Source organism: Dama dama, chromosome 7 (genome assembly GCF_033118175.1).
Source record: "Dama dama isolate Ldn47 chromosome 7, ASM3311817v1, whole genome shotgun sequence".
Taxonomy (NCBI): Eukaryota; Metazoa; Chordata; class Mammalia; order Artiodactyla; family Cervidae; genus Dama; species Dama dama.
Genome location: NC_083687.1, coordinates 7,308,747 through 7,597,104, shown reverse-complemented (window position 1 = coordinate 7,597,104; position 288,358 = coordinate 7,308,747). Strand labels below are relative to the sequence as shown.

Below are 288,358 nucleotides of genomic sequence, written 5' to 3'. Positions count from 1 at the left end.
TTCCTCTTCATTTTCTGTCATTAGAATGGTATCATTGCATATCTGAGGTTGTTGATATTTCTCCTGGCAATCTTGATTCCAACTTTTGATATATACTCTTTTCCAGTGTCCTACTGTTTTCCCCTTACAGGCCTTTCTTTGTAACTTCTACAAAACCTTGTCCATTTTAAAATAGGATTAATATCTGAAATAATATATCATTAATAAAATAGTCATTTCTTTAATTTTTCATTTGGTTCTAGATCTTTTAGCTTGCTAAATAAATTATATGATGATTACAATTTTAGAAATCCTTAACCAAATAAGGTCAGCAAAAAATAAGCACGTAAAGCTTATAGTAGTGTAGAACTGCATTTTGTACTTGACTGTTTGGTGTGAGAGAGTTAATTCTTAGCTAAGTTGATAAGGAGTCCGGGGGCCCTCCAGGAGGAGAAAGGGACAAATGTTTTTCTTCTACATTGCTTTGTCTTAGTCACAGAAGGCTTCTTTTTTTTCTTAAACTCTGAGCTGTTATGACAACCATCTTTAGGACTTTCTTTAAGCCCAGAGCTGATGATTGCACAACAAAACAACTCATCTTGCTCAAGGGCATGTTTTTCCTTATGTTCTGTAGTAATGGTTATATAACAACAATATATCCTGCTTGAGGACCTGTTTCTCACTTTCTGACTAATCCTGTTATCTTAGAGGTCTGCTGTGGGAGTGAGTCTGGAAAGGCCTTTCTGTTGTTAGTAACCACTTGAAACATGCATAAGGCCTTGGTAAGACCAGCCAGTGGGCCACTCTCTGCCCACTTCTGGTGTCTGTGTCAGAAGCATTCTCTGTCCCCTTTGCACTGTAAGAAAACTTTTGCAACACAAAGCTCTGAGTGACTGAATCCAAGTCTCTGGTTCAAAACCAAAGTCTCTCCTTCAGAGATCATGAATTTGACACCGATCTCTGTAAGCTATCAGGTACCAAAAGGAATTTATGATCTTTTAGTTTGACAACAATTGATTGAATATTGTTTACATGCACACACAAAAATTAGTAACTAAAGCTGCAAGAGAGAATAGTATTTTTCTACATTTGTTTTAAGAATGCTTCCATTCTCAGCCAAAAATTGTTATATAATCACATTTTCTATTAAATCACAATCTTTGATGATACATTTTCAACAATTCATGCATTCGCTCTTCATTTTGTATTTCCTTCCACAGTTAAACACAGAATCAATAAGATTAAGTCCATAATCATCCAACTGGAACTAAAAATTTGTGATTTCTTATGCACCAAGTAATTTCAGGTGAATGTTTTATTCAAATAAAATTTATGAGGCTTCTGTTTCAATAAGTAACATCAGTCCTTTGGTATTTTTTCATTCTTTCTAAAAAGAAAAGGCAAAAAATGTAATAAAATTATCATATTCAACAATTGAACAAGCAAATATTTACATATGGTTTAACAGAAGGCTCCGATAGTAAAGTGCCTGCCAGCAATGTGGGAGACCTGGGTTCAATCCCTGGGTCAGGAAGATCCCCTGGAGAAGGAAATGGCACCCACTCCAGTACTCTTGCCTGGAAAATCCCATGGATGGTGGAGCCTGGTAGGCTACAGTCCATGGGGTCGCAAAGAGTCGGACATGACTAAGCGACTTCACTTTCTTTCTTTCTAATGATGAATGAACTGTTGGCATCACCATACAGTGAAATCAATTGGTAGTGAGTCTGTTAATGTCTAAAGTACATTTTATGTGAAGTTCAAGCATATGAAAAGTGAGATACCTATATAATTTAATAGAATTATATGTCTTTTATAAAGAATTTTTTCCCTAAAAAAATGGTTTTCAATCTTTATCTTGCATCAGAATCACCTGAAGGGCATGATTTCAGAGGGACTTGAAGTAACAGAACAAAAATTTTATCACTCATCATTCTTGAGTCTCCAGTCTACCACTTCTTTTGATAATTTGCTCTATTTTCAAGGCACCTTAACAAGTTATCTCTCTGTGCTAACCTGAAAGCAGATGCTACAATCAAGGATAATATGACCAAGAAAAGTTTTAAAATTTTCCCATCTAGAACATTGATAGCATGTCCCTAACTCATTCCTAGTTGATAATTTCAAGTACTTGGTGCTGTGCCTTTATTTCAAATTTATCTATGTTATCATTTTTATGTTAAGATTTATTTTAAGTTTTATCTCTTGTTAAACACCATCTTAAAGTCTAAGATAGAGCTAGATTCATAAGTGAGCAATCTTGCTACCTGCACTTATCTATTCAGATCTGGGGTTCTAACTGCTCAACGTGGGAGAAATTGCGGTTTGTCACTTAAAGTTAATAAGACCTCCTGGGTTCATTCAACATAAGAACATAGAGACTGGCCTTAGTATTTGCTTCATTCACTTCATGATTTGGGGACAGACACGTCCATGCCACCAGCTTACTCAAATTTGGGTCTTCTTTCATAAAAATTGGTGATTTCTTTCCTGTTGCTCATCTGTAACTTTAGAGTTTTATTACGTCTCAGCAGTCTGAGTGTTATTATGTTGTCTACTCAAGTTGAAAAAGCCAAACTTATATAGCATGTTTATGTTTCTCTAATTTAGTTTTAAAAATCAGTCATTTCTCTTGTATTTTTTCATTTCTTCAACAAGAGTGTTCTACTTTTTCTTGGTCGGGGCAAACAAACGAGTAGAAGCATAAGAACCTTTCAATAATTAAAAAAAAAAACAAACTTGACTTTATTCCATAAGTACATACAAAAGGTATACTTATGCAATATCTATTTCCTTAGAAAAGTCATTCGTAGGGTTGGCTAGAGTGTTTGGTGGGGAGAACAGTCATTCATAAAATTGTCACCTCCAAAATTTTTCTGCACCTTTTTCCTTTTAAAATAGAATAAAAGTCAGAGAAGGAAATGGCAACCCACTCCAGTATTCTTGCTGGGAAAAGTCCATGGACAGAGGAGCCAGGTGGGCTGCAGTCCATGGGGTTACCTGACTGAGCCTGCGTGCATGAGGGTGGAGGGAGATGGGTTGGTAGCAATAAACTGGTAGAACTAAAATAAAATAAAATAGAAAAAAAGTCACGTGCAGCAGAGAGCTGGCCCTGTAGCTGCTGGCTCCACCACCAGAAAATGTTTTATCTGCAGAGATCTTTGCCAAGTTTCCTACTGAAATATGAACCTTTAAGTTGATTCCTCAGGAAACAAATATTACATACAAATTAGTTGAGGAAAAGAAAATCACACACACTCTTTAACTTCCATAGTTATTTTGAAACAAAACAAACTCCTTCTACCTCTGCCAAACTAGGTAGCAAACATATAATTAGCTACATTTAAACCTAAGACTAAATTTGTATTTCTAGATTAGTTTCAGTTAACTTTTGTGTTGTTCAAGTTATCTAGGTGTATATGTTATAACTTTTAAATTGCATTATCAAAGATTATACATTTAGTAAGTTTTTGATTAAGACAAAAGAAATTTTAAAATATTAGTGTAGTGATACTTATATGAGGGGGACATCTTATAAACATAGTGGAAAATCAATGGAATTTTCAAGGGCTACTGGCTTACATAGTTTGCAGTTTTAAGGTTTTTTTTTTTTCTTTCTGGTTTTTAAGTTAAGAATAAATGAAATGCTGCTTTCCTTGAAAACATTCTAATTGGCAGATAACCTAAATGTACAGAACAATTATTAGGATGATTTCACCGTCTCTGGATGCAAGGACTTATATTACTGTTTTTAAATCATCATTTTCATACAGTGGACATGACATTACAGGGAGTAGTCAAAGTATATTTACATATATTAATTTTCAATAATCCTGGGTAGAAGTAAACATTAAAAAATGAGGAAAGTAAATTACATGGTCAATTAGTCATAGATCGTATACTGTTGTTTACAATATTTAATTTGTTGATGTTTAAAACCACCATGTGTTGTGTACGTGATACACACAGTGATCTACTATCCAGATTTTCCCAATGAAGAGTGTGTAGCCCCAGCTGCTGGAAATTCTGTTGGCAGAGAGACTTCAGTTGGCAGAGCTTGCAAAGATTATCTCAACTGGAGGGATCTGCATGCTCCCCAGGGGCGGCCTCTGTCCAGTGATTGATGGAGCGAAGGTAAAAGATGTGGCCCTTTTGTCAAAGATGGGCCAACTCTGACTAGTCCTATTAGCTCAGGAGGCTACGGTCAGCCGTGCGTTTCAGCTTGACTCTTTACTCAGTGCCGCTCCTGTTCCTCTCTTCCGCAGACATTGATTCCAAGAACGCTCCTAATAAACATCTCGTGTGCTATACTCCATCTCCAAATCTGCTTCTCAAGAACCTAACCTGGAGAATTACATCTGAGTGATAATGAAACAGTTTTGTCTATGATGCACATTTCCAATTACTCTTTGTAGTTTTCAATAAACCTCATACATATATGTGTAGGTGTTGGTAGAACTTCATACTCAATTCGGAGAAGGCAATAGCACCTCACTCCAGTACTCTTGCCTGGAAAATCCCGTGGATGGAGGAGCCTGCTGGGCTGCAGACCATGGGGTGGCGAAGAGTCAGACACGACTGAGCGACTTCACTTTCACTTTTCACTTGCATGCATTGGAGAAGGAAATGGCAACCCACTCCAGTGTTCTTGCCTGGAGAATCCCAGGGATCGGGAAGCCTGGTGGGCTGCCGTCTATGGGGTCGCATAGAGTCGGACACGACTGAAGCGACTTAGCAGCAGCAGCATACTCAACTGGATATGATTTATTTTGTTCATTTGATGGCTAATTTTGCTTCAGTTTGCTATTCCATTGTTATTGTTTAGTTGCAAAGTCGTCCCCGGCTCTTGCGACCCCATGGACTGTAGCCCACTAGGGCCCTCTGTCCATAGGATTTCCCAGGCAAGAATACAGGACTGGGTTGTCATTTCCTTCTCTAGGGGATCTTCTTGACCCAGAGATTGAACCTGAGTCTCCTGCATTGCAGGTAGGTTTTTCACCGCTGAGCCACAGGGCTCACACTTAGTATTCCATAGTCTATCCCAAAGACTTATTATCATATTCTGATTTGCAAGTCACATAATTTTTAAAAATGAAAAAAAATTTAAGTATGGTGATTTATAATATCATGTTAGTTTCAGGTACACAGTTCAGCAATTCAGATACATAAAGAACACATAATGTATAGTATATATTTACAATCTATAAGGGAAAAGAACCTGAAAAAATTTGCATATAAAACATTTTCAGAGTCTTTTCCTTTATAGATTATTGTTATAAAATATTAAGTATGACTCACTGTGCTATACATTAAGTCTTTGTTGGTTATCTATTTTATATACAGTGATGTGTATCTGTTAATCCCAACTTAACTCAGTAGTTCTCTAATTGTAAATCTCCCCACAAACCCAAATAGTAAATCTTTCAAAATTAATGATCTCCTTGTCTATTCTCTAGGTGCCATTTTCTGCAGTAATGAGTGATCCACATCCCCGAGGCAGCAATTTACATAATTCCCTCTCCAAGCCCCTGCCTTAGAAATCCATTTCAAACGTTGTACTACTATTTTTTTCATAAATCATTCTTAATTATTATATAAACCTTTAGGATTAGGTTTTCATCAATATTGTATGTGCTTTGCAGTTTTACTCCAGCAAAATAACAAGGCAATACAACTTATAATGTTTACTTTCTTGAAATAGACAAACTAGTAGCAGGTCATTATAATTTTCCTATTGCGTGTGTGTGAAGTAGCTTCAGTGTCCAACTCTTTGCAACCCCATGGACTGTAGCCCACCAGTCTCCTCTGTCCATGGGATTCTCCAGGCAAGAACACTGGAGTGGGTTGCCATTTCCTTCTTCAGAGGATCTTCCCAGCCCAAGGAAAGAACCCATGTCTCTTACGTCTTCTGCATTGTTGGGCGGGTTCTTTACCCCGAACGCCAACGGGGAAGCCCAATGTTCCTATTACGTAGATTGAAAACACACAGGTTTTCAGAAGGCTAGTCATCCAATATGAAGAGCATCCTCCTCCATACTTCAGTTGCTGTCTTTTGAGTATTCCATTGCTCTGTAAGGCCTCCACTTGCTGGTAAGCCAAAAGAGTCTTAAGGGAAACAGAAAGGGAGAATTTGAGCTGCTGAATGAAGTTCATTCCTCTAATCAAAGCTTTGGTTGAAGGATATAACAATTTGAAAAAACATATGAAATTTGAGATATCCAGTGATTTTTAAATACACATATGTCCATAATTTAGGAAAAATAACCCATTAAAGTTTTGCAGGAAAAGATCTTTTTATACTCTATGCCTCTAATGAACCACCTTACATTTAGAAACTAAGAACTGTGTTTTCACAAACAGTTAGTGGCAGAGGCAAGATTCAAACTCAAATATCTCAATTCCTAGTCCAAAGTTCTTTCATTAGTCAATCAGCATTTCATGGACTACCTAATCACAGTTCCTCATTTAATCTTTGGCACAGTATAAACTAAGAATTAAGCAAGTTTTTCTAAGGAATTTTTGGCAGGTATCCTCCAAAAAGGCTGATCTATATTTCTACATCAAAGGATGAGTATAATGACCTGGCACCTTGCCAACTGCAGACAACGCCAAGACCACCAGCACCAGAGCTCCTTGGGGTCAGCTGTAATTGTCACAAGACCTGGTTTTCCCCTCTATTTAGTCTTGTTTTTATCTCCTTCCTTTTCTACGTGTTAATCCCAAGAGCACTCTTAAGAAATATCCTGCAGCTAAACTACATCTCTAAACTCTGCTCCTGGAACTTTCCTGGTGTTCCAGTGGTTAAGAACCGGCCTTCCAGCACAGGGGCCGCTGGCTCAGTTTTTGGTCAGGGCAATAAGATACCATCTGTGTGCGCACTCAGTCATGCCCAACTCTTTGCAACCCCTTGGACTGTGGCCCACCAGGCTCCTCTGTCCATGGAATTCTCCAAGCAAAACTAGTGGCATGGGTCACCATATCCTACTCCAGGGAATCTTCCCGACCCAGGGATCGAACCCGTGTCTCCTGCATCTCCTGCATTGGCAGGCGGGTTCTTTACCACTTTGCCAGCTGAGTAGCCCCCAAGATCCCATATGCCATGGGGCAGCTAAGCTGTAACTACTGAGGGGTTCCTGTTACTACTCAGCAGCGACGGCTGTAACTACCAAGGTGTAACTACTGAAGCCTGTGCTGCACAAAGAGACGCCTGGTCAGTGGACTAGAGAAAGCCCAGGAAACCCATGCTGCAGCTAAGGGCCTGCACGGCCAAACTAAAACAAGACAAGCAAAACAAAAAACAAAGAAAGTCCCCAAACAAAAAGCAGAGCAGAAAACAAGCAACTCCCCCCCAAAACACAATAAAACAAACAAAAAAATCTGCTTCTTTCAGAATCCAACCTGCAAGACAGAAGTATCTTTGAAATTCTCTATCAAAAATGTTTGTGAGCTGATGGAAAGGAAGCCTTCCTGCTCCCCAATTTTGATTTCTACCTTCATGACAAAAACAATATTTTTAAATGTTTATTTTTTTTTCAAGGAAGCTAACTCTAATCCCTCTCCCTCCTGGACCATCATCATTTCCTATCTTCTTGGACACATTAATTTACTTCTTACTTTAGTAAACATTGAAGATATAAATCCTGGCAGCCTCCCCAGTTTCGCTGATTATTATAAAGAGTTGGTCCTATTCTAAACCATTTCCTTGGTCAACTAGAATCTATTGCCAGCACTTAACTTCTGACCTTCCTTCAAAAGTCTTAGAGTGTCTTGTAATATCTCCTTCATGGGATCCCATTTATACATAGTTACATATATTATCTTTATCAACAGTCAGCACCCTGCACTTGTCTCTGTCAGAGATAAATTCTAAGTTTACTGGTGACTAAGTCAGTGGGTTCAGAAAGTTTGCAGATGTTTAGTTTCCCCCTTGCCTACCTCCAAATTGAAAGGAAATCCTGCTCTGTATTTCTGCTAGAGAATCAGATCATTTAGACAAAGATATTGAGAATGGAAAAGAAGTTAGAAGAACACCAGGCTAACTCTGATCCAAAGTTGAGCTTTGGGCAGCCAAGACCATTCAGAAAAATTGCATCAGAAGAAAGAGGAGGGAAAAAAAGTTAACTCATTTTGGTGAGATAATGTCTCTTATTTTTTTAATCCAATCAATGTCTGAAAATTAAAGAAAATTCATTTTCTTCTTTCCAGTCTCACCTAAAATAATTTCTAAAACTCACACTATGGAAATCCTAGAGTATTGTAAGTTTGCTTGAATAATGTTGTATTTAGGGATATTGAAAAGTACTAATATTTTTGTTTTACTGGACAAATGATGTTATTTATATTCTGAAAAATAGGATGATTAAATACTAACATAACTTTAATATCTTATATTTTCAATATATATACAATTTCTCCATGCTGTTTTTGTATATTTAATGCTATGTGCAATCTCATAAGTGGAAAGATACAGTTGTATAAATAAATATAATTTAAAATTATCATATGCTTGGATTGAATTGTGTCCTCTCAAAACATATGTTGAATCCCTAATCCCCAGTGTTATGGTATTTGGAGATGGACCCTTGGAATGTAATTAGGTCATGAGGGTGGATCCCTCATGATGATATTAGTGCCATGATAAGAATTATAAGAAGAGACAAAAGCTAGCTCTCTCTCTCTCTCTTTCTCTCTCTTTCTATATAGATATATGTATATATGCTTCTCAGATGGTAAATAATCTGCCTGCAGTTCAGGAGACCCGAGTTTGATCCCTGGGTAGAGAAGATCTCCCGGAGAAGGGAATAGCAACCCACTCTAGTGTTCTTGCCTAAAGAATCCCATGGACAAAGGAACCTGGTGGGCTGCAGCCCATGGATCACAAAGGGCCAGGCATAACAGAGTGACTAAGCACATATATATATATATATATATACATACATACACACACAAAGGATACAGCAAGAATGTAGCTGTCTGCTGACTCAGAAAAGGGCCTTCACCAGACACCAAATCTGCTGCCACCTTTATCATGAACTTTCCAGCCTCCATAACTTTGAGAAATATAATAAATGTCTGTTATTTATTTATCCAGTCTTTGATCTTTAAGCTATCCAATCTATGTGTATATAAGAAAACTATGGATATAAAAGAAAACTATGTATCTATAACAAAACTATATATGTCTATGATATTTTCTTTTATATATATCTATGTATACAAAATGAAACTCTCTATATGTTTTTTCAGGTTCTTTTCCATCATAGTTTATTATAAGACAGTGAATATAGAGCTCCCTGTGCTATAGAGCAGGTTCCTGGTGCTTATCTATTTTATATATAGTAGTGTATACATTTTAATTTCAAATTTGAATTCATCCCTCCTCTTCTTTGGTAACTGAAAGTTTATTTTCTATGTCAGAATAAGACCAGTGTTTGAACATGGAACGTCCTACTAGCCATATAGGTGCTAATTTCTTTTATTTTAATTTTTTTGCCTGGCTGATTTTATTCTGCTTCTATAATTATATCTTCTTGTTACATAGTGAAATATCATTTCTCATCTCTCCAAGAATATTAAATAAGTTTTCAAGGTATTTTATTATTTTTTCTTTACTGGTTTTGTATTTTCCTCCTGAAAATTTTAAAAAATCTGTTTTAGTGTCAGTTTTCTTACTAAGTGCTTCTTTCGTGTGAGTTGTTAGAAATGTAACTAGGAAAAAAAGTTGAGGATAGTCTTAACTCACATGAAAGAAGCACTTAGTAAGAAAACTAAGACTAAAACAGATTTTTAAAAATTTTCTTTTTTTTTCGGGAGGAAAATACAAAACCAGTTAAGAAAAAATATTAAAATACCATGAAAACTTATTTAATATTCTTGGAGAGACAAGAAATGATATTTCACTATGTAACAAGAAGATATAATTATAGAAACAGAATCTTTAAGAACAAAAATATGCTACTGAAAATTTAAAATAAAATAACAGAAATGAAATCTTGAATAGAAACATTGGAAAATACAACTGAGAAAATCCTCCAGAATACAAAACAACAAGACAGACAGAAAAAAACATAGAAAAGAATAACAAAATTTGAGGATCAGTTTAAGAATCTGATTATAAGTAATAGATATCTAAGAAACAGAAGGCAGGAAAAAATAGTGATGGAATTTTCAAATTATTCAAGAATTGTTTTAGAAGTTAGGAACATCAATATTTCAGATTACTGCACAATGGTTAAAAAAAGACTGACATAAATTATGTGATTTTGAAACCTTAAAACTCTAGCAACAAAGATCCTACAAATTTACAGAGAGAGGAGCAAAGGGGGAGAAACTCATAGGCAAAGTATTTGGAGTGAGAATGTTACAGGATTTTTAGGTAAATAACTTTTTATTTACCATTTTAGCAACAAAAGTAACTTTTTTTCTTAGTGTACTGGAGATTTAAAAGCCTAAAATCATTGAAAGTTGAAAAGACCTGAAAACTAACAACATTGAAAAATGCCAAAGAGAAATATTCAATCAGAATCATTCAACCAGAATTATACACCCAGTGAACCTGTATCCAATATGAGAAGGAGATAATGACATTTTCAGGTGTAAAAGGTTTTGAAGTTCTGACTTCTCACTCAACTTTTCTCAGGAAGTTACTGGAAGAGGTGCTTCCTCTAAAAAGAAGATAAAACCAGAAAAAGGAAAAACATGGATTTCAGAAACGATGACTCGACTACAGGATGATGGAGACCACAGGCAGCCCTCCAGAGAAAGCCAGCAGCATGGAGGTGGGAGGTGAAACGACTCTAAGAAGGGCACAAAGAAGATGAAGTTGACAGGATGCCAGATGCATATGGAATACATGCACGGGGAAGAGAGAGCTTTCACGCTTGGTTCTGTGCACGCATGTGTTATAGACTGAGTATGTGTGGTACTTGTAATGGAAACTTCTTTGATCTAAAAGAATTGTGCATAAATGCATCAAATGCATACTTCCTATAAAATAGCACCTCTAAGAAATGTAATTTTGCTTGTAATATACACTGAAATTTATATTTCTGCAGAGTTAATAAGGCAACTGATTCTCATGCCTTTTCACAGATTTTAGATTCAAACCAAAAGAGTGGAAATTTTGGTAGGCCACCTAGATTTAAATCTGATCAATGACATGCATTTGATTCCTCCACAAACCATGGAATTAATGAGTACTTTGTAATGAACTGTTCATACCACTGTAACTAAAAGCAAGTTCCCCAGGAAGGAAATGATACCATAAAGACAGTAAGATCATGATTGTCTGTCCAAAGCCAAGAGGCCAGGTAGAGTCAAAGTGGTACCATCCCCTGGAGAGCTCACACCTGGCCTTTGCACCTGGGTCCCTGCCACACAGGGTTCCTGCCCTGAAGTCCCCTGATTCCAAATGAGGACTAAAGGTGTTCTGGTTACGGCAATCATCTTTTACACTTAAAAATGTGCACTGAAAATCAAATAATTCATGTGAAAAACAGTAACGGTTTATTTCCTTTGTTCTGTTACTGGGAATCACCTCCATGATTCACTCTGGCATTCCTTTATGTGTTTTGAGTCCAAGGTGATACGTAAAAGAATATATTTTATACACATTACGTTTATACACACATGAAGTTTGGTATAATCATGTTTCTATCCCCTGTCCTTGTGTCAGGTCTGATGCTGACAGGGTAGTTTAGAAATCCTGAAGAATAGCAGAGCAGAGGGCAGAACACTTCTAGGATACGGATTCTGTTTGTCTTGTTTGCATTCTCACACTTCTGCATTGAGAATAATCTCTATGAATACCTGTTTCCCAAGCACTGACGTTTTTGTTTATTTTTTAAAATTTTAACTGATGTTATGGCTGAAACAAATCAATACCTCAAGGAGACCCCCATATCCAGAAGCAGTGAATATCTAACAACATTTGAGCCAAGATGAAGGTTATTGTAGGATTCACTTAACATAAACAAACAAAAAGGCTTGAGGGCCATTTTACTTTCCTCACATTTCACCTTAGTAAAGACATACCATATGGTAGCAATCCAGAGAAGAGTAAGAAAGTCCTAATCCATCATAGCTAAGAAATCTGATACTGAGAGAAAGTGGAGAGTAACATAGCAAGTCATAATAAGCTGAAGAATCAAGTCATGACCACTGTATCTTTATTAATTGAGTGAACATATTTTACTATGTCTATGCTATATATGTAGTTTTATTAATTAATAAGCATGATCCATATTTATATTTTAAATAAAGCTCTCTATAATACATATGAGCTTCCCTGGTAACTCAGTGGTAAAGAATCTACCTGCTAATGCAGGAGACATAGTTTCGATTCCTGGTTTGGGAAGTTCCCCTGAAGAAGGAAATGGCAACCTACTCCTGTATTCTTGCCCCATGGACAGAAGAAGTTTAGTGGGCTACAGTCCATGGGATCATGAAAGAGTCAGACACAACTTAGCAGCTAAAGAAAACAACATTTACATATATATATATATGCATATATATGTGTATATAAATTACATATAATTTATTAATTGAAAATGTATTTCTGTGTAAAAGATCAAAAAAGAAACCCTGACTCTTTGAATAAAACTAGCAGAATAGATTTCTTGTTCTGTTTTAGTTTTTTATAGTAAAATTCATGTCAATTTAAGTTTTATGGAAGTATTAACCTTTCTCGTGAAGGGATGTACTCATCACATAAATTGAGCGATGTGAATTGTGCATCTTCATATTATACCATGTGTCATATCAAAGGGGAAGCTGAGGTCTTAAGGATGAATAAAATACAGTAACAGGTACCATGCCAAGTAGATAATCAATATATTTTGGTTCTGTAAAGGCATTATGGTGTTCTTCCTTGTACTCCTCTAGAGATTGCTGGAGTAGAGAATTTCAGTGCAGAGTTCATTTCCCCAAGGATTTTACTGACTATCTGGGAGACCACATACTATACTTGAAGCAATGAGGAAGCCACATAAAGCACATGGGCTCTTAACATCTCTGGGAGAATCATCTAGAGTCCTACTTGAATCTCCATATTTGCAAACATTTTCATTTGGGAGAGTATTGCATTTAATACTTTACAAAGGACTGTAATGTAAATATAAAGCAAAGGACTAAGGTATCAGCCAATTTGCTGACTACTGAGTGACTCACTAGCCCACACCAGCCTCAAGCCTGGGTGATTCAGAGGTCTGCCCCACCAAATTGCATGCACTTGTGTGATCTCACAAACGTCAAAATTACCAATGTAAATATGAGAATGTCTACGGTCTAATATATGGTCAAGTGTGCCCTTGAGTTACAGGAATCAAAACAATGGCTAGGCCAAAACGAGCTTGCCTAGTCATTAATTGTTCATGGGGGACATATACGTAGTCTCAGAAGAAGGGTGTGTTTGAATTAGCAAAGAGAGAATTCCAAGTACATAAATCAGCATGATTTAGGAATAAAGATCAAAATGAGAATGATGACCATGAAATAATGAAGAAATAAATTTAATGCAAGTAGAATGCAATGGTGGAAAATAAGGTAAGGAAGCTCTCAAAGAGTGATATTACGCAAAAAGAAGTCATTAAAGTTAGTCTAAGAAGTTCATCCTTGATGAGGCATCAAGCAACAATTTGGTTTTTTGGCAAGATACAATGATGTGAAAAATAAACATAAAAAAATAAAGGATCCAAGAACATGTTTTAGAAAAAGTAAGTCAATATAGGTGAACAGAACGGACCCAAGAGATTACAACTTTATGTCAAGAATAATCACTTGAAAAGCTCTGAAATGACTCATTGAATTATGGGCAATAAGAAGTGAGGAGAAATATGCAAATTTAAAAGACATTAAAACTATATTATGAAAAAAAAAAAAAACTATATTATGGTCAAATCTTGCTGACTGGATTTGGAGAAGGGGAGATAAAAATGCCAAATGCTTATTTTACTTTTAAGTCAGTTTCCTCAGGTGCTGGGAATATTTTCTGAATAAATTTACAATTAGCAGTACTTCTAATTTGGACAAATGCTAGAGCCAGTCTTCTGGCAAACATTCCACTCAAATCAATGATGTATTCTCATATATTATTACTGTCAACCCTTTCACACCCATATAAGGACTATATTTTTAATTTTTTCTATAGTTTTACTATCACTTCGTTTTAACTGGAAGAAGGTGAAAGTTTCGCTGAGCACCACATTGAAGCCCCTTTGTCAAAGACAGAAAGCCATGCTGATGTGGAATGAGTGGGGCTCAGAGCAGGGCATCCTAGATTCAGGGCCAACCTGTGTTTTAAAAAGAGAGAATTTAGAAAGATGGTACAGACAAACTTATATGCAAAGCAAAAATAGATATGGAGACATAGAGAACAAGTGTATGAATACAAAGAGAGGAAGAGGGAGTGGAATGGACTGGGAGATTGGGATTGGCATATACACAGTTTTGCCACTGTGTGTAAAACAGATGACCAAGAAGAACCTACTGTACCCCGCAGGGAGCTCTACTCAGAGCTCTGGTGACTTAAATGGGAAGGAAAGCCAAGGGATGGGGGACAGAAGCTTTGCTGAGTGGCAGAAACTAATACAACATTGTACCACTAAAGAAAGGAAAAACAAAAGAGGGAGGCCATTAGCCAGATGCCGGACATTAGTGACATGAATGAATGACTCTTTGTGACCCCAGGAAATTCTCCAGGCCAAAACACTGGAGTAGGTAGCCTTCTCCTTCTCCGGGGAGCCTCCCAACCCAGGGCTTGAACCCAGGTCTCCCACATGGCAGTCAGATTATCAGCTGAGCCACCAGAGAGGCCCAATTAATGACATGGATAGATTCAAATTTTACTGAAACATGTGTGTGTGCGAGCATGTGATGCTTGCTGAAATGTCTGTTCAGCTACAACATCCAGCAAGAGTAGAAGAAATGGAAAGGAAAGGGAGATAAAAGAGAAACTTCACGTCTGGAACTTCAGAATTCCTGTGCATGGTTTTGCTTGACTTCAGTCCTCTTTCTTTAAGATTACTACTGTGAACTCAGCAGGAATTTAAGACAAAGAGGAACTGGAGAAATGACTTGGAACATCTTAATCCATGTAGCTGGAAGTGATCAATGACATTTCTCAAATGACTAAAATGCTTCTCCCCAACGTTTCTGCTGCCGTCTGTCTGTGGTAATGAAGGGAAACACATCATACCTCCTTCCCAGTTAGATCACTCTGTTGAAATCCCTCCCAAATTCCAAAATCTCACTTGGGTTAAAGTGGTAGTAACCCTCGTGGCACTCTGGATAAAACACACATCCATTTGTGGGACATAGTTTCTATCTCAGAAAAGGAAGATGTCCTGGAAGATTGTTTTAGTCCCTAGATGATGTTTTAATTTCCTTGCTCACCACCAAATGCGGCTTTTGGTGAATATAATCAAACACTATTTAGTGTGAGGGTGGAAAACTGCATCCTATAAAGGTGAATTGGAGATGAGAATTTTTACGCATTCTAAAAATAGCTGAGTTTATTATCTGTAAAGGAACACATATCCTGAGTTTCCAAGTAAACAGACCTCTGAATAAAATAACTTAATTTTCCCTAAGGGATGTTGGATGTTCCTACAAACTGGAATTAAACTGATCTAGACAAAACATTTAAACTGTATCATCTGGATAGACAAAATGATCTGATTCTAATACATGTGTTTTCACATCATTCTAGAGGATCTGTAATTTACAGGGGGAAAAAAAGATGTATGCCCTGAGAACAAAAATGGAAAAATTGAACAATATATGGAACTTTTTTCCAAGTAAATTTTATCTCTCCATTCATGAGCAATAGAAAGCTAAACAGACAACTGAGACCCGGCTTTAATTTACATAACTACACAGCAAAGGGAAACACTGCCTAGGTAAAGGAAACCTGAGACTTAGTCCAAAACATCAGATATTGGAAAACTAGAGAAGTTCTCTAGAAGTTACATATGGTGAGGAACGGGTGTTACAAGCCCAGCCAAAGGTCCTCTGTGAGGAACACTCCTCTCATTTTAGTGGAAACAAGACACTGAATTGCATATATTTTAAAATTATTTTTCTGTAGTTGATTTGATGATGATATCAAGTTACTAAGACTATGTACCTTCTTCTCAGAAATCCATGGTGGTGGTTGTTTAGTCTCCAAGTCATGTCAGACTCTTGCAACCCCGTGGACTGTAGCCCTCCAGGCTCCTCTGTCCATGGGATTCTCCAGGCAAGAATGCTGGAGTGGGTGTTAGTTGTCAATTACATGCCATTTTTTCAGAGGGTCAGTTTTCACTTTTGCTTACATTTATGGAAAAGATCCGTCATTTTGCATTCTCTGCAAGGCATTTCTGGCAAGATTTCTTCTTTATTCCATCTCTGGGGAAGGTGGCAGGGGCAGAATAAAGGGGGCCCGAGCGCTACGGTGAAAACTCTGAATGAAGGATTCTTTGTCCTGGACTTTTTGACCCTGAGTACAGACAAATGGTGGTGTGTCATAAGAAGTGAGACCGCAGTAGCAGGGTTAAACTTTTGGGGAAATGTTGTGACCAAGAGAACAGAGAACAGAAGCTACGCTGGGAATGTAGCTTGTCTGCTGGCACCTCCTGCTGACCTACCCAGACGTGTGTCTACTCGAGGCACTCAGAAGTCCTATCACAGTGCACAGACCCCTGGGTAGGACCAGATCCCACTCTGAAACCCTGAAACTGTGAATCTCATCATCACTGGTACCCTTGACTTTGGGGATGCATGTTTCATCTTCACAACCCATCAGCAGTATGACTCTGCATGTGTCACAGAAACTACAATAAAAATGAGACCGTCTTCAAGAGGAAGGTGAAAAAACATTTGGAATTAGAAACAGACATTTTGAGCATTTTTAAAAGTTTGATGTGTGAATGTGAAAGTGAAAGTGTTAGTCGCTCAGCCATTTCCAACTCTTTGCGACCCCATGGACTCTAGCCCATCAGGCTCCTCTATCTATGGAATTCTCCAGGCAAGAATACTGGAGTGGGGAGCCATTCCCTTCTCTAGGGGATCTTCTAGATCAGGGATCAAACCTGGTCTCCTGCATCTCCGGCATTGCAGGCAGATTCTTTCCTGTCTGAGTCAGGCAGCAATATTATATAAATATCAGGCTTAGCGGACACATCAATCTTCAGATATAGTTCTTGATAGAAGTCAGTAGAGACAGAAACAGGGCTTTGAAGGCTGACATGAAGAATGATTTCAATGCACAGCAACACATTCTCACTGACCACTGACAATCGACATTTTCTGGCCTTGCCTTTAGTAGCTCCCTCAAATTTCCATATGTCCTTCTTACTATACACGGTTTGTTTCCAGTGTTACAGCTGGACTCACAACCTAGATCTTTTCAATTCAATGGCTGGTAAGCTAAATAGATTATGGTTTAGTGTAAAGGATTCATATTTCTTAAATTTAAGCAATGAGTTGTTGCCTGTGGGGATGTGTTAAACTAACACGTGAATAATACACCTCTGGGGACTTCAAACCAAGAGGTGCCTTGTATTCACACCAGGTTTCCCAGGTATTTTTCTCATAATAATTACAGACCAACTAGTATTATTTCAAAATCTGTGCAACAGTAAAGAAAGAAAGTTGAGCAACCAGGGTGATGAACTGTTTAACAAATTTAATAAAAGGAAACAAGTGCTGTAAAAGAAAGTGGCTGGAAGAGGGTTCCTGGCACATTACTCACGTCTGACAGATTCCCTGGGGTGAGGGATGCTATAAGCAGTTTTCTGCAGTGATACAAGCTTTTAAAATCCCAACTCAGTTGTCCCGAAAAGTTGAAAGAAGTGTGATAATAAAATTACTTCTTCCATGAAAGCACATTTGAAAAGTGACTTTAAAAATTCAGTTGAAAAACAAAGAGATCATTCTGCTTGAAATATGCATATTAAACACATCTCTTCTCAGAGCATCCCTGTTGTTCACTGTTCAGTCGCTAAGATGTGTCCGACTCTCTGTAATACCCCTGCAGCAAGCCAGGTTCCCTGTCCTTTACTACCACACGGAGTTAGCTCATATTCGTGTCCTTTGAGTCTGTGATGCTATCCAATCATCTCATCCTCTGTCACCCCCTTCTCTTTTTGCCTTCAATCTTTCCTAGCATCAGGGTCTTTTCCAATGAGTCAGCTCTTCGCATCAGGTGGCCAAATTATTGGAGCTTCAGCTTTAGCATTAGTCCTTCCATTTAAATGTTTCAGTCAGAGAGCTAGATAACCATTCTCTGAGTAGAGACCACATTTGATCATCAGCTCTCCTGTATTTCTTCTGGGATAAGGAAGCAAAGGATAAATATTAAAATGACACATATGTTCTTGTGGGGAAAGAGCAAATTAGCCAAGATGGTGTGTTCAGGCCCCACGTTTTGTAAATAATGACTGTGCAGCAGCTGAGATTTATAGCACTGCGCATGCACGTCACCAGGTACTTGCTTAACCATGGGTTCCTGGTGTGCGATGGGGATACATGAGCTCCACCTAAAGAAGCAGCTGCATTTACTGTTGCGTCACGGGTATGTCCACTGGGCCAGCCACGAGAGGAGAGGATATGGCCTGCCTGCTTCTCCAGCTGCTGCACCAGCCAGGAGAGAGGCTGTGTTGTGTTAGGTGATGCTAAGGCTGATGCTACGGCTGCTGTCCATTCAGGAGAGAGCAAATGTGCCTGCAGTCCCTACGGCTCCTTGAGCCTCCCAGCCTCTTAGCGCGTGCCTTGCCTACCCGGGGTTCAGCGAACAGTGAGATACAGCAAGACAACTGGTGTCACGAACAGGACGATCAGCGATACAATTGGCGTGGTCGGCAAGATACCCAGCAAGTAGGCAAGCCCGCGGCTCCCTGGATGGGGGTAGCCAGTGGCCACCATGTGGTACCTTGTGGCTGTGATCATCTGGGCCTGGGCTGTGATGGAAGACTGGGGCGCCGTGGATAGTTCCCTGGATAGCACTGAAAAGGTGTTACAGGTGGTGAGTTCCTGTTTGCTGAACAGGTGGCAGGGAAATGTCGCTGACACCATGGAGTAGATTTTCCTGACCTCCCTAAAGGCGAATACGGATGGTGCTCTCTGTGATGCCCTGCCGGACTGCAATGTGCAGAGTCGCTTGGAAGGACTAGAACAATGCATATTGGCTTTAGAGCAAGAACCCCGTGGCCCTGAAGAGCCCAGCATCTCTGATAGGTGGTAAGTGATGGTAGTGATGAAAGTTATGAGACCTTGGGTCCCGACTCAGCAGCGAGGCCCGTTGTGCAACAGAAAGTGAAGCGTGAGCAGTCTGAGGCCAAAGCTGGGGGCGGGGAGGGGAGGGCATCCTCAGGGGACCCCAATGTGACTGATTCACGATGTATGGAGCACATACCCAAGGCAGAGTTGGTCGACGTGGGTAAGCAGTTTCAGCACAAAAAGCAAGGGGAACCCTTGGCAGCATGACTTTTGCAACTCTGGGACACAGGGGTGGGCCTGGCACCAGTGAAGGTTTTGTTAAGTTATTCTTGGGCTTCTCTTGGGGCTCAGCTGGTAAAGAGTCAGCCTGCAACAGGAGAGACCTGGGTTTGATCCCTGGGTCGGGAAGATCCCCTGGAGAAGGGAACGGCTACCTACTCCAGTATTCTGGCCTGGAGAATTCCATGGACTGTATAGTCCATGGGGTAGCAGAGTCGGATACAACTGAGCAACTTTCACTTCACTTCACTGAGAGAAGTAGATGGCTGGCTTGTGAGACCCCCTTTGAAAGTGTGAAGACACGGAAGTGGGCCATTCGGGTTACATGGAGGCAACTGTGGGCGGATTTGTGCAAAGGTATACTGTAAAGGCTGTATCCTGTGATGGACGGTGCAGATTTAGGCTGTATCCTATCAAGCATAAAGGCTATGTCCTTTGACACTAACCTCTGATTCTCTAGCAGATTTAAACAAGTGTAATCAATGAAGACTGTGAAGGCTGCAGATCCCCTCCTTGAAGGGATGGACCCAGCACCTGTGGGAGGTTTTGCGGGTCTTAAATAAAATTCCACTGGAGTGGAGTTGCCCCTGTGGAGGCTTTCCTACAATCTCACAAGGACAGATGGTGGACTGGACTTGGCCATGGAAGATAAAGGCGCTCCACATGTTTTTGTGGTTGGCTTTTCTAGCACCATGAGGACAAGGACTGCAACAGGAGTCCCAAGTGATACCTGGCGTTGGGTTTTGCGTTTGGTATTGTGTATGTAACTGTTGTGGTAGCTACTGCTGTGGAAAGATGCAAATCCAAGGGTCAGCGATACTCACCAAGGGAATATCAGATGGACGGTGCATAGAATGTGAGGCGAGAGACCCTAAAGGGGTGGAGTGTGGGGAGAGAGCAAATTAGCTAAAATGGCGTGTCCAGGCTCTCTTCGTCCCACGTTTTGTAAATAATGACTACGTAACAGCTGAGATCATATATAGCACTGCGTCTGTGCATCATGAGGAGCTGGCTTCGTCTCGGGTTACTGTGTATGGTGCATAGGTGAGCTCCACCTAAGTAAGCGGCATCGTTATTGCTGCCTCACAGCTGTGTCAGTTGGGTCAGCCACGAGAGGACCGTCTATAGCGAGCCTACTGCCACGGGTGCAGCGTCAGGCAGGAGACGGAATAAATGTGTCTGCACTTCCTACGGTTCCTCCGGTCTTCTAGCCTCTTAGCTCGTGTGTTGCCTACCCGGGTTTCAACGAACCGTGTACACAGTGAGATATAGCAAGACAACTGGTGTCATGAACAGGATGAAGAGTGATGCAGTTCCCCTGGTCCCTTTCCTACAATTTGATATGCACACATACATAAGTGTACATAAGCATAGTTGATAAAATTGCCCAGTAGAGAATTGGAAGTAAATCTTCTGTCATCAGAATGGGTTTGTGAGTTCAAGGCAAAGAGCAGCGTGGAGGCCTTAAGAGAAGAGCACCCTGCGGCCACCCAAAGCATTACTTATTTTACCCCTACCACTGCCAAATGGTGGAACTACAAAGCTCATCTTCACATGCTGTACATAACTTTGCCCTTGGAATTCAGTGTCTAAAACTGATACAGTTTTGTCAATGTTGCAATCTGGATCATGGTACTACGGTTGGAGTACAGAGGAGGACAAGGTGATACTTGACTTTGGAAATAAAATGTCTTTTAGAAATAGGAATTTTATCCCATTGAGAAATTTATCAATAATTGCCTTCACAAACTAACTTAAATAACAAATGGCAATTCAATACCATAAAAGTAAACCTAAAAACAAAACAAAGCAGCAAAGCAAAAAAAAAAAAAATAAAATAAAATAAAAGAAGAAGAAGGAGAAAGAAAAGAAAGAAAAAAGAAAAGTTCACTTAATTGAGTCCTGAATTTTTCATTTGCAGCTGTTGCTATCATATAAAAGTCACATGAACTTCTTGAAAACTAAATTTCTTCATTTGTAAAATGTAGATAGTAAGCCTGCCTAATCCATGGTTACTTGTACAAACGACAAGAAATAGATGAAGGGGAAAATTTATTTTGATGTATCCCTGACCTTTTTTTTTTTGAAGGTAGCTTGGTAACTTTCAAAAGTATATACAGTAAGACAGACTAATTAAAGTATTTAGAAAATTAACACAAGCAAAAAATAGAAACAGGGAAATAAAGCCAAGAGTATGATAAGCACTAAATTTATACCATACAGTCTGAAATTTTGTTAAAGATGAGCTGCATATCTCAATCTGTGTTTCCTAGTAGCCCAAGCAGACTCTGAAATAATAAATGTTTACCAGTGTCTGAAGGATAAAGACTTTTTTTTATTCATATATAATCAGTCTGTAAATTCTAATTGTAATTAGTGATAATTATTTATGCTTTCTTTACTCAGTTTTCTTATTCACAAAATGATAATTATACCTACTGAATGAGACAGGTATACTTATTGAGATTAAATAATTGGATTAAATAATTCATACTCCTGACATGTAGTACGATTTCACGAAGTACTAGGCATTATTATTGCAAACAAAAGCATTGTTGTCACTGATGCCAGCATGTTGGTCCCTGCTTTCACTGATGACATTTTACTACCACTAATGCTTCTATTTTGCCTTTTCATACTGTTCATGACTTCAGCAATACATGAACCGTGAACTTCCAGATGTTCAAGCTGCTTTTAGAAAAGGCAGAGGAACCAGAGATCAAATTGCCAATATCCATCAAAAAAGCAAGAAAGTTCCAGAAAAACATCTATTTCTGCTTTATTGACTATGCCAAAGCCTTTGACTGTGTGGATCACAATAAACTGTGGAAAATTCTGAAAGAGATAGGAATACCAGACCACCTGACCCACCTCTTGAGAAACCTATATGCAGGCCAGGAAGCAACAGTTAGAGTTGGACATGGACCAACAGACTGGTTCCAAATAGGAAAAGGAGTACGTCAAGGCTATATATTGTCACCCTGCTTATTTAACTTATATGCAGAGTACATCATGAGAAACGCTGGGCTGGATGAAGCACAAGCTGGAATCAAGATTGCCGGGAGAAATATCAATAACCTCAGATATGCAGATGACACCAACCTTATGGCAGAAAGTGAAGACAAACTAAAAAGCCTCTTGATGAAAGTGAAAGAGGAGAGTTAAAAAGTTGGCTTAAAGCTCAACAGTCAGAAAACTAAGATCATGGCATCTGGTCCCATCACTTCATGGGAAATAGATGGGGAGACAGTGGAAACAGTGTCAGACTTTTGGGCTCCAAAATCACTGCAGATGGTGATTGCAGCCATGAAATTAAAAGACACTTACTCCTTGGAAGGAAAGTTATGACCAACCTAGACAGCATATTAAAAAGCAGAGACATTACTTTGCCAACAAAGGTCTGTCTAGTCAAGGCTATGGTTTTCCAGTGGTCATGTATGGATGTGAGAGTTGGACTGTGAAGAAAGCCGAGCGCCAAAAAATTGATGCTTTTGAACTGTGGTGTTGGAGAAGACTCTTGAGAGTCCCTTGGACTGCAAGGAGATCCAACCAGTCCATCCTGAAGGAGATCAGTCCTGGGTGTTCACTGGAGGGACTGATGTTGAAGCTGAAACTCCAATACTTTGGCCACCTCATGCGAAGAGCTGACTCATTGAAAAAGACCCTGATGCTGGGAGGGATTGGGGGCAGGAGGAGAAGGGGACGACAGAGGATAAGATGGCTGGATGGCATCACCGACACAATGGACATGAGTTTGAGTAAACTCCAGGAGTTGGTGATGGACAGGAAGGCCTGGCATGCTGCGATTCATGGGGTCACAACGAGTCAGACACGACTGAGTGACTGAACTGAACTGAATGCTTCTATTCCTAGCAGGACAATCTTTAACAGCAAATAGTTTATCTGCTAGTTTATCTATCAGAAATTTCTGAGCAGAGAAATTACACAAGTGGACTTAAACTTTAAAATATTACACTGGGAACTTCCCTGGAGGTCAAGTGGCTAGAACTCCCTGATCCCAATGCAGGCAGCCCAGGTTGCATCCCTGATGATGCAGATTCTATATGCCACAACTAAGAGTTTACATGCTGCAACTAAAAAGATCTCATCTGCTGTAACTTACACCCAGTGCAGCAAATACAGAGATAAATATTCTTTAAATAGATTGCTCTGGCTTCTGTGTGGTGAGAAGAATAGTGGGCAACTGATCAGCGGGTTGAGGGAGAGCAGTTAAAAGACTTGCAATTACAAACAGCATTCTTTTCTTAGTTTCTTTTTCAAAGAGTTTATTGCTAGTGTATGAAAATGCTGCTGATTTTTGTATTTCTGATTTTGTATCTTAAAACTTTGCCAAATTTGCTTCTTAGTTCTAACAGCTGTGTGTGTGTATGTCTAGAGTCTTCAAGATTTTCTGTATATAATATCATACATCTGCAAGCAGAGACAATTTTACCTCTTCTTTTCTAATTTGAATGCTTTCTTTATTCCTTTTCTAATTGCTTTGGCTAGGACTTTCACTACTATTTTGAATAGAAGTGGTGAGAGTGGGCATCCCTGAGTTGCTCCTGACCTTAGAGGAAAAGCTTTTAGCATTTTACTGTTGAGTATGGCTTAGGAATAAGTTTAACCAAGGAGATGAAAGATCCATATACTGAAAACTATAAGACACTGATGAAAAAAATTTAATAAAATACAAATACATGGAAAATAGACCATGTGTATGGACTGGAATAACCCAAATATGTTCATGATATCCCAAAGTGATCTACAGATTCAATAAAATCCCTATCAAAATTCCATTGCTATTTTGAGCAGAAATAGAAAAAAAAAAAAATCCTAAAATTCATATGGAACCACATAAGACCCCAAATAATAAAAATTACTTTGAGCAAGAAGAACAAAGCTGGAGGCACCACACTTTCTGATTTTAAAATATATTACAAAGTTATAATCATCAAAAGAGCATGATACATGCACAAAAAACAGACATATAAACCAGCGAAACAGATTAGAGGGCCTTTAAAAAAATAAATAAACCCATGCATTTACACCCAAGAAATCTGTGACAAGACTGCCAAGAAGAAGCAACAGAAAAATGATGGTTTAAAAGATAGTGTTAGGAAAAGTGAATATCCATATGCAGAAGAATGAGCTGAGATCCTTATCTCACACCATTTATAAAAATCAAAACAAAATAGATTAAAGACATAAGTGTAAGACCTGAAATCATGAAACTATTTTTACCTATGAATCTTGACACTGGTCTAAGCAATGTTTTTGGACTGTAACCCCCAAAGCACAGGCAACAAAAGAAAAAATAGACAAGTGGGATTGCATCAAACTAAAAGTTTTATGAAGAGCTAAGGAAATAATCAAGTTAGGAGCCAACCATGGAATGGAAGAAATTTTTTGTAAACCTTATATCTGATAGGAAGTCAATATCCAAAATAAACAAGGATGTTAAACAACTCAGTAGCCTGTGTGTGTGTGTGTGTGTGTGTGTGTGTGTGTGTGTGTGTGTATAACTCAGTTAAAAAGTGGAAAAATAACTTGCTTGGATGTTTTTCAAAAAATACATACAAATGGTACGGGTATTTTAAAATAGTGTTTCATATCACTAATGATCACAGAAGTGCAAATCAAAAATACAGTAAGATATCACCTCATACCTGCTAGAAGGACTATTCCCTGGTGTCTCAGATGATAAAGAATCAAAGAACAACACAACACACACACACATACACACACACATTTTCTTTATCTCAGTTCAGTTCATTCGCTCAGTCGTGTCCGACTCTTTGTGACCCCATGGAATGCAGCACACAGGCCTCCCTGTCCATCACCAACTCCCGGAGTTTACTCAAACTCATGTCCATCAAGTAGGTGATGCCATCCAACCATCTCATCCTCTGTTGTCCCCTTCTCCTCCTGTCCTCAATCTTTCCCAGCACCAGAGTCTTTTCCAACGAGTCAGTTCGTCTCATGAGGTGGCCAAAGTATTGGAGCTTCAGCTTTAGCATCAGTCCTTCCAATGAACACCCAGGACTGATTTCCTTTAGGGTTGACTGGTTGAATCTCCTTGCAGTCCAAGGGACTCTCAAGAGTCTTCTCCAATACCACAGTTCAAAAGCATCAATTCATTGGTGCTCAGCTTTCTTTATAGTCCAGCTCTCACATCCATACATGACCACTGGAAAAAACCGTAGCTGAGATTAGATGGGCTTTTATTGGCAAGGTAATGTCTCTGCTTTTTAATATGCTGTCTAGATTGGTCATAGCTTTTCCTCCAGGAGCAGGTCTTTTAATTTCATGGCTGCAGTCACTATCTGCAGTGATTTTGGAGCCCAAGAAAATAAAGTCTCTCACTGTTTCCATTTTTTCCCATCATTTTCCCATGAAGTGATGGGACTGGATGCCATGATCTTTATTTTCTGAATCTTTAGTTTTAAGTCAACTTTTTCACTCTCCTCTTTCACTTTCATCAAGAAGCTCCTTAGTCTATCTTCGCTTTCTGCCATTAGGGTGGTGTCATCTGCCTATCTTTGGTTATTGATATTTCTCCCAACAATCTTGATTCCAGTTTGTTCTTCATGCAGCCCAGAGTTTCTCATGATGTACTCTGCACATAAGTTAAATAAGCAGGGTGACAAAATACAGCCTTGACGTACTCCTTTTCCTATTTGGAACCAGTGCATTGTTCCATGTCCAATTCTAACTGTTGCTTCCTGACCTGCATACAGATTTCTCAGGAGACAGGTCAGGTGGTCTGGTATTCCTATCTCTTTAAGAATTTTCCACTGTTTGCTGTGATCCACACAGAAAGGCTTTGGCATAGTCAATAAAGCAGAAGTAGATGTTTTTCTGGAATGCGTTTGCTTTTTCGATGATCCAGTGGATGTTGGCAATTTGACCTCTGGTTCCCCTGCCTTTTCTGAATCCAGCTTGAACATCTGGAGGTTCATGGTTCACATACTTTTGAAGAACTGGCTTGAAGAATTTGGAGCCTGGCTTGGAGAATTTTGAGCATTACTTTGCTAGCGTGTGAGATGAGTGCAGTTGTGTGGTAGTTTGAGCATTCTTTGGATTTGCCTTTCTTTGGGATTGGAATGAAAACTGACCATTTCCAGTCCTGTGGCCACTGCTGAGTCTTCCAAATTTGCTGGCATATTGAGTTCAGCACTTTCACAGCATCATCTTTTAAGGTTTGAAATAGCTCAACTGGAATTCCATCACCTCCACTAGTTTTGTTTGTAGTGATACTTCCTAAGGCCCACTTGACTTCACATTCCAGGATGTCTGGCTCTAGGTTAGTGATCACACCATCGTGATTATCTGGGTCGTGATCTTTTTTGTACAGTTCTTCTGTGTATTCTTACCGTGTCTTCTTAATATCTTCTGCTTCTGTTAGGTCCATACCATTTCTGTCCTTTATTGAGCCCATCTTTGCATGAAATGTTCCCTTGGTATCTCTAATTTTCTTGAAGAGATCTCCAGTCTTTCCCATTCTATTGTTTTCCTCTATTTGCTTGCATTTATCACTGAGGAAGGCTTTCCTATCTGTCCTTGCTATTCTTTGGAACTCTGCATTCAGATGGAGACTATTTCCCTTTCTCCTTTGCCTTTCACTTCTCTTCTTTCCTCTGCTATTTGTACGGCCTCCTCAGACAACCATTTTGCCTTTTGCCTTTATTTTTCTTGGGGACGGTCTTGATCACTGCCTCTTGTCCAATGTTCTTTTATCTATTCATCTATTAATGGATACTTAGGTTGTTTCCATATCTTGGCTCTTGTGAATAAGTCAGCAATGAATATCTCTTCAAAGTTTTCATTTCCTTTGTGTATATATACCCTGAGGTAGGATTGCTGGATTATGTGGTGGTTCTATTTTTAATTTTTTGAGGAAAACCTATACATCTTTTGATGTCTGTACCACTTTACATTTCCCTCTATAGTGCACAAGGCTATGCTTTACTCCACATCTTTCTCAGCATTGCTGTCTTCTGTCTTTGAGTTTATGCTCTGCTTAGTTGCTCAGTCTTGTCCAACTCTTTGAGACCCCATGGACTGTAGCCCGTCAGGCTCCTCTGTCCATGGGGATTCTCCAGGCAAGAATACTGGAGTGGGCTGCCATGCCCTTCTCCAGGGGATCTTGCCAACCCAGAGATTGAACCCAGGTCTCCCACATTGCAGGTGGATCCTTTACTGACTGAGTTACATACACACACACACACACACACTTATACTATTAACGTGTGTGTGCAAAAAGTGAAAGTGTTAATTGCTTAGTCATGCCCAACTCTTTGAGACCTCAAGGACTGTAGTTCATCAGGCTCCTCTCTCCATGGAATTCTTCAGAAATTAAATGTGTATGAGCTTCCCTTGTGGCTCAAAGGGTAAAGAGTCTGCCTTTCATACAGGAGACCCAGGTTTGATTTCCTGGGTAGGGAAGATCCCCTGGAGAAGGGAATGGCAACCCACTCCAGTATTCTTGCCTAGAGAATTCCACAGGCTAAGGAGCCTCAAAGGAGTCCATGGAGTCTCAAAGAGTTGGACATGACTGAGCAACTTTCACTCACTAGCTCATAGCGTAAATACAATTAAATATATATATATATATATATATACACCTATAGTAATAGATTGATTCTGATTGATCTTGGAAACAAAATGAAGTGGAGAGGTCAAAGGATATTTGGGAGAAGCACTCCGTCACACACTGATGGACATAGGTGTTTAGAGTGTATCATGTTAAGGTTACGTCAATGTTTCTGGCATACATAATTTAGGGTATGAAGATATCATTCCTTGAGAGAGAGAATACAGGAGAAAAACAGAAAGTGGGAGCAGGGAGGGGCAAATGGTTATTTATTAAATGAATAATGAATTAGAAGTGTGTGATACACCTAACTGAAATAGTTTATGACTTCATTAGATATTATCTCAAAGACTCTCAGGAATGAAAACCTGATGGTCTGTTTCCTCTCTGTATCTGTCTCTCTGTCTGTCTGTCTTTCCTTCTCTCTGAGGGGGCAATCCAGTCTACAGAGATAGAATCAGAAACATATGTCTTAGACGTCAAAGTGAACGCTAAAGAAAATAACTGGTGTAATTGCTTAATTGGTGGTTGTCAAGTAAGTGAGGAGGGAAGGAAATGTAATTAGAGTTTGGTAATTTTCCATACTTTCAGATATCTATCATATTCTTTCTTCCTCTGTCCAAGAGGTGTAAAAGAAGTATAACTTTCATTGACTGATGTACTGATATATTTATATGTATTTCATTTTTCTGACATGTTGATTTTCTTGTATAACAGTGACTTATCCTGAAGTTCCACAGACATGCATCTTCACTCTTCACTTTATGCTGTGTAGGTACCAGATAATTCCTTCCTGAGAGAGTAAATGACCCCACAATAACCTCCAAACATAAAGTTACCAAAGCATTTCTCAGAGATATGGCAATTTATAATGTAGCTCTAAGATCAAATAGCTACGAAACTTTCTTTACATTTTAGAAATATCATTCTCTGACCACATAACAGAGGGATACAGAATTCACAATTTGTTTAATCCACTGCATTCACAGGATATTATGGTACCAGTATCATAGAAGCACAATGTTACTTCAAAAGTAAATTCAAAGGCCAGATACTTTTAATAAATTAAACTTAGAATTTTCATCCTATTCCATACACCACTTCAGTTCAGTTCAGTTCAGTTCAGTTCAGTCAGTCAACCGTGTCCAAATCTTTGTGACCCTATGGACTGCAGCATGCCAGGCTTCCCTGTCCATCACCAACTCCTGGAGTTTACTCAAACTCCTGTCCACCGTGTTGGTGATGCCATCTAACCATCTCATTCTCTCTTGTCCCCTTCTCCTCCCCTCTTCAATCTTTCCCAGAAACAGAGTCTTTTCTAATGAGTCAGTTGTTCACATCAGGTGGCCAAAGTATTGGAGTTTCAGCTTCAGCATCAGTCCTTCCAACAAATATTCAGGACTGATTTCCTTTAGGATAGACTGGTTGGATCTCCTTGCAGCCGAAGGGACTCTCAAGAGTCTTCTCAAACACCATAGTTCAAAGGCATCAATTCTTCGGTGCTCAGCTTTCTTCATAGTCCAACTCTCACATCCATACATGACCATTGGAAAAACCATAGTTTTGACTAGATGGACCTTTGCTGGTAAAGTAATGTCTCTGCTTTTTAATATACTGTCTAGGTTTATGATAGCTTTTCTTCCAAGGAGCAAGCGTCTGTTAATTGCATGGCTGCAATCACCATCTGCAATGATTTTGGAGCCCAAGAAAATAAAGTTTCTCACTGTTTCCATTGTTTCCCATCTATTTGTCATGAAGTGATGGGACCAGATGTCAACACTCTCCTCTTTCACTTTCATCAAGAGGCTCTTTAGTTCTTCTTCGATTTCTGCCATAAGGGTGGGTATCATCTGCATATCTGAGGTTATTGATATTCTCCCGGCAATCTTGATTCCAGCTTGTGCTTCATCCAGCCCAGCATTTCTCATGAGGTACTCTGCATATAAGTTAAATAAGCGGGGTGACAATATACAGCCTTGACGTACTCCTTTCCCTATTTGGAACCAGTCTGTTGTTCCATGTCCAGTTCTAACTGTTGCTTCCTGACCTGCATATAGGTTTCTCAAGAGTCAGGTCAGGTAGTCTGGTATTCCCATTTCTTTCAGAATTTTCCACAGTTTATTGTGATCCACACAGTCAAAGACTTTGGCATAGTCAATAAAGCAGAAACAGATGTTTTTCTGGAACTCTCTTGCTTTTTCAATGATCCAGCAGACATTGGCGATTTTTTTTTTTTTTCCTTAATATTGAATGTGAATCTACCTTTATTTGTTTTTTTTTTTTTTTTTTTTTTTTATTATTTTCTCTGGTTCTGCTGCCTTTTCTAAAACCACCACATTATAACTGAATTATTTTTCAATAAAATGTATATATATTTAATTATAAAGACAAAACAATGTAATACAGTCACTATGAAGTTGGACAAATTGGTAAATTATTAAGTAACTGAAACCTACAGGAAGGGCCACATGGCCCCAGAGTATCCACACAAGAAACTACTGCTCCCTTGACAAGAATATAAGCTTCTGAGAATGACGGGACATAGAGAAGTGGAGGAAAGGAACCCCTGTGCTCATAAATTTTCAGCTCCCAAGCTTTCCCTCCACAGGAACACATTTTTATAAATCCTATTCTTTGGTTCTGAATCGTGTAGAGACTCTGCAGGCCCAACTGTATGCTAAAATGTAATGGGGCCAACATGACCCAGCCATGCAAATAATTTTTACAAAGAGAGCCTAAAACCAGCATTAACTAAACTGTGCAATATGCCAGAAATAGGATCCCATTTCAAGAATTAACCCACAGGGTCCTCAGTAATAAGTTAACCCTCTTCATGGAAAACCACATTTTTATTCACTCAAAGTAACAAAAATCAGTGATCTTTCTGAAGTGCCTGAGTTAGTCAGGGGAGGTATTTTCTAAGACCTTAAGCAAAAGTGGTTACATTCTCTTTTTTTCACTTGTTGCCATGTGAAAGGAAAAAAAAAAAAAAAAAAACCTTACATGTTATTACATCTAATGTTACATGTTAAAGCCTTGTAAAGATTAGAGTTTTTATTTTTTATTTTTTTATTATGGGAGATTGGTCCATACATTATCCCAGATTCATAGCAGGACTCATACATTATGTTAATATTTTCTGACTAACAGAGCATGAAGGACTCACACAGATACTTTCCAAAGCAATAAAACTCCAATTATTTTCTCTGAGCTATCATCTTAAACGTTTGATTTATACCAAAAGGAAACAAATCCTACTGCATGGGTAGCAGCCAGTTCAGAAAGCTGCACCAGTGAAACATTTCAAAATTTTGGAAGCATCATCTGCCAAAGCAGCATGAAACACCCTTAAACAGACAGAGGGGAAGGACCAAAAGACACTGCAGTTGAATCTCTCTTATCATAACATGAGACACAGAAGCCAAGAAACATTCACATTGTTTTTTCAAAAGTTTGGACTTCTGTGTTGAGGCAGTCCAAGCACGGGTTGGAAAAGAATTTCCAGACATAGAGCATTTCAGAAAGCAGTGAGTTTATTAGGAACAAAGGACAGAGATAGTGTGGACACAGAGTACCGCAGGCCAGCCTCCCGGCAGCCCAGGGAGAGTCGACGTGCTTCACGGGTTAGGAGCCAGTGACCTCAGGGCAGATTCCTGCTGGAAGGTTGGCATTAGGTGATTGATCAGGTTGCTATAGGGTGTCTCCCAGGCTGGGCATTTTTGCCTAATTTGGGGTCTGGAAGCCTTCTGGTGATGATCGGGGGCTTTTGGCAATAGTTACAAAGGGGCCCAGTCCACTTTGAAGCTGACTTTGATCCTGGGCTCCACTTCTATGGCTTTGGTACAAAGCCTTGCACTTGTGGCCTTGGAGCAAGACTCAACATTCTGTACATCATGTACTTATACAGACTAGGTTATCCATTGACCTTTGCCCTGGCATCTTAACTTTGAACAGTCCTATGGCATGAGAAACCCTGGGCTGGAAGAAGCACAAGCTGGAATCAAGATTGCCGGGAGAAATGTCAATAACCTTAGATATGCAGATGACACCACCCTTATGGCAGAGAGTGAAGAGGAACTAAAAAGCCTCTTGATGATAGTGAAAGAGGAGAGTTAAAAAGTTGGCTTAAAGCTTAACATTCAGAAAACTAAGATCATGGCCTCTGGTCCCATCACTTCACGGGAAATAGATGGGGAAACAGTGGAAACAGTGTCAGACTTTATTTTTTTGGGCTCCAAAATCACTGTGGGTGGTGACTGCACCCATGAAATTAAAAGACGCTTACTCCTTGGAAGGCAAGTTATGACCAACCTAGATAGCATATTAAAAAGCAGAGACATTACTTTGCCAACGAAGGTCCATCTGGTCAAGGCTATGGTTTTTCCAGTGGTCATGTATGGATGTGAGAGTTGGACTGTGAAGAAAGCTGAACACCAAAGAATTGATGCTTTTGAACTGTGGTGTTGGAGAAGACTCTTGAGAGTCCCTTGAACTGCAAGGAGATCCAACTAGTCCATCCTAAAGGAGATCAGTTCTGGGTGTTCATTGGAAGGACTGATGCTGAAGCTGAAACTCCAGTACTTTGGCCACCTCATGAGAAGAGTTGACTCATCAGAAAAGGCCCTGATGCTGGGAGGGATTGGGGGCAGGAGGAGAAGGGGACGACAGAGGATGAGATGGCTGGATGGCATCACCGACTTGATGAGCATGAGTTTGAGTAAACTCCGGGTGTTGATGATGGACAGGGAGGCCTGGCGTATTGCGATTCATGGGGTCGCAAAGAGACAGACACAACTGAGCAACTGAACTGAACTGAACTGATGCGAAGAGCTGACTCATTGGAAAAGACCCTGATGCTGGGAAAGATTGAAGGTGGAAGGAGAAGGGGACGCAAAGGATGAGATGGTTGGATGGCATCACTGACTCAACGGACATGAGTTTGAGCAAGCTCTGGAAAGTGGTGAAGGATTTGGAAGCCTGGCGTGCTGTAGTCCACAGGGTCACAAAGAGTTGGGTGTGACTGAGTGACTGAACCACAACAAATATGTGAAGACATAAACCCTTCAGAAGGCAAGAATCCAGTGTGTGTTTGTTGTTTGTTTGTTTATTGCACAGGCCTATAATAAAAACTTGGCATAATGAATTCTTAAGCCAAATAATACAAAAATCCATTAATATATAATATTTTTCTTGTCTACCTATGTTTAACGTCACAATAAAAACATTTAAAAATATCATGTAATTTCATTAAACATTCTAGATATATAAAGCACATTAGTATCAACAGTTTTAACTGCAAAATTGATCACATATTGTTATTAAATAAGGCAGGATCAAAGTTTCTTTTGTTTTATACAATATACTCAAAGTGCAGTAGATATTTGTCACATACCCTGGTTGCCAAGCATATTTTGAACACCCTGAGTGTGCTAGGGGAATTTCCCTTCATAAGGCAGGACCCTAGAACTCACTTTCACATCCTGGGATTTCAGTGTTAGAAATAACAAGCATGGGACTTGATTTGCACAGAGAGACATGTGATATAATTCTCACAGATTAGATTCATCCATGAGAGCCATGAATTTTAGAAGTGAGTGGCTTGAGCAAGAAGGCATTGGAGACAAAGATGAACATTGGTTTGGGTTCTGGGTTTGGAGACTGATTTCCTATGGACAGCAGCAGCCACTGTGGAATATGAGTTTCTGTTCCCTCACCAAGAGAGTTCCATCATGGGATTAACAGCTTTGTCTCTAAAGCATGGCATCTAGCCTGATACTTCTAAGAACCCCGAGTTGGGGTTCAAGTTCTGGATACAATGGGAGTGAACACATGCCACCCTGCCTTCTTCCATGAGAACAACTACAGAAAATGCACAGGTTTAATATGTCACCCTTAGAGGACTCTGAAAAGTGCACATACCAGGCGGGCAGAGGAAATGACCTAGAATTCAAAGTATCGCCAAATGTACCATTTGGTACATCTGGACCATTCCTTCCCTTCTCTTTGGAACCAAGATGAGCCCTCCTGGACTTGTTGCTTCCCATATGAGCCCTTCTAAGACTCCAGGTCATAAATGGAAGTGGATTGCAGCCACTGGGTTTGTTATGAGCAATAGAAAAGTAATGCAAACACATAAGTAAAGAACTTTGACATAATGCGAAAACTGATGGAACTGAAAGGAGAATTAAAGACGTTAGTCTCTAGTTGAAGACTTCAACACTCCTTTCTCAGTAATAGATAGAATTAGTATATAGAAAACAAGTAAAAATATGTCAGAACTTAACCTTGAGATTTGTCATTTATTCACATTTAAATGATGAAGGCTTTCAATTCAGTCCTTGGAAGAAGGAATAGATGGAGCTGGACACCCAAATGAAACTTCTGTTATATAAGCAACTAAGACTTGGGGATTTTTGTTGTTCTTAATACAATAATAGCTAGGATTTCTTGGTCAGTACAGTCCATCAGTGGGGTACTATTTAAATAAGGACAAAACATTCACATAATACCATTCAATATGAACATGAGATAAATGAGAGAGGTCTCCTACTGATGTGGACTGATCTTGAAGATACATTGCTAGTTGCAAAAGATATGGTGCAAAAGAAAGTAAACATCAGCTAGCAGGACACATGTTTGTGCTATAAGGACAGATGCTTATGATTAGCTTGGGAAGGCAAGTAAATTGACACTTTGGGGGCCATACCTGGGTGCCAGGGAATGAAGTTAAGAGGGAGATTTTCAGTGCACACCCTATTTGTGCTTTCTGAATTTTAAACCTGGGGAGATTATTACCTTTTCAAATATCAACACCTAATTTTATTTTTTTTAAAAATCAGTGTTCTCCTGATCATATTTAAAATTACATTTATAGAAAAGAGAGGAAAGAGAAATAAACTAGTGTGCTACTTTTAAAATTTTCTGACTCCTTAATATTTAGTCCACATACTTTTCCATGTTTTCCATGTTGTCTAGAATAAACTTTAAAAATAAATTTATGAATTTATGTTTTATAAAATAAAGTATATTTATTATGCTCAAATTCTTTGCTTAAAGAGTACACTTTAATTCCTTCTTTGGCATTCCAGATTTTGGATCATTTATACCTAATCTATCTTCCTAACCCACCTAATAAGCCTCCTATTATAATCAAATGGAAAAACTTCCTCTTTCCTGGAATACATCTTGTATATTCTTGCCAAAGAGCTCAGGCACACTATTTCTCAAGGAAAAAAAAAAAAATCTCACACACACACACACACACACACACACACACACACAAACTTGTTTCTTTCAGAGATTAAGGCATATAATAATGAAAAAGAAAACAAGACCAAGTTGGGATGTAGACGCTTTGCAACTGACACTCACCAATGTGTCTTGTTATTAAACATCATGTTTAAACATAAAGTGAACTATTCAAGCTTGTGTATACCTCACTGAAATTATTATGTAATTATATACTATTACATAATTATATAAAATCTTTACAAATTTTACTGTTTATAAGAACCTATATCTCATTTGAATTTTCCAATTTTTATTATTAATAATTAGTGCACCAGTATGCTAAACGTAAAATGATTGATTTTGCCATGGAAACTATTTGATTATAAGTGCATACTACTCATTAGCAAGAAACTTTTAGGAACACAGATGTTGGAATTATTTTTTAAGTTTTGCCAGACTAAGATTTCAATTTTCTCAACCAATAGTCATCATTGATAACTCAGTTTAGCCCCTGAATGACCTAACTACTCTTCCTAGGAAGTTCTAAAAAAAAAGGCTGCTTAGCAGGAAAAAAGGAACTCTTTTTACACTGTTGGTGGGAATGTAAATTTATAAAACCACTATGGAGAATGGTATGGAAATTCCTTTAAAAACTAGGAATAAAACGGCCATATGACCCATATGCCCATTATCATATATTGATGCATACATACGGAATCTAGAAAAATGTTACTGATGAGCCCTTTTACAGGGCAGGAATAGAGATGCAGATGTAGAGAATGGTCTTGTGGACACAGTGGGGGAAGGAGAGGGTGGCAGGAATCGAAGGGGGAGCATTGACATATATACACCATCATGTGTAAAATAAAAAGCTGGTAGGAAGCTACTATATAACACAGGAAGCCCAGCCCAGCAGTCTATGGTGACGTAAAAGGGTGGGATGGAGTGAGGGGTGGGACGGAAGCCCAAGAGGAAGGAGATACATGTATACTTATGACTGATTCACACTGTTGGATAGCAGAAACCAACACAACACTGTAAAGCAATTACCCTCCAATTAAAAAAAAAAAAAGGTAGTTTAGCCAAGTGGGCTCCAAGGCCACATTGATATACATACTAATATACAAACTTCCCAGGAAGTCATTGTCCAAATAGAAAGTGTTTCTCATGCTAACAAGATTTTAGAGTCAGTTTGAAAGTCCAGAGTTTTCCAACTGCCTCCTGGTAGGTCCTGTGTAAATGTCAGAGAGAGGAAATTGGGTCTCTTTCTTTGTGGGAAATCCAGCTGTTCTCAGCGTTTTATATGGTGATTGTCCTCTTCCTGTGTTATACAATTATCAAACTTAAAAAGAAACACTGCCCATAAAGATAAATGATGCAGTGCAAAATATATATATATATGTATATTTTATATTTATATGTATATATATTAAACCAAGTTAGAAATAAGAGTTTAAACTGTACTAGGGCAAATAGCTTGTGAGAAGACAGTAAAGAACCATCAACAGAATGAAACAAGCAAATAAACAAAACAAGAAATGAAATACCAAGGAAAATGTAGGATTAGAAACCAATCACAATAAAATATTTGCAAAATCACTAATACACAACAACTTTGGCTTGAGTAAAGGGTAACAGAGAACTCTATGTTAGTGATGATGTCACTTGGGAGATAATGATAGTAATAAAAATAATAGAATTGCAGTACTTGTGATAATATGTATTGCATGCTCATTATATCAGGTATCTTCCAAGTTTTTCAAATGTAATTTAATTCTAGCAGTCACACTGTGATATTGTGTGGTCAGCTTTGGTTTTGCCATTTTACAGGTGAAGTGCATCCTTAGTTGCTCAGTCCTGTCTAACCCTTTTCTACCCTTTGAACTATATCCCACCATTCCTCTATCCATGGGATTTTTCAGGCAAGAATACTGGACAAGGTTGTGATTTTCTTCCTCCAGGGGATCTTTCTGATCCAGGGATCAAACCCGTGTTTCTTGCATTGTGCACAATTCTTTATCCAAAGTTTAAAAATATTCAGACTGTCCATGTGTATAAGAGAGGTAATAAATGTCAAAGGCAAAACTCAAAATCCACACTATTAAGTACTATACATGCATATATGTGTAGTATACATACTGTTAACATCTATGAATACAAATAGAATAAAAATAGATTCATAAGTTTGAGAGTGATGAGGGAAGAAAGTGATTACTTCAATAGTTACTAGTATTTCACAGTGTTTGTACGTGAAAATGATGTGGATATATTACGACCATTTTCAAATTATTCTCACAACATCATCATTTTTATACATCCTAACTGCATCAAGGACTTTAGTGAATAAATCAGGTACCTTTTCAAGAAAAGTGAGGTGCCCCATGACTCATTCTGACCTCTATTTATAAATGAAATACCTGATCTAAAATGGAATGGATCATTTGAAAACAATTGATCTAGGTCACAAGAATACCTCACTGAAATGTAATGAAATACAAAATCATGAAAAGCAATGAAAGGATAAATGTGGTACATTTAGATTCCATGTTATCCTTTCATTGCTTTTCATGATTTTTGTATTTCATTTCATTTCATTTTTACATTTCTGTTTATTATGTTTGGCTGTGCTGGGTCTTCACTGCTGCAAGGGCTATTCTCTAGTTGCAGTGCATGAGCTTCTCCCTGCAGTGGTTTTTCTTGTTATGGAGCACTGGCTCCGAGCTGTGGGCTTCAGTAGTTGAAACACACGGTCTTCAACTTCCGCAGTTGTGGATTCCAGGATCTAGAGCTCAGGCTTGATGGTTGTGGCACATGAACTTAGTTGTTCTGCTGCATGTGAGATCTTCCCGGATCAGGGATTGAACCCTTGTCTCCTGCATTGGCAGGCATATGCTTTGCCACTGAACCACCAGGGAAGCCCTCTCTATACTATGATCATACTTGAAATGTTATGCAAATGAGCTAGGCAACCATACCTTTGTGATAAACATGGTCTTTGTGAGGCAACTTTTCCCAATTTTGGGCTCTGCACGTGTTAGACCATGGCAGTGTGACTCTAAGATTGCATCCAACAATTTTAGCAAGAATAATATGACCTATGAGAAAAATTAGGGCTTGGGGTTCTCAAATGAGCTGAAAAAGAGAAAGTTAAGAGGGGAATTATTATTATTAGAGGGTAATATCCAACAGCTATTCTCTTTTTCCAGTGAACCAGGAGGAAGAGGAGACAGGCTTCAGTTGTGGCAAGAGAAATTTAGATTTGACATCTGCTGAGCTGACATAAAGACTTCATATTTTTAGAAGTTAAAAAAAGAAGAAGAAGAAAATCTATGAGTGAATGTTTTAAACTATTTGTAAAGAATTTCATAAAAAACAAAAACCCACTATCTCCAATGCATTCTCCAGGAAGGAAACAAAAACATTTACTTGTGCCTAAGTAGTATTTTTTGTTACATCATCTGATAATATGCTAAATGAATACTTTGATTTAAGTACTTAAATGAAAAGTTCCATGTAAACATAGGCATAAAATAGAACATAGAATTAATACAGATTTAGCATAGAATGTACTCAAAACTATACAGGGAGTTTTGAGAATAATTTTTTTGTTTTCACAAAAGCAAAAGAAAAAATGGAAACATTTTTATCTGGTCTATTCTTATTCTTTCAGATTACACTGATACTGACACTGCTTGTAACAATAAAAAGGTTTCATTCTTGGACTAAATTATGAATCTTCTCAGGTGTCAATGGCTATGTTCTAGCTGACTAATGTATGCTGGATTTTTTTTTAATGCTGTGGTGACTAGCTATCTTATTGTGATTCTTTGAAACCTAAATTCCTAAGCCATTTGAAAGGTCAACAATATGAAATAATAAGTGGCAAATGAATTTAGGCAAGAGATATACATACTGAGGGTCACTGGCTTTGTTTCTGTCTTGCAACAACCTTTTTGAAATCCTTAAGACTCCTTTAATAGATCTGACCTAGTTATGGCATTCTTTGGGTGTGTGCATGTGCTCATTTTATTATATCTACATATAAAATAAAATAGGAATGTTTTTATTTATTGCTCATTTGAGAATTGTTAGTTATGCAATTATTCCCATTTACATATCAAAGTCTCCAGTTCCTGAACTATAGTCCCTGGAGTCAAGAACAGAATGCTTATACCACCTTCAGCCAATTTTGCCTGAAGGTTGCTCTTATGTGTTTAATTACTTCTACATATTTAAGGCATATGCTTTCTGAGAAGGCACACTACATATTTTCAGAATTTCATCACTCAAGGCCACAGCTGGTTAATACCAAACACCACTCATTTCCCAAGTTTTAATGACTATCAAAGTGCAATTCTGCATGTCAGAGAAACAATATTCTTATGCTCATTTAAGGTACAACAAAAAAACAGGCAAAAATAAACAAAAAACAAGGTGCTACCTTGCAACTACTGTAAAGTACTGACAATCCAGAGATGTAGCAGATGTTCCTTTAATTATTTTTTTTAATCAGAAAAGCAAAATAGCATTAATATTCAAACAGATGCCTTCCAAAATTTTGACACTTATTAAAAATCTGTGAAGACTAAGTTCATTAAATAACCTTGCACTGAGGAAGTGCTGATGGCAATAGCCTAAATGTCTGGCTTTTCCTCACCCCTTCTGCATGGCCCATTTCCAAACATTTCCCTCACTCACTGCACACATTTGCCTAAACTTAATAACGTCAGCACAGGGACAGCCTGGGACTGACTGTGGAGACTAATCTTTACAGCACCTGAAATATTCAAAGTCATATAATTCTCATACACTTACAAAAAGTGCTTGAGACAAACACCATGGACCCAAACTCTCCAGTTGGCAAAATATTTAAGTTGTCCACTATGTTTATACAAGAACCAAAAGCGAAGTCTTGTTTTCAAGAATATAAAGAGTTTCTTAACAAAGGAAATAGAGAAACAATTCAAACTGCCTATCTTGATTGAAATTAAATTCTTAAGAGATGGTTCCCATATGCAAGGAAAAGTGCTTTGTCTGCTTTTGTATTCGCATGGTACTTGGGGCCTATTTATGACTTCATATACTTGCACACAATGGCAGTTAGCACCTAGTTACAATGGTGGGGAGAGGTGGTATTGTGGTAGATATAATCTGAGTGTTAGCAAATGTCATCTAATTGCTATTTCCTAGGCTTTATCAAACCCAGATAATAGAAAAATTAAATGATATGACTTTACAAAATATGTTCCATATAATACTTTTACAGCCTGAGATACACTGTGAGGAGAAATTTACCACATCCAAACTCGCACATCTAAATCCAAGACTGTTTTTCTTATAATACTAAAAACTACTGGTACCTAAGGGCTGCTATTTTATTTTTAATATTTATTTTACTTTATTTATTATCACTTTTTAATTTATTTGGCTGCTCCATGTCTTAGTTGTGGCTTGCCAGATCTTCAGTGTTTGTTGCAGCATGCAGAATCTTTATTTGCAGGATGCAGACTCTTAGTTGTGGCCTGTGCGATCTAATTGCATGACCAGGGATTGAACCTGGGTCCTCTGCATTGAAAGCATGGAATCTTAGCCATTGGACCATCAGGGAAGTCCCTGGGCTGTTATTTCAGAGTCAAAAGAATCTTTGAGGGGTCTCTCATTGGGAATTCTGTTACAGTCATTCTTTGATTTAAATGTGACATGTTTTAATGTGCCACAGAATGCTATAATCCTACTTTAGACTATCCCTGCTCTCAACTGATTGCATAGAAAAGAATTTATTTTGCCAAAGAACCTAATCACATCTATTTACATTTTGATCTTTAGTAACGGAGAGCAAGTGGGGAGACTTGACAAGATGGCCAAGGCACGGGTGGACGTGGGGTACATCTCTCTCCTCAAGAGCATCAGAAAAACACCTTTAGACACAGACGGTCTTTAAGAATAAAAGCTGAGAGCGCGCAGGAGTACCTGACCACCGGAGAAGAACACAGAGACCTACACAAAACTCGGGAGGATGAAGGAAGATGGGAGAGGAAGGAGAGAGCGAGCAGGCCTGGACTTGCCCCTGGCGGGGCGTGGGGGGCCCTGAAGCAGGGGTCGGATCCCCACATGGGGGCAACTGTTTGGGACAGAGGGGAAGCATTTGAGGCTCTTGGAGAGCGAAGCAGCTGATCTGTGGCAGTCTGAATGGAATGAGAATCACACAGACAAGCCTTCCCCCAGCCCTATATAACCCCAAATGGGGACGCAGGTCCCCTAGAAAGCGCGCAGCTGGGCGCTGGAGCGCAGCGATTGGAGCGCAATCGCAGGGCGGAGCTGCCGTTGACCTGGGGAGACGGCCCGCGGGGACGTGATGGAGGAGATGGTGGTGGGAAATGCCTGCGGCAGAGAAGCAGGGGGCTGTGGAGGCTCCGGGGTCCCGCTGAGTCCCATGCCGGGGGGCGGAGCCATCACTGTAGACCCCATGGGGTGCCTGGTGTGTTGAGCAACAGAAAAGGGCCCCAGCCGGGGGTTGGGGGGTGTAGCTTTAAGTACCTGAATGGGCCAAGCAACAGAGAAGGGCCCGCCAAGTAGGCCCTCTGACCACCAGCTGCCAGGGACTAGAGGAAGACTCTACTGGGGCCATAGCTCCCGTGGCGGAGGCAGTCGGTGTCCCTGAACACTTGATGCCATCAGGGTCCCCTCGGTCCAAGCAGAGCCGTGCCACCTCCACGCTCAATCCTCACTGGGGCAGAACTGTTAGAGGCTAGGAAAAACCGTAATTGCACCATATCTCCCGGACAATAGCCACTGGCACTCCTGTGTATTCCCCGTGATCCAAGCAACCGTGCCACCTCCACACTCGATCCCCACTGGGCCGGAGCTGGCAGAGCCTAGACAAAACCCAAAGAGCACCTTATCTCCTGCTGCCCTAGCCCTGGCTCCCCTGCATGCCTGGTGCTGCCAGAACTCCTGCGGCCCAGGCAGCTGCCACTTCCACACCCAGTTCTCACTGGGGCAGGCCCAAGTCCTCCAGGTCAACCTCAGGAGCAAACCTCTGTGGACCACTGCCTTGCAGAGGTGGAGATAAAACCAGAATTGAAACCCAGTGGCAGTATGGCTAAGGACAAAGACCCAACATTTTCCCACCAGCTGAAAAACTGCAGATTAAATCCACACCATCAACTAGCAGACTCTGTGCCTATGGAATATATAAAAAGACAGTAACAGCTCCCACAAAAGAAAACGCACTCAATCTGGCGGCTGTGGACCTTGGAGGCAAGAGCACGCAGGAGGAGGACCAGATTAAAGTCTGAGCTGTCCACACAGGAGGTCCAGAGACCAGCCCAGTACTGGAAGGCATCTAAGGGATGCAAGGTGGACTGTGACCCACAGCTAGGGAAAGGAACCTGATGGTTGAGAATCAAGGAAAACATTTTTCATTATTCTTATATTTTGACTTGCTCTACACTTTCCCTTTTCACTTTAATGCATTGGAGAAGGAAATGGCAACCCACTCCAGTATTCTTGCCTGGAGAATCCCAGGGACGGCAGAGCCTGGTGGGCTGCCATCTGTGGGGTCGCACAGAGTTACAGACACGACTGAAGCGACTTGGCAGCAGCAGCATAGTTGCTCCTGGATTTTTTTTTTTCTTTTTCTTTTTTCTTCTGTTGCCACAGTTGTTGATTTTATTAGTACTATTAAATCCATTTTAAGCTTTTGAGAATTTTTTTTTTGATAATCACACTTTGTATTTCCTTTATATACTTCTGCCTCTACATTGGCCTTTTGCAGTTCTGTGGGTTTTTTTCTTTTCTCTTTAATTTTAAAAATTCATTATTTTTATATTTAGTCTTTAGTTTGCTTTTCTTACTCTTTTCCTGTCATAGTTATTCTTTAATATATATAAATCTTTTTTATCTACCTCTATTTGACTTGCTTTTCTAGTCTTTCTTTCTTTTCTTCCTTTTCCTTCTTTTTCTTCCCATGTTAGGTTGTTTTGTTTTCTTTGCTTTATTTCCCAGTTGGCACCTTGCTTTGGTTTTGTTTTCCAATTTGTTCTTTAGTCAGTTTTGTTTTTAACTGATTTATATCATTTTTTATTTCCTTTTCTCACTGGGTCAATCTGTTGTACTTTCTTTTTTTGGACTGTTTTAATTTTGTTTATTTTTGCATGTGTGTGTGTGTGTGTATTCCATTGTTTTTGTTATCATTTGCCTGATTTTGTATTTACCGTTTGTCTGGGGCTTTTGTTTCTTGCTTTTGTGTGTTTGTTTTAATCCCCTTTGATGCAAACACTTGTGGAAGCTCAGTTCCTCAGCCAGAGATTGGTCCCTGAGCCTTTGGAATGGAAGCACTGACTCCAAGACCCTAGACTGTCAGAGAACTCCTAGCCCCAGGGGTTATTAATTAGTGAGAACTCCCACAAAGGCCTCCACCTGCATTACCCAACCAGCATCACACAGTGCAGGATGCCTCACACAAACAGCAAATGCGACAAACACAAAAATCCAATCATCAGTAGACAGTATTACCACCTCACTCGGCCCTGCCCGTCACTGAGGGCAGAAACCAAAAGGAAGGAGGAGTTTGACCTTGAAGTGTAGGAAAAGAAGGCCTCAAACACATTAAGTTAGAAAAAAAGAAAAGAAAAGGCAGTGAGACATTGCCCAAATGAAGGAACAAGCTAGAAACTCACATAAAACTCACATAAAGATAGACAAACTACCTGAAAAAGAATTCAGACTGAGGATAGTAAAAATGATGCAAAACTTCAAAAATGGAATGGAGAAAATGCAAGAATGAATTAACACATTTAATAAGGACCTAGAAAAAATTAAGAATAAGCCAACAGAGACAAACAACACAATTACTGAAATTAAAAATACTCTAGAGGGAATCAATAGCAGAATAACTGAGGCAGAAGAATGGATAAGTGAGCTGGAAGATAGAATGGTGGAAATAGTGGCTGAATAAAGGAAAAAGAATGAAAAGAACTGAGGATCTTCTCAGAGGCCCCTGGGACATATTAAACACAGCAACATTTGATTATGCAGGTCCTAGAAGAAGAAGAGAAAAAGAAAGTACCTGAGAAAATTTTTAAAGAGTTTATAGTCAAAAATTTCCCCAGCATGGAAAAGGAAATAGTCAAATCCAAGAGGCGAAGAGTGTAAGCATGAAGCAACCTTCAAATGATCATATCACAGGGGAAATCCTCTCTTTTGGAAGGTCTTTGACATGAATCTTGTCTCATCTTCACACTTGTCCCATAGGGTAATGACAGAAGGCATATATGTTTTAGGCATCTTGGCTAACTCACTGCTTCCACCTGTCATGTAAGTGTAAGGACTTAATATTATGACTTAATATTAGGATGTAATAATAATAACAAGGACAATCCTTATTAAAATTGTAAGGATCAATATCTGATCATGATGGCAATATTGATGACAGTGATGACTTATCTGCAGGCCCTCAGTGAGACTGTGTTTTTATACCAGAGAGACAGAGGCACAACCCAGCCTCCAGACACTCTGCACAACGCCAAGCTGAAAACACCTACATGGTATGTTATCAGCCAGAAAGCTACTGTATATGAAGAGTTATTAATGGCTCTGGATCAGGACATCACCCCATGCATGACTGGTATTTTGAGAGTCAAGAGCTGTGACTAAGAGAATGTTGCTGAACACAAGTTCATGTGCCTGATGCCTAGTCAGGCCAAACTAAAATGTTGGAGTTTGGAGTAGAGAAAGTTTTATTACAGGGCTATGCAAGGAGACAGGTGACTCATTCTCAAAAAACCCAAACTCCCTGAAGGGTTTTAGCAAAGCCTTTTTAAAGGCAAGGTGAGGGAGGGGTGTGATTAGTTGTTGCAAAATTCTTGGTGTCAAAACCCTTTCTTCTTGCAGCTGTCCATTTAGGTCAGGTCAGGATGTTCATGTGACCCACCAACAAAACAAATGTTATTAGGTCAGGATGTTCATGTGACCCACCAACAAAACAAATGCTATTAGGTCAGGATGTTCATGTGAACCTCCAACAAAACAAATGCTATTCTCTGTTCTACAGGTTTTTATCTCCATAGGAATGGAATCTTAAAGGTCAGAGCCCTGAGAATGGGCTATCCTGTAAATTTCAGGCTATAGGCAGCATTCCTCTACAAAAGATGCAAAGCTAGCACAAACAAGCACAGGCAGCAAAGTGCAAGTGTTAAAATAAAAGGAACAGACCTAATACAGAGCCCGATTTGTTCTTCCCAATTACAATAATACTAATAAGTTGGGATTTAAATACTTGGCGTGATCTGATATATTTGCTCTGGAAAGGTCATTCCTAATTTATCCTCGCTTTTCTTTTCTAAATCCTTTATCGTTATTCCTCACCTGATTAAAAATGGAGATATACCTGTGAAGACTTTCCAATTTACCAAGAACAGGAAAAGACCAATGGCACAAACTCTGGAGCTTCAAGGTAGTTTATTAGGCGCATGAGAAAAACAGCATGTGGAATGAAAGCAAACACAGGGGATAAATAAAAAATAAAAAAGAATTCTTAATAAATAAAATAAAAAGTAAATTCCTGGAAAGCTAATTTATGGTCTTGAGGGCACCAACCTATGCACAAGGACTGGAAGTAAGGTGATAATGAAATGAACTTGTGTTGTGAGGTTTAGAGCCTGTCACACCCAACCTGCGTAGTGATACTGAGCAAAAAGGAAAAGAAGCCACAAAGAGAAGGTGGCTGTCTTCATGGGATGCAATCTCATTCCCTGCCATTTAGCTTAAAAACAGTTTTCTATCATTTAGAAAAACAACCATCTCATTGGCTTTTCAGTTTTTCCCTGTCCTTGGAAGGTACAAGTTTGAAAAAAGACACAAACCTTCCCCAGAATTATCTGTATTAACTAGTTAGAAAACAGATGAGTGGGCGGGGGTACAGGAGAATGGACATGAGTGGACAATCCCCAGCACATAAGTATTATTAAATATTTCTTAGTGTTTTCAGTGATAAGTTGAGTGTAGTTTCTCCTGTGAATACCCACTGCCAGGGCATACCATGCACCTTACTCCCTGGACCCAGGTGCCCATGTGTTCTCTAGGGCACTGCTTTGACACTAATGGGCACAGGGTTATGTGAGCTTTGTGGGTGAGGTGCAGGCTCTGATTTAGGAGGCCTGGGTTGCCAGGAGATGCTAGTGTTACTGGTCCAGACATGACGCTGTGGGTAGTGCTACTTCACAACTCACGTTCGCTTAAAACTGAAGGTTTTAATAGCACCTGCCTACAAGCGACACAATAGATTGCAAGAAAGCGGTTGAGTATTTTCCCTAAACTAAACTTCAAATGAGGACTTTCAGCCTCAAAGACTAAGAAGATCACACTCTAAGTAGATAATAGTATCAAAGGGACTCATTCCAGGCACACTGTCATAAGCAGCAGCCCTGCAATATCTGCAAGACAGATGGTACGAAGGTAGTTTCACAATGGAGCCTTTCAGCAAACATGATGAAATTATGAAATGGAAGCCTGTCTACTTACACACTAGAGGGCTACAGAACTATGATTTTTTTTTCCAAATGAGTCTTAGCAGCGGTTGTCTTGATTTTCAGGTGAAACCCCGCATCCCTATCTGCAGTTAATATCCAAACGTATGAAACAGATCCATGGGAGAGAAAGTAACTTTTTTTCAGACAGTGTCCTTGTGCAATGATGCTAGGAAGGTTATAAAGACCTCTGGGAAAGCCCTCTGGTGTGAAAACAACTTTTCCAGGAAAAATGCCCTGTTACATTAGACCAAGCCTGAAACTAGAGTTTCACACATAAAACAAACCACAAATGAGTCTTTGCTCCTCAATATTGGTTTTCAACTCAATTAACTCTGCCCTTCCAGTCCATTGACCACACTGCCAACAGTAATTTTGCTTAAAGATCACATTTCTGACATTGCTCTCTGCCCAATAAAGCCTTTAGTGCTTTCCACTGTTTTAGAAAAATAGAACATTTTTATTAATATAATGTTTAAGATTTGGAATTAAGCATGCATTCCAGTATATCCTGTGACAGAAATCTCTTGACTACTCTGTTTTAGGTTCTTGAGCTCCAAAATAAAGACATGCAATTCAGTTGAAAGTAATGTAGAAGAAACTATTTAATTAATGTTTTTGTCAAAATGTTTATTTGGTAAGAAGTGAATCGAGTCAATTTTTTCCTCACAAACCACTTAACTTTGAAGCATCACTGAGAAGTTTTATAATCTCTTCTGAACTTTTGTTCAGAATTTTTGTTGGTTTTGAAGGATTGTATACTTTTTTGATTTTTAAATTTCATTTTCATGCAAATATTATTGTTTTTCCCTATTTGTATTAGTCATACTAAGTTAGTTTATAAATCAATATGTGTCTATATGCAAGAGTAATAAAGTGTGAGCTCAGTATAAATACAATAAAATAAAAATGCATACCTTACAGAATATTAACTCATATTAATATTATCAGAACAGTTTCAATAAATTGAAAAATAGGAAAAAGAAGGAAGGGGCTAGATAAGATAATCCTTCTAAATAACAGATATTTTGCTCTAATTTCTTTGCTGATTCCATTCAATTATTGTCGTTACTGTTGTCCAGATTACTTAAATGTAAAGTAAGATATCACAATTCTATCATAAGTATAAGGAAATTGCCAGATACAAGAAGAATATTAAAAAGTTATAAAGTTGTTCAATGTCAACCTTAATCTCTGCCTACTTTTATATACTTCCAAATATATTTCTATTCATCTAAACATGAATTTATAAAATGGAGTGGCTTTGTCAAGGTACCATGCTAAATATTTTACCTATATAACCTCATAAAATCCTCACAACAACTTCAAGGGTAGGCATTATCCCCATTTGTCAGACAAAACAACTGAGGTTTAAAGACATTGCAAATTATCCCAGTATGTTGTTAGGCTGTAATTTATTTAGGTAATACTTTGTTCTTGGAAATGTCACCTGTAAATAGTGACAATTTTACTTCTTCCCTTCCAATCTAAATGTCTCTTCTTTTTCTTGTCTGATTGCTGTGGCTAGAACTTCTAATATTATGCTAAATAGAAGTGGTGAGAGTGGGAATCTTTGTCTTTGTTCCAATTTTTTAGAAGAAAAGCTACTAGCCATTGGCTATAAAGCTTATAGCCATTGTCTATAAAAACTATTAGCCAATGGCTATAAAGCTATTGACTATGATGTTATCTGTGGATTTAACATAAATGATCTTTATTATGTTGAGATATGTTCCCTCCATCCCAACTTCGATGACAATTTTGTCATGAATGGATGTTGAAATATGTCAAATGATTTTTCTGCATGTATTGAATGACCATGTGGCTTTTATCTTTCCTTTCATTAATGTGGTTCTACACATTGACTGAGGATATTGAATGACCTCCCTGAAATAAATCCCACTTAATCATGGTGTATAATACTTTTTATGTATCATTGAATTCAATTTGCTAATATTTTAAAAATAATTCCTAATTAGAATAAATGTACAATTCATAGAAAAAATAAATTTGACTATTAAAATATCATAGTATTCTAGGGAATAAATATGAGTAATAAGATAACATTTCCAATTATATTAAAATTTTTTAAATTACCTCACTACTGGTAAAGCTCAAATGAATTATCTTTAGGAAAAATGGCAGTGATTATTTTGAAAACAATACTATAAATATATTTGAAGTATTAGACTTATTACCCCACTTTTCTATTAGAGCACTGAACAACGAGCAACAACAACAATGCTTGTTTAGGTCACAGGTGACTTTATTTAAAAGCCAGGTCGAATCAGGTTTAAATGTTGCATGGAAATGCTGTCTTCTATCTGAATTCTCAATCCATGATAAGTGGTTTGTATATGAAACCTATTGACATGTTAGAGAAACTCAGAATAGTAAAAGCATTCCTTCATGAATTGCTTATTTTATTTTTTAAAATGTTGATTCAATTTAAGTAATTGTTCCTTAAACCAAAAAAGATATATGCAAAATGCTTTAGGTCTTTTCTTTATGAATCAGACATATTTTATTTCAACCTATATGTATATAATTAAATATAATTTTCCATTTTAATATGAAGCCTTAATTATTTAACAAAAACAATAAAGATGCATCCCATAAATAATGTCAGTACCCTCTAACATTAGTGCCTGGGATGAGCCATTGTTTCAATCTCTCATGGGCAATGCCCCAAATCTACCTGTATACACTCCTGATAGTTATGCCACCCTTCAGAAAATTTAAAAATCATTCTTTGGCAAGTTCCTTCGATGACAGCTTCCTCTTTCTCTTCGTGTTCTCAATATACTCTGCACTGCGGTGCTATGAATCATCTTCTCAACAGTCTTGCCGCCTATTGTAGATATTGTATCTCCTCTCTGAAACCTGAAATGTCTTAGGTTTATAGATGAATTCGATCACCACCTTTGCCATCTGATTTTAACACACTCAAGTGACTTACTCTACTGGCCTTTATATAATTTATAAATTATATAAAGGAACAAAATCAAAGCATTTCATGGATATTAATATTGTGAAGATTTATGTTTTTTATCTAACTTACACCATTTGTGGAATAAAATGAGGAACATTACCTCCATGAAACATGAGAGGACAAATGATCTGTTCATGATTTTAGGGAAGAAGACATTTATTTGTTCCTAATCTAGCCCATAGAAAAATATTTCCTTTTCTTTTATGTGGCCTCAATGAAGTAAAAACATCATACTCCAAGCAAAGAAATCATGGCAGGAGCCCTCGTTCTTGAGAGCTGGTGTGAATACAGAAGAGAGGCTTCGTGGCTGGAAGGCAGCCGTGATGTTAACCAGGCCAGGGGGCTGGGAGGTGCTGAGAGGGGTCCTGCAGGCAGCAGGCCACAGGAACGCAAACCTCCCACGGAGCCAGGAGTGGGGCCGGCAGGTGGCCCTGCCGTAGCATCTGATGCCCACCCACTTCTGGGCTCCAGCTCCGAAACACCTGGAAGACTTCTGGTGCTTCTCACTGAGGAGAATGCAGGCCACACAATGTTCCTTCCTGTGAGGAAATCGCCATCAAAATAGGTGTCTTCTGTACACTGAAGGTCACCTTTACGATGCAAAGAAATAGGGCATTTACCTTTGATTGCATGGTAGTTTTAGTCTCTCGTAGTGTCCATATATTATTTCAGCATTTTACAAAATGCATTTTTTTTTTTTTTGGTATTTTCATGACTGACCAACACATTCATAAGGGAAGAAACATGTTCTTCCAGTTCTCTTATGATTAACATTTTGTACTTTTGAAATATTTCTGCGTGAATAAATTGTGAAATAACCTAATACACCTTTTCAAAATGAAGTTATAGAAAATAAACCTATAACAGGAGAAAGTGTCCGAGTTTGGAATTATTTTCTGAGGCCTGAATCTAAAGCCTAAACTATTTGTAACTGTAATTCTACCTGGAAGTGCACACACCCAGATACATACATACTGCACATATCAAGTTACGTAGAACAAGGCACTCTCAAAACTACTTCAATCATCACGCTTTAAGAGACAGCTAAGAGTGAAATTTCTTAAAGATGTTCATTTTGTTTTGTAAATATTTAAATTACAAAGGCCAGCCAGGGTAGTAAGGGTTTCAAAGTTTCATTTAGAATTTCATTGCAATGATCTTATGACTTAATAAGTGTTTTCTTCCTTAAACTACCTGTTAAAGGCAGAATTTTGCTTCAGAAGTAAAAATGTTCTATGTTTTAGGGGGAAAATATGGGATTTTGTTGGAAATAGATTAAGCTTCCCTATACAATTAGTTGACATAAGTTCTAAATTGCAAACCAATGGTTCAATTTTCATGAAAAGTCTAGCAAAGTATTAACAGAACTATACTAAGAACTTCTTGAACTCAAGGATTATTTATTTTACATCTGCATCCATACATCTGTGTCTAACATATAAGAAGTGCTCAAAATGTGTTTATTAAATGAAGGATGAAAAGAAGGAGTATGGGGGAACCTCTGATAAAATGAGTAGCAATATAAATACAAAAAATGGCATAAACAGGAATAATAAAATATATACAATACATGGAAGATGATATAATTCCCTTCAGACTCCAAACTTTTGAACATGTTCAATATTCTTCAAAGTCCAGGCCTGTCTCAGTTTTGGCTAAAGTCCCATGATTCTTTCTTTATAATTCCCCCTCTATCCCTGTGTTTCTCACCTTCTCATCAGACACCCCTGTAGAACTTCTTCCATGTCCAGGGATCAAACTCCTGTCCCCTGCAATGGAAGTATGGAGTCCTAAATACCAGACCACCAAGGGATGCCACTTCCCCTTCTGTGTCTAATCAATGCTTACGGACTCCTTCTGTTTCATATCCCTCCCTCCAACACTTAAGTCATTGGAAAAAATGAATTGCTCACTGCCCTCTTCTAAATCACTTCATCTGTTGTTCATGAGGTTGGATTATTCTAGAACAATTTGCAGCACATGAAATTTGATTTCAAGCCCTCAATTGCCAGCCGGTCCCCATATGAACCATGCCCAGAGAATTGCTGAGATTATAAGGGATTATAAGGGACTTTAGGTTGAGCAGACAAGGGTCATCTTCACTTCGCTGAGAAAGCCCAGGACTCCTCATTCTCCTCCCACACTAAGGAGATGTTTTGAGCTCTGGGACCACAGCCAACTGTGCGGCCTCCCCACACACTGCACACAGCTATCCCCTCCGTGGTCCTGCGAAGGAGAAGCCCACATCCTTCCCTGCTGGATCGAGTACCTTTCACTTAATCAGTTCCTGAAATGAGTTTCTCAGTGGGCTTCGACCGACAAGACACAATCTGTGCAGGGATTTTCATCAAGAAGTTTTGACAAACACAAAGGAACTTTTGCTTCCCATCCCACTAAAAAAAAAAAAAAAACACCACCTAGGAATCAGAAACAAGTATATATAGACATGTTTGGACTCTTTCAAGAAGGCAAAAGTATCTGGCATATTTTTCTGTCCCTGTGGTAACAAAAATAAGCCACAAAACAACCTTTCAGTATATTATCCTTCCACACAATTTTTAACCAGCTGCATGGACAGATATCTGCTTTTCTCTAAAGTGTCGATGATCTTATTATGAAATTTATAACTCATCCACTCAAAAATAGATTTTAAACAACTATTCTAAATGCACTAATGACATTCACAAAACGTACATTGTATAATGCACATTGTGCTCAATGTTGGTGACAAGAGAGAGAAAGGAAGTATAGATCCCCAGCACCACAATGCATACAATCTGTTAGAACATTCCTGCAAGGAATGAGCCATCCCTAGTGTTGGACCAAGAGTACAGGAGGCTGGGGCAAGAGCATCTCACCCAGATTTCCAGTTTCAGAAGCCAGTGCCTGTAGGTAACTGGTGCTCAAGAAATGCTCATTTTATGAACTCAATCATTTTTCAAAGCTTAAGTAAAAAGTTTACATGATACATGTCTATCATCACTCGTTCCTCAAGATGGATGAACTCCCATCATGTGAGAGACATTTAAAAGGATGAAGCAGTTAGAGAGAGAATTTTCTTTATTCATTGCAGAATTAAACTCTGCTGCCTTGAGAATTAATACTTATATTTAGGAGAGGGGGATATGTTATTTTGCATGTTAATAAATATTTTTTATTTTAAATTTCACACATTTCATTTAACGTTACATCCAAACATTTCACAAGTGGATATCTACTATGCCAAACCATATATTCGACTCATTAGCATTTCTGTACAGAAGTGTAAGTATGACATTACTTTTTGCCACTAAGTTGCTTTTTAGTAAGTCTCACAGGAAGAGAAACATTTAGTAAAAAAAAAAAAAAAAAAAGATCATACAGCAGGCCTGTGCAGCCATACAACAAAAGACACAGCCTCAAGAAAGAACAAAGTAATGCGGTTACCTCCATTGTCTCCCAAAGCATGAAAGAATCACATTGACTTAAGCCCAAATCTCACCATTTACTTTCTAGACTTCATGGAGAATAAGCAATACCAGTGGAGAGATGTTACTGGTGTCAGAAGCACGGCCAGGCCAGGTCCCTTAATTCCCAGGAGTGAGCCTGGCATGCCCACCACCATTCAGGCATAAGTAGGTTTTATGACCAATCACGTGGATCTTTGGAATCGTTCATCTCTAGGTTGATTATGGTTTTGTGATGGGAATGCGATGAGTCTCCAAGCAAATGAAACCTGCAGATTGAAGCTGAGGCATCCTAAAAGGCTTGCATGCTAGAGGTTAGAAGATAACCCACATCAGATGGGGGTGAGCAGGAGATGTCGGTTGGCAGTGGAGAAAACTGACTCCAAAAAATGGGTGCTCCCAAAAGTAGACTAACTTGTATATGGGGAAATGAGATTAAAAAGTAAACTTAAATTTCCCTATTTTTTTCCTCCTACGCTTTGCTTCCCTATACATACCACTAAATTTGGAGAAAATCTGATGAAGTCATAGGAGTTGTGATGTGAAGAAATGGAAGCAATTTGAAGGCGCTACACACCACAGCAGATTCTCTGCTGGTTCTTCTGGTGAAGAGCAGTATGTGTTTAGGGACCTGGGTCTGAAAGCTCCAGCCAGCGACCAGTCATAAAGTAAAAAGTTTTCCATGATGCAACTAACAGCAGTGTAGGTGGACCGGCGAGACTAGGAGTGGCTTCACACCACACACTCAGGAGGAATGTGAGAGCCCCTCCCATCCACCCTCAATACACCCTGAGGAAAGGAGGGAGAGGTGGATGATTACTTATTCTAATTTACTGTGAGCAAAATTCACTTTTCTGTCTCTCTGCCTCCTACTTACTGTTACAAATGACCCTACCTGACTCCTACACTAGCTATATTGGTAGGTCATATGTACTTCTGAAAGAGGATATTCACTCGGGGTATTAAAGAATATGTATAACAGATTCTGCTCTGTGTAAGTGTGGCAATAAATAGCCTCGAATTTACTGTTATAGAAATAAAGTTGCTACTTCAGAATTCATATTTCTTCAGAAATATTTTTAGTTAATTAAAGAGCTGGTGGAATTACTTTACTTCCATTCAGGGAAAGTTGGCGCCTACATCATTGTATTTACCAGTTCGTATTAATATTATTCAGACAGAAGAAGAAAGTTGGCACTCAACTATGTCTTTAACTAGAAATTCATTTTGTGTGTTGAAAATTTATTATACTATTCAAAAGTGCTAACAAAAAATGTCTACACCAAGTTAAGTAGAAGAGAATAGAGAAAATTGGACTCAAGTTTTGTTTTTTTTTTAAATCATGATACCGTCTTCTGTTTAATGTATTTTTTAACCAGTAACTCAGACTCTGGAGGGTGGGAGGAGGCTATCTTTGAAATACTCTCCCATCTTTGGCTTGTCTCCAGTATTTTGTCTGAATCTATAGAAGACCGAGGGGCTTGAGTCATCTCAGTATGGTAGAGAGGCAACCCCTGTGACCACTTAGGACCTTCTGAATGTCTTCTGGATTCTCTGCAGATTCACAAGTCAGATCTTGTCCCTGGACAGTGATTACTTAGATACAGTTACACTGCAATATCCAGAAGGAACTGTTTCTGGAACTAAGTAATGATTAAGGGAGAGGAACTGGGATGAAGTGACCAAATGTAATATTGTCCCTTCCTAGAAACAAAGACGGGACATCCATAGGAACAGAGGTTTGGCTGCATGTTCTGTGTGATAGCTGGGGAACATGGATCCTCTGCTGATGACTTCTATTTCCTTCAGTTCAGTTCAGTTCAGTCACTCAGTCATATCCAACTCTTTGCGACCCCATGGACTGCAGCAAGCCAGGTTTCTCTGTCCACCACCAACTCCTGGAGCTTGCTCAGACTCATGTCCCTCGAGTCAGTGATGCCACCCAACCATCTCATCCTCTGTCGTCCCCTTCTCCTCCTGCCTTCAATCTCTCCCAGCATCAGGGTCTTTTCCAATGAGTCAGTCCTTCACATCAGGTGGCCAAATTTTGGAGCTTAAGCTTCAGCATCAGTCCCTCTAATGAATTTTCAGGACTGATTTCCTTTAGGATGGACTGGTTGGATCTCCTTGCAGTCTAAGGGATTCTCAAGCGTCTTCTCCAACATCACAGTTCAAAAGCATCAGTTCTTCAGTTCTCAGCTTTTTTATGGTCCAACTCTCACATCCATACATGACTACTGGAAAAACCATAGCACGGACTAGACAGATCTTTGTTGGTAAAGTAATGTCTCTACTTTTTATTATGCTGTCTAGGTTGGTCATATCTTTTCTTCCAAGGAGAAAGAGTCTTCCAGTCACCTTTTGCAGTAACACTGGACAAGATGGTGGAGTAGAGGGACGTAAGTTCATCTTCTCCTGATAGAATTCCAAAATTTCAACTCACTGCTGAACAACCATCAGTTGTTCATCAACAGGAGAATGTTGGATCCCACCAAAAAAGATATCCCATGTCCAGGGGCAAAAGAGAAGTCCCAACAAATGGTAGGAGTGGCAAAATCATGTTGAGAATCAAGCCCCATACCCACCAGAGATGCTTGGAGGGCTCAAACAAAGACTTGTGTATACCAGGATCCAGAGAATACACAGAGACTGAGCCAGACCTGCCTTTGAGTGTTTGAGTGTGTCCTGTGGAGGCATAGGTCTGCAGTGGCCTGCCCTGGGGACAGGAGCTCTGACTACAGCAGACTTGGGTCATGATGTGTGTGGCATAAGCCCTCTTGGAGGAGGTCACCATTAGCCCCACCATAGGGCCACCGAGCAGACAACCCACAAACTACAGAACAATTATACTAAAGAAATTGTTGCACTGTTAAGAAAGTTCTAGGACCCACGACAGATTTCCCATCCTGGGGATCTGGCAAAGGACTGAGAACCCCTGGGGAATTTGACTTTGGAGGCCAGTGGGATTTGATTACAAAACTTCCACAGGATTGGGGAAATAGACTCTTGGAGGGCATGAACAAAACCTTGTGTGCAGCCAGAGCCAGAAGAAAAGAGCAATGTCCTCACAAGAGACTGAGCCAGACTTTCCTGTGAGTGTCCAGGAGTCTCTGGTGGAGGTGTGGGTGGACAGTGGCCTGCTGTGGGGTCAGGGGCACTGAATACAACAGAGTGCCTCAAGTCCTTTTGCAGGAGGTGCCATCACCCCTACAGCTTGACCTCAGGCCAAACAACAGGGCAAGATCATAGTTCAGTCCATTAATAGAAAATTGGATTAAAAGTTTACTTTAATCTTTAATGGCCCTGCCCATCAGAAGAAAAAGCAGTTTTCCTCACAGTCAGTCTCTCCCATCAGGAAGCTTCCATAAACCTCTATCTTTATCCTTCAGAGAGCAGACAGAATGAAAACCACAATCACAGAAAACTAACCAAACTGATCACATGGATCACAGCCTAGTTTAATGAAGCTATGAACCATGCCATGTAGGGCTTCTCAAGGCAGACTGGTCATGGTGGAGATGTCTGACAAAACGTGGTCCACTGGAGAAGGGAATGGCAAACCATCTCAGTATTTCTGCCTTGAGAACTCCATGAACAGTATGAAAAGGCAAAAAGATATGACACCGAAAGAAGAACTCCCCAGGTTGGTAGGTGCCCAATATGCTACTGGAGAAGAGTGGAGAAATAACTCCAAAAAGAATGAAGAGATTCAGTCAAAGCAAAAACAATGCCCAGCTGTGGATGTGACTGGTGATGGAAGTAAAATTAGATGCTGTAAAGAATACTGCATAGGAACCTGGAAGGTTAGGTCCATGAATCAAGGTAAATTGGAAGTGGAGATGGCAAGAGCTGAACATCAACATTTTATGAATCAGTGAACTAAAAACGACTAGAATGGGCTAATTTAAATCAAATGACCATTATATCTACTACCTTGGGCAAGAATCCATTAGGAGAAATGGAGTGGTCATCATAGTCAACAAAACAGTCTGAAATGCAGTATTGGGGTGCAATTTCAAAAATGACAAAATGATCTGTTTGTTTCCAAGGCAAACCATACAAATTCACAGTAATCCAAGTCTGTGCCCCAACCACTAAAGCCAAAGAAGATGTTGAACAGTTCTATGATGACCTAAAGACCTTCTAGAAATAACACCTCCCAAAAATGTCCTTTTTGTTATAGGGTACTGGAATGCAAAAGTAGGAAGTCAAGAGATACCTGGAGTAATAGGCAAACTTGACCTTGAAGTACAAAATGAATGAGGGCAAAGGCTAACAGAGTTTTGCAAAGAGAATGCATTTGTCATAGCAAACACCCTCTTCCGACAAAATAAGAGATGAGTCTACACATGGACATTACCAGATGGTCAATACCTAAATCAGATTGATTATATTCCTTGCAGGCAAAGATGGAGAAGCTCTATACAGTCAGCAAAAAAAAGACTGGGAGTTGACTGTGGCTCAGATCATGAACTCCTTATTGTCAAATTCAGACTTAAATTGAAAAAGTAGGGAAAACTACTAGGTCATTTAGGTATGACCCAAATAAAATCCCTTATGATTACATGCTGGAAGTGACAAATAGATTCAAAGGATTAGATCTGATAGACAGAGTGCCTGAAGAACTATGCATGGAGGTTTGTGACATTCCACAGGAGGCAGTGATCAAGACCATCCCCAAGAAAAAAAAATGCAAAAAGGCAAAATGGTTGCCTGAGAAGGCCTTACAAATAGCTATGAAAAGAAGAGAAGTGAAAGGCAAAGGAGAAAAGGGAAGATAAACCTATTTGAATGCAGAGTTCTAAAGAATAGCAAAGAGAGATAAGAAAGCCTTCCTCAGTGATCCATTCAAAGAAATAGAGGAAAGCAATAGAATGGGAAAGAGTAAAGATCTCTTCAAGAAAATTAGAGATACCAAGGGAACATTTCATACAAAGATGGGCAGAATAAAGGACAGAAACAGTATGGACCTAACAGAAGCAGTAGATATTAAGAAGAGGTGGCAAGAATACACAGAAGAACTATATGAAAAAGATCTTAATGACCCAGATAACTATGATCATGTGATCACTCATCTAGTGTCAGACATACTAGAATGCGAAGTCAAGTGGGCCTTAGGAAGCATCACAATGAACAAAGCTAGTGGAGGTGATGGAATTCCAGTTGAGCTATTTCAAATCCTGAAAGATGTTGCTGTGAAAGTGCTGCACTCAATATGCCAGCAAAACTCAGCAGTGACCACAGGACTGGAAAAGGTCAGTTTTCATTCCAATCTCAAACAAAGGCAGTGACAAAGAATGTTCAAAGTACCACACAATTGCACTCGTCTCACACACTAGCCAGAGAAGGAAATGGAAACCCACCCCAGCGTTCTTGCCTGGAGAATCCCAGGGATGGGAGAGCCTGGTAGGCTGCTGTCTATGGCGTTGCACAGAGTTGGACACGAATGAAGTGACTTAGCAGCAGCAGCAGGACACACTAGCAAAGTAATGCTGAAAATTCTCCAAGTGATGCTTCAATAGAACCTGAACCGAGAATTTCCAGATGTTCAAGCTGGATTTAGAAAAGGCAGAGGAACCAGAGGTCAAAATGCCAACATCCATTAGATCCTTAAAAAAACAAGTTCCAGAAAAGCATCTACTTCTGCTTTATTGACAATGCCGAAGCCTTTGACTGTGTAGACTACAACAAACTGTTGAACATTCTTAAAGAGATGGGAACACCAGACCACCTGACTTGCCTCTTGAGAAATCTGTATGCAGGTCAGGAAGCAACAGAGCAACATGCAGAGTACATCATGAGAAATGCTGGGCTGGAGGAAGCACAAGCTGGAATCAAGGTTGCTGGGAGAAATATCAATAGCCTCAGATATGCAGATGGCACCACGTTTATGGCAGAAAGCAAGGAAAAACTAAAGAGCCTCTTGATGAAAGTGAAAGAGGAGAGTGACAAAGCTGGCTTAAAAGTTAACATTTAAAAAAACAAAGATTATGGCATCCTGTCCCATCACTTCATGGCAAACAGATGGGGAAATAATGGAAACAAAGACAGACTCTATTTTGTGTGTGTAATAGGAACAAAATTTATAAACTGGTAGTTGGAAGGAAGAAGGGTATTAACAGTTTGTTGTAGTTTTGTCACTAAGTTATGGCCCACTCTTTTGTGACGTCTTGGACTGTAGCCTGCCTGGCTCCTCTGTTCATGTGATTTCCCAGGCAAGAATACTAGAGTGGGTTGCCATTTCATTCTCCAGGGCATCTTCCCAACCTTGGGATTGAACCCACATATCCTGGGTTGGCAGGCAGAGGCTTTACCACTGAGTCCCCTTGGAACTATTATATGATTGCAGCAAAAAGGCCCTGTTGAGGTTAGTGGTCATTGATTTATTGGAAAACCAGTCAACACCACCATATTTTTCTCCCATCACACTGAGTCTTGCTGCCAACAGTCTAGAATTGAATCCAATCAAGAGGTTTTTGTATAGAACAAATAAAATAAGAGGGTTAGGGGAGTTTAGGAGGTATTCTGGGAGGTTATCATCTTGATGGTCTTTTTGCTGGATAAGGAGGAAAATTTGGGCTTGAAGGAGAATGAAAAGTAAAGGACTGATGGAGAGACAGTCCTCTAGGGAAGAGGGAGTGAGTTGGAAAGTTGAAAAGGGACATATGTTTGAAATTAGATCTAAATATGTACTGCAGTTATAATAATGTCTAAATACAACAATGGGTATTGGTAACTGTGGAAAATGGAGAAGAAAGAAGTGATAATTTGACTATGAATCTGAAGTTATTTTGTATCAAAACTATAAAATTACAATACAAAAACACTTTAAAGTGTTTGCAGCATATATAATAAAGGGCTAGTAAATTTATTAAATAAATGCATGTTTTAAATCAATAAAGAAAGGAAAAATATTTCAATAAAATTTGGCAAACACAGACTTAGGCAATTCTCAATGTTTAACATGAAAATTAATAATAAACATTTGAAGAATTATTTAAGCACATTAAGGTATCTGTCAAGTTGGCAAACATATTTGTAAATTATAACTCCCAATGTTGGCAGATTTATAGCAATAAAGTCATTCTCATATAATGCTGATGAAATGTTAAATCAGAACAACTTCCTTGACTTTGGCAATCATTTTTATGAACCTCAAATACGTACATATCCTTTGACCCATGAATTCCGTGTCTAGGAATTTGTTCTCAGACACAATGAAAAATTTGTTTCAGATTTTTTAAGGTATAATTGACACCTAACATTATATTTTTAGTTTTGGGTGTATCACATTATGATTTGATATTTGTATATATTGTGACATAATTACCATGAAAAGTCTAGTTAACATCCAACACCATACAGAGTTACCGAACTTTTCTTTTTTTGTGTGCCTGTGATAAAGACTTCTAAGATCAACTCTTTTAGAGATTTTTTAATATGCAATGCAGTATTGTTAACTATAGTCTCCAGGCTGTTCATTACTTCCTCATGACATGTATTTTACAGCTGGAAATGTGTATCTGATTGCTTTTATTTTGTGTTTTAATGATGAAGCATTGAAATCATCTTAAATGTTGAAAACACCTTGCAAGACATGGTTATGTAAAGATCGATAGAATGAATTAGGAGGCCATCTTTGAGCATCAACTTTAAATAAAGTTTAATAATAATAACCTTCATTAAAAAAGTACTAAGTAACAGAAGCAAGCTACAAAACTGTAAATACTCAGTTTGCTCCCCAAATGATTATTCATGCTTGTATGTGTGTTTGGGGTATAATACATAATGTATGCAAAAAATTATATGCTTGTATGTGTGTTTGGGGTATAATACATAATGTATGCAAAAAATTATATGCATGAATCCTGGAAGGAAAGTCTTAGTAGTGCATATCTTTGGATGCCGGATGACTTAAAAATACTTTTCAACAGTATTTATGCTCCACCACATACAGGAACACTCAGCTATAATTCATGAGAAGCAAGGATGACAAAGTTAGAACAAGGGTGTGTTGACATCATTTGGGTTTCTGGATCCAGCTGCATAACTTCAGCTCCTCATTTGCCCTCCCTGCAATTGTATTAAATATACAAATATGTTACTCAAACTTTGTTTTTATTTATTTCATTTGCTTTTGGCTTTTCTATGTAGATTAAGCGGAGTTTTTTTTTTATCATTTGAATCAAATTGGTAGAAAGAGATTAATATAATGGCTATTATGGAGCTATGAATTCTCAGTGCATAAACCTTTGTCCTAATTTCTTCCTATTTCTTTATTATATATTCCTAGAGGGAACTGAGTATATCAAAATCTTACTGTCTATTGTTGCAGTTAAAAGAACCATGACATCGTTATCCTGGAGACCAGCCAGCCATATAGGCAGACTTTGAAAGAGTGACCATATGTGGGTGTGTTTTACCATTTCAATGTTCAGGTCCTCAGTTTAGAAAGTCAAGAAACTGAATTTTTATTACTGAGTACAAGGTTCAGAAAGAACAATATCAACCTCAAGTAGGAATGCCAGTTGATGGAATCAGGACTACTACCTTCATGTCAAATGAAAGTTTCAAGGCATTTGATGAATTAAATTCATCAAATTTGAGGAGTCTAATTCTTCTACCTTCCTGGGCCATCACCTAAGCCTGAAGACATTTTTAATTCTCACAGCTGAGGACTACTCCTGGCATCTAGTCAGGTGAGAACAGGAATGCAGCTAAGCATCCTACATTGCATAAGATACACCCCCCATTCCTGCCTATGATTCAGCCCCAAAATGCAAAAAGCCAAGATTTTACTTTTTTTTTTCCATTTATTTTTATTAGTTGGAGGCTAATTACTTTACAATATTGTAGTGGTTTTTGCCATACATTGACATGAATCAGCCATGGATTTACATGTGTTCCCCATCCCAATCACCCCTCCTGCTTCCCTCCCTATCCCATCCCTCTGGGTCTTCCCAGTGCACCAGCCCTGAGCACTTGTCTCATGCATCAAACCTGGACTGGCAATCTGCTTCGCAATTGATAGTATACATGTTTCAATGCTATTCTCTCAGAACATCCCACCCTCACCTTCTCCCACAGAGTCCAAAAGTCTGTTCTGTACATCTGTGTCTGTTTTTCTGTTTTGCATATAGGGTTATCATTACCATCTTTTAAAATTCCATACATATGTGTTAGTATACTGTATTGGTCTTTATCTTTCTGAAAGCCAAGATTTTAAAACTCTGCAATAGAGGCAAACATTAGCCCACCGATGCCAGCAATTCATCCCAACTGACCCTCTGTCTTCTTTCAGAGGAAGTACTGCAGGTACATTAATACTTTTGTTTTTTTACCTTTATGCTCCCCATTTCTATCCTCCGTGCTGATCATTTATCAACTCTTCATTCAGAAGCCTCCAACCAGGCTACAAACACAGCTCATTAAATTTTAGCTTTCTGGTCCCAAACATATTCCATTCCTGTATCCCTAAGATTGTAATCAAGTCAACTTAACTGGAGTTTTACGATGTGGTCACTGTGCTTTACTCATGTAGAAAAGCTGAATCATATGATATATATATATATATATATTTTACCTTTTGTAGAAACTGTCAACTTGATTGTATGAGTTACTTTCCTTCTGACAGAGTTTTCTTCCTTAACCGAACCAATATTTGGCATTTTCAGACTTTAAATGTGTGTCAATCTGTATATAAAATACTACTGCATTACCATTTAATAAGCATTTTTCTGAATTCTAGGGCAATTGAGAATTTTGTCAATAGTTTATTAACCATTCTGGCTATAATATTCTTCACTCACTTCTCTATTAGCTTTTTTTTTTTTTTTTGCTGTTTCTTATTGATGTACAGACATCTTTATATTTCCTGGAATCTAATTCTTTTTTCTGCTTTATATATTGTAATACCATTCAATAACACTTCTTTATGAGAGCAGAACTCATGATTGAAAAAACATTTCAGATCATTTCTAGTCTAAGAAAATGTACCTGAGTGTGGTCTGCAAAAAAATGCTACTTCCTAATAGTTTAGTTTGGGCTTCCCTAGTGTACAAAAAAGATCTTCACAACCCAGATAATCATGATGGTGTGATCACTCACCTAGAACCAGACATCCTGGAATGTGAAGTCAAGTGGGACTTAGAAAACATCACTATGAACAAAGCTAGTGGAAGTGATGGAATTCCAGTTGAGCTATTTCAAATCCTGAAAGATGATGCTGTGAAAGTGCTGCACTCAATATGCAAGCAAATTTGGAAAGCTCAGCAGTGACCACAGGACTGGAAAAGATCACTTTTCATTCCAATCCCAAAGAAAGGCAATGCCAAAGAATGCTCAAACTACCGCACAATTGCACTCATCTCACACGCTAGTAAAGTAATGCTCAAAATTCTCCAAGTCAGGCTTCAGCAATACGTGAACCGTGAACTTCCAGATGTTCAAGCTAATTTTAGAAAAGGCAGAGGAACCAGAGATCAAATTGCCAACGTCCAATGGATCACTGAAAAAGCAAGAGAGTTGCAGAAAAAAAACATCTATTTCTGCTTTATTGACTATGCCAAAGCCTTCGACTGTGTGGATCACAATAAACTGTGGAAAATTCTGAAAGAGATGGGAATACCAGACCACTGACCCACCTCTTGAGAAACCTGTATGCAGGTCAGGAAGCAACAGTTAGAACTGGACATGGACCAACAGACTGGTTCCAAATAGCAAAAGGAGTATGTCAAGGCTGTATATTGTCACCCTGCTTATTTAACTTCTATGCAGAGTACATCATGAGAAACGCTGGGCTGGATGAAGCACAAGCTGGAATCAAGATTGCCGGGAGATATATCAATAACCTCAGATATGCAGATGACACCACCTTTATGGCAGAAAATGAAGAGGAACTAAAAAACCTCTTGATGAAAGTGAAAGAGGAGAGTGAAAAAGTTGGCTTAAAGCTTAACATTCACAAAACTAAGATCATGTCATCTGGGCCCATCATTTCATGGGAAATAGATGGGGAAACAATGGAAACAGTGTCAGACTTTTATTTTTGGGGGCTCCAAAGTCACCATGAAATTAAAAGATTGCAGATGGTGATTGCAGCCATGAAATTAAAAGATGCTTACTCCTTGGAAGGAAAGTTATGACCAACCTAGATAGCATATTAAAAAGCAGAGACATTACTTTGCCAACAAAGGTCCGTCTAGTCAAGGCTATGGTTTTTCCAGTGGTCATGTATGGATGTGAGAGTTGGACTGTGAAGAAAGCTGAGCACCGAAAAATTGATGCTTTTGAACTGTGGTGTTGGAAAAGACTCTTGAGAGTCCCTTGGACTGCAAGGAGATACAACCAGATCCAACTGATCCTAAAGGAGATGAGTCCTGGGTGTTCACTGGAAGGACTGATGTTGAAGCTGAAACTCCAGTACTTTGGCCACCTCATGTGAAGAGTTGACTCATTGGAAAGACCCTGATGCTGGGAAAGATTGGGGGCAGGAGGAGAAGGGGGCGACAGAGGATGAGATGGCTGGATGGCATCACCGACTCGATGGAGCTGAGTTTGAGTAAAGTCCGGGAGTCGGTGATGGACAGGGAAGCCTGGCGTAATGGGATTCATGGGGTCGCAAATAGTCGGCCACGACTGTGCATCTGTACTTAACTGAACTGAGTGACTCAGTGGTGAAGAATCTTCCTACCAACACAAGAGACATGGCTTTGATCCCTAGGTTAGGAAGAACCCTGGAAAAAGAAATAGCAGCACACTCCAGTATGCTTGCCTGGGACAAAGGAGCCTAGCAGGCTACAGTACAAGGAGTCACAAAAGAGTTGGACAAAGCATAGTGAAAAAAGAACAACAAACAGTCTAGTTTATTAATTTCATAAAAGCAAAGATAATCATCAAAGGTCTTCTGTTTCAATATCTTTTCACTTTTGATAAATATTTTCAAAAAATACCATTTTTTAGTTTCATATATGTTTATGTCAAGGTACCTTTATCTTTTCTTTATTTTACATTTGAATTTGCTTCAAAACACAGGTATTCTGTAATAAGTTCATCAATTATTACTTATATTTATTGCCATTTAGGATAGTCATACATGTTTCACCTAATGACTTGGAAGTAGATGGTGATGTTATTTGCTGGTGTTTATCTTTGCTATGGGAAAACTACAACAGAGATTTGTTTTATTTTATACAGAGATGAGTAGCATGTCTCTCATTTACTTTTTCAGCAAATATTTATTGCATTTCCATTGGCGAAGAGTGGTGTTCTTAAGTACAGGGTATACACTAGGACCCAAAATGCATTTAATTCCTGCCCTTCTGGAGCTGACTTGGTGGAGAGAGAAGCAAAGAATAAAGATGATAAATATGTAAAATGTTAGTTAGTGCCTAGGACAAAAGTTGAAGTCCCAAAGTGAATGTCAGTGTGGGAGATAACGGAGAAGAGTATGATTTTCAATAGAATCACCCAAAAAGCCTCATTGAAATGATATTCATGGAAAGACTGAAGGTTGTGTATATTTGGAATAAGAGCATCTCTATGGAAGAAAAAGCAGAATGAGAACAAAAGGGCTGAAGTTTGATGTGTAGGCAGGACACCTGGATGGCTGGAGGGGAGGGAACCAGGGGGAGAGAGGAACAGGGACGGGATGAGCCAGGTGAAGATGCCTCCTCTTGTTCTCCATTAAAGAGGGGAGTCTGTAATAGAGAGTGACCACATCTGACTTCCATTTTAAAAGGGTAACTCCAGCTCCTGTCTCAAGAAATTTGGCCATGAGACAATGGCATAGATAAGAGGAACAGTTAAGAATGGAAGTGTCTACACTTGCCTCCCCCTTCAGTTCTTCTTAAACCCACTCTAAACAAATATTTGCCCTAATCCTTTGTCCATTAGGCTTCCCTAAATAATCTGGTAAAGAATCTGCATGTAATGCAGGAGACCCCGGTTCAATTCCTGGGTCAGACAAATCCACTGAAGGGATAGGCTACCCACTCCAGTATTCTTGGGCTTCCCTTGTGGTTCAGCTGGTAAAGAATCCACCTGCAATGAGGGAGACCTGGGTTTAATTCCTGTGTTGGGAAGATCCACTGGAGAAGGGAAAGGCTACCCACTCCAGTATTCTGGCCTGGAGAATTCCATGGACTCTATAGTCTTTGGGGTCACAAAGAGTCGGACATGACTTTCTTTTTGTTCATTAAGGGTAACCATAACTTCCACATGAGTAAATTCAGTGCTCAGTTATAGGTCTTCATCTTAATTGACTTCTCAGTACCTTAAATACGAAGCAGGATCCTGTGGGGCTCCTGTTCACAAAAGTCTTCCTGTGTCCCCTACTTCTTGATTACAGAAAGTAAGCTTCATTCAGCCTTCTTGACCTTCCCTGAGTTCCAACAAGCAAGTTCAAGCAGCTGTAATCAGGAAAGGGTGGGGATGCTAAAACAAAGGAGGAGTAGGCAAAAAATAGTAGTGCAGCCTGGGGGTAGGGTCCTGATTCCCCCTCAAAGGATACACACAGCAGTATCTTTAAGCTGGTCTGCTGATGCTGAAACCCTCACCACGTGGGGAAAGCTAACTGTATGCTGTCCACAAGCACTTAGACCCCATATTGGTTGGAACCAGGTTGATGATGCTAACTCCCAAATACCTCAACACCAACCAATCAGAAAAGCGTCCATGAGCTGGTCATGCCCTCTTTGAATTCTTATTATACGTTTCCTCACTACCCACTCCAGGGTGGGACACACAGCTTTGAGGGCATTAGCCTGTTGTGGTCCGCTTTGCTTGGCAAAGCAATAAAGTTTTTTTTTAATTCACCCAAAACTCTGTCTGTAAGATTTAACTCAGTGCCAGGGTACAGAAACCAGATTCAGCTTCAACTCTTTAATCTCATTTAATGCACTTTTTCACATGTCTTCCAGGATGTCACAATTTCTTCGTTTACCTCCTGATTCACCTACTTACTCTTCCTTCTCAGCCCCATTCATTTTTCCTCCCCTCATCCCCAGACACCGCATGTGCAAAATCGCAGGGCTCATTTGTCATCTTCTCTTCTTCATCTGCATCGACTCCCTGGATGATCTCAGCCAGTCTCCTGGCTATAAATACCACAGAAATGCTGACAGGTCCCGATTCCTATTTTTACTGAGAATGTTATTGAATTTAAACCTTATACACCTAATGATCTATGATGTTCCTCCTCAGACAAGCCCATTCTTCCAGTTGTTTAGGTTAAAAACTTAAAATCTAAAATTAGGGCCAGAAAGCCAAGCTACAGATATTAATGTGATAGTTATCACAAATAATTTTCAATGATTTTCCCTAAAAATTATGTCTTAATTTGTGTTTAACAGTCATGTAAAAGGTTCCTTCTGTTCTTAAATAGCACACTTCAGTACAAATGTAATTCTTATCTCCATTGTAACTACAACCTGTTCCACCTGAGTATTTGTTACTGAGTCTGTCCACGTGGATAGTCAAATTATTAGCTCAATTCAGTTTAAAATAAATCGATTTATAAAACAATTTAAACTTTTCTATGGGTACTGAGATTCAGTTGCACAGAAATGACAATAATTTTACCAAAGTAACTTTTCCAGAAGATTTCCTTTCCCACCCACATAAATATATAAAGAGGAAGCTTCTGGGCCAGTTCTTCCTACTGCAAAGTAGAAAGATGGCAGGTTTCCAATGTGTGTGAATAGTGTAAGTGGTAAGCCTGGATGATGTAGGGACAAAATCAACTCTTTAAGTCATCATGTTTTTCATGGCCTACACATCTTTCTGGCATCCACACATCTTGATTTCATTTTAACCATTTTTTAAAGCCATTTACAAAATAAAATTGTAAAGCTTTTACAAAGAAATATTGAGAAAAATAAATCCAGATATAAACAGTACGTCTGTAGGATTGTTACAGAGGCTCCAATTATAATGAAAACAACGTTTTTAAGCTTTCTTGCATTATGAGCATAATGCTCCTAGTATTTCAGAAGCCAGGGGTATATTTATAATGGTCTTGGCCTCACTATGCCAAATCCTTAGCATGTAAACTGAAGCCAGAAAATCGAGGATCCAAATGACACCAAGTAGAATGCCAACACAAGTTTCTTTTCCATTCCCTAAAACATAAGAAGACTCAGAATTTAGGGAGGTGAGTCCAGCCAAAAATACGCTTACCTTTCAATCTTCAAATGTGTGAAATAAAAAAAAAACATTTGGTCTCTATTTCTTGATTTAAATCTGCATTAAAAAAGCACAGTTGAAATTATTTGAAAATGATTATATGGCAAAGAGGAAGGTTTACAAGAAGAAATTAAGCCAAAAGAAGACTTCCCCTCTTTCCTGCAAGATATAATAGAGGAAGCTTCTTGGTTTCAAAAAAAAGAAAAAGAAAAGAAACTGCAATTATATTAAAAGATGTAAAGATAAAAGTGCCAGAGCACAAAATACTGCAATTATTCCTGCCATCTGTAAATCTCAAGTGGTGACGGGACAAAATGGATGGATGATTGACAATAAACATTGAGAAACTGTGGTCTATTACTGAGTAAAATTAGCTCACTGAGAACCTTTCTTTCCACATAAATTGTAGTGAGAGTATTGGTTTTCACACCTATGTGGTATTAGGCCATTTCACAAGCTCAAACATCCAAACTCTGGAACTTGAGCTATTTTTTCTTTTGTTTTCCATTTCAACTATTGATTTAGTACCAAGCCACCACCACTGTCTGTTTATTATTACCCAGGTGAAAAGCTATGAAGCTTTGAGTATTTCCTTTATAAATATCTTTCTTCCTAATAATACTAAAAGTTTCCTTAGCCTGGATAGTTTCAAAGTATCTTCTAATCCCCAAATGTATTCTACTCTTTAATCTTGTGTCTATTGAAATTAATAAAAGTTTCACCTGATGTGAACTGACTCATTAGAAAAGACCTTGGTGATGGAAAAGTTTGAAGCAGAAGGAGAAGGGGACAACAGAGGATGAGATGGTTTGATGGCATCATTGACTCAAAGGACATGAGTTTCAGCAGACATGAGTTGGTGATGGACAAGGAAGTCTGGTGTGCTGCAGTCCATGGGGTTTCAAAGAGTCGGACACAACTGAGTGACCAAACTAAAATGAACATGTTTATTTATTTATTTGGTTGTGCTGGGTCCTAGTTGTGGCATCCAGGATCTTTAATCTCCACTGTGGCGTGAAGGATCTTTAGTTTTAATATGAGAACTCTTAGTTGCAGCATGTGGGATCTAGTCCCAGGACCCAGGCCTCCAGCATTGGGAGTGTGAAGTCTTAGCCACTAGACAGCCAAGGAAGTCCAGAAACAATAAATTGATAAACATTCTGTCTAGTGGACATTGGCTTTTTTAAAATTGCAATTCAGGGATGCATCGAGTACACCTCCTACTGTGGAGGCATAATAATCAAATCTAACACCCAGTCAGACTCAGAAATCCCTCCAGGTTTCCCACACCAAGAGGCAGGGGGGTGCTTGTCCAAGCCTCCAGGCAAGTGAATGGACCTAACATGGTCTCCTTCAGAGCAAGTCACGCCTCAGGATCACCTGTGTCCTCCAGCATCCTCTCCTCATCACAGATTTCTCAGAGGTTTTTATGACTTAAAGGACAGCTTCTAAAGAGGGCAATGCTTAACAAGAAGACATAAATTAGGAGTTTGGGGCTGACAGATGCAGACTGCAGACTATATAAAATAGATCTATTTTATATAACAACCTATTATATATTATATATAATATATATAATATATCATATAATTATATAATATATATAAATATAATATGATATAATTATATATAATATAATATTAATATATAATAATATATAATATGTATTATATAATAACCTATATATATATAAAACAATCTATTATATAGTACTGAGAACTATATTCAATATCATGTTATAACCTATAATGGAAAAGAATCTGAGAAATAACTGAATGACTTTGCTGTACTCCTGAAACTAACACAATGTTGTAAATTAACTATACTTCGATTTTAAAAATGCTTTAAAAAAAGAGAAGAGATGGGAATCACAGCCAAGGAATGCAGGTGTCCTTTAGAAGCTACAAATGGCCAACGTGGAAATCAGGACTGCAGTCCTGAAGCTGTAAGGACCTGACTTCTGTTAACATCCTGAATGATCAAGGAAACTGAATCTCCCTTCAGCTTCCCTGGTGGCTCAGGCGGTAAAGCGTCTGCCTGCAATGAGGGAGACCCGGGTTCGATCTCTGGGTCAGGAAGATCCCCTGGAGAAGGACATGGCAACCCACTCCAGTATTCTTGCCTGGAAAATTCCATGGATGGAGGAGCCTGGTGGGCTACAGTCCGTGGGGTCGCAGAGTCGGACACAACTGAGCGACTTCACTTTCACTTCAGTTCAGTTCAGTCTCTCAGTCGTGTCCGACTCTTTGTGACCCCATGAACTGCAGCAAGCCAGATCTCCTTGTCCATCACCAACTCCTGGAGATTACTGAAACTCATGTCCATTGAGTTGGTAATGCCATTTAACCATCTCATCCTCTTCTCCTCCTGCCTTCAATCTTTCCCAGAATCAGGGACTTTTCAAATGAGTCTGTTCTTTGCATCTAAGGCCTCTAAAAAGAAATGTAGCCTTGCCGACAACACCTTAATTTTAGCTTAGGGAGACCCTTGTTGAACTTGTAACCTATGGACCGGTAAGATAGTAAATTTGTGTTGTTTTAAGTCTCTAAAAATTAAGATGTACACTGTATTGGTGGTGTTTCCAATACACACATTGATTGTGACCTCGCAAAGTTGGTTGTTCCTTGTTGTTCAGTTGCAAAGTCCTGTCTGATTCTTTGTGACCCCATGGACTGCAGCACACAGGCTTCCCTGTCCTTCACTGTCTCCCAGAGTTTGCTCCAACTCATGTCTATTAAGTCAGCCATGTCATCCAACAATCTCATCCTCTGTTGCCACCTTTTCCTCCTGCCCTCAATCTTTCCCAGCATCAGGGTTTTTTTTTTTTTTTTCTTTTTTCTTTTCTTTTCTTCCCAGTGAATCCTCTCTTCACAACAAGTGGCCAAAGTATTGGATCTTCAGTTTCAACAACAGTCTTTCCAGTAAATATTCAAGGTTGATTTCCTCTAGGATTGCCTGGTTTGATCTCCCTGTTGATTTCATCTAGGATTGACTGGTTTTTTTCTCCTTGTTGTTCAAGGGACTTTCAATAGTCTTCTCCAGCAACACAATTCAAAAGCATCAATTCTTTGGCATGCAGCCTCTATAGTCCAACTCTCACATCTGTACATGACTACTGGAAAAACCATTAGTTAGCTAATATTAGTCATTCAGTCATGTTTGTCTCTTTGCTACCCCATGGACTGTGACTGGCCAGGTTCCTCTGTCCATGGGATTTTCCAGACAAGAAAACTGGAATGGGTTGCCATTTCCTTCTCCAGGGTATCTTCACAATCCAGGGATCGAACACTGGTCTCCCGCACTGCAGGCAGACCCTTTACCATCTAAACTACCAGAGAAGCCTAGCTTTGACTATATGGACCTCTGTTGGCAAAGTGATGTTTTGGCTTTTTAATACACTGTCTATGTTTCTCATAGCTTTTCTTCCAAGGAGAAAAACTCTTTTAATTTCGTGGCTGCAGACACTCTCCACAGTGATTCTGGAGCCCAAGAAAATAAAATCTGCCATGGTTTCCATTTTTTCTTCATCTATTTGCTGTGAAGTGATGGAAGCAGATGCCAGCTTTTTAACTTTCCTCTTTCACCCTCACCAAGAGGTTCTTTAGTTCCTCTTCACTTTCTGCCCTTGGAGTGGTATCATCTGCGTGTCTGAGATAGTTGATATTTCTCCCAGCAATCTTGATTCCAGCTTGTGAATCTTCCAGTTCGAAAATCCACGGGATGTTCTCTAAATATAAGTTAAATAAGCAGGGTGACAACATACAGCCATGATGTATTCCTTTCCCATTTGGGAGCCAGTCTATTGTTCCAGGTCTGAGTATGTTGCTTCTTGACCTGCATACAGATTTCTCAAGAGGCAAGTAAAGTGGTCCAACATTCCCATCTCTTTAAGAATTTTCCAGTTTGTTGTGATCCACACAGTCAAAGGCTTTGGCATAGTCAATAAAGCAGAAATATGATTAATGTTGGCTATTTGATTTCTGGTTCCTCTGACTTTTCTAAATCCAACTTGTACATCTGGAAGTTCCTGGTTCACATACTGTTGAAATCTAGCTTGAAGGATTTTGAGCATTACCTTGGTGGTATCTGAAATGAGCACAAGTGTATGGTAGTTTGAACATTCTTTGGCATTGAAATGAAAACTGATCTTTTTCAGTCCTGTGGCCATTGCTGAGTTTTCCAAATTTGTTAGCAAACTGAGTATAGCACTTTAGTAGCATCATCTTTTAGGATTTGAAATAGCTCAGCTGGAATTCCATCACCTTCACTAGCTTTCTCATAGTGATGTTTCCTAAAGCCCACTTGACTTCACACTCCAGGATGTCTGGCTCTAGGTGAGTGATCACACCATCGTGGTTATCTGGGTCATTAAGACCTTTTTTGGGATGGTTATTCTGTGTATTCTTGTTACCTCTCCTTAATACCTTCTGCTTCTGTTAGGTCCTTGCCATTTTTGTCCTTTATTGTGTCCACCTTTGCGTGAAATGTTCCCTTGGTATCTGTGATTTTCTTGAAGAGAACTCTTGTCCTACCCATTCTATTGTTTTCCTCTATTTCTTAGCACTGGTCACTTAAGAAGGCTTTCTTATCTCTCCTTGGTGTGCTCTGGAACTCTGCATTCACTTGGGTATATCTTTCCCTTTCTCCTTTGCCTTTCACATCTCTTCTTTTCTCAGCTATTTGTTAGGCCTCCTCAGACAACCACTTGGCCATGTTGCATTTCTTTTGCTTAGGGATGATTTTGGTCACCAGAAGAACAGTACAAAAAAGATCTTCATGACTCAGATAATCACAATAGTGTGATCACTCACCTAGAGCCAGACATCCTGGAATGTGAAGTCAAGTGGGACTTAGGAAGCATCACTACGAACAAAGCTAGTGGAGGTGATGGAATTCCAGTTGAGCTATTTCAAGTTCTGAAAGATGATGCTGTGAAAGTGCTGCACTCAATAGGCCAGCAAATTGGGAAAACTCAGCAGTGACCACAGGACTGGAAAAGGTCAGTTTTCATTCCAATCCCAAAGAAAGGCAATGCTAAAGAATGCTCAAACTACTACACAATTGCACTCATCTCACATGCTAGTAAAGTAATGCTCAAAATTCTCCAAGGCAGTTTCAGCAATACATGAACCGTGAACTTCCAGGTGTTCAAGCTGGTTTTAGAAAAGGCAGAGGAAAAAGAGATCAAATTGCCAACATCCACTGGATCATCAAAAAAGCAAGAGAGTTCCAGAAAAACATCTATTTCTGCTTTATTGACTATGCCTAAGCCTTTGACTGTGTGGATCACAATAAACTGTGGAAAATTCTGAAAGAGATAGGAATACCAGACCACCTGACCTGCCTCTTGAGAAACCTATATGCAGGTCAGGAAGCAACAGTTAGAACTGGACATGGAACAACAGACTGGTTCCAAATAGGAAAAGGAGTCCGACAAGGCTGTATATTGTCACCCTGCTTATTTAACTTATATGCAGAGTACATCATGAGACACGCTGGGCTGGAAGAAGCACAAGCTGGAATCAAGATTGCCGGGAGATATATCAATAACCTCAGATATGCAAATGATACCACCCTTATGGCAGAAAATGAAGAGGAACTAAAAAAGCCTCTTGATGAAAGTGAAAGAGGAGAGTGAAAAAGCTGGCTTAAAGCTTAATATTCAGAAAACTAAGATCATGGCATCTGCTCCCATCACCTCATGGGAAATAGATGGGGAGACAGTGGAAACAGTGTCAGACTTTATTTTTTGGGGCTCCAAAACCACAGCAGATGGTGATTGCAGCCATGAAACTAAAAGATGCTTACTTCTTGGAAGGAAATTATGACCAACCTAGATAGCATATTAAAAAGCAGAGACATTACTTTGCCAACTAAGGTCCATCTGGTCAAGGCTATGGTTTTTCCAGTGGTCATGTATGGATGTGAGAGTTGGACTATAAAGAAAGCTCAGTGCCGAAAAATTGATGCTTTTGAACTGTGGTGTTGGAGAAGACTCTTGAGAGTCCCTTGGACTGCAAGGAGATCCAACCAGTCCATCCTAAAGGAGATGAGTCCTGGGTGTTCATTGGAAGGACTGATGCTGAAGCTGAAACTCCAGTACTTTGGCCATCTGATGCAAAGAGTTGACTCATTAGAAAAGACCCTGATGCTGGGAGGGATTGGGGGCAGGAGGAGAAGGGGGCGACAGAGGATGAGATGGCTGGATGGCATGACCGACACAATGAACATGGGTTTGAGTAAACTCCAGGAGTTGGTGATGGACAGGGAGGCCTGGAGTGCTGCAATTCGTGGGGTTGCAACGAGTCGGACACAACTGAGCGACTGAACTGAACTGAACTGACTGAATGATTTCAAATCAGTCTTTTATCTAGCTCAGTGAAAGGAATTTGATGTAAAGATAATTAGGATCAATTATTAAACCCTGAAAGATTCACAGGACATGGAAATGCTGCTTTTTGCTGGATCATATTCATTCCTTATGGAAGCCCTTTTTTCCTAAAGTGGGAACATTTCAATTCTTCCCTTCTTTCATTTGGCTGCTATCTACTTCCCTTGCCTTGATAGAGTCCTTTCTCTACAGTTCCATCCTGATATTAATACTTATCCCTAATTCTACTTTTTAAAATTATTTTTGCAGTTTCACAAATCTAAAAGACCTTGTGAAATATATTAGAAGGCAATAGGAATCCTTATTCATAAAATGAGAAACTCACAGATTACTTATTTTAGAAGCAACCATATACAGTCAACATTCTCATCTTTTCTTGTTACAGCTTGGCTTGGCTTATCCTAAGAAAATTCAGAATCCTCTTTCATATGACCTAGTATTTTCTCTTCACTTCAGCAGTATTACTCCTGATTACTAGGGGTTTGATCCATTAAATAATGGTTTGTCTTCCTTATTGGCTCAGTTGGTAAATAACTTGCCTGCAGTCTAGGAAACCACCTGCAGGGCAGATGACCTGGGTTCAATCCCTGGGTCCAACAGATTCCCTGAAGAAGGAAATGGTAATGTCCTAATTAAGAAATGCTTAATCCCTGCAGTATTCTTCTTGGGGAAATCCCATGGACAGAAGAGTTCTTTTAAAACTTCACATTCTTTAAGTTTTTTTATAGTACGCATCCATGTAACTCTTTTCCATGTAAATAAATAAAATCCAACATGGTGTTATTTTTTTAATTTGAAATATTCTCCATTTGTTTAAGAACAGGAACTCAGGTTAGATTTTTTAAAAGAAGAGACGATAAAAAAAGAAAAGCAGAGCTAGTGTTATACTCTAGAAACTTTGAAATGATTACCTGAGTGAGAAGGTAGTAAAAAACTCACAGAACAAGAGACAGATTTTTTTTTCTTATTGTAAAAGCAATAATAGAAAAGAACTTTCTCCACACTTTTTGTTTTCAATTTTAAATGTTGTATTTACATATCTTATGTAGAATTTATGAAGTTCTATCATAGAAAAGCCACTGACTACCACATTCAAAGGAGTTGAAAACATAACATGTGGATAACCCATCTTCTTTTAGCAAGAAGAAGCTTTTTGGAAAAAAAAAAGAGAGAGAGAACAGCTAACTTTTTCTAACTTTTTCCTTTTGTAAAGTGCCACCTTTCAAGGGCTCGTGGGAAATTTATATATAAGGCCACATTCATAAGCCCTTTCCACTGGCCCTTTCCAAGTCTACACAGTGTTGCCTTAACGTTAAGCCTCATAGAGCACCATTCTATTCAACAGCAATGATAGAGCCAAATTCATGCTCTTTATTTTGAAAATTCTGTATTTTTAAACAATTTGATCCATGTCTTCTACCCATGAAGTCAGTGAGGAGAAGTGTTTTCTTTTTTTATTTTATTTTTTCATTTATTTATATTAGTTGGAGGCTAATTACTTTACAATATTGTAGTGCTTTTTACCATACATTGATACGAATCAGCCATAGATTTACATGTGTTCCCCATCCTGAATCCCCCTCCCACTTCCCTCCCCATCCCATCCCTCTGGGTCATCCCAGTGCACCAGCCCTGAGCACTTGTCTCATGCATCAAACCTGGACTGGCGATCTGCTTCACAATTGATAGTATACATGTTTCAATGCTATTCTATCAGATCATCCCACCCTCGCCTTCTCCCACAGAGTCCAAAAGTCTGTTCTATATATCTGTGACTCTTTTTCTGTCTTGCATATAGGGTTATTGTTATCATCTTTCTAAATTCTATATATATGCGTTAGTATACTGTATTGGTGTTTTTCTTTCTGGGTTACCTCACTCATTTTCTTGAGGCCAGTAAAAAAATGTTGTAGAGGTAAGCAAGACAGACAGTCAGATGGGGCCGGGGGTGGGTCACAGGAGATGTGAGGCAAATGGGAGAAAAGAGAGAGGAAGTGCTCCCAGTCACCACACCCACGTCAGCCTTGAGTGATGGAGGCATGTGCATCACTGGCATCCTTGGAGCTGAAACAGGAAGAAAGAGAGGCACCAAGATGGACTGGGCATGCGTGCGATTTGTTTCCTAGAACCCTGTAGGTAGTTATCAAGATCACTTCACAATTACACACATACACACACACACAAAATTATTAAAAGATTGTGAATTGACACACATGCTGATTTCTTAAGGCTGATTTTAATCTCATGATTAAATGGTTTTGAAGTTACCTTTGAAGTGAATGCTGAGTTATGTAACTTTTCTCATGGTTCGTCTCAGGTACAAGTGCACTTCTCTAAAAAGTGTTCAACTTAAACTCATGAGTGCACATAAGCCCCAGGGCATTTTTTAGTAGGTGGATTGGTTTGTAACTAGATCCTTTTTTTAAAATTAAAAACAGGATAGTATCTTTCAAATTTCCTGATACTTAATCAGGGAACTATGCTTATTTTTTCAGAAATGTAGGTTAATATTATTCAGGAGGAGGTCTGAATAAACTTCATACAATGAAATTTGGGGATAATAGTGGACTATACATCTGAATAGTACTTAACAAACTTCTGGAAGGAAATGCTGACAATTATATGAAAACGTTCTTTAAATTTGCCAGGAACCATTGCCAATACAGGCCTGATGACTTTTGGATCTGGAAGCCTGTGATATTAAAAACCTTTGAAAACAATAACGTTCTACTGTGTAGTACAGGGAACTATATCCAATATCCTGTGATAAATCACAATGGAAAAGAATATTAAAAAGTATGTATATACATATGTATATATGGCATTATTGACTCAATGGATGTGAGTTTGAGTAAACTCCATGAGATAGTAAAGGACAGGGAAGCCTGGTGTGCTGCAATCCATGGGGTTACAAAGAATCGGACAGGACTGATACATATATATATATAAACACATATATAAACAACAAATACATATATATATAAACAAATATAAATATGAACTGAGTCACTTGGCTGTACAGCAAAAATTTAACACACTGTAAATCAACATTATTTCAGTATATATTTTTAATTTAATGAAAATGCAAAATTCACCCCTGAAAAATTTTAAAGAAAATAAACACTTTGATTTTATCTACCTTTGGACCATATATGTAATTTAGACATTTTTTTTTTAATTTAGACATTTAAATTGTGAAAATGTTGAGTAAACTTTTTGTCTAGTGTCTGAGGACTCACTTGATTTTCATGAATTTTTGCTTTGTCTTGTTTTTTTGGCATGATTTCCTCCGCTTTGGAGGGATGCAGTATATAGGAAATTTGGGCATTAATAGAGCTAAGTAAAGAAAGAAAGGCTGGAATCAAGGTTAAATGTAACAATGTATAGAATATACAAAATGTCTCACAGAGTTTCCTGCATATCATAGGCTCTCAATAAATGATAACAGTTTAAAACATTTAGTTGCTATCATGTTCCTATCTACATTTTTACTAGTATAATCCTCACACTGTGATGTACATGGAGAGATTGTTATCCTATTTATACAGACAGGAAGCTAAAGTACAGGGAAGTTAGGCAATTTGCCCACAGAGAGACAGCTGGTAGATGGCAGAGGGGCTTGGATCCAGCCATCTGCTGGATGGATAAATACAGTGCGTTCAAAGGGCAGGTCTGCCAACTGCAGAAACTGACCAGACCGTGGAGCCAGAAGGGCTGCAGAGGCAGGAAGGGAGCGACCATGGGGAGGTGTCAGCTATCTGAAGGCGTTTTCTCTTAAAGACACTGGGGGCATCCCTGAAAGCTTTTGAATCAAGAACATACTTAAACAAGCATGCCAGATTATTACTTGACTGTGGTGTGGAAAACCAGTAAGGGGCAAAGTGGATCTCAAGCAACCGGTGATGAGGCTCATATCGTTTATTAGCAGAAGAGATGTTTTCCAGGTCCAGGAAGCTGGTGTGGAGATAAAGAGGTGCTCTGGGGAAGCATTTCATATTCTAAAAGCATTCATCCTCCTCTAACTAAAATTTCCATTCAAGAAAGTTCCACTACCTGCTGAGGTCACTCAAAGGAACACTGCAGTTATAAACACCTAATTAATCGGGTTCAACACCCAGCATAAATGCATCATTCTTTAATGATGATTCTGAATTAAGATGCCCCTGTTAAATGCTCCAATCATTATCTCTCATAGCATTTTTAAATAGTGTCTTCATGGAATAGTCTTTTACTATCCAGTCTCCTTTTGGAGCCATGAGCTCTTTAAGAGCCACATGTAGTTTGCTCTGGGGCCCCCTGATTTGGCACAATGCGTGCCAGTCAGTAACTAGTGAACGCTTTATGGCCTTTGAATGGAAAAGGAGAATATAGCTGCACTCCAAGAGTGGTTAATCAGCTCAAACAAATTTGTCCCTGGGAAAATTTGTGGCGTATATGCCTTTGGGTAAGGAACTCCGTGGACTCCTTGAGTGTGTGTGTGTGCGCGTGCGTGCATGTGGCAGGAGGAGGTGAGATGAGCTGTCTGTATTGCTGATCCTGTTCACAGCGCCAACTGCCTTGCTGTTTTCTCACTATGCTCACTGTTCGCTGAACCCATGGTAGGCAAGGAGCAAGCTAAGAGGCTGGAAGAAAACGCGAGGAGCCACAGGAACTGCAGATGGGTTCATTATCTCCTGGCGGGCATAGGAGCTGAAGCACCAGACATAACATGACACAACATAATCACATAACTCTGCAGGGCTTTTCCAGGTGAAGCTTACATACACCTACGGAACAAAAGTAGCCGGTGGCCAAGCGAGCGCCTCGTGATGCGCATGTGCAGAGCTATAATTGAGCTCAGCTCTTACATAACCGTGCAAAGTCATTGTTTTACAGAACATGGGACGAGAGGGTGTGGGAGCCTGGGGCGAGAGAGCCGGACTGGTGCCATCTTGTTAATTTCCCCACATTCCACCCCTTCAGGGTCTGTTGTCCCACAGATAATGCAGGTTCTAACCTCTGTGGCATCCTCCTAGTATACAGTACCGCCGCTTGAACCCAGACCCCACAACAACAGTAGCTACAACAACAAACAGTTAAATCCCCGATACACAGCAAGACCTAATGCCAGGAATCACCTGGAACTCCTGTTGCAGTCCTTGCCCTTATGGGGCTAGAAGAGCCATCCACCACGTGGAGAGTGCCTTTATCATCCATGGCCAAGTCCAGTCCACTGTCTGTCCTTGTGAAACTGCAGGAAAGGCTCTACAGGGGCAGTCTCACCCCTGTGGAGTTTTTATTAAGGACCCCCCACAAAACCCCCCACAAGCACCAGGCCATCCCTTCAAAGATGGGATTTTTTTGTGTGTGGCATTTACAGCCCACCCACATAATTCCAAATTCTTTCCTATTGTTCTAAATCTGCAAGAAAATCAAAGGACACAGTCTTTACTGTACAGTTCAGTTCAGTTCAGTTCAGTCTCTCAGTAGTGTCCGACTCTGCGACCCCATGAACCGCAGCACGCCAGGGCTCCCTGTCCATCACCAACTCCTGGAGTCCACCCAAACCCATTTCCATTGTGTCGGTGGTGCCATCCAACCATCTCATCCTCTGTCTTCCCCTTCTCGTCCTGCCCTCAATCTTTCCCAGCGTCAGGGTCTTTTCAAACGAGTCAGCTCTTCGCATCAGGTGGCCAAAGTATTGGGTTTCAGCTTCAACATCAGTCCTTCCAATGAACACCCAGGACTGATCTCCTTTAGGATGGACTGGTTGGATCTCCTTGCAGTCCAAGGGACTCTCAAGAGTCTTCTCCAGCACCACAGTTCAAAAGCATTAATTCTTCTGCGCTGAGCTTTCCTTATAGTCCAACTCTCACATCCATACATGACCACTGGAAAAACCATAGCCTTTACTGAACACTCTTCTACTAAATCTGCATCACAGGATACAGCCTAAATCTTAATCATTTGGCTGCTACGGCCATCCGTGTATGCCCTGAGACCAGGAAACAGCTCGGACTTGGCATTAACAAGGCTGTATTCAGCACCGGTGTCAACCCGGGCCATTACTCTCTGTACATTCGCTGGTGACCAGTGAGTTGCAAGTTCTACAGGGAGGCCTCCAGTCCCTGCTTGGGCTCTTCAGGAGGGCGCCTTGGTTTGCGCCCTATTCAAAATGGAAAAGGGCATCGCCAAAATAACATCCTTGGGTGTCATGCAATCTATTAACTGAACGGCCCCTATCTCTTGCTGTGGGTGCTTCCCACACTTAGTAAACTTGCTCTGATCTCAGTTGCCTCCATCGCTCTAGGCACAGAGCCCTGGGCTGTGTGTCAGTTTTATTTCTGCCAACTCCCACGGCCAGAAAATCAGCCCACATTTGCATCCTCATCGCTCAAATGGAGGCTTTACCATCTCAGGCCCCCTTCGGGGTCTTCACGCTTACAATACGCTTTGCCTGCTGCCGTCCCCCTCTTTCTGTCGAGCTAGCCCCCCCAGAGGTCCCCTCATAGACTGGGCGGCACACACAGGCCGCAAGCACAACAGCCAGCGATCCGGAGGCAGACGGGCGGTGGCCCAGAGAGCGTCTTCAGCGCCGCCGGCAGCAGCGCTCGTCACCCGGGCCTCGGGTGTTTGGCTTAAATCCTGACTGCTTCGTGCCCAGCTCTCTCACCACGTGGGTCAGCGCGGCATGGGTGCGCCGTTTACGCACAGGATCTGGGAGCTCTCCCGCGTTTGACCGCGCCCTGTGGACGGCAGCGTTAACCCATTTCATGAGTGTGTGCGTTTGGTCTGGTGCCTCTTGCGTCAGTCACCTGGTGTTCTGCAAACTTTGTCCCAACAAGCGGCGAGTGGTTGTGGATGCCAACCGTTCTAGTTCATCCCCAACATATAGGCTACTGTCCACCGCCGTGTCCCAAAGTCACAAGAGCCTTGCTGCCAAAGGTTCCCCTTGCTTTTGCCAAAATCGCATACCTGAGTCAACCAACTCCGCCTGAGTAGATGGTTGATACATCATGAACTCACACTGGGGTCCCTTGAGCATGCTTTCCCTCCTTGGCCTTAGGCTGCTCACACTTCACTTTCTGCTGCACAACAGGCCTCGCTGCCAAGCGGGGACCCACGGTCTCATAACGTTCATCATCACCATCACTTACCACCTCACTGTCAGAGATGCTGGGTTCTTCAGGGCCACGGGGTTCTTGCTCTAACACCAATATACGCTGCTCTAGTTCTTCCAAGTGTCTCTGCACATTGCACACCGGTGTGGCATCACAGAGAGTGCTATCAATATTTGCCTTCAGGGCAGTCAGGAAAACCCACCCCACAGTGCCAGCTGCAGTCCGTACCATCTTATTCAGCAAATAGGAACTCAAAGCCTTCACTGCTTTTTCAATGCTATCTGGTGAACTGTCCATCACCTCTCAGTCTTCCACTGGAGCTCATGCTGAGAGGCTCACGGCCACACCGACCACATGCTCTATGGTGGTCACTGGTCTCCTCCATCCAGTGGAGTCTCACATTCCCCTTCCTGCTGGGTATCCAGCTGATTACCCCAATTATATTGCTGACCCTGCTCACAGCACCAAGTGTCTCACTGTTATCTCATGTACACACTGTTCACTGTTCCCTGAACCTATGGTAGACAAGGAAGGAGCTAAGAGGCTGGAAGAAAATGCGAGGAGCCATAGGAACTGCAGATGAGTTTATTCTCTCCTGGCTGGCCCAGCCGTAGTAGCAGACATAACATAACACAACATAACCACACAACTTCTCAGGGCTTTCCAGGTAAAGCTTATGTATACTTACAGAACAAAAGTAGCCCATGACCAAGCAAGTACCTCGTGAGGTGCATGTGCAGTGCTCCAAGTAATCTCAGCTGCTACATAACCTTGCGAAGTCATTGTTTACACAACATGGGGCAAGAGGGCCTGACCAGCCCCATCTTGTTAATTTCCCCACACTGTCCTTATTTCTTTAGGATATAAAGAATGCTTTATATCCTATATATGCTTTATATCACTGCTTAACAAGTCATTACACATGACAATGAGTTCCACAATAAGCATTGTTTTATTCCCTTCCTTACCTCTACTTAAATGCAAGATCCCCTGTTGTCATCACCTACACAAAAATTTTATCAAGCAGTATACTTATACCCTTTTTCAAAAGATTCCACATCTTACTGGACTTAATAAAATCTAAGACATCCTCATGGAGAAAAGTCCTTGGAAGAGTGATATAAATTTGTGCATAACAGAATAAACAGTAGACTCTTGTGCCCATATATACTCATTTTCTGTCAACAGTTACAAATAGTTTGTGAAAAAATTCAAGTGGTTCTTTAGTTGCCTTGACCTCTTTCTCAAGTCAACCTGAATTGATATTTGCTATATAAATTTGTGAAAAAATTCAATATTTGTTGAATTTATTGAGTGCTTGTTGTATGCAATTTCTGTAAGGGCTACACAAAACTTTTATTAAAATAAAAGACTATCACTCCCAAGAAGATGAAATTCATGTGGAAGCTTATATAAATAAAATTTTATATTCTAATGACTGGAGGAAAAATTTCTAGCCACCCACGGAATTTTTAGCCTTCATGGAATGCTCATAATCACAAAACAGTAATTGTATCAAAACAAAGAAACTGCTAAAGATTTGCTGAAGAGTAGACTAGATTTTCTAATCCCATGTAACTGTAGAAGTCAGCATCGAAATCATCATTTTGACTTTGCCAGAGACCATATTGTATCAGATTTATTTTGAATCAGAGCAGATACTGTTCTTATCATTTGGGGCAGGGTCTCAATTCATTTATCTGTAAACAAGGACAATATGCCCACTTTCACTTGCAGGTAGTGAAGGGCATATGATATTAAATGTCTAGCACTGTGTCTATCACACAATAGCAATTAACCATAATCAACAGACTGATAGGCAAATTCCAAACTAAATTTGTATTTGAGACCTCAGCTACGGATCCTTCAGAGTTCATTTACTAAGTTGTGCCCAACTCTTTGCAATCCTATGGACTGCAGCATGCCAGGCTTCCCTGTCTTTCACTATCTCCCAGAGTTTGCACAAACTCATGTCCATTGAGTCAATGATGCCATCCAACCATCTCATCCTCTGCCATCCCTTTCACCTCCTTCCTTCAATGTTTCTCAGTGTCAAGGTCTTTTCCAATAAGTCAGCTCTTGCATCAGGGGGCGAAAGTGTTGGCTTCAGCTTCAGCATCAGTCTATCCAATGAATATTCAAGGTGAGTGATCACACCATTGTGGTTATCCAAGTCATTAAGGCCTTTTTTGTATAGTTCTATGAAAGCAAAGGAGAAAAGGAAAGATATTCCCATTTGAATGCAGAGTTCCAAAGAATAGCAAGGAGAGATGAGAAAGCCTTCCTCAGTGGTCAATGCAAAGAAATAGAGGAAAACAATAGAATATGAAAGACTACAGATCTCTTCAAGAAAATTAGAGATACCAAGGGAACAATTCATGCAGGACAGAAATGGTAGGGACCTAAGAGAAACAGAAGATATTAAGAAGAGATGGCAAGAATACACAGAAGAACTGTACAAAAAAGATCTTCACGACCCAGATAATCATGATGGTGTGACCACTGACCTAGAGCCAGACATCCTGGAATGTGAAGTCAGGCGGGCCTTAGAAAGCATCACTACGAACAAAGCTAGTGGAGGTGATGGAATTCCATTGGGGTTGTTTCAAATCCTAAAAGATGATGCTGTGAAAGTGCTGCACTCAATAGGCCAGCAAATTGGGAAAACTCAGCAGTGGCAACAGGCCTAGAAAAGGTCAATTTTCATTCCAATCCCAAAGAAAGGCAATGCCAAAAAATGCTTAAACTGCCACACAATTGCACTCATCTCACATGCTAGTAAAGTAATACTCAAAATTCTCCAAGCCAGGCTTCAGCAATACGTGAACCGTGAACTTCGAGATATTCAAGCTGGTTTTAGAAAAGGCAGAGGAACCAGAGATCAAATTGCCAACATCCACTGGATCATCAAAAAAGCAAGAGAGTCCCAGAAAAACATCTATTTCTGCTTTATGGACTATGCCTAAGCCTTTGACTGTGTGGATCACAATAAACTGTGGAAATTCTGAAAGAGTTGGAAATACCAGACCACCTGACCCACTTCTTGAGAAACCTGTATGCAGGTCAAGAAGCAACAGTTAGAACTGGACATGGAACAACAGATGGTTCCAAATAGGAAAAAGAGTATGTCAAGGCTGCATATTGTCACCCTGCTTATTTAACTTACATGCAGAGTACATCATGAGAAACGCTTGGCTGGATAAAGCACAAGCTGGAATCAAGATTGCTGGGAGAAATATCAATAACCTCAGATATGCAGATGGCACCACCCTTATGGCAAACAGTGAAGAGGAACTAAAAAGCCTCTTGATGAAAGTGAAAGAGGAGAGTGAAAAAGCTGGCTTAAAGCTCAACATTCGGAAAACTAAGATCATGGCATCTGGTCCCATCACTTCATGGGAAATAGATGGGGAAACAGTGGAAACAGTGTCAGACTTTATTTTTTGAGGCTCCAAAATCACTGCAGATGGTGATTGCAGCCATGAAATTAAAAGACACTTACTCCTTGGAAGGAAATTATGACCAACTTAGATAGCATATTAAAAAGCAGAGACATTATTTTGCCAACAAAGGTCCATCTAGTCAAGGCTATGGTTTTTCCAGTGGTCATGTATGGATGTGAGAGTTGGACTGTGAAGAAAGCTGAGTGCTGGAAAATTAATGCTTTTGAACTGTGGTGGTATTGGAGAAGACTCTTGAGAGTCCCTTGGACTATGAGGAGATCCAACCAGTCCATCCTAAGGGAGATCAGTCCTGGGTGTTCATTGGAAGGACTGATGCTGAAGCTGAAACTCCAATACTTTGGCCACCTCATATGAAGAGCTGACTCATTGGGAAAGACCCTGATGCTGGGAGGGATTGGGGGCAGGAGGAGAAGGGGACGACAGAGGATGAGATGGCCAGATGGCATCACCAACTTGATGGACATGAGTTTGAGTAAACTCAGGGAGTTGGTGATGGACACGGAGGCCTGGCGTGCTGCGATTCATGGGGTCGCAAAGAGTCTGACACGACTGAATGACTGAACTGAACTGAACTGATGTATATTTGCCACCTCTTCTTTATATATTCTGCTTCTTTTAGGTCTTTGCTGTTTCTGTCCTTTATTGTGCCCACCTTTGCATGAAATATTCCCTTGGTATCTCTAATTTTCTTGAAGAGATCTCTTATCTTTCCAATTTTATTGTTTTCCTCTATTTCTTTGCATTGTTCACTTAAGAAAGCTTTTTATACCTCATTGCTATTCTTTGGAACTCTGCGTTCATTTGGTATATCTTTCCCGTTCTCCTTTGCCTTTTGCTTCTCTTCTTCTTCTGTTGTTTGTAAGGCCTCCTCAGACAACCATTTTGCCTTCTTGCATTTCTTCATCTTTGGGATAGTTTTGGTCACTGCCTCCTCTGTAATGTTAAAACTTCATTCCATAATTCTTTGGGCAGTATGTCTCTCACATATAATCCCTTGAACCTGTTCATCACTTTCACTGAATAATCTTAAGGGATTTGATTTAGGTCATACCTGAATGGCCTGATGGTTTTCCCTTTCTTCAATTCATATAAAGGCTACTCATTAAATTTTACGTCACTGATTGTAACTCTGGGGTCTTCAATAACTTTACTGCCAATGAGCAGAATGAGAAAGATATCATGAGACCATGCCAAACTTTCACAGCAATTGAAAGTCCATAATGTTAACAAGTGTTTAATTGATTTTCAACATCCTCTGCATAAAAGAAAGGAAGGAAAGAAAGAAAATTCAAAGAAGAACAATAAGAAATATAACTAAATGCCAGCAACTCTTGACAAATAAATAGTTATTTGTTCATTTAGCTGGTATCATTTTGCCATAAAAACAAAAAACAAACAAACAAAAAAAAACACCTCCAATGTAGCTAGAAATCATTGTAGCTCTCTAAATCTCAGCCTTTTCTTAGAGCAAATGTGATCGCTGAAATGGTGAACTCAGAGAATTAGCTGCTCTTTCATTGATAAGTGACTTTTTAGTTTAAAGCATAAAGCTAGCAAATGGATAAAATACTAATAGAGAAGAGAGGGCTTTAGACTTTTTTGTAACTTTAATAACATCAAGTAGGTGACAGTTCTAGCCAGCTACAGTGCTGAGAAATACCTGCTGTACAGGTTGTTATCCTGGGTGTTTTATGAGCATCAAGATTAGTGTTAAGTCTGGGGCTGCTTTATTTCAAAGAGAGAGCTTTAAAGAAAACTAAATGCTATTGGCATCATTTCTGGGACAGTTAAATATAGAGTACATCCTTAATATATTTACTACTGTGTGACAGTAATTTTTAAATAAGACTCCATGAAACTATGGGGTCAATAAATCACCTGTTTCTTCAGGGATGACTAATCAAAATATTAATGCATTAAGGAATTGTAGCAAAATAAAAAAATCCCTACTAAGTATGGTATGTGCCCAAATCAGTATGTTCTTTTCAATGTGTATATAGTCTCTAACGTTCCTACTAAAGAGGAGCTTGCTGCACCTGAAATTAGCACAACATTGTAAATCAATAAAGTTAAAATTTCAAAAACAGAGGCGTTTGCTGTATACATACAATGTATATACTCTTACAATTTTAATGTTTATTCTTAACCATAAATGATTTTCTCTTATGTATAACATATGATAAGATTAAAATAACTTTTAAAGACGTATGTATATCTTGAAAATATGCATGACATAGTATATGTATGTTTATAAATGTGGCCCCAATAGAGCAGGTCCTTGATAAAAAAATTTTATGATTTCTTATTGAAGCATCCCCTGCAGAATGGTCTGGCTCAATATCAGAGAACAATGAAAATATAGAGTACATCATGCTGCAAACTGACTGCAAGAAATAATGCTCTGCTTGATGTAAAAATAGTACTGAACACTTACATTTTAAGGATTTCTCAGGAATTTATAAGGATGATTAGACTGTTCTCACCTGTGCAAGTCATTGAAAGTAAGACTTTTTGATGTAAAATGATCTTAATGAAGAGGAGGTCAAAAAAAGTTTTGAATAGGAGCAAGGATTCAGAGAGTTACTTACATATTTTCTTTTAAAAGTGGGATGCGATTGCTGTAAATTTTCCTAACATTTGGGGTCAGGATGCGAGGCCAGGCAAAAGGGCAAAGATGATTCAAGACCAGTAGATTCATTTACTTTGAGCCAATTATAATGAATATCACATCAAGGCTGTTTACATTTCTGCTGTCATCCATATGCATTAGCGCCAGGTTAAGTGCAAGCCGTGATCCCCACCATAGCGTCATAAATCTCCACTGTCATTAGATAGCAAAGTCCAACGCCCTAGCCTTACTTCCTGGGAATAACCTTTGATCTTCAGATCAACAGTAAAAATAATTACTGGCTGTGGCCAGAGCAGGATTAGTCATTTTGGTTCTGAGTAGCGGCACAGCTGGAGACAGATGTGTGGGTCTCCTGCTGGGATTCTGAAGCATCTTCCCCGAGCGTTTATATCATGCTCGGCATTCGTTTATCAGAGGCCAAATGTTTCTCTTTTGTAAACGTGTGTAAAACATTCTCAGAATTTCAAACAATAACAAATCAGGGTTGAATGTGGCCAAAATGCAAAAAGGAAATCCCCCATCTGTACAAATCAAACTGTTGTAGAAGATGAAAACTAAAACAATACACACATACTATTTTGATATAGATTTCAATAACTTTTTTAATAGAAATTAATATTCAGAAGAAAATGACAAAAGTTTAAATCAGAAGAAAATTACTTAAAATGTGGTAACCTATGAAATTAATTTTTATAGTTAAATTGACTTTTCTTCTTTTCCTTATTTTGTCATGTCATTATCAATCTTGCTTTTAGGGAAAATAATCTACATGAATAAAATATTCCATGCAAAATTTTATATTTATTGTCAATAGCCTTATATGTCATTTATTCAGAGATTATTCCTTTATTCAAGAAATACTTTTTAGAGTCTCTTTCATGCTGGGCACAGTTCTAGACATTGGTGATACAAGTGTGAACAGGACAGAAGGTGACTCAGTGGGCTCAGAGGGTAGCTCTATTCACTGAGAAGAGTCAGGCAGGAAATGAAGAAAGGAGCAAGCCACAGAACCGAGAAACAGTGGGTGATCGGGGTGCTGTACTGGTCAAGGCAGACCTCCCTGAAACTGGTGCCTCCTTGTGTAAGACTCAGTAAGGAAAAAGAATCAGTCATGAGAGAACTGGAGTTAGAAATTGTCGTAATACGCATAATGAATGACAAGGGCAAAAGTCCTATGGGGAATGGGCGTGATGTGTCTAAGGAACAGATCAAAACCCAGCATAACCTGAGCTCAGAGAACTTACAGGCACTAGTTTTCACGGTGCCTTAGAGACTATGGTAAGGAGATCTGACTCTATTTTACATGTATTGTGGGTTTTCCTAAGCATATTTTCAACCTTTTCTCCCAATGGATCATGAATAGCATGAAAAGGCAAGAGTTTTCTCTTTATAAATTAATGAATAAGAAAGAAAAATAGGTATAGTGAGGCCTATTCTAGCATTTAAAAAAACCACTTAACAAACTCTTCTTGTTCTGCAAAAGAAATACATTATCCAGCCACACTCTTTTTTTTCTATCTCCTTAGGCTATAGTCAAACACAAGGCGATAAAGGAAATTTCAGGTTAGATTTCATAACTGTCAAGAACCTCTTGGGGCTGATTTTTATATTTTATTGAATTTGGCTCCTGGACAGTCTGATTTGCCAGGACTGCCTTCACTCCGAGTGTCACACAGACACAGACTAACTAAATTTGCAGGATTTCAGAAGCTCCATTGTTTTGATTCTGATTGCTCACTAGGGCTTATCCCCACTACTTCCCCACTTGAGAAATGACCATCCAGAGGTCACACCTTACTTGAAACTAGCCCAAGACTGCCAAACATTTAACTTAAGCAAATGTTCCCAAAGAAATGAATGGCATTTTACTAAAGAATTCATTAAATTAATATATTTTAATTTAGCTTCTCAAAGTTAATGACCTTATGTTGATTAAAATCCAAGACATGGCTTGTAAAAACAATTAGAAAAGTACAAAGAAAGTCTCATATGTAATTCCATGACGCAGAGATGACCACAGTTAATATTTTGATGACCACAGTTATATTTTGGTTTCTACTTCCCAGATATTAAGCCTTTTTAATTCTACCTATCTTTTTATTAACTGTTTGCTTTGTTTCTTTGTTTTAAATTTAATTTACAGGGTTTCATATAAAGATATAGAATTATTTACGATAATTGACGGACCATAATTATATAACAAATATTCTTCTACCAGGCCTTAAAATGGTGTAAATATTCTGTCTTTAATTAAAATGTTTTCAGGAGCCATAAAAATCCTAGAAGAAAACATAGGAGGTAAGCTCGTTGACACTGGTCTTGGCAATGATTTTTTTCTTAATTTGACACAAAAAACAACAACAAAAGCAAGAATAAATGAGAGAGACTCTAACAAACTAAAAATCTACTGCAGAGCGAAGGAAACCATCAACAAAATTAAAAGGCAATCTACAGAATTGGAAAAAATATTTGTAAATCATACATCTGATAAGGGGCTAATATCCTACATGTGCAAAGAACTTATATTGAATAGCAAAAAAACAAACAACCTAATTAAAACTTAGGCACAGGACCTAAATACACATTTTCCCAAAAAAAAAAAGTATGCATGACCAATAATTGCATGAAAATGTGCTCAACATCACTAGTTATCAGAGAAATGCAAATCAAAACCACAATGAAACTGGACTTCCCTCATGGTCCAGCAGTTAGGAATTTGCCTGCCAATGCAGGGGATACAGGTTCCACCCCTGGTCTGGGAAGATTCCACATGCTGCAGGGCAACTGGCCCCACGTGCCACAGCTATTGAAACCTGTACTCTAGAGCACATGCTCTGCAACAAGAGAAGCCACCACAATGAAAAGCCCACACATCACAACTAGAGAGGAGTCTCTGCTAGCCACAGCTAGAGAAAGCCCACATGCAGCAACAAAGACCCAGAGCAACTAAAAATTATTAATTGCTTAATTTTGAAAAGGAAATGAAATATTGCCTCACAACTTTTAGAATGGCTACCGTCAAAATGAGAACAAACAGCAAATGTCAGTGAGGATGTGGAGAAAAAGGAATCTTTGTGCACTGTTGGTGAGAATGAAAATTGGTGAAGCCAGTATGGAAAGCAGTATGAAGATTTCTCAAAAAATCAAAATAGAACTACCATACAATTCAGCAGTTCTGCTTCTGAGTAGAAAATGAAGACACTAACTTGAAAAAATATATGCAATTCTATGTTCATTGCAGCATTATTTAAAATAGTCAAGATATTGGGACAACCTATGTGTCCTTTCATCAATAAATGGATAAAGAAAATGTGGCATATACATATATATAAAGAGGGATATTATTCATCATAAAAAGAAAGAAATTATGCATTTGCAAACAACAACATGGATAAACCTAGAGGGTATTAAGCTGAGTGAAATAAGTGAGATAGAGAAAGACAAATATCATATAACCTTATATTTGTGAAATGTAAAACAAGCAAACAAAAATGTCAGTTAATAATTCTTAGATACAGAGAACAGATTGGTGGACAAAATAGGTAAAGAGGGTCAAAAGGTACAAATTACTAATTGTAAAATGCATAAGTGCTTTTTGGATGTCTTCTCTGGTGGCTCAGACAGTAAAGCGTCTGCCTACAATGTGGGAGACCTGGGTTGGATCCCTGGGTCAGGAAGATCTCCTGGAGAAGGAAATGGCAACCCACTCCAGTATTCTTGCCTGGAGAATCTCACAAACAGAAGAGCCTGGTAGGCTACAGTCCATGGGGTCACAAAGAGTTGGACACAACTGAGCGACTTCACTATGGGATGTAATACACAAGAGGGTGACTATAGTTAATATTGGGCTGCATATTCGCAAGTTCTGAGACAGTAAATCTTAAAAGTTCTCATAATGAATAAAATAATGTATGTAACTATATGTGGTGATCATTTTGCAATGTATATAAATATTAAATCATTATGTTTTACACCTGAAACTAAATACAATGTTATATGTCAATTTTTTCTCAATTTAAAAAAAAAAAAAGGATTGACCAACCCAAAACATTAATAGTATGAAGGCTGAGAAATCCTGGCTTAGGGTAAGAAATGGATAATCTTTGGAATTAATGAGATACGTATTCTTTGTGGACTGGAGAACAGAGGGAGTTGGTCTACAGAGCAAGAGAGGAAAGGCCTCCTCAAGGGGCATGCACACAGGAAAGGTTGTGGCTCTCTAGCCTTTGGTTTCCATTACTTCATGCAATGGCTCCATGAGGTGTGGAGACATTACATAGTATCCTTATTTTAATTCCCATTAAACTACTCACCATCGCCATCTGTTACTTGGTCTTTCTTTGAACTTTGCCTGAAGAAGTAGTTTCAAGAAAATGCGCCTTTTGTGCAGAACCTAGGTGGAGTATTATTGACTAATGCAGAAGAAAAAAAAAAGGAACGAAGAAAAAAATCACCCCAAGAACAAAATAATCCTACATTGGGAAGTGGGAAAAGCAATTAAATTAAATAATTAGTGGATATACTAAATGTGAAAAATATGTATTTACAACAGGCTTAAACTTGTAAAGAGGGCAATAGAAATAAATTAAAATAAGAATATGGGGTGAAGTATGTTCCCCTTTATTTTAGGCTATCCTGAGTCCAGTTTCCTCATATGCAAAATGAGGGTAATAAAAATGATATAAGCTAGATGCTTTCACTTGAGATGAAGGAAAACCAACTGTTTTATGAGCAATTTGTGGCACAGTCTTGAATCAGGAGAGCCCCTAAATCTTAAGTATACCTAAAACTTGTCACTTGTTTGTTACCAGAACTTTATCTTCTTCCCATCTGTTTTCAAACCTCTCCCTCATTCATTTTTTAATAGCAGTTTTCTTGGGATGTAATTTGTATACCATAAAATTCATCCTTTTAGAGTGTACAGTGCACAAGATTATGCAAGTTTCCCCACCATCTAATTGCAAAATATTTTCATTATCCCCCCAAAAACCCCATACTTATTAGCAGTGGCTCCCCATTCTTCCTCCCTGCAGCCCTGGTCACCCAGTAATCCACGTTCTGTCCCTATGGATTTGCCTATTCTGGACATTTCATATCGATGGGATCATGTAACATGTGGCTTTTTGCATCTGGCTTCTTTCAAGGAGCCTAATGTTTTCAAGGTTCATCCATGTTGTAGCATGTGTCACAACTTCATTTCTTTTATCTTTATTGCTTCATTGCTTCATTTTTCTGATTCCCTCTGGAGACCAAAGGCCTCAGCCGCACTGGTACACATGGCTGCCAACAGGTCTGGAGCTTAAATTCTTACAGATCCACACAATGAACAGAGAATGGCCCCACTCTTTGGGACCCAGAAGCAGAGAGAAGAGCCCTGGCTGGTTAAACTTTGGCAAAGCTTATCTATAGATCAATCAACAGGCTAATGTGTGAGGAGCTTACCTTGGGCCCTTCCTTGGTTCTAATCAAATGTAGTCAAGGAAACAGCATCCAGGTTATGAAAACGTCTTATTTGAGAAAGCCATGTGGAACAAAGATGGGATCATAAACGGGAGTTACATTTCCCAGAGTATTTGGGGAGAGGTAAGTGAGGAGATGAAATAACATATTCAGTATAATTCATATGTCTGATGAGAAAATAGGAAAATAGATATAAAACTTTTAAGTATATGCAGTATAAACTTTGTCAATTGATTTATCCAAGAAAAGCTTAGGCATTCTAGAGGAGCTGTGAAAGGATTGTGGAAAAAAAAAAAAAAACTAGTTGCCAGGATTTTGATTAATAGAGACCAACAAGTAATGAACACTAGTAACAACTCTGCTGATTTTTTTCTAGGAAAGTATAGAAATGGTTTTGTGGGCTGCAGAAGAAATGAAGCAAGGTAAACAGATTAATGAAATGAACAAATAAGACATGGTATATTTATGCATGGAACATTGAAGAGCAGTGAAAATTGATTACAACATGCAGCAATAGATTAGAATCTAAAAAGTATATTGTTTCATGAAAGAAGTCACAAATAAAATATATAGTATGATTCTATTTATATAAATGTCAAAAACAGGGGAAACAAGATAGTTTATCAAGATTATATATATATATATATATATATATATACTCTATATATATATATAAAAACTGAGAAAAGCAAGTGAATTCAGCCTGATGGCTGCTAACTACTGGGGATAATAAATGACTTTGAAAGAGAGCTAATAAAGTGAGTGATTAACTTCTAGAAATAAGGTTCTTTTCTATTCTTTCACTTTGACAGTGGCTATGTGGATATATACTTTTTATTATTTTTAAATTATATGTGTGCATTTTTATTTACTTTGGCATATATGATATATTTCATAATTAAATATATATATATCCCTCCAAGCAGTAAGGAGAGAGGAGAGAGAAAAAAATGTATGAGACTGAATTACAGTTTTGTTTTTTACAAAAAGACAAGTGTTCTCAGTTTGCTGACCTTTTCTGTAGCGATAACTTGATAATACCTGTTGTTTAAGGTATGTGTGGAGTGAGTGAGTGGTGAGGATCACGTTTCATGTGACCTTCAAGATAAAGATAATATTTTTAAAAAGAATGAGAGAATTTTGAAAATTCATTTTAGAAAATGTTTTTACCATTCTAAGATTTTTTATAATTAAAAATAATTTGCGCTATCTGTAAAATTATATACATATGTATTTTAAAATACTCTTATTGATTTATAATGCTGTTGTAGTTTCAGGCGCACAGCGAAATGCATCAGTTGTGTATGCAACTGGTTCTTTTAGACTCTTGTCCCATAGAGGCCAATAGAGCAGCATTCCCTGCGCTGTACCACGGGTCCTTATGAGTTATCTGTTTTATATGTAGCAGTGTGTATGTGTCAACCCTGATTTCCCAATTCATCCCACTTCTTTTTTCCCCTTCAGTAACCAGAGGTTTGTTTGCCGCATCTGTGACTCTATTTCTGTTTTATAAATATGTCCATTTGTATCATTTTTTTTATTCCACAGATAAGCAATATCTTATGATGCTTGTTTCTCTTTCTGACTTACTTCATGTAGTATGTTTATCTCTAGGTCCATCCCATATATATTTTAAAAAGCTGTGAAAAGAGGTATTTATTAACTACTTTTAAAACATTTCTCATGAAGATTTTCAGTGAGAACTTAACCAGTTTGTTATAATCACCAAAAGATACAGATACAACTTCAAAATAGTAATGATAATAAGAAAACTGCTTGACATCTAAGAAGATGGAAATTTAATAACCTTATTACCATAAAAAAGTTTAGATCTATAGATAATTTTGAATTATCTTTTCTAGCTGACAGCTTCAAAACCAAGCTTGAAAAGAACAAACTTGAAATCAGTACAAACATTCTATTGTTGTCCCACATTATTAAACAGAGTGTAAAAGTAATAAAATTAATTCAGTTACATTACACTCACTCCAGTATTAGTATTGATAAATTGGTTTTACCATTAACAGATAAAGTAAATTAAAACTTTATTAAAATATTTAATTCAAATATATACTTTATTCCAAATTTATACATTTATTTATATATCTGTTAACTTTTAAATTATCATTTTATCTCCTTTTAAATGTGTATTTTGTGTACTGCATAATGTTTATTGTCTGCTATTCCAGTGGTTTATGTATATCATTTATATATGAATAAATATGCAATTTATTTATTAAATATAGAGGTCTCTTCAAGAAAATTGGAAATACCAAGGGAAAATTTTGCCCAAAGGTGGACACACCCAAAGGTGAAGAGATCAAGAAGAGATGGAAAGAATACATGGAAGAACTGTAAAAACAAAGATCTTAATGAACCAGATTACTATGATGGTGTGGTCAGTCACCCAGAGCCAGACATTCTGGAGAGTGAAGTCAAGTGGGCCTTAGAAAGCACTGCTGTTAATGAAGCTAGTAGATGCAATAGAATTCCAGTAGAGTATGCAAACCCTGAAGGATGATGCCATCAAGGTGTTGCATTCAATATGTTAGCAAATTTGGAAGACCCAGCAGCGGCCACAGGACTGGAAATAGTCAATCCTCAACCCAGTTCCCAAGAAGAGTAGTAATAATGAATGTGCTGAATATCGGACAATTGCATTCATTTTCCATGCTACTAAGGTCATGCTGAAGCCTAGCATTTATGCGAACCAAGAACTCCCAGATGTCCAAGCTGGGTTTAGAAAAGGAAGAGGAACCAGAAATCAAGTTGCCAACATTCACTGGCTCATAGAGAAAACAAAGGAATTTCAGAAAAACATCTACCTCTGTTTCATCGACTACACTAAAGCGTTTGACTGTGTGGATCATAACAGACTGTGGAAAGCTCTTAAAGTGATGATAACATCAGACCATCTTACCCATCTCCTGAGAAACCTGGATGCGGGTTAAGAAGCAACAGTTAGAACCTTGTATGGAACAGCTGGCTGGTTCAAGATTGAGAAAGGAGTGCAACAGGGCTGCCTGTCATCACCCCATTTGTTTATCCTATACCCTGAGCACATCATGAGAAATGCCAGGTTGGATGAGTTACAAGCTAGAATCAAGATAGGTGGCAGAAACTTTAACAACCTCAGATACGTAGATGACACCACTCTAATGGCAGAAAGTGAAGAGGAACTAATGATCCTCTTAATGAGGGTGAAGGAGGAGAGTGAAAGACCTGCCTTCAAAGTAAGTATTAACAAAACTAAGATCACGGCATCTGACCCCATTACTTCACGGCAAATAGAAGGGGAAAATGTAGAGCTAGTGACAGATTTCCTCTTTTTGGCCTCTAAAATCACTGCAGATGGTGACTGCAGCTATGAAATCAGAGGACGAATACTTCTTGTAAGGCAAGCGATGGCAAACCCAGATAGCGTGTTGAAAACTAGAGACATTACTTTGCTGACAAAGGTCCATATACTCGAGTGGTCATGCATGGTTGTAAGAGCTGAACTGTATAGAAGGCAGAGCACAAAGAATTGTTGCTTCTGAACTGTGGTGCTGGAGAAGACTCCTGAAAGTCCCCTGGACAGCAAATAGATCAAACCAGTCTATCTTAAGGGAAATCAACCCTGATTACTTGTTGGAAGGATTGATGCTAAAGCTGAAGCTTCAGTATTATGGTCACCTGATGCAAAAAGTTGACTCATTGGAAAAGTCCCTGAAGCTAGGGAATTTTGAAGGCAGAAGAAGAGGGCATCAGAGGATGGCATCACCAATGCAATGGACATGAATATGGGCAAACTTAGGTAGATGGTGAAGGATAGGGAGGCCTCATGGAGGCCATCCATGGAGTTGCAAAGAGTCGGACGTGACTGTGCAACAGAACAACAGCAACAAAAATATACAATATATTATAATCATGCTACAAAATATGAATGAGTGCATGATTTTTATAAGCTTGGAGATGGATATTCTAAAAATCTTCCTATCATCACATAAAATATTAAATTTGGGTATCTTGTCCTTACCCATGTAGTAAGAAAAATCACTAACAGTTACCAGGTCATAGCAAACATCCTCTTTCAACAACACAAGAGATGATCTTACACATGGACATCACCAGATGGTTAATACTGAAATCAGATTGATTATATTCTTTGCAGCCAAAGATGGAGAAGCTCTATACAGTCAGCAAAAACAAGACTGGAACAAAGTTCAGATCATGAACTCCTTATTACAAAATTCAGGCTTAAATTGAAAAAGAAGGGAAAAGCACTAGACCTAAATAAAATCCCTTATGATTACACAGTGGAAGTGAGAAATAGATTCAAGGGATAAGATTTGATAGGCAGAGTGCTGAAGAACTGTGGACAGAGGTTTGTGACATTGTACATGAGGTGGTGATCAAGACCACCCCCAAGAAAAAGAAACAAAAAAGGCAAAATGGTTGTCTGAGAAGACCTTACAAATAGCTGAGGAAAAAAGAGAAGCTAAAGGCAAAGGAGAAAAGGAAAGATATATCCATCTGAATCCAGAGTTCCAAAGAATAGCAAGCAGAGATAAGAAAGCCTTCCTCAGTGATCAATGCAAAGAAATAGAGGAAAACAATAGAATGGGAAAGACTAGTGATCTCTTCAAGAAAATTAGAGACACCAAGATAACATTTCATGCAAAGATGGGCTCAATAAAGGACAGAAATGGTATTGACCTAACAGAAGCAGAAAAACTATATCAAAAAGATCTTAATGACTCTGATAACCACAATGGTGTGACCACTCACCTAGAGCCAGACATCCTGGAATGCAAAGTCAAGTGGGCCTTAGAAAGCATCACTATGAACAAAACTAGTGGAAGTGATGGAATTCCAGTTGAGCTATTTCAAATGCTAGAAGATGATGCAGTTAAAGTGTTGTGCTCATTATGCCAGCAAATTTGGAAAACTCAACAGTGGACACAGGACAGGAAGAGATCAGTTTTCATTCCAACCCCAAAGAAAAACAATGCCAAAGAATGTTCAAACTACTACACACTTGCACTCATCTCAGACACTATCAGAATAATGATCAAAATTCTCAAATAGAGGCTTCAACAGCAGGTGAACTGTGAACTTCCAGATGTTCAAGCTGGATTTAGAAATGGCAGAAGAAGCAGAAATCAGATTGCCAAAATCCATTGGATCATTGAAAAACCAAGAGAGTTCCACTAAAACATCTACTTCTGCTTTATTGACTGTGCCAAAGCCTTTCACTGTGTGGATCACAACAAACTGTGGAAAATTCTGAAAGAGACGGGAATACCAGGCCACCTGACCTACCTCCTGAGAAATCTATATACAGGTCAAGAAGCAACAGTTAGAAATGGACATGGAACAATAGACTGGTTCCAAATAAAGAAAGGAGTACGTCAAGGCTGTATATTGTCACCTTGCTTATTTAATATATATGCAGAGTACATCATGAGAAACTCTGGGCTGTATGAAGCACAAGCTGGAATCAAGATTGCTGGGAGAAATATCAATAACCTCAGATATGCAGATGACACCACCCTTATGGCAAACAGTGAAGAAGAACTAAAACGCCTCTTGATGAAAGTGAAAGAGGAGAGTGAAAAAGCTGGCTTAAAGCTCAACATTCAGAAAACTAAAATCATGGCATCTGGTCCCATCACTTCATGGCAAATAGATGGAGAAACAGTGGAAATAGTGACAGACTTTATTTTGGGGGGCTCCAAAATCACTGCAGATGGTGACTGCAGCCATGAAATTAAAAGACTTGCTCCTAGAAGAAAAGCTATGACCAACCTAGACAACATATTAAAAAGCAGAGACATTACTTTGCCAACAAAGGTCCATCTAGTTTTAGCTACGGTTTGTCCAGTAGTTTTGTATAGGGGTGAGAGTTGGACTATAAAGAAAGCTGAGCACTGAAGAATTGATGCTCTTGAACTGAGGTGTTGGAGATGACTCTTGAGAGTCCCTTGGACTGCAAGGAGACCCAACCTCTCCACCCTAAAGGAAATGAGTCCTGAATATTCATTGGAAGTACTGATGCTAAAGCTGAAATTCCAATACTTTGTGATGTAAAGAACTGACTCATTTGAAAAGGCCCTGATGCTGGGAAAGCTTGGAGGTGGGAGGAGAAGGGGATGACAGAGGATGAGATGGTTGGACGGCATCACTCACTCAATGGACATGAGTTTGAGTAGATTCTGGGACTTGGTGATGGACAGAGAAACCTGGCATGCTGCAGTTCATGGGGACACAAAGAGTCGGACATGACTGAGTAACTGGACTGAACTGAACTGAACTGATGCAGAGTACATAATTCAAAATGCCGGGGCTGAATGAAGCACAAAATGGAATCAAAATTGCTGGGAAAATTATCAGTACCCTCACATATGCAGATGATACCACCTCAATGGCAGAAAGTGAATAGCAACTAAAGAGCCTCTTGATGAAAGTGAAACAGGAGCGTGAAAAGCTGACTTAAAATTCAACATTCATAAAACTAAGGTCATGACATCCAGTCCCATCTCTTCATGGCAGATTGATGGGAAACAATGGAAACACTGACACGCTTTATTTTGGGGGGCTCCAAAATCACTGCAGATGGTGACTGCAGCCATGAAATTAAAAGACTTGCTCCTCAAGAAAAGCTAAGACCAACTTAGACAGCATATTAAAAAGCAGAGACATTACCTTGCCAACAAAGGTCCTTCTAGTTTTAGCTGTGGTTTTCCAGTAGTCATGTATGGGTGTGAGATTTGGACTATAAAGAAAATTGAGCGCTGATGAACTGATGCTTTTGAACTGTGGTGTTGGAGAAGACTCTTGAGAGTTCCTTGGACTGCAAGGAGATCCAACCAGTCCTTCCTAAAGGAAATCAGTCCTGAATATTCGTTGAAAGGAGTGATGCTGAAGCTGAACCTCCAATACTTTGGCCACTTGATATGAAGAACTGACTCATTTGAAAAGACTCTGATGCTGGGAAAGGTTGAAGGCAGGAGGAGAAGGGGACGACAGAGGATGAGATGGTTGGATGGTATCACTGGCTTGATGGACATGAGTTTGAACAAGCTATGGGTGTTGGTGATGGACAGAGAAGCCTCACGTGCTGCAGTCCATGGCATCACAAAGTCACACATGACTGAGCAATTGACCTGAAGTTATGCAATTGTTAGAGTTCTATATCCTTTGTCACATAGATCTGTATTGTTACACCATCTTTATGAGGTAATTGTTTTACATGTTCATATAATCTGGTTCTTACTTTAAGCTGAGTTTCTATCACTTGCTTCAAGCTTACAAACATTTTCTGTTTTTTCTCTCTTAGAAATACTTGTTATAAAGCAGTATGTTATGTAGACTATATGAGTAACTAAATTTCCAAGCAGAAAGACAATGAATTTAGATGGATGAGTGCTTCCTGTTTTTCTTTTGAATTCTATTGAAGTATTTTTGATTTCTAACATTGTGTTAACTTATGCTATACAGCAAAGTGATTCAGTTAAACATGTACCTATTCTTTTTCCTGCTTTTTTCCATTATGGTTTGTCACAGGATATTGAATAGAATTCCCTGTGCTATACAGTAGGACCTCATTGTTTATCCATCCTATATGTAATAGTTTGCATCTGTTAATCCCAAACTCCCGAACCTAGAAGGATCAGTATTTTATAATATTGTAAATATCTATTGCTGTAGGTCCTCTGTAGTTCTGAATCTTGCAAAATATTTTATATTTGCCTACATGAAACATGTACTTTTTTTTCCCTGGCAAATTATTTGAGAGTCAGCCAACATATCAACTATCACATGAAATTCTCTTTGTCTGCCTCAATCAGACTCAGCCCATCTTTCTTTTGTTCTTTCCTTTTGTGTAAGTTTCACTAGATTTCAAAATATTATTGTTTTTATTGCAATGATTCTTTTAAGAGTTTATGTGTTTATCTCAGTCAGTGAACTCTAAATTCTTGAGGACAGAGACTATGTCTTATCACCTAAACTTGTAAGAGATGTTCCAATATTTATTTTTAAATAAATAAATTAGTCAGATATTCTTTATTCCTTACATCAGTGTTTCACAAAAAGTGTTCATAAGAATAGTATTAATACTATCTTTGAAAGTGCCTATGGTAAAAGAATTTCATTGCCAAATATTTTTTGTGGTATATATTTTCTTACTAGGAGTTCAAAATGTGTATTAGTCTGTTAAAAAGAATAGAGAATTCCTACAATAAATAAACCTATTTAAATTTCTTTAACTCAGTATTTCCCAAATATAAATGTAAATCTCTCCTTTTTTTCCTAGAACACATATTAATGTCCTGTGGATGTGGGTTTCTCTGCAGTAAGACTCTAGGAAATGCTATGCTGCAATATTTCTGTTGTTAAATGTGCACGCAGAGAAAGCAATTAAGGGGATGAACTATAATTAAATGTATGTGATTTGGTAGGCTATTTGCAGCTAAAGCAAAGGAAGTAAATTCTAAATAGTTAAATTATTTACCCATGTAGAAAAATGTTATTTGTTTGTATTAAAAACACAGGTTCTAGATTAAGAGGTAAACTCTGTTCTGTGCAAGTTTTCACAGGGAGAAGGTTTTGCAGTTTGACTTGTCTCAAAATGAATATAATAACAAAATAAAAAAGTCACTTTAAAATAATCAAATCAATATAACTCATAAATTTAGCACAATTGTCTGCTATATGTAATATGTGACACCTCTGTGGTGTCTCGGTATTTAATTCCAGGGTGTTAAATATCTCCAGGGGTAGGTCATCAGTCACATCATAAAATCAGTTGTCTTTTAAATTTTGACCTCATGTAGGATTATGAATTTGACCATGAACTTTATGCTTCAAATTTGGATTGCAATTCTCTTTTTCTAAAGAAACTCTGTTCTTAAAGGGTGTGATTTTTTAAACTGCTGAAGTTACTGAAAAGCACTTACTTGGGTAAATGAAAAATTTTAGTTGATAACATTTGTCCTGAAATAAAACTTGACATTTAAAAATCAGTCTTATTCATAATTTACAATGGAAAAGAATCTGAGAAAGAACATATATAACACAACATTGCAAGTTAATTATATTCCAATTTTCAAAAATAATTTAAGAAATCCACTTTGGACATCTAACCTCCAAATTATAAAAGAACAAATTTGTGTTGGATTATATCACTAAGTTTATTATAGCAATTTATTATAGCAGTAACAGGAAACAAATATAGCTAAAGACAAATGATGCTAAATATTTTTTCGTATGTTTACTCACCTTTACATCTTTGATGAGAGATCTGTTCAGATCAATTGCCTACTTATTAAATTAGGCTGTTTACCTTATTGTTGAATTTTAAGAGTTTTTGTATTTTTTGATATGGGTCTTTATCAAACGCTTGGTTTTGTTTTGTTTTTTTTTTTTTTTGCAAATATTTCCCCTAGTCTGAGTCTTGTATATTCATTCCACAAATACCTTTGTAGAACAAGTTTAATTTTAATGAATTCTAACTTTTTCTTTCGAGGAGGAGCCAAGATAGCGGAGGAATAGGACGGGGAGACCACTTTCTCCCCTACAAATTCATCGAAAGAACAATTGAACGCTGAGCAAACTTCACATAATTTTTTCTTTCATGAAAAAATTCAGTCTATATAGTTGCCATGGTAAGGATGAGTCAATATGAATTTAGCAATGAATACATTAATTATCTGTGACATTACTAAAATCACATATTTTATTAACTCAAAGAGATTATTTAAAGAAAATACATTTTAGGTGAATAAAACACTGAAATAAATTTCAAATAATAAGCTATCTTTATTTATTCCTTCAAGAGATATCAGCTAATTATATAAGAAAACAGAATGAATACCAGTGAATGATTAATTCTTAATAGTATATGTATGGATAGCAAAGCAGTTTAGTTTGACTTTTGTGTGTGTGTGTGTGCCAGGAAATATTATTTGATGGATGGTTTTTTTAACATGCAAAAAATGAGTTATTTTATGCAACCATGTCATTTATAGGGGGTGGAGGTAAAAATAAACAAAAAAACATAATTCAGTCCAGAATGCTTAGGAATTCTTTCTCTCTGTCTGTCTCCCTGCCACCACCCCCACCTTTTTTTTGGCTGCATCGGTCACTTGGATCTTAGTTCCCAGAACAGGTATCGAACCTGTACCCGCTGCAGTGGATGCAAATAGTTCTAACCACCATAGAATTCTCAACTTTAGAATTCTTTATGCTGCTGATTCAGACCCAGTCCAAATGCATTAAAATAGATTCTGCAAACTCTTTACTCGTGTAAAAACCATCAATACTACAAAGAAAAGAAGCAATTTTCAATTTTCTATGTACCTTATTTTGTTCCTTGGGAGAAGAGGTCGAAGGAAAGTAAACTTCCATTCAAAGAAGCATCAGACCAAGGAGAACATCTCTAATAGCGAGAAAGTGAAAGTGAAGTCGCTCAGTTGTGTCCGACTCTCTGCGGCCTCATGGACTGTAGCGTACCAGGCTCCTCCGTCCTTGGGATTTTCCAGGCAAGAATACTGGAATGGGTTTGCATTTTCTGCTCCAGGAGATCTTCCCAACCCAGGGATTGAACCTGGGTCTCCCGCATTGCAGGCAGAGGCTTTATCGTCTGAGCCACCAGGGAAGCAGTAGGAATAAGAGGAAAACACTACATTTTTTTCCCTTCTGAACGATTGAATTACCTGAAATCAGTACAGGTATAGCATGAATGACTATGAAATCGCCAACAGTTAGGAGGAAGTATTAGTCACTCTTAATTTAAAACTATCTGTAATAAATACAGATAGTATTTCTGTGTTTCTCTGTAACAGATGAAGGAGAAGAGATGGGACAAGAAAGAAAAATAACCCTCTAGCTTTGTACAGACTTCTGAACCACATACTTTTGCTTTTTGAAAATTGCTTTCCACAGAGCTTTTTCCTGTGCAAATATTATTAATCATAATTATATGATTAATATAAATATAGACTGGGACCAGAGCTGGATATTTAACAAATGAAGTTTATGGGTGAAGAAAAAGAAAGATAAGTTTATCTCTAACCGCTGGGAGATGCAATGAGTTTTTCAAACATGGTGATTCCCACAAAAGTATTTTAGCACTTTGTTAACATTTTTAAATGATTTATTAGTAGCATTTACTCTAGATATAGTAAAATCCATAGATACTTCTTATGTCTATATACACAGCATTATCATTGTGAACATTTCAGTAATTTACAGATTTTGACTTAGTTTCCCATTTTTTAATTTAGAAGATCAATGACTTGAAATCACACTAGATTCATTTCTGCACATTTATATACCAACAGTACTAAAACGTACTAAATGTAGTACAAAAATGCACACTTGACTATAAATCATTCAAAAGTAGAATGCCCTTCACTGCAGTGTCCATAATCTATATAGTTGTGACCTTGTTTTTTAAAATGCCTGTTTCACAAAGGAAAACATAATCTGTGTGTGTATGTGTGCGTGTATGTGTGTGTGTGTGTGTGTGTGTGTGCTAAGTCACCTCAGCCATGCCCAACTCTTTGCAATCCCATAGGATTTTCCAGCGAAGAATACTGGAGTGGGTTGCATGCCCTCCTCCAGGGATCATCTCAAACCAGTGGCAGGTGGGTTCTTTACCACTAGCACCACCTGGAAAGCCCCAATCTGTGTGAGAAATAGTCAATTCACTTAGAATTTCGTTCTATAATCTAGCAGAGAAGTAAGGGTTGTGAGTGGTCACCTGATGTGGGTATTAGTTGTATTGTTGTCTCAAGGGGCCTAAAGGAACTTGTGAGGGGTGACCTATAGAAAGTCTGGCATGTAAAGGACTGTCAGTTGAACTATCTCATTCGACATTTTCTTTTCAGATGTACCTCTGTTTATTTTTTCCCAACAAACTAAACTGTAAAAATTTGAGTAAAGATACTATCTTTTCTAGTCTTTGTCCATTGAAAAGAAAATAAAATGAAATATCAGAAGAACTTGATTTTAGTTTTAGTGTTTGTGTTTGTTTGCTGCTGCTGCCAAAACAAATTGCCACAGATTTAGCTCTGGTTCAGTTCAGTTGCTCAGTCGTGTCTGACTCTTTGCAACCCCATGAACCGCAGCACACCAGGCCTCCCTGTCCATCACCAACTCCCGGCGCTTACCCAAACTCAAGTCCATTGAGTCAGTGATGCCATCCAACCATCTCATCCTCTGTCATCCCCTTATCTTCCTGCCCTCAATCTTTCCCAGCATCAGGATCTTTTCAAATGAGTCAGCTCTTCGCATGAGGTGGCCAAAGTATTGGAGTTTCAGCTTCAACATCAGTCCTTCCAATGAACACCCAGGACTGATCTCCTTTAGGAAGGACTGGTTGGATCTCCTTGCAGTCCAAGGGATTCTCCAGAGTCCTCTCCAACATCATAGTTCAAAAGCATCAATTCTCCGGCTCTCAGCTTTCTTTATAGTGCAATTCTCACATCCATACATGAGCACTGGAAAAACCATAGCCTTGACTAGATGGACCTTTGTTGACAATGTAATGTCTCTGCTTTTTAATATGCTGTCCTGGTTGGTCATAACTTTCTTTCCAAGGAGTAAGCATCTTTTAATTTCATGACTGCAATCACGATCTGCAGTGATTTTGGAGCCCCAAAAAATAAAGTCTCTCATTGTTTCTATTTGCCACGAAGAGATGGGACTGGATGCCATGATCTTAGTTTTCTGAGTGTTGAGCTTTAAGCCAACATTTTCACTCTCCTCTTTCACTTTCACCAAGAGGCTCTTCAGTTCTTCTTCACTTTCTGCCATAAGGGTGGTGTCATCTGTATATCTGAGGTTATTGATATTTCTCTCGGCAATCTTGATTCCAACTTGTGCTTCTTCCAGCCCAGAGTTTCTCACGATGTACTCTGCATAAAAGTTAAATAAGCAAGGTGACGATATACAACCTTGACGTACTCCTTTTCCTATTTGGAACCAGTCTGTTGTTCCATGTCCAGTTCTAACTGTTGCTTCCTGACCTGCATATAGGTTTCTCAAGAGGCAGTCGGCTGGTCTGGTATTCCCATCTCTTTCATCTTTCAGAATTTTCCACAGTGTATTGTCATCCACACAGTCAAAAGTTTTGGCACAGTTAATAAAGCAGAAATAGATGTTTTTCTGGAACTCTCTTGCTTTTTTGATGATTCAGCGGATGTTGGCAATTTGATCTCTGGTTCCTCTGCCTTTTCTAAAACCAGCTTGAACATCTGGAAGTTCACGGTTCATGTATTACTGGAGCCTGGCTTGGAGAATTTTGAGCATTACTGTACTAGTGTGTGAGATGAGTGCAATTGTGTGAGGTAGCTTGAGCATTATTTGCATTGCCTTTCTTTGGGACTGGAATGAAAACTGACCTTTTCCAGTCCTGTGGCCACTGCTGAGTTTTCCAAATTTGCTGGCATAATGAGTGCAGCACTTTCACAGCATCATATTTCAGGATTTGAAATAGCTCAACTGGAATTCCATCACCTCCACTAGCTTTGTTCATAGTGATGCCTCCTAAGTCCCACTTGACTTCACATTCCAGGATGTCTGGCTCTAGGTGAGTGATCACACCATCATGATTATCTGGGTCATGAAGATCTTTTTTGTACAGTTCTTCTGTGTATTCTTGCTACCTCTTCTTAATATCTTCTGCTTCTGTCAGATCCATATTATTTCTGTCCTTTATTAAGCCCATCTTTGCATGAAAAATTCCCTTGGTATCTCTAGTTTTCTTGAAGAGATCTCTAGTAATTTAGCTTAAACCAATAGAAATTTATTAGCTCTGAATTTTGTAAGTCAGGAGTCTCAACTCCTTTCTTTTTCAGAGACTGTAATCAAAGTGTCAGCTGAATAGGCTCTTACTAGGATGCTTAGAGTCTAAGAAAGAATCTGCATCCAGGGTGACACAGATTGTTCCCTGTGGGTGTAGGACTGAGGTTCCCATTTTCTTGCTGTTCGCCAGCTGTGATCATCAGCAGCTTCTAAAGGCTGTCCACATTCTCCAGCTCATGCCCTCCTTTCTCATCTTCCAAGCCAGTAAATCTGGTCGAGGGCTTCTCATCCTTTACCTTCCTCCTCCCACCACCCCTGTCCATCTTCCTCTTGGCTGCATTTCTCTGGGTAGCTCTTCTGTCTCCATCTTCTGCTTCTAATTCATGTGATTACACTGGATACACCCTGACAGTCCAAGCTAATCTCCCTATTTTAAAGTCACCTGTCTAGCAACCTTAATTTCATATGCAAAGTCTCTTAACAGTAGTGCCTAAATTAGTTTATGATTAAATAACCCATGCAAGGAAAGCTTGGGAAGAGAACACAACTTTGAAATTCTGCCTATAATAATTTTAGTAGGAAAAAATTGTGTGATATTGGACAAAGAAAGAGACTTCCCTTAGATTCAGTTTCCTATTGCAAAATTAAGAAATTAGACCAAATATATGTTAACTTTCTTTCCAGTTCTGTGTATATACCTAAAATCTCCTGGCTTTTGCACAGGACAAACATTCAGTTAGCATCCAATGAATATTTATTGTTTGAGATGAAATAAATGCCCATGATTGGCAAATACTACCCTTATATCATTTTTTAGTTGTCTTTTATAAAACTACATTATATTAATAAAAGTGTATATTACTTATTATATTTCATTATGTATTTAAATAAAAATTCCTATAACATTGTAAAAGAATAATACTGGCAATATTAAAAAAAAATGACAACACTCCATCACCCCATTCTCTACCCCTGGGTGTTTTCCCAGAACTGGCAAATTGTCCTGTTTACATCATCCAATGTTATAGTTATGACTTTAAATAATATACTTCTCTGTTTTGATGTAGAATGTGCCTATTGCTTATGCCACAGTAAAGAAGGAGGAATTCACCAAAACTGCACTCCATTGCCCCCTTTCACTCACATCCCAAGTGACTGTGGCAGATTTTATTTTCCAAGATAAGATCTTTCATCCCTTATCTGACAGTGTGATGCTGACTCCCCTTCCACTGAGGTGTGGGATGCTCATTCCCTTCCCTTGATCTCACATGCTTGTGAAAACAGCAGAAGTAATGTAGCATGACCTTCAAGGGTAGGTCATAAAAGACAGCACAGTTTTCTCACGGTTCCCTTGGGATGTTCATTCTTGGAACCCACCCACCAGACTCTGAAGAAACCCTGATGACAAAGAGGGGCCATGTGTAGGGTTCCAGCCAGCAGGCCCAGCTGAGGTCCTTGCTGATAGCCAGGATGAAACTCCAGACATGTGAGGAAGCCTTGGAGATTTTGTGAAGTCCAGTCACTATGTGATAGTTGGCACTGAGAAATCCAGAGTAGCTGAGGCAAGTCAATACCCAAACCACGAGAGATAGTGATAACATGCTTGTTGTTTTATGCCATTAGGTTTTGGGTCGACAACAGATAACTGGGACAATTATATCTGCATTTTATATTAAGTGCTATATATTAAGTGCTCAGGATTCTGGTTAGAAATTCCATTATAGTTTGTTGGATTTGATGAATATTTTTTCTGAATTTATTGTTTACATAATTTTAAACGTTATATTCCCTTTGTGGTGATTATAAAATATTGGCTGTATCCCCTGTGCTGCATAATGTACTCTTGACCCTATCTCACACCTAGTCGTTTGTCCCTCCCACTCCCCCACCCCTATGTTGCCCTTCCTATATCTGCTGGTAACCAACCACTAGTTTCTCCTCTATACTTGGAGTCTGTTTCTTTTATTTGTTGTTGTTATATTCACTAGTTTGCTATGTTTTTAAATTCCAATTATAAGTTATTTCATAAATTTGTTATTCTGTCTGACTTATTTCACTTAGAACAATGCCCTTTGTTGTGTCCATCTATATTCTGCAAATGGCAAAACTTCATTCTTTTAATGCTAACATTCCATTGTATGTAAGTATATATATACATACATGTATATATATGAAAGTGAAAGTGAAAGTCATTCAGTTTCATCCTACTCTTTATGATGCCATGGAATATATATATATATATATACAGATATATATGTGTATATATACATATATATATATACACCACATTACTTCACCCATTCATTTGTTGATAAACACTTGGGTTGTTTTCATATTTTGGCTATTGTAAATAATGCTACTATGAACATATGAACAGTGGGATGCTGTATCTTTTTTCATTAGTGTTTTTGATTTTGTATATGTACCCAGGATTGGAATTTCTGGGACATATGATAAGGATGCCCATACTCACGACTTTTTATGCAAAATAGTTTTGGAAATCCTAGCCATAGCAATCAGAGAAGAAAAAGAAATAAAAAGAATCCAAATTGGCAAAGAAGAAGTAAAATTGTCACTGTTTATAGATGATATGATACTGACCATTTTCATATATCAAGAATAAAAATAAAATTTAGCATATTAGAATTATATAAATATGTCAATGCAAAGGACGACAGGGGATGAGATGGTTGGATGGCATCACTGACTCAATGGACATGAGTTTGGGTAAACTCTGGGAGTTGGTGATGCACAGGTAGGCCTGGCATGTTACAGTTCATGGTATCACAAAGAGTCGGACATGACTGAGTGATTTAACTGAACTGGACTGAACCTTAATGCAAAATTAAGAAATGGAATGAAATGCTTAGAGAAGAAAATGCATTCCTATGTCACTAAGTCCCTGAAACCTGCAGGGGATGTGCCAAAGGCCAACACACTCTTTACTTGGCTTTTCAGCTTCCTTTGGTTTTCATAGTCATCACCAGCTGTCAGTCTCATCTGAAGGCAGCCTCTTCTTACTGTGCTCTCAAATTTACTTGAGAAATTGTATCTTTCTTAGGGACGCATGAGCAGAAAATATTCTTAGTTTTAAGTGTGTTTATATTGTCCTCCTACTTTCTTGATAACATGGTTTGGTATAGAATTCTCAGTTGAAAATATTGTTTAAAAGAAATTGAAATCATTGCTCTATTGTATCCTATTGCCTGATGTTATCTTTGATCCATTGATTGATCTTTAGCTCATCTGTGTGTAATCAATTTCTTGTGTTTAATCAATTTACTGACAAGAGTTTGGAATGTTTTTCTTCATTGGGATTGAAACTATGCATGTGTAAACCCTTTTTCATTCATTCCTTTGGGCAATTTTGGATCCTTTGAATTTGAAGAACCATAGCTTGGGGAAATTTTCTTTTATTATCTATTTGATTGACTTCTTCCATCTTCTTGTCTCTTTCACTCTGCTTCTGAACATGTTTTATTTAATAAATACCTCCATTTTCAATCTTCTCTCAGATTCCTCTTATGTCATTTTTGAATTTTTCTTTAGCTCTGCATTATGGATAAGTTCCATACTTATAGATAGATCACTCATTTGGTTTTTTAACCTGAACCATTTTATTCTTTAGCTGGTTCACTTAATTTTTTACAGTTTTGGGGAAAAAAGGTATTCATTGCTTCAAATTTCTGTCTTGATTTCTAAAATGTTCATTCTTCAGTAGCAATCAATTCTTAATTTGTTTATACATAGTCTTTCAACTCACTCTGAATTCTCCCAGTGTGGCTCATGAATTAGCCTCCCAGGGGAAGTTTGACAACATTTGCTCATCACAGTTATGAGATTTACTAACTGATATCTAGTGAGTATAGGTCAGAGGTGTTGCTAAATATCCTAAAATTTACAGGAATACCCACCAGAAGAAATATCTGGCCCAAAATGTCATTGAAGGGACTGTTGTTGAAGCTGAAACTCCAATACTTTGGCCACCTGATACAGAGAGATGACTCATTTGAAAAGACCCTGATGCTGGGAAAGATTGAGGGCAGGAGGAGAAGGGGACAACAGAGGATGAGATGGTTGGATGGCATCACCGACACAATGGACATGGGTTTGGATGGACTGCGGGAATTGGTAATGGACAGGGAGGCCTCACATGCTGTGATTGATGGGATCGCAAAGAGTCAGACACGACTAAGTGACTGAACTGAACTGAACTGAACTGAACTGAGAAACATGGGAATGTACCTGTTAAAAATTGAAAATTACCTTTGTTCCCTATATCACTTTGAATTCCTTTGGAATTAGTTGTGATGCTTTCTTCCATATATTTATGATTTGTATGTGTATGTGTGTGTGTGTATTTTCCAAATACACGTTGATCTTCATTCCTAGTTCACAGTTATTTCATGGATTTTCTCTTAGGTTGTGTTGTCTATTATCCCAGGAGCTTACCTGAGAGACCTAATTATTGGTTTCTGTTAGAGAGTAGGGTCGTATCAACAGGTCAATATACTGTAGAGTGCTTGACTATAGAGCAGGCAAACTAATTATTATCAATTTAAAGAGAGTTTTCTCCGGGGATAAAGTAATTTGCTGTATTTCATACCAGATTGAACTTTTTCTTGACTCTCTTTCACTCTACTTTTTAGTGCTTTCTCAGCGTCTGATGTAAAGGTCTGGAGTCATTTCAAAACCATCTCTACTTCTCTCACGGGCCCACATTCATTCTAGAATACCTCCCCAGACAGGCATTAGGTTCTATCCTGGAGGCAAATACTGCTGGTCTCAGTCATTTTATCAGCAAATATGGCAAAGGAGAAGGGAGAGGGAATACGTCTCTTCAGGCCCTGATGTTTCGAAAGCAGTTATTTAATTAATTAATTTCCCCAATGATTCCCAGGACCCTCTCCTCATCTTTGTATTGTCTCTGATCTTAGAATTTCTCATGGGCTCCATTAGGATTGATTGCTTTCACTTTTGGAATCTTGGCTTCAATTCTTCTGTTCTGTTTTCCCCATTAATTCCATCCCACCTGTTTTTTTAGCTTCTAGGGTTTGTTTAAACTTTCTGGTCCACTGGTAGCTCTATTTCCTGTTTTCCAACATGGTTGTGTTTGGGTGCTTTATATAAAATGTTGATTCCAATCATTTTCATGAGACTGCGGGTAGGAGGAGAGGTATTTATGCATACCGGAAGCTTTCCTGAATAAATTACAGACCTTGGCTTTAATAGATATTCATCATTTTGTATTTCCAATTGCCCTGTATTTGGTCATGTTTCCCCAAAACATATCCTTAGACAATGATTCCTATGTAAGTGATTTATTGAGGAAACGCTGCTCGGGTGGGAGGGAACTTGTAATGAGAGTTGGGGGCAGGGGATGGTCAAGGATGAAGGATGCCAAATGTGATAAGCAAATAATACCCCTTCCCCTCAAAAACGTCATATTCCATCTCTGGAACTTATGAGTTTGGTTTATCACATGGCAGGAGGAACCTCACAGCAGTGATTAAATTAAGGATCTTGAGACAGAGAGATTACCTGGATTATCCAAGTGAGCCAAACGCCATCACAAGGGCCCTTGCAAGTAAAAGAGGGAGACAGCAGTTGGAGACTGAGAGGGAGCTGGCAACGCTGGGAGACGACCTTGAAGATGAAGATGGAGTGAGCGCTCAGAAGCTGAGAAGCAGGACGGGGCCTCCGGGCAGATGGCAGCACTGTTAACACCCTGTTAGCCCGGAGGAACCAGTGTTGAGCCCATCACGTGTAGCCTGTGTAGCTTTAAGCCTCTGAGTCTGTGGTCATCTGTGAGGGGCAGGGGGAAACTCACTCATCAGCGTGGGGAGAGCGCAGGGAAGCCCATCAGAGAGCATCTCGGGCCTGGCCCCACGGGTGTCCCTGCAGCGCTGGAACCGCCTCCCCAGATGGGCCTGCAGCTTGGAGACTCTTGCCTGCCCTTGCTGTTTATTAGTTTATATGTGAATCCCCAGGTACTTCTGGCTTTCTGCCTGAGGTGAGAAAAACATAGAACTGGAGAAAGGGCTCTTGGATAAGCACTGACAACATTTACTATACCCCTCTGTACCTCATCATCCTTTTAGACACTCTGCCATTGTGTTTTCAGGCTTTCAGAGCAGTAACACCTCTCTAAAGGTCCATTTTCCAAGTCTCACTCTTCAGCAATCAGCTGATTTTCTATGATGTTAATTGTTAGTTTTCAATCTTGAACAGTCTTTTTTTTTTCCCCTAAAACATCAGTTTCTATTTTTTTGCAACATAAGATTTGCACAACAGGGCTGGGGAAAAACCTTCAGAAAATGTAAGAAATTTGGTATTGGGCATACGACTGAAACAGGGTAGAAGGCAGCAACAGTCTCATTAATATTTCAAGTTTGGAATGAAACAAATCTCAACATGAAGTGATTGCATCTGATTAAATGTATTATCTAAGGTCATCAGTTATCAAGCATCCTTTGGAGGCAAAGATCTGGGGTATAGTTAGTTGGATACTAGGGAACAGTATAAATGGTGTAGAGAAATTAAAGACTAAAATGTGAGTAATTAAGTTGGATTTGGAAATTTTATAGGGAAAAAATCCCACAAATCTAAAGAATAAATTATAAGCTTAAAGAATAATACCAGTAACACATATCCTTATACTGCTCTTTACCTAAAAAGTGAAAAAACTTAAATGAGATAGATGATTCCATTCATTCTTTCTTTCATCAATTCATTGACATCTGAGTGTTGTCTATGATATCTTGTCACCTGGGTAGTTGCTAGAAATAACAAGGATACTTCAAAACACACACACACAGTCTTTGCCTTCTGGAAGCTTACAGTCCCATACTGTAGGACAGACATAGAATCCTAAATATAAGATACATACAAACATATATATATATATATATATATATATATATATGATATTTAATGCATTAGATATATCAATTAAATTCCCATAGGCTACCATTGATAAAAATATAATTCCAGCAATTTGACCACTAATGATAAATAGGCTCAAGAAATACTATGTTTGGTTAAAGAATTACCTTGGAACTATGGCGCAGTCAAAATTTCCAATCTAGGTATAAATTCCTTTCCAACAACATACTGTTTCTGATTCCACAAAATATTTCTAACCAGTTTTTACAGAAAAGCATATTATATATCATCTTCACCATGTGAAAAAGTAATTGCCTATTTCATTAGATCAATGTGGAGCTAAAACATGTGAAGATTTAACCAGCTGCTCTTTGTTGCACTCATCTTCCATTTCCTTCCTATTCAATTACTGTGGAACTTGGGTAACTACATGATGGGAATTAAAACTCTCATTGGTTTTGGAGATGAGGTTTGAAATTAATTTTTCATACTAGCACTTCATATGATAGTTGTTAATTCTAAAATAAGAATCCCGTTTTCAAAATAAAATTATTTTTCTATCCTATAAACTATACTCATTTATATTCCAACTAAAAAAACAACCTAAAATTGTATCTATTTAGTGTGGTTGACTAAATAGAAGCTACATTTCTTTGATTATTAGGATTTTCCTTGAAGATATTTGAGGTTAAATTTTAAACATAAAGCACTTAATTTTTCTGGAGTTTAAATTGTATCTGACAATTTTAAGGTAAAATTGAAGTTTTAGTGTCCTAATAAAATGTTTACAAATCAGCTCTAGAGCTCTGGTTTGTCAATTCTGTTAGATATACTGAAATCCAGATGCAAGAAATTGTGATTAATTACATTGATTCTCTGTGAGCGAGAAATTCTGGTCAAAAATTTTAAATTTTAATACATTATTTGTAAAAGACTCTCATCTAAATTAAACTAACTGAGATGCTTGGTAAAGTAGATACATGGGTCAGTTATCAATCTCTTCTTTCTTTTTTTGTATTGCTTCTAACAACCTTCCCTTCAGCATGTAATAATACATAAAAACTGTTAAGGGCACTTATTTTTATTGAACTCCCTTTTCCCTGGTTTCATATAGCATACAGAATTTTTAACTAAGTCTCAATAGTTCAGAATTTCTGCTGCTGTTTTGGAGGTTATTTATTGTTACTGTTGCTATCAATATCATTTTTATCCTAGAAAATGTCATACAAAGTGTCATTTCTTGAACTTAATGTGAAGACATTATAGCCAGTGGTTCAAGGCCAATGTTACAGAGCATGAGTCTCTGAGAGTTGAGCCCTGGACAAGCAAAGTACAGTTAGTGGCTGCATATGACCCACATGTACAAAAATATCTTCCTCCCTGAGTAGTTACTGTAATTCCTATTATCAACCCACTTCCTTTCATATTGCAACTACAGTTTGTACCTACCAATGAAATTTTTAGTCTGTGGGAGCTGAAATATATTACTTGAGCTAGAATGAGACATTAAAATAGTGACACCACCCTTATGGGTTCCCAGACATAAATGCAAGAAGACCAGGACCAAACAAAAATGGTAACCATCAGTATATGGTATTTGGTTGCTTCAGCAGAAGAAGAGAGAGACAAAAGGGTTTCTGGTATCAGGGGCCTATGCAAGCATGAACTCTTGAGGGGTGTGGGCCCCATAAACCTGGGAGAGCAGTAACCAAAGCTGAACCAGAACTGGTGTGACAGTCTAAGAAGGAGGTATCAAGGAAGAGGAATGGGGACAGGTGAAGGGCAAGGTAGTTCTCCTACTTTATCACACTTCTCAGGGCCGACCAACCCAACACAGCAACTGCTTTTCTAATGTATGTTATTCATCACAGTGTGTTCCTTTGGAAACATTTTCAGTTACAAGCATTTCTAAAATGAAGTGTTTTTCATATGTATCCTATCAGAGGATAAATAACCATTTTTGTCAAAATATAACCTTATGTTCATTAAAACATGTAAGGAACAATGGCCAATAGCTATACAGATGTTCATAAAACAAAATGCACCAGCTGATAGGAGACAATATCCAAGTATCAGTACCCTTCTACTAGTTGTAATTAAACTACAGACTACCCCCTTTTTTAAAATAGAATTTCAATTTTTTTAAAAAAGGTATTTAAAAATTGTGATTAAGCTATTACTCTCCTGATGGACAGGGAGGCCTGACGTGCTGTAATCCATGGGGTCACAAAAAGTCAGACACAACTGAGTGACTGAACTGAACTGACACTGAAGATAATTTCAACAGCAAGTAAATGGTGTTTGTTTAAAGAATATAATAATATTTACCTTTGTGATTTAATAGCCATATTGAAAATTATCTGACACGTATAGCAAAAATCAACTTTGGTTTCTTACTCTTTTATCATAATGTAACATGAGATGTGATTCTAAGAGTAAATCTTGAGTCTAATTCTCTTCAAAAAATAATAAACATATGAGAGATATTGAACACTGACATACGTTACAGAAAGAGCAACACAAAACAGATCTCTGGGACTTCCCTGGTGGTCCAAGGGCTAAGACTTTGCCTTTCAAAGCAGAGGATGTAGGTTCATTCCTAGTCTGGGAGCTGAGCTCCTACATGCCTTGCAGCCAAAAAACCCAAAACATAAACCAACAGAAGCCATATTGTAGCAAATTCAATGAAGACTTTAAAAATGGTCCACATTAAAAAAAAAAATCTTAAAAAAAGAAAAAGAAACAAATAAAAGCCAAAACAGATATCTGCACTTGCCCAGAACTTATGTTTTTGAGAAACCAGAGCATAGTGACACTCACACTAGGCCTAATCAACCAAATGTGGTTTCATCAGTGAAGAGAAGAGAGATCTCGGAACAAAACTCCACCCAATGTTTATAGCTCTGTATCAGTGAGCTAAATTCACAATAATGCTGTCAAAAATTCAACCACAAACATCTCAGCGGCATACAGGAATAAGCACTTATTTACTCACACTTTGTCAGAGAAGGAAATGGCAACCCACTCCAGTACTCTTACCTGGAAAATCCCATGGACGGAGGAGCCTGGTGGGCTGCAGTCCATGGGGTCACAAAGAGTCGGACACGACTGAGCGACTTCACTTTCACTTTTCACTTTCATGCATTGGAGAAGGAAATGGCAACCCACTCCAGTGTTCTTGCCTGGAGAATCCCAGGGATGGGGAAGCCTGGTGGGCTGCCGTCTATGCGGTCGCACAGACGGACACGACTGAAGCGACTTAGCAGCAGCAGCAGCAATTCACACTTCTGCAGGTCACTTGTAGGTGAGTTGATCTAAACTGGGCAAGCCTAGCAGCTCTTTTGATACTGACCAGGCCCTTTCATGTTTCCATGGTTTCCTAGCTTTCAGCTTTCAATGTCTTACCCTTCAGGTCTTCCTTCATGGTTCAGTGGTAAGCAATCTGCCTGCAATGCAGGAGAAGCATGAGACACTGGTTTGATCCCTGAGTTGGGAAGAGCCCCTGGAGGAGGTCATGGCAACCCACTCCAGTATTCTTGCCTGGAGAATCCCATGGACAGAGGAGCCTGGCGGCTACAGTCCATATATATGATTGCAAAGAATGGGACACGACTGAAGTGACTGAGCATGCACCCATCTCCTGGAAGAAGGAGCTAGCCTAAACATATCTTTAGGGAATTGGCAGGGGTGCGATAGAGAAAACCCAGTCATTCAAGTAGATTCTAATGCTTTGTTTCATATCACATCCACCAATCATCCATTAGACAACGTAAGTTACGGGTTCAAGTTCAAAGGCACGAACTGTAGAAACACACCTCACCTTTTAGTGAGAGGAACCTCACAGTCTCATGACACAGGGTGTGGATTCTGGGGTGGTGGTGGTGAGTAAGTGGATCTGTTCACACCATCTGCCATAACCCCCGCTGTAGAACACAGAAATCTGCTCCAGCTTCTCCTCTGGCTTCCTTCCTCTTATCTAACTCCACAGGCCTGAGGGCTTTCACATTTGTTATTGCTGGTTTTCATTTGCTTTTGGACATACCATGCATCTCTCAAGCCATTCACAATTAATTTAAATAGGACCAAACCCTTCTTGATCCGTAAAGACACCACTGAGAAAACACTTCTTCCAAAAAGCCTATTTGGGGAAGTGGTGAAGGGAACGTGGTATCTGAGGTTATACACATGAGCTCTTAGGAATTCTGTGCCTATGGGCATGAAAACAAGCCTGCGTTAGCCTGCTAGAGATGTAAGCCTGCCCACCATATTACTCTTAGCTGACTGCTGGCACCGATCAAGGAGCTTGCATCAACTACCAGACAGGAATGAGGCTGTCACTGAACTTTCAGCCCCAGCAGATGCATAGGCTGACTACCACTGAGGAGTGAGTCCAGGCATGATCAGTGGAACAATCACAGCTGAGTCTATTCAAATGGACTCATCCACAATTGTGAGTTAATAAATCATTGTTGTGTCCCACTAAGATGCAAGGGTGTTCTTTTACATAGCAAAAGCTACCTGAAACTCAAAGTACGTGTACATTTTAAAAATATTAATGAACTCAGCCATAAATGTGCATGCTTGCATGCTAAGTCGCTTCAGTCCTGTCCAACTCTGTGTGACGCTATGGACTGTAGCCCGGCATGCTCCTCTGTCCATGGGATTCTCTAGGCAAGAATACTAGAGTGGGTTGCCATGCCCTCCTCGAGGGGATTTTCCTGACCCAAGAATCAAACCCATGTCTCCTACATAGCTTGCATTGGCAGGTGGGTTCTTTGTTACTAACACCACCTGGGAAGCCCTCAATCATGTTTACTACTATTCATACCAAAAAGTAACATTACAGATGGCTCTATTTCAATTAAAACTACTTTCCCATCCCTTTGGGATAATTGTTTTCTTGAATTTTGAAGTTTTGTTTTACTATTTCCTTGCTATCCTTTAATGTACATGCACATATATACACCCACAAATATTTCATTCAGAATTTTTTTATTTTGAGATTTATAAAATATACATCAAACCATACATAGTGTTTTATAATGTACTTTATTTTTTCAGCATTATGTTTGTGAGATTTATCTGTAAAGTTATCGCTCACTCATTTTCCTTGCAGTACAATATGATTTATCAGTCCAATTTATATAGATAAAAATCTCTGTGTCCAAGTTTTTAGCTGTAATATATAGACATTTGTTTGGTTATTTATTACTGTCTGCTAAAGTGAATAGTCTTGTCACAGTCTTCTGGTATAGTTTCCTTTCTCTGGTTCAATGGTAAAGAATCTGCCTTGAGATGAGAGCTCAAGTCCTGGGTCAGGAGGCTCTCCTGGAGAAGGAAATGACAGCCCACTCCAATACTCTTGCTGGAAAATCGAAGGACAGAGAAACTTGGCGTGTTACAGTTCATAGGGTCACAAAACAGTCGGACATGACTTAGCGACTAAACAAAAACATAGTTTCCTAGTTTACATCTCCAAAAGTGTTTCCATGATGAATGTTTAGAAAAGGAATCTTTGGGTGGTAGAATATGTGAATATTCTTTATGTGATTAAGCTAGATTGTTTTCAAAACTAATTTAACCAATTTACACTCCCTTTAGCAGCATACTGATCCATATTTTTCCAACAGTGAATGTTAAAACATGTCTTGATAAACTTATTTGGCAATCTGGTGTGAAATGTTATTTCACAGTTGTCTTTATTTATCTTTTGATAAATGATGTGAAGCTGAACATTGTTTCACATATTACTTGGCCATAACTCTTTTGGGGGAATTGCCTGTTCAAACTTTTACTCATTTTTCTACTAGAAGTTCTTATACCTTTTCTCAAATATTATTTTCATTTCATTTTTTGGGGGGCAGAGAAATCCCCAACATGGTATTCTGTTTTTTAATTTTTATTTTTTTAAGTTATAAAAGTGTTTTGCTGTTCAGCCTCTCAGTTTTGTCCAACTCTTTATGACCCCATGTACTCCACCACACCAGACTTCCCTGTCCTTCACTATATCCTGGACTTTACTCAAACTCAAGTCCATTGAATCAGTAACGCCATCCAACCATCTCATCCTTTGTCATCCCCTTATCCTCCTGCCTTCAATCTTTCCCAGTGTCAGAGTCTTTCCAATGAGTTCACTCTTTGCATCAGGTGGCCAAAGTATTGGAACTTCAGCTTCAGCATCAGTCCTTCCAACGATTATTAAGGACTGATTTCCTTTAGGATGGACTGGTTGGATCTCCTTGCAGTCCAAGGGACTCTCAAGGATCTTCTCCAGCACCACAATTTGAAAGCATCAGTTCTTCTGCACTCAACCTTCTGTATGGTCCAACTCTCACACACATACAAGACTCCTGAAAAACCATAGCTTCTACTGTATGAAAATTTGTCAACAAAGTGATGTCTCTGGTTTTTAATATGCTGTCTAGGTTTGTCATAGCTTTTCTTCCAAGGAGCAAGTGTCTTTTAATTTCATGGATACAGTCACCATCTGCAGTGATTTTGGATCCAAGAAAATAAAGTCTGTCACTGTTTACATTGTTTCCCCATCTATTTGCCATGAAGTGATGGGACTGGATGCCATGATCTTTGTTTTTTGAATGTTGAGTTTTAAACCTGTTTTTTCACTCTGCTCTTTCACCTTCATCAAGAGCCTCTTTAGTTCCTCTTTGTTTTCTGCCATAAGGGTGGTGTCATTTGCATAGCTGAGGTTATTGATATTTCTCCTGGCATTCTTGATTTCAGCTTGAGCTTCATCCAGCCTAGAATTTCACTGATGTACCTAGAATTTCACCCTGCATATAAGTTAAATAAGCAGGGTGACAATATACACCTTCTTGTACTCCTTTTCCAATTAGGAACCAGTCCGTTCTAACTGTGGCTTCTTACCCTGCATACAGGTTTCTCAGGAGGCAGGTAAGATGCCCTGGTATTCCCATCTCTTTAAGAATTTTCCACAGTTTGTTGTGATCCACACAGCCAAAGGCTTTAGTGTAGTCAGTGAAGCAGAAGTAGACTTTTTATGGAATTCTCTTACTTTTTCTGTGATCCAACGAATATTGCCAATTTGATTTCTGTTTCCTCTGCCTTTATTAAATCTAGCTTGTACATCTGGAAGTTCTCAGTTCACATACTATTGAAGCCTAGCTTGAAGAATTTTGAGCATTACCTTGATAGCATATGAATAGAGTACAATTGTGCAGTAGTTTGAACATTTTTTGACGTTGCCCTTCTTTGGGTTTGGAATGAAAATAGACCTTTTCCAGGCCTGTGGCCACTGCTGAGTTTTCCAAATTTGCTGGCATATTGAATGCAGCACTTTCACAGGATCATCTATTAAGATTTGAAATAGCTCAGTTGGAATTCCATCCCCTTCACTAGCTTGTTTATTAGTAATTCTCCCTAAGGCCCACTTAACTACACATTCCAGGATGTCTGGCTCTAGGTGAGTGATCATACCATCATGGTTATCCATTTCATTAAGACCTTTGCTGCATAGTTCTATGTATTCATGTCACCTCTTCTTAATATCTTCTGGTTCTGTTAGGTCCAAGCTGTTTTTGTCTTTTATATTGCCCATCTGTGCATGAAAAGTTCCTTGGTATCTCTAATTTTCTTAAAGAGATTTCTAGTTTTCCCCATTCTATTATTTCCTGTATTTCTTTGCACTGTTCACTTAGCAAGGCTTTCTTATCTCTCTTTGCTATTCTTTGGAACTCTAGATTCAGATGGGTATATCTTTCCTCTTCCCCTTTGCCTTTCGCTTCTCTTCTTTTCTCAGCTTTTTTGGGGCCTTCTCAGACAACCATTTTGCCTTTTTGCATTTCTATTTCTTGGAGATAGTTTTGATCACCGCCTCCTGTACAATGTTAAGAAGCTCCATCCATAGCTCTTCAGGCACTCTGTCGATCAGTTCTAATTCCTTGAATCTATTTGTCATTTCCACTGTATAGTCATGAGGGATTTGATTTAGGTCATGAATGGCCTTGTGGTTTTTCCTACTTTCTCCACTTTAAGTCTGAATTTTGCAAAACAGTTCATGATTGAGCCACAGTCAGCTTCTGGTCTTGTTTTTGCTGATTTTATACAGCTTCTCCATCTTCAGCTGCAAAGAATATAATCAATCTAATTTTGATACTGAATATTGACCATCTGGTGATGTCCATGTGTAGAGTCATCTCTTGTGTCTTTGGAAGAGGGTGTTCGCTATGACCAGTGGTATGAAGGTATGACAACACATTTATGGGAGACTTGGAAAATACATAACAAAATTACACATAGTTCCACTATATATTACAATTATTTTTAAGTAGATAAATTAAAATTTTTAGTTGGAGTTTCAATATCAAATTCTCAAAACTGAATAGACTGAATATACAGAAAAGTAGGAGGACATTCATTTCATTTCTGTTATCTTTAGAGTGTGTCTCATGTAAGTTTCATAAGTAGGAAGTTAAAATCTTACACGAGAAAAGCTTTTCCTAGGCCATCAAGAATGACATATGGTAGCAGCCTAAATGTCTATCAGTAGATGGCTGGATAAAGAAATTGTGATATATGTATACAATGGAATATTACTAAGCTATAAAAAGGAACACATTTGAGTCAGTTCTAATAAGGTGGATGAACTTAGAGCCTATTATACAGAGTGAAGTGAGTCAGAGGAAAACAGGTATGATGTGGTAATGCATATATGTGAAATCTAGAAAGACTGTGCTGATGAACCTATTTCAGGGCAGCAGCAGAGATGCAGACATAAAGAGCAGACTTGTGGGCACAGTAGGGGAGAGAGAGTGAGATGCATTAAGAGCAGCATTGAAAAACAGACGTTACTGTGTGTAAAACAGATAGCCAGAGGGAACTTTCTGTAAGATGCAGGGAGCTCAGATCTGATGCTCTGTGACAAACTAGAGGGAGGAAGGTTCGAGAGGGAGGACACATATGTATACCTATGGCTGATTCATGTTGATGTATAGTAAAAACCAACACGATATTGTAAAGTCATTACCTCCAATTAAAAATAAATAAAAAATTTTAAAAGAGCTAAATAAAAAAGGATGACATGTCAATTTACACAGCCTTTCAGCATGAGCATTTTTCTAATTTTATTTTTATTTTTCACAGATAGAATTTGGGCTTGTGGCACTTATTTCCAAACAGTTAAAGCATTTGTCTTCCTGCTTTGACGGGTTGGTCCTTTCCACATCTTCGTGAGGAGAGGTTTAAAAGGCGAAGAGAGAAAACAGACTTCTTCAAAATGTTCAGTCTAATTAAACATTCAACACACTCAGTTAAACTCTTCTAAATCAACTCCCACGATATCTCGTAGGATAAAATACTTCCTAAGAGAACTGTTAGAAACATAGAATAATAAAACAAATAAAATACAGAATATATTTTAAAGACTTCTCCAGGCTCTGGATACAAAACCTGAAGCGCTGTTATTTAAAGCTAGTAAAACCGAAATAAAAGTGACCAGCATATATTCAAGAAAGGTCTCAGAAAAAAAATCCATATATTCTATTTTTATAGTTGTATTACATGATATGTGATTATATCTAAGGGTAAATAACACACCTTAACCCAATAATAATAGTGTTCACTTACAGAATAGTTGCACTAATGCTATAACAGCTAGAAAAAATTGGACTGATAGTCACATTGTTTCCTTATAATATAAATTCTTTTGCATTAGTATATTCAGTTTTCTAAAAAACAGTTTCTTACTAAGTAGGTCTTAATGCAGAAAAAGTTTCAGTTTTACAAGAAGTAAACAGCTATAAATTTAGTTCTAAAGAAAACTGGGTAAATAAAGGAAATTTTAATAATATACATAGAAATTTACAGCAAAAAGGCAGAATTGTACTTTGTAAAAGTTGAGAAATAGGGATGATAAAAATTCAACAGCACTTCTATAAAGAGTTTCTCAAAGTATTTTCTTGGAGAACCTTTTCAGTGTTCAGTAGAATTTTAGATGCCTCCCTTACATCTCTCCTAAACCTTTAATGCTATCATTGAAGCTCTTTCCCCCTGTTATTGCATATATAGAATAGATAGAAAATGAATTACTTAAAAACAATTTTTAATTGAGGTATAGTTGATTTACAATGTTGTGGTATTTTTTGCTGTGTATGGAAGTAACTCAGTTTGTGTGTGTGTGTATTCTTTTTCATATTCTTTTCCATTATGGTTTGTCCCAAGAGACTGGATATAGTTCCTTGTGCTATACTGTAGAACCCTGCTGTTTATCCATCCTAAATGTAATAGGTTGCACCCACTAACCACAAACTCCCAGTCTATCCCTCACCCTTTCCACTTCCCTCTTGGCAACCACAAATCTGTTCTCTATGTCTGTGAGTATGTTTCTGTTTTGTACATAGGTTCATTAGTGCCAAGATGCATTACTTTTTAATGTGTCCTTTATTAAGGACTCATATGCATATAGCGTTTATATCGATGACATTTTGTACCAATGTTCCCAGATACTGAGCTTCATCTATTAATATCTGTATTATCTCACTGCCGTGTTCATGTTCCCAAAGCTTCCTGGACTCTTAAATGCACGGCAAACACTATCACAAAATCATTTAAATATGTTTAGTAAATTACTACCGACATTCTGTTTTCTGCATAGATTTCAGGGAGTTCCAATTGACTGCAAACAGAGATAACATGATTCAGAAAGCCCCCGGAAGACAGAAGCAGAACAGTGATTGTCTTCATGTCAGTACAGTAAGTCCTCTATATATGACTGAGTTCCATTCTGAGGGTGTGTTTCTAAGTCCAATGAAGTTAGCCTAGGTACCCAGCTGACACAATGGCTATACACCTCTGCTTGTATGCTTGCTTCAGGACCTCCAGGGCTTGAAATAAAGATACAGTACTCTATATAATGCTGTGCTGTGTTTAGTCACTTGGTCGTGTCAGACTCTTTGTGACCTCGTGGACTGTAACCTGCCAGGCTCCTCTGTCCATGGGGGTTCTCCAGGCAAGAAGATGGAGTGGGTGGCCAAGCCCTCCTCCAGGGGGACTTCCCAACCCAGGAACTGGACCGGGGTCTCCTGCATTGCAAGTGGCTTCTTGCAGCTGAGCCACCAGGAAGCCCCAGGCTATACAGAACTGTACAGTAAAGTACACAGAGACACAGCCAGTTGCAGAGGTCGGATGCGCATGACAAAGTCCACCAGACACGTGAACTTACATGACTGGACATGGAAGCATGCATTCACTCCTTTGAAAGGTCTCAACTTGAAGATTCATATAAGAGGGACTTCTTGTACCTGTTTCCCACAGGTAGACCTTGGGTGGGTGAGAAGTTGGGGAAGGGTCTCATTCACAGCAGAGCCTCTGCCTGCAGCGGTGATCTCCCTGATCACGTGGTTTTACACATCACCCCACGCTGATGACCTATGGATTTATGTCTGGTCAGCTCTGTCTACTACTCTCAGGTCTCCTGTTTCTAACTACTTTTCTGGACGTTTCACTCAGAAATTAAAAATGCCCCTAATCACACTCTCAAGGACTTGGTGCAATCCAGCCTCTGCTGAAGCTCTGGAAATTCTCCCCACCTCCTTTACCCTTACCCAGGCTGTGTCCATGGGAGAAAGAACCTGGAGCACTCTTCCCATGGACTCAGAACTCACTCCTCCTGTCTCTGTTCTCTCTGCTCCTCCTCCGTAGGAACGAGCCAGCTCTCCCTACCTTAATGGAGGTCTTTCTCTGCTCCTACAATTAAGAACTAATCATCCTGTGGGCTCCTTGTGCTGTTTGTTTTACCCAGAATAGAATTATAGGTTCTGGTTCAAGACAGGTAAGATTCTGAATTCACCTCCTCCTGGGGTGCACTGAATTCACAGCTATATGGGAGCAACGTTCTCTGAAAAAGACCTAAAAACCAGTACAGTAGCCCCTACACATGGGGCAAATGAGAGGGAAATCTCTCCAAAGGGGGTATAAGTGGTTGAGGCGGTCTCTCCCTGACCTCCCCAGGTGCAGAGCCCACAGTTGGCAGGGAGCTCACACCATGGCTTCCCCAGGAGCAAAGCATTCTCTGCTACACCTGGTACCCAAGATAGGAGCCCACAGAACGCAGGGTTTTAAGACTTAGCAGCTCCTGCACAGAAACCCCCGGCCTGTAGTGTCCTAGGACACCTCTCCCAGGCTGCCAAAGACTCGGCCCAGGCAGAGGCAGCCCAAGAAGACCACTCAGATTTGATCCAAGAGAGACGTGTTTGCTCACTCTGAAGCAACGGTTGGAGGCAGGGCCCTGCTGAGACTCTCCATGGTGGAGGCAGGGAATGTCTCCTGCTCCTCCTCTGCCTGGGCCACCCCGCAGGGACCATCTCTCTCTTTTTTCTTTCTCCTTCTTCTTTTTTTCCAAATTATTTTCCTTTTTTTTTACCCTCTATTTTTCTTACTCTTTCATTTTTTTTCTTTCCTTTTCTTCTTCTTTTTTACTCTTTTCCCCTTTTTTCATTGAGGACCATCTTTGCACTGCCTCTCTGCTTCCCTCTAGCCAATGGGCACCATCTCCACACCATCCAGAGCTCCCATATCTCCAATGTCTGGTGCCCCAGTTTTTACATCTGGTGACCAGGTTTCTCGTGGCTGCCCCCCAAGGGATGCCCTTTCATCACATGTCTCTGGAAGCCTGGGGAGGGGGGGTTGGGGGCTTGAGTTCCTGGGTCTCAGGGGACTGTTACAATCTGAAAGGTAGTTCTTGGCCAGCTGCCAACCCAGGGGGCTGCACAGAGCCTGAGATATATGCCAGCCTTTCTGAGAAAGAAGCCTCTTTGTTCCTCCAGCAGCACTGGCCTGGGGGGCAGGCTCCTGGTTTGGAGCATCTCTTCTGGGGGTCCCAGGAGGCGCTCCTGGCCTTGGATGCCATCTCTGTTCTCTGCAGAAGAGAGTTCATCTGATGCTCTGATTGCTGTGGCCTCTGCCGGGGGTCACCTCTGCATTCCTCTGGTCTGGGTGGCCGGCAGGCTTATGCTTGAGGGGGTCCTAGGACTGTAAGCCACCTAGAAGGAAGTATCAAAAATCTAGCCCCCCAGGGATCAGCAGGGGGCCACAGATGCAGGAGCTGTCTTTTAGTGAATGAAGCCTATTATCTTATTGCTAGAGCTGCAGCCCGTGTGGCATTTAGAGTGTAACAGGCAGGAAGGCCAGGGGTCCCCACACAGAGGAAACAGGCTGCAAGTGTCAGACATTTTTTCTCTCTCTCTTAAGCGGCAGGAGGAAACAAACTACAAGTGTCAAATTTTTTTCCCTTCTCTCTACAAAATTAAGAGGAGGTTTCTTTTAAAATTCTGTGTTTCCATGAGGACACCTGGTTCCACCTGAACTTAACTTGTCTCAAACCTTGAGCTAACCAACGTGTTTTTCTTATGGAAATGCTTTTCTTAAGCTATGTTAATGAACTATGTCTTTACCCTAGACTCTGTCTTTCTTCAAGTTGATTCCACCTAAGACTCAGAACTGATAATAATTCAGCAAACCAGTATGTTTTACTCATGCAATTGTTCTCCTAATCTATGTCAATGAAACTATATATTTGCTTGGAAACCTGCCTTTCTTCAAGATTCATGTCGATTGTTTCATGGCCCAGGATGATTCATCTTGCGCCAGTATTATCTCAAAAATACATGTTGTGGGTGAGGGGCCTGGTGCCACTCTCTGAGTTTTGAGACATTTCCTTTCTCTAATCAGCAGCCTAATTAGAGGTATATAACATATACCTCTATGGTATATGGTATATGGTATAGGTAGGTATATAACATGGCTAAAGACTATCAGGGGAGCACTCTTTCTGCCCTCTTCTGATGTCTATGTCAGATGCTTTGTCTATCCCTTTTATACTTTAATAAAACTTTATCACACAATAACTGTGAGTGATCAAGCCTCATCATTGGCCCCAGTTTGAATTCCTCTCCTCCAGAGACCAAGAATCCCAGCATCTTTCACGGCTCAGCAACAGCCTTTCAGTAGGCTCCTAATGAAGCACACATCTAAGGGCTGACAGTAAGCCTTCCCTGAAAACTCAGAGGGTGGGTACCAATTTCACGTCAGCTGCTCTGCCTCAGAACACAGCATCTCTTGAACAGGAGCTTGTGTATGTCTGCTGCCCTGAGTTTTGCAGCCACTGCAGGGGATGCATCGGTGCCATCTGACTCTGGTGCCCAGAGGGCCTTGAGTCCCCTGGGCTCCATGGGACTGTAACAGTCAGAGAGTTCTTGACTGGCTGCCATCCTAGGGCACTGCACGGAGAGCAGTCAGAACACACGCCTTCCTTTCTACCTGCTGGTACCAGCCTAACCTGAGGGGTGGGCTTCAGAGCCAACAGACATCTGGAGGCTATAAGAATACCTTCACGGAGCATGGGCTGGGCTGTGCCAGCACTGCACTCTCCCTCTGCCTCAATGCACTCACTCCCAGAAAGAAGCTTACACATTCCTATGGAGCCCAAATCTTTGCTGCTATTGCCAGGCAACAGCTCCAGATCTCCTGACCCTAGTGGCCAGCAGGGCTTATGCTTCTGGTCCCACAGGACAGTGCATAGTTGCATCCCTGAAGAGTGCTCCCTGAGTGTCGAGCTGCCAATCTGCCTGAATCTAGGTACTGACTGAGATCTTCCCCTTTGGGACACTGACTATCTTGGCTCACCTTCAACTACTGGGAGCAATTAAAGTAAAATATGTTGCTTGGGCAATTACAGAAATTTGAGAGATGGCCAAGAGCTAGGGCAGGGCTGAATAACAACTTTCATCTTCTATCCAGCACCAACTCTACAAGACTGGAAGAAGGTGGCTATTTCATGTAATTCATAGAAACTAACACAGAAAGTCAAGCAAAATGAAGAAACAGAAGGATATGTTCCAAGCAAAAGAACAAGATAAAAACTCAGACAAAATCTTGACAAGATGGAGGTTCAAATGCCCTAAAAGTGAAAGATACTTTAGGGACATTCTTTATAAAATAAGAACTCTTGTACGTTTACCATCTCAATTTTGACAGTATTATCTTTATGTTTGCTGTTTATTTCCCAATAAAGTAGTACATTAAGCTATGCTTTTCCAAGTCATTTGTAGAACATCAACTCCAAGAATATCTTTATGATAATTTTTAAGGAATTGATAAATTCCTTAAAATGGATATGGTAAATTTCTTCATCTTACAGTTTAAGAGTATAAGGTTTTCCCAAATAACTATAGTAACTGGCATAATGAGAGGCATGTCTTAGAATCAAGAGGGCCGCAGTGGCTTATTAGCCAGATCAAACACCTGTGGTTTGGTGTATTTGGTCTTTTTGAAGAAAATGGCAAATGAGAAGAGCCCTCAGAAACTGGTAGAATATCAGTGAGAAGAATTTAGGGAAGATATTTTCCAGGAATGGAAAATTGTTATTAAGGTCCAGAATGTATTTATGTATTGGGAATACAAAAGTACTTTATTTTGACTTAATAATAACCCTAGGAGGTTAGTTTGACATGAGATTCATTAGATCCATTGTAGTCAATAGCCAAGACTTTTCAAATGTTCTTATTTTTTATCATAACATCTTTGGATAATTGCTTGTTCATTTCCTAATGTTTTATTTCAAGTTCTAAGTAGGATAACATAGAAAGACTTAATAACATCAGCAGGTATTGAATATCATAGATCTTGATCTCAAAGACAAGTAGTTTTCAAATGATGTCTTAATAACCTTAAGAGAATGATACTATATGCCAAACTAAAATTATTTTTGTTTACCCATTTTAAACTGGCAATTTTAAAAGGCATTCTAGAGATTATTTTATGAGAAAGAAAATGAAGTTGCTCAGTTGTGTCCGACTCTTTGCGACCCCGTGGACTGTAGCCCACCAGGCTCCTCTGTCCATGGGATTTTCCAGGCAAGAATACTGGAGTGGGTTGCCATTTCATTCTCTAATTTCCTTCTCTCATTTTACAAGAAGTTATGTCAAAAGTTGAATAGACAAAAATGGTAGATCCTTTTATATTTTGCATTTTAGTTATCATTTTCTTTCTTTTTACCTCATTTCCTAAAATAATGTTATAATTATTTAACCTTTTGTAGATACTTCTAAATTTAAAAAAAAAAAAAAACATAGTAATACATCATTATTTTGAAGAATGGAGGAAACACAAAGTATAATAATGTGTTTCCCATCCTCCGATGGTAAAGAATCTGCCTGCAATTTGGGAGGCCTGGGTTTGATCCCTGGGTCAGGAAGATCCCCCAGAGAAGGAAATGGCAACCCACTCCAGTATTCCTGCCTGGAGAATCCCATGGACAGAAAAGCCTGGCAGGCTACAGTCCATAGTGTTGCAAAGAGTTGGGCACGACTGAGCGACTAACATCCTTCTGAAGGAACTTATTAGGGGGTGGAGTAGACAGAAAAACAATTATTAGTCTAACAATATGTCTTTATATTCAAAAGAAAAGGAGGCATCCTATCCTCACAGCTGCAACCTTTCTAAGGACATATTATTTACTTGCACATCTCAAAGAAGAAAGACAAGGAAGAGATAAATTCTTCCAATATTCTTGTCACCAAAGTGATTTGACTTAGGAACCTTATTTTGTAAAGTTGGTTGAAATGATCAATTTTTAAACATCTTCCATATTTTCTGGAAAATCATGTATTTTTTTAATGTTCTGCACATGTTCATTAGTTAATGTTTGTTAATTGGGTATATCAGCTTTAGCTTCACTGATCATTTTTCCTTAATATGTCAATTAATCAGAGAGATTTGTTAAAATTTCTCACTAAAAAGGTGCAGTTTTAATTTCTTTTCATAATTCCATGAATTTTCGATTCATGTGGTTCTAAAACATAGAATTCTGTCTCTTACTTATTAAGCTGAGAAATGACAATAGTGATTAAAATTTTCTGATATGTTTACATCTATTTCTGCTTTATTGACTATGCCAAAGCCTTTGACTGTGTGGATCACAATAAACTGTGGAAAATTCTGAAAGAGATGGGAATACCAGACCACCTGACCTGCCTCTTGAGAAACCTGTATGCAGGTCAGGAAGCAACAGTTAGAGCTGGACATGGAACAACAGACTGGTTCCAAATAGGAAAAGGAGTACGTCAAGGCTGTATATTGTCACCCTGCTTATTTAACTTATATGCAGAGTACATCATGAGAAACGCTGGGCTGGAAGAAGCACAAGCTTCAGTCAAGTTTGCCGGGAGAAATATTAATAACCTCAGATATGCAGATGACACCACCCTTATGGCAGAAAGTGAAGAGGAACTAAAAAGCCTCTTGATGAAAGTGAAAGAGGAGAGTGAAAAAGTTGTCTTAAAGCTTCAGAAAACTAAGATCATGGCATCTGGTCCCATCACTTCATGGGAAATAGATGGGGAAACAGTGTCAGACTTTATTTCTTTGGGCTCCAAAATCACTGCAGTGGTAATTGCAGCCATGAAATTAAAAGACCCTTACTCCTTGGAAGGAAAGTTATGACCAACCTAGACAGCATATTAAAAAGCAGAGATATTACTTTGCTAACACAGGTCCGTCTAGTCAAGGCTATGGTTTTTCCATGGTCATGTATGGATGTGAGAGTTGGACTGTGAAGAAAGCTGAGCGCTGAAGAATTGGTGCTTTTGAACTGTGGTGTTGGAAAAGACTCTTGAGAGTCCCTTGGACTGCAAGGAGATCCAACCAGTCCATCCTAAAGGAGATCAGTCCTGGGTGTTCATTGGAAGGACTGATGCTGAAGCTGAAACTCCAATACTTTGGCCACCTGCTGCGAAGAGTTGACTCATTGGAAAAGACCCTGATGCTTGGAGGGATTGGGGGCAGGAGAAGGGGACGACAGAGGATGAGATGGCTGGATGGCATCACCGACTCAACGGACATGAGTTTGAGTAAACTCCGGGAGCTGGTGATGGACAGGGAGGCCTGGCGGGCTGCGGTTCATGGGGTCGCAAAGAGTTGGACACGACTGAGCAACTGAACTGAACTGTATGTTTTGATTCTCATTTCCCTGAAGGCTTAATATGCTTATTCAGTTTTGCTCTGATGGGTATTACCTGATATATATTTACTTTCATTTTGCTTTCAACCTTCCTGTGTTGTTAAGTTTTAGAGTGCCTCTTTTGAACAGACTGTGGCTAGCTGTTGACATTATTATTTTAAATCCAACCTGGCAATAGTGATCTTTTTAGGCCATTTACATTTAATATGATATGATTATTATCCCTCTACTGGATTAGAATAGAGGTCAGCAAACAATAGCCAATGAGTCATATCCCACTCACAACTTGTTTTCGTAAATAAAATTTTATTGGAAGAGATCCGTACATACTAGTGTACATATGGAGAATGGCTACTTTCACACTGCAGTGGCAGAGGTAAGTAATTGCAAACACAAAGCCCTAAATACTTATTACCACATTTTTACAGAAAGAGTTTGCCCAGCCCTGGTTCAAAATATGCATTGTTTATGAGTCTAATTTAATCATCATCATTAAGCAAAACACAAAAGCTGTATTTTCAAACACCTACCTTCCAATGCATTCTATAGTTGTACAATATTTTGCTATAGCTAGCCCTACTTAATTTAACTCTCTTGCTGTTTTAAACCACAATTGCTAAACATTTTTATTTTAATCTACCCCATGTTTATTATTTTCTTGTTCATAGTATTTGTATACATTACCATTGGGGGTTAATTTTGGTTCTTCCTGAGGTAAAACCTTTAGCAGTGGCTTTACCATGTATGGTAAATTCTAATTTTTATTTGCCTAAGAATGTTTTTCTTTTGCCCTAATGTTTTGTTGGATACAGATACAGAATTCCAAATGACAGCTATTTTTCCTGAGCAATATGAAGATAGTGACTATCTGTTCACTGCCTTCCAAGTTGAGAAGCAAGCTTTGGTCTGCTGTTTGCCCCTAAATTGTCCCCAGTTCTCTGCAATATTGATTAAATGGATGTTACAACTTTGTTAACTTTGAATTCTCTTTGACTTTCCATCACTTTATATGTTTCAATGCTGTCTCCTGGATAATTCTTTCTTATCTGTCTTTCCACCCACTGTGTTTCCCATAACATATCCTATAAAGTTTAAATCCAGTATTATATTTTTCCTTCACAGAAGTTCTGTTCTTCATTTAAAACATTTTGCTTTAAAGAAAAAAAATTTTTTTTTCGGCCACACCGTCAGCATATGGAATCTTTGTTCCCTGACCAGGGATGGAACATGTGCCCCCTGCATTGGAAGTGTAGTGTTAAATACTGGACTGTCAGGGGAGTTCCTAAAACATTTTGCATTCACGTTTTTGTGGGCTTCCCAGGCGAGCCAGTAGTAAAAATCTGTCTGCCAATGCAGGAAACGCCAGAGACATAGATTTGATCCCCTGGAGTAGGAAATGGCAACTCGCTCCAGTATTCTTGCCTAGAAAACTCCATGGACAGAGGAACCTGGGAGGCTACAGTTCATGGGATCACAAAAGAGTTGGGCATGACTGAGCACACATACTCACATTCATGTTTTTATTCTCTCTTCTTTAAAACAATATGTCTTTATAAGTATGTCAGTGTATGCATTTTGTTTAAATAAATATACTTACTTATAAGTGAGTGTGTAATAAGTATGTTTTAATGAAGAAAGGGTAAAGATAATCAGAGACATCTTATTGGCCTGTGGCTCAAGGTAGAAAATCATTTTCCTAGTTTGGGCTTTTCCTATAGGTATGGACAGGAAAATAACTAGTCTAGTTCTTCTTTTTTTTTTGGTTGGTCCTATTGTATTTCATCATGTCATTAGAGCCACAGTGAACTGGGAAGAAACACCAACCACGCCCCACTGAACCATCAGCTTTGGTCTTGTTTCCAGATGCTTAGTCTGGAGGCTGTTTTTCCAGTGCTTCCTTCCTCTCATCCTCCCATACTCGAGCCTCTGGATTTGAGGCTGAATTGCTTCTCCCCATTCTCTACCCACCCGATTGGAGGCTAGCTGCCTCTGTAAAGTTGAAACTAATATGCAAAGGTTAAAGTGCATGTTTTTCAAAGTCTGAAGTTTCTTTGTACTTTTAAAGGCTGTACCTGATCCTGGTTCTCCTGTCTTTGAATTCCCCATCTTTCAAACAACTTCTAACAAGTATGACAACAGACTTGGAAGTAATTTTGCAAAACTTGGCTCTTTTTTTTTTTTTGTTAATTTGAATAGACTGTCACCTTTCTACATACATAAGAATGTATACCGTCAATGATTGTTACTTTTCCTATTTTTCCTTTGGTTAAAAAGAAAGTAAACGATAAAATACAGATGTATAGATAAATACGTAGTGATATATGTGCTTTAACAACAAAGGCATCTTCACTTGTAACTTTGAAAAGCACCAGGCCCCTCCCCACAAAATGCAAAAGAAAGAACATAGAAAAGCAGGTAATCTGAGAGCCAGATCACATGATCTACGGCACAATTGACTGAATTGTTATGAGACAGTGACTTGTCTTTGGAAATGAGGATTTCTTCTGCCTCGAGTGAAGTTATACTATAAGCTACCTATTCATTGTAAATGTCTTGAGAGATGAAATTTGCAGACTATATAGTAGCTCCTAGATGCTGGTTTAGATTCAATGCTGGTGATACAGGAATTATTAAATGACAGTTCTTTACTTGAGGAAAAAAATGTTTTTGCATTTTCTTTTCTGTGTCTGTTTCTTTCTTAACTTCAGTACAGACAAATTTATTTTTGCCTTAGTTTTAAAGAACAATGAGTATTTGTCATTTTTGCCCTTCTAGTAACAAAAATGATTAGGACCACTTTACAAAGCAGAAAAATTAAAAACATACCAACAGAAAAGTCAATGCATAACTAACCAAAAAGACCTGAGTAGTTTGGATCCTGTTAAAATAAACCAAATTATTCTCATTTCTTGTAATAGTCTGAGCATTCAAAGTAATACTAAGCATTTACTCTAATAGTTATTTGAAAATAATGTGACTGACCATATGCGCAGATATATATATATATATTCATACATATTTTGAGAAAATATAAAAATACTGATGCTAAATATCTCCCTTCTTAAATGAAAGAGAATAAATAAGGTCAATTCCCATCCTAATCATTTATTTTTTTGCTATTTAAAAATTTTCCTTATTGTTGGAACAGATTAAGAAAATATTTAACTCATGGATGGTTGCTTTGCTTATTTAATAGTGAGTTACTTATCAACAACACAAACACTAGTTTTGGCAACTAAGATCATGTAATACACAAACATTTTAGATCTGATATGCTTATAGTCTCAGTTAGGACACACTTACATTTTGTATCCCTCTTTAAAAAAAAGAAAAGCCAAATCAAGCAGCACAATAGGAACTAGCATCACAAGTTTAATATATTTTAAAACATAGAAATATATTTAAACAGCACATTTAAAGAATAATATAATATACTTTCATTTATTATTCTTATAATGGTATACCATTAATTCAAAAATATATTACTTAATGTACCCCCAATAGAGTTATTATCAAATTTACTTTAAGACAATCTGTATTTTAAAACAACATGGCAATATTCCTGAATCATGAACAAACCCATAACATTTTTAAGCTATTTTTGATACAAGTTGTACTTAGAAAGTCCAAAAGGGTGATTAATAAATGGTGCTTTATGAGTATTTTAGATGAATTGTAAATAATCCTAGCCGTGGAGCCCACATAAATAGCAACTTATCCACTAAATGTCATTCTTCCAAAAGTCAGTGGGTTAAAGACAAGCCTTAAAAGGCAGAGAGAGAGAAACAGAGAGAGAAAATAAATTAATTTCAGAGGGAAGAACACACATGCACATACATACAACAGAACCTTCCCACTTGGAATTATTTGTGCTTGGAGGAAGGTTTACAAAAATCCCCCTCCAAAATAAGGTTTTCAATGAGCTCATTCTCCAAGATATGAAAAATGGATTTCAGCTGTTCTTTCGAAATGGCAATTCTGTCAAAGCCATTCTGGGATTTGGGGTAATTTCCTCCAGTTGAGTTTCAGTGCTTTTACCCTAAATAAAATCCCTTGCATCACATCAATCAGCAAACTCAGTTATAAAAGAGAGCTACAGAAAACGGCTCTGTCGGCCGCTTTGCTCGGGTATATTTTATGCATGCAGTGACTCTCATCTGTGGGGAGGGAAGGGGAGCACGTGTAAATGTTTCTTTATTTTGGACTGTTTTTAAATCTGACAAAAAACCCACAAAAACTGCAGCAGTAGTGTTCTAGATAATAGGCAGACATGATTTATTTGAGGTAAGAAGGTTGTACTATGCTTTTTTAGTGTTAACTTGGAAAATTATGGACACAGGCTCAAGTCTGTCTCCACAGAATTCCTGAAGCTTTGAGCTCTTTGCAAAATCTACAACCGGTGAGCCAAGAAGGAACGCTTTCCTACAGTTAAACCAATTCTGTTCAAGCAAACAGTTACAACAATTACATGCAATCTTTCAGCTTCTGTGTTCTGCTCCCGTTTATTTACTCAAAGCCAGCTCAACATTTCACTTTATCTAATGAAGCAGAAACTCTCAAAGAAAAATTGTGTTCCTCCAAGCATTTTTGTTTTGGGTGGTTATTTTTTTAAGTCTCATTCTAAATATCAATAAATATCCTATCAGTTTACATTGGCACAGCATAACCAAATGCATTCAGCTTCCTTCAACAATACTTAACAGTCAACGGAGTTCTGTCTAATTTCAGAAAATTGTATAAAAATTACATTAAAAATATTGAAGTGAAATTGAATTGGATTCAGCATAGCCTATGAAAAATTAGAATGGGCAATTTTTTGCATAATGAAGTGACCTAAAATACATTTTACTGCAAAGGCATCCACAAAGGAGAATATATACCTTTAAATAAATAAAAGTGACTATATACATGCTCTTGTACATAGATTAGAGAGATGAAATGAGCCAGACTAATTTTATTAAATTCCCCTTTTATCTGAAAGGATAGTTTTTATTGTAGTCATAAACCTTAATACAGATCTTTTTCTTATTACCATTATTATGCACTATTAGTGGCAACCACACGAACGCACGACCATATTTCTGTACTTTTTCAAAATAACGTTGGAGCTGTCATCAAAGTACAACACAGAGATGGCGTTCAATTTGGTTGGCGCGCAACACGGCTTGGGTACGTGATCAGGAAACATCAGGTGAACCTGGTTGGGTGGGAGGAAGAAAATGTTTTACTTTTTAAGAAATAAAATAGATGTTTCGTCTGTAGTTTTCAGGTGACATTCTTGCTTTATCACTGACGATCAGGCACTCTCTTAAGTTACCTCCCTCTCTTCTATTTTTGCTCCGTGCTGAGGTGAGGTGGGAGCTGGTAGTGAAGGAGGTATCCTTAAGTATTAACACCTAGACTCGACCCACTGGTTCTAATTATGTGGTGGGGCTTTGAAAAACATTCTACCAAGGAAGGAAAACTCTCTCTATGGAATATTCAGTGGAAATTTTCCTGGAGGAAAGAACATGGCAAGTAGGACTGGGCTGCTTTTAGTTAAAATGGCCACTTCTGTTTACTTCATGAGAAACATGTAAGTTATGAATGCAAAATCAACGAAGGGACAGCACTTGACCGTAGGAAGATCTGGATCTAAGAATTATTCTTAAAAGGATAACTAAACAATAAACCAACGCTTTTTTAACAATAAAATTAAAAGCATGCAAATTCTTCATTTCCTTTGGTAAAGGAAGCATAAAAATCACAGCAAAATAAACTCCAGGTACAAATCCAATGCTTGCTTTAAAGCAATGATTTCAACTCTTCTCCCCATAATGTTTTACCAGATTGGCCAGAGTTTAACATCCTTTGACTTGCTTTCTCCCGTAGACAAGTGCCAAAAATCAAGCTATGTTCAATCAGAAAAAAGAAGCCTAGATATGTTACAACTTGAATATACATCCCTACCTCTCCCCCTCCAAAGCCTGAAAAGGTAGCTGAGCATGGCCAGTGAAATTCTTAAGTAAAGGATTTGTTCTCATTTTCATCAAACTGGCAAGTTTACCTCTGATCTTCAACAATCAAAGAAGGAGCCAGAACTCGGTTCCCCGTTTCCACCCGCCTCCCCTAGCCCTTCCCCCAGAGGAGTTTCTGGGAAGTCCCACTGCAGAGTCCTCGGGGATCTACAAAGAGAAAATACAGCTCTTAGAGTCTTGGCTGCAAAACCTCCTGGCTGAAATGATATAGGAGTCCTGCCTATGGACAGACACAGCAGGAAAAATGAGGTGATCCGACACGGACGTGAAATTTCCTAAGACCTCACAAAACTGCAAGCTGCATGGTTCTCCAAATTTCAGAGGCAGCCTGAAGCCCTCCTTGGCTTTATCCTCCTCAACCCCCTCACCCATGATGGATGGATAACCCCCTGCTTCAAGGATCACCTCACCCAGCCATTGTTCTGAAAAGAATGAGATTGTCCTTCCATCATGTCTCAAACGTGTTCGGCAAAGACCTGCTTTCCTTTAACAACAAACGTGCCTGTGTTCTTGTTTCATGTCCGTCACAAAATACACAGAGAATGCACAATGCCAGGAAAAAAAGAAAAAAAAAAAAAAAAAAAACCAGAAACACCAAACTTCCCATGTTCCCTTCAAGTTCTGTGATGACTTATGCTCCACATCCCAGGACGGCGATACAGACGAGGGGCTTGTTCCAAGTCCGTGTCAGCGATTTAAAAAATGTTTGTTTTTAGACGCTGCCTTCTAGACTACAGTTCTAAAAGTTGACAGTATGTAATTATATATTTATTTTTAAGAAAAGAAAAGAAGAGAGAGAGATACGGGTATTTGACAGAGTTTTTTCAATAATTAAGCTTTGCATAGCCTGAGCGAACTTGGATGTGTTAGACGCATATCTGAGGAAACGGCGAAAGCTCTCTGAGTCATTGATATGACAGTGCAAAGAGCTTAATTTCTGAGAAATTAAGTGGCATTTCTCTATAGGCTAATAGTGGCTGTTCTGCTGTGACCCTGTGGATAGACAGTGAGGAGAGCTCTTCCTCTAAGGCATGATATTGAAGCATCCTTCTCTCTGCAAGGAGCTTTCAGCTGATAGAAGGCTAGACTCCCCAGACATTCATCTTACTAGAGGATATTTGAATATAACAACTTTTTTTGTGCCGCATACCTGCTCTCCCTGCCCCAACAGTAATACCATATATTAGGACGTACTTACAGAGCTTCCCTCGTGGTTCAATGGTTAATAATCAACCTGCCAAAGCAGGGGACAGGGATTCAATCCCTGGTCTGGGAAGATTCCATGTGCCAAGGGGTACCTAAGCCAGCACACTAAACCTACTGAAGCCCATGCACCTAGAACCTATGCTCTGCAACAAGAGAGGCCACCAGAATGAGAAGCCTGGGCACCGCAGCTAGAGAGCAACCCTCGCGTGAGGCAACTAGAGAAAGCCCAAGTGCAGCAGTGCACACCCAGGGCAGGCAAAAATAAAAATAACTAAATACAAAAACAATTTTAAAGGAAGTGCTTATTTTTATGGATAGCATAAAAACATATCATAGACATATCAAAACTTAAAATACCCTTAGGAATTGACTCTATACTTGCATATGGGAACATCATTGGTCAAAAATCAACAAAAAGAAGAATATTTCTATGGCATTGGCAGCACAAAGCAAGCATGAAAGAAAATGCTGGTTGGAACTTAGACTCCAGGTATTCACTTTAGACAGTGAAATAAGAGCAGCAGCAAGCTAAGGTTTTCTTTCAGTGTATATAAATTTTGCAATCAAGGAAGAAATAGTAGTTTTTCCCCACACCTCTAAAGTTTGCTGAGTATGATATAGTAAAGAAATCTAGGGTGTAAAAATCAGTGTTGGGGAAGGACAGACATGAGCAAATGTTTTCCATTCATTATTAAAAAGCAACTCAATAATTTTACATGATTGTATTCTGAAATAAATGTTTCTCTTCAAACTTGGGGGAGAAAAGAGTATTTATAAGTGACTACCTTTCAAAATACATATTTGTTTTAGTTCTCCGCTTCCTCTCTACTCCCAGGTTATTTCCAAAGTCTTTGACAAAATCTATGCTCTAGGTGCCACAGATGTGCATCTTTGTGGTCTAGCTATCCAGTAGTACCTCTGAGGTCAGTAAGATGCCAGCAAAACATCAAGTCAAGGATTTCATCTGTCAAGGTGTATACACCATTCTTATTCAGAAGGGAACTGGGATGTTATTTCCATCAACTTTAAATTTTCAATAGATTGCAAAAGAAGATAATGTTCTGAAGAGTCAACTCCTTACACATTCTAATAGCTGCTCTTTCTCTTGGTCATAAACAAGCCTCACCCAAAAAGATAGATTTTTTTTTTTCTAACAGCTACTGCTCTCCTACTGTTATCTATCAAATAACTATTCCCATCAGTGTCTTGATTCCAAAATTATTTGTTCTCTTCCTCTGTCCTGATTACTTATAGTTGAAATGCTCCTGTGACCCCAACTTTGAAGCAGGGTCACATCACACAGCCTGCGCATCTTCTAGAACCTCTTCCTCATCTGCCAGAGGCTGCTCCCCCATCACATTAGAAGGTACGGATGTTGGAGTCAGACTCTCAAGGGTTTTCCTGAGCTTAAGAGATAAGTACGACCACTGAGAGACCATGAGGTTAACATTTCATTATTTCCTTCACAAAAATTAGCCTAGATTAGTAGAGATTAAATCACTGTTGCATTCCTAAGTGTGGGAGGGAAGAAATGAAGATTAATTTCCACCGTAAGCGTTATAAATGAAAAAGATATCAAAAAATGGAAACCAATCTTCTACTTATATTCTACACTGAAGAGCTTCCATGATACCAAAGTACGTTATGGAACATTCCTAAATAAGGAGTTTAAAAGCTCTCAGATGAAATTCAGCACAGCTATTATTCAAAGTTTCTGTAATGACTGCTAATGAATGGTTAAGGTTAGAAACAGCCCCTGTGTGGTTAATCACATTGCCTACTGAAGAAATCAGTGCAAAATGACCATTTTCTGTGATTGCTCCAATTTTCCTCGCTGAATCTTTCCTCATTTTGGAATTAGGATTTTTCTTCAGAGCAGCCTGAATTTCCTGACTATATCCACATTTCTTATTCTTGTACAATTTTTACGTTAGGAGTTTGAGAAGAAAATGCATTTTTAACTCCAAATAGATGCTTTTCTTTAAAGTAACTTTATAGGAAGCTTGCATCATAAACCACTTTCTATTCTACAAAAAGAAAACTTACCAGAGTCTGAACTATGGCATGGTTGGTAGCATTCATATGAGCATTGAGTGGAAAAGAACACTCTCCATCACAATAAAATGCAGCATAGCCTTCTGGCGCTATAATCCAGTCCTAAAATGCACGAAAGCAGAAGAAATAAGATCACCAACATAAAAGCACAGAAAAACAATACTTAAAGAATACTTAAATATAATTAATATAATTCAATATAATATAATATTAAATACTCTGGATTGGTTTCTGTTTTTGGTCCAACAATTATTCTAATAAGACAGGCTCCCTCAAGCCTTTAATTTATGATTAACTTAAAGTTTACAACAAAAGTATAAATATTTTCACAAGGAATTGTCCTCTGTAATTTCTCCCAGAGGTCATTATGTAAGATATTCCTAGCCTGTATTAGCCCATATATTCATGAATAAAGCTGCAATCATGAAATAGCATTCTAAATATTGTTTAAACAGGAAATGATGAACTCTGCAAAGTTCAACTGAACCAGAAAGGAAAAGAAGAATAAACTTAATTGAGATAATTCTCATTACTTCTTAATAACTCATTCCTGCTTTAGAAGCTTGACAACCTCTTAAGGCTCTAAGATTTGTTCCTTGTCCTGTTTTTCTTTCCAATCATGTGTTAACTTTATAGTCTCTTTAGAAGAAATGAGTTGGAGAAAAATCCTGAGCATTGTGTATGAAAAATTTTAGGAAGCTAAAAAGTTGGCACTTGAGATGGTGGCCTTGATTTTTTTCCAGAGATGTAAAACTTGTCACCAATGTAAAATTATTGAACAATTAACATTGAAGGTTTATCATAAATTTGAAAATGCTTACATGTTAATATCACTTCTCAATATAATAGCTTGTATTCCGAGGATCCATTGTAAAGGATTAATCTAACAATTCAATTTAAACTCTTTTGGCATATTTATGAAAATTATTGTGGTTAAATCTTCCTCCTCACTGTGTTTGTGAAGCTTGTGTAAAAGATAGCAATACGATTTCTAAGTACAAGAAAAATTTTTTTCTCTACGTCTGACTTACCACAGACACAGTCAAGGATTCTACTTCCTATACCAATAATTTGTGACCGTAGGAGGCAAACGGAAATTGCTTGAGTTAATCTGAAAAATGGGAACTAAAATGGAAATTTGGGTATATTTAAACAACAGGACTTCTTTTCTTCACTTTCTAAGGTTGCATTTGTTCTTCAGCATAAATTTTTTTTTTACCATAAACTCTATTAATTATCCTTCAGTAGTGAAAGGATAATGCAGAAATAAAAATGATGTGGATAATCCTTATATGGAATAGTCAGTGTCAAAAAGAATTGGTGTGTTCATTGCAGCACTGTTTACAACAGCCAGGACATAGAAGCAATCTAAATGTCCACTGACAGATGAATGGATAAAGAAGATGTGGTACATGCATACAGCGGAACATTACTCGGCCATAAGAAGGAACAGCATTGGGCCATTTGCAGGGATGTGGACGGGCCCACAGTTTGTGATACAGAGTGAAGTAAGTCAGAAAGAGAAAAACAAGCATCTATATATAGAATCTAGAAAGATGGTCCAGATGAGCCTGTTCCTGAGGATAGCAATAGAGACACAGATGTAGAGAAAGGGTGTGTGAACACAGCTGGGGAAGCAGAGGGTGGGAAGAACTAAGAGAGCCGCGCGCCGGTGCACACACCGCCATCTGTAAGACAGGCAGCGAGCGGGGCGCCGCTGCATATCGCAGGGGGCTCCGCTCGGCGCTCCGTGCCCACCCAGAGGGTGAGGCTGGGGGAAGGGGTAGGGGATACATGTGCACGATGGCTCATTCACTTTATTTATTTTTTTTTTTTTTAGCATTTTTTTTTAATTAATTTATTTTTTTTATTAGTTGGAGGCTAATTACTTCACAACATTTCAGTGGGTTTTGTCATACATTGATATGAATCAGCCATGGATTTACATGTATTCCCCATCCCGATCCCCCCTCCCACCTCCCTCTCCACCCGATTCCTCTGGGTCTTCCCAGTGCACCAGGCCCGAGCACTTGTCTCATGCATCCCACCTGGGCTGGTGATCTGTTTCACCACAGATAGTATACATGCTATTTCAACAGCAGACAGCATTGCAAAGCAGTGATACTCCAATAAAAAATAAATTATAAAAAATAACTGGTTACTGTATAGGAAAGATTACAAGAGATTTAGGATTGATAAAAAGCAGAAAAGCAGCAACCAATTTGACGGACCGTTCTTACCTGCCACCCCAGATCCCGGAAACTCACATAGAGCTCATGCTTTTTACAGGCTTGTTTCTGTTCACTGGTGTTATAATCTGAAGATGAAAATCAGATTGTCAACAAATGGCAGTCTACCAGGTATATTAGTATTTCTTTTGTGAGATCACTTATCAAGTCAAAAAGAGGCTGTATTTGAAGTTGTAGAACCTGAGTTTGAATCTCAAAGTGAAAGCTGCTTACTAACTATGTGAACTTCAAGCAAGTCACTTGTGCTGAGTTTCTGCCTCTGTGAAATGCAGACCTTGAGAGGTCGTGTGGAGGATCGGGTTGGATCCTCTGCGTTGTGACAACAGCAGCCTGACGCCTGCCACTCAATGAGTGCTCATTCATTAACTAACCCAAACCACAGTTGTGCTGACTATACTTAAGCACATAAAACATTCAAACACTACGTTTTGTATTCTTTCACAGGCAGGCACTGGGAAAGTACCAACTGGGATGTTCCAGTTGGTACATGTTATCTTAATATGTATCTTAAACTCAGATTCCCCAAAGTGGTGCTTCCGATTGTCCCCTACCCGCAAACCAATTTCACCCGCAGATGGCTGCGAGCAAGTTCCCAGGCAAAACAAACGCTGTAGTCCAAACATACTCTTGCCTCTCACCTCCACATCCAATCTGTCAGGAAACCCTTACACATTTTACCTTCATTTGAAATTCAGACACCCTCACCAGCTCCATGACTGGCTCTGGTCGAAGCCACTATCATCTCTTTCCCGAATCACTGCCACATCCTCATTGCTAGTCCTCCGGCTCTGCACCATCCCCATCCCATCAAAGTAGCCATGTGGACCGACTGTCATGCTCCAGCATAGAGTCTCACAGTGGTTCCTGTATCACTAAGGCTCACACGGCTCTACGCGATCCAGTCCCATCACCCTCTGGCCCATTTGCTCTCTTTCACTGTACTCCAAACAGCCTCCGTGCTGTTTTGCACACAGGTCTGCTTTCTCTCACCTTAGCTCCTTTCCTCTCAACAACCCCACCCTTCCCCGCAATGCCCTTCCCCTGAATATCTACTTAGCTAACGCTCGCTCAGAGCTTCCTCAACTCTTAAGCATCATCTTGTCAACAGAGCCTTCACTGACTCCCCTGTGTCATATTCTAACCCCTACTCTCATATTTCTCTCCCCTCCTGCTCTGATTTTTTTTTTCCATTTTGCTTACTACCCCTTAATATGTTACACCACTTACTCGTTCACCATGTACACTCTTTCTTGTCTTTTTCTTCCTTCTAGAGTGTCAGCTCTCTAGGAGTAAATATCTTGCCTGGTCCCATTTGGTTCTCTGATACCCCAAATGTCAGAAACAGGGCCTGGCACACAGTAGATACTAAATAAATAATTAGGAACTGAAGAATGGATGCCTCAGAATGTTCCAGAAATGGCTTGAAGCAAAGGAAATACACGCTTTCCGTAACTTATTTTGGAATACAATCTGAAAAATTCATAACCTTTGATAATTGTTGAAAAAAATTAAGAATCCCACTTGCATCTGGAATAAAGTAAAATACAAAAGAAAACCAGAGCATTACAGAAAATGTCTATTCATGCTTTATAACGGAACACATTTTAATTATTTCCAACACAAAAAAGTGAAAGAGGAAAAAATTTAGGGTGATGGGAACTGCAAAATAATTTATTTTTAAGGAAGACAGCTAATGTTTTCTTCTAGGAATAAACACTTTCACTCTGACAGTGTCTCTGGCAAACCAACATAGACGTTTGCTATAAAGAGCAGCCTGTCTTACCGTGTCACCTGCCAGCTTCGTTAACCTCAACCGCTAATGAAAATGAAGTCACATCAAAGATCTAAAAGACCTGTCTTAACAGATCCTGTCATCTGCCTCTCATAGTGACATCAGCTAATTATTTAATTAACGCGAGTCTAGAAAAGAAGGTAATGATTAAATCTGAGTGCAGAAATCCTTTTACTTCTAGACCAGTGTTACTCCTGTGTGTGACGACCTTCATTAAAACATATGTAAAACAGAGAGCCAGTAGGAATTTGCTGTGACTCGGGGGGAGTTCAAACCTGTGCTGTGTGACATCCTAGGGGAGTGGGATGGAGCCGGGCGGGAACAAGGTTCATGAGGGAGTGGACATATGTATACCTCTGGCTGATTCATGTTGATGTATGCAGAAACCAATACAAGATTGTAAAGCAATTACCCTTCAATTAAAAATAAATTTAAAAACTTTCCTATCATAAACACACATCGGTCAAAGAAAATATAGAAAACTCAAGCAAGGACACTCTGACACTTTGTTCATGCTTGCATGCAATCACTCACATGGTAACTACACCTAGGAAGCACCTATATGCCAACACTGAGCACAAGAGAATGAATGCGAGTTCTGTCCTTAAGATGCTCGCTGTTTCATTAACAACAAGCTAAAAGATCTGAAAAAATAAATATACAGATAATGACAGAAAGCGGAGGAAAGAGAATTGATTTGAGATTCAGCACCCTTCTTCTTTGGGTAAACTTTTAATGGAAATAGCAAAAAAAAAGTTAACTGTGTCCAAGCAATGAAGCAGCATAAAGTAACAATAAGTACAATACCATGAAATGGGTAAGTCTGAACACTGTATCATTTTTAGGGAAGAGGAATAACTCAAGTCTGGTATTAGTTTGACTGCATAAACTTTTTGATATTTAAAAAAATTTTTAAAAGTGTCAACTATGCATTAGAGCAAGGGAGAGCAATTTATTTTTTCTCAAAAAGGACAGATAATATATTTCAGGCTATGGGGTTTCCTTCACAGTGATTCAGCTTTGCCCCAGTAGCATGAAATCAGGATTTAGTATGTATTGATAAATGGATGGATGTGACTGTATTTCAAACAAACTTTGCTTGTGGATCTTAAAATTTGAATTTCACATGATTTCTGCATGAAACAAAATATTATTTATTTTAATTCTTTTTCACATATCTAAAAATGTAAAAACCATTGTTAGCAATTGGGTTGTACAAAAACAGGCAATGGCTTATGTTGCCAAACCCTGCATCAGACAATCATGAGAATATTTATTCATCCATCCCTGCCTTAATAGAAAAACATTGAATGTGAATAAAGACCTTATATCCAATAACACATTCAAGTATATGTGAAAAACCATAACTATGTCTATGACCATTTGAATTCCATGTTTATAAAAAAAGAAAGTAAAACTTAAAAGTCAAAATAGATCTGTTCCATCTATACAGCTTTTCATGCAGGCTAAGTGATGTATATATTGCAACATCACATAAAGGTAACGAGCAATGAAATTTATAACAGAATCTGGTTCCAAGAGTCTGATTTCATAGAGTGTTAGGACCATATGCTTAGTTGGTCAGAAATAAAAATTAATGGATACCGAGTAAATGTTGTACCCAAACCAGCAAAGTCTGTAGTTAGCTTTACTAAATGGTTGGCAGAAAAACCTCTGAGAGGAAAGGCAAAGAAATCAGATTTATATTTTTAAAAAACATTGATCAGCAACCCTTCAAATATGAAAACGAGCTGGACATGATGCTGCTCTTGACAAACCTGCCTAGAATTCAAGAGTATCACCAGAAACCACTACACATTCTGAAGTCACAGCCAACACTAGAAAAGCATTCCTCAATCACAAGGCAGGTATCACAGACACAGGATTTCTGTTTTGCCTGTTAATGGCAATAATATTGGGAAACCAGTAATAATATTGGCAATAATATTGGGAAACCAAAATATTGACTATTGTTAAATACTTTTTGCCAATTTGTTTATGATCAATTTCTGGAAAAAATATCCACATTTATGTTTTAGAAGCTATTTGATTATTTATTCTTTCAGTTTTATTGAGAAGTAATTGACATACAGCACTGTACAACTTTAAGATATACTGCATAATGGTTTGATTTTACATCCATCATGAAATGATCACCACAGTAAGTTTAGTGAACATCCATGATTCATCAAGGACTTTCAGCTGAACAAGCTGGATTTAGAAAAGGCAGAGGAACCAGAGACCAAACTGCCAAACATCCCCTGGATCATAGAAAAAGCAATGGAATTAAAAAAAAAAAAATCAGCTTCATTGACTACGCTAAAGCCTTCGACTATGTGGATCACAACAAACTGTGGAAAATTCTTAAAAGGATCAGAAAGTAGACCAGCTGACCTGCCTCTTGAGAAACCTGTATGCAGGTCAGGAAGCAACAGCTAGAACAGACATGAAACAACAGACTGGTTCCAAATAGGAAAAGGAGTACGTCAAGGCTTTATATTGTCACCCTGCTTATTTAACTTATATGCAGAGTACATCATGAGAAACGCTGGGCTGGAAGAAGCACAAGCTGGAATCAAGATTGCTGGGAGAAATATCAATAACCTCAGACACGCAGAGGACACCACCCTTATGGCAGAAAGTGAAGAGGAACTAAAGAGCCTCTTGATGAAAGTGAAAGAGGAAAGTGGAAAAGCTGGCTTAAAGCTCAACATTCAAAAAACCAAGATCATGGTATCTGGTCCCATCACTTCATGGCAAATAGATGGGGAAAAAGTGGAAACAGTGACAGATTTTATTTTCTTGGCTCCAAAATCACTGCAGACAGTGACTGCAGCCACGAAATTAAAAGACGCTTGTTCCTTGGAAGAAAGGCCATGACAAACCTAGACAGCATATTAATAATCAGAGACATTACTTTGCCAACAAAAGTTCATATAGTCAAAGCTGTCATGTATGGATGTGAGAATTGGACCACAAAGGAGGCTGAGCATCAAAAAATTGATGCTTTCAAACTGTGCTGGAGAAGACTCTTGAGAGTCCCTTAGAGAGCAAGGAGATCCAACCAGTCAGTCCTAAACGAAATCAACCCTAAATATTCACTAGAAGGACTGATGCTGGAGATCAAGTCCAATACTCTGGCCACCTGATGCGAAGACCTAACTCGTTGGAAAAGACCCTGATGCTGGGAAAGATTGAAGGTGCGAGGAGAAAGGGACAACAGAGGATGAGATTGTTGGATGGCATCACCGAATCAATGCACATGAGTTTGAGCAAATTCCAGGAGACAGTGAAGGACAGGGAAGACTGGTGTGGTGCAGTTCATGGCATCACAGAGTCGGGCACGACTTAGCTACTGGACAATGATGTCAGATATACACAAAATTAAAGAAATAAAAGATATTCTTTTTTTTTCTGATGAGAACTCTTAGGATTTACTCTTCTAACAACATTCATATATAACATACAACAGTGTTAAATATATTTATCATGTTGCATATTACATCCTTAGTATTTATATGATAACTATTTGACTGCCTTCTTCCAGTCCCCCCTTCTCATTTCAATAATACAAATTTAATCTTTGTCTTAGTTTGATTTGTTAAAATTCATTTTGTGTTAGAAAAAAAGTGAAATGAGTGGTTAATAAAACTTCTGAGATCTACATAGGGCCTCAATGGTTTGTCCACTAGTCCCCAAAGAAACTACCAGATAAATGAAGACACGCTAGCTAAGCTGTGAAGAGCACAAAGGAAAATCAAAAAACTCCACAAACTGGTACAGGATTCTTTTCCCTTTAAGCGCCAGTGTTAGTGTCTTTGAGGAATAAAATATAGTTAAATCTGTAAAAGAGAAGGAAAAAAAGTCCAAAATAGAATTCAAAATTTAAACAATCAACAGCTTAAACAAGCCAAATAGAACGAGATGCTGTGTCTCAAAACAAAGGAGGAGACGTCAGCATCTCTTGCTTAATACTCCGAGGGAGGTCACAGACATCAGCCTCCACACTGCAGGATGTTCATTAATTAACAGAAAATGAAAATGTAAGATGAATGGAGGCATGAAGTGGCTATAAAATAGCAGGTGCAGTGCTACTGTAGACTATTCAATAATGTAAATTTTGACATGGCCTTTGGGGTAGAGAAAATCATGATAAATCCCAAACAAATAACACCACTCCCAAAGATGAGGGATTTCAAATGCTACTGCTACCCTAGTTTAATCCCCAAGTCCCACATCCAATGAACTCCTCACCGAACTGGGATATAACCCAGTAGGAATTACAGTTATTTATTTGTGTAGGGATTTGCGTACGAATGTGTGACACAGAACAGACACCACAACATAATAATTGTCTGGTGTGTTTGCTTGACTCTGCTCAACAATGTGTCTCTGTGGATGATGCAGAGGACGTGCTCACCTTAGAGCTTGTTGACATAAAAACCCATCCACAAACCTGTCTCCAAATGCCTGCAAGATGTCTGTGCATGAAAGTTTCTCAAATGCCTCCAACTCACTATTTTGGCTTCTGACCTCACACTCTTTCCGTTCGTTCTACTTGGTTAACAGGATCTAGTGGTTCAAGCCAGAATATTTAATAAATACAGTTCTTGATTTTCTTTTGTTCTCACTCCTACCCTACATTAAATCCATCTACACTTCCAATTAAGCGACCAACCTCTAGCCTAGTTAACCTATCAGAAGTCCTTTGCACCCTTGATTACCTCACACTCCCCCAACATCCTTTTTGGGAACTTGGTCCTAGGATAACCTGTCATCCCTAACTCCTCTTTGCTCTCTGACCCTAAGTCTTTTGCCTTGTTGTTGGAATTGCTTTTTCTCTTTTGCCTTTACTCAAAGTACTGATGTTCCCAGTAGAGGATCCATCCTTAATGTTTCTCTCTTACTCCAGTTTCTATAGCAGCTTCAAGTCTTGTGCTTCATCTAACCATTGGGGCTCAAGGCTGCATTCTACATATTCCACTTCCACGCCCATCTCTGGAGTCCTGCTGACTCCATTCCACATATTTTGGTTCCCACTTCCCCTGTCTCCAATCTATAATCTTCATTGCTTGGAGTGTTAGACTAGATTCCTAATCATATTTTGGCATCCAGTTTCTCCCCTTGGCATCCCATCCTTCTTTCTGATGCCAAATTGAACTTTTTAAAATGCGTATCTGATGGTGACACTCCTTTTTCCAAATGCCTGCATGGAAACACCACAGTTACTGACCATTATGACTTGGTCCCTGCATGATTTTCTAGCTGATATCACACTGCTCTCATACAAGAATACTAGTACAACGTGGCCATCAGACACTGCTGTGTGGTTCTGTAACTGCATGTAAGATCTGACATGGCTTCACCTCCATTTCTGAAAAATGTCTGTTTTTTCTCATTGGAGTCATGCTCTATCCTTACTGCTCCCACACTTCCTTGTACCTACTCTAGCAGAATTGATCACCTGATAATTACTAGCATGCACGTCTTTGCCACTGTCTAACAGAAGGCCTTTTCAGAAGCAAGATTCGGATGCTACCCATCTTCCATGATCAGATAGTTAATGCTGTGTCACGCTGTGGTGCTTATTTAACAATGAATAAATATTTTACAATAAACCACACCCAGACATATCATCTCTAGAATTCTCTCTAGATAGAAACTTGACAATAAGTGATCAGGGGAATGGGTACTGATGCAAAAGTCTGAACTCTTTAGGCACCAGTTTGGAGAAATCGAACCCTAATTTGGTAATAATGATAATGTTTAACCCTGAATGAGTATACACAGTGTTCTCCATCCTTTATACCCATTAACTCGTTTAATCCTTGCAACTCAAGTAATTTTACTCTATGAGGCAGGTATTATTAATGTTCCCACTTTCCAGATGAAGAAATAGAGAGATGTGACATGCCCTGTCCAAGATTACACAGCTACTAAGAGGTGGACCCAGAGTTACATGACAGAAGAAAAGATAAAGGTACAGATGAATGGGGCTTTCCAGGTGGCTCAGTGATAAAGAATCTGCCCATCAAGCAGGAGACACGGGTTCTATCCCTGGGTCAGGAAGATCCCCCAGAGAAGGAAATGGCAACCCACTCCAATATTCTTGCCTGGGAAATCCCATGGACAGAGGAGCCTGGAGGGCTACAATTTCATAGTGTTGCAAAGTCAGACACAACTGAGCTCGTGCATGCATACACACACACACACACACACACACACACACACACACACACAGATGAATAGATAAATAAAAAGATGGATCGAACTAGATCTATGTAACAAAATAACTATCATTTGAGAAGGGATTTTCAAAATTTTGCATATTCAGAGCACAGATAACAGGTTTTGGTGTTAATTACTATAAAAACCATGTGGATTAAAACCATTCTCACAGGTGCAGCCTTGCAGGATTTTTACTGCAGCATTGATTTTGAAAGCCCCAATTTAAAAACAGCCAAAATGTCTTTTTAAGAGCGATATGACTAAATAAATTCTGACAAAAGCAGTATTGAATATATTGTAGCAGTATAAAAAATGAAGTCACTAATTTGAAAGATGACTGAAATATGTTGTTTAAAAAATCCATAAGACCAACTATATGATACCAAGAGTGAACATTAGGTAAACCATAGACTGTAGTTGATTGTGATGTGTCCATGTAGGTTCATCTTCGGTAAGACACGCACCACCATGGTGAGTGATGTTGATAGCGAAGGAGGCTATGCATTTGTGGGGTAAGGAGTACATGGGAAATCTATGTATCTTCAGTCTTTCAATCTTGTGGACCTAAAACTGCTCTTAAAAAGGTTCATAAAAATAGAAACCCTCCTGGACTGTTGGGGAGAATGTAAATTGGTGCCAACTATGGAGAACAGTCTGAAAGTTTCTTAAAAAACTAAAAATAGAACTACCATATGATCCAGCAATCCCACTTCTGAGCATACATCTGGAGAAAACTATAATTTGAAAAGGCACATGCACCCCAGTGTTCATAGCAGTGCTGTTCACAAAGTCGAGACATGAAAACAATTTAAATGTCCAACAAGAGACGAATGGATAAAAAAGATGTAGTGAACATGTATTGATACAATGGATACAATATTATCCACTGATAATGGATATTATCAATGTAATATTGATAATTGTATTGATTACAATGATTTCATAATCAATGATTGTAATCAATGATTACAATTGATTACAATTGATTACATTGATATTATCAATGTAATATTAGATAATTGATATTGATTATCAATGTAATATTGATAATCAAAGTAATATTGATACAATATTACTCAGCCATAAAATAGAATGAAATAATGCCATTTGCAGGAACATGAATGGACCTGCAGATTATCATACTAAGTGAAATAAGTAAGACAGAGAAAGAGAAATATTATGTGATACACTCATATGTGGAATCCTAAAAAAAAACAGATACAAATTAACTTATGTACAAAACAAAGACAGACTTAGATATAGAAAACAAACTTAAAGCTACCAAAGGGGGTTGGAAGAGGAGAAGGAAATTAGGAGTTTGGCATCAGCAGGTATACACTACTGTATATAAGATGGATAAACAACAAGGACCTACTGTACCACACAGGGAGCAACATCCAGGATCTTATAATGACCTCTAAGAGAAAAGAATCTGAAAAAGAATATATCTCTGTATAACACATAATAAAATTATATCCTCCAAAAGTGATGCACATATAGGAGGAAAAACCTTGGAAGTACTTGTATTCTGTTAATAACAGTGTATCAGCATAATTTATCTTAAAAGAAATGATTGAAGGAGAATTTTAGCTTTATTTGTGATTATTTTTTAAAAATAAAATTATGTATTAATCATATAACAATGCACTCTAAATAAATAATTCCAACAGATTGTTCTTTCTGGTTTTGATTAAAATGGTTGTCCAAGAGGGATGACTTTTCATTGTATCCATTAGGCAAGATATAGCACCTGTCAGAGTTGGGAGTTGCAGGCAAGGCAGGGCACCAAGCTTGCAATAAGCACCTTTTCAAGCAGTTCTGCAGTAAACAAGAACTAGCTCTGTGCCTTGTAAATACTTTAAATTTTGAATGCTATAGTCCTTAAAATAGCATCTTGCTCCTGGTAGGTTCTTTAAAATCTTATCAATTTAGTGCCTCTCCAACCCAAAGGGTGGTTACCTTAATATTTAGCTATTGCCTACATTTCCTTTCCCCTAAACCCAAGTTCAAAGGCAAATCAATGGTGCCTGCTCATTGTGAAATAAGTAACATCTCTCACAAAGTGTCTGCTCAAAGTTCTTGCTAAAAACCTAAACAGCAGCAAAAACAGAGGGTTTCTGCTGAAAATCCAGGGGCAGTGGTTCTATATATACATAGCTGAAAAAGGAAGCGAGTTCTCCCATACAGTGACCATGTTAATTTCCTGAATGTGTGTTTGTGAAGTTGCTGTTTTGTGTTGGACACTGTTCTAGGTTCTCCCACAGGAGCACAGAACAATAAAAGGGCACTGAGAAGTCAGAAGACAGGACTCTGAAAGAAGAAAGGGATGAGGTAAAGACAGCAAGAATGACTTGGGTTCTGCACTGTTGGAGATTTTTAACATTTGAGAATACGCTTTGCAAAAAAAAAAAAATGCAACCAAGTAAACTTCTAATACAACTCTCCCTTCTCCCTACTGACCTTAGTTATGGCGTCTTCACACAGTGTTTTAATGTAAAAGCCAGGTAGTATTACAGCATTTTCTATTTATATTTGGATAATTTTGAAATTTCACTAGCATTTCAAGTCTCCTAAGTATCAGATTTTATGTTTATATTAAACCCCTGTCTTTGGGGCCAAATCCTATGAGACTTTTTCCTGCCTGTTTGATTACTACCTATTGAAAGGTTAAGTCTCATACACACAAACCAACTACTTTCTTTCTTCTTATTATCAAAATATGAACATGTTCCAAAACCACCTACTACATATTTCACAGAAATGGGTGCCAATGACACACTTTTTAAAAAGAAAATATTGGTCTGTATTAGAATAATTTTGTACTCTAAATGGTGTTAGGAAACTGGTGAAAAGTTATGTGATTTCTGCTTCATGTATTTTATTCATATCTAGTTATAGAAGCACATTTGTTACTTGTGGTCAGGAAGGGAAGATAAATAGAGTTCACCAATAGGGAGAAAGATGATTTCAGTTGCTGGAACACCTCTGCCAGAGTCATTACCAGCTCTAATAATACACAGGTGACTTTTCCCTTTGACATTTTCTCAAAAATTATTTACTATACTATTCAAGATTTAACAAATCTTTTTCTTAATGCAATCTGCTACATTAAATTAAAAACATTTCAACCCATTTCAGAACCATTCTATATGAAAAGAAAAATATACAACTTTGACAGGCTAGTATTTACAAGGAAGAAAAGTTCTTAGAAAGTTATTTTTCTCCATCTTTCATATTAAGCAATTAAAAATTTTGCCAAACTAAATATCTTGTGAATATCTTTATAAAATAGCCTTGTAATAAGGCACTAATATCACATTTACTTTCAACTGAAAAAGTGAAGCTTATTTGATGGAAAATTATTTTAAAGCATGGATTTCTGTGTAGAATGTAATTTACAATAATGCAATTTCACAGAACTCTTCCCTCTGCTTCTGTTGTTAGATATACAAAATAGACTTCTTTCTAACACACTTCTCCTGTGCCTTCACTCTAGGAGGGTTCCAGTGAATTCCACTTAGTATTTTTGCTAAGAGTACCAGGATAAAAAAAATTTCTGTATATTTTTGTTTCATTTATAATCATTAATGGCAAACACTGTGTGGATGTGTCTTTTTGGAAGAGCAAAACATTCGCATTTGCTGAAATACCGATGCAGAGGTCATATCTGTTTTGTTCACCAGTTCATTCATGGTGCCTCACAAGTACACTGCGTATGGTGGCCACCAACAGAGAAGAATACACATTTTACAATGAACAAACACTTCGTCCTAACTAGGGCTGTTCTAGGGCGAGCTTTCTCCTTCAAATAGGGTTATTTTTCATAGATAAGACAATTCCTAGGAATAAAATAGCCATCATTTTCATCTAAGAACAGCTTATAAAAATTTGTTTGCAACTAAAACTAAACAAGGTACTTATTGGTACAAAGTATAGGAATAAACTGCTTCAGATTTTCTCAGTTAGATGAGTTCAGATCAAGTGTATTTTTTATCTCTCTATCAATTAATAGATTAAATTGCAAACATAGTGGGATCAACTGTGCATTTACAACATTTTGTTTGATTTCATATGAGCATGTATATGTATACACACACTCAAAGCAAATTATCTACATAACATCCCTCTAAATAATTAATGGAAATATAAATATTATCTCAATTTCCATACAATCTACCCTGCTTCTTTTGTCCAAAAAAATTAAGCTCATGATTCACACATACTGTTTTAAGTACCAAAGTAATGCTTTTATTTTTAATTTACTTGTTACCCATCCATAAGTGAGATTCCTGGGAACGGTCAGCCCACAAGTTGTGGAGTTCAATTTGGACTAGCTTTTGTTGATGTAGCCATTTAATAATTTTATTATTGCCAGCTTGATTTGAATTTGAATTGCATCTTTCAGCAGATTGAGGTAAGTCCCACTTACTTTAAAATGAATTACTGAATGATTCGTTGATGAAACATTTGGGGGATGTGAGAAACACGGCCGGATGATTTAATAGACCAAATGAGGGTACACCAGAGGGTAAATTTACTGTGGCTACTTGATTTGCAACATACGACCCCGTGACCTTCTGTGCAGAGCTGCAGCTCTGGTTTTATCTCACCTCCAACACTGGACACTCTGGAGGAGTCCTGAGGAGAGCTGGATTTATTGCGGTTTTGATTTTTTCGCTTGTTGGCTGCTCTCACAGACCGGAGAAGCACCTCGCTCGCCTTGAAGAAGGCCACCATGAATGGCTGTTTTGACTGAGGCCCATGTCGTCCCACGAGGCCGGCCGACTTCACGTTGATGCTGTGACCTGGAGCAAGGAAGGGGCACTGGGTTTATCAAGAAGAGATGAGGTCACCTGCTGAGGGGTGAGCTCAGAGGGTCTGTGGGAAGAGGTAAAGGTTTGAAGACACTACCAGAACCTTTAATCTGCTGACCAAAGAATCTCATAAATGTGGAAAATGTACTGTCACAGATGGTTATCCATTCTTGGTTTTCCATTTCGTATCACTCTTTAGCCACACAACACCCCCAGGCCTTCACTGATGGGCTTTTTCTCAGACCTGAAAGTTGGGAACGTTCTAAATGGCTTCACCACCATCAGCCTGGAAATGGCCGTGTTAACCAGTGATTTCAGAAATATTAGCTACAGGCACTTTTGCACTAAATGCCTTGTAATTTTCCTTCGTGTGATTAAAGCTGAATGGCTGGCTGGGGGTTTCTACTTTCCCCTGCTTCTTTGGAGACTTTCCAGGGTTGATAAACCCCTCCTCACTTCGGGCCTAGGCCCAGCAAACTTTACAAAGCTATGATCCACTTAAAGCACTTCAAAGATCCTTCCAGAAGCCCCCGCTGGGCATGGAGCTTTACTCTAAGCAACAGGTCTTTCTCCATGTAAAGGATTTTGAAGCAAACATGAAAATTTCAAAATTTTCTCTGCGCTTGGACACACTTGAATGATGTTTATTAAAAGGATTTCAGAGGATGCAAATCAAGACTGGAAATGCTCAGAAAGGAGAAAAATTCCAGATGAGCTTAGTTTAAAGCAGTCTGTGTCCCAGACCCTTCTGAGTCCACTGTTGTGGTTGTTTATCAGAAAAGGAGTGCGCCCAGGGCCTGTGCTACAGTGGATGAGAAATCAGCTGCCCTACAGACAAGAAATAGATGTTGATAAAGTGCTTCTCCCATTGGGGTAGCAAAAGTAATACTCATCACTACAACAGTATCAAATGCATTTGGAGCACTTGCTATGTACACTAGGTATTATTCTTTTCTTTTTTAAATATTTTTATTATGATAAAAGTCACATAATATTAATATAAAATATACTATTTTAACCATACTTACTTGCACAGTTCAGCGGTACTAGGTACATTCACACTTGTGCAACTCCAACCATCACCCATGTCCCGAATTGTTCACCTGCCCAAACTGAAATCCATGTCACTATTAAACGCTAGTCCCCGTTCCCCTTCCCCATCTCTTTCAACACCCGCAACCACTGGCATCTACCATGATACTTTCTGACTCTATGGTAGGCATTTTTCTTAGTGGTTTCCATGCATTATTTGATTTGATTTCACAAATACGTTAGGAGTTAGGCATTTGTTACACATTTTACAATTCACTCTTGTTATGATCTTTTCATTTAAAATAAATATCCCAGAAAATTATATATATGTGTGTGTATATATATATGTTTGTGTGTGTGTGCACGTATGTGTGTTTGTATGTATATATGTGCATATATATAAAGAAAACCATTGACTGATAAAAAATTCAATGAAAATTACCCAGGGAGAATGAAGTATTTAACTTTAAGTTGTACATTTAGTTGAAAATTATTCAAAGCTTGTGCAAAAAACAAATTCTACTCCAGATACGAAAGTTACCAATCTTTTCAGAGTAATATATCATGTGGTTAGAAATACGCGCATGATTGGCCGTGCCTTGTCCCTGGAGGGATGTGCAAGTTTTCTTAAAATATTTATTCAGTTAAGACTCTACAGCAGCTTCAGTGCATTATAAGACCTAACCCACCTTGGAAGAAAGAAATCAAGTCCCTGAAATGGCATCAATGGCATTTTAGCAAATAAACTCTTGCTCTTAACACAATTTATTTTGGCAGCATAAACACTTTTGTGTATACTTGTATTGTGCAGGGACCTTCTACCGTCAGAAAACGAGACTGTGTTAAGTGAGGTGGTGCAGCTGTTGCGAGGGACACAGAAGTCCTTCAAATGTGGAGATACTGGTTGAAAAAATGCATGTGTATCAATGCGGACAGCATTCACTGGTGTCCTCAACAATCGCTCATTGGGAAAACTTGTTACATTCCTACAAACATGAAAATAGCCGCTCCCTTCCCAAATGCCACTCCACTCCATCCTAGCAGAGAAAGAACTTCAAAATAATCAGAGCAGTAAACCTTAAACAAATAAGCCTATGGGTTTCTCTTTTAAATGCAAACTTACAGTGGCTCCATGCCAGAGTCTATATTTCTTAGAAAAACTCTATCACTGGCATAAATGAAAGAGGCAGTTTGATTTGTGGTCAGAGTAGTTTCCATTCTACTTCCACTGTAACAAATGTATTAATTCAGCTCAGACTTCCTCCTTCTGGCAGCCCTTTTGCTGTAAAAAGAGAAATTAGAAGTTCCAGCCAAATACCATACCTTGAACTGACCCACCTCAATACATAAACACTTTTACAACATGTTTATTCAGGTGTAGCACTTGAAATTGGTTTAAGATGTTTCCAGTGACAGAGAGCACAGCAAAGAAAAAAAGAAAAACAGAACTGAGAAACTTGACTGTGATGGACTAGAATAACTGGCGATCTGTTCTTTAAATTTTGGATTTTTTTTTTTTCTGTCCTGGAACACAACATAAAAAGTATTTGTTGAGCTTTGAGTTTGATGTTTTAATGAAGTGTTAATTTAACAGGAATGAAATTTTTTACTTGTATACATGGATAACTGCAGAAATCATTTTTAATAGATGATCTTTCTAATATTGAAATACGTTGCCACACGACGCACAAATGGAATACAGTAAAATCAGTTTTCTATTCATTACAACACACTGACCCTTTTCTCATTAAATAAGCACTGAAACCAAAATCCCAAATTTCTTGGGTTTCTAAGAGGGTACCTTTTGTAATTATTTGAAAGACTTTCAATATTTTGATTTTTAACTCTGGAGAAAGAAGATTGCTCTCAAGATTGACGCTTTGAAAACTATAAAGGGGTGTGTGTGTGTGTGTGTGTGTGTGTGTGTGTGACAAATATGGGTTTCTTGGTCTTTACAAAGGGGGATATTGTGTGTGAGGCAAAGTCCCCTTCAAACAAACGTGAACTCCTTTTAAAATAACTTTTGATATTATTAAGTTTCCTTTTGGTTTCCTTTCCACTTCAGCAATGAGGTAACTATTAAGATTCCATAAGTTAATACTTGCTCAGTGGGTCTTGATCTTGAGCTACACCATGGAAGCATTATTTGGCCTTCTCCTTCAGACACATTACACCTCCACTGATGATGTTGACTGAACCTTTTGAATAGGGCTGAACAGTCGCTTTCCTTAGAAGTGCTAAAGAAATCCAGACTCTATTGCAAGTATTAAAAATAAGGAATCTTTTATAAAATCTATTTAACAATGCTGACTTATATTATTAAAGATACAGGGTGATTTAGATACTGCAAATATATCAGTAAAGAAACCTATCTAAAACATTTTCATTTAGGAAAACCATTATATACTTAGATGTGTATTACAGTGGTTTTATTTCTCAAAGCTGATCCTTATTTTTGACTTCTCATTAAAAAATGTGGGTAGGAAACAACAAGATCCTGCTGTATATTCAATACCCTGTGATAAACCATGATGGAAAAGAATATGAAAAAGAATATATATGTAAATATGTGCATTATATACTATATATAAAGAATATATATGTATAGAAAACTGAAAAAAAATATAAAAGAATATAAAGTGGAAATAAAAATGACCTGGGGGAATAAAAAGAGTAATAAAATGGTGATAAGGGACACCAGCTTGGAATCCAAGCTTAATCGTTCTAGGATTCAGACAAGTCTAGGCAGAGCTAGAAGAACATGGGTAAGCTTAATTCACCAGGCATATATTTGGAAGAGAATAGAAAGACCTAGAGGGAGAGAACTCATCATGAGGAAAAGGTGAACCCCTAGAGTACAGATTCAGAATAATGTCCCAGTGAGTATGAGGAAGCAGGGATTTTGAGTCTGTAACTCAGTCTTTCTTCTGGCCTTGCTCCAATGTTTGCATGATTAATTCCCTAAGAACCAGGGGGATTCATGGAAATCTAAGAGACCTATTTTTACCCAAAGTCCCTGTAAAATCCTGAGAGAGCAAGGGAGCCCTCCTTTGGAGTTTGGTTAATGATGTAACACAAGTGATGGCCAAAGATTCTTCCTACATCAGAAAAGTGGTTTCCAAGTAGCTCCACACTGGTACAAGGTGGCAGCCCCAGAGTGTAGGTGGGTTCAAGATGACCTACTGCACCAGCACCAGCTACAGAGAGCTGCAGCAGTTCAAAGCGGAGCCAAGCAGCAATCTGATGGCTTTGGAAGTTAGATCCAAAACTGTCCCAAAGTGAGGGGCAGGGCAAGTCATGGGAATAAACGGTCCTAGAATAGAAGGACACTTTCTTTACGTCATATCCGTGTCCTGATCTTGTTCACTAGGAGGAGGAAATGGGCAGGGTTAGAGCAAGAGAGGGAGAAGAACTTGATTGTTGGGATTTGTTCAAGTTTACATTCACTTGGAATCTTCCACGCAAAATGGGAGAGGAGGTAGAAATGCTTCTCCGAAGGATGTATCAGCGTTCCAGTGATCCCACTGATGGCAACTGGACCCAAAGGAACATGGTGCCCGATTATCCCAGCTTTATGTATCGCAGGATTCTTGGGTTATAAAATAAAAGGGGTGATGGGGACAAATATGGGAGTCCAGAGTTATCATCTTTCACATTTGAACAAAGAATGCCCGTTAAATCTTTCCATGTGAATTTTTTTTAGAACTATTCCTATTTTGGCCATCTTGCTTTCATTTCAAAATTACTGTACAGGTATCAAGGGAAGAGAAAGAATTTGAGAAGTGAATATTGGGACATTTCTCAGTTTTATTAACTGCAAAACGAATAACAATGGGGTTAGGATAGTATCTTCTAAGGAAATAATCATTCTTTTCACACAAGAATCAACAGGAAAATATGTGATTCTGGAGCTTTAACCTACATTTTGCCATAACTGAAGATAAAGTTTCAAGATTTCCAGATTTGCTCCCCTGATCTGTATGACTTTATTTAAGTCCTGGGTGTCAGAGTATTGTATTCACATCTGCCTCTGAACACAACCATTTAAAGTTTAGAATCATGGAGAAGGTAGACTGGCAAACCAAGGATCCATCCCCAAATGATTCGTTTTGTATTTCAGACCATTTTTTGGGGGGAAATGTGACTTTCGAAATGTTTATTTCTTTAAAAACAGGGTTATTAAAGGAGCCTCTGACATAAAACAGCTCTTTAGAGACATGTTGATGTTATAAGGATAAGTGGTTCCAAATATGAGCATTCAGTTTCCCTCCAGAATACACAATTTGAAAAACATTCATTTGAGGATTTATCAGAGCCCAAACATTGATATCACTCTAAGATGTTAGCATAAATTCCACTTTTTTCCCCCCTATAAACCCACAGTAATTGAATGCTTAACCCAAAACACCTGTGATGAAACTTGTGCACAAATTACCTATTCTTCATTGCAAAGAGCACCCTTTGTGGGCTAGTTCACAGAAAACAAATCCCCGCACGGTTTCTCATTCACGTACTCACGTGCTCTTTGCTTAGTTTCAATCTGTGATTAAATTCGATTTTGGTGCTCTTAAATTATAGTTTCCTGGCTCTAAATTATACTGGAATTGTACCCTTTTTAGAAACAGATGATTTAAAATGTGCAGAATTCTCTACCAGGCATATAGACTAAATCATGTTTATATCAGATTTTAAGGAATGTGGGAGAGATAGAATTTTGTCTACTTAAACTCCATATACATTTTAACTCAGTGAAATTTTAAACTAAGCAAATTGTAATCTAGCTATGAATTTCAACTGTGTTATAACTTGATGAAAAACTTGCACAGTTTCTAGTTTTATAGTAAAAGCACAGACCTATTGCCAGATATTTGAAGTATCATAAATAGAATTTTGCATTTGTGCTCAGAATTTTCCTGTTGTGAAGATGGCTTACATTGCCTTGTAATCTCAAACAAAAACAAGGAAAAGCTGGGATTTTAAACTATTTCAGTGACACTGAAAACTCCCAGGAATGTGGTATTGGTAAATTATATATATTCTTGAACTTCAGAGTGCAAGGTGGTTAGAATTTTTAGTGATTCTTCATGGTGATTCTGAGCTTCCATTTAACACTATTTAACAAGCCAGGCGCTTCATGCAATCCCTTTGCTATACGTAAATTTAAAAGAGTAAATTAAAAATAACTACTTCATCTTATGTTAAGTATTATACATTAGCAATTATATATATATGTATATATATTCATTACTAAAAAGTGTCAACAACAAAAGAACGGTCAAATGTAATAACATGTGCAAATAAGGAAAGAATTCTGTGGCTGATAATAAAGAGGAAAAGATAATATTGGAGGTATGACGTCTACAGAGGACAGCGGGGGACCAGCTCCTGAGGAGCCAGCACGCGCTGGAGTTGTTATACAGGCAGACAAGAAATGCGGTTGCAATTCTTGGTAACATTGCAATGGAAGAAATTCATTTTCCTCTAGGATTGGGATACGTGAAGGATAGAGAAGTTTGAAGGAGGAAAAGATATTTTAAGGAGTTTCAGTTCCTTGTGAAAAGTCTGTGGAAGGAATCGTTATCATCTACCGTCTGAGAAAATCATGGAGATGAGAAAAGAAATTGGGATGCTTGTTTAGAAATATGGGTATCATGGCTCAAGGCAAGATAGGGGGAAACTCAAACAGCTGAGACCTGTAGTTTAAGAGGCTTCTGGAGAGGGGCCGGGGCAGAAGGAAGAAAGGCAGAGAAACATAAAGGAGTAGGGCCAGAGGTTTGTGCCTCGTGGGGGAAGCTTTCCAGAATGCGCAAATGTTTTATTGCGCTGAGGGTGGGACTGAGTGATGGAAAAGGATTAGTCTCCTTCCAGGGACATTGTCTGAAACACGGCGGCTCACTGTCTCAGGCGGGACCAGCCTCACAAATGCTTTTTACTGAGGCTCTCTTTTCAGCTAGTGGAAATATGAATCTCAAACTAAGAATTGTAGTTTACCTTCACATAAGCACTTACTTTTTAATAGCTCTTCTCTTTATATATAGAGCCTTTCCCCCGAGGCCCTAAGAGTTTTACAGACATCATCTGTCACACGCCCCCAAAAGCTTGGTTACAGTTGGTCTTACAGGTCTCATTTATTTTAAGAAAGCAGAAACATTCTTTTCACAAAACCATGGGAAGAGTGAATTATTTTTAGTCTCTTTTCCAGTTCTTATGTGACTTTTTAAAATAAGAAATGTGTACACACACATACACTTCTTTCCTTTAAAATCACAGGAGAGTTCAATAAAACTATAATGAAAGCAGGATTTCAGCAGAAATCAACCAAAAAGTTTTTAAAACTATATATTACTATGTGTTAAGATATCAATGAAGAAAAGCTTTTAGACGTCAGGCTCGTTTGGGTTTGTTTCATAGCACTGAAATTAATTTCAGACGCTGAATTTTATCTGTAGTGGATGAAAGTGGTCTTTGCAATGAACTTAATGCAGTTACTTGGGAAATTTATGAGTCTCTAAAGGAAACATTCTTTTTTACCAGCTTATATGACAGATTATGCAAAAAGAACTTTTATCATATAGAAAAACATAGTTCATTAAATGTTTGACCTTCCCTTTCAATTTGATACATGAACCTATGAAATGATCATAAGCTACTTCTAGAAGCCTTAGAATAGTGCAGGACTACCAAAATGCAAGAGAAATAAATCATTTTGACACTTAATAAAAAGAGTGAAAGGAATAAAAGATACTTTCCAAAATATACATAGTGAAGGCCTGATACTGAATACCTAATGTATATACCATGATAAGTGTCTACTTTTTGTCAAAAAAGAAAAAAATGGAGTTAAGATATTTGGGACTTAGTTTAATCCTTCACATATGATGGTTGGATCACAAACCATTCTTTTGAGTGAAGAAAAGTAGAGCCTTACTTATTTACACATAAGAGACCACATGAGACCTTGTGATTCCATGGTGGCCCCCAGAGCAAAAGCATCCTACTGAGCTGTCTAGAAAGCAAAATAACAGGTACTTCCCAGGTGTTTACCTATTGGTCAGCCTGAGTCAGAAACACACCGGAATGTTCATGTTTCTACCATTTTATCACCTCACAGAGAAATCGTGTGAGTACCTCCACTCATAAATAGAGCTGATACCCAGAAGTCATAACCAGCAAGCCTTTCAGAGGGGTCAGGGAAACTGGGAATTGAGGAGAGGAGCCGATTCAATCTTTCTGAAGTTAAAAAGGAAGCAGCAGCTGCCATGTTGACATGTGGTAATTTAACAGTTGTCTTACACACAGTGTGTTATGTATTCTTCCCAGTAAAATAATGATTACACTTTTTAAAGGAATAAAATAAAGGTCAGAGAAGGGTCATGGTTTTAAGTCATCCCTGTCCACTCTATTCCTTTCAGTACACAGAGCTCCCTTTTGATCGGGATTCTCTAGGGCTAATGCCTTCCTCTTGGGTCTCTGCTCCCCACCTTGAGAAGACTGGAGGAAATCCAAACATCTCCTGGGTCTGGCAGTAACATCTACATTGCATCTGTCAAGGATGCTGTGGTAGCTGCTGGTTTTGTGAAGTTTAAGGTGGAGGACAGGGAAGCCTGGTGTGCTGAAGTCCACGTGATCACAGAGTCAGATACAACTTAGCAATGAACAACAACGACAACATCAAGAGGGAAGACCACTCAACACTTCTGCCCACAACGACACAGGTGGTCCCCCTACCACTTTCCATTCCCTTCAAACTGAAACTTGACAAGGTTGACTACAGAGAAATTATAACCCATGTTCAAGGATTAGGGACTTGCAATTTTCCTATCGAAGCATCTTCCTTCTAATTTCAAGTTTTGAGCCTCACTTACAATACACACTGTTGACTTAGGTGGGTGGATGCTTTGGTTTGTTATGATTTTCCTTTGTTCCTATGAGTGAGCCAAAGTTTAGCCAAATTGCCAGTGACTGTTGATGCCTTTCATGGACTAATAGCTCTCTCTTCTTCCTCAGCTCAGGAACTCCTTATTGCCAAATTCAGACTTAAATTGAAGAAAATGGAGAAAACCACTAGACCATTCAAATATGACCTAAATCAAATCCCTTACAATTATATAATGGAAGTGACAGATAGATTCAAGGGATTAGATCTGAGAGAGTGCCTGAGAACTACGGACCTGTTTGTGACACTGTGCAGGAGGCAGTGATCAAGACCATCCCCAAGAAAAAGAAATGCAAAAAGGCAAAACGGTTGTCTGATGAGGCCTTACAAATAGCTGAGAAAATAAGAAAAGCTAAAGGCAAAGGAGAAAAGGAAAGATATACCCATTTGAATGTAGAGTTCCAAAGAATAGCAAGAAGAGATAAGAAAGCCTTCCTCAGTGATCAATGCAAAGAAATAGAGGAAAACAATAGAATGGGAAAGACTAGAGATCTACTCAAGAAAATTAGAGATATCAACAGAACATTTCAGGCAAAGATGAGCACAATAAAGGACAGAAATGATATGGACCTAACAGAAGCAGAAGTTATTAAGAAAAGGTGGCAAGAATACACAGAAGAACCATACAGAAAAGATCTTCATGACCCAGATAACCACGATGGTGTGATCACTAACCTAGAGCCAGATATCCTGCAATGTGAAGTCAAGTGGGCCTTAGGAAGTATTACTACGAACAAAGCTAGTGGAGGTGATGGAATTCCAGTTGAGCTATTTCAAATTGTGAAAGATGATGCTGTGAAAGTGCTGCCTCAATATGCCAGCAAATTTGGAAAATTCAGCAGTGGCCACAGGACTGGAAAAGGTCAGTTTTCATTCCAATCCCAAAGAAAGGCAATGCTAAAGAATGTTCAAACTACTGCACAATTGCACTCATCTCACATACTAGCAAAGTAATGCTCAAAATTCTCCAAGCCAGGTTTCAATAGTACATGAGCTGGGAACTTCCAGATGTTCAAGCTGGATTTAGAAATATTGGAATATTTTGGAAATATTGAAGGTGGGAGGAGAAGGGGATGACAGAGGATGAAATGGTTGGATGGCATCACCGACTAGATGGACATGAGTTTGAGTAAGCTCCAGGAGTTGGTGTTGGACAGGGAAGCTTGGCGTGCTGCAGTCCATGGGGTCGCAAAGAGTCAGACATGATTGAGTGACTAAACTAACTAACTTCTTTGCACTGTTCTGCATATTCAAGATACAAAACCAGCACTGTCCTTATTCTGCAATATGTCTTTAAGAAACACATTCAGCAATGTTCAACTTACAGGGGAAAGAACAATGGAAGAGACAGAGTTAACATCTGTGCACGATGAGACTAGGAGAATCTCATATTCTTCATGCCCCTAAATGAAATATTACCATGAAAATATTTACCCTTCAGATCATCAGTCAAAGCAGAGTTAGAGCCTAGAGTAGGGAAAATAATGAACAACAAAAACTGGAGTATGTTCCTGACCTTGGCATTTGTTTGGCAAGATGGGTGCTCCACAGTTACTGTTTTGAATTAGGGAAAATCAAAAACAGGAATAGAGATGTCGCCAAACACTTCCATTTCCCTTTTCATTAAGGGAAATCTAAAAAATGGTAAAATACCTCTTTCGCCAGGTAGTGAAGTAGCACTAACTCCTGTTTGATTTCAAAACTATTTTTCATGTGTGTTTCTGAGTTGTGATGCTAAAATTTGGATAAGTAAATGATGCTTACCAAGTGGCTCTTATTCAAATACAAACATACTATAAATTAAGACAAATAAGTTGATTTAAATTTTGGTTTTAAAACACTGTATACATAGTGAACATAAAACACCACATGCAAGATTTTCAATTTATTACTGAATATATACTATAGTCAAATCTATTTTTAAAGAGAAGCTATTTTCCCTTTACTGATCATTATAGAAGACTCAAGTAGGCTGTAGAGGCCCATTTCAGATACCAACTAAAGAAAAATATAATAATAGAGATAGCAAAATAGATATTTAAAAAGAAACCAGCATCATGAGTTGTTATTTCCAAAAGAACTAAGGGATGTGTAATTTACATTGAAACAATTTTGTTCAAAATATGATGTTTTTAGCAAAGCTGTTATGGCTAACCCAATGTAACTCTGCTCACAGGGGGAAAAATTAGAAAGCAAAGTTAAGCACATTGACAAATTAAAAATGTGATTCATTGCCAGATACTTTGTCTTTTCAATTTTGGGGGGAAAATTTATCCCAATTTGTTGCTCCCCAAAATACAATTCAGGGAATCCTCTTTAGGGCTGGAATAATAACAGGTTACCATCAGCCTAGATGCTAGGAAGAGAATTGTTGAGATAAGACACAGGACGAATTTCATACTGAAATATTGCAAAATAATTAATAAATTGTGGAAACTGCCTGCTTGACTCACCTCAAGTGAGTTCATTGCACCATGATTGAAACTACAAACTCGGGTACCAGTTGAGACTTAATAAAGGATTATGGGAGAAGCAGACATGAGGATTCCATGATGGGGAGTCTGGACTAAGGGTAAAAAAACAGAAGGAGAGGAAATGAGGGGTGGGAGGGAGAATCTGGAAAAATACATTAGTGAGCAACCCAGGGCACAAAGAAAAGGAGACGTCCGTTATCAAAACAAAGAAATGAAATTTGACTAAATTTAATTACATGTTGAAGCTGATCACTGGCAGAAAAAAGTCACATTTTCTTCTTTTCAGTCTACAGATTATCAAGTTAACAGTAACTGTGTATGGCGCTATAAGTAATATTGAAGTGAAGTAAAGTGAAGAGAAGTCGCTCAGCCGTGTCTGACTCTTTGAGACCCCATGGACTGTAGCCTGTGGCCTATCAGGCTCCTCCATCCGTGGGATTTTCCAGGCAAGAGTGCTGGAGTGGATTGTCATTTCCTTCTCCAGGGGATTTTCCCGACCCAGGGATCGAACCCAGGTCTCCCGCATTGCAGGCAGACGCTTTACCGTCTGAGCCACCCATATTGAAGTAGATAGATTTAAAAAACAAAAAAAATGGCCAAAACTGCAGTTACCTTTTGTCGGTCAGATCACAGTTAGATTCCAGGCAGAAAATATAAAACCCAAAGGTAATTCCCAACAATTCAACATAAAGCTCAATTTTGTTCCATAACAATCATGATTAACGCACTGTTTTGTTTGGAAATTATAAAAATGCATTGTTTTTCAGTTTGGAATTTATATAAAATTCATCTCATTTGTGAGAGTCATAGTGTGCAAGATCTGACTTGGAAGACAAATCATTTTTAGATTCATGGGCAAGATTCTTGAGCTTTGTAAGACTGTTTCCTCATGTACAAAATGAGAAAATAGTGAAAATAAAGCACACATTCCATTTAAAAATCTCACCAAATGGCTGACATCTAGCACCTTCTCAGGAAATGTTAGTTTCCATAAGTTATTAATATTATGTTGATTGACCACCACAGCAATTGACCAACCACACAGGGTTTGAATGCTTACTTTATATGAGCTGCAGATGTACCTAGGAAATAAAACCTGAATTGATCATGAAAACTAAAAAAATACAAAATATTAGTATGGAATTTAAATTAAACATACTGACAAAGTCATATAATTAAAAAGCAGTTATTTGTATAGACAGAAAATGTTTTACTAGGTTGAGTGAATTTGAAAATACATAAAGTATAGTTTATAAAAATAGTATATGACTAAGAAGAGAATTAATAAGATGTTAGGTTGAACAAGGCAGAAATTTAACAGTGCTTCAATGTTTCTGTTTAGTTACTCTAGCCATGAAAGGCATATTGATGATTTTGCTCATTTTTATGCAGTGGGAAAAGAGCAAAAATCTAAAGCCAGGAAAGATTTATGTTCTCTGATGTACTTTAAGACATAACACAAGTTAGAAAATCCATAGGTCACAGCTTACATGGGTTTGGAAAATTAACAAATACTGATCTTAAACCCCAAAGGAAATCTATGTCATATTTATTTTTAGTAGAAATCTAGTCATTTTTACCATAAAGATACAGAAAAAATTCTTCTCAATGGAAACTCTTTTAAATCATTCACATAAATTGACCTAGGCAGTTGTTTTGTTTAGCTATCTTCTAAATCTCGCTTTGGCTTGATTCATACCAAAAAAAAAAAGAAAGAAAAATGACATATTGCCATAGATTTATTTATGCTTTAATGTTTTTAAAATTTATAGAAACAGAAGCCATTTTAAAATGTTTTGGAGAAATTTAGGTTTCCATTGTGGCACTTAAAGAAAAGAAAAAATACAATCCTACTAAATGATGTAATAAGAGCTCTGTAGATTCCTTAATATTTATAGATTTTCAACTGTGAGCTTATCTGATCCTTCACATGATTAGCTGAGAATCTGTTTATGCCTAGGTATTTCCCCTCTTTGTATACACACACACATTTATCCCAAAGGAAAGTTCATGGGATATCTAACATTTACTTCCCTTTACCTATTTCTCGATCTCTGATTTTATATAATATCTTGAGTTTTGCTTTGAATGGAACTATTTGATATTAGACACCTTAAGGTGGTATATATCTATTCACTGCACCCTCTCTGAATATAATATTTATATGTGTATCATGCTAAAAATGTAAAAATATGCTTATAAATTGCAGTTATCTGAGAAATTATCTCAGGAGATATAATAATCCCTAGACAAAAGTCAAATAAACAGTGAATTATTCTAGTCACATGAACTCACTCCTTCATGATACAAACAATTCCACAGCCATTAACACCCAGGTCTTGGGGCACTTTTTTATCTAATGCCTTCAACCTGCCCTTTGTCACACACTGATTTAATTTCTGAACTAAGGGAAATTTTAATTTTACTTCTTCATCACATTAAAGTTTTTGAAGATTCCTTGACTGACCATAGTGGCTCAGAAGGTAAGAATCTGCCTGAAATGCAGGAGACCTGGGTTAGATCCCTTGATTGGGAAGATCCCCTGGAGGAGGCCATGGCAACCCACTTCAGTATTCTTGCCTGGAGAATCCCATGGACAGAGGAGCCTGATGGGCTGGTGGGCTGATAGGGTCGCAAAGAGTCGGACACGACTGAGCGACTAAGCACACATGCTTGCATTCCTTGACTATCTTCCTAATTTATTCTTAAATGTTCATCCTAAAGTCAAGCAAGTATGCTCTAATTATCCTCAACAGTAAACAGTACATAAAGAACCACTTCATTTATAGGAATATTTACTGAAAACAAACCATAGAACTATATGTTCCTTTTTCCTATTAGAACATTCAGCAAGATATGTGATTCTTACATTTTCTTGGAAGTAGAGACCTCATTTATTTATTTGAAACCAATTGTCATCACCATAAATCCAGCAGCAGGGAACCATATGGTTTTATGAACAAAAATGACTTAATTGCTTTAAAATATCAAGTTCAGATAAGGGAAGAGCTATTACCAAATCTCAAAATGTTTAAGAGATCTTCTGATAAGGGGACATACCTCAACTTTCTGAAGTGAGATGCATAATAATGAGAAACTGTAGTCAAAACAGCAGGACAAAAAGAAAAATATCACACTTGATCTCTGAATTTCTTCTGCTACTTATTAGCACCATGTCAGCTGATATTCAGATGAAGCAGCCATATAGATCATCTGACCCTTAACACAGACAGATAGTCATTGACAACACAGGGGCTTCATTTGGAAAACTTCCCCCTGAAGTAAAAAAGATTGTGTTAGGGAACCCAGGGATAACTCAGCAAACTTATTTAATCAGATACTTGCATTGAAAAGAAACAGATTCCAGTACTTACTAACTTTAAGCATATATCACATTTAGAACTCCACATCTCTCTCAGACAGACGTGCTCACATTTAATAAAGGAAAAGAATACCAAAGTGAGTAACTTGCACATTTGGTTAATGTATGGCGACATGAAAATTTTAGATTCTAGAATAGATTTTTCTAATTAGGAGTATAGGAGTATATATTCTTTAATTGAAAATATATCATGGAATTTTTGAAAAATCTAATTTTTTAAGATAACACATTAAGAAGACTTCACAAATATTGCAATTTTGGAAAAGAAAATTTTATCAGTAGGTTAAATTACTCTGAACCTAAGAAGTGACAATAGAAATAGGCAACCCATTCATATTTTTGGAAAAACAAAATGGAATCCCATTTCTTATTAATGTAAGTGTGGCAGCTATCAATTTCCAGGAATGAACCCTAAAATTCCCACAAGTGAAGAGTAGAGAGCATGGCAAAACCTTGGGTAATAAAAGTTTTAAAAATACGCACTTTCAATTTAATTGCACTAACTCAAGACCTTTTTTATAGTTTGAATAATTATGTTGGTGAAAATACAAGAGGATTAAATTGTTGGTGCTTTTAGAAAAGCTCTGAATTATATATATATAAATGCTGTTCAGTCACCAAGTTGTGTTTGACACTCTGCCACTCCATGAACTACAGCAAGCTAAGTAGTATCCTTCATGGAGTATCCCTGTCCTTCACTATCTCCTGGAGTTTGCTCAAACTCATGTCCATTGAGTCAGTGATGCTATCCAAGCATCTTATCCTCTGTCACTCCCTTCTCCTCTTGCCCTCAATCTTTCCCAGCATCAGGGTCTTTTCCGGTGAATCGGCTCTTCACATCAGGTGGCCAAAGTATTGAAGCTTCAGTGTCAGCATCAGTCCTTCCAATGAATATTCAAGGTTAATATCCTTTAGGATGGACTGGTTGGATCTCCTTGCAGTCCAAGGGACTCTCAAGAGTCTTCTCCAACACCACAGTTCGAAAGCATCAATTCTTCGACACTCAGCCTTCTCTGTATGTAATAGAGAAATTTTTGTGTACCAACAAGCAGGAAAAATAGTCTTCCCAGGTGGCATAGGAGAGGGAAGAGACACGGGTTTGATCCCTGGGTCAGGAAGGTCCCCTGGAGAGAGAAACTGTAATCCACTCCAGTGTTCTTGCCTGGGGAATTCTAAGCACAGAGGGGCCTGGAAGGCTGCATGTGCTCTATACGTGGGGTTACAAAGAGTCAGATAAGACTGAGAACACAGTAAGCAGAAAAAAATTTAAAAAGCCATAATTTTACCCCTTTACAATGTCTGGGAAATACAGCTGCTAACCAATATGGGCTATAACCTGAGAAAGGAACAATTCTAAGAGTTCGTTTCCTTGACTTTCAGAAAGGTCTTCTGTGATGTTTTTCCAATCAATAGAGTATCTTCAGTTTTCTGATTTTCTTAGTGGAAAATATTATTTATGTAGTGGGGATTTTATACAATTTGCTAAAAATCTTAACACCTTAGGAGCTCTTGGGCCCAACTCTTGAACAAAGACAATAAATGTGTTTTAATCACGTGTTCTTTGACCATTAAAATATGGCTTATAATTCAACTGTCTTTGAAAGAAGCCATATTGATGTGCCAGGTTTGTTAATAGTTTTATGAAGAGTTAATGAAGCCAAATGATAGTAATTTACACTGATCTATTTCTGGGTTGAAATTTTTTTCTTATAGTTATATAGGTCAACCTTTTTCAACCTTTAATCAATTATGCTTGTACAATACACATTACCCTATAACAACAGCTGTTTCCCTTATATTCATTGATGTAACTAGTTATTTCCCAAATAACTATATTATTTTTTCTTAAGAATAAAAGGGTTGAATCTTAAAACTACCATATTAAGTATTAGTAACTTGATATTTTCTGATGCCTATGAAGACCTAGCCAATATAAGCATTCAATTGATCATGGCACATATCGCTGAATTTCTGTTGGCTTCATACCCTAGATCTGAATGTACTTAAAAGCTTCCTACCAATAATCATTATGTTAACCGAAGTTATTAGACGCGCACCTAATATACTGTGCTTCCAACTCAAGATTTAAGAACATATGTCAATAATCTTGGGGCTTCCCTTGTGGCTCAGATAGATGGTAAAGAATCCGCCTGCAATGCGGCCTCTCTCCAGTGGACTATCATTTGTGAATTCATCTGAAACCCTATTAAATCATCTGTAAAATCTGCACAATAAAAGAATTGACCCTAAATTAAAGGAGTGTCATGTGGAGTAAGTCTTTGTGTATTTTCTCATCCAATTCAACCCACAGATTTTATTCTTGTCCTACCATGTTTCAGGTACTATTGTCTAATATAATTGTGCACCATTTTGAAAGGTGTTATCATTTTACTCATTTAGACAACGCTATGGCTAAAATGTAAAATATCTCTCAGAGCCAAGATTTTAATCTAGTTTTCCTAATGATTTCTTCCTAGAATTTATACTTTCAGAATGGCACTTTCTACTTTGTTTATCTCCTTATTTAAATTAAGTATCAAAACCTTAAAATCTAAGTTACCATAACAAAACCTATAAATTTTTTATAATATATTAAACATTATAATGAATATAATTTGATAGTTTCATATCTCTGAAATTTTTCCCCCTTGATGTGGCTACAAAATTTACTAAAACTTTGAAATCCCTGACTTAAAATCTGATTTTTTACCTTGATACACTTGGAAATTATGCCACAAACTTTGTTCAAAGAAAAATGGATTTTAGAGTCTTATTTTTTTTTAAAGAACCTTATACTGTTTCTTGGACATTAAACAATACTCTGACAGAACAACATTTTGATGACTTGAATACAAATGAATCAGAAACATAAGGATTGAATTTTCCCTGACGTATAAGTGGGTTTGAATAGAAAGGAAAAAGTCATTGGCAAAATTTACCCTGAGTATTGCCAAACCTAAAACGTCTGAAAACATAGGGTTTTTAAAAAGACATTCTAATGGTCCCAAAAATACTATCTTTGTTTTCTATCTTTAAATTATTCTATAAACCCAAATTTGAAAAAAAAAAAGAATTAATTTACTTGGAAGGTTTAAACTATATAAAGCATCAAACAATGGAAAATTATAGTGTTTTCAGAGAAAACTCAAGGCTTAAAAGCTAGAGTAAATTGCTCTCTGGATAATAAACTCTGTGTACATACACATTTGTCTATGTGTTTGCATGTGTGTGTGAGTGTGTGCATGTTTATATATGTAAAGGATCATAATTACTATAGATTTACTAACAATTTTAATAAAGATCTAACAAGGCACATAATTAATGTATCTTTATACTTCAGGGAACTGAAAATCTTAAATTTTAAGACAGATCTAAACCTACTCATTTCCTGCTAAAAAAAAGACTAACTATATTACCAAGTTATTGACTACTATGAGAGAGTGTTCAAGGATTCTGAAACTGATTTAGCATAATTGGTAGAACCACTTCTATGGAGTTTCTAAATTTTGCTGTTAAGAAGTAGCAATGTTTCTTCTCCATTTGCTTGCTTGCTTGCATGTTTGCTTTATTAGCTGAAATAGACATATGGAACTCAGAGAATTTTCTATTCTGCCTGAAAAAAATAAATAGAATATCCTTAAACTCTTCTGCCAAATCCATGGCAGTTCATTTATCAAATTACTAGAAAGAATATTTTACAAACTGACATACTTTCCACATGTCCTCTGAGGAATCATGATGTTACTTTTGATTTCAACAGTCTTCTGATTTCCAAAATATATTTAGGCTTCTTAGCTGTTTTTTCTTTGTGAAAGCAGGATAAACAAACTTTAACAATCCGTATCAGTGATTTCCTCCTCACTCTAAGATTGAAGCAATTTTAACTACTGTACTGTGGTTTGTGGTATAAAGTTCTCCTGTGTTAAACCAAAATTGTTTGATGAATAATCAACCCAAATTTATAGTTTGGAATTTCTTCTTAAGAGTAACATGTTCATATATGTAAAATAGATAAACAACAAGGTCCTACTCTATGGCACAGGAAACTATATTCAATATCGTGTAATAAATCAAAACGGAAAAGAAAATGAAAAGGTATATTTATATAACTGAAACAATTTACTGCACACCAGAAATAAACACATTGTAAATCCTCTATACTTCAACTTAAAAAAAAAAGAAAAAAGAATAACATGTTCAAGGACAGGTGGTCTGCAAGAATCTTTTACTTCACAAATTCATTCAGTGATCATTCAGAACATGTTTTTAATACCTACAACCTGCATGGTACCAAATACCAAGGGTACCACTGTGAGCCAGAAATACATACCTGTGGTCTTATGAAACAGATATTCAAACATGTAACCATGAAAGTGTTAGTCTGATTAATTAAAGCAGCAAGTCTAGTTCTTCAATGACTTGTGATCAAGCTACAAGAATATACACATAAATGTCACGGCCCGTCCATGACTGGTCTCCCAGTCACTTTCATAAAAGAACAGCACTTGCAATCGTAGAAATACATGAAAGTTGTTATAGCCTAGTCTGGATTTCTAGTTATTCTGAAGGATACCATGCCATTTTGCCATTCTATGTATTTACTCACATTGTTTCCTCATCCAGGAACTCACTCATTCCTCCTTCCTTACACCACCTCCTCTCCCTCCTCATCTTCATTTCTTGAAATCTTAGCCAAGTGACCGAGCCCAAAAGTCACCGGGTCCATGGCACTTTTGGCTCCATTTGGACTAACCAGCTCTCTCACATTTCCCTGTAGTGTCTTGATTGTATTACTATTTTTAGGATTTAAGGCACTTTATTCCTTCTAAAGTAACTACAAATGTCTGTCTCCCAGTTCATAGTCTCCTTAACACTTTGCCATTATTTATTTTTACTTTTTGGCTGTGTCACACAGCATGTGGGATCTTAGTTCCCCAAGCAGGGATCAAACCCTTGGCCCCTGCATTGGAAGTTTGTAGCTTTAACCACAGGACTGCCAGGAAGTTGCCAACACTTTGTCTTGCATGGATAGGTACTTGAAGATTCTGTGTCGAACAAATCAATAAATGAATAATAGTCAACAAAAGAATTTGAAAGTTGACTTTCCTGAGCTTCATTTTTTACGATTTCCAACTACTTTTCTGAGAAGTAAACATATTCAGAATACATTATTGCAAATAAAAGATGTCTGTCTAATCTGTTTGAAGCAATATTCCAATAGAACATGGAGAACATCAGCAGTAGTGATGAGGGAGCAGTAATAGGTTGGGGCATCTTGTTATCTATGTTTATAGAAGCATGCCACAAGCCTAGTTTCCATGAGGTTGTAGTTAATAAAACTAAGGTGACCCCAGAGAGTCACTTGCTTTCCCAGGGCCATATATGCTCTAATGCTGGTTAAAATCTGTTAAGTGTTTAAGATTTAATTATTGCTTAAATACAAAAGGCCAGCTTGCCTAGCATATATAATCTTTTTAACATCTTTATATCAGACAATATTAAAAAATCAAAGGCTTGTATCTCAAGCCTAACTTTTAAATAAAGAATTTGGAAACCTTTGAAAGAAGTTAAATGTTAGTTTATTTTAGGCTCCAAAAAAGACCCATAAATAACATGAGTCATTTAAAGTAAAATTACTCCTAAAATATAAGAGAAATCAATCAAAGGAAAAGGATAAACAAAATATAAAGTAGTTCTCAAAGGAAAGGATGAATTGGAAGCAAGATAGAACTAAACAGTTTAGAGTGTAAAGGAAAGAGCACCAACATAAGAGAAGAAGTAAAAAAAAATAGAGGAGAAATTTCAGAATTTTGTAGTTGGGAGGGAAGGGTGAGGAAGTTAAAAAGAAACAGGGGTCATATTTCACAGATCTCCTGAGTTTTGTTTAGTTAGACATTTCAGCATATCTCCAAGGAAAAGACCGGGGGAAGCACATACCACTAATTTAATTTTTCTTGTTTGGACCACATACCAGAGAAGAGACCCCTGGCTCAGCCCCTCCGGGCACATTTCCCTGTCACATTTCTTACCATAAATGTACAGTAGTTGAATACTGTAAAAATTTAAGGGAGATTATTTAGATGTATGCTTTTCTGTCTACATTTACAATGATTGAACTCTGAAAATCTTTAATGATAGTCTCAAAGCCATAATGGAAAATATCTTATAATTCAAAATATTTTAATTCCTTATGAAAATTTAAAACATCAGCATTGTAATTAAAATCTATGGAAAAGTCTGGATTAGGAGGGGTTGGGAGCAGATGTCTCAAACTTGTCTGTAACACTTTCAATAAGAGCCTTCCCGAGGCACGTGAAACCTTCAGTAGACAAACTCTGGAATATATTTGATTTGTGTCTGTCAACCTCACTCCACACACACAATCTTTGGAGTAACAGCACTGGGCATGGTCTGACTCAGGCTACAAATCTAGTTGTAGGTAAAACAATGCTACCATGAAGTCCAATTGCGTCAGTAATGATGCTCCTTGAAAAAGACCCAGGGCAGACCTAACTTTTACTTAACTCAGTAGTCTACTAAGCAAGGCTTTAGTGTAATATAGCAAGGACAAATGAAGGAGATGGATTCTAGGGCTGATGTTTCTATTGCTGGATCCTGCAAAAAACTAAAGATAGTAAACTAAAATATGGCACATTCTCTAATAAATCATCACTTTTAAAACCACCCTCTGCAGCCATGATCTTACTGCATTCAGGTGTGGAACAAAAGCATAACTAAGGCCCACTTGGTAGACTTCTGAATATTTGAAAGTACTGATCAAGGTAACAAATCATTAAAGGATGTTTTATCCTCCTGTTGTGAAAAATATAATTTTAAATGACGTGAAAGTCTAGATTTGAATTTAAAACTTTGGACTCTGAGTGATCAAAGGTGAACAAGGTCTTGCGCTCCCTGACCTCTTGATCAAACGGGCCAAAAACCTTCTCATCATAGTCTTTGTGAACTCTCTTCTGTTTGCCCAAAATGCCTGCCTTCCAATTCTTCGCCAATCATATTTTCCTGAACGTTATGATTGTAGCTAGAATTTGCTCATTGTTTGACACTCAGCGTGTAGCAACACGCACTCAATACTGCATGCTGACTACTTATGCCTCATTCAGCTACAAACCTCAGGAAGCCACCTCTGAACTTGTTCACCATTTTATTTCTAGCATTAAGCCAAGCACATAGCACATCCTTATTCAACGAGTACTTCTGAACATAAAAATAACTTCTGCAGCTTCTCAGAAAAGATTCCCTATAGACCTGTGTACTAAGAATGTCACCTGCCAAATCAGTAAACAAAGGTCATTGCAGCATCAAGCCATCCCATTACAGCCGTCCCAATCAGCCCGGAGGGAACTCAAGGCGAAAACAGGATGCTTCCCTACCAAACAATCAGCCGCCGCAGCCACCCCACGCCCACAGCAGTGCATCCGAGGAGACTCCAGATGAGAAAGTACAGGATACTGGTCCCCCCACCCCGGATAGCTGAGGTGGATATCAGAGGGATGATTTCAATGAGTCCAGACTCTTGCATCTTCCCATACATAGAAAAGCACTAAGTTCCCTAACTTGAGATGTCTGGCTTTCTTTAATTAACAGTAATCCCTTGATGTTCCAACTACCTGGTCTTTGTTGCAAAAAATCTCTGCATATCCTGGCTCCCTGCTTACCTCTTTAGAGCAGTCCCTTAGTCATATAAGTATGAAATGGTTGGATGGCATCATTGACTCAACGGACATGAGTCTGAGTAAACTCCAGGAGTTGGTGATGGATAGGGAAGCCTGGCATGCTACAGTCCATGGGGTCACAAAGAGCTGGACATGACTGAGCGACTGAACTGAACTGAACTTAGTCATATAAGAAGCTGCATCCCAGGCCTAAGTCCTCAGTTTTGTTCACCAAGTAAAACATAACTCTCAACTTTTAGGTTGTGCTTTTCTTTTTTTAAAGTCAACAAATCTCTCCCAGAAGTGATCCTGGAGCTGTTGTCTTTTGACCAAATATTACAGTATGTTAAGATCTAGCTCGACAACATCGTCTGCATATTCTCGTGAATCTTTTGTTCCATCCTCATCCTCCTCTGTATTATGGTAGGTCATTTGTCTGTTTCCCTATCACCTGCTTTGATATATATTTCTTTTTTAATTTAAGTTTCGAGATAATCTTTGACTATGGTAATATTCATTCTTCTTTAGTGTACAGTTCGATACATTTTTACAAATTACACAGTTGTGTAACCACCACCACAGTCAAGACATAGATCCACAGCACTTCAGATGTCACTTTCTTTCAGTATTGCTATATTACAGTTGTGCTGCTCATTTACATACAGGCCCTCAACACAAAACTAAAAACCCCAAGAGCAGGAATAGGGCTTGAGTTTTCTTTACCTCCCACAGCCACTGCAGATAACACTCCACAACAATAAATGCATGTTGTTTATAAATCAATTAACTAATCAATATATTGCTTTGTCTTGTAGAATGCACCACTTTGCACATTGTGTGTATAAAAACACATTGGTTATATCCCACAAAAAGTTGTAACTCTCAATGTGTCCAAACCAGTACCACAGTATGTACAAGATTCAGTGCTTACCATCTCCTGTTTCTGCACAAAGCTGTAAGCCCAAATTGTTCTGTGGATTAATCACCCAATGATTGCTGGTCACAGTGATATCAAAGACAAGCCAACCCACATCGAGAGCTTGGGTCTTCCTTGTGTCTAACAAGAATAGATCTGCATCCCTAAGGAGAAAGAAAACAACAACAAAAACAGTTACAGGTTTGAATGAAAATCATCATTCCCTACACTTAAGTGAAAACACTACAAAACCACTCTTAAAATAACAAGAGTTGATTAAGGAACAAGGAGAACAAATGAGTCAAGTGATGAGGAATAAGATACAGAACGTTTTATTGCTAGAATCCCATCCCAAATCTGGTGCAGATTAGGAATATCTGAAAGTAATTTCCATTTTCCGGCTCTTCACTGTCAAGTTTCCTTTACAAACTGGCTTAGTGGTCTTGATTTAGTCCCGAAACAGTACACTGGCAAGTGCATAAGCAACTGTTGAACTGAATACAGAGGAAGTGAAAGTGGCTGTTCCAGTCTGGATGGCTGTGGATTCTCCATGGAGATGGAGGACAGGCCGTCTGTGATGCAAGTCTTTTAGAGATAATTTTCTCCTTCAGAGATCATTTTCCTTTTGTTTCCACTTTATTATACTTTTTTCCATTTTTATTTCATTTTCTGTTTTTGTTATATAATTATTTTATGGATCAGTTCAGTTCAGTTCAGTTGCTCAGTCGTGTCCGACTCTTTGCAACCCCATGAATCGCAGCACGCCAGGCTTTCCTGTCCATCACCAACTCCCAGAGTCTACCCAAACCCATGCCCATTGAGTCGGTGATGCCATCCAGCCATCTCATCCTCTGTCGTCCCCTTCTCCTCCTGCCCCCAATCCCTCCCAGCATCAGGGTCTTTTCCAATGAGTCAACTCTTCGCATGAGGTGGCCAGAGTATTGGAGTTTTGCGTCAGCATCAGTCCTTCCAATGAACAACCAGGACTCATCTCCTTTAGGATGGACTGGTTGGATCTCCTTGCAGTCCAAGGGACTCTCAAGAGTCTTCTCCAACACCACAGTTCAAAAGCATCAATTCTTTGGCGCTCAGCTTTCTTCACAGTCCAACTCTCACATCCATATGTGACCACTGGAAAAACCATAGCCTTGACTAGATGGACCTTTGTTAACAAAGTAATGTCTCTGCTTTTTAATATGCTGTCTAGGTTGGTCATTAACTTTCCTTTCGAGGAGTAAGTGTCTTTTAATTTCATGGCTGCAATCACCATCTGCAGTGATTTTGGAGCCCCCCCAAAATAAAGTCTGACACTGTTTCCACTGTTTCCCCATCTATTTCCCATGAAGTGATGAGACCAGATGCCATGATCAGCTCAGTTCGGTTCCATCGCTCAGTCGTGTCCGACTCTTAGCGACCCCATGGACTGCAGCCTACCAGGCTCCTCCATCCATGGGATTTTCCAGGCAAGAGTACTGGAGTGGGGTGCCATTGCCTTCTCCACTGTATCTTAGAAGTCACTTCAAAGATGGCTTACAAAATTTAAACAATTAATTTTAATAAAATCATGCACATTTATTATTTCCTTAGAAAAAAGTCATCAGTGATTATTAAAAACTGAATCACAAAAGAAGTAAAGAATCTTAGTCAATATCTTAGAGGCTATAACTTCATTTCTTTACTTAAACTTGATTTAAACGATTCTTCCATTAACCTAGAGAAGTTAAAATAAAGGTATTAATGTTACAATCAATTAAATTGACCAGCTACCATATACCAAAATATGCAGCTTTCATTCTCCTTCACAATTTTCTTAGCAAAGAAGGGTTACAGACACTTTATCACATCCAATACAGGACTCAGTTTGAGTTACTCCAGGTATACAACAAGCATACAATACAATGCAATGAAAAGATTAATTTGTTCCCAGTTGAATTTTAAGGATCCATTATATTCACACTGTGACTGAACAAAAGTAAAATTCTCCCTGCCTCTCGTAACTTGAAAAACCTCCCAAATAAACAGAATCTAAGAAAATACTGATTATCCTTAAAATTTTGATATATTTTAAAACTATCTTTAAGACTGTTATCTTGGAATTAACTTATCACATTGTTAACTTGTTGAGAGAAGGATTCACCTTTCGAAAATACTCAACTGCTAGTCTGATTTCATTTGAAATATGATAAGGGTGTTCTAATAAATCCTGCAAAGCATTACCAATCCTTGGCATGCTATAAATAAATACTTGAATAACAAAACAGAACAAAGAGGTAAGTTCTGAGAGCAATTTCAACTAGTTAACAAATATCTTTAGGTGAAAGTGAAAGTCCCTCAGTCATGTCCAACTCTTGGAGACCCCACGGACTACACAATCCATGGAATTCTCCAGGCCAGAATACTGGAGTGGGTAGCCTTTCCCTTCTCCAGGGTATCTTCCCAACCCAGGGATCGAACCCAGGTCTCCTGCATTGCAGGCAGATTCTTTACCAGCTGAGCCACAAGGGAAGCCCTATCTTTAGATAGTTATTTATTATTTTTTAATTGTGCTACTTTTCCTGAAAGAAAGAATTCCCAAACTGTTAACATTCAAGTCTCAAACTTTTAAGCAAGTCTATGAGGAAAACAGTTTCAGTTTTAATGGAAATACTTAGAAAAAGCACCCACCAACAGATCCTAGCAAAGCCTAAATACTTGAATTTCTGTGATGCAAATCGCAAGTCATTGGAAGGTAAACCTAGGCAAATAGTATGGTTTGGAAAATCCATATATTTCTAGTTCACCTCTTAAAAGTTATAAACATTCAGTTAGCTTCATAAGCTTCATGGTTTCCTATTTTTGAGTAAAGCCATTTTATTTTTGACCCTCAACTTCTATTTTTAAATTTCTCCTCTTTCTTTTTGTATAAAGAACTCTCCTGCATTAACTACAGACAAGAGAATATGCTTTAGGAGAATCAAGTCTATTTTTAATAAGCACAATGTTAATAATTACATAATTTTCAGTCATGCAACAAGTTTCATAACAGCATCTTAAAAATAAATTCATATCCATTCTATAGAAATCGAGATGTGATTTCTTTGGAAGTATAAAATTATTCCACTAAAGAATAGCACTTATCTCCTTGAAAACAGCAGAATATTTTGAATTATCTCTTTAAAGACTACTTTAAAATTACCTCTTTAAAGAATATTTATCTCTTTAAAGACTGTATCCAAGCAATGTGACATTCAGAGGTACTAGAGGCTAGAACTTCAACATACAGATGGGGGAGAGAGGGGAGCAGAGTTTAACCCATAATACTACTTTTGAAAAAAAATTTTAAAGGCAGGAATAATCCTAGATATGAGCATTCAGTTTACTGACATTATAGCAATTATCAACACTGAAATGTTTAAAAAAAAAACTAATACATGGAATCAATTTACACTGACCAAAATAACTCATAATGACTAAAATTTGTATTTTTCTTTTTCAGGTAGAATTTGAACCTTCGTATTGAGTATGATATAGATTAGCATACAAATTCCTCATACAACTAAATGAAGCTATCCTGCAGTTGTTAAATATAGAGTCACTCTGAACAGATAAAGCATTTGCAGCACAAATAGATACTTTAGATAGGAAACATATAGATATATTAAATATAATTACTCACAGATGAAACATAATATGTAGATGTGTAGATACAGTTAGAGAGGTTGGTACAAATACATGTGAGCATATCTTACTTCACTCATGACCAGAGTTTAAACATGCCTTTTCATGGGAAATTGGTGGGCTTGGATATACTGCTTTAGAAGAATACACTTTATTTTACTGACAGAGGAAAGGTTTTTGTACAGAGGAAAGGTTTTTGCCTTGGGAGTCTCAAAATAACAAAAGGGTAGGAACTTCACTAAGGACTGAACAAGCAGCAGCCAAATTCAGTAAAAGTTGAGTTATCATCATTCTAAAACCACACATCTGAAAATAGTCTTACATATCTAACACTGTGACATTGGGCTTCCCAGGTGGTGCTAATGGTAAAGAATCTGCCTGCCAATACAGGAGACACGGGTTTGAGCCCTGTGTCAGGAAGATCCCCTGGAGTAGGAAATGGTCACCTACTCTAGTATTCTTGCCTAGAAAACTCCATGGGGAAGAGAAGTTGGTGGGCTACAGTCCATGGGGTCAGAAAGGGTTGGATACGACTGAGCATGCATGCACATCTAAGACTATGACATTAGAAGAGCTAAAATAATTTTTACCATCTTTATATAAATATCAATGTATTATAATTAAGTAAACAAGGATTTAGGGAGCAGACAGAGCTTGAACAATTAAGGAATTCCTCAGCCTCAGTTTCCCCTTGCATAAAAAGAGTATGAAAATCCCTGCCTTAAAAGAGTGTATGAAGACCAAATGTAATATAATCTGGATCTCTGTTTGGAAGAGAGGAAAATTATAGTTGAATCTTTTGCCACAAGAGGAAAAAACGAAGTTGAAAACATCAAAAGAAAGTAAAGTTATTTATATAACCAACAATGAGATGGTGAAAGAGAAATAGTCTTCATATTGTTACACTTTCAATCATATGTACACACACACACATATATATATATGGATACACACAAATATATATATATATATATATATATATATATATAGAGAGAGAGAGAGAGAGAGAGAGTGACAGAAGATGAAGAAGAAACAGCTATCCAGGAGCATAAACATTCTACAGTCTAACCAAAAAGCTCTAAATCTAGTTAAGAAAAGTTTTGGGAAACTGGAAGATATAGAGATAAATTTCCAGGCAAAAGTTAAAATATTCTATTCCCATGAGGCAAGAAGTGATATCTCCACTTTTCCCAAACTTTCTCCATTATAACTTTTTCAACTCCTTTCATCTCCTTTGTCTCTGAATAGCTTACCATGGCTAGTAGAAATGTAATGATGACCACCTAAGAAGAAAGAATACATCTTTTTCTGGGTATCCGACCAGAAATACACACCATCTGAGGAATGTGACATACAGTTCAAGCATGGGACATATTAACAATGGGTGCAAATGTTATTCTCTGGAGTTTATAATATCAATAGTTTCTATCATGAGCAACTTTAAAAGTGTTAGAATTTAACTTTGGTATTTTCAGATGGTAATTGCTTTTTCTCCCAAAACAAATGAGAAATAATAAGCTTCTGTAAATCTCACAAAACACCCATTTTCAGATTATCTAATTCAATGTTGTGTTTCCATTTAAAAGGTATAGATGCAAACTGGTAAAATAGTAATAAAACATGAACTTGAACGACAAAAATGGAAAACAAGCTGAATTCCCACTATGAAAATTCAACTACTTTTCTCTTTGCAGATTTTTTTAAATTGCCAAGATACTGATAATATTAGCAGGTTTCCTGGCACTACACCATTTCATATTTTTCCCTTGCAGAGAGATCTATACATGGGTTACTGAATACACATACACACACACAGCATGAGAGTCCTTCACTCAACAAGAAACAAAGAAGTGAGTATTACAGACACAAACCAACTACTTTTAAGTTCCCTAATGAATGAATGGTATACCCAGTTCAAGTTCCTAAGAATTCTTCTATGCTATGACTCTTATGACCCCAGTGGATATGAAATAGTCAAGGAAAAAATGACTTTTTAGGGCATGAATTATGCCCATTTTTAGCTTTACAACATAAATCTATAGCTAGAGCAGCATTTCTCGACCTCAGCATTATGGACAATTTTGACCAGATCATTCTCTGTTGGGTGGGGGCACCCTGTTTATGGCAGAAGTTTTAGCAGCATCTTTCATCACCCCAGCATTACTACCGCCGGATGTCCACAGTCCTCCACCCTCGCCAACGGTGAGACCCCCCAAAATGCCTCCAGACATGGCTAAATGTCTCCTGGGGGTGAATCCCCTCAATGGAGAAATGGAGCGAGAGCCTGATCTCTGCAAGTGCAGGAACGCAAGTCATGCTTGGGTGCTGTCTCATGTTCTCAGAGCCAAGGGCACCGCCCATCGGAGCTTAATTTCCACTGCTCTCAAGAGCCGTGAAATCCCCCGGATGTTACTGCCAGCGTGCATCCTGAAGTACGTCCACAGAAGAGTCACAAATCCTAGAGGAGCAGGAGGGGGAGATGATGTCAATGTGAAACTGCCTGTGGATTGGAATGATGACAGCTCAACTAAATATATCCAAGTAGGGAAGGTGGCGAATGACAGCCAGCAGGCCAGCTTAAAATGTTTTCACAACGGGGCCCAGGCATTTATAATCACAGCAGAACATTTGGAAGGGGTTGAATTCTACACAGCACATTTTCCCTGGGCAATATATAAATGTATATATTTGTGAAAAACACTAACCAAGGAAAACACTTAGCGCAATGCTACACACACAGTGAGTACCCCTTAAGTGGATGAGTGCTGACTGCTTTGCTTAGTAGTAGGACTAGTGGCATTATACTTACCATTTAATTATTCAATTCTTTATACTTAGACATGTCAGTGCATAGGAATATTTCTCTTAGGATCTCTCTCTCTCTCCCAACCACCACCCTACTCTCTCTCATTATAGAAAGTTCTCCTACACTGTTGGTGAGGATATAAGTTGGTAAAGCCATTGTGGAAAACAGCATGGAGGTTTCCCAAAAAGCTAAAAATAGATTTACCTTATAATCCAGCAATCCCACTCCTGGGCCTATATCCAGAAAAAAATTATAATTCAAAATGATGCATGTGCCTGTAGGTTCATACCAGCACTATTCACAATAGCCAAAACATGGAAACAATCTGCACGTCCATCTATAAAGGGGATGGATAAAGAAGATGAGGTACCTAGATGCAATGGAATACTACTCAACCATAAAAAAGAACAAATTCTGCCACTAGCAGCAACAGGGATGGATCTAGTAAATATCATACGAAGTGAAGTAAGCCAGAAAGAGAAAGACAAATCTACATGATACCAATTATGTGCAGAAACTAAAATATGACAGAGATGAACCTATCTATGAAACAGAAACAGGCTCACAGTCATAGAGAACAGATCTGCGGTCACCAAGGTTGAGGAGACTTTGGGGGCAAGGACAGAGTGGAGTTTGGGATTAGCAGATGCAAATTATTATATATCGGATGGATAAACAACAAGGTCCTCCAGTCTAGCACAGAAAACTATATTTAACATCCCATGATAAACCATCATGAAAGAAGATATGGAAAATTATATATATATATATACATATATATATATTCACACATAACTGAGTCACTTTACTGCACAGTAGAAATTCACACTACATTGTAAATCAGCTATACTTCAATAGAGTCAGAAAAATATACTTAGACATTAAAAAAAAAAGCTCTTACTCATTTTCAAAGGCCCAACTTAAGGGTAAATGCCTCCCAGTGGCTTTCCCCAAGTTTCTTCACCCTCCCACATGAAGAATTAATTACCCTCATTTGTATTTCCACAACGCATAGTACATACTTACATCATACTGCTTAGCACATTGTTTTACAGTTATTAAAGCCTGTGTGTGGCAAGCCCACCTCAACCCCAGCCTCAGGCTATGAGCTGTGAGGATCTTACTTACTTGCCTTGGGTGCCCTGTGCTGGCCATGTGCAAGGTGCTCAGCAAAAGCATGGTCAACTCAGATGTATTATCTGGAAAATTCAATCATGTGGAAACCTCATTTCCCAATAATGCCAGATATATGAGGTGTGACTGAAAAGTGATGCTTTCTATACAGAATATGAGGCTGTCTGCCTCACACGAAAAGATTAAATAAGTGAAATGATGCAAAGCATGTTAAATTTTTACCAAGAAAAATAAAGATTTGGATAAATATCAGAACACTCTTTTAAATGGCACACATTTAAATAGGAGTATGAATAAATGAAGGAGGTGGGGGATGATAGGAATAAAATTTATAATTTTAAAGAGTTTTGGGTCTTGCTAAGATAAATAAGTGTGAAAAGAGATGACATCATGTGTCTGTCTCTTTCATATTTGATTACATAACACTATCAAAGTATTTATAGAGTAGAGGGTTAGTAGATCAGACAGTGTCTTGAACATAAAATATATCTATAAAGCATAAACCTATATTACTGCAAGGACCCCCACCCTGGCACTCCTAGACGATACCTTAAGGAAAGTAAGCTTTAAATATGAGAAATTATATATATGCACACACATATATGGTCCTCCTAGATGGCGCTATTGGTAAAGAACTTGCCTGCCAATGCAAGAGACGTAAGAGATGTGGGTTTGATTCTTGGAGGGAAGATTCCTTGGAGAGGGCATGACAACCCATCCCAGTATTCTTGCCTGGAGAATCCCATGGATAGAGGAGCTTGGCGGGCTACAGTCTATAGGATAGGGTCACAGAGTCAATCACGACTGAAGCAACTTAGCACACAAACACACACACACACATGTGCACGTGTGCATTTGCAATGTCAAATACACTGCCTTAAAGAGTACAGTCCGCATTGACTTTTCAATGGTTTCTTGGTTGAATTCAAAACACTATTACATCTTATACTATATATGAAACAGATAGCCTACAAGGACCTACCTACTGCATAGAACAAGGAACTGTGCTACAGTTAATATATTTTAATAACCAGTAATAGGTGAAAATGTAGATGTTAGGCTTCCCTGGTGGCTCAGAGGTAAGAATCTGCCTGCCAATGTAGGAGACATGGGTTTGATCCCCGGGTTGGAAAAATCCCCTGAAGAAGAAAATGGCAATCCACTCCAGTATTCTTAGCTGGGAAATTCCATGGACAGAGAGGACCCTGGCAGGCTACAGTCTGTGGAATCACAAAAGAGTCAGACATGACTTTGTGACTAAACAACAACATATATGCATGTATAAATGTATAACTGAATCACTTTGCAGTTCACCTGAAACTAACACAACGTTGTAAATCAACTGTATTTAAATAAAATATTTTTAAAAACACTAAAAGAGTACATCAAGGCTATATATTGTCACCCTGCTTATTTAAATTATATACTGGGTACAACATGACAAATGCCAGGCTGGATGAAGCACAAGCTGGTAACAAGATTGCCGCGAGAAATATCAATAACCTCATATATGCAGAGGACACCACTCTTATGGCAGAAAGCAAAGAGGAACTAAAGAGCCTCTTGATGACAGTGAAAGGGGAGAGTGAAAATCTGGCTTAAAACTCAACATTCAGAAAACTAAGATCATGGCATCCAGTCCCATCACTTCATGGCAAATAGATGGGGAAACAATGGCAACATTGGCCGACTTTATTTTCTTGGGCTCCAACATCGCTGCAGATGGTGACTGCAGCCACAAAATTAAAAGACACTTGCTCCTTGGAAGTGTAGTTATGACCAACCTAGACAGCATATTAAAAAGCAGAGACATTGCTTTGCCAACAAAAGTTCATATAGTCCAAGCTATGGTTTTTCCAGTGGTCGTGTATGGATGTGAGAGTTGGACCATAAAGAAAGCTGAGCGCCGAAGAATTGATGCTTTTGAACTGTGGTGTTGGAGAAGACTCTTGAGAGTCCCTTGGACTGCAAGGAGATCGAGCCAGTTAATCCTAAAGGAGATCAGTCCTGAATATTCATTGGAAGGACTGATGTTGAAGGTGAAGCTCCAATACTTTGGCCACCTGATGCGAAGAACTGACTCATTGGAAAAGACCCTGATGCTGGGAAAGATTGAAGGCTGGGGGAGAAGACAGAGAATGAGATGGTTGGATGGCATCACTGACTCGATGGACATGAGCTTGAGCAAGCTCCAGGAGATGATGAAGGACAGGGGAGCCTGGCGTGCTGCAGTCTATGGGATCGCAGAGACGGGCACGACTGAGCAACTGAACAACAACAAACTACATACATAAAACCCACATGATTGACGAGGAAAGTTTGCAGAGGTGACCAAGACTTGAAAGTGTCTGAAAGTACTAGTTCCTTTTTCTATCTCCAGTTCAGTTGTTGAGAAATATAAGAAGCCACAAAAAATTAATAATCCACAAATAACAGCAATTCAGTATTAAAATTAGTTTTTCAAATTGAAATTCTTTGCATTTTAACTGTAATCACCTGATAAATAAATGAAGTATTTTTAATCCATTCTTCCTCACTTTCAGAGAATTACAGACAAGGTTTTTAATTGTCAAGAACATTTTCCATAAAAAAATGGAAAGAAATAAACTATCTGTGTTCATCCTATGCCTCTCGTAGCCAGAGAAAAAGAAGAGCAACTTAGTTTTTTTAGTCCTGGTGTTTTGTTCAATTTAGTTCAGCTTTTTGCCTCTGTCTACCTAGAAATGTTGGCTTGTTATTTTGTAAAGAAACATGTAAAGCTGTTTCATTATCTTCTTTTACCCAACAATTATTATGCTTGTTTCTGATTATAAAAATAATTTTCACTATAAAAAGTACATAAAAGGGGCTGAATTAAAATTTAAGATTACCACCAAGCTGTTAATGAAAACTTGCTGCTTCCCTCATTTTGCACATGAATTCATTCTAACTAATATAACTATATGTATAATGCATAAATAAAATTTGTTTCATACTTTTATTTAATTAACATTACAGCCTAAGCACTTTCCAGTGTTACTATTAAATAAAATATCTTTAAAAAACACTATTTCTTTTTGCTGTATAAAGTGTAGCATGTCAATGTTTCAGGAAACAAAGTACAACTTTTTCTCTTCTCTAAAACTGAAATATTCTCAACTTATGCAATGGTAAACAATAATACTGTGATAAACATTTATATGTGAATCTTTGTCTAATTTTCTATATCTATGATATCTCTGTAAAATAAATTCATGGATAAGCAGTCTCCCATTCTTTTTGACTGTATTTTACAGGACAATTTGATTATTTAAAACTTGGGTTTTCAGGAACAAGCTCACAAATAGCTTCAACCGCTCATAAGTTGGATGGTGTTCATTTCATTATTAGACTTAAGAATGTACCAATTCCTTTCATGTGAATCAAAGATCAGGTAATTTTTTATTAAGGAAAGTCAACTACCATCATTTTGCTTACTTTATCTTGACATAAATAATAGCAAATGGTAGCTACTGTTATTATAGTAACCACCTACTTTTTGTTACCCTGTGTATACAACTCCCTAAATCCGAGTAAAATAGATGATCCTAGAAAGCTGTTGATATATTTATTAAGTATCAACTCTGATCTTAGCACTGTAATAAGCACCAGTCCTTCCCACAACATTTGAAATATTTTTATTGTTCTGAAATGCTTATTTTTGCTTTTATTTTTGGTTAGATTTATAAACTGAAACTTCAAGATGTACTTTCTCCATATGGGAATTCTGAAGTCTGTGCTTTTATTATTGTACACTACCATCATCTACAATGACTCTGAAATCCTATATAGAAATGTGAAAAAAAAAAAAAAAAAGAAACGTGAAATACACTATGAGGTGTATATGCCCTTTCTACAGCTTCTGCCCCTTAAATATCTTTCTTTGGCAGAGAAACTGGAGTCCAAAAGGGGGGTCCTAGATTTACAGACAATGACACAGCATAGGATTGCATTTTATTACACTGTGGGTAGGGCTTCCCAGGTGGCGCTAGAGGTAAAGAACACTCCTGCCAATGCAGGAGACATAAGAGACACTGGTTCCATCCCAGGGTCCAGAAGATCCCCTGGAGAAGGGCATGCCAACCCACTCCAGTATTCTTGGCTGGAGAATCCCAAGGACAGAGGAGCCTGGCGGGCTACAGTCCATAGGGTTGCACAGAGTTGGACACAACTGAAGAGACTTACCACACATGCACTCTATGGATTAATGAACCACTCACAGTGGATGAATGTTTTTTTCACATATAAGGAAGTCATTTTGCAAGAGATTCTCCAACCTGGACAATGATATATAAAATTGAAGTGCCAGGCACGCATGTGTACATTTGTATGTTTCAGAGATTTAAACAAATAATAGGGAACAAATTCCATACACATTAGCAAATACACAGAAGACAATAAGTACAGCATAACCTTACAGTAGAAAACCGAGAACTTCCAGATGTTCAAGATGGATTAGGAAAAGGCAAAAGAACCAGAGATCAATGGCCAGCATCTGTTGGACCATCAAAAAAGCAAGAGAGTTCCAGAAAATCATCTACTTTTGCTTTATTGACTATGCCAAAGCCTTTGACCGTGTGGATCACAACAAACTAGAAAATTCCTAAAGAGATGGGAATACCAGACCACCTGACCTGCCTCCTAAGAAATCTGTATGCAGGTCAAGAAGCAACAATTAGAACTGGACGTGGAACAACAGACTGGTTCCAAACTGGGAAAGGAGTATATCAAGGCTGTGTACTGTCACTTTGCTCATTTAATTCATATGCAGAGTACATCATGTGAAATGCCGGGCTGGATGAAGCACAAGTTGGAATCAAGATTACCGGGAGAAATATCAATAACTTCAGATATGCAGATGACATCACCCTTACGGCAGAAAGTGAAGAGGAACTAAAGAGCCTTTTGATGAATGTGAAAGAGAGTGAAAAGGCTGGCTTAAAACTCAACATTCAGAAAACTAAGATCATGGCACCCAGTTCCATCACTTCATGGCAAATAGATGGGGAAACAATGGAAACAGTGACAGACTATTTTCTTGGGCTCCAAAAATCACTGCAGATGGTGACTGCAGCCATGAAATTAAACAACGCTTGCTCCTTGGAAGAAAAGCTGTGACAAACCTAGAGAGCCTATTAAAAAGCAGAGACATTGCTTTGTCAACAAAGGTTCTGTCTAGTCAAGTCTATGGTTTTTCTACTGGTCATGTATGGATGTGAGAGTTGGACCATAAAGAAAGCTGAGCGCTGAAGAATTGGTGCTTTTGAACTGTGGTGTTGGAGAAGACTCTTGAGAGTCCCTTGGACTGCAAGGAGATCCAATCAGTCCATCCTAAAGGAGATGAGTCCTGGGTGTTAATTGGAAGGACTGATGCTGAAGCTGAAACTCCAATACTTTGGCCACCTGATGTGAAGAGCTAACTCATTGGAAAAGACCCTGACGCTGGGAAATATTGAAGGCTGGGGGAGAAGACAGAGAATGAGATGGTTGGATGGCATCACCGACTCGATGGACATGAGTTTGAGCAAGCTCTAGGAGTTGGTGATGGACACGGAAGCCTGGCATGCTGCAGTCCATGGGGTCACAAACAGTCAGACACAACTGAGCAACTGAATTGAACTGAACTGAACAGGAGAAAATCACAACGCAGCAACAGTACTTAATAGTAAATATTCAAAAATGTGAACTTGCTAGAACTGAATTAATGTTCATTAAATTGAATAGAATCCTATCCAAGCTATGCAATTCTAGAGTCTGGAATGGTAGAGTGAGAAAACACCAATCAAAGAGATACATGTAGTTTAGATTTTAGAAATTATTTTCAAAGAGTTAGGAAAAATATCAGTGAAATTCTGCATCTTACAGTAGATTTAAACACATATTAAAATAATTAAAGACTTAACCAAATTATACCCAAGAATAGTGACAGAGCAGTCAGACAGAGTGGTAGAAACACTGAGAGCAACATGTTTAAAATCAGTTATAATTAGAGAAATACCAAAGTTTCCAAATAGACAAATGTTCCATTTTTGGAGAGAAATGAAATTTTCCAAAACTATTATATCTGATTAAGTATCAATACTCATAAATATTTCAAAATGTATTATTAATAAAACTCAGCATATGTTCATTCATAAATAAACCTATAAATATCAATGAATAATTAATAAATAATTATAAATATTAGCATTATTTTCTAATTACAAGTGTATTAGTCCTTTATTCTCATCATTGTTATTATGTCTTAAATTATTTATCTGTAGTAACATACTTACAACATAGCGTGAAAACAAGCTCAAAGCATAGCTAGTTCAGTGGAGGACATTCAAAAATATCCTGAGCAGATAGAACAACGGACCTAAATAAAAGTTAGGACCTTTAATTGTGGTCAATGTAAATGTCTATATTTAGATTCAAACAAATTAATAGGGGCCTGGTGTACAAACAGTTCCTGTAAAAAATACTTGGCATGTTGAATAACCAAGTACAGATTTAACATACATAAAAATATATTGTGAATAGTCAAAAAGTAAGATAATTCAAGCATTTTAGGATATGTCCATGGAAGGAGTACCCCATTCATGGCTAATGATAATTTCAAAATTGTAAATCATATCAAACAAATTCATAGTTCTGATTCTAAAAATAAAAAAATTACTTAAGACACTGTCCCTTGTTTCAGGATGTCACAAGCCCAAATGTCAAAACAGACATAGTAAAAAAGAAATATAAATGAAGGATTTATTAACTATGGCAATATAATTAAATAGTATTTGGATCATTATTTTCAATTCTAGTCATTTAATTTTAAAAGACACCATTATTTAGTATTTAAAAAAATAAAGTAGTGAGAAAATAATTCATATCTTTTTATAAATGGAACCACCAGACTGAGATTTAAAACACAAAAAAACTCACCCGTAGACAAATAGCTAGTATGTGTTACAGCTGAGAAAAGAGCAGCGATATTTCTGCTTTGAAATCACTGCTCTGAAAATAACACTGTACAGGGAAAAGCTTCCATCAAGGTGTGTCCTATTGAACCAGTGTTTCATAGGATATTATTGATAACCAAAGAAAAAGATTCTGTAGTTTTTTGAAGAAGACTAGGTAAAACTAAATGGACAGGTTTCTTTGCTGACAAGACTTTACTATTCTGATATGAATGGTGAAGCACCTAAAACACAGTCTGACAAGGAGACTTTTGAAATGCATTTGACCCCAGAAGCATTTTATTCTCTTCTTTCACTGAGTATTATAAGGAGCTAGTTTCTATGGAACACTCACTGGAAAATCGTGTACACTTTAACACCAAAATAAATAAATAAATAAATGCAAATATCAGGAGCTAGAAATATTCAATGAGGAGAAAGAGGCCTCAGCAGGTTCATGATAGCTGTCTCTAAATGTTAGTCTTGTCAAAGAAGGACATAGTATTTCATCAAAGTGGAAATCTAGATTAATGAATGGAAAACAAATTTCACCTCAATATAATATCTCAATGAGAATTAAAAAAAAAATGTAAGAGCAATCCAACAAAAGAGCTTATTGGTTGTCAAAGGTTTTATCCAAGCAATTTATACATTGGTGGAAGGTTTGAAAATACCACAAAATTCCACCAATTCTTATATTTGATAGCTCATTTGCAGTAATTATCAGCTGAGGTTTTCATACATTTAGAATTTCAGATTCTCTGTCCATTTTTGTACCATTTTGAATTAAGCATTTTATAGACAGAAGACAAACAGATTAGCTGTCAGAATTTACTGCAAATACAAAACCCACATAAGAAGTATACACAGTTTACACTTAACACCAGGAAAAAATAAAATCACTGTAACTTAAAAAAAACAAGTGATTTAAATAATGTTAATCGTAAATTCCATACGTGCAGAATTAAAATGGAAGTTTTCTCATTCAGGAAACGAGGCAACAGGCCTGGCGAACACATACAGGGGAGCCTGAGACCATCGAGCACAGATCAGCCGTTGGGAGTACGAAAAAGCTGTGAAATATACGAGGCACGTTCAGTCAGTTACAAGTGGCTTCCACGTGTCTGTACATGCCTTGGTGCCACCACATGCAAACAAGCATGATTCGATACATTACACGGGTCATCAATGGATTTTACTACGGTGTAACGTGCATCTGCTAGGATAATAAGTCAGATGAAATACTGATACCTATTTGCATATTCCTTGATGATCTGATATATGCTAATCTTAATCGTTTCGTTTTCAAACCGGCCGTTGCTCCGATCCTTGTATATCCGGAATTCTGCTGCCGTCACTGCTTCTCCGTGAGGAATCTGCGTAAGATCGAACCGGAATTCTTTGTAATGCCTTCGCTGGTGCGAAAAATCTTTGTCTCTTTCAACTGAAACCAACAAACAGAAAAGGAAGTAAAATGTTAGTCCTTTATTAAGTATGGAAATTAATGGTGAATTCTTTCCCTCTGGAAAACAAACAAGCAGGATGTTATAAAACTGGGAAAACACTAAAACCACAGACTCATACGTGTTTCTAGTTAAAGGAAATTCCACAAACCAACAGCCTTTAGTTCAAAAGCAATATAACCTCTGCGGTTTTATACAAATTCCTGGCTCCTAAATGGAAAGGTTATCCAAAAATGTTTTTTAAAGGGATGGTTGTAAAGTTATTACTAGTGTGTGTATCCAGTACCGGAACAGAGGAGGCTTCATGCAAGAATTAGGACTCTGTGATAGAAAGCTCCAGAGTTCCAGGTGAGGTCAGCGGGGAGATTTAGTACAACCAAGGGAGGAAAATCGGAAGGCGGCCCAGGGAGCTGCCGGCACCGCGGGACTGTTTATGAAATTTTAGAGGTCAAGGAAATAAAACAAATTCATTTTCACAAGGAAGATTATTTCTAAAATGTCTTCCCAGGAGAGTTTTTTCCTCCTTTTAGCAAATGCAGTGCTCTATTTTATTTTTTTTAAATGCACTTTCATTAGTTCTTAGCGGTTACTGAGCGCAACCTCCCCAATCGCCCCCCGCCCCCACCGGTGGAGCAGCATCCAGTCTCCCAAGCCCTCCGCCTGTTCTCAGGCTCCGTAATTGAGAGGGCAACACGATTCCGCCTTCATCAACCTTCCTACCAAAAGAGGTCAGAGAATTTTTCCTCTTGGGAATATGGAGGAGTGTTGAAGAACTCAGGACAGGAAGTGTCAGGCATATCATTACATAATCTATAAAATGCTGTATTGCTTGATACAGTCTGTGCTTGTTATCCACCAGGGGTCTTGGCCTTCTCTAGACAGTAGAAATTGATCAGAGGTCAGACAAGAAATTCAGACAAGGCTTTGCTGGGGGCCCTGGTGCAGCAGGAGGGAGCAAAAGCAATAGATGCCCTTGCTTGCTGCTGAGGGGAGGGTGGCAGTGAGCTGGCTCCTTATATGAGCTGAGGGCAGGAGTGGGTCCAGGGGTCAGGCCAGAGGGATGGCTTAGGCGGTGCTGTGTGCAGGGGAAATGTGCGGGATTTTGCTCTCAACACCCTATTTTTGCTCCAGGCTCTTTAGAAGTGGCAGTTGAGTTTTTGGTCTTTTTGTATCTTGTTGTCTGTATTTTGCCCCAACTGGCATACACATAGTTATTTTCAGTCCCTTATAGTTTCTTTGTAGTTTTTTTACTCAAGGAGACCAGTCCAGATGCGGGCACTGCTGTGAAGAGTCCTGCATCCCAGCTTGTCTAATGTTGGGTACCAAAGTCTTTCTTAAAGAGCAACCTAATGAAAGGGCACTTGTTTAGCAATGACATATCATTTGGTGGAATTAAGTTTCTCAACATTGGTAGGTTTCTTAAATCTCAGTTATCTCAGATAATATTGGACAGAGAAGACTGGCAGGTGATGCTCCATACGGTCGCAGAGAGACACGACTGAAGCAATTTAGCACCCATAGGACAGGTTACAAAAAATCCACTGCCAAGTACTGTGTTCCAGGTGTCTCACAAACCTACAATAATATTTTTTACATACATTCAGTGATATTTCATTGCTAAAATGCCATTAAAGAAGATAAAAGATGTATGCTATAAAAACAACTCACAAAGTTTGTTAACTGCGTTAAGATACAAGAATATCTTTAGGAGATTAATTGAAATTCCAACCTTGCTGGAAATTTATGACATTGGGGTCCTAAACTAGAGGAAAGTTCAGGATTAAGGAAGAAAGAAGGCAATCCTGATCATTGAGGAGTGATTTTGGGGAACCGAGGCTGTTGGACACTTAAGTACCAGCATCAGACAGGTTCCAAGTCTGAATGTAATCTCATGATAAAGAAACCCACAGTTCTTTGCCTTTATCCTCCAAAATAATCTCTGGTTTATTTTTCCTAGAGGAGTAGCAGGTGATTTAGGACAGCAAGAAGCTCAGCCCCACCTCCACCTTAGATACCTACCCCAGCAAAAAGGAAAATGTAATCTGCCTCCAGGTATAATTTCATCCCATGAACTTGAAAAGAACGGTGCTCTCAGGCTGCCTGGTTACACCAGCACTATCTCCCATGACTCATGAACTTTTGTTTTATTTAAATATCATTATCTTGGTCCTAAGGGCTTCCCTTGTGGCTCAGCTGGTAAAGAATCCGCCTTCAATGTGAGAGACCTGGGTTCGATCCCTGGGTTGAGAAGATCCCTGGAGAAGTGAAAGACTACCCACTCCAGTATTCTGGCCTGGAGAACTCCATGGACTGTATAGTGTAGTCCATGGGATCGCAAAGAGCTGGGCATGACTGAGCAACTTTCACTGGTCCTAAAAGAGGTTCACTCCTGGAGAAATTAATTAACCTTTCCCTAAATAAGGAAGATGACTGCATTTTTAAGATCATATTTTGTTCCATAAATTAAATCACTTTTATGTCTAAACTTCAGCTGGCTATAGTATAGTCTGCTATGAACAAGTCTCCACCTCCAAAGTATAAGGGCAGAAAATTACCTACAAACTGGATTTCCAATAGCTAGAGTGTACATATGAATTTAAAATTAGCCAAAACTCTTTTTTACAGAGCAGTACATTTAATTCACTGTAAACTACTTCTTTTCTGATCTTAATTGAGACAAAACAGATGACATCATGAAACAAATTTAAATAAAACTGTTTTAAGAATTTTATTAACATTAACACATTACATTTTATAACAACCTGTGGGGCAGGTTCTATTATCATCCTCATTTTGAAGATGAAGAAACTGCACAGGCAGAGTAAGGAATCTTTGCCAAATAATTTGAATCTGTTAGGTAGAAAGTTAGGCAGCAGCAACAAGGGGTGGCCTGTCTGAAAGGGATGCAAGCTGATCTCTAAACTCCAGGCCAGGCACACCCAGGAGAGCTCACAGATATGCTTCAAAGTAACCACAGAGACTTTTCCACCCCTACACAGGCACCCTAGGTACCCAAGTCATGCAAAATAACCACAGGGGCTTCTCTAAGTAACCTTGGGCAGTAAGGAGTCCATTAAGGGCTCATGAATATTTTACATTTAATTATAACAGACTGAATTATGGGAAGACATAAACAGGACAGCCTGTTGTTATATAACTTGCAGTAGTCAATTGGCCTTGAGGGTATGCCCACATGAATTCCCTTTCATTGACTGGTGGTGGGTACGAGTCCTGCTTTGCACAGGGCATAGCCAAAAGTAGGAACTGGAAGTATGAAAGGGGAAAGCCAAGAGGGATCGATAGGAAGGATGAGAACTCCTTTGGGGCCAGCCTGCTCCCGTCTTGGGAGTGTCTGTCTTCTAAAAGATCTGTGAGCCGACCTGAGCTGTAACTTGTCTGTTGTTCTACACCTTTTACTCCCTTGCTCCAGACTTTTGTTGTGAAAAGATAAGAACCGAGGAAGAGAAATAAACTGACCTGACAAATCCAAGCACTTGAACCAAACTGTGGTTCTTAACATGAGGCTGGGCTGCTTGTGCTAAGAGACTGTTACTTTGTCCTAAGTATTTATGTTTTAATAAAGATCAGATAAATTAGAAGTTTGGGATTAACAAATACACACTACCATATATAAAATAGGTCAACAACAAGGACCTACTCTATAGCACAGGGGACTATACTCAATACCTTGTAATAACCTATAATGGAAAAGAATCTGAAAAAGAATATATATATGCATACATATATGTATGAATCATTTTGCTGCACACTTGAAACTAACACAACATTGTAAATAAACTATATTTCATTTTTTAAAAAAGCAAATAAAAGATCTGAAATTTTGCATTTACAAGTCCAAAATCCAAAAAGCTCTGTAAACTGAAATTTTGGCTTTAGCTTCAATTGGCAGAAAAACTGAAAATTAACCAATTTGAGATGATTTTTAAAGTCCCCATTTATCCCCACTTTATATTTATTGCTTTGCTGCAGAAATGTTATGTTTGTTTGAGTGGGTGGCACTGATCCAGACTCTGCTTGAGAAATTCCACACTTTAGACTCTAAGCACTCATCAGTCATTCAAAAGTGTATATTCTCTATTCTGAAAGTCAATATTCAAAATTCTGAGTGATAACAACCATTATTCAATTTTCCATTAACAATCAATTTGGCATTTGAAATTTAGACAAAAATAGCTATAATTTTGAACCTCAGAACTTTGACATGAGTTTGTTAAGGTCCAATCTAAAGCATGCACCTGCATGATGCAGATGAGTATTGAATTCATATTATGTAAAGTCATCTACTGTTCTGGAATCCCCTGTGAGATGTTAGTGTAATAAAGTGGAAAGCTAGAGTTTCAGCTGTTATTATAAAATTTCAGTTTTCTAATCCAGGCTCTTTAACCTAACCCCTTAAGGGGGCAGATTTTCAAAGAGTTTAATAAAATTTTATATTAAATATACCACACAGAATAAAGTTGCAGAGCAGATTTGTCCAGCAATTCAAATTCCTATATCCTACTGCTTTGAATTATAATTGCACCGGTAAATTCCATGGGACATGTTGCAATGAGTAATGGAATAAAAGTAGTATTTATATAGCCTTGCACTCCTAATCATGCTCACAAATATTCACAAGGTAATCTCAGTTACCTAGGGAAGTGTCAAATACTAATATCCCCAACTTAAGAAAAAGAAATTGGGTGATGACAGCTAGGCAGTAACAGATGTCTGTCTTCTAAAGCTCATTATAAATCTTTGTTCAATGTCCATACCACCTACATAATGACATCCTACTTAGGGACTAGTTCATTGTTAGTACAGGTGACTCTTGAACAATACAGGGGCCAGGAAAACTGACCTCCTGCACAGTCAAAAATCTTTGTGTAAGTTTGACTCCACAAAACTTAACTACTAATAGCCTACAGTTGACTGGAAGCCTTACTTATATAATAAACTTTTGATTAACACATATTTTGTATGTTATAAGCATATCTATGTATATTGTATGCATTCATGACATACTTAACTTTTTCTTAATTTTTCTGATTTTTCTAGGTCATTATGTTCATGTCTGAGCTTTTTCAAACTGCTTCAAATCTCCGAAAATGTTTCCAATATGTTTATTGAAAAAATCTGCTTATTAGTAGATCCATGAGGTTCCAACTGTGCTGTTTTGGGGATCAACTGTATATTTCAACAATCTTTATCAGCAATACACAAAAATGTGGAGGAGAGGTGAAGAAGCAAGGGTTTGATTACTAGTGTATAATCAGCATCTAACCCAACAAAATATTGATTCAAAGAAATCTCCTAATAAACTTTGGTTGAATGAAAGACTATGAATAGATCAAAGGCTGTTTCAGTCTTTACACTCAGCACCATCAAGCCACATTTCCCACTGACTGAGGGCATCATGATTTATTTGCCTCTCATTTGGGGGGAGGGGGGACATATATTGTATTTAATCCTCACAACTTTACTTATGTCCGTAAGTTTCTCTTACTTGCTCAAGAGCCCACAACCTATAATTGGGAGAGAACAGATTTCAACCCAAGATCAAGATGTCAACTTCCCAAGCCCCAACAAGACACTGTGTGTTTGCTTTTCCTGGATGTCATTTTGGTTGTTCATTTTGTCTGATTATCCCTCAGGAGAGTTGATTCTTCAATGCTTTCATTCTCCTCTCCAAGATGTTCCTACCCTAGAGAGGATGCCTTACATTCTGAACCCCACTCATTCTAGAAATCACTCCCTCCAACCTTTATCTTAGAAAACATTGTATTATATTCACTTGTTTAATACTTACTCCGTTTCTTATCTAAGGAAATGTTTATGAACAAATAGGCAATTGTATTCACAAGTTGAATTAATATTATATATTTCCTTTTCTTTTTTTTTGTAGCCACAATATATGGCTTCTAGGATCCCAGATCTCCAAATAGGGTCCCAACTTGTATCCCCTGCAGTAGAAGACAGAGTCTAACCACTGGACTACTGGGAAAGTCCTTATATAATATATCTATTAGCATACAAGGTCATCCTTTTCCTACAAATACATTTTAAAATAATTGTAACTCACTAGCTATTAGCTTTCTCCATCAGATCTACTACTAAACAACACTTCCAAAATAGATGAAAGAGAATACATACATATCATACTCTTTAAATGTAAGCTTTTTATAGGAGCTAACTTTATAAAGGACAGAAATGGTATGGACCTAACAGAAGCAGACGATATTAAGAAGAGGTGGCAAGAATAAACAGAAGAGCTGTACAAAAAAGGTCTTCATGACCCAGATAATCACAGTGGTGTGATCACACACCTAGAGCCAGACATCCTGGAATGTGAAGTCAAGTGGGCCTTAGGAAGCAATACTATGAACAAAGCCAGTGGATGTGATGGAATTCCAGTTGAGCTATTTCAAATCCTGAAAGATGATGCTGTGAAAGTGCTGCACTCAATAGGCCAGCAAATTTGGAAAACTCAGCAGTGGCCACAGGACTGGAAAAGGTCAGTTTTCATTCCAATCCCTAAGAAAGGCAATCCCAAAGAATGCTCAAACTACCGCACAATTGCACTCATCTCACACGCTAGTAAAGTAATGCTCAAAATTCTCCAAGCCAGGCTTCAGCAGTACATGAACCACGAAATTCCAGATGTTCAAGCTGGTTTTAGAAAAGGCCGAGGAACCAAAGATCAAATTGCAATATCCGCTGCATCATCGAAAAAGCAAGAGCGTTCCAGAAAAACATCTATTTCTGCTTTATTGACTACATCAAAGCCTTCAACTGTGTGGATCACAATAAACTGTGGGCAATTCTGAAAGAGATGGGAATACCAGACCACCTGACCTGCCTCTTGAGAAACCTGTATGCAGGTCAGGAAGCAACAGTTAGAACTGGACATGGAACAAGAGACTGGTTCCAAATAGGAAAAGGAGTATGTCAAGGCTATATATTGTCACCCTGCTTATTTAACTTATATGCAGAGTACATCATGAGAAACGCTGGGCTGGATGAAGCACAAGCTGGAATCAAGTTTGCCGGGAGAAATATCAATAACCTCAGGTATGCAGATGACACCACCCTTTGGGCAGAAAGTGAAGAGGAACTAAAAAGCCTCTTGACAAAAGTGAAAGAGGAGAATGAAAAAGCTGGCTTAATATTCAGGAAACTAAGATCATGGCATCTGGTCCCATCACCTCATGGGAAATAGATGGGGAGATAGTGGGAACAGTGTCAGACTTTGTTTTTTGGGGCTCCAAAATCACTGCAGATAGTGACTGCAGCCATGAAATTAAAAGACGCTTACTCCTTGGAAGGAAAGTTATGACCAACCTAGATAGCATATTAAAAAGCAGAGACATTACTTTGCCAACAAAGGTCCATCTAGTCAAGGCTATGGTTTTTCCAGTGGTCATGTATGGATATGAGAGTTGGACTGTGAAGAAAGCTGAGCGCCGAAAAATTGATGCTTTTGAACTGTGGTGTTGGAGAAGACTCTTGAGAGTCCCTTGGACTGCAAGGAGATCCAACCAGTCCATCCTAAAGGAGATCAGTCCTGGGTGTTCATTGGAAGGAGTGATGCTGAAGCTGAAACTCCAGTACTTTGGCCACCTGATGTGGAGAGTTGACTCATTGGAAAAGACCGTGATGCTGGGAGGGATTGGGGGCAGGAGGAGAAGGGGATGACAGAGGATGAGATGGTTGGATGGCATCACCGACTCGATGGGCAAGAGTTTGAGCAAACTACGGGAGTTTGTGATGGACAGGGAGGCCTGGCGTGCTGCGATTCATGGGGTCACAAAGAGTCAGCCATGACTAAGTGACTGAACTAACTAACTAACTAACTTTGCCTTGTTCATATTGTGATTATTTTAAATTAAATATATTGTGTTTCTCTGTATATTACATGTGCTACATAACTCAATGCAATTGTAAATGGCTTGGGAAGCTTAAAAGACAATAAACAAGTAGAAAAATCATTACAATGTGTACAAAATATTTGAAGGTTTTGATTTGATTCACAATGTATTAAATATTTGGACCTTTCAATTCATTATTTTACTTGTGTTAAATCAACAAATGCTATGCGTGAGTTTCCAATATGACCTTATTATCATTTCTTTTTTTCATTTTATTTTTTTATTTTTTCATTTATTTTTATTAGTTGGAGGCTAATTATTTTACAATATTGTAGTGGTTTTTGCCATACATTGACATGAATCAGCCATGGATTTACCTGTGTTCCCCATCCCGATCCCCCCTCCCGCCTCCCTCCCCATCCCATCCCTCTGGGTCTTCCCAGTGCACCAACCCTGGGCTGGTGGTCTGTTTCACCCTTGATAGTATACTTGTTTCAATGTTATGGCTAACAAACACATGAAAAGATGCTCAACATCACTCATTATCAGAGAAATGCAAATTAAAACTACAACGAGGTACCATTACACGCCAGTCAGGATGGCTGCTATCCAAAAGTCTACAAGCAATAAATGCTGGAGAGGGTGTGGAGAAAAGGGAACCCTCTTACACTCTTGGTGGGAATGCAAACTAGTACAGCCACTATGGAGAACAGTGTGGAGATTCCTTAAAAAACTGGAAATAGAACTGCCGTATGACTCAGCAATACCACTTTTGGGCATACACACTGAGGAAACCAGATCTGAAAGAGACACGTGCACCCCAATGTTCATCGCAGCACTGTTTATAATAGCCAGGACATGGAAGCAACCTAGATGCCCATCAGCAGATGAATGGATAAGGAAGTTATGGTACATATACACGATGGAATATTACTCAGCCATTAAAAAGAATTCATTTGAATCAGTTCTAATGAGATGGATGAAACTGGAGCCCATTATACAGAGTGAAGTAAGCCAGAAAGATAAAGACCAATACAGTATACTAACGCATATATGTGGAATTTTAAAAGATGGTAACGATAACCCAATATGCAAAACAGAAAAAGAGACACAGATGTATAGAACAGACTTTGGGACTCTGTGGGAGAAGGCAAGGGTGGGATGTTCTGAGAGAATAGCATTATTATCATTTCTAATAAAGTCTGTGTTACAAGATTAAGATCTGCCAGATCTTATGAAAACCATACCTGTCAATACGTTCCTATTTGGGGGTAGAAAAGATCTCATTGCCAGACAAGACAAATAAAAACAAAAAGTGAAACAAAACAAAACAATAAAAAAGATGGGTGAGCTCACTCAAGTCACACCAAGACTTGTCCATGGGGATAAAATGACACGGATTGAAACAGGCTGAGACCAGGAGGTTAACACTTATTTCTGGTGGGGATCATTTCTTCATCCCACAACACTTCACAGTTTCTCTCATATGAAATGCAAAAGAGAGTATAGGAACAAATATGTGCTCAGTCCCTCAGTCGTGTCTGACTCTTTGCAACCCCAAGGACTGTAGTCCACCAGACTCCTCTGTCCACGGGGATTCTCCAGGCAAGAATACAGGATAGCATTGCCACGCACGCCCTCCTCAAGGGGATCTTCCCAACCCAGGGACTGAACCCAGGTCTCCCGCATTACAGGTGGATTCTTTACCAGCTGAGCCCCCAGGGAAGCCCAAGACTACTGGAATCGGTAGCCTATCCCTTCTCCAGGGGAACTTCCCAACCCAGGAATCAAACCAAAGTCTCCTGCATTGCAGGTGGATTCTTTACCAGCTGAGCTACCTGGGAAGCCCTTAGGAACAAATATAGCTAGACTTAAAGCATACATTTTTATCAGTTGATTCACCTTTGAAAATTGTATTTAAAAAGAGAACAGGACAACCTGCCTAGACTTCTATTTTCTTATCTGCTTATGTACCTAACCAGATCAAGGGGCTGTATTTTGCCAAACAGCCATGCAAATGCAACCCAAATGCCACAGGCTCCTCTCCCACTGTTGTTTGTGATACACACTTGTTTCAAAGATTGTTACATGGAAACCAGCGAAGATCACCATAAATTAAACAAGTGCATCAACACAGCGTTGTTTATTTAACATTTGAGCTGATGGTGGCCCACAGAGCTCTCTACAAAAATGAAAGATTTGCTTCCTACACACACACACACACACACACACACACACCAAATCACAGAAAAAACATCAAAAGTCAGCAAAATTAATACAGCTTACCACTCAAAACAGAATTGTAATGATGATGGGAAATGTACCTCCTTCTGCTTTCAGAAAGCATGTTTTGTGTCTTCCAAACGTTTCCATCTACAAACCACCTAGAACAACTGAAAGGTCACCTACACTGACAGAAACAGAGAATGGATTTATTTTTATAGTTTATTTTAAAAGTGGCAACATCAAAGCATGCAAGAGGTAATATATGAATCAGAAGATTCACATTCCGTGAGTAATGGGCTGAGAGTGAAAAGAAACAGGATCGCCTTTGTAGAACCCCAAACTACATTCTAAATGCTCTAAATTGCCAAAGTTCGGCAAAGATTAAGCTTCTTGTGTTTAAAGACAAGACATACACTGAGGCATTTTCTTGCTGACATATAACTTTACAGAAGTGAATGACTGATGGCATTCTCTTTTTTCCAAACAGACACCTCTCTGAATGACCTTATCATAAGTAGAAATTGGATCGAAATGTCCTGACTAAATATTTTGCTGTCTGCAATATCTGAAGAGTAGGGCTAATTAACAGAAAATTGCAGTTTTATCTATTTAGTGATTTATCTGCCGTTTTAAGGGGCTGCATCCATGGGTAATCAGTCTTAATCTCCCACACAGGGCTGTAACTTGGAAGATTCAAACAGAACCAGTAGCTGCAAGGCAAAGATAGCGTTTCCCAGGAGCACAGCCAGCTGTTGAAAGAATACAGATCATTGTTCGCTGCTGAGTGCAAAAAATCATTAAGAGATTACTCATAGAATTATTACTTATCTGTATTACATTTTAAAGTGGAAAAAAAAAGCAAAGCTGTCATGTGACTACCGAGATGTCTCACCCTGTGAGGCATTCTTCACTGACTAGTCCATGGAGAAACATAAACTTGGGCCTATAAAGGGCTATTCATTGGTCAGTGAATGCACAAGTTACATGTTTCTTTGAAAGGATAACCATCCCAGAGAGTGTGGTAAACTCCAGATTCCAGAAACCCTAAGAGCCTATTAATACCATAGCCATGTGTGACTTGAAAAAGGGAAAACTGTCCCCCGGAATGGCCTATTGCGAAGAACAATTTCAATTGACTTTTGAATGTCCTATAGTTGAAGTCTTCTTATTAGTGCTCATAAATGCTTCATGAATACATTTTTATAAGGAGTAAAAATTGCAAAACAATGTTGAGATGGTTAAATTATTTAAATTTTGTCCTGTGATAGGTAAAGAAATTAATTTCCTGAATTAATTAAAGCCAATGCTGCACATAATATTGAAATTGACAAAATTAAATTAATTACCCAATACTTATATATTCAGTTCAGTTCAGTTCAGTTCAGTCGCTCAGTCATGTCCGACTCTTTGTGACCCCATGAATCGCAGCACGCGAGGCCTCCCTGTCCATTACCAACTCCCGGAGTCTACCCAAACCCGTGCCCATCGAGTCGGTGATGCCATCCAGCCATCTCATCCTCTGTCATCCCCTTCTCCTCCTGCCCCCAATCCCTCCCAGCATCACGGTCTTTTCCAATGAGTCAACTCTTCACAGCAGGTGGCGAAAGTATTGGAGTTTCAGCCTCATATCACTCCTTCCAATGAACACCCAGGACTGATCTCCTTTAGGATGGACTGGTTGGATCTCCTTGCAGTCCAAGGGACTCTCAAGAGTCTTCTCCAACACCACAGTTCAAAAGCATCAATTTTTCGGCGCTCAGCTCTCTTCACAGTCCAACTCTCATATCCATACATGACCACTGGAAAAACCATAGCATAGCCTTGACTAGATGGACCTTTGTTGGCAATGTAATGTCTCTGCTTTTTAATATGCTATCTAGGTTGGTCATAACTTTCCTTCCAAGGAGTAAGCATCTTTTAATTTCATGGCTGCAGTCACCATCTGCAGTGATTTTGGAGCTCAAAAAAAAACAAAGTCTGACACTGTTCCCACTATCTCCCCATCTATTTCCCATGAGGTGATGGGACCAGATGCCATGATCTTAGTTTTCTGAATGTTAAGCTTTAAGCCAAATTTTTCACTCTCCTCTTTCACTTTCATCAAGAGGCTCTTTATTTCTTCTTTGCTTTCTGCCAAAAGGGTGGTGTCATCTGCATACCTGAGGTTACTGATATTTCTCCTGGCAATCTTGATTCCAGCGTGTGCTTCCTCCAGCCCAGCATTTCTCATGATGTACTCTGCATATAAGTTAAATAAGCAGGGTGACAATATGCAGCCTTGACATACTCCTTTTCCTATTTGGAACCAGTCTGTTGTTCCATGTCCAGTTTTAACTGTTGCTTCCTGACCTGCATACAGGTTTCTCAAGAGGCAGATAAGGTGGTCTGGTAATCCCATCTCTTTCAGAATTGCCCACAGTTTATTGTGATCCACACAGTCGAAGGCTTTGATGTAGTCAATAAAGCAGAAATAGATGTTTTTCTGGAACTCTCTTGCTTTTTCAATGATGCAGCAGATATTGGCAATTTGATCTCTGGTTCCTCTGCCTTTTCTAAAACCAGCTTGAACATCTGGAAGTTCACGGTTCTCGTATTGCTGAAGCCTGGCTTGGAGAATTTTGAACATTACTTTACTAGCGTGTGAGATGAGTGCAATTGTGCAGTAGTTTGAGCATTCTTTGGGATTGCCTTTCTTAGGGATTGGAATGAAAACTGGAAAACGACCTTTTCCAGTCCTGTGGCCACTGCTAAGTTTTCCAAATTTGCTTTATTACTTTACTTTAAAAACATGAGCAATTTAGGGACCCAAAGAATTAAACCTGAGATATACAGAACAGACTTGTGACTGCCAAGTGGGAGGGAGGTGTGAGAGAGAGGTGGTGGGAGTTTGGAATTAGCAGGTACAAACTATTATGCATAGGATGGGTAAACAACAAGGTCCTGCTGTAGAGCACAGAGAAAAAATTGAATATCCTGTGATAAATCATATGGAAAACAATATGAGGAAGAATGTATATGCATAATTGAGTCACTTTGCCGTAGAGCAGAGATTAAACACAACTTTGTAAATCAGCTATAATTCATCAAGTCTTCTACAAAAAAAACTTTCGAACTGGAAGGAAGATTATCTTGAGTTTTCCCCTCACTTCTCAGACTGGATGGGCCCAGCACTCAGCCATCAGTGGATATTAGAATTCAATAATAATAATTAAATCAAGCATTGGAATAAAAACTGATATGTTCAATAATAAAGAATCATAGCAATAAATTAAGTAATTGTTGATTTCATAAGTTTAATACATATTAATTTTTAACTTTTTCTCCCTTCCTTGATCCAATCCCAGTCCTGGCTGTCAGGGAGCTGCTTTTCTCTCTCTGACCTTCCATATTCACACATCTTGATTATCCTGAAAATAGCCACAGTGCTACCTCTAACTTTATTCAAGCCAAAAATATTAACTGGATAACTGCTCTGGGTCAAACCCTAACAGTTAAGGAGATTTGAGAAGCAAAGGGCTAGGAGCTCAGGATGAGAAGAACAGACGTAGAGAAGCACCGTGTGGCACAATGGGGTGGGGTTTTGAGGAAGACGTGTGTGGGGCAGAATAAGGAAGGAAGGAGCCACACGGAGTGCAGGAGCTTCAAGGGGAAGTCATTCTGAACTTGGCCTTAACAAACCATCACCATGTAGAGAAAGGAGTTTGTATGGGTGGAATTAGACAGGAAACTTAGGGCCACAGGAGTGAATAATAAATAGTTCATTGTCCTTGCACATGGTGGGTTGAGGGTGGACCTAGATCCTAGACCTAAGATCCTCCAAGATGCTTCCCACATGTTTAAAGTCCAAATCCCACTTCTACTTAAAATCTCCTCTATTTAGAATCACCTTAAAATCTTTGATTTAAAAGGCAATGCCAAAGAATGCTCAAACTACTGCCAATTGCACTCATCTCACAAGCTAATAAAGTAATACTCAAAATTCTCCAAGCCAGACTTCAACAATGTGTGAACCTTGAACTTCCAGATGTTCAAGCTGGTTTTAGGAAAGGCAGAGGAACCAGAGATCTAATTGCCAACATCTGTTAGATCATCGAAAAAGCAAGAGAGTTCCAGAAAAACATCTATTTCTTCTTTATTGACTATGCGAAAGCTTTTGACTGTGTGGATCACAACAAACTGTGGAAAATTCTGAAAGAGATGGGAATACCAGACCACCTTACCTGCCTCTTGAGAAACCAGTATGCAGGTCAGGAAGCAACAGTTAGAACTGAACATGGAACAGACTGGTTCCAAATAGGAAAAGGAGTAGGTCAAGTCTGTATATTGTCACCCTGCTTATTTAACTTATATGCAGAGTACATCATGAGAAATGCTGGGCTGGAGGAAGCACACGCTGGAATCAAGATTGCTGGGAGAAATATCAATAACCTCAGATACGCAGATGACACCACCCTTATGGCAGAAAGCAAAGAAGAAATAAAGAGCCTGTTGATGAAAGTGAAAGACGAGAGTGAAAAATTTGGCTTAAAACTCAACATTCAGAAAACTAAGGTCATATCATCTGGTTCCATCACTTCATGGCAAATAGATGGGGAAACATTGGAAACAGTGACAGACTTCATTTCAGGGAACTCCAAAATCACTGCAGATGGTGACTGCAGCCATGAAATTAAAAGATGCTTACTCCTTGGAAGGAAAATTATGACCAACCTAGGCAGCATATTAAAAAGCAGAGACATTACCTTGCCAACAAAGGTCCATCTAGTCAAAGTTATGCTATGGTTTTTCCAGTAGTCATGTATGGATATGAGAGTTGGACTATAAAGAAAGCTGAGCACTGAAGAATTGATGTTTTTGATCTATGGTGTTGGAAAAGACTCTTGAGAGTCCCTTGGACAGCAAGGAGATCCAACCAGTCAATCCTAAAAGAAATCAGTCCTGAATATTCATTGGAAGGACTGACGTTGAAACTGAAACTCCAATACTTTGGCCACCTGATGCGAAGAGCTGACTCATTTGAAAAGACCCTGATCCTGGGAAACACTGAAGGCGGGAGGAGAAGGGAACAACTGAGGTGGTTGGATGGCATCACCAACTCAATGGACATGAGTTTGAGTAAACTCCTGGAGTTGGAAACAAACAGGGAGACCTGGCATGCTGCAATCCATGGGGTTGCAAAGAGTCAGACACAACTGAGTGACTGAACTGAACTGAACTAACTGAACTTAATATCTTCTGTTTGAATACTTCAAAGACTACTTTGAAATCTCCCCCAAATTAATTTCTCCTGCTGGAAGCCTTAGTTCCCCAGCTCTTGCCTGGTGACTCAGATAATAAAGAGTCCGCCTGAATTGCAGGAGACCTGGGTTCAGTCCCTGGGTCAGGACAATCCCCTGGAGAAGAACATAGGTACCCACTCCAATGTTCTTGACTGGAGATTCCATGGACAGAGGAGCCTGGCGGGCTACAGTCTATGAGGTTGCGAAGAGTTAGACACGACTGAGTGACTAACACTTTAGTTCCCTAATCTTTCCCTTGGACATCAAGGAAATCAAACCAGTCAATCCTAAAAGAAATCAACCCTGAATATTCATTTAGGAGGACTGAAGCCCTAATACTTTGGTGATATTAGAAGAGATTTTCAACATGCTTGTGACTTTATTTATCTATCTTTAACATGGAGATCAATCAGGAAAGGCTTTCTCCACAGTGTACTATAGAAGTTAAATAATATTTGAAAGAGGATCATCACACAGTTTCTGAAACAGAGCAATTTCTCAAAAAGAAGTAGCTCTTGTGTGAATTATTTTCCATTTACATTATAATTATTATGTCACTTTATATTAATCCCATTGAGTAAGATATTTTAGAGAAATATCCATTTTGTTTTGTCCCTTTTCTTTGTATTTACACATATATCACAAAAGCAGTAAATAATCAATAAAAATTTAACTGTACAAAATTGTTACTTGGTCTGAAACACAGCCATACTGATGATCAAAAAGTCCATTTCTATGTCTGGGTTATAGACATATTAATAAAGTTGATGACTATTATCATGTTTTAATTTTGTTATAATGTTTAACTTTGTTATAAAATTGAAAAGAAAAATTTTTTTGGTTTTTAATTTTGCTATGTAATTTTGTTACAGTGTCATAGTTATTTTTTTTCTTTTATTTGTTTAGTTATAGTTATATAATTAAATTTTCATATGTTGCTATAGTGGCATTAAGAAAAACAGAGCAACCTGTATGCAGAACAAAGGCCTGCAGGACAAGAAGCAACAGTTAGAACTGGACTTGAAAAAACTGGCTATTTCAAAACTGGGAAAGGAATATATCAAGACTGTATATTGTCACCCTGCTTATTTAACATCTATACAGAGTACATCATGTGAGATGCTGTTGGGCTGGATGAAGCTCAAGCTGGAATCAAGATTGAGGAGAGAAATATCAATAACTTCAGATATGCAGATGATAACACCCTAATGGCTGAAAGCAAAGAGGAACTAAACAGCCTCTTGATAAAGGTGAAAGCAAAGAGTGAAAAACCTGGCTTAAAACTCAACATTCAAAAACCAAAGATCATGGCATACAGTCCCGTCCCTTCATGGCAAATAGATGGGGAAACAATGGAAACAGTGACGGACTTTATTTTCTTGGGCTCCAAAATCACTGTGGTTGGTGACTGCAGCTGTGAAATTAAAAGACGTTTGCTCCTTGGAAGAAAAGCTATGACAAATCTACGTAGCATATTAAAAAACAGAGACATCACTTTGCCAACAAAGGTCCATATAGTCAAAGCTATGGCTTTTCTAGTAGTCATGTATGGATGTGAGAGTTGGTCCATAAAGAAAGCTGAGTGCTGAAGAATTGATGTTTTTGAATTGTGATGCTGGAGAAGACTCTTGGGAGTCCCTTGGATAGCAAGCAGATCAAACCAGTCAATCCTAAAAGAAATCAACCCTGAATATTCATTGGAAGGACTGAATCTCCAATACTTGGGCCACCTGATGTGAAGAGCTTACTCACTGGAAAAGACCCCGAGCTGGGAAAGATTGAAGGCAGGAGGAGGAGGAGACAACAGAAGATGAGGTGGTTTGATGGTATCATGGATTCATGGACATGAGTTTGGGCAAACTCCAGGAGATGATGAAGAACAGGGCTCACAAAGAGTCAGACACGACTTAGTGACTGAACAACAGCAACAAAGAAAATCAGCCTAGATTTTTACAACTGTGGGTAGTTAGAAAATAATTGTATTTACTCAATATTTTGTTTTAAATATTTCACATCTACAAGATAGAGGACACAGCAGCATGCATTTTGACATTCATATATTACTCATAAATCCAGTCAAATTAACAGGTCCTGAAACATTTCCTCTTTAAAGGAATCTGAAAGTCACTTAGCTTTTTTACCCCTGAAGACAATAATGCATCCTGACATGCAGAAAATATTTTGTTGTTTTTTTATTATAGATGTTTTATACACGAAATAATTATTTGGACTTTAAAGCAAATATTCATCTTTTGTGGGTTGGATGTTAATATTAAACTTCAAAAGTCAGTTTAGATTTAATATCCCCAAGGATGGTACCTGATTAATTCATTCTGTGTAATAAAAATGATTACTTAATGATAAGTGAATATACTTAGTATGTAAATAATGGATTTCAGTTAAACTATGTACAAATATTTGAGAAATTTTGTATTTACCTACAAGAAGTCAGTGTAAAAACACGACTATCTGATAATCACCTTTTGGTAAATATTTATCTCGTGTTCTTTAGTGGAAATATCTGTGGTCTTTGTAGATGGTCTGGCAGCTAGAGGTCAACCATCCCAATCAGGCCAGATTTCACTGAATGACCTCGTGAATCCGTCTGCTCCATTGGTAAAATAAAGCAGTTCATTTTTAACCACCTGAAGGTGATGGAGGTTACAGTAAATGATATACAGCAAAGAGCCCTCTTTTACATCTTGGATACCATGAAATGAAATGATAGTTTATCTACAGCAAATACTTGTGGTTATCTGACAAAAACAGGTCAAAGGTCTTGTGAGTTTTCTCTGAAATTGCTCAGGGTCTTCTCTAATGACTGATAATGAGAAACAGAGGCTGGACTCCCAAATGTGATGGGTGACAGATGAGGAGTAGATTAATGTCAATACTTGGTTAGGAGACACTACAAGGTCAGGGGTTACAGGAATTAGCCATTGTGCTGCTGTGAAAAGGCAAACATCAAAAGTCTATTATCCCCTTAAGAGCTCTTCTCCAGGCCTGAAATCCATTCTCACTTGCTTTGGTTATAATTGAGAGATATCTTGATGCCATGATACATGGGATGTCAAAGTGAAACCGCTCACCCTAAGTGTATCAGTCGTTAGGGTTTGCAAGTTTTTATTTATACAGTAAAGAAATACTGTTTTCATATCACATTTTTAGTGTACTCAGCGTTCATTTTGGAGAATTTCAGAAACATCTTGTCCAGGAAAAAAAAAAATAATCATCATCATCATCCTTAGCGGAAAAAAAGGAAAACTAGAAAACTTGCCATTAAGTGTGTTCAAAATTTCTCTATGGGGGGAAATGAAGGAAGTTTAAGACATTTGCATTGTATAAAGGATATGAGAATTTCTATAGCTGAACAAACAAATAAATGTCTTTCTCGAGTGAGCTGCTTTAAATTTGAAAACAGTATGATAACTTTTATAGAGTTCACTCAAGTTCAAACTGTGGTTCAAGCCGAACTACATTTTTCCTGCCTGATGGGCTGCATCAGTGAAGTCTGGTTCAGGAAGGAGGCACAGAGAAACGAGACTGGACTTAAAGCCATACCAAGTGATCAGAACCACAATTACGTGGTTCACAGGCTTTTAATAGAGGAATAAAATGGTATATATGAATGTATTACCTGTATGCTCTATAACTAATTCATCTGTTCTGCTTAAGCAAGGCCCATAGTGGTCACGGCGGCCCAAGTTTGTTTCCTATAGTTGCTATTGCTGCCCCTGGCACCAGACTTTTTTTTTTTTTTTTATTAGTTGGAGGCTAATTACTTCGCAACATTTCAGTGGGTTTTGTCATACATTGACATGAATCAGCCATGGACATGTAACTCCATGGCACCGGACTTTAAGCTTGACAACAACAGCTCTGCGTGTCTCATTACTGTGCACTCCATTCCTTCTTCAATCTCTGATACATAGTAGGTGAGGACTATACATGGGAAGTGAATGCATATGAGAATATAGGTATTTATGTCTGATTCTGTTTCTTTTCGTTTGTTTCAGGAGGGAGAATAAATACAGACTCCAATGAACCAACTGGGCTTCCCTTGTGGCTCAGCTGGCAAAGAATCTGCCTGCAATGCGGGAGACCTGGGTTCGATCCCTGGGTTGGGAAGATCCCCTGGAGAAGGGAAAGGCTGCCCACTCCAGGATTCTGGCCTGGAGAATTCCATGGACTGTGTAATCCATGGGGTCTCAAAGGGTTGGACGTAACTGAGAGACTTTCACTTTCACTTTTCCATTGAACCAACTGAGCCAAAAGCCCCTCAATCATTTGTTCTTTTTCAAAAAATTGAAATCTGGTTGATTTACAATTTAACCCTTTATTCTTAGATGAGTCTTGCCCATGTTTCAAAATAGTATTCTTCCTAGTGGTATATTTCCTTTCTTTTTCTTCTTTGCTGCTGCTGCTGCTAAGTCACTTCAGTCATGTCTCACTCTGTGCGACCCCAAAGAAGGCAGCCCACCAGACTCCCCCATCCCTGGGATTCTCCAGGCAAGAGCACTGGAGTGGGTTGCCATTTCCTTCTCCAATGCATGAAAGTGAAAAGTGAAAGTGAAGTCGCTCAGTAGTGCCTGACTCTTCGTGACCCCATGGATTGTAGCCTACCAGGCTCCTTCGTCCATGGGATTTTCCAGGCAAGAGTACTGGAGTGGGTTGCCATTTGCTTCTTTGAATGGGATTCAAATAAATAAGGATAACTTATAATTCTAATATTTTATATTTATTTTGTTTCCACCAACTATATTGATACTTAAAGACAAATGCTGAAATAATAGAAGCTCTGATTCTTCAATGGATATACATTACTCTTGGGAAAGGAGAAAAAGGTAATAGAAAAACTAACGTTGGTCTATTTTATGCTTATTAATAGAATTATACTTAAAATAATTTTCAAAATGAATCATATGCTGTAGAAAAGAATATTTATGTATTTTAATATAATAATTTATATATTATGTAATTTTTCTCTATTTATATGAAAACACTAATTTCTCCTCTGCAATAGGCAATATAAACAAATACTTGGTAACATGATCATAATATTTTTAATCTTCTACCAAAAATAATGGAAATAGTTGCTTCTTTCAGAAATATGCTTTGTTTTTTTAGTTTCTTTTTCATTATAAAAAAAATTTTAGAACTGTTTTTATTTGATATGTTTTTCTAGCATCATCCTTGAAAGTGAAAGTTCATTTCATCAGTCTGAGTGCTTATAGACAGAAACTGGAATACATAATATATGACTTGTTTAAACATTTCTTTGCAGCACATTATTAAAATTGTGTTAGATGAATCAATACATTGTATTAAAAATGTTTTTTATAATTGGAGACCTACTTAAGGACATGTGCTAGATTTAATAAAGATGTAACAGGTGCCAGAATCAATAAAGAAATCACATGACCTTCCCACATTTATGGAATGAGACCACATAGTAATTAGAGTCAAGGGATTCTTAGTGGTCTCAGGTCACGGAGTTTTCATATGAACAGTTTCATATTTTGGTTGATCTGGTTTCACACGCCTGGGTTTTTCCTTTGTATTGGGATTTCAGGTCAACCACAAAACTCAGAGCAAAACTCAGTGAAGAATCTTTGAGCAGTATCTGGTTTTGAGTTCAAACTATACAAATCCTCCAAGATCCTTAAGATGCACACCTGGAAAGAAAATAAGCCTTCTGAGATCCAGCTCAGATGATCCTGTCTTAGAGTCACAGTTAATAACTTCCTGAGTCTCCAATTCAATTTTATATTAATTATCAGATGAACTGTTTTCTGATGCTTTTATTGCTAATAGTTTGATTTGTTCTTAATGTTATTTCATAATCCATCCAACTACCCATACATGCTGTCACATAAAGAACCAAATTCAGCAATGAGAAAAGCTAGATACCAACCTCATTTAACCCACATATTCCTCCAAATGGCAGGACTCGGTGAGACCTAGTACCTAGAAGTGAGTGCAAAGAACAGGTGTGAGAATGCAGCTGAAGCAAGAATGTTTGAGTCTTAGGTGTTTAAGAAGCGGGTGGGGTCTTAGATCACCCTCCGCATCGGTGCTACATAGTGCTCTGGCCACATGAGGAGAAGTTCGGAAGTTTTCTGGAAAACTGGCATCACCAGCATAGTTGAGAATGTAGCATTCTGCAAACAGAGGAACTAGACCAACCCATGCAGACTAATGCTGAGTCCTGGGCTTCTTTCCCCACTCAGTTTCCAGAATGTTGACAACCAGGCCCCATGCCTTCCAGACATGAGAATAAAAGAGCCCTCTTATTGAAATCTGACCATTCCCAGCAGAAAGAATGTCTCCACAAAGTGGCAATGCAAAAATATCTTGGAAAATAATACCAAGTTCCACCCTTATGCTAAGAGTCTCTAAGATGTGCTTAGTTTCTTGGTCGTGTCTGACTCTTTACGACCCCAAGGACAGTAGCCCGCCAGGCTCCTCTGTCCATGGGGATTCTCCAGGCAAGACTGCTGAAGTGGGTTGTCCCCCCTCCAGGGGATCTTCCCAACCCAGGGACCGAACCCGGGTCTCCCACACTGCAGGTGGATACTTTACTGTCTGAGACATCAGGGACTCAGCCACCCACTCTCTAATCAGCTTTTTAGTCTCTTGAAATTAAGAAAGAGCTAACAAGCAAAGATCACTATATGGCTGAGAAAATTTTCTCCCTTTAAATATAGAGACGAGGAACTTTTTTTTTTAAAGAAACTTGTAGGGATTTCAATAAAAGAAAGAAAAATTATAAACAATACCAAACTGCCTTTGAGAGTTGAGAAGCTTTCACATCCATGAAACAAGATGCTATGAAAGACAGATATTCAATGCTAAAACATCTCTTGAAAATGAAGCTGAAAATCAGTCTCGGTTTGAAAGATTAAGTTGAAGAAATTTTCAAAAAAGAGAGCAATTAGTCAAAAGAATGAAAAATAGGTGAGAAAGAAAGGAAAGAAGGAATATATTAAGAAAGGAAAAATAAGGGGTGTAGTTCAGAATGAGCCCTAATAATAGTGGTTCCAGAAAGAGGGATCAGGAAGCGATGAAGAAATCATCAAACAAATAATTCAGTTCACTGAGCCAAATGCAAAAGTTTCAAGATTGAAAATGTCTGCTCTGTCAACAAAGAGAAGTTTCTACATGTTTCCAGACACACAATATAAGCTCCATACATGGGGATCAGGAATCAAAAAGGATTTAGACTTCTAAAAAACAACATTGCCATCTACAAGACAAAGAGACAATGACTTCAAAATCACGATGAAAACATATTTCCACTTGAGTTGAAGTATATTCAACTCAAGTACCCATCAAAATGAAGGAATAACAAGGACACTTCCTGATGTGCAGGGTATCCAAAATTTGATTCCCAAAAAACATTTCTTGGGAATTACCTGAAGACTTTGCTCCATGCATCACCCTAAGTGAAGTCGGACAGAGAAAGACAAATATCATATGATATCACTTATATGTGGAATCTAAAAGACAAAAAAAAAGATACAAATGGATTTACTTACAAAACAGAAACAGACACAGAGATATGAAAAAAAAACTTGTGGTTACCGGGGGAAGAGTGAGAAGGGAGGGATAGATTGAGAGTTTGGGATTGACATGTATATACTGCTATATTTAAAACAGATAACCAACAAAGACCTACTGTCCTTGAATAAAATAAAAAATAAATTTAAATAAAAAGTTCTTCACAAGTAAAAAAATCTTAAAGACAAGCAAACAAAGTATCAGCCAGAAAGAAGGTGAAGAAGGCATAGGCTACAGGAAAGAAGGAGGTTTGATGTGGAGAAGCAAAGATAATTCCCAGAATGATGATGAAGGAAATCCCAAGATGACAGTTGTGCTCTGGGCATAGAGGCGGATAGTCCACACTGGAGCGGTGTGACTCCACAGAGAGATACTTTAAGGCTAAAGATCTCTCTTCCCATTTGCATCAGCCTTTGACCTTGACAAAGTCTGAGTGAGCCTGAGTCACACTTGGACACAGACGCAGCCTTCCTGACATGTATTTATGAAGCTCCTGCTCTCTCTTCTAAGTCCTGCTGCCCTAGTCATCTGAGAATACTCACTTTTCCCATAAAAATATTTTGGGTTTTCCTTTTTTTTTTTTTTTTTTGCCATATTCCTCCAAATTGCCTGTTGACATTAAACCTGGTAGCTGAGATGACAACACAGCCCAACTCCCTCTTGGCTTCAGTGGACTGGGTCATACCCGGCCTCCCCACCTTACAGCCCTCCAGATTCCCAGGACACCACTCCCTAGGAAGGGCATTTAAAAAATTGCCAAGCAAACAACCATAAGTTACTCACAGGCGTGCTTAGGTCATCTTCTGTCAGCCTTCACCAAAATGCTTCCACTTAAATAAGGAGCTTGTGTTTCCTATTAGTTTTAATAATAATTGGTTTTATATTTACTAGTATGTGACATATATCCAATTAAAATAGAAACTCTCATTGAAGTAGAGAAAAATAATCCATTCAAGTTCACATATACAGCGATTCTTGAAGTATGGATTCAAAGCCAGATCTAACCACATCAGCGCCTCTTAAGAAAAGTTGCAAGAGGCTACAGAATTTTTTTTTTTGAACTTTTATCTTTATCCTCTGCCCCAGTATTTATATTAATTCCAAAATTTTACTTTTTTCTCACTTTTCCTTTGGACATATTTCCTTTATAAAGAAACCATAGTGTGATTTGGAATATCTAACACTAGGAAGGATTTTCAGCTACCCTCATACATTGATCACAGCACAGAATATTGAGACTCTGCAAAATTCAAGTGTTATTTCTAAATCACACTTAAATACACCAAGAGTGGCTCTGACATGCAAACAGAAAATACACTTGAAGTTCTGTTTTGTCTTCTCATCCTTAGATGCACATTCACAAGGGCAACCAAAAGCATAATTCTGAAAGCATAGGAACGTCACCAAGCAGTTTCATTCTACATTGCTCTTAATACACTGAAAATAAAAGCAAGCCCAAAGCTAAGATATGTTTCACACATTTCCAGTTAAACTAGCTACCTTTTTTTCCCTTGCTTCTGAAGGAAACCAGCTAAAGCTGAAAATAACCATGGAAAGAATCATTCACCTAAAGAGAGCCAACGATGGTCATGGAAATGGTTGAGGAACCCATTTGAAAGAGAAACTGCATGTGAGAGAGTAAGGGGTTAATAAGGGTTATTAATATTCATGACCTGATACTTTCAAGCAAGGATGTCAAAAGAATATGCCAATCAACAGCAACATAGAAAAATAAAGCAGCGTCCGTTTCATTAACTGTCTTAATGATGGAGCAAAATAGAAGCTCTGGGATCTCCTTTCTTCTCACTCAAATCATACAGGACACTCTGTATTCAGTCATGGAATCCTGATGAACTTATGAAGATTAGCTTCAAAGCCTTAGACTATTCAGACTAAGTAGTAATAATAATTATTATAAACTTATAACTAACATTTATGAGACTTTATACCCAATGCATATAATCTTATTTAATGCTATGTGTATTTAGTGAGAGAAGAGAGAAATTCAGCTAACATTAATTGATTGCTTATTACTCAGTCACCATTTTCAGCAGAGATGGATAGGGAACAGAAAGGAGACCGAGGAGGTAGAAACAAAAAGTTATCAAGGGAAAAAGACTTGTAGACACAGAAACCAGACCTGTTGCCAAGGGGACAGGAAGTGGGAGGGGGATGGAGTAGGAGTTTGGGATGAGTAGATGCAAACTATTACATACAGAACGGATAAGCACCGAGGTCCCACTGTAGAGCACAGAGAACTATGCTCAATATCCAGCTACAAACCGTAATGGAAAAGCATATGAAAAAGAATACATGTGCATATGTGTGTATCCATATATATATATAAACTGAATCACCTTGCTGCCCAACAGAAATTAACACAACATTGTAAATCAACTGTCCGTCAATGAAACAAAGCTTTTTAAATGTTATCTGCCTGTGAGTGTCTACTTATACTCCAAGGCTATTTTTTTTTTTTTTTTTTTTTTTTTTTTTTTTTTTATTTTTTTTTCCCAGTGGGTTTTGTCATACATTGATATGAATCAGCCATGGATTTACATGTATTCCCAATCCCGATCCCCCCTCCCACCTCCCTCTCCACCCGATTCCTCTGGGTCTTCCCAGTGCACCAGGCCCGAGCACTTGTCTCGTGCATCCCACCTGGGCTGGTGATCTGTTTCACCATAGATAGTATACATGCTGTTCTTTTCAAATATCCCACCCTCACATTCTCCCACAAAGTTCAAAAGTCTGTTCTGTGTTTCTGTGTCTCTTTTTCTGTTCTGCATATAGGGTTATCGTTATCACCTTTCTAAATTCCATATACATGTGTCAGTATGCTGTAATGTTCTTTATCTTTCTGGCTTACTTCACTCTGTATAATGGGCTCCAGCTTCATCCATCTCATTAGGACTGGTTCAAATGTATGGAAATACAAAAAACCTCGAATAGCCAAAGTAATCTTGAGAAAGAAGAATGGAACTGGAGGAATCAACCTGCCTGACTTCAGACTCTACTACAAAGCCACAGTCATCAAGACAGTATGGTACTGGCACAAAGACAGAAATATAGATCAATGGAACAGAATAGAAAGCCCAGAGATAAATCCACGAACCTATGGACACCTTATTTTTGACAAAGGAGGCAAGGATATACAATGGAAAAAAGACAACCTCTTTAACAAGTGGTGCTGGGAAAACTGGTCAACCACTTGTAAAAGAATGAAACTAGAACACTTTCTAACACCATACACAAAAATAAACTCAAAATGGATTAAAGATCTAAATGTAAGACCAGAAACTATAAAACTCCTAGAGGAGAACATAGGCAAAACACTCTCCGACATAAATCAAAGCAAGATCCTCTATGACCCACCTCCCAGAATATTGGAAATAAAAGCAAAACTAAACAAATGGGACCTAATGAAACTTAAAAGCTTTTGCACTACAAAGGAAACTATAAGTAAGGTGAAAAGACAGCCCTCAGATTGGGAGAAAATAATAGCAAATGAAGAAACAGACAAAGGATTAATCTCAAAAATATACAAGCAACTCCTGCAGCTCAATTCCAGAAAAATAAATGACCCAATCAAAAAATGGGCCAAAGAACTAAACAGACATTTCTCCAAAGAAGACATACAGATGGCTAACAAACACATGAAAAGATGCTCAACATCACTCATTATTAGAGAAATGCAAATCAAAACCACAATGAGGTACCATTACACGCCAGTCAGGATGGCTGCTATCCAAAAGTCTACAAGCAATAAATGCTGGAGAGGGTGTGGAGAAAAGGGAACCCTCTTACACTGTTGGTGGGAATGCAAACTAGTACAGCCGCTATGGAAAACAGTGTGGAGATTTCTTAAAAAACTGGACATAGAACTGCCATATGACCCAGCAATCCCACTTCTGGGCATACACACTGAGGAAACCAGATCTGAAAGAGACACGTGCACCCCAATGTTCATCGCAGCACTGTTTATAATAGCCAGGACATGGAAGCAACCTAGATGCCCATCAGCAGATGAATGGATAAGGAAGCTGTGGTACATATACACCATGGAATATTACTCCAAGGCTATTTTGACTAGAAGAAATAAAGATCACAGAAAGTAACAGGAAATTCCTGTTAATTAAATCAGAGCACTTTTTCCATCTGTGATGGATGCCTTGATTATTGAAACATGAAATTGTGTGTCCTCTTAGGACTACTTTCAGTTAGATTTCATGCCCAAACACTACCTCTCCTTTGTCCTAGAATCCTGCTTTTCTTTCCCTCCTAGTTATATTCTGAGAAAAGAATTCAATAAAAGTAAATATACTTGATGCTATGGAGATTAGATGGGTAAGTGAAGCTAAATCCTCCTGCGTTTAACCTAACTAGTCTCCTGTTTCTGACGCAGGGACGATTAGGACAATTTCCCTAATTGACAGGGAAATAGTCACCTTTTACTTAATTTACCATCTAAAAAAATAGTTGCATGAGAACCAAGACCCTATTCCAAATTCCCTCCACCAAGTTCCAAACAAAGAATAGATAAAAGAATGCAAGATTTCATCAGAAAAAGTGTAACATGGATTGGGGCAAAACTTCCTAATTGAGTAAGGGTGGTCTCTTTGACTTTAAATGCACATGTACAGGACAATTTAGATTTGGTTAAGCGATGCTATTTTACCTTTTGCATTACTTACTACCTTGAAAATAAATGGCAAGGTGAATTTCATTCATATTTACTTAGCGCCTATTTTGTATCAGTTTCTCAACTTGAAGTTATGGAAGGGGCAGTGGAATATGTGTTTTGGGTTTGAGACTAAATTACATTGTTCAGGGCTCAAGGGTATACAGTTCTATTTTTCCATCTCCCTCTGTCTGAGTCTTGGCTTCCATCCAGTTTTCAGGAACCTATTTTTCCCTTCCAGAATGCCAGCTCTAGCCTTCATTGTGTTCAAGAGGGAAGGCAGCAGAGAGAGCAGAGTTGCAACACTTGAAAAACACTTTGGTGGCAAGGGACTGAGAAAGGAATTTTCTGTCAGAAACTATTTGGGGGAAAGTGTTACAAACAGTTTTCAATTTATAAAGCCAAAGTGAGAGTTGAATTTAAAGTTAAACGGCACTAGTTTAGAAATTTTTTTTAAAAAATAGACATATCATCTACACCACTCTTGGTGTGTTTGCAACACATTTTGATTTTACACAAATAAAGCACTGATTTTGTTCTTTCTTCCTTCAGTAGTAAGTGGAGTAATAACACTGTCGTATTAATTATTTAAGTATCGCCTACAGAGCTCAGTATTCCCAAGAAAAACAAAAGAAAGCGAAAACAAATGTCAAATTGACACACTTGTGAAGTTGATTTTGATATCTAGAAAGGTTCATAAAAAATCAGGGAATGAATAATTATTATAATTACAAGTGTTTATCGAGTATTTAAAGTAAACTATGCAATGAATTAAAGGCTATAAATGCCTTTTGCTTAAATACTGTATAAAATCTATAAAATTAAAAATAACCTTAAAACTGATTGCTATTACATTTTTGCAGCAAAACTGTTAACAATAAAAAGTAAATGTTAACCATGTCCTAGACCTTCTACACACATAGAACTTTCTGCAAGGACTAGAGCGCATATTTCGAAAGCAAAACAAACAAATAAACAAGCACCTTTCTCCATCCATGTAGCGGGGTTTAGGTCTTAAACTCAGAGTTTAAGACCAATATCCAGACTGAAAATCTAATCTAATCTTGGTGAATGAAGTTTTATGATGAATCAATAATAAGAATGAGATTTTTGTCCACTGACACTAGATTCCCTGTTGACAGGCTCTAGACTGTAGTGATTTAACCCCCTCTCCCCACAAATACACACAAGTAGGTATAACTCATTGGAAGACCTCCCAGATCATCCAGTTTGCCCTCCTTCCTTCAGCCTGATGCCAACTATCGTTCCAGAAAAGTGAAAGGGTTAGTGGCTCAGCTGTGTCCTACTCTTTGTGACCCCTTGGACTATAGCCTGTCAGGCTCCTCTGTTCATGGAATTCTCAAGGCAAGAAAACTGGAGTGGGTTGACATTCTCTTCTCCAGGGGATCTTCCCAACCCAAGGATCAAACTTGGTCTCCCACTTTACAGGCAGATTCTTTACCATCTGAGTCATTAGGGAAACCTCAACATTTCAGATAGCACTGTCAATTCTGGACTCACGTGGCTGGACTTTGTAATTTCTTATTTTGGCATGAAACATCAGTGTTAGGATGTTCACAGACCCACCTTAAGTACTATTTTACTGCACAACTTAAGAAACATTTTTTCCATTGTACTTGAGGTTTACAAAAATTCAAATCAGAAAAAAATATTGTAGGAGACTAGAATAAGTACACTGTAAGCAAAATTCTTTAATAAAGCAAAATGTTATCAAATGTGCTTTTAGTATTAAGAGTATGGGAAGAAATACTGAAAATTCTATAACTGCAAAACATTTTTAAATAGTCATTTATATCTTATAAATATAACTAATTTAGATAGATAGGTAAATGAATAGATAAATGTTAGATAGATGAGTGGATAAATAGGAAATGGAAAGATAGATAAGATAGGTAGTTATTTTGAACTAAATCAGTCCAACCTTTTTAAGCTGTCACATTAAATAATGTTTTAAGAAATTCTGGAGGTGTTCTCCAGATCTATAACTCCAAGTTATTCATATCATTTAAAAATATATTTCTTGGTCTCATTATTAGCTCAGAGAAATATCAATAAATCACATATTTCATTGTGCTTTTCCTGCTGCATTTCTGTGAGACTTTATAAATTATAAATAACAACATGTTCCATATCCCTTTTCCTTTTAATTGCATTTTGTAATTTCACACAACTCAAAAAAAAAAAAAGAAACCTTAAAAAAATATGTGTATAGAAATGACAGCAAGGATAAATTTAGAATAGTACTATTAGATTGAATTATTTTGAAAAACAATGCTTCAGTGTTTGAAGTGTACTATGGTATTTATGGGACTATTTGACTAATTTTCCCAGTGTAACATGTTCACCATAGGTTCTTTAACAGTTATTATCCCATTTGATGTTTTAACCCACCTCCTCAATTAAACTGCCTTAAATATTTTCTAACATGAAAAATAGGGAAAACCTGAAATGATGAAGACAACAATATTTTGGTTTCATCCTGATCACTGATACGTATTCCATTTTCTTTCTATTCCAGCTCCTAAATGATTTTAGGACACGCTGAGTATCATCTATTGTGTAAAAATACTTTTAGTTTTGTATTTTTTGTGTCAGTATTGTTATAAAGCTTTGTAATGAATTGAAATGTTGACAGAGGTCAAGAAAAGGATAGGGGATATAAAGACATAAAAGTTGCTGTTAGTTCAACAAACTCAGAATGTAGTAAAATGACACCTACTAGAGGCTACTATAGGGCTTCCCTGGAGGCTCAAATGGTAAAGAATCACCCTGCAAAGCAGGAGACCCGGGTTTGATCCCTGAGTCAGGAAGATCCCTGGAGAAAGGAATGGCTACCCACTCCAATATTCCTGCCTGGAGAATTCCATGGACAGAGGAGCCTGGCGGGCTACAGTCCATGGTGTTGCAGAGTCAGCATGACTGAGAAACTAACACTCACTTTCATTCATTCATTCAAAAGCTACTATAGGCCATTCACCCCTCAAAACCCCTGCTTCTTCCTTCCCTCTTTCCCCCTCTCTCTCTATACACACACACACACACACACATATATATATATGTATACACACACACAGGTGTGTGTGTATTAGTTAGAAAGGAACTCTCTTTGTAGAAAAAAATTATTCCAAAGTCTACATACTGATAATTTCATTTTAAATATTTTGTTCTAAGCACATGAGTAGTCTCACTCGTAACAACATGCTTGTTTTAATCAATGGTAGAGGGGGATTTAACCATGCATTCACACTGATATAAAGTAATCTATAGAAAGAGAGATAGGGGGTTTAACTACTTAGTTCTTTCAGAGTCATAAAGATACTGTCCTATTTTTTGGCTAGAAGCAAGATAATTTAACTTCTTTTAATTCTAAGATCCATTTCTATTTATCAGTTAGTATTACATGGGATGAGACAAGAATTAAGCTCATTTTTTCTAAATGTTTCCCAATTGTCTTAGTCCCGTTGTCCAGAAGATTATCCTTTTTCGTTGAATTTCCTTTTCTCCTTGGCACCTTTGTCAAACATCCTTTGAATGTAATCCTGTGGGTTTATTTCGGCATCTATTGTTCCTTTACTCTATTTGTTAGTTCTTATTCTAATACCACATAGTCTGATCATTGTAACTTCACACTAAACCCTGAATTGGATAATTGTTTCTTCTTTTCCCAAGATCATTTTCGCTATGCTAGGTCTTTTCTGCTTCCATATACATTTCAGAAGCCGTTTGTCAATTTATATTTTTTAAGACTATTGGTATGCCATTTGTTGTAACATTGAAAATATAATTAAAGTAGGGGAAGATTGTCATCTTAACAATATTGAGATTTCGGAGAGGTCAGTCTACACTTTCATTTGTTTAAACAAATCTCCTTAGTTTATTTCAGCTATGTTTTATACTTAAAATTTTTTTTAATCAATTTATTTTTGGTTGTACTGGGTCTTTGCTGCTTTGCATGGGTTTTCTCTATTGTGGCAAGCCGTGACTACTCTTCACTGTGGTGCACAGGCTTCTAACTTCGGTGGTTTGTCTTGTGGAGCGCAGACTCTAGGTCCAGGGGCTTCATTAGCTGTGGCTCCCAGGCCCCAGAGCACTGGATCCGTAGTTACAACCCAGGAGCTTAGTTGCTCTGCAGCATGTGACTCTTCCCAGACCAGAGATCATATCTGTGTCCCCTGCATTGTCAGACAAGTTATTATCATTTGCACCACCTGGGAACTCCCGTTTTACACTTAATAGATACAATAATAAAAGATTAGATCTGATAGACAGAGTGCCTGAAGAACTATGGATGGATGTTTATAACATTGTAAAGTGTGAAAGTGTGAAAGAGTATAGTAGGCAATGATCAAAATCATCCCCAGAAAAAGAAATGCAAAAAGGGAAAAGAGTTGTCTGAGGAGGCCTTACAAATAGGTGAGAAAAGAAGAGAAGCAAAAGGCATAGGAGAAAAGGAAAAATATACCCATCTGAATGCAGAGTTCCAAGGCATAGAAAGGAAAGATTAAAAAAAACACACACACACACAAAAACCTTCCTAAGTGAACAATGCAAAGAAATGGAGGAAAATATTAGAATAAAACACTAGAGATCTCTTTCTTCAAGAAAATTAGAGCTACCAAGGGAACATTTCATGCAAAGATGAGCGCAATAAAGGACAGAAACAGTATGGACCTAAAAGAAGCAGGGCATATTGAGAAGAGCTGGCAAGTATACACAGAAGAACTATATAAAACATCTTAATGACCCAGATAGCCACAATGGTGTGATCACTCACCTAGAGCCAAATACCCTGAAGTGCAAAGTCAAGTGGCCTTAGGAAGCATCATTACGAACAAAGCTAGTGGAGTTGATGGAATTACAGCTGAGCTATTTCAAATCCAAAAAAGATGATGCTGTTAAAGTGTTGCACTCAATATACCAGCAAATTTGGAAAACTCAGCAGTGGCCACAGGACTGGAAAAGGCCAGTTTTCATTCCAGTCCCAAAGAAGGGTGATGCCAAAGAATGTTCAAACTGCTTCACAATTGCACTCATTTCACATGCTAGCAAAGTAATACTCAACATTCTCCAAGTGAGGCTTCAGCAGTACGTGAACTGAGAAATTCCAGACGTTCAAGCTAGATTTAGAAAAGGCAGAGGAACCAGAGATCAAATTGCCATCATCTGTTGGACCCTTGAAAAAGAAAGACAATTTCAGAAAAACTTTTACTTATGCTTCACTGAATATGCTAAATCTTTGACTGTGTGGATCACAACAAACTAAGGAAAATTCTTAAAGAGATGGGAAACCAGACCACCTTACGAGGCTCCTGAGAAACCTGTATGCAGGTCAAGAAGCAACAGTTAGATCTGGACATGGACCAATGGACTGGTTCCAAATTGGGAAAGGAGTACATCAAGGCTGTATATTGTCTGCCTGCTTTTCTAACTTACATGAAGAGTACATAATGGATGTAGTGGGCTGGATGAAGCACAAGCTTTAATCAAAATTTCTGGAAGAAATATCAATAACCTCAAATATGCAGACACACCACCCTTACGGCAGAAAGCGAAGAGGAACTAAAGAGTCTCTTGCTGAAAGTGAGAGAGTGAAAAAGCTGGCTTAAAACTCAACATTCAAAAAACTAAGATCATGGCATCCAGTCCCATCACTCCATGGCAAAGAGATGGGGAAACAATGGAAACAGTGACAGACTTTATTTTCTTGAGCTCCAAAATCACTGCAGATGGTGACTGCAGCCATGAAATTAAAAGACGCTTCCTCCTTGGAAAAAAAGTTATGATCAACCTAGAGAGCTTATTAAAAAGCAGAGACATTGTTTTGCTGACAAAGGTCCTTACAGTCAAAGCTATGGTTTTTCTAGTCATCATGTATCGATGTGAGAGTTGGACCATAAAGAAGGCTGAGCACTGAAAGATTGATGCTTTTGAACTGTGATGTTGGAGAAGACTCTTGAGAGTCCCTTGGACAGCAAGGAGATCAAATCAGTCAATCCTAAAGGAAATCAACCCTGAATATCCACTGGAAAGATGGATGCTAAAGCTGAAGCTCCAATACTTTAGCCACCTGATGCGAAGAGCTGACTTATTTGAAAAGACCCTGATATTGGGAAGATTGAAGGCAGGAGAAGGAGATGACAGAGGTCAAAATGGTTGGATGGCATCACTGACTCAAATATGAGTTTGAGAAAGCTCCAGGAGATGGTGAGATGGGGAAAACTGGACTGCTGCAGTCCATGGGGTCACAAAGAGTCAGACATGACTGAGCGACTGAACAAGAACAAAAACAGTATAGAGGTCATCTATCTTGCTAAATTTATTTTTGATGCTATGGCAAAAGCTGTTTTAAATTTTTATTTTTCAATTATTTGATGCCAGGCTATGAAATTACAGTTATCACTTTATATTGACTTTGTATTCTGTGACTATTAGTCCCACTAATTTTTTTGTTAGTGATGGTGTAGAATTTTTAAAGGAATTTTGTCCAATGTGATGTTGTGATGTTGTCTGCAAATAATGGATGTTTTACTCCTTCTTTTTTAATCTTTTGTGCCTTTTGTTTTTCCTGGCTTGTTTCCTGGCTATGAACTACAGTAACAATGTTGAATAAACAGTGGAAGCATAGTTATTCTTATTTCCTAACTTAGAAATCACTCAGAATTTCACCTTCTCCTGTAATGTTAACTGTATCTTTTGGGTAGATGTCCTTCATAAGAGTGACATCATTTGCCTGAGCCTGGATATTTTCTTCTAGTATTTCTTAGAATACAGTTTCCTTGCTTTGAACTATCTCCTCTTTCATTCATTTAAAGTATATCATTACTTTAGCCACCATTGTGAATGATGCATTATAAAGAGCCTGTATGTTTTCATTCTTCAAAAGCTGTTGAGTTTTGTCTCAATGGAAAATTAAATTTCTGATAAATCTGATAAACTCTTCAGGCTTCACGATTAGGAAATCATGACTTCTTAGAGTAGATCTTAGTTTGTCTTTAGTTCTAGGGTGTGAGCCCTACTTTAAGCATCTTTACTCCTAAGGTATGGCTTATTTGGGGTCCTAACAAGGTCTCTCCACACTGGCTGGGCTGGATCTCCTGCACTGCCCAGGACTTACTGTCTCGTTCAACAGTGGCAGCTGCTTTCAGTTGTCTAACCAGAGCCTCGACCTGCATGTGTAGAGGCCAACATTTGACCAAGTTCTGGAGGGCAGCTCAGCACCTCCACAAAGCTCAGTTATCTACCCAGCTTCTCCCTGAAAACTGCAGCTGCCCAAGGAAGCCCCAGACTCCAAACCCCCGCTTCTGGGCCCAGGCTGCTGCTCTCAGCCTGAACTCAACTTCTTGCATCACGGCCCCCGCAATGCTCCACACAGAGAGCCAGGCGTGGGTTTCGCTCCCATGTTTCCTGTTCAACGGGTGATCATAAGCTTCCACTGCCCAATGTCCAGTGCCAGGAAAAGTTGTCTTATGTGTATTTCTCCCAGTTTTATAGGTTACTTTGTTTGATTATATTTTGTTTTGTAACATGAAAGATCTAAATCTAATAGCAGTTAGTATGTTATAATTAAAGAAAAAATATATTACTTATGTACTTTTTAAATGGCAAGCTAAAATAATATATATCACATTAGAGAGTTCTTTTTCTTCACTCATCCACTCACTTCTTTGCTATGAGACTGAAAAGAACCTAACTGCTTGCCTGTACCAGATGTAGTCTCTGAAGAATACATATCATTAAATCTATCCACTGGACATTAATATTGCTTCTTATGAAAACTTTAAAGTCAAAAAATTAAAGATAAAGTAACATTTTTCAAAATTTTCTTTTTCCATAAGCTTATTAAATTAAAAAAAAAAGTGATTTACATGAGTACAACAAGGTCATATATTGTCACCCTGCTTATTTAACCTATATGCAAAGTACTTCATGCAAAAGGCCAGGCTGGATGAATCACAAGCTGGAATCAAGGTTGCTGGGGAGAAATATCAACCTCAAATATGCAGATCAGTTTAATTCAGTCGCTCAGTCATGTCCGTCTCTTGGCAATCCCATGGACTGCAGCACGCCGGGCGTCCCTGTCCATCACCAACTCCCGGAGTTTACTCAAACTCATGTCCACCAAGTCAGTGATGCCATCCAACCATCTCATCCTCTGTCATCCCCTTCTCCTCCCATCTTCAGTCTTTCCCTGCATCAGGGTCTTTTCAAATGAGTCAGTTCTTCACATCAGGTGGCCAAAGTATTGGAGCTTCAGCACCAATCCTTCCAATGAATATTCAGGACTGATTTCTTTTAGGATTGACTGGTTGGATCTCCTTGCAGTCCAAGGGACTCTCAGAGTCTTCTCCAGCACCACAATTCAAAAGCATCAATTCTTTGGTGCTCAGCTTTCTTTATAATCCAACTCTCACATCCATACATGACTACTGGAAAACTATAGCCTTGACCAGATGGACCTTTGTTGGCAATGTGTCTGCTTTTTAATATGCTGTCTAGGTTGGTCATAACTTTCCTTCCAAGGAGCAAGAGTCTTTTAATTTCATGGCTGCAGTCACCATCTGCCTGTGATTTTGGAGCCCCCCAAAATAAAATATTGTGCTGTTTCCATTGTTTCCCCATCTATTTGCCATGAAGTGATGGGACCGGATGCCATGGTATTATTTTTAAGATCATGGCATCTAATCCCATCACTTCATGGCAAGCAGAAGAGGAAAAAGTAGAAGCAGTTGTGCATTTTATTTTCTTGGGCTCCAAAATCATTGCAGATGGAGACTGCAGCAATGAAATTAAAAGATGCTTGCTCCTTTGGAGGAAAGCTATGACAAGCCTAGACAGAATATTAAAAAGCAGACACATCACTCTGCTGACAAATGTCCCTAGAGTCAAAGCTACTCTTTTTCCAGTAGTACAGAAGTAAGAGTTGGACCATAAAGAAGACTGAGTGCTGAAGAATTGATGCTTTTTAATTGTGATGTTGGAGAAGACTCTTAAGAGTCTTTTGGACTGCAAGGAGATCAAACCAGTCAATCCTAAAGGAACTCAACCCTGAATATTGATTAGAAGGACTGATGCTGATGTTGAAGTTCCAATATTGTGTCAATCTGATGTGAAGAACCAATTGATTGGAAAATATTGAAGACAAAAGGAACTGGGGGCAGCAGAGGATGAGATGGTTAAATAGTATCACCGACCAAATCAATGAAGAAGAAGGTGAGCAAATTCCATGAGATAGTGGAAGACAGGGGAGCTTGGTGTGCTGCAGTCCATGGGGCCACAGAGAGTCAGACACGACTTAGCAACTAAACAACAAGAACGACAAAACTTTCCATCATGTAAAAACACCTTTTCATTTTTTCTCTAAGTATCCTCAGTTCAAATACATGATTCTAAGACTTACTGATAAAAGATTAGCTTTGAAAGCAGACTGGCTGATTCGGTCTCCTGAAAGCAGCTGAATTAGCTGAAAACAGACTGGATTGCTTGGTACAAGCATAATTTTTTTAAAGTTTCCTTTAAATAGTTAAGCATTTAAGCCTTTTATAAACTGTATAAATTAATACATTTCTGCAGTTAAGAAATATAGCCAACTAAAGCAAAAGTGTACATCTCTATAATGACATTTGGAGCAAAAACTTCAATTACTTGCATACTGGCATAACCGTTTGATCATGCTTGATGTAATGTTTTTCTCCCAAGTGCAGAATTTATATTTTTTCTGCATGACTCTAATATATATGTCCTGTGTTTTACATTGGTTAGGCTGCCTTAAAGAATGACATGATTCCTAAGTTCAATCATTTAAAAATATTAAAAGCTATAAAATTTAAATAGATATAAATATATTTAGATAAAAGGGTTTGTAATAAGTCAAGTTACTGCTGAAGATAATTTGAGCACTATATGAATTTGATACATTTGTTTTCTAGGTTTTGTTATTTCAACATCACTAAGGGAAAAACACAAATGGATACTAGACAAGTATCTACTTTGGTGAATTTTTTTTATTCTAATAATAACAAAAATTAGGCACTAGTTTGGAGCTAAGGCTTTATATCATTATTTTATTTAATAAAATGGAGGAATTAGTATTCACAGTATACAGCAGAGTAATCTGATATTCAGAAAAAAATAACTAATTTGAAATAGAAATGATTTGTTTGGTGTTCTATCATACCAAGTGCAATCTTTGATACGTGGCATTCACTTAATGAATGAATTTTGAATAAATTAACAAGGCTTTTCAATACTGCCTGAGCCAAGATTCAAATGGAGGTTTGCATGACTCAAAATCCTGCCTGAATAATATCCTAAAAGAAGCTTGATATCTGAATAGTTTAAAAATTCAGATTATTGTACTTTTGTGTTTAAGTAAAAAAGGAAATCCTTTAATTTACTTAGGTCTTAGTGATCAGGTTTTTAATGAAAGCCAAACTTGACCCTCAGTAGCTCTTTTCATGTCTCTACCAACACACACCGAGGGAAAAAGGCAGGGGAGGGAGTCTTTAGTGGAATCAGTATTTACACTACAGGATGAGCTGCTTTTAGTTTAATGAAGTTTCCGTCCACCCTTGGATAAAGCATCTTATTTATCTGCACATAGCAGGAGCCAAGGAGTTGATTGCTCTGTCTTCTCCATTAAGTTACTTTCCCCACTAAGATTTTGCATTCATAAGTTTTGCAACCAGAGTTTGGAGACAGTCCACTAATAATTTATCAGTTCTTTCAACTGCACTGCCATCACCATGACTCATCTATCTAATTTCGATTTGGATAACTGAATAAAAACATCATCAGGTTTTCTTCCCTGTGACATCAACCTAAAAAGTGCAAACTTTGTCAAAATTCAAAACAAAAACTATCGGATGAGGGAAAATACAGTATCATGAAGTTATGTAATTTTATACCTGCAACAGATTATGTGTATTTCTGAATTCATTTTTAATGTTATGTATTTAAACTAGAAGCAATTTCCTTTTTATGATGACCTTTTTCCTTGAGAGTGATATTTTTAGTTCTTCATATTGGAGATTACATTGTTTTCCAAACTTCAAACTCCAAGAAAGCTCACAGCAGATTTTGATAATTCAATTGCTTGTCAATAAGTGCAATAGTAATACTTTTTTGTTGTTGTTTTTTTTTTTTTAATTTTTTTCCAGTGGGTTTTGTCATACATCGATAAGAATCAGCCATGGATTTACATGTATTCCCAATCCCGAACCCCCCTCCCACCTCCCTCTCCACCCGATTCCTCTGGGTCTTCCCAGTGCACCAGGCCGGAGCACTTGTCTCGTTCATCCCACCTGGGCTGGTGATCTGTTTCACCATAGATAGTATACATGCTGTTCTTTTGAAATATCCCACCCTCACATTCTCCCACAAAGTTCAAAAGTCTGTTCTGTATTTCTGTGTCTCTTTTTCTGTTCTGCATATAGGGTTATCGTTATCACCTTTCTAAATTCCATATACATGTGTCAGTATGCTGTAATGTTCTTTATCTTTCTGGCTTACTTCACTCTGTATAATGGGCTCCAGCTTCATCCATCTCATTAGGACTGGTTCAAATGAATTCTTTTTAATGGCTGAGTAATATTCCATGGTGTATATGTACCACAGCTTCCTTATCCATTCATCTGCTGATGGGCATCTAGGTTGCTTCCATGTCCTGGCTATTATAAACAGTGCTGCGATGAACATTGGGGTGCACGTGTCTCTTTCAGATCTGGTTTCCTCAGTGTGTATGCCCAGAAGTGGGATTGCTGGGTCATATGGCAGTTCTATTTCCAGTTTTTTAAGAAATCTCCACACTGTTTTCCATAGTGGCTGTACTAGTTTGCATTCCCACCAACAGTGTAAGAGGGTTCCCTTTTCTCCACACCCTCTCCAGCATTTATTGCTTGTAGACTTTTGGATAGCAGCCATCCTGACTGGAGTGTAATGGTACCTCATTGTGGTTTTGATTTGCATTTCTCTAATAATGAGTGATGTTGAGCATCTTTTCATGTGTTTGTTAGCCATCTGTATGTCTTCTTTGGAGAAATGTCTGTTTAGTTCTTTGGCCCATTTTTTGATTGGGTCATTTATTTTTCTGGAATTGAGCTGCAGGAGTTGCTTGTATATTTTTGAGATTAATCCTTTGTCTGTTTCTTCATTTGCTATTATTTTCTCCCAATCTGAGGGCTGTCTTTTCACCTTACTTATAGTTTCCTTTGTAGTGCAAAAGCTTTTACGTTTCATTAGGTCCCATTTGTTTAGTTTTGCTTTTATTTCCAATATTCTGGGAGGTCAAAGGATCAATCAAAAAAGAAGATATAACAATTATAAATATATATGCACCCAACATAGGAGCACCGCAATATGTACGGCAAACGCTAACGAGTATGAAAGAGGAAATTAATAGTAACACAATAATAGTGGGAGACTTTAATACCCCACTCTCAACTATGGATAGATCAACTAAACAGAAAATTAACAAGGAAACACAAACCTTAAATGACACAATGGACCAGCTAGACCTAATTGATATCTATAGGACATTTCACCCCAAAACAATCAACTTCACCTTTTTCTCAAGTGCACACGGAACAATCTCCAGAATAGATCACATCCTGGGCCATAAATCTGGTCTTGGAAAATTCAAAAAAATTGAAATCATTCCAGTCATCTTTTCTGACCACAGTGCAGTAAGATTAGATCTCAATTACAGGGAAAAAATTGTTAAAACTTCAAACATATGGAGGCTAAATAACACGCTTCTGAATAACCAACAAATCATAGAAGAAATCAAAAAAGAAATCAAAATATGTATAGAAATGAATGAAAATGAAAACACAACAACCCAAAACCTATGGGACACTGTAAAAGCAGTGCTAAGGGGAAGGTTCATAGCATTACAGGCTCACATCAAGAAACAGGAAAAAAACCAATTAAATAACCTAACTCTACACCTAAAGCAATTAGAGAAGGAAGAAATGAAGAACCCCACAGTTAGCAGAAGGAAAGAAATCTTAAAAATCAGGGCAGAAATAAATGCAAAAGAAACTAAAGAGACCATAGCAAAAATCAACAAAGCTAAAAGCTGGTTTTTTGAAAAAATAAACAAAATTGACAAACCATTAGCAAGACTCATTAAGAAACAAAGAGAGAAAAACCAAATTAACAAAATTAGAAATGAAAATGGAGAGATCACAACAGACAACACTGAAATACAAAGGATCATAAGAGACTACTACCAGCAGCTCTATGCCAATAAAATGGACAACTTGGATGAAATGGACAAATTCTTAGAAAAGTATAACCTTCCAAAACTGAACCAGGAAGAAATAGAAGATCTTAACAGACCCATCACAAGCAAGGAAATCGAAACTGTCATCAAAAATCTTCCAGCAAACAAAAGCCCAGGACCAGATGGCTTCACAGCTGCATTCTACCAAAAATTTAGAGAAGAGCTAACACCTATCTTACTCAAACTCTTCCAGAAAATTGCAGAAGAAGGTAAGCTTCCAAACTCATTCTATGAGGCCACCATCACCCTAATTCCAAAACCAGACAAAGATGCCACAAAAAAAGAAAACTACAGGCCAATATCACTGATGAACATAGATGCAAAAATCCTTAACAAAATTCTAGCAAACAGAATCCAACAACATATTAAATTAACACGCAATAGTAATACTTTTTGTTAAAAATTTTATAAATTACATGATCCATTGAAATTTTGTTTTCTTGCCCTTTAAAATCTAGTAAATGTACAGTCTAACTCTTCCTATAAGCAATATTGAAATTATACAGATAAATACTTATGATTTCATACCAAATAATATTTGGCATGAAACTTATCTAAGAAAAAAAGCAACAATGCTGCTTAACAACTACCAAAATATTTTCCAAAAGACTTAAATGTTTAGCTAAAAAGGTACATTTTGGAATATTGATTTTGACATGGTAATTTCATTTTAAGTTTATTTCAAAAGCCAAAGCATGACACCTTGTATATATCACATAGCTTCAGTTTAATTCACCATGTACATGACTGTCATTTGTATTTATTATTTCCTATACACATGAAAAACTATAAACAAATGCTATTCTGCAAGTTATTTGAAACATACTAAAATTTGAAATCCCTAGAGGGCATTCACCAAATTTTACGGCTAATGTCTTTACATTGCACATGCAAGTAATAAGAAACAGAGCTGTCATATTTACTTCAATGGACATTTATAATGAGATTTCTGTTTTTGCCAAGAAATCCAAGTTTCACAACAAGTCAGATATGCTGAGACAATGAAAAATAAACATGAAACCTTATGAATTATTCCAAGATAAAATTTTATCATACAAATTATTTGACATCTATAAGTAACTGAATCATCCTGCAGCAAATTCACCTGAAAAGTTAAATGAGTCTGTAAGGCAACTCTTGAATCCAAGTTATGGTCTGAATGCTTTGATGGAGAGATGCAATCAGAAGATGGAGGTATTTCCATGAATGTGTGGATACACAATGCTTCATTTACTATGAAGATGAGTGTCTTCTATCAGGTTAAGAAGATTTTCACTTACTGAGCAGACTTACGGATGATAGCAATAGTGTACTGCTACTTGAAAATTACTTAAATAGCCAATATACTTGTTTGGATTAAAATATGAGGTTGGTCATATCACAAACCTGGAGAAGGTAGTGGCAACCCACTCCAGTATTCTTGCCTGGAGAATCCCATGGACAGAGGAGCCTGGGACATGGTGGGCTACAGTCCATGGGTCACAGGAATTGGATATGACTGAGTGACTAACACACATATCACAAAACCACAGTAAGAAGCCTTTCAGGGAAACTTGGGAAAGTGAGAATAGGTTTTTCTTTCATACAGGGACAAGGCTATGTTGCGTCCATCCTTCTGTAATTTGGAGGGAAAACTATGTACCTGCTTGGCTCAATTTATTGGATTTCCCATTGTCAGTCTTCTTGGAAAGCATATACTGTTTCATTGCTTGTGTGCTAAGTCGCTTCAGTCCTATCTGACTCTTTGTGACCCTATGGACTGTAACCCGCCAGGCTCCTCGGTCACTGTGATTCTCCAGGCAAGAATACTGGAGTGGGTTGCCATTTCCTTCTCCAGGGGATCTTCCCAATGTAGGCATCAAACCAGTGTCTCTTACATCTCCTGTGTTGGCAGCTTGGTTCTTTACCACCAACTTGGGAAGCCCATATTGTGTCATTAGGTAGCTATTTTAACTCGTCTTTCTTATACTTTTTCTGGAGAAGGAAATGGCAACCCACTCCAGTATTCTTGCCTGGAAAATCCCATGGATGGAAGAGCCTGGTAGGTTACAGTCCATGGGGTCGCAAAGAGTCGGACACGACTGAGTGATTTCACCTTACCTTACCTTACCTTATACTTTTATGGAATCAAGTATTTGGGAAGAAGAATATGAAATCCAATTCCTTCTCCTCCCCAAAACCCTCCCTCCAATGTTCTAATGAGACAGACTGGGACCTGGGACACTTTGCTGCAGTGCTTGCACCTGGACAGATGTCTCCTCCAGCAAATAGAAACTGGGCACTCTTTAGCACATAATAAATACTGAACAGTTTTTACCATACCTTACACAAAAAAAATACCAGTAAGTCAGCAATAGTTCAACACAGAATGGGAAGTCTAAGTGGAATAAAGGCATTAGCTTGAAATTGGTGAAGTATTGACTTGCTACTCTATACTGTAGCCAATGTATAATGTAAATGCTATGCATTGACGGCAAAATAAAATAGAAAGGAAAATGCAAGTATTAATTGGATAAATTTTGCTTCATTCATATTTTGCTATTATTACTGAGGACACACTCCTGTTGTTTGGGAGGGTCCTCACTATATTATTAGAGAGAACTGCTGACCACCTTAGGCAGGCTAGAACAGATGGCACCCCAAGGCGCTCGCAGGAGCATTGTTTACATTCTCACGGGGAAGATTTTAATAGCCCCTCATTTTCTCCATATCAACGGTTGGTAAATTTTTTGTGTGTATTCTATCTTCAGTTAAACTCGAACTCTGAGCCACACGCTTATGACCACCCTCCTTCTCTTATCTTGTGCACGTGGCTCACTTTCCTGTCACTTTACACTACTTAATAAGCTCTTTTTTCCCTGAATATCTTCTCTTTTATTTCAACGTGTTTATTTTTTTCCCCCATGGAATAGTTTCTGACATCATGTCTCTTCAATTTCAATATTTTCATTTCTAGTAAGTTCAAGCAACTATTTTATTGCTTCATCTGCTGAAGCAAGACTCAAGTTTTATGCATCTAAATATATAATATTTTGAAAGTTTTTCATTTTATTATTCTTATATACCAATCACATTTAAACTTCTGCTGACATTTTATAATTAAGTGTAGGTAGATTATGTTTTGGAAGAAGGAAATGGCAACCCACTCCAGTATTCTTGCCTAGAGAATCCCGTGGACAGAGGAGCCTGGTGGGCTGCTGCCCATAGGGTCACACAGAGTCGGATACGACTGAAGCGACTTGGCATGCATGCATGCATTAGAGAAGGAAATGGCAACCCACTCCAGTACTCTTGCCTGGAGAATCTCAGGGACAGAGGAGCCTGGTGGGCTGCCATCTATGGGGTCGCACAGAGTTCGACACGACTGAAGTGGCTTAGCAGCAGCAGCAACAGCAGCAGCAGATTATGTTTTGAGATGTTTTTCATTCCAGAAAAGTAAATATTTAGAGTTAAAAGGTAATTTCAAGATGAAATCTCTGCTCTAAAGCAGGGAGAAGAAGTGACCCCTGATGGATAACTATGGACCAGGCATGTCTCCAGCCTTGTGTAACCACAACTCCATTATCTCCTGTAATGAGAATTACATTTCTATTTTATAGGTGTAGAATCTGAGGTTCCAAGGGATTTATATGTCCAGGTTTGCACTAGAAAGTCGTGAAGCTTGGATGCAAAGTCAATGCATCCTCAAGTTCACCCACGGTGATGCAGCAGTTAGGACTCTGCACTTTCACTGTCAAAGGTAAGGGTTCAATCCATGGTTGGGAAGCTAAGATCCTGCAAGCTTCAGACTTAAATTGAAGAAAGTAGGGAAAACCACTAGACTATTCAGGTATGACATAAATCAGATCCCTTATGATTATACAATGGAAGTGACCAATAGATTCAAGGGATTAAATCTGATAGACAGAGTACCTGAAAAACTATGGATGGAGGTTCATGACATTGTATAGGAGGCAGTGATCAAGACCATCCCCAAGAAAAAGAAATGCAAAAAGGCAAAATGGTTGTCTGATGATGCCTTGCAAATAGCTACAAAATGAAGATAAGCTAAAGGCAAAGGAGAAAAGGAAAGATATACCCATTTGAATGTAGTTCCAAAGAATAGCAAAGAGAGATAAGAAAGCCTTCCTCAGTGATCAATGCAAAAAAATAGAGGAAAACAATAGAATGGGAAACAAGAGATCTACTCAATACAATTAGAGATACCAAGGGAATATGTCATGCAAAGATGAACAAAATAAAGGACAGAAATGGTAGGGACCTAACTAATAGAAGCAGAAGATATTAAGAAGAGGCAGCAAGAATACACAGAAGAACTGTACAAAAAAGATCTTCATGACCCAGATAACACGATGGTGTGATCACTCACCTAGGGCAACCTGGAATGTGAAGTAAAGTGGGCCTTAGGAAGCATCACTATGAACAAAGCTAGTGGAGGTGACGGAATTCCAGTCGAGCTATTTCAAATCCTAAAAGATGATGCTGTGAAAGTGCTGCACTCAATATGGCAGCAAATTTGGAAAACTCAGCAGTGGCCCCAGGACTGGAAAAGGTCAGTTTTCTGTCCAATCCCAAAGAAAGGCAATGCCAAAGAATGCTCAAGCTACAATATAATTGTACTCATCTCACACGCTAGTAAAGTAATGCTCAAAATGACCAACCTAGACAACCTACTAAAAAGCAGAGACAGTACTTTACCAACAAAGGTCCGTCTAGTCAAGGCTATGGTCTTTCCAAAAGTCATGTATGGATGTGAGAGCTGGACAATAAAGAAATCTGAACACCAAAGAACTGATGCTTTTGAACTGTGGTGTTGAAGAAGACTCTTGAGAGTCCCTTGGACTACTAGGAAATCCTATCAATCAATCCTAAAGGAAATCAGTCCTGAATATTCATTGGAAGGACTGATGCTGAAGCTGAAACTCCAATACTTTGGCCACCTGATGCAAACACTGACTCATTTCAAAAGACCCTGATGCTGGGAAAGATTGAAGCTGCGAGGAGAAGGGGAGGACAGAGGATGAGATTGTTGGATGGCATCACTGATGTGATGGACATGAGTTTCAGCAGGATCCAGGAGTTGGTGATGGACAGGGAGGCCTGGCATGCTGCTGTCCATGGGGCTGCAAAGAGTTGGAGATGACTGAGTGACTGAATTGACTGAACTGATAGTTTTTTCATAGTGATCACTAATATTCTCAATAAACCGTACTTTTAATGTTATTCCAATTAATTTTCCTTAGAAGGATAAATGATTCTAACATGTGAGGTTTGATTCTTAAGCCATTATTTTTAAAACAATTTTTTAAAGACTGCTATTTACTTTTTAGTCAAAATTTCTGGGGTAGCCTAAATTCCATTTAGACTTCCCAGTGTGAAACCAAGTTTCAGCTTTCCAACCAGAACGCTTCTTTGGATATACTTCTATAATGCTGCTTGTAAAATGTTCTGTTTGTTGTTCTGTTTCCTGGAAGACCACCCTAGTGTATGAATAAATATCCTGTGAAAATTCAGCTGACTCCTGGTTTCTGGTTGACCAAATGCTGTCACTTTGGTGTAATCACTCAAACGCCAGAAGAATGCAAATCTGTAAACAGAGAAAACACTGCATCCCAGTCACTACATTCTATTCTCTATCTTTTGTCATCTAATCATAACACACAAAGTTGAGTTGATTTGTCCACCACTCATAGTCTGATATATTCATCCAATTCATAAACTCAATATAATTATACACATACATTTTGCACACATATGTAAGTCTGGCTACCAAATGATGGATGGAATTTCAATGAGAAGAAAGTTCTTGTTTATCTCATTCCCTGCTGTAACCCCAGGATTGAAAGCAACGCCTGGTGTAATTGGAGCTTAATAAATGTTTGTTGTTGAGTGAGGAGCCAGGACTTTATCTGTGGTTGGTGGATGGCCACAGAGGGATTGCAACTTCATTTTCTATAAGAGCTCTCTTGTCTGTCAGCCCTAAACTGTTATGGTTCTGACTGTGCTGTGGAAGGCATTTTCCTCTTCTACCCAGTCATAAAAGACTGGGAATTTAATGAGCTTTTAACGTTCCTGTAGTCTGAGCAGGATCATGTGTAAATCTTAACTAAGAAATTAGGCAGACCCTGCTTGAATATCCTTGGTAACGGGGAACAAACACTCCCCTAATAGTGCATTTCATCTTTGACAACTGGGACTCTTAGTCCTTCCTTATCTTGAGCTCAACTATATAATCTGGTTATGTCAGATTATACATCTGTACAAAAGCAGTTCAAATATTTGAGGATAATGATTAGCCACGCTGCATTTTCCCTACTCCAGGCTGATCATTTGATCAGTCATTTATTCCTCCAGGAAATACTCATTGTGAGCCTACTGTGTGCCACACTCAGTTCTGGGGGTTGGAGGGGTGGTTCAGCTCAGTTCAGTAGCTCAGTCATGTCCGGCTCTTTGCAACCCCCCTGGACTGCAGCACGCCAGGCTTCCCTATCCATCGCCAACCTCCCGAGTTTGGTCAAATTCATGTCCATTGAGTCAGTGATGCCATCCAACTATCTCATCCTCTGTCATCTCCTTCTCCTCCAGCATTCAGTCTTGCCCAGCATCATTTTTTTCTTTTTCTTTTTTCTTTTCCGTTGAGTTGGTTCTTCTTTCAGGTGGCCAAAGTATTGGAGGTTCAGCTTCAGCATCAGTCCTTCCAATGAACACCCAGGACTGATCTCCTTTAGGATGGACTGGTTGGATCTCCTTGCAGTCCAAGGGACTCTCAAGAGTCTTCTCCAACACTACAGTTCCAAAGTGTCAATTCTTCAACACTCACCTTTCTTTATAGTCCAACTGTCACATCCATACATGACCACTGGAAAAACAATAGCTTTAGGGAGTGGAACAGTGAAAAATCCCAGTCTTTATGGGGTTCAAGTTCATATTATACTGGTGAAAGCAGCAATGGCATTGACTAAGAATTGATGAATATAGAAATAACATCAGATGATGATAAATGCAATTTATGGGTGTACATATACACACACATGTATATATGCATACATTCACAAAGGATAAGTGAATAGTCAGTAAAACAGGTGCTATTTTTTTTCTGGTCAAGGAAGGGCTCTCTGCAGAAGTGGCAATTTAGTAAGATGAACATAAACCACGTACATACATTGGGGAAGAACATTTAGGTGGTGTGAATGACAGGTGTAAAGGCCCTGAGGCATGATGGTGTTTGATTTACTCAAGGGCAATCAGCCAAGGGTCAAGTGAACTGCAGGAAGAGTCAGAGGAAAATGTAAGAAAGCAAACCAGAAATGGAATTACTTAGGGTCTTGTTGAACAGATGAGGAGTTTGAATTTTATTCTTTGTAACGGAAAGCTTTTTTATTTCTTTCAAGCTCTCCTGAACTAATGAAATGGCTTAGAACAGGCTCACATCCTGCAGTGATCTCCCATGAATTTACTGAACTTTCTCTACATGTCTTTTAAATCATGGGGACTGGAAGGTAATGAAAACAACACTAATTTTTCTGATCAAAAATTATAATAAGAATTGTGTGCTCAGTCACTCAGTCATATTTGACTTTGTGACCCCATGGACTGTAACCCACCAGCTTCCTCTGTCAATGGAATACCCCAGGCAAGAATACTCAAGTAGATTGCATTTCCTACTCCAGGGGATCTTCCCCATTCAGGAATGAAATCCACATCTCACGTCTGCTGCATTGGCAGGCACATTTTTTACCACTGCACTACCTGGGAAGCACCTATAATAGGACTCTTTCCACCCAACTTTTGATAATCTACTCTATTAATAAAGTTTAAATTGTATTCCACGTGTAAATCCATGGCTGATTCATATCAATGTATGACAAAACCCACTGAAATGTTGTGAAGTGATTGGCCTCCAACTAATAAAAAAAAAAAAAGATTTAAATAAAAAAAAATAATAAAAAAAAATAAAATAAAATAAAGTTTAAATTGTATTCCATTAACTCACATTTACTTTCTATCAAGTGTTTTATATTGAGCTTAGGGTCAAAGAACATTCTGGAGTCTTTGGAAACACATGTGGTAATTGTCAAGATCTGTCAGTGCTGTATTTTTCTTCTTGTTTTCAACCTAGAGCGAAGCTTCCAGTTTTTCTTGAATGTATCTCCTTTTCTTGGAGGACCTGGATTCAAATCAGAGTTGACATTTACTAGTTGCCATTTCCCATGACTTAACTTTTCCAATCTTATTTTAATTATCTGTAAGATGAAGATTAACAATAGTATTTATATAATAACGATGCTATTGAGGATTGAGATAGTAGATATAAATTGCTTAGCACATGCCTGGTGAATGAATGATAAGCAGTAGATAAAAGTTAACTCTTTTCACCTGACATGAAGCCTATGCGTGTATAAGGATGGGTTTATGTACATTTATAGATAATGTGCTCAGTTACTCAATCATGTCCAACAGTTGCAGCCCCATGGACTGTAGCCCACCAGGCTCCTCTGCCCATGGACTTCTCCAGGCAAGAATACTGAAGTGGGTTGCCATTTCCTACTCCAGGAAATCTTTCTCACCCAAGGATCTAACCCACATCTCTGTATCTTCTGCATTGACATGTGGATTCTTTCCCCCTCGCAGCACTTGGTGGAGAAGGAAACGGCAACCCACTCCAGTGTTCTTTCCTGGAGAATCCCATGGACAGAGGAGCCTGGTGGGCTGCCGTCCATGGGGTCGCACAGAATTGGACATGGCTGAAGCGACTTTGCAGCAGCAGCAACAGCACCAGACCACTTGGGAAGCCCTTATAGACAATATACACATTACAGATTTTTATATCCAAATGTATCACTCTCCCTTGTAAATCCCTAAGCAGGGGTGCTGGCCCCAATCACACATGCAACACTCCTGTATTTCCACACCACTCTTCCCCACAGAACTCTGCTATTCCTCTCCAGCTTAAACTGATCCCACGTGAGCATTATTAGGCATGTGTTTTCCACCATCTCCTCTGTCTACTCAAAGTAATATGCTCTTTTCCAACAAAAGCACTCACAATTATTTGACAGCAGCACTGCTATATGCTATCAGCTATGTGTTTATTATCATAAATTCTTTCATCAAATATTTATTAAGCATCTACTAAATGTATATATCTCGAGGCTGTCTGCCATGGGAATGGGTTGAATAATTTCCAATCCCATCTTCTTAACCTGTGAGTAGTGTGACTTTGGGCAGTTTACCTGGCCTTTTCAAGCCTCATCTTCTTCATCTGCAAATGTGGCATAAGCACCAGGACTTACACAACAGGATGGGAACTGGTTCAAAGGATAAAATGCGTCTGCAGCATCAGTCACTTTGTGGATTGCAAAGCCAGGGGCATGTTAACAGGTGTTAACATTACCAAAGTTATAGTTTTGATCTTTCTGTTGTGTTTTGTTAGCATATTTTTCTATTTTAATAGAATAAAGAAAAAAAGAAAACCATCTAAGATTTTCTTCTCTTAATTTTCCTCTCCCCATTCCAAGAAGCTACGTAGGGCTGTCTGCAAACTTCGCTTTCAGGGGATGATTGTGCTTTATGACAGAAAAACAAAAGTCCCTTCCTGGCTTTTTTAGGCTTATAACTTAACGTTATTGATGGGATTATGCTAAGTATGTCAGCTAAATGCTTCTGAATAAAGATGGACAGATGCCACAGACAGAGCAGAAAGATTTCCCAAGACAGTGGAAGGAGTCCAGAACCAGGTCCTTCTTGGAGCCAGCAGGTGGCAACATCTCTGAAAGGGGTATGGAAAGTGGGCTTTCAATCCCAGGGAATGTTCCTGGAATCTTTCTCAAGAGATAGATTGGCACAGGGACATTGCACTTTATAGGAACCCGTGGGCTTGGAAAATAGAGCAGACTTCTGGTTTTAAGAAGATTTTGCATCATGGTTTAAAACGTGCATGTTTAATTTTGGTAAAAATCAAAATCAATCTAGAAGGATTAAGAATTCCAAAGGTACTTGTTCATTTTAAGCAATAAGCATGTCTATAGTGTTATTACATTGATCAGATGTCATAGAAAGCATCTAAAAAGAGGTCATCTACCTGTTTCCTACAGTAAATTTAAAAAAGGACTTTAAAATTATAAAAAGCTTTAAGATTGGGCTTTGTCAGGTTTTTAAGAAGTATATTTTATTGCAATGATATCCTGTGAGCATAAGTCTACAAAAAAGTTGAAGATTCTTTTGATTTCCCAATAAATTCAGAAAAAAAAAACACCCAAAGTTTCACCTCTTTATCAAATTTTTAAAAGTAAATTTAAGTACCAGACATATTTAGTACAAAAACATAAAAAAGAAAATTTTTATGTTTATATATCTGCCCTCACTGTATTGAAATTGACCCAATTCAGTAAATATGATATATAAAATCTTGCTTTGAAATAATTTATTGTTCAGTAGCTGTCATGTCCAACTTTTTGTGACCCTGTGAACTCCAGACCACCAGGCTTCCCTGTCCTTCACTGTCTCCCTGAGTGTGCTCAAGCCCATGTCCATTGAGTCAGCAGTACCCCAACTATCTCATCCTCTATTGTTCCCTTCTCCTCCTGCCTTAAATCTTTCCCAGCATCAAGATCTTTATAAGGAGTTGGCTCATCGCATCAGGTTGCCAGAGTATTGGAGCTTCAGCATCAGTCCTTATTCAATATTCAGTGTTGATTTCCTTTAGGATTGAGTGGTTTGATCTCCTTGTTGTCCAAGGGACTTTCAAGAGTCTTCTCTAACACCACATTCGAAAGCATCAATTCTTCAGCACTCAGTCTTCTTTATGGTCCAACTCTCACAACCACACATGACTACTGGAAAAACCATAGCTTGGACTGTAAGCACCTTGGTCAGCAAAGTGATGTCTCTTCTTTTTAATATCCTGTCTAGGTTGGTCGTAACTTCTCTTCCAAGGAGCAAGTGTCTTTTAATTTCCTAGTTGAATCACCATCTATAGTGATTTTGGAGCCCAAGAAAATAAAGTCTGTCACTGTTGCCATTGTTTTGCCATCTCATTGCCATGAAGTGATGGGACCAGATGCCATGATCTTCATTTTTTAAATGTTGAGTTTTAAGCCAGCTTTTTCACACTGCTCTTTTACCTTCATCAAGAGGCTCTTTAGTTCTTCTTCACTCTCTGCCATTAAAGTGATATCATCTGCATATCTGAGGTTGTTGCTATTTCTCCAGCAATCTTCATTATAGCTTGTGAGTCATCCAGCCCATCACTTCATATGATGTACTCTGCATATAAATTAAATAAACAGAGTGATAACATACAGCCTTGATGCTCTCCTTCCCCAACTTGGAGCCTGTCCACTGTTCCAAGTTCAGTTCTATCTGTTGCTTCTTGTCTTGCATAGAGGTTTCTCAGGAGGAATGTAAGGTGGTCTGATGTTTCCATCTCTTCAAGAATGTTCCACAGTCTGTTGTGTTCCACACATTCAAAGGATTTACCATAGTCAATAAGGCAGAAGTATATTTTTTTGGAATTCCCTTGCTTTTTCTATGATCCAATGGATGTTGACAATTTTATCTCTGGTTCCTCTGTCTTTCCTAAATCCAGCTTGTACACCTGAAAGTTCTCAGTTCATGTACTGCTAAAGCCTAGTTTGAAGGATTAGAGACAGAGTGCCCGAAGAACTATGGACAGGGTTTTATAACATTGTACAGGAGGTGGTGACCAAAACCATCCCATGAAAAAGAAATTCAAGAAGGCAAAGTGGTTGTCTGAGGAGACCTTCCAAATAATTGAGAAAAGAAGCGAAAGACAAAGGAGAAAGAAGATATACCCCACTGAATGCAGAGTTCCAGAGAATAGCAAGGAGAGATAAGAAAGCTTTAAGTGAAAAAAGAAATAGAGGAAAACAATAGAATGGGAAAGTCTAGAGAGCTCTTCAAGAAAATTACAGATACCAAGGGAAAATTTCATGCAAAGATGGGCACAATAAAGGACAGAAACATTATGGACCTAACAGAAGCAGAAGATGTTAAGAAGAGGTGGCAAGAATACACAGAAGAACTACACAAAAAAGATCTTAATGACCCAGATAACTACAATGGTGTGGTCACTCACCTAGAGCCAGGCATCCATGAGTGTGAAATCTAGTGAACTTGAGGAAGCATTACTACAAATAAAGCTAGTGGAAGTGATGGAATTCTAACTGATCTATTTCAAACCCTAAAAGATGATGCTGTTAAAGTGCTACATTCATTATGCCAGCAAATTTGGAAAACTCAGTGGTGGCCCCACCACTGGAAAAGGTCAATTTTCATTCCAGTCCCAAAGAAAGGCAATACCAAAGAATGTTGAAATTAGCATACCATACAGTTGCAAATAATAAGTGATCATTAAAGAAGAAAAAGATAGAAGGAAAAAGATATGGAGTAAACTCTGGAATTTATATAAAATAGAGAAATTAAAGAGATTTTCTAAGGAAACCAGAACTGAAAGAGACACGTGTACCCCAGTGTTCATCACAGCACTGTTTATAATAGCCAGGACATGGAAGCAACCTAGATGCCCATCAGCAGACGAATGGATAAGGAAGTTATGGTACACATACACCATGGAATATTACTCAGCCATTAAAAAGAATTCATTTGAATCAGTTCTAAAGAGATGGATGAAACTGGAGCCCATTATACAGAGTGAAGTAAGCCAGAAAGATAAAGACCAATACAGTATACTAATGCATATATATGAAATTTAGAAAGATGGTAACGATAACCTTATATGCAAGACAGAAAAAGAGACACAGATGTATAGAACAGACTTTTGGACTCTTTGGGAGAAGGCGAGGGTGGGATGATCTGAGAGAACAGCATCAAAACATGTATATTATCAAGTGTGAAACAGATCGCCAGTCCAGGTTGGATGCATGAGACAAGTGCTCGGGGCTGGTGCACTGGGGTGACCCAGAGGGATGGGGTGGGGAGGGAGGTGGGAGGGGGGATCGGGATGGGGAACACATGTAACTTCATGGCTGATTCATGTCAATGTATGGCAAAAACCACTACAATATTGTAAAATAATTAGCCTCCAACTAATAAAAATAAATGAAAAAAAAGAGAGATTTTCTAAAATAGAGTGAAATAAAAGTCCATCTAGTCAAAGCTATGGTTTTTCCAGTAGTCATGTATGGATGTGAGAGTTGGACCATAAAGAAAGCTGAGTACCAAAGAATAGATGCTTTTGAACCTTGGTGTTGGAGAAGACTCTTGAGAGTCCCTTGGACTGCAAGGAGATCAAACCAATCAATCCTAATAGAAATCAGTCCTGAATATTCACTGGAAGGACTGATGCTGAAGCTGGAGCTCCAATACTTTGGCTGCCTGATGAGAAGAACTGAGTCACTGGAAAAGACCCTGATGCTGGGAAAGACTGAAGGTAGGAGGAGAAGGGGACGATAGAGGATGACATGCTTGGATGGCATCACCAAATCGATGGACATGAGTTTGAGCAAGCTCTGGGAGTTGGCGATGGACAGGGAGGCCTGATGTTCTGCAGTCCATTGGGTCACAAAGAGTTGGACACGACTGAGTGAGTGAACCGAACTGAAAGGGATTTTGGTGTAGGTATTTTAATAAAATTTATTTGTAATGATAAAAATATAATCTCAATATATTTGGAAAAAACAGTAACAAAGTATATAAAGAATAAAATAAGAAAATCACTGATTTAATTTCCAGAGATTAAGCTAATTAATAGCTTGGTTCATTTTTTCTTAGGCATTCTGTGATATATTTTTTAAACCTATTAATAAGTAGTTATATATTCCATAACAGTAGTTTGATCCATATCTAAAATATATTCCCTCTTTTTTCAGTTAGAGTCTTGGTGTTTAGTTTTATTTATATAAACTCATTATATAGTTAGCATCCAAAATTTATATTTTATATTGATTCCAAATTTTTTTAATCCAACTGGTTGTTGATCTTCTTTTCTATTTCCTTTCTCTTAGGTGGAGAAATTGCTTATTTGTGATATAGTTAAATCTTACTTTTTTTCCATGATTTTTTTCACTCCCACTAAGAGCAGAGCTTCTTCCTTCAAAGTAAACACTAATATGTACCGCATGGTGAGCACAGTTAATAATAAATCTATATGTTTGTAAAAAGACGATTCTCTACAGCTCTTCTCATTCAGGAAATAGTTTGTCCCTGAATTGACTTATACCTTTTTTAATACTATTTTTTAATTTATGTAAAGCTTTTTATTCACAAAGGTTGCACATGTTTCAGTTGAGGGTTCCATTGAACCTTTTACCTCATTGTGTTGGTGTGTGGTGTTACTTCTCCTGTAATTGGGATATAATTTTTCATTATAGATTCTAACTGGCTGTTCTTATTTTCAAGAAATATGCATATGTTTCATTTTATTTCTGTTCATTTAGCCAAACCAATTTATTCTAGTACCTTTTCAGCTGAGTTCTAAAGTGAGCAATAATGTTAATGATGTGTAGTTAGACATAGCATTTTCCAGAACCCCCAGATTTCTGTTTATTATTTACAATCATAACCAGCATGAGGTTTGCTTTTGCTGTTGTGGTTTTCTTGTTTAGTTTGTCATTTTTTAAAAAAAAAAAGGACTAAAGTGTTAAAACGTTGTTCTTGATTTGTGATAGATTTTATCACGTGAGTAAAATATCTTTCCACTCTCAGTTCTCTCTCTCTTCCTGTTGCTCTCTCTCCAACAGGACTGGGAATTGAATTTTACTGTACATCATTAATTTTTTATGAATATCATTGGTGTACCAAGAGCAGGCAGTTAGAGCAATCTACAGTGGGTCTAGGAAAGAAAGGTATTCATTAAGGATAATAATAAAACCAACTATAAGTCATTCTGCTTTTTATTATCACCATGCTTCATAATTCTAAACAGTATCAGTGACAAAATACTCCTCATAGAAAAAATGTTGTGTTGATCAGTGTTTGAAAAGTTGCTATCACTACTGTTGTATTTTCATAATACACATGTAAGCCTCAAATTAGCACATTTTTTTATGTATCCTACAATAAACATTTTATTCTGTGGATGTTGCAAAGTGGAGAATTACTGTTTATACAGTGAACCCTAATGCACATGGGTAAGAAATTAAGTTCAATTACATACTTTTCTTTACATTCACTGTACGAAATCCACTATTTAAATGGAGACGATACAGTATCACATGACTTGGAGACATAAATAGAACCCAGATCGAGCTTGAAAAATTCTGAACCATTATGAATTTCAGAAGATTTTACCAAATATAATACTGATATTGGACAGTATTTTTAAATTCTTTTATTTCAACAAACTCTTTAATGCAATTAAAAGTGTTAATCCAGTACCTCTTTTCTTATTATTTATTATTATAATTTTTTTATTTTTTATTATTTTAGTGACATAGATGTATATATACACATGTATCATTCAATAAGGAAATTGTTCACTGTATTTTCTTTGTGGTCTTATTTTGCTGAATTCATTTCATGATTATTATTGAAGATATTTTGTCAGAGGAGCTAGGTATCATGTACTCTGAGTATCAGCATGTGTGCCATCAATCAAGATTATGTAAGTCTTTGAATTGACAGATTCCCTGATATTAAATCATCCATTCATTTTTAGAATCAAACTCATTTCATAAAGATATATGGCTATTTTAAATTAATTTCAATTTGCACATATTTTAATTAAAACTGACACAGGATTCTTAATTTTGATTTGCAAGTAATTTTAAGTGATATTTATGCCCTGCAAAAAAAAAAAAAAACCTCTTTCATATTTTCTATCTAAGTCTGTTAAATTGTTAAAAATTACTTGGTGACTTCTTTGTTTAGCACTCTGGACCAGTTTATTAGCATTTGCTTCTCTGTTTCTTAATTTTTTCACTCCTCTGCCCCAAATGACAAAGTTTCAAATCTCTGAAAAAAATATTTTTATCAAATTTTCAATAATTACCAATGCTTACCTATTCATATTTCTCATTCTTAAGGTATTTCATTTTCAACTTAGTACTCCATAAAGTGTTAAAATTTGTAAATAATTATATGTCATTTATCTACTTTATTTCCATTTTAATAGTATTTATTGGAAGTTCACTGATTACTTCATCTTTCAAATTAATAGTTTTAAATTTATCAATTCATAGTTTGTTTTCTAATTTGGTGAATTTTGTTTTTTATTTCTATATGTTATCCTTTTAGGACTTCAGGGGGCATGTTGAATAAAATTCTTAATCTACCTTCATTTCTATTCTTTTCCTTTTAGTGTTAAAGCTCTAAAGGCATGAATTTATCCTAGAGTATAGCTTTGGCAACGATTCTTATGTTTTGATAAATTTTCATAAATGGTGTTTTTATTAAAACTTATTCCTTAAACATCTAATTTCTTCTTAATTTAGTCAGGAAATTTATATAATTATTATATGGTTTATGAATATTCAATTATAAATATGGCATGTAATCTATCTTCCTGTTTGCAATTTATTTTCACAAATAACCTGCTACTTGTTCTGTGGCTTTTAACAAATGCAGAGGTTTGTAACCACCCCCACAATCTAGATTCACAGAAGTCCCTTCACTACCCTGTAGCTTCTCTGTAATCAAACACTTCTTATCTTTAATTCCTGACAAAAACTCATCTATTCCCCTTCTCCATAGTGTTGCTCTTTCTAGTGAAATGAAGTGAAGTCGCTCAGTCGTGTCCAACTCTTTGTGACCCCATGAACCCCAGAAGCCTACCAGGCTTCTCTGTCCATGGGATTTTCCAGGCAAGAGTACCAGAGTGGGTTGCCATTTCCTTCTCCATGCTTTTCCTAGAATTACATATAAATAAAATCATACAATATATAGCCTTTGGGTCTAGTGGTTATGCACTTAGAAAAATAAAATATAAGTTTACCTGTATCTTAGCATGCTAAGTTACTTCAGTCATGTCCTATTTGTCCATGGGATTCTCCAGGCAAGAGTACTGGAGTGGGTTGCCATGCATTCCTCCAGGGGATCTCCCCGACTCAGGGGTCAAAACCAGGTCTCTTGTGTCTCTTGCATTGGCAGGCAGGTTATTTAACATTAGCGCCACCTTGGAAGCCCCTCTATCTTAGCATGTACACAATAGTTCTATCGTTGAGAACTCCATTGAATAGATGTTTAACCATTAATTAATCTTAGCATGTATAAATAATTCTATTGTTGAGAATTTCATTGAATAGGCGGTTAAGCTATTGAAGAACATTTAAATTCTTTGTACTTTGGGGCAATTATGAAGGAAGTCTCTGTAAACATTCACGTACAGATTTCATTTCTCTACAATAAATACCTAGAAGTGATATATCTGGGTCACAGGGCTAGTGTAAGTTTAATATTATGAGAAAATGCCAATATTTTTTTCAAAGTGGTTGTGTCATTTTGCATTCCTATCAGCAATTGATGAGAGTTCCATATCTTTATTAGTAGAGGCGCAGGGAGGTTTTGTTGTTGTTGTTTTCTATTTTATCTATTTTTATGATGTGTAATGCTATCTAATTGTGTTTTTAATTAGCATTTCCCTAATGACTGATGATGGTGAACATGGTTTGTGCCTATCATCTATCAATAAGTATTGTAATATTTTGAGTGTATGTGCTATCCATTTAGTGATCTGTGTACACAGTCCACTGAATTTTAGAAGAAATATATACACAACTGATACAAGTCAATATATTTCAAAGTACAGTCCTTGAGGTAAGTCAATTAATTTAACTTTATTAGCTGTTTTATTCAAGTACATCATTATTTTGTATTTGTGTATGTATGTATTCTATTATGCAGTTTTAACTGCATGGTAAGTTTTCATACTATAACTTTGCTTCAATTTTTACTTACACTTCTAACAATTTTTATTCTATGCATTTTGATTTAATATTTCCCATACAAAGATCTGGCAAACCTGGAGCTTTGTCAAGTTTTATACAGTCCGTGTTATACTGACTTGCTCTGTTTTATGTCATTCATTTTCCCTTGCATCTTAGACTTGCTAACATAAAATTATGACCCCTGATTTCTTCTCCTTGTATGTTTCTGATATGCCTTATTTCTTGATTCAGAATTTATCTAATTATTTTATATTGTCACTTCAGCTGAGTTATTTTTGCAGTTAGGACACCATTGCACTAATACTTAGATTTCTAACTGCTGCATAAATGTCTTTTTTAAAAACTATACTGTGATATAGCATTGAACTTTTCAAGGCTAAGAGATGCTGATAAGATGATGAACATGTGTACTGAAAAATCATGATTTAGAGACCAGATTTAGTCAAAACAAAAGTGTAGGCATATCCTACACTTACTTAACCTCAGATCAGTCTAGAAGATGCTTAAGATGCCAAGTTGATGAAAGTGGGTCATGAATGTTCCTCATCAACATGATCATTTAAACAACAGCCGATGGCAAGAAGTGATTCTAAAACATCACGGGATTCTGTGAAAAAGATTTAGACCAATAATCAAACTTGATCCTAAACTAGAAGGTATGTTATTTGTGGGTAAATGCAGGCAATGGATAATCAATTAAGAATAATTTGTGTAGAGACCACCTCGGTGGTCCAGTGATTAAGAATCTGCTTGGCAATGCAAGGCACACGAGTTTGATACTTGGTCCGGGTAGATACCACATGTCATGGAGCAGCCAAGCCTGGGTGCCCCAACAAGAGAGACCACCGCGCTGAGAAGCCTGCGCACCTCACGGAAGAGTAGCCCCTGCTACCCGAAGCTAGAGAAAGCCCGCGTGCAGCAATGCAGATCCAGTGCAGCCAAAAATAAAACAATGTTTTTTTTTCATTTGTGTGTTTACTTAGCTCGCCTCCCTCCAATCCCCAAATGCCACCTTTAAACAGTATAATCAATGAGATACTTATACCCCTCTGCCATCCCTGTTCTTAGGTTATCTATAAATGCAGATTTTATAATTAAATTACAGAAGGTTATTAGGGTGTAAGTTTATTTAGACCAAAATTTATTTCTTCTGCTGAATTTTATTCTCAAATACGGTTCCTTGAGACTACGTCCTGTCCATTCTTAGTGATTTCTGTTCCAGTGATCGGCTACATGGCACCTTACAACAGTTGTTTCTGGAGAGGGATGTCGATGAAATATTTTCTAAACTGTTAACTAATGGGAATGTTTTCCAGTTTTTCTGAATTTTTTGAATTCAGAAGAAATACAAATTTTTTAAAAAAAGGTTTAATTAGTTAAAAATGTAAATAGATTTAATTTAGATTTCAGTATGATAAAATAGTCTGTAGAAGGGAATAGCAGCCCACTCCAGTATTCTTGCCTGGAGAATTCCATGGACCCTGGTGATCTATAGTCCACTGGGTCGCAAAGAGTCAGACATGACTGAGCGACTAACGCCACAACACGCACACACACACGATAAAATAGCATTTATGGTTGGTGCAAGTAGTAATTGGAACAAGTCTACTGAAAAACAATTTAGTAATATTTAGTAATATTTTCCAGAAGATTCAAAAGATAATTTTATTCTAACGCAATTTTAAAGAACAGACTCTAAGAAAGTGATCAGAAATTATAAAAAATGTTTATGAACACATATATAAAGATGTTCATTTCAACAGACTATATAATAGTGAAAACTGGAAATGGGCTTCCCTGGTAGTTCGGTGGTAAAGAATTCACCTGCAAGGTCGGGAAGATCCCCTGGAGAAGGAAATGGCAACCCACTCCAGTATTCTTGCTTGGGAAATTCCATGGACAGAGAACCCAGGCGGGATACAGTCCATGGGGTTGCAAAAGAATTGGACACAACTTAGCTACTAAACAGCAGCAATAAACAACAACAAAAAAGGAAAAATTACATGCCCAACTATAATTATTCAGCTGAAATATTACTGTCATCAAAAATATGCTCATAAAGAGCACATGAAGAAATGAGAATAGTCATATACTAAAAAAATCAAGAATAAACATCGGGCACAACATTGCATAAACATTGCTTAATTCTAAAAAATGAATGCTTGAAAAGTATGGAAAGAAATATTAAAATATCAATAATAGTGGTTCTAGATAATAGATTTAAACTTTTTTGCTGCTTCTTTTTAATTTTGGAAATAAAGTGGTCATGGGGTCAACAAACTAGCTTATCATAATACTTTGCTTGCCATTGTTTCCAAAAATGATTTCATAGAATAAAATTTCCTCATGGAGGAGTGTTTCTCAGAGTGAGTTCCCTGTAACACTGGGTTTACATGGCTCTGTCAGGAGAGCTCCAGAGTTCATGTGTCTTGGTAACCTCATAACCCATATCCTCCTTGCAGAGATGCACAATGCTCATTAACATAATAAAGATACTGAGAAGTCTTCTCTTGGAAATATCAAACCTTATTTAATGACTGTTTCTCAGAACAGTTCAAATTTATTTGACTGTAAAATTTCAGATTCACCCCTTATAGAAGAACTTAAAACACTTTCAAGGAAATCCCCTTACAAATGCTAAGAATTCTGATTTAAAAGAGTCAGTAATTGAAGGTGTCCAACAGATTTAAACAATCATGTTTCAGCAGGGGCTTGAGTTATTAGAGATACCAAGGGTACATTTCATGCAAAGATGGGCTCAATAAAGGACAGAAATGGTATGGACCTAACAGAAGCAGAAGATATTAAGAAGAGGTGGGAAGAATACACAGAAGGACTATACAAAAAAGATCTTCATGACCCAGATAATCAGGATGGTTGTGATCACTCACCTAGAGCCAGACATTCTGGAATGTGCAGTCAAGTGGGCCTTAGGAAGCATCACTATGAACAAAGGTAGTGGAGGTGATGGAATTCCAGTTGAGCTATTTCAAATTGTGAAAGATAATGCTGTGAAAGTGCTGCCTCAATATGCCAGCACATCTGGAAAACTCAGCAGTGGCCACAGGACTGGAAAAGGTCAGTTTTCATTCCAATCCCAAAGAAAGGCAATGCTAAAGAATGCTCAAACTACTACACAATTGCACTCATCTCACACGCTAGTAAAGTAATGCTCAAAATTCTCTAAGCCAGGCTTTAGCAATACGTGAACCATGAACTTCCAGATGTTCAAGCTGGTTTTAGAAAAGGCAGAGGAACCAGAGATCAAATTGCCAACATTCGCTGGATCATTGAAAAAGCAAGAGTTCCAGGAAAACATCTATTTCTGCTTTATTGACTATGCCAAAATCCTTGACTGGGTGGATCACAATAAACTGTGGAAATTCTGAAAGAGATGAGAATACCAGACCACCTGACCTGCCTCTTGAGAAACCTGTATGCAGGTCAGGAAGCAACAGTTAGAACTGGACAACAACTGAACTCTCAACAACTCTTGAGAGTCCCTTGGACTGCAAGGAAATCCAACCAGTCCATCCTAAAGGAGATCAGTCCCGGGTATTCATTGGAAGGACTGATGTTGAAGCTGAAACTCCAACAACAGACTGGTTCCAAATAGGAAAAGGAGTACGTCAAGGTTGTATATCGTCTCCCTGCTTATTTAACTTATATGCAGAGTACGTCATGAGAAACGCTGGGCTGGAGGAAGCACCAGCTGCAATCAAACTTGCCAGGAGAAATATCAATACCTTCAGATATGCAAATGACACCACCCTTATGGCAGAAAGTGAAGAAGAACTAGAGTCTCTTGATGAAAGTGACAGAGGAGAGTGAAAAAGTTGGCTTAAAGCTCAACATTCAGAAAACTAAGATCATGGCATCTGTCCCCATCATTTAATGCAAATAGATAGGGAAACAGTGGAAACAGTCACTGACTTTATTTTTTGGGGCTCCAAAATCACTGCAGATGGTGATTGCAGCCATGAAATTAAAATATGCTTACTCCTTGGAAGGAAAGTTATGACCAACCTAGACAGCATATTAAAAAGCAGAGATATTACTTTGTCAACAAAGGTCCATCTAGTCAAGGATATGATTTTCCAGTAGTCATGTATGGATGAGAGAGTTGGACTGTGAAGAAAGTTGAGCACCGAAGAATTGATGGTTTTGAACTGTGGTGTTGGACAAGACTCTTGAGAGTCCCTTGGACTGCAAGGAAATCCAACCAGTCCATCCTAAAGGAGATCAGTCCCGGGTATTCATTGGAAGGACTGATGTTGAAGCTGAAACTCCAATATTTTGGCCACCTCATGCGAAGAGCTGACTCATTTGAGAAGACCCTAATGCTGGGAAAGACTGAAGGCAGGAGGAGAAAGGGACAACAGAGGATGAGATGGCTGGATGGCATCACTGACTCATTGGACGTGAGTTTGGGTAAACCCCTGGAGTTGCTGATGGACAGGGAGGCCTGGCATGCTGCGGTTCACGGGGTCGCAAAGGGTCGGATACGACTGAGCGACTGAACTGAACTGAACTGACTTATTGTATATCAATGAAGTTAGCAGAATTAAAAGTAAATATAATTTATGACCCAGTCATAAACAATAATTTTATCTTCTGACCTTCTAAGTATATCTCAGTGTAAATAATTAGAAGTCAGATACTGAGATTGTTCATACTTCCCCTTATGTTACAACCAGGCTGTGGGTTGATTGGGTGGGAGTGGTCAGGAAAAGGGAGGAAGAGAGAGAGAAAGAAAATAGAATTTTTAAAAACAAGCAGGTGCCATCCTAAATGTTCGTCTTTATGCTGCAGCTACTTCTTGACTTGCCTTTCAAAGCAGAGATTAGTCCTCAGGCTTTTTGCTGAAATTTGATACATGAATAAATATCCTTGCTTTTTACAAGTCCCTTTTTGATTCTTGGCTTGGTATTAAGACCCAGGGATCGAATCCAGGACTCCTGCATTTCAAGCGGATTCTTTACCATCTGAGTCACCAGGGAAGCCCGTTGAGGGCTGAGGGCTCCTGAGAGTCCCCATGCACCTTGCCCCAAAAATATTTTCTCTTGGAAAACAAATTAAATATCCCATTGCGACCACATGGACTATAGCCCACCAGGCTTTTCTGTCCTTGGAATTCTCCAGGCAAGAATACTGGAGTGGGTAGCTATTCCCTTTTCCAGGGAATGTAGGCAGATTCTTTACCATCTGAGCCACCAGATGGAAGCCCTAAACATCCCAAGGCCTTAGCTTTAAATTCATAAGATATGTGAAAAGCAGAAACAATAGGTTTAGCTTTGGTGTGATGTAGGGGCCATGAATGAGCTGTGTGAAAGGCACTCACTTTACACATGCAAGAGATTAGGGCTGTGGCTGCTACAAATCAGGAGACGTGCATTCTATGTGGAGTGATCAGTGTTATATAGAACACAGAGGAGACCTCAGCCATAACCAGCAGGATGGAGCAGAGGCTAGCTGCCAGGGCTCCCATCTGCAATAGCAGGGATTTCCTAACTTGTAGGTTCACATGGTCCTGCAGCCCAAACTTCCAGTTTAATAGGTTCTTCATGATATCTGCTAGCCAGTCCAGGACTGGGTCACAAAAGCTGTGACAACGCCTTCATCCTAGCTGCAGCACAGAGCTGTTACATGCCCTTCTACACTGGCCAGCGTGCTGGTAGTTTTCCAGCATCCAAATGAACTCACTATTATTTATTCCACCTTCCGACCTCTGCTTCTGAGGCCTGTTAGTGTTTACAGCTTTGATATTCTTTCTCTTTTCTCTCTGGCCAAACATTACTCCTGTTCCTCTCAAGTCTGTCTTTTGAAGGTAGGACTCAACACAGATCCCCTTTCCCTCGTTCATTACTGGCTAACTGGTCAAATGTCACAAAGGTCAGCATCCCTGGGGTCTGCAGAGCGCTTGCTTCCCTCTGCCTTGCAAGTGTCGTGAGGATCTGCCTTCTTCAAAAGGCCATGCATCCCCATTCAGAAGAAGGCTTAGAGGAGCCCAGCTCCAGGGAAAAGACTTATGGTAAGCTCATTCCTAGGGATTTTTCCCATCTCAAATCTAAAGCATTGCTAATGAAGTGAAACTATCCCAAGTCCAATATGGGAAACGTTGGAAAAATATACAGAAGTTGATAGAGTTCACACCGTGTCCCAACCAACAGCCTTCCTGACAGCATTTACAAAGGCGACACGGCACTGCAGAGGGCAATTTGCACTCTGAATCCACTTCCTCCTCTCACAGGATGTAGGACTTTGGACCAGTGACAACATCTTTGAGTCTCAGTTCCCTCATCTGTAAAATAAGGTCATTTTGTGGGAATTAAATGGTAGCACTTGAAATATTATTAGCACACTGGCTGGCACCTTAGAAGCACCAAAGTGTTAGCTGAGGAAGACAGTGCCTTCCACTAGAGCAGAAATCAGGGCACATTTTAAGTCCTTCCTCTTATGATTTCACTTTGGCGATCTGGTGTTTTGTTGATATGAATTCTTGGGTAAGCACCAATCTCAGCGATGGCGTCCCAGGAGACTTAGATGCACTTTTTGCAGTATATGTTCACTTCATGATCACAGAAGATCACTGGTAAAGAGTCAAGCAGTGGTAAAACACTGGGCAATGTTTCTCAACTATCAAGTTGAAATAATAATGGTCTAATGCCCAGGATCCTGAGAAGATTCAAAGCTGTATATCCAAAAGTTCTGTATACCAGTTTTTTGAACTTTCATTATTCTGTCCATGACAAAGTGTGTCTTCAGTGACTGATTATATCCTGAATCCATACTATGTGCAATATGAACAGTAACAGAGGAGACAGCAAACACGAGCTTGTGAGCAGACATGTGAAGAAGTAACATAGGGTCTGGGGTGAAACTTCAGACAAATCCAATAACCTAATGTTGAAAAATTGTGTGATCTTTAGCCCTGTTTTCTAAGCACAGCACAATAAATAATAAATGCTTAAGCCACACTTATACTCTCGAACATACAGTAAGCATGCAGTACAAAATATGAATCTTCTTTTGAAATATCGGCCCTGAAATCACTGGACTTTCCTATTAGTACAGTCCTATGTGATACAGAGCAGGTTTCAGAGAGAGCCTCTAAGCTGTGGGGAACCTCAGTCTACCTCTGCCTTATGCTTTTTGGACTAACGGGCTTCCTTAGGTTCTGTCTGCTGGTAAGACGCTCTTTTTCTTTTCTTTTTAAAATTTTTCTTTAAAGGGATGGGGGTTTGAAAACTTTTTTTCTGTACACAAGAGGTTAATTCTACCTGGTTAGTTCAATAACAAAGGAACACATTGTTTTAGAGAATACTTGTTAATGGTTTTGTTTTAACTTGGTGCTGGAATTTTTGTGATTTTTTTGAAAGTAGGTGACATTAAGCAAAAAAGAAAAAAAAAAAAAATTCCTGGCATAAGAATCAAGGGCCTGCAGGTTGGATGCATGAGACAAGTGCTCGGACCTGGTGCACTGGGAAGACCCAGAGGGATCGGGTAGAGAGGGAGGTGGGAGGGGGGATCGGGATGGGGAATACATGTAAATCCATGGCTAATTCAAGTCAATGTATGACAAAAACCACTACAATGTTGCAAAGTAATTAGCCTCCAACTAATAAAAATAATTGAAAAAAATTAAAAAAAAAAAAAAAAGAATCAAGGGCCTGGACCTAGATTCTCTTGCCCTGTGATCTTGGCAGTGGGACAGGCAGAGTCTCCCCACAGTGCCTGACCCAATAGTAGGTCGTTAGCTGCGCTGGCCCAATCACTGACTAAGTAAGGAACATCTCAGCTCTCCAGTGCCCACGGATGTGCGTTGTGCTCCTATCTGCTTCCCTGAGTGCTGGATGCAAGGATGATGCACAAAAGTGCAAACCATGATTATTGTTGTTGTTAGAAGTTGCACTGTGATCTATATATTTCAAAAGCAGGTTACCTACCTAAAGAGTAGTAGCAAAGAACAAAAAAATGGATAGCCAGACAGATTGTGGTCCCCGTACTGATTCTACCTTCACCAGCTGAGTGAACTGTGTAAGTTATTTAACTTCTAACAAGTCTCAATTTTCACACCAAAAAAAAAAAAAGGGAACAGAAAGATATTTGCCCACAATAGTGAGACACAGATTAACTGAAAAAAGGCATGTGAATCACTTAGTCCAGTCCAGCCAGAGGAATTATATTTAATTGCTGTTATTGTTGATTTAGTGACTACTGCTACAACGATAACCCACTCCAGTGTTCTTGCCTGGAGAATCCCAGGGACAGCGGAGCCTGGCAGGGTCTAGCGGGTCGCACAGAGTCGGACATGAGTGCTTGGCAGCAGCGGCAGCAGCCACAACTATACTATCATTTAAAATTATGTGACAGGGACTTCCCTGCTGGTCCAGTGGCTAAGACTCCGTGGTCCCAATGCAGGGGGCCCAGATTCCTCCTCTGGCTGGGGAAGCAGATCCCAAGTGCTGCAACAACTAAGAGTTTACATGCTACTTTAACTGAAGATCCCACATGCCGCAACTAAGACCTGGTGTAGCAAAATACATAAATGATTTTTTTTTAAAAGTAAAATAAAATTAGGTGAAAATGTATACTTTATATGTATCACGTACACAAAAAAAACGATGATAACCAGCTTGCTTAATTCTGATAAATTCTTCCTCCAAGTAAACAACTGTAAAATGCTGACCATTTTTGATATGACAGTATAGAGGAAAAAAATCTTAATTGTTGATTTGAACATGTCAGAACATGTCGGAATCCATGTTATAAGAACTTAACTCATCACAATGAAAACTTTAGCAAAGAGCATCATGATGACTTAACTTTCAGCATGTTATCAAATAATGAAAAAACAATAAACCCATGTTTTTCCACTCAACATATCAGAAAATAACAAAAGTCCATGTGATGACTTTACAATATGGATAGTGTAAACAGAAGAGGTCCACAGTTCATGCAAGGCCTTTTGTGCGACTTTTTGGATAAAATCCATGCATTCCCATCTTGCTTTAAAATATTAAAACAAGAAACAATTCAAGAAAAATTAATAAAAAGATCCAACTATCATCTGGAAAAAAGAAAACAAAACAAAATTCAAACACATAGTCTAGAAAAGTCAAAATGCTTCAGGCTGGATTGTGTGAAATAGAAACAAAATTTCCACAATGATACGAACAGTAATGAGAACAGCTAGAAATTAGAAAATCATAAATTCAAACAGGATCTGAGAAACAGATAACGCTCAAAACACCAGGATTGCATGATTATTTGAACAGAGTGGTTTTCCTTTTTAGAGTTCAGAAGTTTATTCACTGAGATTTTCATCATGAGTCAACTTTTTTCAAAATTAAAACAAAACAAAACAAAATGTTAGCTTCTGAAAACAAACTTTCAAACTCAAGATTTTTTTCCATCCTTTCAAAGGGTCATTTAGAGAGTGGCCACGTCTTCATTACAACACTGGCCTAACAGCAATTTCCCCTTCTCCATAACAAGCAAGGAAATGGAACAGGTAATATCTGGAATGAAAGTAAAATGTTGGGTTCCTCGTAGGAATGGGTCCAAAAGTAATTAAAAAACACCTTTCAGTAGCCCCTCCCAGAAAGCATTGCCTTCAGATAATCACAGGGAGACTTCCCAGTTACCCAAAAATTCAGTTGTGGACTGACATTTCCCCGGACACCCCAAGGACTGAGCAGAGTCCATCAACTGTCCAACTTGAAGACACAGTCCCTGAAAATTCAAGTTCATCTTCTTTTGGATAGAGCAAAATTCGTGTGGGTAACGTCCCACAGTTTCAGTTAGAAAATGATCTGACAATATCTGGTGGACTGAGCTTAAAACACCAACTTCGGCATAGAACACCGTGGACCTTACTCGAGTTGAAGTTGTTACAGTAGCTGTTAACTTCATCCTTAGCTCATGTTGGCTTAAAGAGCTATAACCCCACCTTATTAAGTTCTAACTATTAATACAATTCTGTATTATGATCTCCACTTTACAGACAAGGCAACAGTCCCAATGACGTGAAATAATTTGTTCAAAGATGTGTGTGTGTTAGTGTTCAGTCGTATCTGACTCTTTGCGACCCCATGGACTGTAGCCGACCAGGCTCCTCTGTCTGGGGGATTTTCCAGGCAAGAATACTGGAGTGGGTTGCCAATTCCTTCTCCAGGGGATCTTCCTGGCCAGGAATCAAGCCCAGGTCTCCTGCATTGCAGATTCTTTAGCATCTGAGCCACCAGGGAAGCAAGATACAGAGGTTTTAATGCAAAGTTGGTATTCAAGCCATTCCAACTCCAAAACCTTTTACTGAGATGGTTAGGGGACCAACTAACCTGTCCTCACTCTCAGCAAAGAAAACATCTGCAAAATATCAACCATAAGGCCCATATAAATGATGACCTGTACTTCTTCCTCATGAAATTAGTTGTCAGTGTCTACATCAAAATTATCTGCTGAGAAGCCGACAACCTTTATAAATGGAACTCTCTCTTCCTCTGCTTTTGATAACTATAGAAGTAAACTCAGGTTAAAATCACCATCCTTCGGCAATTTAAAGGGGAGCAGGGTCTATACTGGGAAGAAGCTCTTCTACTCGATGCTCATCTGGGATTAAAGGATAGGGGATGCTCTGGCCTCCAGGCTTAGAGGTTGGTTATTTATGAGAACTAAATAGCAACACACCTGTTCCTCCATGAAATTACACATCTGGGAGTCACAGGAACTCTTCCAGGGGAGAAGAGAGGTAGCAAAGAGAAAGACAATTATTCCAATTTACCTCCTCCTGAAATGATTTCTGCCTGCAACAGGAGCTGTAGATGGTATCATGTGATTCCACTCAGAATTCAAAAACCTGTTGCACACTCATGGGCCATGTGAGGAAGAATGACAATAGGACTGAGAATCAACAGACCTGAGATTGCAAACATAAACTGCTCTTTATATTTTCCCTGCATTTATGCTAGTATTTTCTATACTGAGTTTTGTGATTGGCAATGGTAGTCTGCTGTTTGTATTGTGGGTTTGTTTTCTGTTTTTTGGTTTTTTTACTACTTAAAAAAAAAAAAAAAAAATTGGCCATGTCACCTGTCACGTGGGATCTTAGTTCCCCAGCATGGATAGGGCCCACATCCCCAGTGCTGGAAACTTGGAGTCTTAACCACTGAACTACCAGGGAAGTTCTTGTGGGTCTTTGTTTTAATTTCAATTTGCTCTACAATACTTTTAATATATAATATAAAATTACAGATCCAGATACAATTTAAGAACTTTTTTCAGCATCCCATGCCTGTTTTTGCCACTCAACCGCTCTCACAATAAATCATTATCTCTCAAATTTTGCAATTAACCTGGACAAGGATTAACATATATATCAGTAAGTTGGACTGAAATTGAAGTGATACTAGAACTCTTGTTGACTAAACACTCAATATGCATTTATCCATTTGTCCCAGATATCTTCAGTTTATGCCTCAAGATCCACTCTCCGCATTTCTCTGCTTAGCTGTCTGCACCAAGAGGCTGATTTTTCGGGAGCTGGTCCAACTGGCCCCATGGCCCTGGTCTTTCAGTGACCATCAGCCAACAGGAGAGATAGCGGAGGAGTGAAGTCTGTTTACTCCCAGGCCTCGCTTCCTGCTGAGCACCTAGAGTTGGCTGCCTGGCACCTGTCTCACAAAGACCACTGGCCCCACTAGGGTGCCTTCCCCTAGAGCTCTTCTGCTGGTAACCGCTTCTGCTCCCATCCCATCCCAGGAGTCGTGAAGGAAGACTCCCCTGAAAGTTCAGGTGCTGCATTATCTCCACTTTTTCCAGAAAGCCCCACCCACTACATTAGAAATATTATAACCTTAATTAAATTCCCCACAAATGCCTCCATTTGTGCAAGTTGTCTCTTTCCACTGGGGATAAAAATGGATGAATAGGGCTTGATTCTTGCTAGTGTTACGTGTCATTTGTTACATGTCATCAAATATGCACTTAGGAGGGCCCTATGCTGGTTCTAATACCCTGCAGCCACCATCTTGGAAGTCTTGATAACCTTTAAACAAGTGGCCCCACATTTTCATTTTACATTGGGCTCCACAAATTACTTAGCTACTCCTGCAAATGCAATACAGATGTTGGCTTCAAATGCAATTTCAATAACAATCACTGCCATTTCAAGAGGTCTATGCTCCAAATACTCTTCTTAAATTTGTATGTAATTAACTCATTTAATTCTCTCAACACTTAAGGAGGAAGGTGTTATTATTATCTTCAGAACTTCTTAGTCAAAGAACCAGAAGCACCTCGAGAATGTAAGTACTGATAACTTGCCTGAGGTCACCCTGAAAGAAAGTGCAGCCTGTGGGATTCTAATACAGGCTATTTGGCTTAGATTTCATTTATAATTAAACCTAATAGCTGTTTGAGCAGTAATATACCATGGACTTTAGGATTCTGAAAATAGACTCCATCTCCCTGCATAGGAAGGCTAATTGCAAAGTTACACTAAGGACAGGAAATCTGTGCACAACAAATAATACTGAATTTCTCATATCAAGACAGCATAGCTGAAGGGGTTTGTAAATATTAATAAATCTTTTAATGTTGACATGTCTCCTAGGTCTGCATAAAATCTAAATGAGATTTGCATCTGACCTCTTTAAACTATTTTCTTTATTGCAAACAACTTCAAGAAAGCTATTAAACCACAAGCACAATAAAAGTTGTTCTTTACTTCCAGAAAGAAGTTAAATAAACACAATATGCAAGAGATAATAATAAGAGATGGATTTATTTCTAAAATACAGCATTCTTTTTGTAATGCAATTCCCAAGACTGCCTTGTTTGGGGAAAATAGAGTGAAAGGACACATCATTGTGAAGCCAAGGACCTTCATCATCTTAGAAATTATAAAATAATTAAACCTTGGTTTAATTTCTATACCAACCAAACAATTCAACATTATACAAGATCTGGGTTTCTACGTTTTCTACAATATGTGGGTAGTTCACTGCCTTCCAAGTATAGTATATGTGCTCTCTTTGGTTATGAAGGTTTGTTATTTCCTTTTCTCCTCAAACCACTAAGCAGACTTTTTACTAACTTACCAATGATTTTTTTTTTTTTCATTTTGAACATTGTAATTTTCAACAGATTTTGTTTCTATAATACCTTATTATATTATCAATTTTATCACAGCCATTAAAACAAGACTCTCACAAACCTGGGTTGCTATTTGGTTCCATGGATCCTTGTAAACATCTCTGAAAATGGCAGGTGAATACTCCCACTACGATTTTTATCTGAGTCATAACTTTAAGACCCACGACTGGATCTTAAACATCCCCATCAGACACGGACATCTCAGCAGCTCCCTTTCCCTCTCCCCAAATAAATGAGCCAGTTGTCAGGGTTTAACTGGTGTGTTTTAAAGGCTATCTTAGCCAAGGGTATTATTTTAAGGGATGAGCAAATGGGGAAACCCCACAGCCCGGCCAATAAAATACGAACTGAAGGTGCAAAGAAGCACTCATAAATATTCCCTAGAACAAGGGACGCATTGTTTCCTTCACCCTTTCAGTGGCTCCTCTGATCTCAGCCCCTCTCTGCGTCAGGGAAGCCTCTTCCTTGAACCTGTGGTTTTTTCAAGCTGAGTTACTACATTATTTATGACTGCAAATGTGAGTGGCCCGTCTGCGTGCTCCTTCTACACACACACTGATGCCCCCTCCCTCCGCCCCGCTTCGGTATTTCAGTCTGCAAGGATGAAAGGGCTTCCCCCGGAGCTGATGCGGTTGGGGATGCAGCATGAGCTGCCATCTCCGGAGGAGGCGGACGGAGGGTTTCCCCACCGCCTCCACCTGCGACGCCCAGAGGCGGCCCCTCACACTCATTCCATCCATTTTCCTCCTTTCCAGGGCTTTAGAAAAATACTTTTTCTGTCTCCGTCTCATCCTCCCTGTTCCCTGCCTCCACCAGTTTACTTTTGATCTCTTTATATTTTCTCAACATCTCTCCTCAACTAAAAAAAGGAAACCATCACTCTTCACAGGCATGCGATGAGTATTCCATAAAAATTCTATCAGTCGAAGGGTTTTCTAACTCAAAAACGAGTTGCATTTTTGATGAGCGTGATTTTTGTTCAGTGATGCTGTTTTTCCCTTTTGTAACACTTGTCCTTGAGTTTCCCCCTTTTAAATTTTAATAGTCTTATAAATTAGGAGAGGCACAAACAATTCCGTTTAGTCCAGGAGATCTTCAGGGCGAGCAGGCAGGGAAGACTGGGGATGGTAGAGAAGCAATTAAAGTGGACTCAACAGCCTGTTGGAGAGGTTCCGACACCCTGGGGAGCTTTGCTCCTCATGCGTGGAGGCTGCATGGGCCCTTCGTATCCTTTTCCTTCTCAAGGAGAGAGAAAACAGGAGACTGTACCTCAATTATGGGGCTGTGACAAATTGATTTTCAGCTCATCTAAGCCTACAGCCATGAAGAAACAAGGACCAAAGGCAGCCCCCAGGAGAGGTGGGGCAGTGAGGATAGGGATGCCGGGAAAGCCTGGAGCTGGAGAGGCCCTAGAACTCCAGGGGAAAGGCCTTAAGACGGGGGCTGGGGCCGGGGGCAGGCAAAGAAGAGAGGGAGAAATGGAAGGCAGAAATGGAAGGATGCAAGGGAAGGAGCTGGAGGTGGCAGGTGAGCCGCCCCAAGCCCTTCCAGAGCGTGTCATCTGTCAATACCTTCTCTCCAGCCGTGACTCCTGATCAAACTTCTAAAACTAGCAATTTGTGAGTGACCATTCAAACCTGCAAAACACTTCTAATTAAACTATGGTTATAATTATCTCTGCAGCCATGCCGTCCGTCAGCAAGGACATAGCATTAGAGAAGAACAAGGTTCTCCCCGCCACCCCTCCCAGGGCTTGGTCAAGAATGCCAAGAGTTCACAGAGAAGAAAGATAAAGGCCTCCACCCTCAGCAACTTCTTTTCAAAAGTGAAAAGTGGGGGGGGGGGGGGGGGTGGGAATGACTATTTCACCCAATATTAACGTTTGTTATTCCAGGCATAATCCATGCATATGTACTATAATGGTTTTAGATATTTTTTCCTCCCATCCCCCCTTCCTCAAAAAAAAAAAAAAAATCTTGCGTGTGTTTATAGGTGTGTTTATGTTACACAAGTGTTAATAACCCTGTTGGAGGGACTACATAGATAGGCTTCTTTAGGTAGATCTGTGTATAAATTCCTCTCCACTGGGCACTTGAGTCAGCCAAAACCAACAATAAATATCAATGATGTCTTTCAAATCTGTCAACTGAGAGTATAAGCACATTTTTTTTTCTTCCAGTACCAGGAGAGTTTAATGATTGGGGAGAGTTTAACGATTGGGGAGAGTAAGGGAGAAGGCTTTCATTTAAAATTGTGAAACTGTTTTTCTATTTCATACCTTAACATGCTAAACATGTTGTTATAAAATACAAAAAAAAAAAAGTAAGCACCACATTTTCATACTTTTATGCATGAGAATGAGATTACATTCTTGAATTGTACCTAAGAATCTGACTCCAAGCCAACTGGTCAAAGCCCATTAATAAACCTAAAGTTCTTTATCAGGGAACTACATGTAGACAAAGAGTAATATAAAAGTGAATTTCCTGTGTTTGCTGTTTTCTGTACTTTCCTCTGAAATAGCTACAAATGTTACATCATTTTAATTATACAGTAACCAAGTAATCAAGTAAAGTTAGTTTCTAACTAAAAAGTCTTAGAAATATACTATTTGTTTATCTTTATGTAAACAGAGATATACTTAAAGATTGCAAACAAGCTACCTAATTATTCCTTTCATTTGCAAAGATATTTGATATATAAACTAATCCTTAACATTTTTGAAAAAGCGATAGTTAAAAAAAAATTACCAGAATGATGTTTTTGTTACTGACAAAATAATGTGGAATTGAATAAGCAAAATTCCACTGATATTAAATAATTTTAAGGACAAAAGAGAGAAATCAATCTGTAAAAGCTGTTGACTAGGAGACTGACAAAAGTTGGCCTAAGAATAATGAATAAATTTAGGCAGAAAGTTTCTTTTCACACAATTAATAATTAATATTTGTTTCTTCAAAGTGAACAAATCACAAAAAATAATTTAAAGGTCAAAATAGAATAATGTGTTTAATTTCATATTTAGTTTTTACATTGGCTTTGAGGCAATTTATTCATATTTTATTTTTTCTTCTAGTAAATTCCAATCTGTTTTCTGCTTATGAACATAAAATTAATCACAGTTTGAATTAAATTTAGTTGTTCTTGGGGAGTAAAACTTATGTTGGAAAAAAAACCGTGTTTCTGAATGACAAGATAATTGTAGAAAATCCGTTATGTAACTTGAAAATGACCCAGGCAGGCATGAATAACAAGGATGCTACTAGATCCTTTTTATATAATTCAACTTATAATGGGAAATGTCAACAGATTCTTTTCACATATTTAAATATCAGGTGGCTTCCTCAATACAAATCCCTTGCCTCTTGCTAATTTGATCATTTGCCCTCAGTCTCCACTCTGTACATATCTTTAAAGACACTAAAAACATAAAATCCTCTTGAGTCTTTGTTAATTAATGTTACCGTAAGAAACACTGAAATTCTTAGCACAGTTAATACTGATATTACAATTTTACCTTTTATAAGTATGCTTTGACCTATTTTATTACGGAAGAAATACAAGAGTCAAAGCTTTTTACTAAGTAGTGATTGACTGCAAGCTTTGGCTGTATTAGAAGGCATGGTCTAAAGAGAATAAAATAAAATTGTGGTTTAATTTTCCTCAGAGACTCCTAGGAAAAACTCACTTAGTATCACAATTAATTAGTCAATAATTTCATGTGAGACATTTAGTTTGGATTTTTTAAAGAAAAAGCAACACAGTCTATTATTGAAGAGAAATCACTATCAGCAAGTTAAGCATGATATGAATAAATAAATAAATAAACATTTTCTGAAGCTCATACCCAGTATTGTTTCTTCAGTGTAAAATTAATACTTTTATTTCATAGTATAATTAATTTACTGCTCTGTAATTATAATCCAAGTAATGAAAACTTTATTGATCTAAAAATGTAAATATGCTTTAATGATAAAAATGGTCCTAGAAGTCCCTGAATAAAACTGTTTATTGTTATTGTTGGCTTTCTTATTCTATGTAAATTTATAAAAAGCAATGGAGCAAGGGTTCAAAAATAGTATTTCATTCCTTTCTGAAAAAACAAATACACTTCTCCTGTGAATGATCAAAGTATTCAGTTGTAATATAATATATTACTAGGACAGATTCAAGACTTAGCTATTGTTTTATAAATCAATAAAACAATCACTGCTTTTTCAGTGATTTATGAATATTTAAATCATGCCAGATTGGACTTTATAAAAATATTAAAAAGAAAGTTAAGTTATTGAATAATCTTGAGAAATTGCTACAAAGTCAAATATACCATGAGTCATATTTGCATGTCACTCCTACAAGGAAAAAGCAATCAAACTAATTTAGAATTAAGACATATTTTGATGGCTTAAAAGTTCCAAATGGAACCTGTTAATTACATAGAGAAGAAAAGGCCCCCAGGACACTTGATTAAGGCAACCACCAATGACTTACTACAGCTTATAATGAGAGCTTTGTCTCTTATAACGCGAAACATATGATTTATCAGGCACCTTATCCTTCCTACTAGGATTGCTCAGAGCAAATGAACAGGGCATATTAAGCAACACATACTATAAAAGCTTCATGTGTCATTAAGATTTGTTGCTATCTGACTTTTCAAAGAATATTTTTTTGATAAATGAGGAAGTTTTTAATTAAGTGTCTAATAGAACATGTCAATTTTAACTCCAAGCAGATTGCACTTTAAAACAAAGTTTTAAAAACTCTAACATTAAGAATTGATTACACTTGTTGATTCTATTTAGTTTCTTTTTTTAGTGTCTAAAGATAGCAAACTTTTACCTTCAGTGGCTACCAAAAAATTTAAGGAAAATCACAGCCCTTGTAAAATCATTTTAAAGTGAAGACTCTTTAATAATATTGCAAGATGAAAACAAGGCATTAATTTATCATTTGATATTGTCAAGATCAATTTTTTGGTATTGTCAGTATCAGCACTCAATAGAATATAATTTTAAAAATTACTCGCTAAGAATGTTGTTAATTAAATAATTTCTGATTGAAATATTTTTATCTTAAATGAAAAGGAAAGTTTTATATAGGTAAAGACTATCATAGCATGTTTTACATTTCTCTTGCCTCTGAAAAAAATCAAGTAAGTATGATGTATTTTAATCATTCTAGTAAAAAAATGTTAGATTGAAAATTCTTTTCCAAAATATTTTTCACAGAATTTCAGAATCTGTCCCTGACAGTCTCTGATAGTAATTTTTTACAATATTATTTGATCTTAATTAGTTTCACATCAATATTTTCGCAGTAGTTTCTGCCCTGAAATTAGAGTTCTTAAGTGGCATTTAAGTTACATTTATATGCTTTTTAAATTATTAACCAAAAAAAAAGTTTCAGAATGTCACTTTTACCTTTTCATCTGTAAATACCTGCATTATTATTATTATTTGACCCATAGATTAGCTGTCCTCATAAATTCTTTAGACTATTGCCTGTTTATTCATACATTTAAACAAAATTGAAATTTTAACAAGATGTGAGAAGACCCAAATCTACCCAAACCACATGTTTAATTTTAACTATTTATATTAAAATAATATATATATGTACATATGACTCTGTTGCCTAAGGCAAAATCTTATATTACATCAATGAAAAAAAGGAAACAGAAGCTGGAGAGGAGAGTTATAGAAAATGACTTTACATAAACATGACCACCTACCAAGCAGCTACTTAGCCATTAGGAAAACGTCCACTTTGCAATAACATAGATTAACAAATAAATGAACAACATACCTAAATTGACAAAGCTCATGACCATGTCAGCATCATTCAGAAAGTTGGCATCATGTAGGCTGGCTAGCGGAGGACTCTGGGTGGTCAGGGGAGACGCTCGAGACAGCTGGATGCGGCGAGGGTACCCATTGGGAGAGGCTGGGGAGCCCTTCCTGGCTCCCCGGGAGTCTGCTGCCAGGGGCGCCCTCACGGAGTACTCCAACTCCTCGGGGTTCTCCTCACTGGCCATGGCGTTGTACAGGTCCAGCATAAAAAGAGGTGCAGAGGAAGCTTGTTTTCCAGGTGAAAATGGTCTGGGTCTGTGAGGCAAACCCAAGATAGAGAGAATTTCCCTCTGTATTTCCCGTCTTTCGTGGTTCCGTAGTCTTCTATAAATAAAACTGGAGTGAACATGATTGTCTCCCAAACTTCCTTTCGCAGAACCCACTAGAACCCAGCAGCTCCAGAGGAAACCCACAACACCCCTAAGTAAAAATACAGTCAGATGCATTTTTGTCCAAAAGCAAAAGTTGATATTTTTAGTCCTTCTTGTCCTCTTACCAGAAAGAAAAAAAAAAAATTCTAAGTTCTTAGGAGGTATATTTTCCCAGTAGCTGAAAAACAAGTTTACCTATTCTTCATTTCTGAAGTGAGAGTGACATTTCTGAACACACATCCTCACTGATTTTCCTGCTCTATTTTCAGTATTTTGAAATATGTCAAGAGTAGTTATTTCTAAGAAAGCTGAAACTCGAATTTCCAATTATCCACAGTTGTTAAGAGCTTTTGCTGCATGGATGGAGCAGAAGGCGGCTAATATTATTTGATCAGATGACCTATGCATTCCTATATCAATATATGATAATCAGGCCTTTGGTATTGGAATGAACGAAAGTTGATCTTCTAATAAACTGTAGTTCCCACAGTGATCTTCACTTGCTCTTGAGTTCTTCTCAACCCTTGAGCTCTTTCCAAGATAAATCCTGATTTCTGAGTCACAGATCTATGCTGATCTGCACCTTGGTGTTGGAATATATATTTGTCCGGCAGCTTGGTGATAACTTTAACATCTTTTGTGTCGTCTTAGTGTAAAACAAGACTCAAGGTTGTACTATTCAAGTCAATGTGTTTTCCTGAATTTACTTGCAAACCTTCCTGTAAGTCCCTTCACTCTCTTTCTCCTTCTTAGTGTTAATTCCACCTCCAGCAGACACAAATATACCAGCCCTCTTCAAGGGAGATCTAAAGAGTAATGTAAGCACAACCCTGCTGGGAAAGAAGAGGCTTCTCATTGTAATTTGAAACTGGTAAAGCAAAAAGAACTTAACCCCTTTGCTACCAGAAAAGCCTCCATTTTCACAATTTCATAGACACGCATCTCACACAGCACAGGGGTGCATGGGGCATGTAAGTTCTAGTGGGGGAAAGCCAGTTTTCAAGTAGCAGACTGAAAATTTGGTCACCAGTTTTATAGAGGACCCTTTCAGATCTTTTTTTCTAGTAGTACACATTTAGTACATTTCTATATTAAGTCTCAGGTTGTGGCTGAATTAACATGAGATGTCTCTATTCTGTATTTGAGATTGTTTCTAGTTTTTACAAGTTGTTTAAGTTTACTTCTTACAAAAGAAAAGGAAGTTTCATAAATGAAGGTTAATTTGTTGTTTGTTAATGACAGCCTGATCTTTTCAGAATAAAATACAGTAGAGAATTCATCATCAGTAAATATATTCTAGTTCCCAAAGCCATAGTTATAATAATTTAATAATGGTGATGAGAGAGCCTGGCTTTAGTGATCTTTGAATATCAAGATTTTAAGCAGCAAAGGATATTCATACTTCTCGAGTTAATGCAGCGCATTTGAAATACAAATAGCCTAAGATATGGTGTCATGATTCTTAACCTTCAAGTCATTTCAGTTGAAATATAAGCAGATTTACAAATTAGATATTTCCCATATGTTGTACTCAGTATTTTGATTTGCCTTAACCCATGCAAATAAACAGAAGTCAGATAGTCTTTCTGACTACTTGCAGATTTGCATTTTCAAAATTTGATGGGTACAATGGGGAAAGTGCACACCTTTCTAACACGCCACACTTCATCTGGGGAAATGAGCAAAGTGCGTGTTTATCCTCAATGTTTAATGCCTTTAAAATTTGGAAGTCTACAATGTTTCTGCGCAGCTATAATTTTCCTAAGAAGCTCTCCCTTAACCTTAGGGCTCACATTGTCTGGGAGAATATTCTGATACCAGTGTAGATTTATCAAACAAATTCTCAAACTATTATGAAATTTTAATGTTTTTCCTTTACCTAGAGGTGCCTGGTTTCCTATTTAATTCCTTTTTAAATATTTCCTCTGAGGGTTTAAATCAACTTTAAAGCAAAGTCATATTTCTCATAAATCTACAATTTATTGGTGAAGGCAAGATACCAAAAGGACTTGTGGAATCTGATTGTCTGCATCATTTTCCTAATACAAACTTACTGCATTCAAACTTGATGATGCTGTTGAATATTTGCCCTACTGAAAATACTTTATTAACAACCAAGGAGCATGCCACAGGAGCAGACCCAAATAGTGACATACATGATACACTTCTATAACATAGCTATCCCATGAATAGCAGTACTGCCGCTTGAAAGTGAATTAAAGAATATCATTTCAGTAAGAAGTGACTGAAACCACTAAACTTGAAACTGTGGATTTCACATCCAAAACAAACTAAGAAATTTTTGGCCAATGGTGAGGATTCAAATCAATTACTTGGAGATAAAAACCTTCTCCTCTGCATTTCTTTAATATGCCCCCAGATAAAAGATACTGCAGTTTTTCTCTTAAGAGATGGTCAAGGTTATGAATTTGCTTCCTGTCTCTAAAGCACAGCTTAGAGTTACAAGTGAAAACTGGCTACCCTAGAGGAAGAAACAACTCTTATCTTCCACAAATGCTGATTTTTTTCTCCCTAAGATGCAAGTGAAAAATAAAAATGAGTCTAGGTGTCACCAGTCCCCAAACTCATTTTCCCAAAGTCTGATTTATAATATCAATCAGTGTAATTGTAGTTTAATTGCTTCACCAGGCACAGAGCCCACCTCTAGACTAGAAATCAGTTGCTAGCGTTCTTAGTCAGAACTTTTCATATCCACTCTTCCCCACCTCCCTTCCAACTCAGACTAGATTTGGCAAACATTCATTTTCAAAAGGATCAACATGTGTAAAGAGGGAAAGAAAATAAAGAAGAAAAAAAAAAAAACTGCCAGAAAGAGAGGGGAAATGCTAACCACCAAGCGAAAAGCTAAATTTGTTTCGACTTAAAAGTAAAGGTGTCATGCCACATCATTGGGATTTCCGGGTGGGTGTGTATGTACGTGAGGGCAATTTAGAAGATTAAGCATTTTGCAATGGCAACGTATAAATGTTCCAAATTTCAGAGCATATATGTAAAAGTTGCATAAGTCATTGAACAGACCGAAGAAATATATTCAGTATGGAAGAAGTTGGGACAGGAGAAACAGCCACGGCATCACAAGAATTGTTCCTAAAGATAAGCACATTCCAAGAGGGGCCTTCATAAAAACCCACCTCTCACAGCATAGTCTTTGCCTGGGGTATGTGCTAATATAAGCGTCCTTCTGGTTGGAAACAAAGATGATTGAATACATGGAAGAAGTCCTTCCGCACTCTTTCCTCCTGTTCATTTTTCTCTACCCCTCACAAAAACTGGACACATTTAGTCCACGGATATGCAAACTGACAACATTCAGTAGACAGATCCATTTTCCCCAGCCTTTCAAAAGAAGGTTGCAGTATCTATAAATCTGTGTGGTTATGGAAAGGTCTTTCTGTTTCATTCCATCTGACTTGGACATGCCTGCGATAACCCAAAAGTGATGGTAATTGTGGATATAGCCTTCACCTTCCGCCCGGTTAATAGTTGTTAAAGAAATATTGGATGTGAATAATAAAAGATAGTGACCCAAAACATTTGAAACTTTAAGTTGGTATTATTTTTAATGAATGGTGATATTATTGAATATTTTTAAGCAAACAAAAGATACATCAATACCCTTTGGTATTAGTCCATGTCCCTAAGATTGTTTTATTTTATTTCATGAGAGTAGGTAGTCTGGAAGTAACTTAAGGAAGAATGAACCAACATTTAATCATTAGAAAGGAAACACTGTTAATGAAATACTGATCTAAGGATTCATCTGACAAACAGACTCCAATTAACTGACCCCAAGACACTGATTATTGTAATGACATTAAAATTAGTCAAATTACTAAGGCAGAGGATTTATCTGTCATCCAAATTGACAGATTATTTAAATAGGTAGGTTGGGCATTAAGCTGTTATTTAGTTAACCATGAAAGAATAATTTCATTTATAGAGCACGTTTCATAATTTTAAAAACTCATTCACAACAACTAAACATTTGGTATAATTTATTAATCCAGCAAGCATTTATTGAATGCCTATATATGACTATTATGCATTATCTGTTTTGCATATACAGTAAAAACAAATCAAACAATATACTTGTCCTCAAAAAGCTTACAATCATATTTTATAGATTCAGTTGATTTAAGGGCATAAAATTATTATTTAAATGTTATTGTTACTCAAAAGATAATTTCACTTTTTGCTTGAGAGTTTAGCTAGAATACAAGCACCATAAAAGCAGGTGCTGAATTTTTGTTCATCACTGTTAAACAGTACATATTAGCAGCTCAATTAATATTTGTTGAACAATTGAGTTTTTAACAAAGATGAGCAATACTTCAGGGATTTTTTTAAAGGGCAGTATTGTCTGGAAGCATTATAAATGGTAAGGATTCATAGACATGCTGCTGCTGCTGCAGCATAGACATACTCATCGACAAATTCCTCTGTCTCTCAATAGGAAGACTCACCTACAGTACCAAAGGCTCCTTTTGCAAGGAAACTAGCCTATGACAGGCCTCATCCCACAGCAAAGAATCAGAGTGCAAACATCAAAAAGCATCATATAATGAGTCACATTAGGGCTTCCCTGGTGTCTCAATGGTAAAGAATCTGCCTGCCAATATAGCAGACACAAGTTTATTCCCTGGGTCAGGAAGATTGCCTGGAGAAGGGCATGGCAACCCACTCCAGTATTCTTGCCTGGAGAATCCCATGGACAGAGGAACCTGGCGGGCTACAGTCCATGGGATCGCAAAAGAGTCAGATGTGACTTAGCGACTAAACAACAATGAATTGTGTTAGCACTTGCAAAATATCTTGGTCTATCATCACAGGGAGCTCTGATGAGGTGAGTGCCCATTGAATTAAAGTGGCCTTTCACCCAAAAGAGCAACTTCTGTTCCTGTCCATGAATACCTCTTGCCTTTGGCTTGTAATGGCTTATTTGTTTTGAGTTTGGATGCTGTTTTATGACACATATTACAAGAAGCCCTGAAAGGAACCGCTTTTTGTTTAACAGACATTAGCAGGTAACACCACAACCTGCCAAGACTCAAGTGGGCATAGAGAGTTGAGACACACCCTGGGAGGGAGTGAAGTCTGAACCCACCTGGAGGGTGGAAGAGGCATTTCATAAAGCAGGTTGGGGTGTCCAAAAGTCAAAGTCGTTCAACCCATGTTTTCCATCCTTCACACTTTAGCAGGTGGAAGACTCTAGAAGTATCTCACCAACATACTAACCAATTCAAAATTTGCAGGAGTCTCACGGATGAATGAAAGGCATGACTGTCAACGTATCCCTATAATTCCCACAAATGGTGCTTCAGTCCTCAGTGGAAGATATAACCCATAAATATTCTTCCCATCGATACATTCAAAATGAGACAATTAAAAGGAAATGTTTAAATTACTTTACCTAATGCAAATGTGCCTTGATACCATACTTACATTATCAGTAGTGCTTTAATGAAATGGCCCTGTGTGTGTGCTACGTCACTTCCATAGGGTGACCCTATGGACTGTAGCCTGCCAGGCTCCTCTGGCCATGGGATCCTCTAGGCATGAACACTGGAGTGGGCTGCCGTGCTTTCCCCGGGGGATTTCCTGACTCAGGGATCGAACCCCTATTTTGTACATCTTCTGCATCGGCAGGCAGGTTCTTAACCACTAGCACCAGCTGGGAAGACTAAACAGTCCTGCTTTTCCATATTGTCTTTTTTAAGGACATAGACACTATTTCATAGCATCCTCATCAGTAGCTTTAGGGTAAAGTTGCAGGATAAATTTAGAGCCTCACAAATTAGCCCCAATTATATCACAAAAACTGTCCAAAAGCAACAACAACAAAAAGCCTGTTTGTACGTCACCCAAGACCCATTCCTATTGTGCATCATGGGAGGATACAAACTCTTCCCTAAGACACCATATGACGAGGAAATATAACTAATAATGAGGAGAATGGAAAAAATGATTAATATTCAAGTTGTAAGTGTATAACACTAACCCTGTAACACAAAGGTTCTCAAACCAGGTTACATAATCAGAAATGGGGAGCAGAGACAACTTTTGACAAATACTATCGATGTTGTTAAGGGAGTAGACTAGACTTTAATGATCATTTTGCAATATACACAAATGTTGAATCATGTTGTATATCTGAAGCTAATATAATGTATGTCAATTATGCCTCAATTTAAAAAAGAAAAAAAAAAATACTAATGACTGGGTCACTAGTCATTAGTATGACTAGGCCAGAAGACCAACTAAATCATATCTCTTAAGGAGGCACTAGTATTTTTTTTTAATACTGATGAATAAGTAGCCAAACTTAAGCACCCCTAACAAATAGTCTTGGCAACTTCCAACCCATTACACACATGAGGATGTTTCAGCATCATAAGAGTGTCCAAATTAGAACAAGGCTTATGATTTTTCCTTGATTGCTGCTAAGATTCCCAGGTAAGCAATAAATTGTTTACGGAAATACACAATGCTTGCGTCCAGAAAAACGTTTGCACTTGTTTATATACTAAATACAATTTATTCAGCATCCGCTATAGCAATGAATTGAACACACAGTCTCCAATCTTTCCAAATTTGGAGGTTAGTTGTTTCTAGAATGATTTCCTTAAATATTTATACTTGAATGCTGAGCTTAAAATGCAATTTCTTAGACACACAGACAGAAAGAATATATCCTTCAAAATGGTGTCTGTTTATCACACCTTCCTCTTTGCTCGCATTTCCAGTTCCTTCTTGTATTATAATGCAAGGTGAATCGCAAGGCCTGCTTCATTATGTAACTCTTTAAAATTCAACTGAAAAAAAAAAAAGTCATCTTAAATCCCATAGCGGATGCCCCTCACGCCTATCCCCAGTAGGTTCAGTTCTGAACATGCCGTGTTGTTGGAGAGCTGTGCGCCTTCTGCGCCTGCATGTGAAGGCCCTCGCGCTCCTCCAGCAGGACAGGCATTTCTGAAGCTCCCTCTGGCCCTGGGGCTTCTGCCTTCTTCTTTCCCAGATACTTTCTATATTTAAAAGCTATTAATTTTTTTCTTTGTCACCCTTGCATTCTCTTGATATCTTTTGTTCTTCCATTTTACAATAAATTCTTTATCTCAGTGTCTCCATTTTTAAAAACCTTATCCTGCCTAGTTTCCTTATCTAGAACTCTCTTTCAAGTGTGTGACTGCTTCCTTTATCTCTCACCTTTCACCACCTCTCTCTTCCTGCAGGGTAATCCTGCTCCCCCCTTCCTAATCTCCACTTCTTTCTTCCCTCTAGAAGAGTTGCATTTTCCATCACTGCATGTTCATTAGCAAGACAGTGATAACATCAAATAGTGGTATAATAATATTCTTCCCATCAGACAAACTCACTTTACTTTTAGGCTGCTTTAGGAGAACAAGAAGCAAATTTTCTAGCCTGTCAATCCAACATCACATCAGTGTTTTCAGATGCAGATACAAATACTTTACATTCACAAATTTCTGTTATTTCTGGCTAATATGTTAAAAACAACAATAATAATTATGATTTTGAATGTGTATTCAGTATTACAGTGAAAATACAAGAAAATAATCTAAATAGCTACAGAAATTATACTTCACTGCCAGTCCATACCTCACATAATGGACTAATTTCTTAGTCTCAATGTCTATATATATTCCGACATGAGATACATGTTTTTTAATAGGAGGCTTTGATTATACACGCAATATAATTTAATATTATCTTTTAAAATGTCTTTTAATACTTTTCTATAAAATTATCTAGATATAATGCTTATCAATTATATGTTCCAATTATTTTAAGGAAATAAAGTTAAGCCAGAGCATATATAATTTCTAACATAATCCAAGAATCCCTTATATGTAGATATAAAGCTTATTTACATAAATTTTCAAACATGTTTCCTGAATCAGTGAAAGACTCACTAGGAAGAGATCAATCTGATAAGATCCCTTCCTTAAACAGAGTTGCTTAAATGCAGCATTCAGGCCTCCTTAAGCTTTTCAAGTGTTTTCTAGGTTGCAAAAGTTATTTCCTTGGAAGTCTGGAGTAGTTCAGTCACCCTGAGCTTTTCTCTCCCAAATCTATAGATGTTAATGGATGTTTGATTGTATGGAAATTTGTTGGCATAATCCCTCTACCAAAACAAAGTAGTGAATTATTTGGAACCACTTATAAGTTTAAAATCAATAACTGCGGGGCATGAGCTTAAAACACACTGCCCGTAATCTGTATGCTATTTTCTTGGCAAGTTTCCAAATGTCATCTTGAATGGATGCTTGAATGTTTTCCTAGGGATCCACTGTATTTTGTCACTTAATTCATGCTTAGAGAATGTCAGCCAGGAACCTAGATTTAGATCTTGGTTTTGCCACTTTAACTGTCTGAATGATCTTGGGAAGGTCATATTGGAATCATCCAATTAGAGAATAAACAGGAAGGAGTCACTTTTTGAAATCTAAATTTCTTCCTCTGTTGAAATGGGGGAAAAAAAAAAAAATCTTACCATGGGTAAGACTGAGTCCATTAAAAGAAGAGACTACATGAATAAACGGTTCATAAAGGTTGACGTATTTCATAACTCATCATGGCCACATAGCCCAAAAGAATTCCATCTGTAAGCTTTTCCACTGGTTGATGTACACTGATAAATGGAGACAATGTTTGTATTCCTACTGAATCACTGGGTGGGGAGAAAAACACTTAAGAATTATTATAGAAAGATCATTCCCTCAACAAAGATTGTGATGTCCACAAACAGACAAAGATAGGCAAAGCCAGGAATTTTACGGTTGCCTATATCCACAATCTCCTAACATCTCAAAGTGCGTGAAGTCTCCCTCTCCTTGGTGATATCCTCTTTTCCCTCTTCCTTTGATCATTCGCCACTCTGGTTGTTTAGTATCCCAGGGCAGTGGCAAAAAAAAAAAAAAAAAAGAGCTTTGATTGGCTAACTGCTCCTTCACTGCGCAAGAAAGAAAATGTAAAATGCACATCTACCTTGAGGTTTTCTGCTTGTGTTAATGGAATTGGTGAGTGAAAAGATGGGAAGAGTTAGCATGCTCAGCTTTGACTCTGATTAGCAACACATAACCGAGGACTTGGACAGAGGGCTGTGGATGGAAGACTGGGGAGAGGTTCGAGGTACACTCCCCCAGACCACCGCGCTTTGAATCAGGAGAATTAATTCAAGCAGAGGTCTCTGTGACGCCCACTTTGTTCCAGGTAAGAAAGCTCAGTTAACATCCCTGCTTCAGTTACTTCATCTTTTTTTTTTTTTTTAACTTAAAAAAAATTTTTTGGCTGTGCCACTTGGCATGTGGACCTTAGTTCCTCAACCAGGGATGGAGCCTGTGACCTAGAAGCTCAGTCTTAATCACTGGATCACCAGGGAAGTTCCTCAGTTATTTCACCTTAAAAAAAAAAAAGACACTACATTTACTACTCAGAATTCTGTCATTGAGAATGAACTGACAATTCTCACACCTTTACAGAGAGATGACCCAAAGCATTTAACAATACAATAAGTGAAGGTATTTTAATAGTGCTGGTGATGAAGAGGAGTTATAGTATTTTCCAAGCAAATGTTACCATTTTTCTAAGGAGCTGATTACTATTTTGCAAAACACATCCTAGGACTGGTCTGCAAACAGCACATTTTGGGAACGAATTAATCTGTGTCTTGTTATCATTGGAAAGGCAAGATAAAACAGTGATTAAGAGCCCAGCCTCAGAAACCAAACTGAATTTGATTCCCAGCTCCACTACTTCCTAGCTGTGTAACCAGACTTTGTCTCAGTATCCAGATCTGTAAAATGGGGTTCATCAAATTTCCTCCCACACAGGATTTTATAAGGATTAAATGAGTATATAAGTATAAAAAGACTTGGCATAGGGCCTAGCACATAATAAATGATAAGTGCCAATTACCATTAGATTTCACTGCTTAGTGACCAGTTCCTGGAGGACAGGACTTTCTTCTCATGTCTCGTGAGACCCCCATCCCATACGACCTCCTCCAAGCTTGTACACAGCATTTGGCACATAAATACCCAATAGAATGAATGTTCATGCATCTGTTTCAAAAATGTTTACTAAGCATATATCTATAGGCAAACAACAGTGACTGTTCAATCAGTAAGTATTTACACATCTAATTACCTGACCCATGTAGCTGCAATCCAAGGATAGGCCATGTTGTGACTGGTCCACAAGTGTTTCACATTGACAAAGCATCACAACAAAGTTTATCCCGCAGTGGAATACACAAAAGGTCCAACGCTTATCTCCTAAAGGACGTTTTCTTGAGCCAGTGTGACCTGTACCATCACTAGTCAAGGGCGACAAATGAGCTATAACAAAAGAATCTAGAAACACATGCTTTTAACAGTAGTGCTCTTGTGTTGGAAAGACAGTTTTACTTTTTTAAATTGTATAAATACCTAGAAAACACTCTGTGGGGAAAAAAAAAAAAAAAACAATTGTAATATAAAAACAACATGAAAAAAATCAGCTCATGACTTTCAGTCCTCTTCTCACTGACAAACCGGGGTCAATTTTACTATCACTTGCATTCTTTCAACTGAATAAGGACTCAGAAGAAAATGGAATAAAAATTAGTCAAACCTGTTCTGTCCTACAAATTTTTTCTTAGGTTAGATGGTAAATGAGCTTCAAAGGAATAAGTCAAGTCATTTAAAAGGACTTTGCCACAACACAGATAACTGGAAAAGAAATGTTTACTCATCTTGATAAAATCAGGTATAAAAACTAATTTGGTTTACCAACTAAAAATAGCTGTTATTTAACTACCTGAATGCTGTCTTTAAAAGTCATTTTAAAGTGAAAAGTACTATGAATGTTTCATTAATTTATATTCAGTATTATTTGCCAAATATAACCAATTATAATTTTTTATATATAGTAGGTGAACAGAGATAAAATCTCCAAGTCCAAAAATGTAACCATAATAAATAGAAGAGTTTATTTTTCCCCCCACATTTATGAGAATAAAAATGAAAGTTTTCTGGTGTTCAGACCAAACTCAAAACAAAATTCCTAAACTTCTGTTTTAGAATTTTGATGCCAAACTTTAGCTAAGGAAGTAACAATCCGCAGCACTGTTGCAAAGTTCTAAAAAAGAGGGTTTTATACAAATACTGACAGGCTCTGACCACCAGTGGCAATAGAAGGCGCCACCATAATTGCAGTCTCCTTAAGACAGAACTTATTTCAGGCTAAGAACGACAGCCAATATTTTGTATTTTAATTAAGAAAGCTGGACTTTGTTTATAATAATTGACTGTTAGGTCACTTCTTGCCAGGATACACTCATAAAAGAATTTTTGCCTCATGTAAGCTTTCATTTAAGATTTTGGAGCAGATTTAGGATTTGGGGTTGAAAGCTTTTTGAATTGCTTATTGTAGTTGCTTTCATTGTAATATTAATAGCTTAAGAATATATTTGCATATACTTTCAACCTATTTGTCAATGGCCATAAATATTTATTATTTGCTTCTTGAAGAAATTTTTTAATCATGGGGATGAAAACATATTGTCTTCTGTAAACACAAAAGCCAAACCGTTTCCCTCATTAATTTGTGAGACCTGGAAATGAATCAGTCTTCCACAGTGTTATAAAATCAATCAATCAACATGTAAGAGAGAGTAGACCAAAGAGATAAGCAAAAAACAAATGAAATATCTGAGATATGACTAACCAATAGGTTGATCTTTAAAATGTCTATCTTTTTTATTTTGGCTGTCCAGATTAAAGTATTCTATACGATAAATCCTTTAAAACTCAAGTTGTCAAAAATTTTTTTTTCTTCTCAATCATAATTATCTTCTATCACATGTGATAATAGTAATATTGCTTAATGTTAGTTTTAAAAGTAAATTAGAGACAGAATATATCTAAAAATTATACCTCTAGAAAAATGAGGCTCAGGAGGAAACCAAATGGAACACTGCCACCTTTTGGTTATATAAATTGTAGAGTTGCAGGAGTTCACTGCTAGTTCTTTTCAGTCAAAATATGTAGACATACTTTCAGCTTTTAGAAATAGTAATACTCTCTGTTAGCATGAAAATATCTATCTTTAGATTTTTATTCTTTTGGTCCTTTATTTTTTAGGCATTTCAGTATCCATTTTGCAAGTTTGTCCCCAAATTCTTGAACTTTAAACCTGGAAACAATTCTTCCTGTTTATTTTGTAAAAAATGGCAAGTAATGACCCAATAATGAAAAACACAAAGAGACTTTTGTTGTGAATATTTCTTTTATTTCTCTTTGTACCAAACCACACCGTTACTCTCCGGGACAGGATTTTGAAATGACACACCCAAATTCCCCAAATCACTAATTGCATTTCTTTCAGCTAGAAGGATTTATGTCTTCTCACCCATAAGTGTTTTATGTATACAGTTTTAAATTATAGGGTAAAAGAAATGATACAGTGGGTTCCTAGGTGCATATAGGGAAAAATTAATGGGTGAGAAGAAATGAAGGGCTACATGGAGACATAGATTTCATGTAGGGCAGGATCTGAAATTATGATGTTTTTCTAAGCATGGGGACAAAAGAAGGAAAATAAAGAATGGAAGAGTAGACAGACTGAACAACTAAAGTAAGAAAAGAACTGGTTGAACAGTATGAAAGTGATGAAAGTGAAAGTCACTCAGTGGTGTCCGACTCTTTGCGACCCCATGGACTACAGAGTCCATGGAATTCTCCAGGCCAGAACACTGGAGTGAGTGCCCTTTCCCTTCTCCAGGGGATCGTCCCAACCCAGGGATTGAACCCAGGTCTCTCACATTGCAGGCGGATTCTGTACCAGCTGAGCCACAAGGGAAGCCCAGTTGAACAATATATTATACTATTTTTTTCAGTCCTCTGGGTAATAAAAGTGGAAAAACAGTATGTAACATATAATCAAAATAATAATTAAAATATACATATGAGTTCCCTGGTGACTCAGATGGTAAAGAATCTGCCTGCAATGCAAGAAACCCAGGTTCAATCCTTGGGTCGGGAAGTTCCCCTGGAGAGGGGAAGGGCTACCCACTCCAATATTCTTGCCTGGAGAATTCCATGGACAGAGGAGCCAGGTGCCCTACAGTCCAGGGTGGGGAAGAGTTAGAAACGAATGAGCAACTAACACTGTCATTCCTGAGTTTAAAGAAAAGAAAGAGAAATCCCTGAGAGCCAGCAACAAAGAAATGTAAAATAAAAGCTTTGTTTAAAAAAAAAAGCTTTGTAAAGTGACTCAGTAGATGTTGAACCGGTTATTACACCCAAATGAAACCTCATTCTTAGATGCAATGGATTGAATGTCTACTGGGGATAAAAACATGACCTTGGATATATGTGAGCTTAGATGAAGGACCTGAGATCCCTATAAAAAGCTAGGAGAATGGAAGAATGACTCCTGAGTGGTAGAAAAGTGAAAGTAGCTCATTGTGTCTGACTCTTTGCGACCCAATAGACTATACAGTCCATGGAATTCTCCAGGCCAGAATACTGTAGTGGTAGCCTTTCCCTTCTCCAGGGGATCTTCCCAACCCAGGGATCAAACTCAAGTCTCCCTCATTGCAGGTGGATTCTTTACCAGCTGAGCCATCAGGGAAACCCCGAGTGATGGCTTCTCCTTGTTTTAGAGGAGAGGGATAAAAACACAGGAAAAATAACAAGGATATTTGATTTTGCTTGAGGATCTAAATAGGAAAACAATATTCCCTTTTAAAAATTAAAACAAATGACTTCACAATACTAATCTCCAAGTTCAGTTCAATCGCTCAGTCATGTCTGAATCTCCAAGGATGACAGTAAAATCCTCAAGTCTAGGAAGAAAAAAAAAAAAAAAAACAAGTGTGAAACAAATTGAACAAACATGAGTATATAATATCATATCCTAAGGTACACAGTATTCCAACAAAGGAACTCTTTACTGAAGAGAACTTAAAAATCATAAATTGCAAACTGCACAAGCAAACAATCTTAACAATAGCAGGAGTCCTTAAATAAAATAGCTAGAGGCAACACCCATGCCAGCCTGGAGGAAGTAAAGGCATCTGAAATAGACTGTTTTAAAATATGCTTAAAATGGTGAAAGAGATAACAGAAGAAATAGAAATCATAATTTTTTTAAAGCAGGACATGAAAAAAGAATATGATGATTTAAGGGGAAAATTTAATTAAAAATTTTTAAATAATTACCAATTTTTAAAAAAATTAGTGAATGAT

General features: G+C 38.2%; 1 protein-coding gene across 1 annotated transcript; it reads right to left on the bottom strand.

The window, feature by feature from the left end:
• Positions 1-132,491: 132,491 nt before the first annotated feature.
• Positions 132,492-274,881, bottom strand: BMP5 (bone morphogenetic protein 5). The gene is made up of 7 exons (XM_061146358.1): positions 273,671-274,881; positions 195,715-195,907; positions 179,932-180,080; positions 156,300-156,494; positions 143,661-143,737; positions 141,412-141,522; positions 132,492-137,339 (listed from the first exon to the last, which is right to left on the bottom strand). Exons 1-7 carry the CDS (start codon positions 274,158-274,160, stop codon positions 137,190-137,192), a joined length of 1,365 nt encoding a protein of 454 aa, XP_061002341.1. The 5' UTR covers positions 274,161-274,881; the 3' UTR covers positions 132,492-137,189.
• Between the last annotated feature and the right edge of the window lie 13,477 nt (positions 274,882-288,358).

Excerpts from the sequence above, each read along its gene's own strand:
- BMP5 (XM_061146358.1), bottom strand. The coding sequence starts at position 274,160 with ATGCATCTGACTGTATTTTTACTTAGGGGTGTTGTGGGTTTCCTCTGG. Across the intron at positions 195,908-273,670 it reads CATGAGCTTTGTCAATTTAG|TTGAAAGAGACAAAGATTTT; the intron begins GTATGTTGTTCA and ends TGTTGGTTTCAG. Across the intron at positions 141,523-143,660 it reads TCCGGGATCTGGGGTGGCAG|GACTGGATTATAGCGCCAGA; the intron begins GTAAGAACGGTC and ends CGTGCATTTTAG.